The sequence below is a fragment of the Ammodytes marinus genome (assembly GCF_949987685.1).
Source record: "Ammodytes marinus genome assembly, chromosome: 12".
NCBI classification, from domain to species: domain Eukaryota; kingdom Metazoa; phylum Chordata; class Actinopteri; order Uranoscopiformes; family Ammodytidae; genus Ammodytes; species Ammodytes marinus.
Window position 1 is genome coordinate 24,926,000 of NC_137216.1, and position 286,032 is coordinate 25,212,031.

Here is a 286,032-nt window from a genome sequence, read left to right on the forward strand (position 1 = left end):
AACTAGCAACGCAACTCATATAAGCAAAAGGCATGTTCAAGGCGCGAGAAAGTCAAAGTATGTCCCAATTGCATGCCTACTGCATTCAAATTACATACTATTTATGGTCAGCTGTAGTATAGTAAAAAATAAATTGTATGCGATTTGGAACGTGGGGTCAGTGTAGTCCACATTTATCCCTGGAGTCACCTGAAAAAAATCACTCATTCATGACACATTGCATATTCACCTGAAACAGATAAAAACACTTTATTTCACTGATTATTCATAGGGACTGAAAGGGAGAAGGGCATATTGTGATTTTAACCCTCCTGTCTGCATGTTTCAGTCACCATCAACCATCGTTGCTTGAACATTCTGCTGCAGGCACCACGTTAAAAGAGAGAATACTGGACTGTACACACAGGGGGTGGGGAGGGAGAGGGGGGGCAATAAAAACTGCCACAGCCAGTCCGGCAATACTGCAAGGCCACCATGGGCTAGACTCACACACAACTGAATTGAGTATAAGTCCATGTACAGTTCCAAAGTCAGAACACTTTGCTGACCTCTTTGTTGTATTTTCTGAAAAAAGGAAAACCGTGCAGAAATGTTTTCAGTTTTTTAAATAATTTGAGTCTCTTTTGTTGTCCAATGTCCTTCTGGAAAAAGGTCAAGTTTTTTTTTCTTCTTTTTTTCTTTTGTTCAGAGTTCAGACCAGACGTCTTTTGTTAAAATAAATATCACAGAAGAATAGAATGTCCTGCTGGCAGCGGGTGTGCCAACGTCAGCATCACAGGATAGAGGAGAGAGGGCCATCCATCAACCGACCTCAAACCCCCCCTCCCCCCCACCAACCCAGAAGCCCCCATGTCTGGAGGCAGAGAAAAAAAACAAGGAGCAAGGGCGCACTCTTGTTCAAAACTCAAAAGGTCGTCATCATCTCACACGCAGCCGTGACATCATCCACTCCAGGCCCTGGCACAACCTGCAGGTAAACAAGACGTTGGAAGTGTCAGTGTACAGGAACAGGGATGTGGAAGACAGGGGGAAAGGAAATGCAGAAAGACAGGCATTAAGAGAACATGTATATGTACTGTATTAGAACAAAGTAAAAAGGAACACTTTTAAATACGCTACATAAATGCACATGTGTGATAAGGTGGAGTATGCAATTCTGGAGAATGCTTGTGGTTTAAATAATTGTCAAAATCAGTGAATATCTCTTCATGATCTGTTAGCTGTCCATACGGTGTGCGCACTGAAAAAAGTGTTAATATAAGCCTAGGCTCTGTAAACAGGTATGTTGCTAGCTATGATGGGCCCCCTTTATTTACATACCAGTTTACAGAGCCTGGGCTGTGAATTAACACCGGAGCTTTTCTCAGCATGCACACAGTTCAGACAGGTAGTAGAACAAGAGAAGATATTCACTGATTTTGATCAAATTTGATCATTTTGACAGCAAGGGTTTCCCAGAATCACTGACTCCGTCATTTTTACAGTCTAATATGACGAGTAGTAAATGCAGTGCTCACCCCTCCCCAGTGAGGGCGCAGCAGGCCTGGATGTGCCACTGGTGGTCTTTGACAGAGGTAAGCTGAAGGCTGGTGGAGATTTCGGCCACAGACATGCAACCTTTCACATCCTGCTTGTTGGCAAATATCAACAGCCCCGCCTTTCTTAAATCCTGGAGGGCGGATTAATGAAAATCAAAATAAGCCATGGGTAAAGAAATGTAGACTCTAATAAGAAGACAACACACAGAGTTACAGATGAAAAATCAGTAACTAGTGCCTGAACTAATGTGTTCAATTTAACTTTAATCATAATAAAGACTATATACCTCTTTTGTGAAAGAGTTTTTAAAATGTATTTCATGTTTTTTTTCCTAAACATTAATCTTTGCTAAAAGTGATATAACGATTAGGTTGAGAGTTGAATTTTACTCCCATGTTTGAACACATTAAATCTACTATCAGAAAACATTAGGATCTCATATTATTGTGTAAATAATAGTGTAATGTTTTGTATTGAAAGAGCTGCTAATCATTTTGAGAGTGACAGAAAGTCACATGCATTTTCAAATGTGTCTAAACAACCCAGGTTGTGACTCTAACTTTGCTGCAAATGTGGTTCATATAATGATGTGAAGCATTAAGCATTCTTTGCATCAGCTGTTTTATATCTTTGTTTGTAAGTTTGTTTATTATGCCAAAAACATCCTAAAAGAACTATTCTAATTTTAAACAATACTCACTTCATGTCCTAGCATTCTGTACAGTTCCTCTTTGGTGACAGAGATCCTTTCCCTGTCTGTGCTGTCGACCACCACAATGACAAACTATTTAGGGAAGAAAGAGAAAAATACTGGACAGTTGGCATAGCAATATAATGGTACATTCATTCGTTTTCTGCAGACATTCAAGAGTATTTAGAAAAATTACAAATTAACACTTGTGGGTTTAAAAAATCTCATGCCGATAAATCATCCGACAGTATATATATTTTTAATAAGAACAATCTTGATGTGATCCCTGGGATTTTTTTCTGTTTGTGTGACCAAGATAGATAGATACTAAGAAATGTTCTAGTGAACAAATCTACTTGTGTTCTCTAGTCAGTAGAAACATATGATGGTTATATTCATTTTTTGTACAGTCATTTCTTGTGACTTAAGGGCAAACACATAACCAATATGATATTAATATAATTCATAAAAATATACTCATTATAAATATGACTAAATAATACTGGCTGATATATTGGCATGTCCAATTGATCAATCTATCTCTAGTACTTGCTATCATAGCTCTACCTATTTTAGTTGGATGCCAAAGGAAGCAACACAATTCTTTTTAATTAGCAGTCAGTCAACATAACTTGCTCTTACCTCTGTGTTTGTGTAGTATGTATTCCACGATGACCTAAGGGACTCCTGGCCCCCGATGTCCCACATCAGGAAATGGGTGTTGTTGACCACAATCTCCTCCACGTTGCTCCCAATTGTAGGAGAGGTGTGTACCACCTCATTCATAGAACTATAAACATACAAACATAATTTTATTGATAAGAAAATTGAAAAAATTCAAGCAACATTAACAAAGTGACCTTTTGGATACTTACAACTGGTAAAGAATTGTGGTCTTTCCGGCATTGTCCAGGCCCACAATAATAACTTTGTGTTCTGAAAGACAAAAAAACAGACACTTACAAAGAATTCACAAAGGCAACAGTGACATCAATGTATGGGCCAAGGGCTGGTGACAGACTGATATATGACTTTTATGTAAATGATGCCAACTGTAATCTGTTTATAAGATGTCCTTTCATGTGGAACTGCATTGAGAAATTCAAACAACAGCCCTTTTTGTGTTGAGCATCATTCCCCCAGTAGCTAATTGTGTAGCTTCACGCATCTAGCATAATGTAGACATTGTGGTGCAAAGAACAGTGTACGTTCACAGCTACAGAAGATGAGTTGGTGGGTGGTCTTAAGCAAGCTTGTACAAACAGACTGAATAATATACTTATATGTCTTTATTTAAAAGGTGGAGTCAGCGATTCTGGAGAAAGTTTGTTGGCAAAATAACTTTTTATATCTATATATCAATCTCCTCACACCAACCATCCAATACGGGCAAAAACTTAATAACATAATTGGTTTCGGAAATGTTTTTACATTACATTAAGAACTAAAAAAATCCGAACGTTATTGGCAGTTATTATGTCATCGACCACGACTAGTATTATAACATCATTGGCTGATACAAGCCCTATAGTAAGTATAAAGACAGGATAAAGGTCAAAAGCGCGAGGGATCAACGTTTCTTTCCGAACATACATAACTTAATGTTGTGCATTGTGTTCCCATCCTGTGACAACACATAGGACACATGAGGAACACAGACTGGGTTGTTTTTAGCTCTGGTCAAATGGATAATCAAGAGAAACTAGAGCATGACGGAGATCAAGCCCACATCCTATCTACACTTCTCTTTTTCAATACATGTTTTTTAAAGTATGGCTTATCAGATTTACCTTCGGTTTTACGGAAAAGCCGTGCATCACAAAAAAACACATAAAAGGGCATGCACACTAGGAATGCATTAGGTCTCCTGCTGATAATAACTGCCTTGCAGCCCTAAAATTTACTTCTGAATTAGCTTTTAAGTATCAAAACGCTACTTTATACAGTCTGTATAGTTGTTATTTTGAAGAGTAGATGTGTAAAATGATTTCAAAATTTCAAATGTCTGGCAAAATCTAACTTTCCAAACCGTTTTTTTCTTTTTTTGCCAAAATATTTAACTTATAATTAAAGGATTGTAAGTCTGCCTTTCAAAAATGTGGCCTAACTACAACTGCTTTTGTTAACTTTCTCATTCAGCAACATAAAAGGCCCAAAGTGTGTTCACAAGTCTGGTACATAACGTCATTGGCCGCGTTTCCCAGAATCCCAAAGAGCCTCTTTGGGCAGAGTTCTTCTTTGGAGCGCACTTAAGAACGCTGTGAAAGAAGAATGCGTTTCCCAGATTCCTTCTTAGCGAAAGTAGTACTTTCACTAAGATGGAACTGTACGACGGAGCTGACCCACTCTTTCAACCTTCTTAGCGACCAAATCGTCAGTGATCATGCCGCGTAGGGAAATTTATTTCCTCCACTTTTCGAAATAATAAAACAATGCTCAATGCGGACCTGGCGCAATAAACATAAACTAATAGAGAATTTTTTTTTTAATGAATTACAGGTTTACGTTTTCCACACACAAGAGTTTATAGTACTACACATAAAAAAACATCAACAACCCTGTGGCATTTCACAGATATCAAGGAAACAGATTGAATTGAATTCAGCTGAACCTCATTGAGAGCGGATCCACCTGCTACTCTATATAAAGGCGTTGCCAAAGTCCGCGCGTGTGAGAAACCATGGCTGCAATACAGCAAATTCTCGCTGCCAACCAGCCGCGTCGCCGTGCGCGAAGCCAGACGGTTTACATTAACGCCTACGTGCGTCAGAACTTCTCCCCACTGGACATGCTGTCAGACCAGGCCGTCCAGGCAAAGTACCGGCTGCCCCGTGCGGAGATCCAACGACTAATAACTCTGGTGTCTCCACACATCCAGAGAGCAACCCGCTGCAATTTTGCCCTCAGCCCGGAGGTGCAGCTCCTGGCTGCTCTGCGTTTTTACGCAGTGGGGAGCTTCCTGGAGGTGGTGGGGGACGGCACCGGCCTCAGCAAGGCATCGGTGTCACGGAGTGTGGCAGCTGTGACACCAATTCTCCTGCGCCATGCCCGGACCCATATCAAGATGGCCACCACACGGGACGAGGTCCGCATGGTCCACCAAGGGTTCCACGCAGTGGCTGGGATCCCCCGGGTGATCGGTCTGGTAGATGGCACCCTTATTCCAATCCACAATCCCTCCCTGGTGGATCCGTGCTGGATTGGTCGCAAGCACTACGCGGCCATAAACACGCAGGTGGTGGTGGATCACAATGGCCTCATCACTGACATCGTCGCCAGGTGGCCAGGCAGCACTCACGACAGTTTCATGTGGGCCAACTCAGCTGTGGGGCAGAAGGCTGGCAGAGGAGTGTTTGGCCGGGGCATCATCCTAGGGGACAGTGGCTACCCTCTCCGGAGTTACCTCGTCACGCCGGTAACCAACCCAGCAACACCACAGGAGGAGAGATTCAATGAGGCCCACACAAGCACCAGGACGAAGATCGAACGGGTGTTTGGCATTTGGAAGTCCCGCTTCAGGTGCATTCATCGTTCGTCGGGGGGGCTGCGCTTGTCACCAATCAAGTGTTGCCAAGTGATTGTTGTCACCGCCATGCTGCACAACATTGCAGTGCGCGTTGGCGCAGATGAGCCGCCTCCTGTTGAAGAGCAACATTCAGAGGACGAAGCCCCGAACCCCGCCCCCCGCAATGTGCGAGCAGTACTGCATCAGGCCGGAGCCCAGACCAGACAGGAACTTATCCACCTCTTCTGAGGTCCAACAACCCCAGCCCCTACCCCTTCACCACAAGTCGCCAAGCACTGATCACTAATAAACCCACAACCATAAACCCACAACCATAAACCCACAACCATAAACCCACAACCATAAACCCACAACCACTGTCAGGCCTGAAGGCTGAAATAAATAAACAGAACCAGCAGATGTAGGCTACATGTAACGTCCTGCACACTGATTAATTGCTTCAGTGTCCGGGTGCTTTACCTGAAAGTATGGCACTGGATTGTTAAGGAAATATTGTTGCATACAGTATGTGGGAGTATAGTGCCCACATTTCTGAGGTGACCATGTAACAAGTGGGAAATTAGCGCAAAACATGCTGTGCTGAAAGGGCGCACAATACGCACATGTCATGAACCTACGCTTAGATAAATTACAAATTGCCTGGGACTTTTTGTTGCTATTTGACACCCTCATTTCAATGCAAAATGATCCACACAATACATGGTTGAAAAGGAAACCAAAGTAGTTTATTGAAACCATATGATGGGGGGGGGGGGGGCTCCGCGCTGCATTTACTGCTGGGCCTCTGCATCACCTGCAATGAAGGGAGATTGATTAGTGAAATTGAACGGGATACATTGGGTAATGCAGATAAAACATTGAAATACCCATACCTGAATCCTGGGGAAAGATGATTGGCACCGAGATGGAGGGACGGTTGAACTGGGCCTCTGCAAGCGCCAGCTGTCTCCGGTGCAGCTCCAACCTCTCCTGCTTCATCCGGACCACCTCTTCCTGCAGGGCAGTTTGTCTTTGGAGGTGGCCCTCCATCCCCCGCAGCACCTCCAGCTTCTCCCTCTCCAGGCGCACCAGCGTCTCACTGCAGGTGCAGGTTGTTATCGCGGGCCGCCATCGTGAGCCTCCACGCATACGGACACCGGGCCCTGCTGGTTGGCGCGCAGGGACAGGCCATGGTTGTTGGGGGTCGTCCTCTCCTGGTGGCGTGCACGTCCCTGCTCTGCTCCCGGATGGCTCCTCTTCATCCTCACTTAATGAGAGCCCCTCGTCCCCCAGCACATCGATGCCCCCACTAATGCCTTCAGAGGCCGTCTTCCCGATAATTGAGAGGACTTTCTCCTCGTCGGGAGTGAGGGTCGTCCCACCCGGTGCTCCACCACCCGTGCCCATGGCTTCGCTCCTCACCTTGGCACTCTTCCTCTTAGTCTGGCTCTGGAACTCCTGCCACTTCTTTCGGATAGCGCCCCAGTCACGCAGACCACATGGGCTGGAGGGGGACATCTTTTGGGCTATGGCCTTCCAAACATGGTTCTTGACGGTGATATTTTTTTTGCCCTTTGTTCCCCCGAATAAGATATCCTGGTGCTGCCAGACCTCGTCCACCAAGACGCCCATCTCCTCTGCGGTAAACGCCGGTGCCCGCTTGCTTCTTTTGACGCCGGTTCTTTCCATTCTCACATATGTGTGCCTATATCCACGGGGGTATATATGCGCTAATGGGCCTGATTACTACTTGGATACACCTGTTGGCACACACACACACACACACACACTCGCACCCACACAAACGCTACATACTTAAACTAATTGAACCTGTGCGGGGGACCACGGGGCGCTGTGTGTGACTTATGCGCTGATAAAGAGGTGGGTGATCGATTTGCCTGGCATCGATTTATTCAGTTTCAGCACGACCGCGGTGGACAGCTCCCACCAAAGTACTTCTTTCGATGCTTCTTTCGCTTCATCTTACGGCTCTCCAAAGAAGGGACTTAAGAAGCCATCTGGGAAACACCCGTATCTTAACGCTCCTTCTTTGGCGAACCCTTCTTTCTTTGGCGAACCCTTCTTTCGACCCTTCTTTGGCCCCAAAGAACGATCGCATCTGGGAAACGCGGCCATTGTCAAGAGGTAGTTGTCAGCCAACTCATTATGAAGTTACTAGGTTTGAAAGAGGTTTGGTCAAACACACAATGTATAGATGTCACCTTGAATCTTAATGATGAATGGATACTTCCTAACAAATCACAGCACCAGTCTGTTGATTGAGACAGACTGGCTGGTTTGGAGCTTAGCATACCGCTAGTCCGCTACGCCTTTTTCCACTCATATGTGAATATTCAAAAATGCAAGAATGAAGAAATGGACAGCAATTCACTCTGGACGTTAACACATTGAGACATTGAAAATAAATGTAACACAAAATAGATGTGCTGCCTCATAATGTATCTTTATTGGATTGTAAAAGGAAAATGCCAACAAATATATTTTTTAACCATGTAACTGGATCGCTTAATAAATAGCCACACTTCTTATGAATTACAAAGCTCCGGCTCCTTTACTGTGTGGAATACATCATAAAATGCAGTGGGAATTAAATTGTCTGTGAACCTTGACAAATAGTATATTTACTGCTGGGTAAAACTTGATATACAGTACATTTACCGCAAACGGTTACTATCAGCTACAGTAGCTGTTACAAGAAAAACTGAAACCTCACTCAAGCTGAGGAAGTTAAAACAGCTGCAAACAGATTTGCACAAGATCAAAATGTGTGTCTCTTATCTACGCATCTCCACCATGTTGAACTTAAACAAAACAGCTGTGGAGGAGAGGAGCAATGCTATTTCAGCAAAAAAAAATTGGCTCCTGCAATCAGCAAACATAACAGACTGCGTGCATAGCCATAACACACAGCTTGTGTTTGGTGCTTTGAGGTCACAACTCTGCTGTGAGCAACTGGAAGAGGCATAGAGCATGAAGATCTTGTCTAGAATAAAAAGGTCATGCAGGTGCCAGCAGCATTCTAACTGAACCGAACTGTTCTTCAAATGTGGGCGGGCCGCGTCTGCAATGGGTTTCCTCCACACAATCCAAAGAAAGTCTCCAACTAATGACTTATATCAAGATTCTGCCAATGATGTTCTCCACCCAAGTGTTTTGTTTTAGAAATGCCTAAATATACGTATAAATGCCCACTGTTGTGTGTGACCAAGTACAAAACCCAATAAAAGTAAATGTATTATCAAAAATGAAAAACAAAAAACTCAGATATCAAAAACCCGGAAAATCATCACATCCTAAAATGATGATTAACTATCAAAGTTGGTTGACTGTTTCATTGTTTGTCAATCAAGTTGACAAATTGACAAATAGCAAAGTTATTCCAACTATGTATAACAGAAAATACTGTATCGGCACACTCAAGGTTAATGTTATGTTAATTTACTGATAGTGATAGGCAACTGAATTCTTCTTTGTTTTAACTTTATATTTGTTTTCCATATTTTGACAACAATACAGACAGTAATGCAACAATATATCTCTACTTTTATTATTTGAGTTCTAATGTTGAGTGAGCAAACCGCTAAAAACATTTCTGTCTGCTGCATTATACAATTTGGTGTGCAAAAAGAGAAGTTATATTGGACCTAGTTTACAGCGACCCTGTTCACAGTGACAGCGTAGCCCACAGTGTAAATGCCCATGTGATCGACAAAAGTGGGAAGTAAAACTTGTAGTTATGCCAGTTATTTAAGACGCCGTGGCAAGTGTTACCTGCATTCCTGTCACTACACTAGTCAGGTGATGACATAATAGTGATTCACTCTGAAGTCATTCATTGATCCTTATTGGACCGTGCATATCTGCTGATGTGGCTGACTACAGCGTGCTCTCCCTGTGTGTGTAACCATCACTTGTCATAATAAATACCGGTCAACCTGGCTGAACGCTGCCTGGACCATAGGCTATCCACCTAGGTAGTCATGTTATAAAGGGATCCCAACGACCTATATGTTACACTGTTTCAAGAATACTAGATGTGGAGCGACTTGGTTTCAACTCCCTCCCTCCATCCGCTCAAAGCATAAATAATATAACACTGAGTGAATGCAGAAAAACGACACCAGTTAATGGATGAAATAACAACAATAATGTTATATAAACGCGGTCTAAACGCGTTGTAATTGTATACACATTCACAGTTTATGACGTGATAATTTAACAAATTAAACTGTCATGTGTAGAAAGCTGTTACCCAGGCTGCTGTGAACGGAGCAGTCCTGTCTTTCCAAGCGGGCCTTCTATCTCGGACCACCCAGCCCCCTTTAGCTCCCACGCCTTCGACAGTTTCACGGCACCTTTCTTACCTTGGTGATTGAAAAGCCTCCATAGCTTTGTGAATAGTATTCCCATGGCTGTCGGTGAGGTTTCTTCGATGCCAGCTTGTAAGAATCCGCCGTGACTTACTGTAGCTAGCCAGCGTTGATGCTATTCAGCGCTATCAACTTTACCCAGATAGCAAGCTAGCTAACTACACAAACGAAGAGCTGTCAGAGCCTTTACGTAAAAACGCCATACTTGTATGACTTTTTCAAATGTATGTCGCTCCTCTTGAGCAGTAAATTCAAGCCGTGACGGCTAATGTAATACAAAAACCAAAACCAAAACGATAGCCACTGTGGCTAGCTGCTTGGTATCAGCTGGCTGTACGCTGCGCTAGTTAGCTGTCAATCTTGCGCATGCGTATTTGCACTGCCCTGTTGATACCACAATCTATGGTTGATACACATTGAACTCATGGATTGAACAGAATAAAAAGGATACCATTACAGCTAATATAGCCTATTTCTATATTAGAAATAGGCTACATTATTAATTCATCCGTTACCGCAGAAACATAATATAAGATTACGTATGCATATATTATCAACAATATTAGGCTACATTGTATTATTATTATTATTATTATTATTATTATTGTCAAATTGTTATTTCCCATTTTTAAATGTTATAATATTGAACTATTATATTGATAGAGCAGAACTGAGATGATATGTCAATTAACTTAGTAATAATTTTCCAACAGATGTATTTTATTTATTTGCAAATATGTTTGATGATCAATCATTTGTTAAAGCAAAAAATGTCCCAACAATTAAAATATTTATTGAGAAAATGTTATATCATGGTTTTGAGATGCTCATCTTATATTGAAAATAATGAATAATAATTGTATGTTTTTGAACAAATGAACAGAGGCAATGGTACAACAGCATTAGGGCAGTTTATTTCATTACAATTGTAAAATGACACAGTGCACACAAACTTCTAATCAATGCATCATTCTCTCACAGGCAGTATTCAAATTGTTTAAATTGTTGCTCCAGGGTTTTGAAATAACAAGAATAAAAGCTACTGTATATGGCAGATAAGAACAGAAGTCTCCTTGTCCATCTTCCTTTTCCAGAATCACTGAAGCACAATAAGATCTCTGCCATATGAATAAATAAATAAATCTAACTAAATTCAAGAATTTTTCATGAAATATTAGATACAATGATAAGTCTTCAAAAGATTATTATATATATTAATCATGTATTTGCCAGCAGCACACAAGTAAATTTATCAGATTTAAAAAAAATGCAGGGGCCTGCTCTACATTTCCATGAAAGGAAAAGATATTGTGACAAATGCAGGTGCTTTCAGATCATTCACAAGGAGTCTTTAATGAAAATCAAATTGAATCGATTAAAAAGCTATAGTGTATGGGAAAGTGAATCTGTTAAATTGCCAATTGATGAAAATGTTACTTTACTTTTTATGAATAAATCATTTATTTGTATAAATAAAATATTGTAATAATACAATGCGATGTAGGGGGAGTTACCCTTTGTGGACGGTGTAGGCCTATGCAAGGCTTTGAAAGAATAATAAGTGGAATGTGAAACCTTAGCTAAATTAAGGTTTATCTTTCAATTATTTTGACTGTATTTACACATGGAAGCCCTCAATATAAGTCACGCTAAAGTCCAATTCTGTCTATTCCTCACGATGTCCTTCCAAACTCATGAGGGAAAACAACAGTTGATAAATGCATGGCACATGAAAAACATGCTTGCATGACCATTCTAGTAACTCTAGTGTTCCTTTCCTCATATAAATAGTATTTTTTGTAACAACTAAATCATAACAATCCCTTTACAATTTAAAACATAACGCTCGGAATCAGATCCCCCATCAGATGGGTATAATAATAATAACATAAACGCTACATGTGTCAGCACACTCATTCCTGAGGTTTGGAGCTTTGAAATGTACCAGTATATGCATGTTTTTTTTTATATATTTATGTCTTGATATGGTGAATGACAAAACAAAAGGCATTAAGAAAGAAAGTGAAAGAGTGGCCACAGACCAGAGAGCTACTGTATGAACCCTGAAGAGAACACCACAACACCATCCATGTCACTTCAATAAACTGATGTGTAAAAACTCTGGATTCGGGAACAGGCTTTCACAGGATTTAATACACTCACATCGAGGACGGTGGCAAAAAAACATTTGCGGAGCTTTAAAGATGCATTCTACTCTGCTTCTACCAGCTCCTGTATGCAAAAAAAGATTCTGTGCTGATCATCTTGCTGTTTGGCACTGACTTGAGGCAGGTATAGTGACCTGTCCAGTAGTCCTACCTGCATGCTACAGTAACAGCTGAGATGGCTGGGAGGGACTCCAGAAGTGCATATACGTCGCACACTACTACCTAGCTAGTGAACTTCACTCACAAGCCACATCTGGGGCATATTCAGACCAGGTCCAGCTTTGTTTAGCTTTCCCTTTTAAAACAAAACGTATCTGCTCTTGTGCTACAATCGTATCCAGTCACCTTCCCTTGTTCACATCAAAGAAAGAGCAGAGAATCTTAATTTTTTTTGACGTTCAAAATGCCCATTTGGCTGAAAAATGAGATATACTACACATCAATACGAGGTTGTTACAGTCCAAATGAGTGTAGTATTTTCATCACATTACAGCAAAAAGCTTCCTCATCTCTTGTGTCCATGCCGGTTGATTAGAGAAAGACAAGTACACTTTGTTTAGTTTTTTACAGCTCAAAGCCGGTCCCTGGAGTCCTGGCTGTAACCTCCCGGGGATCCTCTGTTACGGTGGGGCTTGTATGAATCCTGGTAGGGGTCCTGGAAGTCCTCCTCCACCAGAGGGGAGTGGTCCCTGCTGTGCTGTGAGCCCGAGGAGAGGCGGTTGTGATTTTTGCGCGCCCGTTCGTTGTGGTAGTTCTCGTCGGCGGGCATCAGGCTGCAACGTTCAACAGGCGAGTGGTCCGTGGTGTGGTTGCTGTTGCGGTTTCTTTGAGCCTGTTTGATAAGAGAGGAAATACTTGTTGTAGTGTTTGGCCTGTTAAACGTTCGACACAACAGCTTAGCAGAATATACACAGTATGACTTTGCATGATTCATGATGTTAGACGTGATACGACATTGGCAAAAGGCTCGTAAAAAGGTTCAGAAATGAGATCTAATATAAAATGTAAACACCTGTTTATAAAAGCATCTCAATTTAATACAATAGTAATAATGTTCTAAGAACTTAAAAGCCTAAATGTTCTTAAATATACGGTATCTGCCACATGTCTTGGGGAAATCTTAATAAAAACTGAAGTTGCTTATTAAGAGGTGGTTATAAAATGCTTTGGTTTCCTCATTGCTGTCAATGAGGAAGCTGAAAACAAAAGCTTGAATTCAGCCAGTTATCCCATGCGTGAAATAACCAGACTTCCGAAGAAACTTCAAAAACAATTTTTTTAATCCACCTTCCCACGGCCAATCTTTAGGCTCAGAAATGAACCAAACACTCACATGCAATGCAAATCGAAATATGCATGAAACTGTAGTTTTGAGCAGAGCAGTATCATAACAAAGAGCAACAACTTACTGGTACTTATTGAGCATTGGAATGAATAGCAGGCAAAAATAATTATAACGCAGGTGTGTTTGGGGATTTTTTTATGGACATTTTGATAGTTTTTGCCCCCAATAACAAACATGGCCAACCATCAATAACCTTTGTAATTGACTGAAGTCAAGAGATTCAATGAACTCTATCAAAAAACGTCAATAAACCATTTCGAGACTGCATGGGTGAGTTTTTGTACTCTGAGTGTAGCAATAATTCATGCAACTCAGCTCTTTAGCTTTGGCTTTAGGGTGTAATGCATTTATTAGGAGCAAAGTATTTAATAATGTATTCGTATTTTTCCCGCTGTGCAGAAGGTGGATAAATCTAAAGATCATTTTAGCGTGACTGATTACAGACAAGCAACATTATTTTAGACTTATATTAATAACCAAATAAAGAGAACAAAAGACAACTTTAAAAAACAAAAACTAAAAGATTCCATGTCCACATTTCACCTGAATGACAGCAGGATAGGGGGAGAGTGCTGTGGAGCCCAGGTTGCGTCCCAGCAGGGGGTTGAGTGGCGTGCTAAGTGAAGTGTGTGTCGCTCGCCAGTACGCCTCCAGGTATTCTGCCAGGTGTTCACAGGCGTCTTCCAGCTGGTTCTCATCCAGGATAATGTCAAACATCTCCTGAGGGGTGGGCGAGAGAGAGAGAAAGAGAGGATTGAAAGAAAGTGACTCAAAGTTGCACCGCCGCTGGTTGTTGTAGATAAACTAAATAACTAGATGTCCCTTGTCAAGATTTTAAAAAGGGTGAAGTTTACTCACAGTAGGACATTGTGCTAGTTTCTCTGCTGCAACCAGCTGCACATTCAAGTGTTTGCTTTGAGATTTTCCTCTTGATTTGATCAGCCTCTGGAGGACCTGTGGGAGCAAGGCACGTAGAAGGAAGAAAGACACAATGAAATGTCGCAAGTTATGGAATATACATGAGTTACACAAGGTTATCTTGGGTTGGAGTTCCACCAGTCATGCCTGACGCAGAAGCATGCATGGGTTTCCTCATATTTAGTCATAATAGTTAGAAATGTCAAAAGCAGGGAATTCCAAATATATTGGTCACCAAGTGAAGCAAGTTATTTTTTTAAACACTTCTAAATTATGTTAATCCTAAAAACAATTCAAGTTGTGCTTTGAGACTACAGTATTCAACGGTTTTTAGGGTTCTAGCGGATGAAAAATAAACAAACAAATGCATATATGTATTCCTTTTTTATTGAATTACTTATTTATTATTACCTTTTTAAATATATTGTTATACTGTATATGTACATCTTTTTCATGAATACTTTTTTGACTAAGGGGGTGAAACAAACCAAAAAAAAGTATTGAGGTAATGCTGATTACAAACAGTATCAATCGTATCAAGTATATTGTTGTCACTTTCTGTACTCAACAGAAAGAAAAAAATGTCAATATCATGATTGTATGCAACACCCTGAAAAGAAAAGAAAGGAATACTTTATACAGTATCCTCCTAGAACGAGGCTGTACATGTTAAATATCAACACAGTTTCATTGGATGGGGATCCGCTATCTAAGCCGTTAATCTTACCTTAGGTGAGGACACTTTAACATGGACGATAATGGGTGCTAATGAGGTCTTGATGAGCTGTGCCGGATGGTTAATTGTGTCTGCATCCAACACCACCAGCTGTAGAGACCTGGCCAGCTCAAAGATCCTCTCTATTTCACTCTGGACCTCGGCTATAAGAAGACAACAACATATAGCGGAAAATCCATAAATAATAGAGAATATACTTTATAAATACAACATATTCACAGACTCAACAAATACAGGACATGCACATCATTGAGTGACAGTTTACCAAGATTGGAGCGTGTGTTGGATCTCTCAATGATGGCCCTCTTACTGGGGTTGTTTAGTACTGACCTCTTGGCCAACGATATGTCTGCCGTTACCCTTGTGATGGATATCCTGGAACAACCAGAAAAAAACAAACATGTTACAGAGAAAAAAAACGAGTTGCAGACAGAAAGGGGGTTTACAGAAAAATCCTGCTTCGCTTTGAATGCTTTTCCAAATTCATGGAATGCCTTGCATGGCAACCTAAAAATGACTATTTTCCCTACTTATGATATATTTTAAACTACGATTTCTGAATTTTACACATTTCAATGTAACTGTTTAGGCTGAAAAATGCTCTTTTAGTATTTTTCGATAATTTAGTCTCTGTGTTATCCCTGTTTATTACATGTTTTTATATTTATTGTGCGTTTCCTCTTGCAAGTCGTCAGTGTCAATGAGGGCAATCTTAATGACTCTCATTAGAGTTAAAAATGAAAGTGAATTGATCGATTGATTTATTGCTCACCTGCCGTCAAACCTGTGCTTCAGGAAGTCAAACAGCGCCTTCTGCATCATGTCTGTCACCTGACAAAACAAGAATATCCGGTCATTAAAACACTTTTAGGCCGAGGCACAAGGAGAGGAACTAACGTGGGCGAAATTTAATCAAGTCATTAAGATCTAAAATGAGAAACGCCACAAAGACCAGTGCACTGGTGATGTATTAGTACAATCACAAAGTGCAGTGTCTAATGTAGCTTTCCCCCCCGATGAATAGGCCTACGTATGACAGTGGGAGGCCATAAATCAAAGCAGAAACTCAAGATATAGTAGTTGTGGAGAAGTAGTAGAGAACGTTTTTCTAAAAGGCAGAAAGTCAACCTATTGGTAAAATACTACTTACATACATACTGAATTATCACTATATAACCATGACACTGCCAAGGTTAGTTATTTATTTTATAGTGCTTCTATAAGCACTATAAAATGGTGCATTTCCAGTGGACACCCATTATAATTAAAAAGGTGAAAGGCCGTTAAGTTTGTCCTTTCTGAGCTACTGTAGAAGCAGGGTGGTGCTTAAAAAAAAATATATATATATAATAATAAATAAATAAAAAGCTCAAAAGATAACAAAAACAACATTGCTTTGCTGATAATACTAATATGTCTACAACTATACTGTAACTGTAGCAGTCTTTGCTCAAGCATGAGTCATCCTTCTCTTGTCTAACCCCTTTATATTGAAGAAAAGCAACTCTGTGCCACTGGCAGAAAGAATAGCGCTGTTAACCTTGTGAGCTTTAATAGTCGTATAGCCTAACTAAATTGCTCTCTGATATTGATTCCTCGGACAGGGACAATAACCCCAAATGGCCTCTGATGTGATCAACAGCTAAAATCTCTTTTTTCTCTTATGGAAACATTAAACACCACCCGTCTTAATCCCGAGCCTCGGCGCTTTGCAGTACATTATCCTCTGTTTCTAATTTCAAGCCATGCCCCACTTTTTTCACACCGATGCAGTTTACCAAGAAGGTTGTTACCACGGCAACACCAGAACGGGCAAAGAAGACTGTGATTCCATGACAACCGACTATAGGGCTCCCACCTCCCACCACACCACCCTCCTTGGCCTCCTTTATTTGCTTGCCCTGTGGTTTCAATGTTAACTGATAAACCATGGAGCAGTCCCAGTGTTAATGTTGTGTCTATAGGAATCTTAACTTTAGATGGAATTAGCCTATAGGCGGAAAACACAAGAACCTATGACATGATGCAACATAATAAACGGTCAGCTTGGCCTGTAATAGTTGAAATTGGATTCGACCTAAAACAGAATTGAATTATGCATTTTGTCAAATGTCTTTTGTTTTCAACATGCCGATAACCTTTGTTTTGACTTTTCTATTTATTAGCTGCCGAATAAATCAAAACGTAACTGACCTATTCTTTCTAAGTTCACTTCTTGGTCTCACACAGTGTTAAAGAAAACTCCTTTATGAAGTGTAGGCCTATGTGATAGTGATCTACCTAAAATAGAAAAGACCCTTGGCTAGGTAATGTTAAAAAATAAGGTGATTTCTGTTGTGTTTGAGGGACAGAGGTTGAGTCAGCGCGCTCCAGGTGCAGCGGTGCGTCCTACCTCGTAACCTTTAAGGGACGGTCCCACCAGCACCACCGGCCTCATGGAGGGAACCACGTCATAGGGAGGAACGTGCTCTGCCTGAAGGGAGGGGGGGCGGGGGGCGGGCACACAGCTAATGTCAGGATCCAATATTACACATGCTCAAGAAGTATTTATTCTAATACAGATTTTTATAAAATGATTGGTGCTTAAGTTATTATTGGTGCTATAGTTTTCCCATAAACAGTCAATTTCATTTGTTGGGAACTAATTTTTTTTTTAGAAAAGTATAACTGACGCAAGAACGACTTATTATTAAAAGGCACACAATAGTGAGTGAATAGCTAGAGGATTCATATATGGATGGACATACTCACCACTTTCTGTTTCTGCTTTCCTGAAAAAGAAAGAAAAAAGATCAGGTGAATAAGTGCATACTTGACTGGGTCTATAAATGGGATAATAACAGACGTTATAAAGCTTAACAAATATCACAGGAGTTTGAAGCAATACTCCCACTATCACACAGACACACAGATACAGAGCAGATACATGGAAAAAAATCATTCCCTCTGTGAATAGACAGTAGAAAGTGTAGAAAGAGGCCGACAGACAGTTGTTTGTGTGTGGGACCAACCTGCAGAGTTGGGGTTCGGCTTGAATGTGCCTGACACCATATCTCCCATACTGGAGGAAGAATTCCCACTGGACTTACTGGTAAAAACGATAACAGTGAATAGAAGGAGGAAAAGTGTTAAATCTAGCATGAAGTTATGAGTAAAACACCAATGACTCCTGGGAAAAATCAAAGACATCAGGCAACAAAATAGCCAGGTCAATATAATAAAAAAATATGGTCAGAGGTTATTATAATTCCATGGATCATAGCATCGTAGCACCTTAAAAAAATAGGATATAATAATCTTGGATTAACCAGCTGTGTCAACTGACTCAACTTCATTGTGCTGAAACTGAATCAATTTGTCATCACTGTGTTATTATTATTATAATAATATTAAGGCCAAGGCTAGAGACAAAAATTATTTTTTTAATAAAAAATTATACAAAATGATGGCACTGACTGCACTTCACTAAACGCCTCGATAGCTGAAACTCATCTCCCCGTTTAATCTGATGGAAAATTCTGTGCTGGCCCTTCTCCAGGCCCACCTCTGAGAGGCTGGACCACACAGCACAGCTTGGCTTTCATCCACCTCCCTATCTACCGGCTCCAAATGCCAGGCTTTACTCATCCTTTCAAGGTGCACTATGCATTTTCAGGGGAGGGGGATTTGCTTACAATTGCAGAGCCTTGCAGTTAGTTGAAAAAAAAAACATGTTTACCCTACATGTAATTTTTAGAATTGAGTATTTCTATCATCAATAATCAAAACTAAATTATTTTGAGGCACCTGGTACCAAACGTCAGACTACAATACTGTAAACAGTGAAACACTAACTTTTCCGGAAGCTTTTTCACTTCAAAAAGTGTCCAAGGGCAATCCAATTTTCTTGTGAGGAAAAGGTTGTTTATTAAGTTGAAAAAATTTGAAGTGGCTCCCCAAACCCCTCTAACTCTCTTTAACCCTTTTGATCCAAGATTCAAGATTTCAGGATTCAAGATTGTTTATGTCATATGTTGTTGGCAATGACATTCTTCAGTCTGTGTGTCTTCTCAACAGGTCCTGATCCAGTCCCACTCACCCGTGGAACCGTCCTCTCTTCTGCTCCTGCTGGAGACGGATGTTTTCCAGTTTCAAGGGGCTCGGGATGAAGCCGATGTCACAGCCTTCCTTCACCAGGCGGCCGATCCACCAGTCATTGTTGTACTTCTGTAGATGGGCAAAAACAGACAGAAAAACCTTACATTACTCTGCGGGATAGACAGTTGTAAATTAAATTGAAAAAAATCTGACAATATTCGTTATAATCTCTGTGTGTATTTGATAACAATAAGATATAACCATTTCCTCAGTATTTTTTGTTGTTGTGGTTGGTTGGTTCTACCCAGTTTGTCTTATTATTAAGTTTGCACAACCAGTGAGTGCACAAACGACATTTCATGAATTCAAAAATTGGCATAGTTACGTGCAGTTAAAATGTACCTCCCATGAAACTTTAAGAATCACAGTTTAACTGTTGATTAAAACTAGAAAAGAAAGCTAGAAATAAAGAACTATGGACAACCAAATGGACCAAACTTAATCCAAGCTTCTATACAGTGCTGTCCCAGGTTTAGCGGATGTTGCCTGATTTGTACCTCTTTGATGTGGAGGAAGTCCTTGGCATCAAAGGAGATGGCGGTGCCGGCCACAGGGACATCCTCATCCAGAGCGCCACAGTAGCTGACATTGGTCCTCACAGCAAAGGCCACCGCTTTAGTCTGGAAGGCAGCAGGGAGAGAAGGAGGTTTTTAATATTTTTGCAGTTTTTAATATAATAACAATCGATAATGTAGTAACTTGCCAATAACTTAATTGGTCAGGTTAAAAAATATATATAAAAATGAATAAATGGAGATGATTATCTAATAACTTATTACATTATGGCCATGTTTAAAGTAATTATAACATTATTGGCTGCTACAAAGAGTCATCACAGTTTTAAGGTGGCAACATTAATATGTAATATAGGGATAGCCACATTTTCTATTACAAAATAAAAATTTTATTGGAGCGCATGTTAACATGCTGCAGAACCCTTTGTATAAATTGAGTGAATGTAACATGAACAGAATCAGCAGTGGACACACAGAGATACATGACAGGGGAGTTCCCTCTCAGCAGAGAGAGTTATTACAGCATCACATGCAGGCAGCCTGCAGTGAGGGGACGGGCAATGATGAGGAGACATAGGTTGCGTTCCGAATCGCATACTCTTTCTTTTTTCTATTCTACATACTACATCCGACGATAAAAATAATCTAGTTAGGATGCAGTAGGCATACTATTGGGACATACTTTTACTCTTTTATTTCATCATAACATTACGCCTTGATCTTGCCTCTTGCTTTTATATCCGTCGCATCCCCGTTTGTTTTCATATAGAGGCTTCGTCGATGTGACGTCACTTCACGTGCGCACTGGATTGTGGGTCAGAATCGCCCAAATAGGATGCAGTTTTCAACACTAACAATCTTGGCCGGAGGAAGTAGGAGGACATCCGGGTACTTCTAACCATCCTAAATCTGGCCACAAGAATCGGGACATCCTAAATCTTTTTTCTACATACTATATAGTAGAAAGTATGCGATTCGGAACGCAACCATTATCATAGACCTCCTGACCACGGTGGCTGTAGGGATCAAACCAACATTAACAGCACTTGGCAGAGAGGTTGCAGGAGGTCTCACTCCAAGAGCAAATAGGCTCCGTAATCTTTCAAGAGGGCTTCTTACTTTATCCAATCTATTTTTAACATTGAGAACAGGGCAGTGTGAAACCCCTTTATCTGAAACAGTGTAAATGTAGCCTAGATTTTGACAAATCGGCAAAACCTTCAGTCAACCAACACTGCGGACCAAAAGTCCAGTGCAGTCAGTGTCCTTTGTTTGTGAGCGGAGATTAAATGTGTTTGATGTGAGATTATACAGTACAAAGTGTCACTGCGTTGTCCCTGTAGATAGTCCCCACAGTGCGTATAGGCTGACCTTTGCCCTCTCGAGCTGCACAGTGGCCTGCTGCTCCCGCTCCTGCCGCCCGCCGCCCTCCTTCTCCTCCTCCAGGGAAACATCCGAGTCGGATGGTCGGCTTGTGTACGAATCAGCTGAGCCCTGGAGCAAAAATAATATTGAAATAGCATGTTAGAAAAAAAGATATAGTATACTATATTTATATGCTATATTTATAGACCAATACTGGTGAAACAACTGCAGGGTGACAACTCCTTCATGTGATAAGAAATTCAATTTGACATCCAAGGCGCAAAAATAATATAATGTATAATTTGATGTGTTCACAAGCAAAATCACATTGAAATGCAAAACAGTGCAAATAGATGCAGGACACAATAGGAGCCTGTTTCTTAAAAAATACACAAAGACTGAGCAAATGAATGGGAGTTTAAGACGTCACAGAAACCCAGGTGTGTGTGTGTGTGTGTGTGTGTGTGTGTGTGTGTGTGTGTGTGTGTGTGTGTGTGTGTGTGTGTGTGTGTGTGTGTGTGTGTGTGTCCATACAAGATCAAAGGCTGACAGATTAAAGATGACGAACCGACTGGGAGAGAAGGTTCAAAAAAAGGTGTGTTTCTATTTTGGGGATACACAATTAGAAACACCAAGGGCGGCCACTACTAAGCTGGTGTGATGTCAACAGGAAACCCTCTCTCATTGGTTTGGTAACCATGGTAGTAAGAGTTGATATCAGTACAAATGACGTATATGAGTACTCCTTTTTGTCTGCAATCTCATAGAAAATCTTTAGTTTTTCTGCACTGACCTATAATGGGCTGAAAATCGACTGCCACTTAAAACAGCTGAGAACTAAGACATGCGTTCTATTCAGACGGGTGACAACTTCAAGGATAAAAATTGACATCAAGTGTCTTTGTGCGGTGTTGACAGCTTGATCTGCGTGACTCCACTGGAGGGATGAACCAACAGATATTTTACCTAATTTGGTCGTATTTAATGATGAAAGTGGAATGCCAGCTGTAGTTCCTGGTTGAGCTTTCCCATGACAAAGGCATCAAGAAAAACTATATAAAAATAACATTCTTTCAACTGATGGTCTTGTTTGCAGTTATTTGTCAGAAATATTTAAAAGTACCTTGTAGCACCTTTAAAATCCAAAAATAGAGTTACTGGTTTATGTCTACTGTATATAGGCTACATGGGACTATTCTTCTGGGACACAGAGGGTGGCTTAACCCCCACACTATAGTCTGCCTCAGGCTAAATATCACTCATATACCATCACAATCAGTGGAGTCATCTCCTTTTTAACTCTCACCGCTAGAACAGATCTCAGTCCAAGGCCAACACACTTAAAATATGTAAAAGGATCTCAGGCTGCTGACCCTTGCACATGCTTTTATATTCTACCATGTGTCTTTTTCCGTACCCTTACATCTGTAGAATGCAATGCAGTGCAGGGTTAATGCATTAGACTGAAGCAAGTTTTATTTCTATATAAAGAAAGCTACCCATATGTGTTAACAAACAGCCATCCTACAATATTGTACCATGATTGTACTAATACATATTGATAGTCAGTGAGGTTTTTGGTCCAAAATTAGGGCTGTCAGATTAACGCGTTAATTTCAATTAATTAATCACAGAAAAATTAACGCAATTAAAAAAGTTAACGCAGATTAATCGCACTTCTATAATGCCCTTTGACCCGGTGGAAAAGTGGTGCGCAGCTCGGTGAGCTGCACCGAGCTGCACCTGTAGCTTGCATACACAGCCCGCACGGGTGAAAGGGAGAAAAGTAAAGAGAGAAGCAGAGGAAAGGGCGGGGCCGAGGGCTCTATGGACAGGATGGGATGCTTTGGGCAAATAAGCATGAAGGTAGGAAGACATATTACTTTATTCTCCGCAGTGTCTGTGCATTATTGATTTAGTGGGTGCAACAATATAGGTTCAAAACAGTATCTCTCAATCTTCCTCCGTGTGTCTCAATTTTGTTTGCTAGCTGTCTCGTCTCCCGCATCAACGGACACCCGCCCCGTGTGTGTGTGTGTGTCTGTATGTGTGTGTGTGTGTGTGTGTGTGTGTGTGTGTGTGTGTGTGTGTGTGTGTGTGTGTGTGTGTGTGTGTCAATATTTTTGCCTATGAGTACGACGATGGTGAATGAATCGGCATAGGCATCTGTGGAAGTGCAGCGCTGTCTGTTGTGGAGACAGAAGTTACAAGAGACGGAGAGCGAGAGAGAGAGAGAGAGAGAAACAAACTGTAGCAGGCTACAGCTGTTTACAAACAGGTATAAAAGTGTCATAAAAGTATGCGATTAATTCAAAATAATTAATCACAGAGCCTATTAATTAGATACATTTTTTTAATCGCTTGACAGCCTATCCAAAATATATCAAAATGTCCTCCTGTCAACAGAGCATGAAGGTGAATGTGTTGGCACAATGTGCTACTGAGCATTTTTTTTTTAAAGATTTTTTTTTTGCCATTTTTTTGCTTTTTATTGATAGTGTAGAGACAGAGTTGAAATGGGGCAGAGAGGGGAGTGACATGCAGAGAACGACTGCGGGCTGGAATCGAACCCGAGTCCGCTGCTGGCCGAGGCCCATGGGGGGGACGCCCTACCAACTGAGCTAAGGGCGCCCCCGGGTAATAGACTTTTACTATAAATCCATCAATCATCAATCAGTCAAAAGATGGCTAAATCTACAACGCATACTTTCACTCTCCACCATTGTCAAACAGCGCTCACGTTTAATGATGCTTGTGTAACCGGGACATCTTGACGACTTCACCTTTGGCTGACCAGTACTGTAGCCGGTTGTGTTCCCATGTGGGAGATCTGGCTTCAGGTCAACTTTTTGGTGCAACCGAACCATGAAACTATGCCTGTGTGTTTTATACAGTGGAGTGTCTGCAGATTGTTTGTGACATTTATTTTTCTTTAAAGCTATAGTGCGTAACTTCTGTCATCCCCTGTGAAAATTATAGCAACACTGTCGCCGCATCTATATGAGGTAAGCCTTCGGTGATTGTGCATGGATTTTATTATTGATGCTGTATGTTCAGGTTTTTCTTAGCAGTAGAATCATCAACTGAAACATTTCTTGGGCGCTTTTGGGAATTTTCTTCTGAGCTTGTTCGACATTGTCATGTGGGGACACCAGTTTGTAAACGCTGGGCTGCCATACTGAGAAATACAGAGAGAGTTTTGTGGAGCTGATGGGCTAAATCAACTTTTTCTCAACTCGTTTGGCGATGGGTCTCACTTTCTAGTCCAATCTACTGTTATTCTGCATCCCATCTTTATGGTGTTATGATGTTAATACAAAAACTGTACTTTACACAGCACCACCACAGCTTAGTATTAACTTTATTAGCACCGGATACCTGGCCCATTGGCAGGAAACAACACATTCAGTTCACAGACTCTCTCGGGTCCAGGTAACAAATTACTACTCATCATTGCTTTTTTAATATTGGTAAAGGCAATGCACTGTGTGTATTTTTGTCGCCTGCAGGCTGCCGTACACAGCCATTTATTCTCCTTGTCAACAGCAATTAAATGAAAGGAAGAACTGAAAGATGAGATTGAATATGGCTGCTGCTACTACAGTTAACACCATTGACATCAACATCCTTTCTCCTTCATTTACCCAACACGGTGTGTGTGACGCCTGTCTACAGTCATTTGTAACTCTGTCTATCTGTCATTTAGACCTTAATGTCTATGTGTGCCTTAAAGGTGCAGTGTGTAATACAGGTGTATTTTTTGGCTGGTGAACAGGCGATTTCTGGCTGACACCCACTGTATATAAAAACTTGTAAAGCTGTTAAGTTGGTCCATTCTGTGCTATTGTAGAAACATGGGGGTGCAACATGCTCCTATGTTCTTAGGTAATAAAAAAGCATTTTTTTCAAACACTAATTAAAATCTACTTATGAATATTATCTTCCATTTCTACCAAGTCTGTTTAGCACAAATGCACATATGTTGTTTACGGTCCACATCCAAGCTATATTTATTGTCTTGAATGAACACTTGCATGCCACAATTGTTTCCCTATGTGTAATGTAACATGCAAAAAAAAACACTATGATATGGAACCATGTTCCCATGATGTAATGCTGCACACAATGTAGTGCAATGGCCATGACAAAGTGCATGCATGAATTCATGCATTTTAATGACTTCTCCACTTTCATGTCATGTAATCAAAGCGGTTCATTCAAACCCCAGCAGACTTCCTGCACTCAGAATTCATCTTCAAAAGACTGAAAACAATTGAGCATATAAATCATAGCACAAGCTTCTGTACCAAAACTAAAGTCACATTTCTTTTTTTGTTTTACCTTAAACTTATGGAACTGTTACATTCAGTAAAAGCATGTGGTGACCTTTTTAATCTTGTTTTTTCTTTTACATTTTGAACTGACACAAGACGTGAATTTTTCCTTATTTAAAACACATTCGTTGTAAAAAGTCAATGTGCAATGTTGTCTCCCAGATCTATTCCATAGTCTATACGTGAACACAATGTACTTTACAAGGATAAAGCTCACGCATCACAACACAATGTCGTGTTAACAGTGGAGCAGGTGATGCTACATTCTCTCTATGCTCCTCCTGAACAGTCCGGTACACTGGATATCATGTTACTGTGTGTCCAGGCAATACAGACCTATCTGTGTAAATACACTGACACTGCTCTCACAGTAATCTAATATTTCAATGCTTTACTGTCAGCATTTATCTCCATAAAGGCTCCGCATGAAGTCAAATTAGTAGGGAACACAACAGCTGACTCCAACGACAGCTTGAATGCATTGTGACAAAACTCTTAGCTAAAAACAGAGTTTATAAGATACGATATAATTCAGCCTAGGGCTAAAATCAAAAAAGGATCAGGGATTTAAACTTTTTGTATAGTACATTTGCATCTACACAACCAAAAGTCAGGATTCTAGTTGGATAATATACTTAATTCAATACAATTTGTAAAAGAGATTACTTTGCATTTGGAATTGATTGAAACTAATTGTTTTACACACACACACACACACACACACACACACACACACACACACACACACACACACACACACACACACACACACACACAGAAGGAAGCAAACAAACAAATAAAGAGACATTCATCTATTAGCCGTTCACAAACCCAAATAAATAAGTCTACTGTATACTGTATATAAATATGAATTGCTAATTTAATCATGAAGACGCTTTGTGCCGTTACACCAGTACAGCACATCACGGCTCTGATCCGGCCAGCTGGTGGAGGTTTGGAGTCCTGCAGACTCAGCCAAATGGGGTGAGAAACTCTGGGCCCCGGCACAATGTTTACCTAACAGATGATGGAACAGTCTGTTTCCCCCGTGGAACAGCCTGCATCCACAGTAGCAACGGATATGCCATGTTAGAAACAGAGCCTCTTTCATTCATCTGAACACTTCATAAGAGCAAGCGAGTGGATCTTTGAATAGCCAATGGAATCTTTGATCACACTGCTCACATGTATTTTAGGAAATGTAAAAAAATAAAAAATAAAATAAAATACATAAAAAAGGATCTTTCATAAGAGAAGAGCGGTGCTGATAGTGTATGGTTAAAAGAATACAGAAAATAATTACATTTTTCTATTTATGTCGTGTTATGCTATTAATCCTCACAAGAACAAAACACACAATCTACACACACTAAGTAGCCTTTGTAGAAACAAGACAAATGATAAATAACTCAAATTTGAGATAAACACAACATAATATAGATTTGAAATGATGTGGAAGCAACTGTAAACGGTCACGGTGAACGTGAAGGTACACAAGCTCATAAACAACACACACACACACACACACACACACACACACACACACACACACACACACACACACACACACACACACACACACACACACACAATGGGGTAAAGCTTGTGGGAGCAGGAAACATGCTTACAAAGGGTTGCTTGACACAAGGACTAAGGCGTGATGTATTGCTTTGAATTCTGCTCTGTTCATCAATTTCTTCTCCTGCGATAGCACTTTTTTATTTTTTTTCTCTTCACAACCATCTCATTCAAATATCAGCCTCTGCCCCTTTCAAAGCGGAACAGATGTTTGACATGGTTGCATTCTCCGTTGCAATAAGCTGTTTACATGCCACAAAGAAAGAGACGGATGTGTGGTCTGCTCTTCATAAAACTCTGTATTATCTAATGACATAGTAAATAGATGTGTCCTCCTGTACGCACGCCGATAGTGAGTCAATCACAAGCCAAACTGATTGCAGTGACTTTATTATATTGGAGTTTTCCTTTTGAACCTTTTCCAACAAATACAGGGACATTAGAGGGGGTGTCAAAATCACTTATTGTCAAAATCAGTGAATACCACCTCACAATCCGCTACCTGTCTGTACTGTGTTTGCACGGAAAGAAAATCCAGTATAAATACACAGCCTACACAGGTGTGTTGCTAGCTAGCTACGGTGGGCCCCCTTTGCTTAACATACCAGTTTACAGAGGCTAGGCCATGTATTAACACAAGATTTTTTTTCAGCTCACACACACTATGGACTGGTAGTAGATGGTAAGAAGATATTCACTGATTTTGACAACAAACGTACCACATAATCGCTGACTCCACCGTTGACTGGTTTGTACCCAAATGGCAGAAGCTAATGTTAAAGGAGTAATTTTTTTTTAAAATCGGGCTGCCCTACATGTTGAAGCATTGTTGAAAGCCTGTCACTTTAGAGAAAAAAATACTGCAATTGCATGATATCAATAATTGAATGAAACTAAATAGCCAAAATGTGCAACAGGGGATTTGTAGTGCAATAAGTCTTCAAGATCAACCTGCTATAGCCTGGATGGAAATGACTAATGCCTTTGTCCAGAGCTTCCAGGCGCCTCTGCTAATGATCCACTGGGAGCCCTGGGACTCTTTCCTTGATACAAATAACTGTTATTTACTGCCTCATTGAAAATGAAATCTATAACGGGAGGACTGGGGAGAAAGGAAAATAAAGGGCCCACTGTAAACTGGCCGCTGTAGAAGAGAAACTGCTTTATGTTACACAAGTACCTCTCTTTTGAAGCTAAAGATACATTCCGACCTCTCACAAGGCAGTTCGGATTTATTTTTGCTTGTCTGTTAGTTAGTTAATGCTACTAATAATTATTTTCATTAGATATATTTCCCATATATTATTTACGCTTCTAAAATATATTTCATTTACAATTATCTCTATGAAACATCTCTAATTTGAGATGCCTGAACCTCCCATGGTTTTTTAATACAGCTTGATACACAACTTTTAACAGTGAATTTAGTCACCCAACTTAGTTTAGCAATAGCACTGACATCAAAAACTACCAAACAGATTGGCCCAAAATTTGGTAAAAAGTTAGAGAGAGTAACAAGACAGAATTCATAGGTTGTTGATGATATCAGCACCACTGTATGGTCATTTATAAAGCACATTGCATTTTTGGCATCAATTCATGAACTATAGGAGCCATCATAGAAGAATACATCACTTAATGTTCTCAGACACAACCAACACCGCTGGCAACCTCCTCCCCTCTGTCTGTCTCCTGCCTCAACGAACACACACACACACACACACACACACACACACACACACACACACACACACACACACACACACACACACACACACACACACACACACACACACACACACACACACACACACACACACACACACACACACACACACACACACACACACACACACGAGTTGTTTGCAAGGTTGTTATCTAGGAGTGTGTCAAGTGGCCAGCCTTGAATCCATCGTGCCACACTCAAGCTTTATCATTGCAGACGCCAAAGCCGGGTCTGTTCTCCCATCTCCATCCATAATCTGTGCCTATCAGACGGCAGATTCAACCACTAAAAGCATTCTCTCTTCATTAGGTCCACCATTACTGTAGCAAGTTTGGATAGTTGCAAACATACCCCGAGGCTCCATTACTGTAACTCAACTGAGCCTAAATAAGTTAAATAAATCATAATTCCCTTACACATAATTTTACCTTCAAAAATGACCGTTTGAATTATGAAGTTTAAGGGCTTTAGATTTAGTTTTTGGAAAGTAGCTCTGCAATGTAAATGATTCAAATGAAAATATTCCAGAATAACATCTATTTTCTTTACTTTGCCTTCACTTCCAGATGAACTGAAATGTGTTTAGTCCATGCGTCTGGAATTCATGTTCTTCTATCTGACAATAATATCATTAAACTAAAAATTGGTCGTAGCCACCAAAGTGAAAATGAGTTAGCTCAAGATATTGGTTGCATTTTGTGGGACAATTGTATATTGAGGTGATTTTGTCTTGACTAACATTTCTAGTGTTTCTAAGTAGAGTATATTATAGCACATTTTCAAGGGGAAAATCAACAGAAAATGAGTCACACACAAGAGAGCCTGCAGGTTGCAACTGCCTGACAAAGTCCCACTTCTGAACAAAATGCAGACACCCAGGGGCTTTAAGACAAGTGCTGATAGCTAATCACAGGGCCAATAAGAGCCACAAAGATGTTCTTTGTAGTGCTGCCAATTCCGCTCCAAACAATCATGTACAGTCACTGCTCCTGGCTGGCACACAGCCTCAGCAAGGAAGTTTGGATTCAATGGAGGCTTTGGAAGTGGAGCAAAGAAGACCCACACACATGCTGTGTCAACAGAAACTTAAAAGGTTGTGTCAGCGATTCTGGAGAACGCTTGTTGTCAAAATCACTTTTTGTTAAAATCAGTGAATATCTCCTCATGATCCGCTACCTGTCCATACAGTGGGTGGACAAAAACACACAAACAATCCAGTGTTAATATACAGCCAAGACTCTGTGTTAATAGGCATGTTGCTATCTACGGTAGGCCCCCTTTGTTTACATGCTAATTTACAGAGCCTAGGCTGTGTATTGACACCAGTTTTATTTCAGCACACACACAGTGCGGACAGGTAGCGGATCGTTTGGAGATATTTGACTGACTTTGACAACAAGGGATTTTGACAACAAGCCTTCTCCAGAATCGCTGACTCCACCTTTAACATGGATCCATATACATTGTGGCTCAATCTGTATTGAGACAGAAGACGAGATAAACCTCTTTATAAAAATGCACGTCAATGATGGCATTAGAAAGAGATAAAAAAAATCTTCAAAACCAATCAAAGATTACCTTTTTTCTAACTTACTAAAGCAGAACCAACTGTACATTCTCTCGGTTACACTGTGGATAGGAGGACAGCATGTGTGAAAAATCCCCCCTCCATCTTTAATCTGCAGCCAGGATGTCAGGTGGAGTTACAGAAAGGTCTTGACAGATTCTGGCTCAGTGGGATTCCCCCCCCCCTCCCCTCCTCTCCCCTCCCCTACGCCCTCCTACAGTTATTGCCTTTGTAAGCATTTTTCTGCTACTCCCGACATATTTTTATCCCATCGGCGCTCACTCTGCCCATCAATAATAATAATAATGTTGGCTCCTTTGTTTCAAAGGCAGCGTACTGTGTTGGTACTGTATATCTGTGTGGATCATTACAACAGATGAGACTGTTTAGTTAATGGTAAAGAGAATTTGACATTTATCTACCATTGCCTTGTGTGAAAGGCGTTGCAGTTGAATCAGTGTGTCTGATACAGATGGCCATAGTGTGTGTGATCAAAATGATCATATAAGCTTTTGGTGTTTTTACAGTAAACCCTGATTATGGAGACGGATATAGACAAGTGAGTGAAAAATACACAAGGAATATACATTTTATAGTATTCTTGCTGGCTATTCATCCATATGAATAGAAAGACAGTCAAGAGATACTGTTGAGCTCTGCAGAGGATCAGTGCAGTCATCTGGCAGGCAGCATGCATCAGTGTGCGAAAAAACTGTACTATTGGTTGATTGAGGATCCCCTAAGACACACACGCTCTCACTCAAATACCGACATACACACACACACACACCCACATATACACACACACACAAACACACCCTTCCCCCAACCCATACTCCTCTATAAACTCCCCCGAGAAAAAGTGCACGCTCTGCCCACTCAAGTCTCAGCGCATTGTGGGTGTACATAAAGGGGTTTCGAAGCATCCACGACTGCTACACACCAAACAGAAAAGCATGGGCGTTTTATGAGTGTGTGACGCCTATCCACTCACCGCCTCCGAGTCTTCAAATCCATGTTGGTACAAGTTATCGTACATGGAGGAGTGAGAATCCAAAAGGCAGATTCCAAAAGCGGCAAATGATCAACCTGTTCCTCTTCTTCTTCCAGGGAGGATGGATGGTGATGAGGAGGAGGAGAGGGGAGTGACTGAGCCCGCCAGCACATTGAAGGTATAGACAACAGAGCAACCCAGATCACACACACACAAGAGCAGTAGATAGATAGAAAGAAAGAAAGAAAGAAGGTAAATGATAAAAAAGGAAAAAAGGTGGAGCCCTGTGTTTTTTTTCTTCCCTGATGCTGAATTGGATATTATTGCTCCGGAGTCGAGCGAGTGTTGGTTCCCATTATAAGGCAGCAGCCTGGCTGTCCCCAGAGGCAGAGCGGACCTGGCATTTCATCTGCCTTCTTCCAAAAGCTCACAATCACACAAGCCAATCCGTTCCTCTCCTGCACTGGCTGATGACAGAGGTGGGGATGCTGCGTGCCTATTGGACGGTTGGCGGCTCCCAGTCAATAATACTCACTAATAAGGAAGAGGCAGAGAGAGAAAGAGGTCTGCAGAACTGGGAGCACTGTTAACCAGCTAACTGTTTGTGTGTTTTGTTGAGCATTGATAAATCAAGATAATACCTAAGCCTAAACAGCAATTTGGAAAGACTTGGTTTAAAATGTACACACACACACACTCCTACGCCCACGCACACGCACACACACACACACACACACACACACACTCCCACGCACACACAAACACACAGACACACACACACACACACACACACACACACACACACACACACACACACACACACACACACACACACACACACACACACACACACACACACACACACACACACACACACACACACACACACACACACACACACACACACACACACACACACACACACACACACACACACACACACACACACACACACACACAAATACAGAATTCAGGAGGCCAAAACATTTTTCAAGCACTGGTCAATTCTGATATTTTTGGCAGTTTTTCTTCCATATGTCTTCTTTCATACTAGTATAAATCATAGGTCCAAAAATATAGATTCAGATGTAAATTTTACTAAACATTTTTGAGTCTGTATATTTCCCCTTCCCCTTTACAACAATCTTTAACGACCATTATCTCAAAATAATTTTTTCTTCAAATCTGAAAATCTCAACTTCTAAAGCACTAACATACATCAATTAAACTTTTAACTAAACTTTCCAAGTTTACACACACACACACACACACACACACACACAAACACACACACACACACACACACACACACACACACACACACACACACACACACACACACACACAATCAAAAGGTGATCTGCTGAGCGATGACCCTTTGAACTGGAGGCAGACCAGGCTGAGGCTGAGCCACACAAGGGTTCTTGTATTTGACAGCTCCCTTGAACGCATTGGGGCCATATAAATCAATCTATAAATGTATTTTTACAAGGAAACTAATCATATGGGAAATCCGTCAAGAAGAGAAATACAGATTAAAGTCTGAGTTTTGAGGAAAGTCCCTGTGGAAAGCATGACCGAATGGCACGCTATCGCTTTTTTATTATCCTAATGGGAAAAATCTATTTTTTATATATATATTTATTTTTTCAATTGTACAAATGCTGTCCAACGAAATGAGCATTACATTTATGTTTATATCCTATTTCTACATTGTATGCAACTCCTGTGTGGGGAATACAGATACAAAAAATACACCCAACAATCAATATGTAATGAAATTAAAAACATTTAACTATCCAATCCAAGTGCAACTGCAAGAGAATATTACTGGATTTCCAGAGTCTCGGCGTCTTCTTTGACAAAGTAGAGCCACAGCGCCCTCTCCTGGCAAACCGTGTCACTGCAGATGCACCTGCTGCTGCTGCTGCAACCAAATGATGCATCAAACCATCTCCATCAAACCTGCCTCTATTTTCTTTTTTTCCTCCTCTTAACAAGCAGCTCTCCAAACACCAGATGGCTCTTTAATCATCCATATTCCAATGAAGGAACAGAGCTAAACGGATTTCCCATAAAGACTGAAAGAGCTGAGTGCTACTTTTTTTAAGCCACTCAAACAATTACCTGTGTGTGGAGCCCTGAGCAGCTCACAGCCCCCTACTGTGGGCTATTCAAGATTAACACTTTAGATCAAGGAGAAGCCTTTAAGAGTGAGTATGGCATCATTGGCCATCATGTTCCACCTTGAGAAAGTGCCACAAAAGGCTGCAGGTATATGAGGTAAGTAACACATAAGGATGGAGTAGAACAATATATGTAAGCTAAGAGGAGGTAGGTTTTAAATGAGTCAATTAAAATCAAAGTTGCTCTAATCATCACAAAGCTATGCTGTTGGAATTCGTTACCAGTACACTATTAGCGTTACTACTGTACACATACGAAGTCGACATACCATCAAACAACCACAATCATTGGGCCGAACTAAAAAAAGAACAAACTGTTCAAGATTTCGTTTGATTTACTGTGTGATGTTGTGTTTATTTTGTGAAGGCGGATATTCAGTGTCCCACTTTATAAAAATGTTTAAGGCTGTTATGTTTGTCCATCCTGTGCTAATGTAGAAACATGGAGGTGTGTAGTCCAGGCTGTGGTGCCATGGAGAGAATTGGGGGGGGCAGTGATAGTGAATACAGCTTAGCAGTATGAAAAACACAAGTGTGTCGTTTTCTCCAGAAGTGCGCAATTCATTAGGTAAATTTGTTAGGGCGTCTCCATGGGTTACACAGGTTTACTCAATAGAGACTGGAAGACTGACGCATGGCAGTGTGAGTTACAAGAGCAGTGACCGTGCTCCGTCAAGTAATTCACAAATGAGAGGCTGCCGAGTTGAGCCATGAGACGAACATAAGAGAGATTAGCAGTCTGAAGATGCTCCCATCGTTATCACTTTGCTACAAGATGGAAAATTAGATTAAAGGAATATCTCCAATGTATTGTGATTCAGAAATTAAATTTAAATTTCGGGGAGAAAGCTTGACATCCCAAAATGAGGGTAAATTAAAGTCTACAGGCCTTACATTCATACTTCGAATTTCAGACGATAGAGAATTAAACTTGGTGACCCAGGGAATGAATCATTTCATTCAGATATTTTTTGAAGCAGGCGGTGACGAGGTCTTTGGTTCACAGCTGCAGTTGTCTGCCACCACTGAGAAGTCATTTTCTGCTCGGCTTCAGCTGAGAAGACCATAAAAACGTTTAACAGCTCCCGCAGAACTCATTACAGTGCAACATTCAATTTGCAATTTGCATAACAAACAAAGATTGTTTCTCACAAGAACATGCTGTGTGTGTGTGTGTGTGTGTGTGTGTATAGGGTATTTTGTTGCTGGATTCATCTGCTACCTTTAGAAACGGCTGTCTCTTTATGTTTTCAAGCCTGCATCAATGACACAACGGATCTCAGTATGTTTTAACAAAAGTGCTGTAGGCCAACACTGCTGGACCTGGGTAACGCATTTCGTTCCATTATGTTTTCAACATGTTTGAATGACAAAGGAATTGAACTGAACTGAACTGAGCTTGCCAACCCTCCGGCCATTTTGGTGTGGACACGGGAAGGTGCATCAGACAACTGTTGTAACTATGTATGTGGAACAGGTTCAATCAGGTGCCCTACCTGGCTGACCTAAATCATATGATGTCTGCTGTAATCAGTGGTGTAAAACTTAAGACCTCTTTTTTGTGAAGGTCTCATCCTTGTCTTGGGAATCAATATTTTTTAACCGGTCTAGTCTCCTTCTCAGACAAACAGGACTTTATATTAAGACTGGTGAAGACCATACAGACATACAGCTCTGGAAAATCAAGATCAGTGTCTCTGCTTTTACTATTTATAGGTACAATGTGTTTGAGTAAAATGAACATTTTGAAAACCTATACCATATACTGTTCTTATCAAACAATAAGTATTTTGAACTAATCAGGGCAGTCCTCTGCCCGAGCGTTCTATAAAAACAATTGGCCATGTCCACACAGTCCTGTCAAAAAGCCTGGACAGTAAAACAGCTGTTATTTTAACTAAGTTTTATGATATTTCTGAACATTTATTTTCAATCGGATTTTTGCAAAAGCTTATTGAGACACAACTTTAATATCGTAGGCATATATATTGATTTTTTACTTTTTTAAACCAGGTTTCTAGAGGCTTTAAAGGCGAGTACTGTATATTAGCTCAAACAAAACAAATAATGAGAAACCAGGGCAAAAGATTCTACTGTGCCACTTCCATGCTGCCACCCTGGATTATTCCAGAGAGCAAACATCTGGCGGGCTGTGGCATCCTCTTAACGCCGAGCTCAGAGGTCGGCCCGGACACACACACACACACACACACACACACACACACACACACACACACACACACACACACACACACACACACACACACACACACACACACACACACACACACACAGAAAGCATCTGTCCACGTGAGCAACGGTGCGCTTATATATGTTCAGAGCGCCATCTGGGAGACTGTGCATTCTACCAGCACCACCTCTCTGTGACAGATCTTTCTGACATGGACATATACCACGCAGTGACTCACGCAGTTCAACCTTACCTCCTAAAAATACATACTGTCCTCTTCATTGGAAATCAACTGAACGTCGGGAACACACGCTGACATTTTTATAACATTGACATGAAACAGTTTTTGTCTTTGAACATTCCTCTCTTTCTTAATACGTTTTCTATTTTTGACTTCCTTGTCCCTTCGATGAACTTATCCCTTTGAAGACATCCCACACTGGCCCAGACACTTGGCCACGCAGCTTATCCTCCCTTAGCCCCAATAACTTAAAGACAATCCACAGGGAATCACCCTTCACAAAATTCCACTAACAGTAAAGCCCAAGAAAAAAAATGTTTTGTATGAAGTGATAGGCTCCCACATGAAGGCACTTCTTTATCTTTCAAATAAATCAACTGTATTATTGGTATATTGCTTTGTATTGTGCTCTTCTCAATGGTTGCGAGCGGATTTGAGTCACAATGTGATGACAGTTGCGTGGTTGTTTGTATTATGTTGCCAGCACAGTCAGTCCTATCTGATCAAACCAAAAACCCACACAGTCTTGGGTTATTGTATGTTAGACTCTTCCATCTTTGATATTTGTTTTGTCTTTCAAATGTAACATTATAAAGAAATACTTGCGCTCTGAAGTTACGTTTTGAGAGGGGGCTTTAACATGACCTTGGAACGCATCACACACATCTCCTTAAATCAATTCTCCATTACAGAAAAAGCTAAATATCAAAGCTATAAGATAAGGATGAAGTATTGAGATCCTATCAAGCAACTCATATTAGGCTATACTTCCTGTAACAGGCTTAAATTTTTTTAAGTGAAGTAGTAAGACGTTGAAAATGAAGACGAAAACATGAGTAAAGCTTACATAACATATATAGATAAATAGATACAATCTCAGTTTCCGTTGAATCCATTTGAGTATATTTTTACTTTGAGGTAAAAATGTCACTTTCTGCTGAATAGGAGGAGGAGCAGTTTCCTGGTAATCAACCTTCTGTGCTTGACCCCTGTTGTTGAGGGGTGGGCTGTTACTATGGATACATAAGTGAATCAAAGCCGCCCCACTGTTTCTCTTCTCACCTGATGGCCATCACAACAGTGATGACACAAACCCCAAGCGGGGGCGTTTCAGAAATCTGTCATGCGGAAGGGATTTCATGGTTACATTTCTCTGTCCTTTTGTCCTACTTAAAGTTGTACTACGTAATTATTTAACAGGAACTTTCAGTCTCTTTTCTGACTGCTCTGCCAATGTTCAATAAGTAGCCGAATAGTAATCAACAGTGAGTTTTTGTTTTTATTTTTATCGCCTATACATTTCCGATCTATAGCGGCATGATTCTGTCATGCACGTAGGGTGCAGACAGAATTAGACTAAAAAAATATGAAGAGAAGAAGTCTTGTCTACTCACAGGCACATTTGAAGTGGAATGGTAATTATGGACAAAAAAACTAGGCTACTTTTTATTATAAATCTGACATTATTATGGCTCATTCTATGGTGTGCGTTAGTAATTAAAATACATGACAAAAAAAGAACTGTAAAGGACTGTTTTATTAATGAGAATCCAACATCATGTGGTGCTATGCTCTGTAGTTGAAACGTCTATACTTAAATGATAAATTCAAACCTCAAGGGCTCACTAAAGAATATATTACACGTACAAACTGACCTACATCTGAGCCCCCGATGACCCGATCATAAATCAAACCTGGCTATAAGTGTTGGCAAGATGCAGTGTGCCTTTTGTTAGCATTTCCATATGAAACAGTCAGCACAGGCCAACACATTATGGAAATCTAAGAGGTCAGGGATAGATACAGGGACAAAGGCAGCGAATGACAAACTAACTCCAATGTTGTTGAATAGCCCGGGCCAGCTCAGTTCCCTTGGTAACTTGTTAGCGCGATAACAGAGTCAAGCATAAGTCCCGGTTGAGTTTTGTGAATTATTTAGAACAAGAAACCAATTTGAATTTGTTTTACATTGACTCACACAAAGGAGGCGACGGCTGCTGAATGGCCCCGGCCTAACTCCGTAGTTATGAATTAAACATGGCTGGTGTTTGACGCGTCATGAGCAGTAGAATAGGCTGAATTCCCAGGCCCATCCAAAACCAGGTCATCGATTCCCTATACAACAGCAGAGGGCAAAAGCTCCTTAACCACAGTTCTACAGTAAACAGGGTCCTAAGGTGGTGAAGACGGCTAAAACTATGCTGCAAGTTATACAAAGGGAAAGATAAATATGAACTAAATACATATTGTAGATCTCCTGACTCTGCCAAAGATCAGCTAGAGTTCCTCAAACTATTTTGTCACCACCAGTGGTCTAAAAAGGTTTGTCCCACAGATGTTTTTTGTATAACTAGTTTTTCAACTTTAAAATAACTCGTTCAGCATAAGGTAGGATGTAACATTTTAAAATAATATGACATTCACAATATGTGTATCGTGATGGATTTTCATTATTGGGATAATGGTGAATATCCACATTCCTCACATGACTGACTTGAAAAAATCTGGCTAGCTCAATAAGATACAGTCTTATATTGATTTTTACTGTTTTTACTGAATTGCCTCAAGGGGGCTCTGCATCTTTCTAGTCAATCCTGAAATCCTCAAGTTGTCGCCATGGCTGAATGTTCGACTTGTCTATTGAATTAGTCAATTTACACGAGGCACACTGAAATCTGTCTTTTATATACAGTATCCCCTCTCGAGTGACCACTTCGGAGGGGGTCAGAGCGCAGGGTCAGCCATAGTACAGCGCCCAAGGAGCAGTTTGGGGTTTACTGTCTTGCTGAAGGACACAATGGTAGAGATGGTGAGCACCGTAGAAGAAACACCAGCGACCACTAGTTTTATAAATAACACTCTTCTGTCCGGAGCCGGGGATCGAACCAGCGACCTCAAGGTTACTGGTCGTTATATGTTCATACGTTCATATGTTTAAAGATGTGATAAATTCCAGGTTTGGTGAAGTGTGCTAAAGTGTCCCTCACCTGTCTGAGGATGAAGCTGGTGGAGGTGGTGCTGCCGTCAGACCTCTTCAGCCGGCTGCGTCTGGAGTAGGTCCCTCTGTTACCCTGGTAACCACAACAAAACACACACACATAAAAACACAGGAACACATCCTTCATTTATTATGAATGTTACAAACTATTGCTGCACCTTTCCTATGTCTGTGTATCCTGTTTTCTTCCTCTCCTCCACACTAACTCAAGGGCACCTTGGTCGACCCCAATTAAGACCAGCAGCATCTCAACCTCTGCAGCTTGACAGGTCTTTGGCTGGTTCCAGCTGCCTCTCTCTGTCCTCAACCCAACTTCTCAACTCAACTTTATTTATAAAGCCCTTTAAAACAACCACAGCTGAAACAAAGTGCTGTACATAATGCAGGCAAAACAATTTAAAAACAAAACAACAATTTAAACAAAACAACAATTTAAACATGATCCTCAACATGATCCTCTGTGATCATGACCTGATTATATGAAGTCGCTCTTTTACTGCTTTATTATGTTGCATGCCACACCAAAATCCATCACATATTATTTATTTTAGTCATTTCGCTTAAGCTATACCACGGATTCATTTTGCGTGACCCACTTTCAGGACAAAGACAATTTGTTTTATTGCCAGAGAAGCCGACAAGGCAACACTTGACCTAAGAGGAGAGAGGGTAGGAGGAGGAGGGAATATGATAAATGACTTCTCAGCATTTTCCTGACACTATGTATGTGCAGCGTCCTGTCCATTGGGACAAGGGGATGCAAAAACAGAATGCTGCTTTCCGAGGGCTCCATTTATCTATCACATTCATGGAAGTATACAGCTTACAATTCTTTTCTTTATCAATTCATCTGCTGATTCTTTTTTCTATAAAAATTGTGTGGAAAAAATGCCCAAGATGACACGCTTCAATCGATGGCTTTTTCCCGAACCAACAGTCCAAAACTCATATTAAGTCCGCAAAACGGTCTCAATTCAAGTTGCACATACACACCTTTTCACAGGGTCGATTTTAATCAGGAAAAGTAAGCAGCATATACTCACATTTGAGAAACAGCACTGTTGCTTAAAACTGTCTAATTAATAACTAATGAAAACATAACTATGTATAAACGCAGTAGACCTAGTTGCCGATAGATTTCCCATCAAACAATTAATTCATTAAATAAACAAAACAAATTGTTTCAGGTCTACAATCGTTACTAATTGATCTGTTCTTTCAATGCTGTTCCTGCGTTCTCTTAGACTTTCTGAACCCTCTAGAGACAATCAGTATGTACAATCTGTCAATTTGTGCAGTATTTGTTATTCAATACACCTTATTATAACATACCTCTACCTGAGAGTGCACTGTATATTTAATGTACAATTGATTTCATTTTGATATATGCATGCAGCCATCCCCGGTCCAATCTTCCTACATTATATCACATTTTCGGATATGCACCACTAATGAAAAATGTATAATACTGATAGCACTATCACTTTACACTTTTCACTTCTGTATATTCAATACACATTACCTTTGAGAGTATGGTCCAAGTCATTCAGTCTCTGCTTTCATGTTTTTATTTTTCTTCCATTGTATTGCATATTAGTTTTTGGTTCTTTGTATTTTTATTTTTTATTTAAATTAACGACCTCCATTGTGTCATGATTTATGACCTCTATCTACTTATCACCTTTTAGGGTTGGGTGCAGAGCTGAAACATATAGTCCATTCATCAATAAGTTGATCACAAGAAAATTAATCCGCAACTACATCTACAATCTAGTAATTATGTCAGCCCCCCCTTTTTTAGCTAAATGTTTATGCCACATATTTGGTAGTTCCAGAATCACACATATAGGTGGATTTTCTGTTTTACCTTTGACAAATCAAACAATAAATAAATAAAACACTTTGATCAAACCAAGCAAGACATTATAAGACGTGACCTTGGTTTTTGAGAAACTGTGACGTGTTTCTCGACATTTCATTGACTCGACACATAAGATTGATTGAGAAAATAATAATTGTCAGATGAATCAATAATGAAAATAATAACCATTAGGTCCAGCCTTATATGATGATATAGTCTGTGAGATTGATGACGTAAACTATAGTTGTAGACAATCAAATATTTGGCCATACAGTTTTAAAAGGCTATTCTCACTTTCATATTTATTGTTACATTGGGCCATTATGGGGAACATTACAAATAATTATACAGGTCATATTTTGAAGATGACATACCTTTTTTTTATTATCTATTAACAGCTTTCACTAGATTTATCCATCGCTGTAAAATGCAAAAGTCTTACAATGGGGATTAGTCTGCAGGCATTTGAGGACACTGACGCAGCAGAAGTACACATTAAAAGCCCTCTTCTGCACCAACTACCCTATGTGTGCAGTGGATTCTGCTACGGTCCACAAAAGTCTATTTCTTCTGTGGAAAAGCGATTTGCTCCATGGATCATGAGTGCGGTCCCATCAGAAAATGCTTAATAATTAAGAACCCAATCTAATTTCTTTTGGAATGAATCAAATTCTCACCATGTGCCTCTGTAATAGATAAATGACACCCCAGGGAGTCATTAGTAACGATGAAAAATGAAGTTTGCAATTAGTTTAGTGTAACCTTTCTGTGGGGATCACAGCGCTCATTGAAATAAGAAACAATTTTCAATGTTGCTGTTATAGCCTATTAGGATTCTCTTAAAACATTATTATCTTTCCTTATCAATACTTTTATATGTATTCATGTATAATATGCACATCTTTAAAATGAGTTGAGTATGTCTGTGGAGAATAGGGCTAATTTAATAAAAATGAAAAAATATATATTGAAAAGAAATTCGATATAGCTCTTATATTATGGATATATTGTTGTCCTCTAACAGGCTTTTTTCTCTCATCAATATGCTCTTATTCATATTAGTTTGGGACACATGTGGATCTTTTCTTATGATCCATTAAAATATAAGAACAGAAGAAAATAAAAATAGCCATTTGCCATTTTCTTCCTACCTGAAACACTGGCTTCTGCAGCCCATCTCCGACCCCGTGTCGGGTGTAGATGTGCCGGGACATCTCGGCAAGTTCGTCGGTCCAGGGCGGAGGCTGCCGCTCCGAGCCGCTCCACTGGAACTGCGTCGGGTCCGCTGGGGGACAGTGGACCGCCGGCTCCAGTTTGGCTTCGGTTCTTATTCTCGTTATACAGGAGAAAAAAATAAAGTAGCTCTACTCTGCTGCAGTAAAGGTTCTGAATGGATGGATGGAGTAGCCCCGTATATCGGTGCGACCACTGATAACTGACCCTCCCCCTTCACTCCCATCACATCATAGGGGGGCTTTAGTGGTGGTGCGTTCGAGGACAACGCAGAAATGTCAGCATTGCAGCAGAGATGGACGTCTAGGGATTTTCATTTCATTCAGGGATTTTATTCTAATAAATAAAATTAAGCTCAAACTTAATGTTATCTTTTTTTTCAATCTAACCCTGCAACATAATATGCATTCTGAAATACAGAGGATCTACATAATGTCTCAAAATAAACATTTCTTGATTGTTCAAGGATAAAATATGGATACAACCAAACATGTAGGCCTGCTTAAAAAACAGATTAAAATCTTCACAAAAGAATGTATTATCTCAAACAACAAATGGATGTAAAAAGAAAACTTCAAAGCATCTTCATAGTTACAGAATAAAATGGGATAAAACCCATCAAAGGTTTTCTGTAAATTTATGCCAATAACTAGATTTTATTTTAGTAAAAGTACTTCCTCACTGGTACAAACAAGTACACTGAAAAGATCAATTAAATGGAACAGGTCTGAAACTAGTTACTTAATGGGCGACATTCTTAGTTATCTATTTATGATTAAAATGATTAAAAGCTTCATATATAAACATTTCCGATCTTGAAAGTTTGTTTCTACGAGCAGCATTTGAAGGCAGCGTTTAGTCTTTAATTGAACCAGCATGACCTGGCATTTGGCTGGAGTTCAGGGAAATTCATTCAATTCATGGAATAAAAAACCACAACACAATAACCCCCATAACAATGAACACCCCCTACACAATCATGTAGACTAGATACAATTTTAAATCTAAAAAAACTAATCCCAAAAACACATATGTAGTGCAGCATAAATAGAAAAAAAAATACTCTAGTACTTTTCCAAAATGTTCCATGATAATGGTGGGTAATTTTACATAATTTCTATGTTAAATAGAAAATATTTTAATATACAGTATATATATAGAATAATGTATTTGATTTATATAGCGCTTTTCAAGGCACTCAAAGCGCTTTACAGGGTTCCAGGTTCCATTAATTCACACAGAGTCATACTGGTGGTGGTAAACTACGATAGTAGCCACAGCTGCCCTGGGGCAGACTGACGGAAGCGTGGCTGCCATTCAGCGCCTACGGCCCCTCCGACCACCACTTCAAACATACAGCAGTCATACACATTCACACCAGGCAAGTTGGGAGAAGTGTCTTGCCCAAGGACACAACAACCATGACACAGGTGGCAGAGCGGGGATCGAACCGCCAACCCTTGGATCATTGGCCAACCCGCTCTACCAACTGAGCCACGGTCGTAATGTGCATTTGTATCCCTGCATAATAAGAATCTATTGATTTAGTGGTGTATTCGATACTTAAACACAAAAGTTTAATCTCAGCAAATGAACTAGGACATTACAAGAGATGATAAAATCTCCTGTCATCTTCACCAGACAAAGAGCGCTATTTTCAGACTATCCCAAATGCACCTCTGTGAAAGCCTCCAGGCCTGTGTGCGTAGACTGTGGTGTCTGGCCTTCAACATATAATGAAAAAGAACAGTTGTGTTTTTTTTTTTACTGTCACCTGAACTTTGCCACCAGAGTATCACTGACATTTAAAGGATAATTTTTCTTTCATGTCTCCCGGGCACAATCACATTATAGGCTCGTTCATCTCATGTATGCTGGTGATGTCTGTAGTTAATAGGAAAAAGGCTTATTAAATAGACTCTTGCTATTTTTATACGTTCCTCCTCCTAACTGTACGAATGTAATTACTTAGTCATCCAAAGGGGAAATATAGAGACCAGCCTCGACACAGGTCAATTTCTTTTTTATTTCAAAAGAAAATTATACGTTTGCTCTGTTACAAAAGCAGTTTTAAAATCCTGGATAAACGGGAACTTCTTCCTGGAATATTTTAAATATACAGAATTATACATAATATCCAAAAGGATTCTGCGACTGAAGTGTTTTGCCAAAAGTTGTGTCCGTGTCTTTCTCAGATTTTTTTTAAATTTTCTAAAGAGAAACAAGGCATCGAGTGGTAAATAAATGTTTACAAAGCTAAGGTGCATTGTCACTGTCACTTGACAAAAGCAGGTATTTTACATCTAATATACAATGCCTTTAATATGAGGCGTGTAAAAGGAAATATAGACAGCTCTGGCTAAAATTACAACTATAGGAGCTGCTGTAGATTCTATGAAAGCTGCTCCCTAATCAACAAAAACCTTCCTAACAATAGGTTTAAATCATGATGTCTCACTTCGTTATCCACATATTACCAGCAACTTAACATCTCCAAACTTCTTAGAAAATGTTGTTCCATTTACATTATGCTGGGAAAATGAATGTAAAAGCAGAAGCAAAAGTTAGAACAATAATTACACATTCTCCAAAGCATGTAAATTACACATGTATAATGTCTCAATATATATATTATAAATCAAACGTACAGGCAATGTCATTGACAATTTTTTTTTAGATTTAAAGTATTGTGCATTTGTATAAAACAAGGACTCCTAACAGGTTCTGCTCAATGGAAGAGATCCCACACATGAAGATGAGAGGCAGGATGTTACTGATGGAATAACCATGAACCAATGCAGCATTGTATCCCATTAATAAATGCACTAAAGAGATCCAAGCATTTCTCACTTCACCCCAAAAATCTGCCCTCAAACGCACACGTATTTTAAGCATACACACATGTATGTTAAAAAACCAACAACAAACAAATATGTTCAGAGACATACACACACACAAAGAACTGTCTATCTTAAATATCTCAAATGCAACGACAGAATGCATTACAAGGCAGTGTGTTCAGGGGGAAAGTAATGTTGGAACCATTTACACCGGTACAGCTGTTAACATACATATCTGAAAGTTGAAAATAGAGTTTGTGTACTTCCAAAAGTTCTGTTCAAAACACAGGTCAGCTACAGCGACGGATGCTGGTAAGGAAAAAAAATAAAATAAAAAAAAATAAAAAATATTTGAGCTCCTGCTTTTTCAAAAATAACTGCACACCGTGTTCTGAAGCGAAGCACCTTACGCACTGCCGCGCCCCACCAACAGCAGTAAGTGCTGGCTCGGCACAAACACACGCTCTCACATGGTTTTCAGAGTGTTGCAATCTGATGAACTCACCTACACCTTAAAAAAACAGGATGCTCATTAAAAATTAAAAAGAGAACGAAAAACACACAACATCCAGGGTCTAGGCCATGTTGCCATTAATGCAGATACATTTGACTTGAGCAGTTTGGAACTTTTCTCACTTTCCTTGTCTAAAGTACCATGTCAGACCGGTGCTTTCAAATGCATTTACATCTGCCAAACAACTATTCCAAAAGTTGTGTTTTCGCCGTCTTTGCTGGATCTATCAGCAGTGTTTTTCAGTCATTCGTCTCACAAGCATCTGGCCAGAACAGAACAACCTCCGCTTTGATCAATAAAGCTGTCTACAGCAGCCGTGCAAAAGGCTTGAGTAAAGGGGCTCATATTTCACTTGCAGAACTGCTATTTCAGTTCATTTTACCCCCGATGTGTAGATGTGAGTAGATTGATCTTGTTTTTAGGCTCTAGGGGCTGCCAAAGCACTTCTATAGCACAACAGTACTATGGCAGGAGGGATCCAGTATATAGACATCGACAAGTTAGTGTGAATAACAGCCTATAACAGAGAGGAAATATAAGCAGTTTTCATATTTATCTACATTAGTGCGGACATGGCTTGACCAAGGACATATTGTGTGATTTCTTTGTCGGGGGTCGATTCAGAAATAATAGATTTTTATTGAACTATGAGTTGTAAAAAAATAAATAAAAAGCCAATTTCTTCAGAATTACGGTAGGCAATGACTGCCCATTACACGGCCCTGTATTGGTGGGCAAACCCAGCACTTCGTCTGTGGTGGTGACCAGTGGCGGTAGTGAAGACAACTGTTCACGTTCACGGTCAGCCCGGAAAAAGAAGTGACGCCATTTTAAGCCTCACATACAGTCGCTGAGGACGTGCACACGGGGGGGAAAGTCCTTACTCAGATGCACAACAGTCCTGCGTTTACATACACACCTCAGTCATTTCGACTTCTGTAAGGTGTTGTCAATTCAGCTTACCAGGCACAACATAAATGGCTAAAGGAATGTTCCCAAAGCAATTCACACACAGACACACATACACAAACAAACAAAGGTAAGCTAAATGAACAGACAGCTAGAAACTGAAATAACTGGAGTGTGTATTGAGCGTAGGTCTGCTGTCAGTCATAATCTTACAACAGCGGCTGCTGATAATATGCGGCCTGTTGATGCTGAGGTGGAGCCTGGTGAGAGGGAGCAGCCATCTGGTAGTTGGCAGGAGGCATGTTGGAGGTGTGATAGGCCGACATGTCCATGCCAGGTTGGGGCTGGTAGGGTGCTCCGGCCGGGTTCATGTACTGAGCGTTCATACCGCCGCTGTGAAGATAAATACAGATGTGACACAGCTGTACATACATCACATATTAAGGTAGAGACAAAACTGTAAAAAATTATAAGTCTCTTTTATGCATGTAGTGTTTGAATTTGAAGTAGTTCCTCTTAAGATCTTGAGTGTAGAAACATATATTTTAGTTCATCGTCCTACAAGAGAAACGTAATTTGGAATCGTTTGTATGTCTGGCAAATATTGTAGCAATTGAGCTGATTTTGACTTTTAACTTTACGGGGGCTCACCTCATGTATTGAGGCTGAGCAGCCTGGTTGTTGGCTGAGACGTTGTGGGGCATGGATTGCAGCGGTCCTGGGGCGTCACTGGGCAGAGTGTAGGGCTGAGCAGGAGCAACCTGAGGCATGGACTGAGGCAGGTAGGGAGCACCGGCTGGGAGGTAGCCCTGAGGAGAAACAGAGGGGGAGGGGAAGGTCAGAGAGCATTAATACAATCACAATGTAACATGTAACAATGATATGAAATGAGTTCACTGTACTATTTCACTTGTCTATTTACCGCTAAATAGTGACTATTCAAACTAATTGTTACTTCAGTTAATTATGACTATGTTGAGCCTTTTATGGGTGGGTAATAAGCTCTAATTGGTTGGGCTACTTTTTGACAGTTCAATCTGTGCTTGTAGTAGCATTTAACTTTTGGACAAAGCCAGACTAGCGTTCTCCCCCTGGTCTTAATAATAAGCTAAGGGTGCTGTTTTATGCTCATTTAGAGTACAGACGTAACAGTGGTATATCTTTATAATAAAAATTACAAACCTAATCAAACAATTCCTAATAAGTAAGGTGTGTTGCTTGCTTTACTTTTTCACACCTTATTCATATCATGAGAAATAGCACCAGAAGCAAAAACATAGAGTAGCTGTTATAGAAGAGTATATGAAATATGAAGATCGGGATCGGATTCTGTCTGATTTCAAGTCCTTATGTTAACAAAATCCTTTTCTCTCGCAGGTGCAACAACCACTTGGTGGAGAGTTTTACGCTGCTCTGCACAAAACAAGATGAAGACACAGCACAACAAATATATAAATAAATGAAGTGAGCCGCAGACTGTCCAGTGAAGTGGAAATCTTTCTAAATCTCAGGGGAGAGACAGTGACATCAATCATTACAGAGAAAACAGCCACTGCTGAGAAAAATCCAGACTGCTTGGGACTCTCCAGGGAGCGAAAAAGAAAAGGGCTGACTCAATGTCAAGCTATATCAGCGACGAGAACAAGAAGCAACTCAAACGAACTGCTCCACTGGCCAAATATAAACACACCGGTTTAAGATGTGAGGAAGAAAATAGGACACTTAAATAGCAAGGTATAACCATGTGACTGCTCTTAAAAATGTTCCTCTTCAAATAGTCCTCTGCTGTCTCGCCACATTAAACACACACACACACACACACACACACACACCTAGAGGTCAATAGAATCAATCCTCCTCTCCCATTGGGTGGGCACATTGGTAGAGTTTGAAAAACACCTTCAAAATCTCCAGCCTTGTGAAGCGTAAATCAACCGCTGACTGAATCCATTTATTAAATTATGCATGACTTCTCGGGTGCTGCTCTTTATTGACTCAGTACGCATCACAAGACAGATGGCTACAGCACACCAACAACAATCTTCCAAGCAAAGAGCGAAACTCATCTCGTATGCCGACCTTAATAACTCACCGTGATGTGTTTAAGTGGTCTGTCATTTAGACTGAAGACGTACTGTATGACTAGCTGCTTATGTGGTTTGGTTAACTTAAAAAAAAAAACATGTTCTTCCCATCCACCGATCACATTACCCATAGAACCAAAATTCAACTGAAGAAGCAAACTCTTAGTAGATCTTAAATGATTCCAACTGAAATACTTGTTTGTTTGTTTTATCTGAAAATGAACACTGTGAAGGCAGTTCTCTTTGTGTGAGGCACACACATTTTCTTTACACTTTGTATTTAAAAAAAAAATATATATATATATATAACACTTAGTATATTTTAGATTTCACTTATATTGTATTATGTGTTTTTTTTTCTGTAATTTTGGTAGAACCTTGCAAAAAAACTTCCTTTGATGTGAATACACTCGTTTCTTATCTTACTAATACACCACCCACTAGAAAACCAGTCTAAAATGTAGGTTTCAATCTGTGTTACTTTGTACTTTGCCTTATTTGATTTGATTGTGTGCCGACTTATTACGATGGTTTAATTGGTTGACTGATTTAGACTTTAGGCTTGTATTGTTAATGTCCCATGATGCAAAGCAACATCTAGAAATGTGTCGACACAAAACACAAGCATACATCCTTGTCAGGGTTTCTTCTTCTGTGGTGCCCCATATGTGCCTGTGTCTCACCTGCATGGCTACAGCGGAGCCCGATGGTGCGTACTGCGTCTGCATCTTGGAGTAAGCCGAGTAGAACGGAGCCTCGTTCATCAGCTTGTTGTAAAGCTCCAGGGCCTCCAGAACTTTCACATTCAACTCTGACAACTCCGAGTGTTTACTGCAACACACACACACACACACACACACACACACACACACACACACACACACACACACACACACACACACACACACACACACACACACACACACACACACACACACACACACACACACACACACACACACACACACACACACACACACACACACACACACACACACACACACACACACACACACAGATTTATTCGACAAGGAAAAAGCATGGCCTTTCAAACATCTTGACAGCCCAATCATAGCTACGTTTACTACAAAACTCATAGTCAATGTTAGACAATCTCAGACACTAGGCTGAATCAGAACAGTACCTGTCAAGCTCCTCCAGCTTCTCATCAATCATGGGGTTCATCTGTTCACACGCACCTGTTCAGATATCAACAGAATCTGAGTTAGACAACAATCACTGTGGCAGCACAGACCGCTTGCATTCGTCACAGACAGAGCGACTTAGATGAACACAGGCATTAAGGTTTATACCCTCCAGCTGGAGCAGTTCTTGGGAGTCTGGGGCCGAATCTGCAGGATCTGCATTCTGAAGCAGCGCCAGTGTTCTGTCCATAGTCGCCTGAAGGAAAGGAGAGAGCATGTTTGGAATGGTATTTTGATCAAGAGGCGAATTGGGTTTGTGAATGTATTTGTGTGTTTGCACTGAGGGAACTCAATGTAATGTTAATACCTCGTCAATGAAGACGGGCTCTGGTTCTATTTTGCTGTCCATGATCGTCTCTTCGGGTGTGGCCGTCTTTTCAACATAAGCCACTGGGGAGGGGAATGTCAAGTTAAATAAGCAGTTTAAATGAAATAGCAGAAGACCATGGGAGGCTGGTGTGTGCTTTCTAAAAAAGGTACAAAACTTGAACAATGATTTTACTTTGTGTTTTAATCAAATAGAAAAACAATAACCTGGCTCTGGGTCAGCATTCAGGTTGGTTGTGACAAAGTTGGAGGGGAACAGCCCCACCCCTCTGTGGTTCTCTCCTTTCCACCAGTTTGGATCGCTAGAAAACAAAATCATGAAAAAGCAATACACATTAATATTAATAGTAGTTATGCTACCTGGGTCGTATGGAGTCTTTTTAGGATTTCAAGTCTTCAGTGTGGTCCATACTTTACTGGGAGAATAGACTTTACCTCACTGTTTAGACTAATATAAATCCACATTATTAAGTTGAGAGGTTTTAAATAAAATTATGTTGATCTTTCAAAGCAAACAGAAGCATTTAATAATTCTTTAATATATCCTATATTAGAATGTCTGAGAGATTATTAGATATATTATTAGGATTTCATATATCTGGGTGAATCTTTGACCCAAGTCAACAAACCATGGGTCCAGCTTAATAAAAAGGTAGGATTTCATGTACGTTGATATGACGCTTGTGTGCATTTCTCCATCTGAAAATATCTCTGCTTTGTTAAAAAAAAAAAAGATTAGGAAAGTCTGCAGCACCATTGGAGGTAACTGATGTGTGAAGAATAAAACAAGGGCTGATTCAAGATTGGACAACTACTTAAGACATTGGGGTGCTCGTGGTGAAGTGGTTAGAGAGTTCCCCAAGGAGAGGCTCAGTCCTCAGAAGCAGCAGACCAGGGGTTTGAATCTGGCTTGTGGTCGTTCTCTGCATGTCATTCCCCTCTATGCCCCAATTCCTCTCTGTCTATCCCAATCCGTCAAATAAAGCAAAAAATGCCCCCCAAAAAAATTCTAAAACATTACCTATCATCCAATACCAGGATAAGTTCTCCAGTTTTGAAGGTCAGCTCATTGTCTTCAGCAGCTTCAAAGTCGTAGAGGGCGCGCACCTTGCGGGCCTCCGTCCCCCCGTTACCGTTGGTGTAGGTCGGGGGGTCGACGGTCACAGTCAGGGGCCGCGTCTCCGCCTGCTGCTTCTGCTCCTGCAGGGACAGCTCGATGGCTGGGAGAGAGGGCAGGGGGGGGGGACAGAAAATTAATTGTGATACACACTGACGGTAATAACAAGCCTTAAATATGCAGTATTGTAGTGGGTGAATGTGTATTTGTAGGAGAAAGTGTTGCTTAAACCAACAAATGAAGTGAACTGATGACGTGTGCTGAATGATGGCGTCTCACTTTACCTTTTGCCAGGTCATCATCCGTTGCTTTGCTCACAGCAGGTGTGCTGACCTTTGTGCTCGACCCCTGTGGCCCATATAGAAAAAATAAGGTCAGAAAATGTGTATGTGAATGTGTGTGTGTGTGTGTGTGTGTGTGTGTGTGCATATAGGAAAGAGTGAGTAGCACAGAAGACTAAAAGTGAAAAAATGATTTGAAGCAACTATCATGCCACCTGCAGTTCATGTGGGGTACTACAGTATGTGTTGGTCAGATGTGGCTCTAGGCTTGTGACAGAAACCATTCACAAAGAAATAACAATGCGGGGTAAAACAGGTCAACTGTGCATTGCTGCTAGCGCTAAACAACAGCTCTTCACACCCACATGTTCACAGTGGGTGTGAACAAATGCTTAATGCTGTAATTTGTGATACAGACAGAATGAGAGAGGCTGCTCCACACTCAGGAGCAGATTAACTGGGCGTACAGTAGTTGCAAGCTGTCATTTACTGACTGTTCTCTCACTTATGGATCGTCCGTTTTTAATTGATTTATTTTATTTTTTATTGCTCATTTGTTTTATTTTGTGTTAGTATTATTAAAACATGTTCCATAAATTGACTGACTGTCCTAAAGTGGTAACATGACACTTTTGACAAGGTTTTAAATGACAAGGTTTTAAATTACCCTTTCCTATTCTTAAGCATGAAGAATACAGTGCAAAAAAAAAGGTAAAAATATCATCAGATAATGCTCAGCATTTTAGTATGAAAACAACATAAAGTCATAAACGCATCCCAAAAGCAAGCAGCTTGTGCCTGACTTTAATAAACATAAATAGCAAGAAAACTAAATGCGATGTGTACCAACAATAGAGGAACACAATGGGCACCGGGGAACTCATTTGGCTTGAGGAAAGAATGCCTGCGTGATGTCTAAGACTGACATTAACACTCAGCTGAAAAGATAAATACAAGGAAGCATCGCCACAGCTTGACTCACACTACCTGCTGCTGTCTGCTCATCAGCTGATAGACAGTAAATGTCATCCCTGCTGCCTTAGGGGCCACCTGCTCTCCACTGAAGAAGGTTTCCCCTAATCCTTCCCCATAACACAATAAACAGCAGCACTACCACCAGACATTTGGAGCACAGCCGTTGGCAACAAGTGAGCAAATTATATCCAGAGATTTCAGATTATTTCTTAAAAAGCCATAAAGATTTTTTTGGAAACAATGTTGTTTTGGACTGGATTAACTGCTACACATGTACCCCAAAAAAGTAAAGACAAGTCTTGGTCGCCGTGTCAACCATGACCCGCTCCGGACATGGACATATTAGGTTTTGGCCAGTGTGGGACGGTGACTACACGACTACCCTGAATGGCTTCCTTGTGGTTTGCACCTTGATCACAAATGCCACACATCCATGATGCACCGCTTTCATTGCTGATTCTTCACACTCCATTGTTCATTGGAGTTAACCCTTGTGTTAATAAATAACTCATTTTAATATAACCTCTGCGTGGACACATGTCAATCTATATGTGTACTGACGATTTTAACAATCTTCTCCACGCATCAGAACCTAGTGCCGCTGTTGTCTAATTAGATAACCACCATTCATTTGTTAGTGATTTGCCTTTTAACAAGTGAACATTTGAACATATAAAAAAATAACAATAATTGTGAAAAATATATAATCAAACTCAGTAGACACAATATGTAACTTATTAATCCTCTTTTCTGACTTAAATACATAGAAGCTCATTCAATAACTAAAGAAATAAAGCCCTTAATAAACAACACACACAAGAAAAGGTCAGCTGCTTTACGACAACAGCTTCAACCCTTGACACATATAAAGCCGTTACATAAGACATCTCCCAGACATCAAACAAATAATGGAAAACTAACTAGAAGGCAGCTCTGTCCACAGAGGTCATAGCGACAATCCTGATATGGGCGACACACACACACACACAGACAGGCAGACAGACACACACACAATTATGTGAAATATGTGGACAGGAAATTCCATTGTAACCACTTGCCATACACACGCAGACAATGTGAACCGTTAACACTGTCAGCACACTGGGCAAAGAGCATCCACATACACACTTATGTTGTTATTATGGTTCCACAGCCTTAAACTGTGATTGGAGGAAGAAACCCAGCATATCAAAGGAGAGTGAAAGAGAAATGTTAACATGCACATCTGTTGAATGAGACCCAGTGTAAGTGAACATTTTCCTTGCCAACAGCCACGTTCCTTTTTGTAAAGTAACAGCTGGCCGGTATCATTGTGAATGTGTCATAAAGATTATGTTTTATTATTTCCAAGAGGAAGTGCACTAAGTAATAACGGCTTACAGTAAATACTAATTTGACTCACCAAATTGGTATAAACTCAGATTGATATAGCGCTTTCCTGAGCACTCAGTCACTATGGCCAATTTAAAAAAAAATTGTATAACTTTATTAAGTCTTGGGGTAAGAAAAGACTAATAACACTTTTGTTTTGTGGATAAGCGCAGGACTATGAAACATGCATTTTTCTTTCTTGCCGAAAATTGAAGTTTCAACTTGTTTGCCCTTTGATTGGTTGAATAATATTTACTGTACAACGTTAAAAATATATGTTATATAACAATGGTAATATCATTGTCTTGTAAGTTGAGTCTGTCTGTTATAAGCTACATGACTGAATGAGGCATTGAACATTAAAGAAAAGTGAAAACAACCCATCGGATACAAAACTGATGAAAGCTAGATGGCTTTTGATTTACACCTTTGCTTTGTAGACATTCTCAAGGTCAGACGTTGACACTGTGTATGATGTCATTGTAAACATACCTGTGTGTGATGTCATTGTAAACATACCTGTGAGGACGCAGAGGGGAAGGTGATGCCCTCTTCCTTCAGAGACTTGATGGTGGCACCGATCAGGCTGAGCTGTGGATCCTTCTGGAAGGTGTCCACCCACTCCACCATCAGAGCCTTCAGCTTCTCACACACCTTCGGGTGGGCCTACAGAGGACATGCACACAAACAGCTTGCGTTTTTATGCCAGAAGAAGACTTCATAACAAGGCTCAAACACATACAAAGTTACGATATGGTTAAAAAAAAAAGAGAAGGAAATAAACAAATAAACAAACTATTTTACATACCCTGCCCAGCACACTCCGGACTTCACTGGCAAACTCCCTAGAGCAGATTTCCAAGTGGAATATTTTGCCGCAGTTGGACACACAAGCACCCAGCAACTGGAAGAGGAGAAACAATTAGAATAAACTTCTGGTGTTATTGCTAAATGGGACAGAGGCATTTTCAATGTATTTTCACCAAGGAAGAGGATTCTTTTCTTCTTCTCTTCAAAGCACTTAATTATTAAAAGGGCATAGAAATAGGGGGCCCGGGTGAAGCTATTGTAGTTATAAATGTTTTTTATGACAAATATCTGAGTGAGTGTGGGGCGCTGAGGTCTATATATAGAGCAGGGCATGTGACAGTACTTGCTCACGATGACTCAGACAGAGAAACAGCTTTTAAATTCCTCATCCGGAGTTAAACCCTGCCAGCATGAAATCTTCCACTTTTCCTGTTTGGCTTTAACAAAGGGAGGATTAGATTCTGTAAAACTCAACCGCAGCTGAATTACACTGGTGAAAAACACTTATTTCTCACGCCTCCATGGGACATTTAGACTCTCCTAACATGTATTCAACTTCTTGAAAATTTGTTTCTGTTGTTTCAAGGAAAATTATGTATAATTTAAATTTTAAATAGTTAGACTGAAAAAAAGTGCAGGGCAACATCATTTGTGAAGACACACATATGAAGAAAAGTGTTTGCCCTGATGGTGACCTTTTGAGGTTTAAGATATCTTGATTGATTCATTTGTAACTTTTGCTTTGTAAAGAAAGTTTTTTTTTGTTATTTCTGAATTATTAATATCAATCTCACAGTCTATAAAGCATATCTAGTCAAGAACTTAAAGATATTTTTTGGGCATTTTTATGCTTTATTGATAGTGCAGAGAGACAGAGGTGAAATGGGGCAGAGAGGGGAGTGACATGCAGAGAACGACCGCGGGTGGGAATCGAACCAGGGTCTGCTGCTGGGCCCGGCCCGGGAGGGGGACGCCTTACCAACTGAGCTAAAGGCGCCCCCCTAGTCAAGAACTTAAAGATATGTATTGCATTTTTTAGGTCCAGGGATTTTAGCTTTCAGATAAAATGTTTTTTTTATCTTGGTTTCTAGTTACTTTTTTTAAACTGGTGGATTTTCATGAATGTGGGAATGTTATTTGTCTTTTTTAATATAAAATTGCCAGATGATATTATGCATAAAAAATGTATGGACTATATTAATGATGATGGCTGTAACCTGGATATAACAATGCTTTACTGTTGGCTGGAGAATAGTAAATGTCATGTGCAGTGGATTACTTGACGAGGTGAAAGCCTATGGTAACACACTCACATTGATGGCCTGCATGGCAACATGAGGCACTTTGTGGTTGACTCTCTTCATAATGGATCTCAGCCCGTCCTTTGGTCTGGAACAGAAGAGAATAGAATACAATTCATTTTAGTACACCGATTATTAAGGAACAACCTCCTTACATCTTCCTGCTCCTGTCCTGCTGATGATGATGTAATGTACTGTAGTTTAAGATTAAATGTCACATACAAACGTACTGTACCTAATTAATAAGCTATTTAAACCATAGTGCTATTTGATTGTTAATGAACTAGTAAAGTTACAGGTTTCAAGCTTACCCATTGGCGGTCATTCCAATCTTATCACAGATGTCCATAATGAGCCCCCAGTCTTCTGTTGTGTTGTTTTCATTGGTAGATTTTTCTGGAAATATGTCAAACAGGGACACAGTCAGTTCATATTATGGTCCAGTGAGAATATATCTTCACTGGCATCACAGCTGTTTGTCTGCAGACATTATGAGTGCATATAGGCTGACATGCCAGTCGCAGTGCAAGCCAGAGTAATAGTCATGAATGGTAAGCGTTAAGCCACTACCTTTTAGAACTGGTTAATGTTGTACCAAAGCTTGTCAATCGTCCATTGAAACAAATCTTGGAAGAGAGAGGCTGATAATAAGGCATATAAAATGATGTCCGTCTGTTTTATTGCGTGAGCTTATGGGTATTGAAAAAAAGATGGTGAGCCACTACAGTGTTGACACATTTTTTGCATGTGATCAGTTTAGTAGATGACACTTTTAGTGTATAGTGTGAGTGCATCCTTAAACAATAGCCACACTCATTACAAAAAGGCATGAGAAAAAAGTTATGCTGCTAAAAAGCACATCTGCTCTGTAGTTTTTAGTCTTGTAATATTGTGTATAAAAGTTTATACTAATAGTGGAGGCTAGATTTTTGTCAGGTGCATCCATTGAGATGAGCAGGAAATCATTCAAATACACATACACTAGTATCATGTAACAGTGGACTATTGTATTGTCGGACAAGAACGTTGGTGTTGCAGGGACAGGTGTTGACATATGAAGTTTGCATGAAATTTTACATAATGGGCAAAATGACTGCCGAACGTTTGACTTCAGCATACTTCCAATAATGTTTACATCCGTTTATATTACATCTTTTCTTGTATTTATATGATGACATCTATATTTAAAACACCTGTTTATAACATTATTTTATATCTGTCCTAGTTACATTTGTTCATATATTTCAATATAGCCTACACTATATTTTGAATAATACATGTTCATACCTCCCCACACCGATCATAATCCTGTACAGTTTTTTTTATTCTGCATTCTATATTATAAATATATAGTCTCTATATTATTAATTATGTTTTTTTAACACATCCGATCATTTTATTCATTGGTTTGTTTAACAGATATTCCTACAGTTGAAAAACTGTTGTTGTTTTTTTCAAGCATTAAAGAGGAAAAAACTCCTGGCGCAGTTTGTTGTAATTCATTTATAAAGGGGTTCAATTAAATCTTTAATTTTTGACGAGGTGTTCATGTTAGAATGCAAATTTAGACATTAAATAATAACAAACTCAGACGATCTTGTGATTGACGTGTATGTGAATCGGACTCAAAGTTAATGGCCTGACAGTTTCTGACCCATAAAATAATTGGAAGTAGTTGACAACCAGTCCGCCACATACTGAGAAAGTCGATGATACTTGTAGATGTCGTTGTCTCCCCCAAAAACTATCCTTTTCTGCAGACAACAACAACGCTACAGCGAAATAAAGAAAACTCATGCTAAGCTAACGTTAGCTTAGCTCTGATACACTTTCAAAAAACACAAAAAAAACAGCACTTCACTTACCGACATCTTGGTCGAATGGATTTTGGGAAAACAAAGGCATGCTAGCGACTCTTAAAAAGGGAGCCTGGCTATTTTAACGATAGAAAAGTATGCGTTTTTGGTCCAGACTAAACCTAAACAAATATCTCTTCCTTGTCCATTAAACCAGTTGCTCTTCCGGAAACTTAGCTGGCTTGAACAATGCCTGGGTAGAATTTCTAAACTGGCAAAGTGTACTGTGTTTGTATTGAAATCATACGTTTGTTGCATTAAATTGTCATTTTTAAATTATTGAAAATACTGCTTCCCTATAAAATTCATTAAAACAAATTAAATACTTGTGATTTGAGTTTAAGAACTCTGTTTCCAATTCAAGAATAATGTGAAACACTGACATCTGGTGGAGAAAAGAGAAACTTCAGCGTGTAAAGACTCGTGTTTTGTGGTTTTGTCCATACTATCTGTGGTTTTGTCCCACCACATAGCATTTGACCATACATTTAAAATGCTGTCTATAAAAAGTGATCATAATTAAAATACATTAGATATACAAATAGATAGATAGATCGACAGACAGACAAGCAGGAATAAGACCTCCTGTATTACACACTGCATCTCATGCTAACCATGACAAAAAGCAACAGATAGAATTATAGGAAATAAATAAAAAACTATTTCTGTACGTCTTACTATAAATATTTTTAATTTCTATACTCATTGTGGGGTTCCATCTGACTGTTATTTATAATGTGTTGCTTTGAATTTGTGGTCACTTGTGACTGGGGAATACTATATTGTTTTCATGTTTTGAAATGTGTAGGTTATATAATTTGATACCTCTAGAAATATGGCATATCAACATGCAGTGTGTACAGTGCAGTGCAGTGCAGTGCATAGCTTCAAACTATTTTCCCACAAGCCCTAGAAAGGTAGGCTACTAATACTATTCTTATTTTCATTTTCATTTATAAATGTGCACAAAGTAAAAAGAAGAACAAAAAACCTTATTCATAAACAGGGCCCCTCATGAAAGGGCCACGAGATCAGATTAAAATGTAGAAGAAGCCACCTTCAGACCCTTTTCATTTCCGTTGTCAGTATTGGGCTCCTGGGGGTCTGTGGAGCCAAGTGGCAGGTGCTTTTTGCTTATAAGAAAGCCCTTGTTTTTTTTCCATGCATGTAGTACTGCAGTCTTGACAATAGGGGGCGCGCTTATCAAAGAGCGTCTCATATAATCCGAGGAGCTAACAAAGATCACAAACTCAACTCAAGATAGTTCATGCATTGTTAGCACTATTCAATCCTTACCTACTTAAATCCTTACGTTAACTAAATTCAACCCAAAACACGACACAAGTAGTTTGAATAAGTATATTGAATAAAAAACTAAGCTGTACATTAAAAGGATGTTGAAACGTCTTTAAGGGGATATTTTACTGAGAGCGTCTGAAAGGCGGAAGTACGGAGGAGTTTACCCTCTCGCTTCAGTGTAACACTTCCTGGTTGTAGCCCCTGTTCGTTTCCTGACTCCAGTGAAGCTGACAGCCAGCCAGCCAGCCAGCACAGCCGTCGTCCAGGACCATAGACCGTCGCGGTGGTTGCAGTCATGTCGGCAGCTGCTCCGGGGACCAGCAAGGCGGGACACATTGATGTGGGCCCGAAGAAGAAGAAGGGACCCGGTGCCCTGGCCACGGCGTACTTGGTCATTTACAACGTTGTTATGACAGCGGGGTATGTGGCGTGTTTCCTCGTGCTAATGCTGCTGTGGTAGAGAGCGTGTGTGTGTGAGTGTGTTTCTGCAGAGCAAGACTGGACTGAATAGGAGCTAGATTTCCCAAACGTAATGTTACAGCGTTATTTTTAGGAATATTAATTTTAAATACATGCAGGAGTTATTCTACGAATTGGCCTAATAGTGGCTGTATTTTGAAATAACTTCAGATTAACAGATTAACGTGAGATGAGCAGCAGACAGCCACCTGGCGCTCTGACTGACTGGACGGGGTCACAAGTCACCACCACCGCGTCCAATACAAAAATATTGAGACAGATGGTGTATTGTCTGCAGACAGCGTTGTTTCCACACCAGAAAATGTGGGGTTTCATCTTGCATTGACGTGTAATCTTTGCAGGGCAACGGCTGAATTTGGGTTGTATTCAATGCATGATAGGAAAAATACAAATGCATGACCTAGAAGTAGCTATAAAGTAATGTGCAGGGCGGAGAAAAATAGCCAGATTAATGTATGTGTGTATATATATATATATATATATATATATATATATATATATATATATATATATATATATATATATATATATACTCAAAACGGTTTACCCATGCATTTATTAAATGAACACTGGATCTTAACAATATACAGAGAGTGTTAGCACCATCAAAAGCTGTCTCCAAAATGTGTGTGATAGATTTTATTGCATTTAGGATGATTTTAGTTGGGTAATGCAAGATTGATTAACCCTAGATGGCCATTTTATAACATCTGAGCCCAGATACTGAGGAATGTTTCTGAGATTTTGGAGTGTTGTTGCACAACTGAATGGTGGGTGTTGTTTGCTCGCTGTTCTAACCAGTTTGGTCACATTGTGTGTATCTCAGTGGTTGACGGGCCATACAGTGCTGGCTTTGTATTGAGCACACACACGTTAGGGTCTCGTACACCCACGTTGTCACTGTTCTAATGCAGAGTCTGCATTCAGATGCTGCTGCAGCAGCTAAGCAGGCGTTTCCAGTTTCTGCTCAACTGGCCCTGAAGTTGAAATTCATCATCACTGATACAGCTGACTGAGATTGGGGCAGAATAGATACAAATCACTTTATTTACTCTGTGAAAACAAAGTCTGAACTGATGCCTGCTCATGTCTCCTCATTAGTAACACATAACCTCTGTGTTTAGGTGGACAAGTTTATTCTAAATGGTGCAATCAATGTAATACATTGCATGCGTCAAAACATTTCATCAGGCAAAAGTTCTCTATTCATACAAAAGACATTCCTGGTTCACACCTTTTGTGTATTTGTCTTCTTTTCTTTTTCTTTTTTTCCCTTTTTACTTTAACTCAAGAATAAAAGAATACTTTCTCCATTATATGACTTAAATCTGATCCGTAGATCCATATTTAGAGACATTATCATCTTGGTCAATAATTGACTAATATTAAGTTGTTAAACTTATATTCCTGCACTTGTGTATCCGTTGGCTGATATGCTAAAATACGTTGCTTTGCAGACAGTACTAATGGCCCCAACACATTTTTTTCAAAAGCTGCCTTTTTATGTATACCTGCCCTTAATTTTTCTTAATGTATTTGTTCGATATTCATTTTATACCATTTAATGTTAAGATTGTACTGTGTTGTCCAGGTGGCTTGTAATCGCTGTTGGTCTGGTCAGAGCTTACCTGGCCAGAGGAAGCTACCATGGGCTGTACTACTCCATCGAGAAGCCCCTCAAGTTCTTTCAGACTGGAGCCATTCTGGAGGTGAGATGAGCTCAAAGGGCTGGGAAATACTGACATTTTATAAATCACAACATGTCGGATTAAACATAATTTTTTGATTATTTCCATCAGTAACACTTCTTCGCATTCATTGATCACCTTTTTATTTAGGTTATTCATTGAATGGTTTTACAGTCCTGTTGATGATCAAAGAGCAGTAAACTGGAGTGAATGATTTATTTTAAACCATTGGCACAGATTTCCAATGGCCTGATATCTGTGCAATGTTTGATATCCGCACGGTGACCCAACATTCCTGGCTAGTCACACTGTGTTAAAGGCACAGAACCGACAATTTGCCTTTGAATTTTATAATGACATTTTGTCAGATTAAAAACTATAGTGGCAGAGAGCAATCGATTGCCCCTATTTTATTATTATTATTATTATTATTATTTATTTTTTCAAACTTAGTTAGGAGAGAATTGCCTCCTTCCCTCACATGTGTATAGAGTGCTTATAAACGCACCTACACGGACACACTTATGTGTAGAGGCTAAACAGCATGAGGTGTTAAGAGTGAGGTTGTCCAGACACACTGTAGCTCACTGATAGGAGACTTAGCTTAATGTCAGTATCTTCCATTCATGAAACAATCTGTGCACACACACACAGACTGAACACTGCCGGCACCATATTACTAAGATGATATTAACTGGGTCAAAATAAACCTAATGATTAACAAGTCAGCTTTTGTGTTATAGAGATGTGCACACGCACTAAAGAAGAATACTTTTCAGTATGCTTTGAGAATTTGAATGTGAAATACTGATAATAATATAAAAAAATGAGTGTTTTAATAGCATGAAATAAATCCAAAAGATTCCAAATTATTTCTGGCAATGTCGTAATCAATACACAGCAAGCTAGTGCAAATGGAAACAGGGTGCATTGCTTCACAAGACTGTGTTGTATGAGTTAATATAAGCTGTGTGGCATATCGAGTCATTTATTTTCTTATCTTTTCCTTTCACAGATAGTGCACTGTGCCGTAGGTGAGTGTCTCTGCAGCCTTCACCCTCACCTCTCCTCCACTGCTCCCTGTCTCTGTTTCGAAGTCAAGCAGAAAACACATATGGCTGACAATTCCTAGCAAACCATTTTTATTTATTTATTTCTGAACTTTTTACTGCTTTGTATCTGAAATTGAAATAATTGACCGCCAGAAGTCCTTTTTAGAGACGCCATGAAAAGACATGTTGAGCTACTCTACCTTCCTTTGTCATTGTTACAAATTGAGATATATATATCTTCATGTATCTTATCCATCCAATTAAAATGCAGCTGTTGATATCAGATGTCAAATGTGTATGTCGGAGTGTGTAAATACAATTAGATCACCAGGGCTGTTGTCTAGTTCCTGAAATGCTATCGGAAACAAGAGTTTAATTTACCACAAATTCCTTTTGATAAAGTTGTTAATCAGTCATTCTTCACAACACATTTGATTATACAGAAGGATAATCATAATTGTATGGATGTATAAAGTGTAGTTATTAGTAATCTCAACAGCAATCATTGACCTCCAGTTATCGTTTGGTTTGTTTGAGGAATTGAATGAGCAGTAATGTTATCGCAATTAGTTATTTCGAATACTCCAAATGTGTTTGCAGATTATCTCAACTCATTGTGACAAAATCAGATCGCAACCTATGTAATTATGACTCGCCACATTGCGTCTGTAGATGTGTCTCAGATGTTAACATGCACAGGCAAACAGACGCTTTTCATATCTGAAGTGTTTGCCAGAGAGAGAGAGACAGAGAGAGAGACAGAGAAAGATAGATGGAGAGAGAGAGTGGCGAAGCAGTTGGCCCCTCACCGTGTTAATGTGTGAGGAGAGGCCGGCTCTCGCTTGGCTGCCTCGCCTTCCGCTCCCTCTCCGTTCCTTTCATTATCTTGATTTAATGAAGGATTATCTGGGCTCCCTGTAGCTGCCCTCCACACACACACACACGCATACATACACACAACATGCGCACACACACACACGCGCACACACATACACATATGCCAGTCAAGGTTCCTCTGCTGGTCATTTGTTGACACTGCATCAATATTCATTTATTTGCCCTTGTGGTGATCTCACAGTCTCTAAACATTTTCCATCAGTACGTCATCCAGTCACAAGTGTTTGTCTGTTTTATGGACAATTTTCATTTTTCAAATTCTTTCCCCAGTCAAGCACTCAATCCACATGACAACCAAGGTTATTATGATCATTTTCCATTTGACGTTAGTAGCTTGGGGTGACGTAACAAGGAACATTTGTTTGCAGAGCTTCAAGAAAAACCACTAAAGCAGCAACCAAAATAGAAAAACTAGATTTGAAAAATAACCCGACTCCTCCTTCAAAGTACATGACCACATTAGCAGTTAGTAGCCTTGAAAGTGTCTGAAAATATACTTAAATATACAGGTCATTGAAAGTTCTTGATTTGATATATTTTGTGTTTTTTTTCTTTGAGAGAAAAAAAGTCGGTCGAGAAAGTACGATGGTCACGTGTGTGAACGAATGACTGAAGTCGGGTGAAATCTTCTCTGAGCTTCTGTAAATCTGACAGCTCTCACTATAAAAATATACCTTGATAACCTTCATCCATCTTAAACTTTGCCCTCATGCATATAAATACACACACACAGTTTATTCCAATACACATAGCCTATGTGTTCAAGATGTGCAAAGACTTGCGCTACAAGTAAGCTACTGAGTTTCTAAGAAAGCGCTACACAAATATATTGTTATAATTATTATTACTCTTGGGGGCGCCCTTAGCTCAGTTGGTAGGGCGTCCCCCCCATGGGCCTTGGCCAGCAGCAGACCGGGTTCGATTCCAGCCCGCGGTCGTTCTCTGCATGTCACTCCCCTCTCTGCCCCATTTCAACTCTGTCTCTACACTATCAATAAAGCATAAAAAAAATGCCAAAAAAAATATCTTTAAAAAAATATATGTTATCACTCTTGCATCCTTATACTGTATATATATAATACAATAATATATATGTATATTTGTGTTTTTTCTCATATCCCAGGAATCGTGCCGTCCTCTGTTGTCCTGACTGGATTCCAGGTCATGTCTCGGGTCTTCCTCACCTGGGCCGTCACACACAGCGTCAGAGAGGTAAGTTAAGGAGCTCAAACGTACACACGTAAATCATTCTTTCATAAAACAGTCTTTTCTTCATATGAAACGACACAGCAATGAAAACGTAAAGATGGATTTGGGTTCCCAAAGTGACCGGCTGATGTACTGTTTGCCCTATTGTTAATAGATCGGAGAGGAGTAAATGTGTAAGTAACGTCAGATGGTCTTGCTGTAGTAGGGGTTGCAGGAATGAATCTGTTGAATGTTAGTGCACCGAATAACGTACATGATGTATGTATTTCATGTTTTAAAAATGCTACGTTTTCTTTGTGTGTCTATTGTGCGATACCGTACCACTGACATTTTTTCTCGAGCTGCTCTCGCTCTGTCCCTTTTCTGTACGTGTATGTAGGAAATGTATTGAGAATGTGAGTGTGTGATGCGATTGAGAAGTGTGCTTTTTCCTGTTAACATAATATTTTGCATCGGTTTTAATCTAATATCTGAACTCTGAGCATCCGAAACAAACAGCATGGTGGACATTAGCCTACATTAGCATGATTCTGCTGGTCCCCGTCCGCTCCTCTGTCCTCCTCCCATAATCCTTTGCGTGCGCTTCCATAGGTACAGAGTGAGGACAGTGTGCTGCTGTTTGTCACAGCCTGGACCATCACAGAGATCATCCGCTACTCGTTCTACACATTCAGTTTGCTCAATCACCTGCCGTACCTCATCAAGTGGGCAAGGTAAGCAAATCAACCCAAGATAGGTGTCAGAGCACAGACATTTGTATCCACATGATGAGAAAAAATGGGTCAACAAATAAGTGTGTAGATTTAAGGTGCTACGAGGAACTTCAAAATAAAAGACCTCATCTTATCCTCAGCAAAGTTGTGTTTCGAAATTTTTCCACAATTTTGTACATGAAATACACCAAAGGATATTCAGATTAAATAATTGATTGGTTTGATTATTAGGATTAATTGAATCAGCTAAACCGTAGTATGTAGTATTGATGCTGAGATTCAAGTGTTTATATAAATAAGTACATTGGTACCAATGATGTAACATGACTATACTTGGCTCTGAATTTCTCCTGAAGCATTGTTCAGACATTACTGTTATTAATGGAAATTCAAGGATTAATATATATAATATTTCTGCCAAAACCAGTGAACAATGTTCTATTTTTAAATAGATAGATATCAGGATCAAAAAGAGGCTTTTGAATGCTTTATTCCTAACACTGACTAGTTAATTCATCGAATCTACAGAAAATCTTGTGCTGATTCGACCATAAACCTCTTTATGTCTCCATCCTCCTCCCTAATGGGATTCATCTGCATCTTCATCCACGGCAACAGTTGTTAAGTGCATCCCTCCCCGCAGCCTCTGTTGCTAGGTAGCAAATGAGGCCATCGTTATAGGTTGGCATTGGACTTTCAGTGTGTGACTTGTACCCTGAGAGGCAGGCAAATTGGCATCTGAAGGGGAAATCCAGTGAGGGATCAGAGAAACCCTTTGCTGGGGTTTGGAGAGCTTGATAAGGAATAGATAAAACGATTAATTTTCTGTCTTTGATGTTAGTTATCTGTGTAGGACAAGGTGTTATATGTATAGCAAGCCTTCTCCTCAAAAGGAAGCACTTTTAACAGATCCAAAATTAAAAAATTTAGAAGCACGAAGAGGCAGTGAAGCAGCTTTATAGCAATTTATAACTTAAGAATTTGGGGTGTAGATCATTTAATACTATGAATGCAGCATTTTACTATTAAGTAGGCCTATCTCTATCAACAGTTGAAATGGTCAGAAATACAGAGTTATTGTGTTTATATTTCCATTTTCTTTAATAGCGATTTATCAGTTTTATGTCATGATTTACTTGAATCATTGTCTACTTGAACTACTTGTGTAAACACTTGAGCACATTCTCAGTCCTTCCTCATACTCCTCCACTTGTTTTCGAAGATATAAGGACTATTTCTGGTATTGGTGATTGATTTTTTTCCCCTCTCTCTTCTATGCCACTTTCATATTTTAAAACCAAGGGCAAGACCCAAGCTATTTCCAAACTATGGCTACAGTTCCTCTTTTAGACCTCTTTCTTTATCGTGGTGGTGTCTCTGTAAGCACTGCATTCTTCAACCCACATTTTTCTTACCAAGAAAATATGTGTCCGAGTGGTAAGAATTAGTGCATGTTCAATGTGTCCAATACACAAGTTAAGTGTCACTGATGGTTTTGATGCAATCAGTAAAAAAAAAAATCCATATCATGCACATATCCCCCAGTGTGTCGCTGTTTATACCTGTTATGTTCCTGAAACCCCTCATGTTGCAAAAACTGAATAATAGAAATGTTTGATGTATAATTTATCGTTTCTTTTTCTCTGCAGGTACACCTTTTTCTTTGCGCTGTATCCCATGGGAGTGACTGGGGAGCTGCTGACTATCTATGCAGCGCTGCCGGTGGTGCAGAAGACAGGCCTGTACTCTGTCACTCTGCCCAACAAGTACAACTTCTCCTTCGACTACCACTCCTTCCTCATCCTCGCCATGATCTCCTACATTCCCCGTAAGTCCACAGCAAGCAGATATATGACCTTTTTCCCTATTTTGTTGTTGTGAAATTATATTAATTATATTATTTATTCATTAATATATAAATGTGCTCCGAGGAACTTTCAGTTTGTGTTAGCTCTTGAACCCCCTTTGAACAAAAGCGGTAGTGTTTTTACAACACCAGCTGTTGTTCCTGGGTGAGCGTACCCATGACACAGGCATAAAGAAAAACTAGATAAAAATGGCATTCTCTGCACTGATGGTCATCAATGATCATCAGAGGAAAAATCTGACTGTTTCAGAAATATTTACAAGTTCCTCTTAGCACCTTTTAATATCAATTATATTGTGTTTCCAGTAAGTATTTGCTTTCAATCATATATTCAGTTTACTGTTTTATTTATTTATTGGTAACACCCTGATCCCCCCCCCTCTCTCTCCCAGTCTTCCCCCAGCTTTACTTCCACATGATCCGACAGAGGAAGAAGGTCCTGGGCCACGTAGAGGACTACAGCAAAGTGGAGTGAGCCCACTGCTGTTCAGACACAGCTGGTGAAGGGAAAGAGAAACCAAAAGATACCAACGAAGAAGAAGAACAAAAATCACGTCCGCTTAAAGAAACAAAAGCCAAACCAGTTTTATAAACTGCCAGCACCGACACTGGCAACAAGATCTAATTATCGAGCAAATTTCATTTTCTCCAGCTTGCTGCTGTCCGGTGGGGCTGCATACTGTAGGTGCTCACACAGCAAAGGAACTGGAGGTAGCTTTGTTGTTGTTGTTTTTATTTATGAAGTTAATATTGTTTAGTCAGAGTTTCGACTTTGATACGGGTGAGCTGCTGTGTGCGAGCGGCAGAACAGGCAAAAGCAGTGATGCACTGATGATAGAATCGATAACCGCCTCTTAAATGTCACTATAGAAAATTCCCAATAGATGTTTTTTTTTTTCACTTTCCAATGGCTCGTCTTTGGGCCTGTTTTAAGAAACAGTGTTTTGCTTTTCTGTGATGTAGAAAGAATAGCAGGAAGACTAGTACAGAGAGTAGGTTGTCTGTAGGTTTTTTGCACCTGCACAGTGTGATGCAAACTGTGGTCCAGATTTAGTCATTTTTGTTTTTTTTGTGTTTGTTTTCTTTCATACATTTTCACTTTAAAGTTTATTTACATTCCTAATTTAGTTCAATAAACCCCTTTTTCATTCTGTGCTTGCATGGTCTTTCTATCTGTGTTAGCTGTGTTTGCTTGGACGTAGGTTTGACGTCTGTCTCAGTTGCATCCCTAGTGGTCTGACATCGTTTATGTTGACTTTTTTTAAATCTTTTAAGTTCCCCACGTTTCCCAGTAGATTGTGAGTTGTGTTTTTTGATTTCCTCCATTGTTTGATGTTTAAATGGTTAATGCATTCATAACCCTAAAGTAGCCAGTATGTTGTTCCATCACACATTAACCCAACTGAGCAAACATTCCCTCTTCTCTTCATGTAAATGCTTTTTTCTAAAGACATTTTAGTGATAAACTTAACTTAACTTTAACTTATTAAGGACATGTATACTTTTATTCTTGCTATAGTAAGCTGTCAGTAGTCGATTTTCACTACAGATTGCACAACACACAGTAGCAACAGTGTTTTATGATGAAAATAAGCTCTAATAATGTAACGCAAACAAAACCGCATTGTAGCCCAAATGTATGTTGGATGTTTAACATAATTTGAAAATATACGGAATGCTGTCACAATACCTAGAAATACATGTTGCTGTTAATGTGGGAGTCAAACTTTAGATCGGAGCAAACAGACTTGGTTCTAAATTCACTTAGTGGGCCTTCTAGTCATGCCTTTTCAATCCGTTGAAATATAATAACACACAGTACAAAGAGAGAACTTAGAATCAGACTAGTTCTTAATGTTCATTTTCGAGGCAAATTCCATGATGTTAGTTTCGGACAATTTTACATCTACTTAATTTTGGAGTTGTTATCCTAAAGGCTTAATAAATTGGTTGGGCTTAGAGTAACCCGGCTGATAAGCATTATTTTACTGACCTCTTTTAGTAAAAAAAAAAAGAAGGAAAAAAAACATGTCAAAATATTTGTAACAGTACAAAACACAACATTCCCTTCACATTCATTAGATTTGGGTTAAGGCAGACATTTCAGAAATAGAAATGGCAAAGCTTTTTTTACGTCTAAATACTGTTCTAGAGGTATAGGCCTATATAAAACTTTTTTTTTGTGTAAATTAGGTGAAGTGACCCTTTAATGTTTCCAAGCCCAGTGGCTACTGCAATGTGTTCCCTTTCAAATGTGCTGCCGAAATATTACCAATACTGATCATCAATCCACCTCCAAAACATATCAAATTATGTCCTGCTTCTTTCATGATCATAAACCTGTCTTAACAAGCCTTTATTCTGTAGCAAAGTGAGCAGCTAGTGGCCCTAAAGACAACGCTTTTCCTCTGTCTCTCTTCTCCGTAAAATGGTTGAGCATGACTTGGAGATACTTGTTGGCAAATGTCTTGCAGAAGTGCAGCTCATTGTAAAACTGCATGAAAGAGGAAAAACCGGGATGCCTGGAATGACGATCAACCTCAAAATTAGGCAAAAAAAAATATATATATACAAAAGTATTGCATATGTTACTCTGGATCTGGTTCTATACTGAATAAAGTTTTGATACAAATGTTTTGCATGGGGCCAGCTGACTTTGTACAGGTATGAATAATGAGTATATATTTACAATAAACCTATAATATGGGATGCATATTCATCAATTTCTATTTCTATCTTCACTGAACAAAATATATAAACGCAACACTTTTGTTTTGCACCAATATTTCATCAGACAAAATTAAAGTTCAAAGGCTTTTTATGTACAAAAAAGGCCTATTTCTCTCCAATTTAGTTCACAGATGTATTTAAAATACGTTGGTGAGCACTTCTTATTTGCAGATATAATCCATCTACCAGACAAGTGTTAAATATCAAGATGCTGATTAGAGCAGCATGCTTATTGCCCAGGTGTGCCTTAAGCTGGTCAAAAATTAAAGGCCACTTTAGAATGTGCAGCAGTTTTATCACACAGACGTTGACATCAGCAAACTGCTTACCACTGCCATCTGCGTGTTACATGAAAAATTGGAGCAAAAACAAAAGCCTTGCATTTACATTTTTGTTAAGTATAAAGACATGACCCGCATGCACTGACACATGTATACAGTCAACGGAAGATGGGTGGTATTCTAGACTTACGCTTGGTTCCAGGTGCCTCGAAATAATTTAATTTTAATGTATGATGATTTACTTTGTCAATACTAAGAATTACATTGCAAATCAAAAATATGTTTTGTAAATAATTGCAGGCTCTGCAAATGTAAAGAAAACCACCCTCCCCTGAAACCGCATAGTGCACCTTTAAACCTGGGTGGTTTCTATGTGTTCATGAAATGTATATACCGTTTATAGTACCTGGGGACTCACTCACTCATGCATCACGTAGGCCGGAACATTTTCTGCTGTTTGACAATTTTGCAGCGCCGGAGGGATTCACCAGCTAAATCTAAAGCCACTCCAAAGCATCTTAAAACACATCAGTCACCATGCTCTGCATCCAGACTAATGGAAATGGATTTGATGCACGTAGCAGCAGGTGCATTTCCTAGAATGGCCCATCGGCCCTATATATGTACCTTTCATCTGTGTGAGATGGTGTATAGGCGTACAGATCAGATCACCGGCTTTTTAATATAAAGCTTTCTATAGGTCTGGATGGCAAACATTTGGCTGACTGTGACAAATCAGTCCCACACACAATACATAACAACCACTTGTTCTGTCATTGGCGGCCTAATGGAATAGTGCAGGTATCACTAGCAATCATATATTAGCCACATATAGTCGCCACACCTTTGTTTCATGCAGGTTTACATTATGTTATAAAATACACATGAATGAACACACTTTGATTCATTCGTACACACCTTAAATCACTGACTTCTTCCAAAGCTCCAGGAACAATCTTACTTGTCTTATTAAATAGATTAATTCTGCTAATCTCTACTATGACATTTTTGTTATAGGCCAACATAATCTTTGGGTTCTTTCTTTTACAGATTGCATTACTTTGTGCAACGGACACATTTCACTCGGTCACAAATGATAACATAAGACAGCTCAATGTCGCTCAATTTAACAACCATCAAAATAGAAATGAACAATATTTTTGTCATATAAGCTATGACGAATTCAATTTGAGCATTGGCTCAAAAAAGCTATTTCAATCAAAATATTTAGGATATGTGGGTGGCTTATGCACTTATTGCATATACACCATCATGCACAATAGCAGATTATAAATGTGACTGTATGTGTGTGTGTGTGTGTGTGTGTGTGTGTGTGTGTGTGTGTGTGTGTGTGTGTGTGTGTGTGCGTGTGTGCGTGTGTGTGCGTGTGTGCGTGTGTGTGTGTGTGTGTGTGTGTAGTTGATTGCACAATCCCCATAGTGACTGTAAAGACTGCTTTCCACCAGGATTAGTCACGACGCTGCTGCACACATGTTCTCCCTTTTTATGAAAGAGAGAATATAAAAAAACGTCACTGATTTGGACCGAATCTTCCTCCATTGTCTCACCGTGTGCGTTTGCAGGCTGCTGTGTCGTGACAGGATTGTATTGCCTTTGTCAGTTCTTGGCCTCATGATAAAGTCTTACAGAGTATTCATCAATTCTCTAATTTAAATCTTCAATGAATTCAGCCACTATAGATTTGCACATGCTATGAATACATCTGGAACGACTGTTGCTATTTGAGACGTCACTATGGCTCATGGTAAACAGTACAATGGATGTGATTTGTCAATGGGCATCAGACAGAACTTGTCCTTGATCGGAGGCTCCAATCAGAGCAACTGACTAAATCTGTGAAGCCTGATAATCAGGCCAAATTGCTATTTATTAATTAAATAACTGTAGATTAGCTGCTGCATACGTCCTGGGTGTAAGCAAAAAAAAAAGGCTTATATCATTTGTGAATTGTCTTCTTTTTTCTTCTTACTGCAGCAGCCCTCTGAATTTATTTTATTTTTATCATCACTTTACACTGTATGGTAAGTATTGATTTGAATGCATTTGGTGTTAAGCTTTTATAGACACTTCCTAGATTTTAAATATAGCCACAGAGCTTATTGGGGCCACCCGTGCAGTTTGTAAAGTAGTACAGTGCAGTGTTGCGGTAGGACTACACACTGTTTGCAGGTGTGTTCGTCTGCCTGAAAGCTTATTGTAAACTTTTCCTAAGTCTGCAGATGTCGGCAGTGTGGGGAGAAAAAAATACAATAGCATCCATGCCCATGTTCTGTTGTCTGAAAAGGACACAGTTGGCTGCAGAAGCCCCCCTCCCCACTCGTGATGACAAGCTGCCATTGAAAGAAGTATACTGTAGCTTTGATTGAGAAACTCAATATCTTGCATTGGCAGAAGTCTGATTGTGCTAAATGGCCATGAGTTACCAGAGGGACGAGGTTGGATGATGCACTGGCCAACCTTGAAGTCAGTGCACTCACATCTTTTTCTTAGAATTTAAAGATCTTTTTATTCCGAGTATAGTTGATATGAAAGACCTGGACAAAGTACAGTGTCTCCCTTGGTTACAACTAGGGTTGCAAAGGGGTGGAAAGTTTCCACGGGAACTTTCGCTCAGGAATTTGGGGAATATTCAAAATTGGAAATTATAGGAATTAACTAAATGGCGGTAATTTAAATGATTTTTTTTTCATAACCAACCATAAATCTAAACATTTAAACACTATGTTTGGTCATAGGCAGACATCCATGCAAACTTATACAATAGAAAAACATTACATTTGAACAGATTTATTTGTAAGAAGAACTTTATCAAGTTTTGATTATTTTATGAACAATCAATAATTTCACTGAACAACAAAAAGAGGAATGTTGAGTAAAATATTACTCATCTGTCTGACCCCACCCATTCAATAAATAAAGTCAAACCACAGCACATAAGCAGTACCAGAGTTAGCTATAAGCTAATTTTAATCTGTAGTTTGCCAAGTGTACTTGCATAACATCTGGTTAAACCTGGTCTAGTAAAAATCAATTTATGATATCAAGTTGGGTATCTCAATAAACTTAAAAAAAAATCTGATTTGAAATTAAATGTTCATAAATATATTAAAACTTAGTTGAAAAAACTGCTTTTTACAGTCTGGAACGTTTGCCTGGACTGAAATAACATAGTTAGGAGAATTTAATGCATTTGGGTTGCTTTAAATTTAGTAAATTCCCGTTTATTCCCGTTAATTCCCCAAATTCCTGTTAATTCCCATAAATTCCCGTTAATTCCCATGGTAAATTTCCAACTTTGAAAATTCCCGGAATTTTGCAACCCTAGTTACAACATAGGCCTATGTAGCCAGCGTATATCAACTTTTATTTTATGAAAACTGTATTGCAGTTATAGTTTACAGGACAATATTCAAAGTGTCCAATATTTCTTCCCTTTCCCTATTTGCCGATTGGTGGAACACTAAGTAGTTTTTAAAAAATGTTTATCTTGTTTGAGCATGTTTAATTTGTGCCCTTTTATGTTACAGTTTCTTTTATAATTGAGGGTCATAATTCAATCATCTTGATGCTAAACAAATCTAGCCACGGGTATCAATAAAGTAACCTTACCTTGGTTTACCTTACCTCCTGTTCTTATTCCTATTCCGTCACTTAATGTTGGTTCTACAGTATGTTGGTTATAGTGTCAAAGGATTTCGCTGAACTCAAGAGACGATTCTGGTTAATAAAAGTTAAAAATAGACATTATACCGAGAATGGCTGCTGTCGTTTTCCTGATATTCAACAGCTGACTGTCCTCAGGCCTGCTGCATCCGTGTCACAAGAAAAAAGGGCATCAACCACTTTTGTGTGTGTGTTAACCCTGGAGAAGGATCTCCGAACATCTTATGCATCATATGTCTGCATTTCCATTGACCCCCAATGACCTTTTTTAAGGGCTGAATGCAATCTCCGTCACTTTTTCCCTGAGCACAAATAACTTCTGATCTTGCAAACAATTATTTCATCAATCAAGACAGGACCTTCACTCTTCAAGTTACTGCGTATATACTGTATGTACGTTGTCTTGTGGAGAATGAAATGGATGGAACATTATGACGTCTCTAGTTGGCCTTCACTATCAGTGTCTAACAGTGCTCACTGCATCACAGATTGAAGTACAGTGCATACTTTACCCAGTGATAAGAACAAGTCTTTTGCAACATGTTCTCTTCTCTTGTTATTCCACAATGTTTTTGGAAAGAAATGTATTTTCAGGAACAGAAAATGTTTGTTTTTTTCAAGTGAACTGAACTGAACGTCTCTTTTTCCTCGAACTGTTCCCCTCCCATGTTCAGTCTTTAGTCTCCTGCTTGGTATGAGTGGACTCCATTGTAGTAAAATATCCTTGAGCATCAAAAGACAAAGTGATATATTTCAAGTGTGCATGTAAGAGAATGAGCATAATGGGAAAAAGCCTTTACTTATTATTTACTTATTTTTTATGCATAATATGTTTAAGTAATCCTGTTAAATAACTTACACAGGCATATTTCACCTTTGAAATTAAGAGGAAATGCAGGTGATGCTGCTGCCAAAAACAAATTCATCCAACACTCAGATGATGGCAGTAGAGTTCTGTGTCAAATCAACAGGGGGTTTTAATCTGTAGCTTCCCAGATTATAGGTGAAAAGCATTTCACTTTGATACAAAGCCACAACACATGTGTGTGTGTGTGTGCCTACTTTGAAACATCAGATGGAAGCAGGAAGCACACACACATTTTCCACATTAGCCTGCAGATGAGGAACTCTAGATGTATTGCGATTTTAGCTCTGTAGGCCCTCAAGATGTTCAAAAAAGTGAATTTGCCTGGACATGGGCAGTTCATCTGGTTTACTGCACAGATTTTAAAGATTTGTATGACGTAACAATTAATGCCAAGCAGCTGTGGAAGATTTCACACTGACTGCTTGATTTAAGGCGCTATGATCCTTTAGTAAAACTTGTGAAGGAGGTTATGTTGAGGTTCAATTACATTTCCCATCTTTTAATTCACTATTTGATTGGATTATAATACGTTTGGTGACTTTTATATAACATGTGTTCCGCATGTCAAGTCTTGTAAAGTAAGTGAACACCGCTCCGGGGCTTGCTGTGTATGGTTTGGGCCTGTCCCCTTTAGTTCCAGTTAAGGTCAATCTTATAAAGCTACGGCATACAAGGGGTATTTTACAGACACTAGTGTTCTTCCACAGTTTGGGGAAAGCCCTTTCCTGTTTCAACATTACAATCCACCATGCGTATGAATGAACCACAAAGATTTTTTTTTCCAGTTTGCTGTTGGAAGAATTTGACTGGCCCGCCCGCGCAGAGCTGCACTGTCAAAATGAAAAAGTAACGAAAAAAATCCCAATTTCAAGGCAACCATCTTCATTAGTTTTTTTTTTCAGTTTGGAGGCCAATTGTAGCTCTGCTTACATGTACTGTTTGGGTGTGCACTTGCATTTGGCGAAGTGTTACTTTTTTTTACAACACATTTAAAAAAAGCTTCCTCTAAGAAGTGGTATACAGGTGAGTTTTGTGTGAGATTGGGTAGATCTCTGTATCCTTGCGTTATTCAACAAGAAAATGTTGATAGTCAAGTGGAGCAGAGCACAAGAGATAGCTCACAAACAAGCAGTTGCACAAATTGATAGAAAAATTACTATCTGGTTTTTATCTCCAAGTACACCTTTTCATTTGGCGAAGACGGCCCTCAATGGGATCTCCTGTTCTCTACCTTAACACAGTTTCACACTTGATGAATTCCGAAAAGGGGCAGAAAGGGAATTCAGCTGGAGGTCTAAGCAAACACACACAAGGCTCCGTGTCACATGCCTTTCAATTTACATTCATTAGCACACAATGTGAACTTACATGACAAAAACGCTCTATTCACCTGAATGTAAATTATGTCCCACTGTCACCAGTGTTCAAGGTGGAAGACGTGAAAAACTGGACAGGGTCAGGAGGTCATGGGCCAGTCCACACACACACACACACACACACACACACACACACACACACACACACACACACACACACACACACACACACACACACACACACACACACACACACACACACACACACACAAGCTTCATCACACATACGAAAGGCTGCAAGAAATCATCATTTTCATTGTTGATTAGTTTTCCCAATTAACCCTTTATTGCAGAGCGTTCTCGTGTAACAATGTATCTCATCTTATCTTATTTTTCTTCTCAAGGGCTGTAATATAGAATCCATGTTTCTCTGTTTAGTTGTGAAAAGGGGGGACTTTTACTATGAAGAACAAATAATTGATTCCATTAGATGACTAGGAAATCTGAGTCATCCTAGTCAGAATATATATCAATTAAACCATGTAGGCCTACTACACATAGTGGGTTATACATTTGATTTCACTATGAGCTGGATTTGTTCAGTCTAAAAAAGATGTTTTTAGAGAAAATTCGAATTTTCATTTTGAAACGTGAGAATAATTTTGTAAAACTGAATTGTTATTTTGCGGAGTCCAGAGGTCCTGGGACCCCAATTTGGAGAATGGGACCCAATCACAGATAGTATTTAGACCCAATAGACACATGTGAGTGTGTGTGGGTGGGTGTGTGTGTGTATGTGTAAGGTCCATCCAGCTGTGCGAACCAGACCCGCCCATTCATCGAAAGCGCTCGGGGGTCGCGATTAGTGAACGTGATTTGGATTGACTGGCTTGTCGTCCAATGACAGCGCGTCAAAGCGTGACTCAACCCCTTTCCTTTTCCAATGGAAGAGCGTGGGAGAGGCGGACCGCAGGAAGCACACTTGGTTGAATGACCACTGAAGCAGCGACCAGCGGTAAATATGTTATTATGATGCCACCACGCTCCAAACATAGGACACCGAACGGATTGACCGAGGCTGCGGGAGCCCGCTTAGACACTTTGGTAGAGATGCTGCCTATGCACGACTGACAATTTTGCTTTACGCTGAGTCTCTTGCTGCGAATCACACCAGCAGTATCTCCCTGTGGGGTTTTGAGCAGTGATGGACAGCTGTTGGACATTGATTCGTTGCAGTGGTTGACGATACACTGACCGTGCGGCAAAACAACGCTACACCATGGACCAAGGGGCTGTTTATTGTGGCTGTCAAAGGACGAGAAGACGGATAATCGGCTGAGTTTTCTCCCCCCGGCCCGATCGGCGCATGTGTGTGCGTAGATCGTGATGATGATGCTTTTTAACCAAACGTGAATCTCTCTTCACCACCACCTCTGCTGCTGCTGCTGTTGCTGTTGTGCGTGCAGGCTGCAATGTTTGGTTAGTACAGGTGCAGCAAGACTTGACTGGACCAGACAAGAGACGCCAACATGGGATTCACCTTTTTATTTACCCAGACATCCTTGTATTCTGTCAACAAACCGTTTACATGCAGTCAAACAGGAAACATGTCAGCTGATATAACGGGTTCATAATTGATGGTGCTGCTATGCTCTCTAGGGGACTATCTGAGTTGTGTAATGGGTTATCTACAGCGCGCGTGCGTGTGTGCAACGTCTCCATGGATGGGAGTTAATTGGGGCCCAATGATGTAGAGACCAAGAAGAAATCCTCCTGGATTGTATGTTCCCTCCTCTAGTGGCCAAAAGTGGCTCCCCTGTGACTTTTGCCCATGTTCAATTGTTTTTTTAATGTAGGCTATTCCCAGGGCTTTCTTACCACTGATGGTTATTGCTTTGAGTGGGTAATGAAAAAGTATTTTTTTAAAGATTTTAGAATGACTTCTTGACTCTAATAGTGGGAGATTAGGTCAGTGACAGCTTGGACTTTTTTTTAACAGCGCTTGTGCTGTTTCAACAGTGATCAACTATGGATAATTCAATTTATGAACGACCCTCAAAGCACCTCATCTTTTGGACTAAATAGGATTTTTCCTTCTCAGTGGAACAACACTTTTTTCCTGTAGGCTAGTGTTTTTTTCTCAATCGTGTTTTTTTCTCAATCGGCACACCATTTCTGTCATTAGCCATCTCCTCCCGTTCTCCTCCAGCACTACCTATCACTATGTCGAGATCAAACAGTGTCAGCCCACCCGGAGTCGGTGGTGCGCCCGGCGGGCTGAGGGGAGGGACCGAGCTCAGATCAGCTTGGGGAGAGTCTGAGTCTGTGGCGAACGGTCTCCCATACGCGGCGAGCAACAGCAAGAAGCTCACGCGCACCAACAGTCGGTGGAGGGAAGACGATGGGGGGCGACCCACTACCACTACAGTCAGCAGGGTCAGCTTCAGGTCCCGGTCCGCTTGGCAGGACCATGGCGAGGAGACAAACAACCGCGCGTCCCTTAAACGCCCCGTCGGAGAGGTAGGACCCAAGTCCGTGGAACTGGGTCTGGACGAGCGCAGCAGACAAGCCAATAATAAGACTACTACGACGAGTAGGACCGACGAGTTGGCGTTGGTGGATGAGGCGGCGGCTGCTGTCATGCCCGAAGTGAACTTTTCCGTAGTGGCGTGCTGCACGGGCGTCATGCACATTTTCAAATCCAAGAAATTCCAGTCGGAGAAGTTGGAGCGGCTCTACCAGCGCTACTTTTTCCGCCTCAACCAGAGTAGCTTGACGATGCTGATGGCGGTGCTGGTGCTGGTCTTCACGGTCATGCTGGGCTTCCACTGCTCGGTCGGCGGGGCACTGAGGCCGAGCGTGACCTATGTGGTGGTGTTTTCCGTGGCCATCTTTCTGACACTCACGCTGATGGTGGTATGCAACAGGAACGGTTTTCACCAGGATCATATGTGGATCGTGTGCTATGTGGTCATACTGGTGGTGCTGGTGATCCAGGTGGTGGGAGTGTTGCTCGTGCAGCCTCGGAGCGCCTCGGAGGGCATCTGGTGGACCGTGTTCTTCATCCATGTCATCTACACGCTGCTGCCCGTCAGGATGCGCGCGGCGGTCATCACTGGAGTTATTCTTTCTGCCATCCACGTGGCCGTGTCTTGGAAGTTAAACGAGATGGACAGCTTTCTGTGGAAACAGGTATGTAGAGACTAAAGTGTTTTGCTGGTAAAGTTTTACGATAATCTGCCAGAGAGTGGGGATTCCACAGTTACACTGTGCGTAATAACGCGCAGGTGAATATGGGCTTTTTTTTAAGTGAGAGCTTTCTCCTGCTGAGCTTGTTTTCTCTTGCTGAACGACACGCAGTCGTGACAGGTGTTTATCAATGAGTAGCCTGTATTATATTAAAGGATTTATTGGTCCGTGCAGTGTAAAAGTTCCTCACAGCACAGGAATGCACAGGGAGAGAAAATGAAAAAGGGGCAAAACTACCTCACGGAGGCTGGTAACGGTTTTGTGGGAAGTAGAAAGTACAAACCCATAAAACCCTAATCTTGATGTTGCCCCAATGGATATTGTTCTAGCCATACAGCATTTTGGGCCAAACAGTGACTTGGTGCACTTCAGCTGATATGAGTAAATGAAAGAGGCAATTGGGCAGAGCATATGGACATTTGAGGGATATTCATTTTCCAAATTTTCCCTCTGTGTATCAATAAATCTTACCTTATGTTATGGCCTAAATGATTCTTAGTAGAGCCCGATCCTGTCTTAGCAACTCCTTAATCATTTTTTTTTAAATAAAAAAGGGCATTAAAGAGCACTTAAGCAAAACAAATAAACACAAAAAAACTTGATACTGGTTTTCTGTCAGTAACTTCTCCTCATTATGTTTGCAGTATGGCTCTTGAATTAACAGCAAATTGAGCTCTTGTAATAAGTTAACAAACACTGCTGTGCAATAGAGCTGCTTTACTGAATCAGCTGGCTTGTTGCATGTCAGGCGTGCAGATCAGTAGAGGTTTAGCACAATTGCACGTATTGTGAAGTTTACTGTATCCAAATCTTTTCCGATAGAGTTGGTTGAAGTTTCCTATTTCCCTTATGTCGTGCCACATCTTAGAGCCATTTGTTAACCACGACCAACAGCTTGTGACTTTACAATAGTGGACCGTCATCAACGTAGAAGCATTTGTTGACTACAAAGTAGAAAAAATAGCGGAATGCTGTCCCAACCAAACAGTGAATATTTTAGTGTATAGCAGGGCCACACATTGTGTGTTCATTAGAGTTGAATAGTAATTGTTATGGTACACAGTGGTTTCCTTTCCGGATGGATTGTGTGACTGTTTACAGTATTCCTGTTACACGTAATGACCTTTTTGAGAACAAATTAGAATGCAGGGGATGTTTATATGACATTTTGGTGTTTCATGTTTTATTTTTGACCATGTTTATTTATAACATCCTTAAGCAATGGTGTAGATACACGGCTAATGTGCTACAACTGCTCAACTTTTGCTCAACCTAAGTTTGGCCTTTTTAAAAGCACTTTTCTTACCATGGATATGTATCCTGTTTAGGACAAATTATTTTATTATGAAGTACAGGTCAAATTGCTGGTAAATACCTTTTTATAACCAAGCAGTATTAAAGAAGAAAACTTGTTTTGCCCTCAGCTTGCAAAGAGTGATTTCAGGTTGTTTATTTACTTCATCTGGACTTTTAACAGGCTTACAGTGTGTAGTTTAAGGGGATACTGTTTTAATGTGCTGTTGAGCCTTCATTTTCCTCCATAAAATCCAAATGCCTCTAGTATTGCTTTTCCGACATCAATATTACTTTCAAAACATTTCTCCAGGGCTAGTGGACTTTATCTGTAATACAGGTGCTTATACAAATGGCTTTCATTTTCCACAATTACTTAAAGGTACACTTAATTGCATCGTCTACAGACAGTTCTACAAATCAGTAGTATTAACCCCAAACTATCCTCTCAGAGAGAACTCTGTAGGTTCTCCTCTCTCCCAGCTCCTTCTTTTGGTTGTTCACTCAATTAACAGTTTTTAACAGGCCTTGTGCTGCTCATAAACATTTTCCCTTACAACGTGGCTCCCCTAGGGTAAGCACTTTAAAGACGTCAGAATGAATATGGGGATAGTCTCCCATTGTTTAGTCTCGGGCACGCCAAGGACCTACCTGAAATGAGATTGTTTAACTCAAAAATGGTTGAATTTTGAACACACTATGTAGCCTACAGCCAAAAGCACGTGGAGAAGCCGTCCATGTAGTTTGTTGTACTCTTGGTCTGGGACTGTTTTTCATGGTTTTGGCTATAGGCGCTTTTTCCAAATAAGGGAAATCTGGAAGCTATACAGTTTAAAATGATACCCGAAGACTTCAAGCTCTGTCCGCAATTTCTCTGGGGACTTCCCTTTCCTGTTTCAACATTGCAATTCCTCTGCACATAACGTGAAGAAATGCTTTTCCAAAGTTAGTAGGGATTCATTCAAATGTAACGCAGGCCTTAACATTCACATCAGTGGTCGACCTCCTTAACCCCTGTACTTTTGTCCTGCTACAGTCACAACTACGGCCCTGTTCTCCCCTCTGAGGTCGCAAAGTTCACTTTTCAGAGGCAAAGTGTCTTCAAACAGTCTTAAGCAGCCACGTTGTTTGTGATCAATGTGGTAACAGGTACTTGGAGGCTGTAGTTTACTAGTTATGACTTTTTTGCCTTTAATTTTTGAAGATAGACCTGTTGCATAAACATAGTGGAGTGAGAAAAGAGCCAGGAGTGAGATGCCGCCTGCCTGGAAAAAAAACTAAATTAAAATCTAAAAATAACATGAAAGTAAAACATGTGTCTAAAAAGATGTGTCTCTTTATATATACGTTTGGCCATATTGTATAAATGAATATATATTAAGTCCTGTTGAGCTACTTAATGCAAGGAATGTGTTGAACGTGCTACAGGATGTAGGATTTTGAGCTTTTTCATCACTTTTGTTTCTTTTGGGAATCTAATGTTTGAGTATACAGTACAAGCGAAAAACCAGTCTGATCTTTGTAAATGGTATATGACCCGACATCTATTTGTATTTTCTGCAACAAAAAAAAAGAAGAAAGCCACATTGTCATTAGATGTGTTGATGTGAGTGTGTGGGAACGAGCTGCTGTATTTGTTGTTCTTTCCTCACCATACTGTTGTTTTTAGAATATCTCTTCTCTCCTGTTTACATAGGACCCGGCTCATCTCAGTGAGACCGCTGTTGTGTATGCGAGATCTCAAGATAATTTCTTATACTGTACGTGTGGGCTCTCAGGAATATGCTGACTTTCCACAAGTCTTTAGAAAGCCTGAACAATTGTACCCCAAAATCACATTGTCACATTGGTAGGTCTAGAATGAGGCCTTTCACTTTCATTTCCAATTTCACCAATCAAACAGGTGTTATTTGGAAAAAAAAGTGTTATCTCCACAGTCTTTTTTACCGAATCTAAAATGTCCAAGTATACGTCATCCCAAGTCACAGTTTTGGTTCCTTTTTTAAACATGGTACGTCATGCCAAGAGTCACTTCAAGGCTGTGTTTACTCAAATATTATTGTGTGGTGATTTATTTGTTGAAAGTGGGGAAAAAAAGCTATTTAAAAACTCTGGTTGCAACAGTTAACAACAATGAGTAGATATACATGTGAGTGGTTGTTAATAGCCATGGTACTTTAAACCAAACTTGGCTTAGTTCATCATAACGGGTGAGACCGAAATCTGAACTGGGATTGACATCGCAGCAGAGCCTGTTTTATGAGGATAGAGAGAGGAAGATGTTGACAGGACATGATGCAAAACAGAACTCCTAATTCTCCTGTGGCACTATTGGACCCAGGAAGCTTTTTGCGTGCTAAGGACAGAATCAAGCTCTCGTAAAAATCATTGTTCCCAGGATACTGCTCTTTTGTGGAAGTAGGAGTTTGATGGGCTGAACTGCTGCCACTTGTGTACAGTAACCAAGCATTGGTTCGTGCTGGTATTAGTCATTTGTATGGGAACTTGTTATAATGTTGTTGACATCTTAAAGGGCACGTGACCGATTTTATTATTTGTCAATCCTTTTAAGATCACAATTGTTGCAGCAGAACCGGAGAGATAGTTCTCACATTCTTATATTCTACGCAATCTTCTCCCTTGTGAAAACCTTGCGGCGACAGGTGGCTTAACCCAAGTTAAGCTGACTTCTTACAAACCCCACATAACCAGTTATACCCCCCCCCCCCGAATATATAAAAAACATTAGCCAAGCAAGAGAAAAAGCACTTGAACAGTTGTGTAATGTTATTTCAATGAAGAAATAGAAAGATGGAAACACTTAAACACTCAATTTAGCCACCCTTGTCTACTTCTATCTCACTTCTGCACATCTCCTTTCCAACTCTGTTTTGTGCAACAATGATCTCCAGTCTGATCTGTTACTGGTTAACCACTCCTAATCTGAACAGTTCTTGAAATAAACAGCTGAAATGCAAAAAAATCCTGAGTTTGTATCCTTGGACAGTTTAGTCGAGAAGCCCATTTTGCTTACATGCTTCTGTGCCCCCTTCGGAATTCAGGAACAGGGTATAGGTAAGCGGACCAGTTGCAGTTGGCAGGATTCCAGAGGTAACCATGATTTTCTACTCATCTAATTAAATTGTCCGTCGCTCTTAATGTGTGAAAAATGGAAACAGATGTCCACATTGTCTGTCTTCTCCCTTTACCTGCCTTCTTAAACCCATCCGCCCCGGTCCTGACCTGCCTCTAGAAGTGCTTTTAATTTCCCTGTGAGACCCCAGCCTGCCCCCCTGAAGACAGACTTTTAACCACTGTCCTCTCTCCCTAGAACGAGCTGTGCCTTTAGTGCAATGAGATAGAAGTGCCCCCTGGGAGAAAAAAAACTGTCTAAATCAGAATCTTAACATTAGATTTCACATCGCTGGCTTCACCGTTTTTAGCCCCATCCCCCCTGCGGCAGCGTGCAAATGTACATATAGCTCCAGCTGCTATTTGCTTTGTCATATTTAGTTTTTTTTTTTTTTACAATGTGAGACACCGGAGGCAAGATATGTGTGTGACAGTCAGAGGATGCTGACGTTTTTGAGATTGTATTTGAACCAAAATGTGGATTCCGGGCATGCCAGTACCTTTTTTAAAAGAAACCACTGCTGATGACGCATTCCCCTGCGAGTACAGAACACTGTACACCTGTAACTTAGCAACTGATTTTTATTTCACACACAAACAACATCCAACTCTAGCCTATTCATTGCTTCCCTGGGAGAAGACGTGTGTGTGTGTGTGTGTTTTTTTATTTATTTTTACCTGCAGCCATGTACTGCCTGCATATTATTTTGTGTACTATCTATGTATACAAATATCTTTTTAGAATGTTTGTATAATTTCCCCTTGGTACTGGATATGTTCAATGTGTATGTTGGGTACTTTATGGCTATATAAAACTGACATACAGCCATTAATACTTGAAAAATGTAGTAGTCTAAAATACTATTTTTTTTTTCTCCAATTGGCCATACCCAGCTAGCATCTCATTATTAGACCGTGCATTGCCCTCCAGTAACAGCCAAATGTGTAATTTAATGTGTATCTGCTACGCAAACTAAAGCTCCCCCCTAGACATCTTCATACTGGATGATGCTAGTTTAATGTTAGCCAGCTGTCGTCCTCAAGTATCTCCCAATGTTTGCTATTTTCTTTCCCTCTACATGCATCATGCAAGGATCATGGGATTACTGATTTCTATTGACTAACTTAATCTGTGCTTTAGTTCAACAGCAGGTCAGGTGAATAAGTGAACATGAACTTGGAACAATCATGGACAAACATTATTAGTGTTTTTTTTTCACATTCAATTCCAAACTATTTTAATATCTAATCTCTATACAGTATATCGGTTGTCTAAAACAAATTGCAGGGTAAAACATTAAAACCTCAAAGACACTCCTTCGATGGAGTCCAATGTTGGAGTTATCATCTTGTCGATAACACACAACATTTTCCTGAAATAGACCAAGCTGTCAGACATTAAATGTCTTATGTTATCCATGTTGATCCAAACACATCCGACCGTATGTCGCCCTCCAGTAACAGTTGAGTGAAATCATTTACAGTACTGTGTGTCTGTAGCACACATGTTCACACTGGATGTTGCAAAGTAGATGTTAGCCAGCTGCCATCTTCAAGCGCTCCTATATTTGTAACATTATGGTTCACTAGCCTAAAAGGACACAACTTGGCCTAAATCCTTCATAGAAACAGACACGAGTTAAAGATAGAAATACTAGCATGCAGACTAAAAAAGTAGGATGGATCATCAAGATCATGTTTATCATTACTATTCTATTCAGGCAGATGTACTCATCAAGCCCATTATAGCCTAGCCTAAGAGCTACGTCAATATTGGATTGATCCAAAGATCACTATTTGAGTTCAATGCCTATGCATGCAGGAAGTAGTATGCCCTTTTTGCAGTAAGACGGATGGTAACAGTTTTCCTCTTAACTTTTACTAAGATTGAGTATCCATATCCTTAACCAGGAATAACGTTCCTTAACTGTTACTTCCTGCCATAACAAGGATCATAGCCTGGTTGGTTAGAGGCAGGTTTGGTAACACAGAAGTGTTCGGGACTTTTGTTGGGGGGGGGGGGGATATTTCTGCTTTAGAGTTAATCCAAGATACAAGCAACTACCAGGTACAGGTAGTTACAGGTACTTGTACACTGTATTTTGGTCTCCCTTTGTTAACTAAGTATGGTAAAAGAAAAAAACTGTCAGCACACTCAGCCTTGTTGAAATTTCCGCGGGTCAGTGTGACACAATCACAGCACGTCTAATCAGAAACATCAAGCCTGAATGATATGAATGGGACGCGTTACAGAGAAAGCTCAGGAACAGCACTAGGGATTTGTATTGGTTGTCTATTACTTCCTTAATTCAGAGGTTTTTGACGTTCATTTAAAGTCTTCTGCTTCAGCTAATCATGAGCTTTTCATTCATTATTTCCCTGTTCTGCATTAGAAATATGTGCAACTTGTTACTGAGATCCCCATATCCTGAGTTTATCTTTCTTCTGCTCCTCATTGATATCTGCATGTTGCTGTAATGAAGATCAAGCATGTTGACGATGCATTTTAAAACTGATGGATACAGTGTAGTTTTCACTTCAGCATTGCTGTGTGTTTTCTCTGTGCTGAGCTGAGCAAATACCTGGGCTGTGTTGGGCTTCATTGCTTCATTCCGCTCATCTGACATTCATTAACTTTAATTAGTAGGTTAGCTGTGGAGGAATCCAGACTCATGGTGATATTATTTAAAGGGAGAATAAAAAATAATTACGAAACACGATCTCTAATATGGAATGATTCCTCCCAGCGATGTAATTCCTCCGAGAGCTTGTATTATAATAATGCAATGCAGTGCTTCTGGCTGACAATTCCTTTTTTTGAGATTAGTTTTGTTGCTGATATGCTTTTTTTTTTATAAAGATATTTTTTTGGGCATTTTCAAGCTTTATTGGATAGTACAGAGTTGAAATGGGGAGACAGAGAGAGAGAGGGGGATGACCTGCAGTAAAGGTCCACGGGTCGGATTTGAACCAAACGTAAGACTAGAATATGCTTGTACACAAAACTGTGGGCCCTGCTGCTGTAAAAGCTAACTTTTCAGGTAACTTTTTTTTAACTTCAAACAGTGCTCAAGGGATCCAATTTTCCTGTGAGGAAAGTTTGTTTATATATGAGAAAATAACTAAGAAAATGCTCAATTCTCTGACACATCTAAAGTTACACAAAGTGCACTTTTAAATGTTTTATTTAGCCTGACATTAAAGAAAAAAAAATGTTTTAGGTAAGGATGTGGGAATCTTATTTTTTGCTCAAGCCAGTAGAATTGTAGTCTTTTTCCATTGAGAGTGACGTGTCTTTAATGAGACCCTGTTTATGTGCGTCATTCACTACATACATTGTATACAAGTACAACCCCTCAACACGTCACATGACCTGAAGGCACTGCAGGGTATTGGGAGGTTTGCCAACAGTCTGCAATCAGTGATGAACCAATTTCGATTAGTAGACGCCACCATTTATTGAAGAGCTAATGTTTCGACCTGCTTGACCTTCTTTAAGAGTGTTTCCACGCTAGTTCAGAAATTAATGGTGATGATGAGCAAGAAAAGAGTGCATGTTATCCTTTTTTCATCTATATGCATTTTTAACTAATCATATGTTAAATAATAAGTGTGTCCTTAAAAGGTGTTATGAGGAACTTTTAAATATTTCTGAAAGTCTTAATTTTTCATAAATTACATGTAACAGCAAACGAGACCATCAGTGCAAAGAATGCTATTTTTTATATCTTTTTTCTTTATGCTTTTGTCAAAGGTACGCTGACCCAGGAACAATAGCTGGCATAATAAAAACACTTCCGATTTTGTCCAAAGGGGGTGCAAGAATAAACCCAAACTGAAAGTTCCTTGTAGCACCTTTTTTAATAACTTTTTTAAATATTTTTGCACTGTTGGGAGAACTGGAAGCCCAATCATTTCATTTCTAGGAATGACTGTTTGCCGGTGCTGTCATTGTGGTGCATTTGAGCAACAAAGATCATGAACTTTTCCAGCCGTGCAACTGTCAATGAGAAGCATGAGTGGAGGTGAACAAAGGGTCTGAAAATGTTCCTGTCATTGTTCAGAACTCAGTCTAGATTTTGACCTTTTCCAAAGACACACCCCTTCAGTTATCAGTTTTAAATATATTTTGATACATTATATTATTTCATGCTTCAGCCTTGTAAAGTTTGTGGTAATTTGCATTGTTAATATTGCTGAATCATGATGCTTAAAATTATGTTGATGTTAAAACACACTTTCCTATTATTTGATTTAAAAACATTTTTTAACACAATTATGTGATATACATGCAGGATTCTTGAAGTTTTTTGGTTTTTCCCACATGGCTAATCCTCTCGTTAAAAAATAGTAATGTAAAAATAAGTAATGTAAAAGTATCTCTATAAATGTCTGGGAACTTTTTGGCCGTTTTCCAACTTTTGAGCCAACTACCTTATGTATGTCATAAGAATCATTGTCTATTGTAATGGCCTTTTTTTTACAATTCTTAGCTGGGTTATTTTTCAACTCAGTAACGGTAGAGAGAGGGGTTGCACTAAGCACATACAGCCCATTATCACGTCCTTGAGTTCTCAGTACAAGCATTTCAAACCTAAAGTGTTTGCTAAATGGTTGTGTGCTTCTGAGCTTTTCTGTTTCATGTGTCTGTACTGTAGCTCATTGTTTAGTTGTATGAGCCTTGTGCAGTCACCACCTTTAAATAGCTTCTCCTCCTCAGCCCGGTCATGCAGTCGACCCTCCAGGACTGGGCTCAGTGACACTGAAGCCGGTCCATTGTGCAATGTTAACAAAGCTCTACCAGTTATTTGATTCTCTCTCTCTCTCTCTCTCTCTCTCTCTCTCTCTCGCTCTCTCTCTCTCTCTGATAGGAAATCCATTATGCTTTATTAAAGGTACCCTGGCAAGACTTTGACCACTAGTAGTGCTACAGAGCAATCTTTCTGTGAGTTGGCCGCTTTGCCTGGTTCTCACATGGCAAATATGTTGTGAGGAATGAAATGCATTCAACACGTTTGTTAGACCACAATGATACAGACAATGCATTTTGGTGAGAAGCAATGACTTAAAACATTTTCTGTACATTTATTTAATAAAAAAATAAAGAAATCGGTCTACTGTAGATATCTGCAGGTGGATAACTCCTGGTCGTAGTTACTTATTATTTATTTCTGATATATTGCTCTTGGTTTAGTGCATTATCTTGCACTTGTATTTCATCACTTCAGCCCCTTATTTTTACAGATATGATAGCATCGGTTAGATTTGAAGTGTGATAATGCCACTCGATATATATATATATATATATATATATATATATATATATATATATATATATATATATTTGCTTATGTTAAAAGACGCCTTTTAAGCTCAGTGTGATAGGGTTTTGCTATAGGGAGCTAATGCTAACCCTGTGTGGCTGCTGTATTGCCTGCTGGTGACAGCTCTTTGATATGAGGAAGACAAGCGGACGTTTTCCCTGCGGATTGTCCCACGATCAAGTCACGGATTTAATGAAAATCTGTAACTCAGCCATTATTACCAAGCACACAGGATACTTTCTTCTTGATGATTTCCTGGGAAGTTGGAAGGTGAAGGTGAATTTGACATGAATGAGACTCTTCTTTCTCACATCTTGTAATGTCGGCCTCAACAGGAGGTCAGGGACTAGTGGTCTGTTCGAGTACAGAGGGGGGATCCCTCGCTGTGGATGGCCTGTGATGGATTTGCAGGTTACTGCGCATGTATGTACGCTTTCTCAGCTCTTTGCACCTCATCTAGTAATCATGACTAGCTATCAATCTTAGCTACTTGTTTGCTGTACAGCTGGGATATTTTGGCAAATGTATTACTTGTGATACCGGTCTATTGGTCTTGTATTGTCCGAGGTGTACGGGTTTTACAGGTACTCTGTTATACAAAAGCTAAAAACTCAGTTAGGAACAGCGCCTCCGTTTATTTCGCTTCGAACAGCCCACCATGTCACCTTGCCCTCTCCTCACACTGCCACCATTAATAACGAACACTGTCAAATCCACCGCCTACAGTCTGAATTAATAACAGTGACTCATCTCTATCAGGCATCAATAATAAAACAAAATCGTTGCCCGATTTAATAACTTATTCACGTGGCTTTAATTAATTTTAAATGTGTTTGTTCACTAACAATGAGTCATAAAGAACAGCTGCATAAGTGTGTGACCATGCATATTGGTGTGATATAGATCAATGCAGTGAATAAATGGTCGAAGAACATTACAATTCTAAAAATCTGAAGACATTGGGGGGTTCATTGTCTTGCCAAGGGGGACATTTTGACTTTTAATATATTCACATAACTTTTCATTGTGCTCGCCAGTTCATTATGTTCTACGTCGTTCTTGCAATTAGGTGGTAAAGTGTCAAAAGAGAGGGAAATAACATCACCACTCGAATGACTTGAAAATGGGCATTCAAACGACCATTACTGTCATTCTCTGATATTAAACGCTCCAGGATGTCCCAAAGCCTCCTTTTGTTTCCTTTGACTAGTTAAAGTGCCTTAGTCATAAGTGCAATTGGTGCCTCTATTTCCTGTGTCGTGCATCTTTAGACACCCAGTTGTAATTTGCTGGCACTGGCAGCGTCGTGTGTTGCTTCTACACAGAGAGAACTTCCCTTATTAGTTCCTGTGTGTTATTGTTCTGCATGGTGATAACTCTGACAAGGCAATAATTCTCTCCCAGTGAGAGAAGGTAAAGAGAAAAACAATAACAGGGTTTGTGTCAACACCGCAGCTGTGATTTCTGCTGTCACAACTATTGCTGCCTGGCCTCAAATGTTCTTTTGCTGCTGTATTTTTTCGTGTTGCTTTTTATTGTTTTGTTGCTGTGCTGTGCAACCAAATGGATAAATATTTCTTTACATCTTTTTCTGAAAAAAATGGTTAACTATCGGATTGTGTCCTTTGCCTTGAAAAGTCATAATGCGTAAGCTGGCACTACTATTACTACAGTGTTTGTACTGCATGTGCGTGGTGGCAGAGAGAGAGAGAGAGATAGTGAGTGAACATGTGAATGTGTATGATTGCTGTATGTTTGAGGTGGTGGCGCTGAATGGCAGCCACGCTTCCGTCAGTCTGCCCCAGGGCAGCTGTGGCTACTATCGTAGTTTACCACCACCGGTATGACTGTGTGTGAACGAATTGAACCTGGAACCCTGTAAAGCTCTTTGAGTCACAGAGAAATAAAGCGCTATATAAATCCAATCAATTATTATTATTATTATTATTATTATTATTATTATTATTATTATTATTATTATTATTATTATTATTATTATTATTATTATTATTATTATTATTATTATTATTATTAATAACAAAACCTGCTTGTTTTGTTAACTACCACTTTTACTTTTTGCCATTTATGTCAACAGCTGGAGTGACCTCATAGACCAAGACTTTAGTCCAGATTGGATTTCTTGACCTGTTGCATTTAGCTGAAGAGAGAACGTCATTCGTTGTAATCACAGAGACAAAAGGGTGATGGTGGTTTAAAAATAGCAACGACTAAGTGTAGTGGTGTTTTTAATGTAACCCAGCTTGAAATGACGACATGCACGGTGTATTGTTTTTTTCTTTTGTGTGTGTGTTGTGTGTATTGTGCCTTTTGCAGACTGCGTAGTAGGGGATGTTTTCCTCTCCCATCCTGCAGGCTTACCTCATAATCAATGAATCAGAAGCTCTCCATGAGCGGAGACAGCAAATCCCTGCGTCGGTCGTAGCAGCAGCTGGAGCAGGAATAAGATCCCAGTTTAAACCTTATGAATATACATGGGGGCAAAACCATGTGTAAAACCATTAGAGCTCATGATATCCAAGGCAACAGTAAGTCCCTGTTTCCGGGCTGGATTAACTGTGTTGTTCACCTTTCCACCTGGCCATATGCTTTCTAATAGAACCTAACAGTGCCTGTGATTTGACCCAGTAGACCCATTTTTTTTTTAATTTGTCCTCTCTGCATTGAGGGTTTGGGAAGTCATTTTTCGTGGCATTACGTGCTCACGTTTGTGGTTAGCTTTGATCTTTTTATGGCGGCAATGTCATAAAGTGCCATTGTAAATAGCATATGGTAAAACTACACCAATGAATGGACAATGTGTGTAATCTTAAACCGTCCATGAACAGGCATGATCCAGATAAGGTTTTTCACGCCTTGATTAGTGGAAGGCTGGATAATTGTGATGCCCTTCATGTAGCAGGTATCAATCAAACTTTCATTTGGCACCATAAACTTGTGCACAAAGCTGCTGCTGCTTCTTTTTTCAAGAACACCTCCATGTCAACAACACATTACCCCCCCATCCTTTACTCTCTCCATTGGCTTCCAGTTCATTTTAGAATTGATGTTAATAGTTTAATGTTTGTTTTTGAGGCAAATCATGGCCTGGCCCCAGTGTATTTAGTGGAGATGTTAACCCTTCAGCACAACAGGTTGTTTTGGCCATCCAAGTAATTTATTCTAGAAGTCCCAAGGTTGAGTTTAGTTACTTAATTAGTCAATGGTTACATTGAAATTCGTCTTTTCGCATATCCCCTCTCAAGCTACCACACTTCAGAGGGGGTCAGAGCGCAGGGTCAGCCGTAGTACAGCGCACCTGCAGCAGTTTTGTCATGTTCAAGGACACAATGATAGAGATGGTGGGCACCGTAGACGTAATCGCAGCCTCTACTAATTTTACAACTAACACCTTCCTGTCCGGTGCAAGGATCGTACCAGCGACCTCATGGTTACCGGTCGGCCACCTTTCCTCTCTAGGCCATCCTACCACCTCTAGGTTCAAGCTATGGGGTGATTGCTTTTATTTTAAGCTCTGTGTTAATGATGATAAAATGAGAGGTTTGTTGTGACAGATTCTTGTAGCATGAATAAATGGAATGACTCAAAAAGTAATTAAAGTATTTTCAAACTTAACCATTTTGCACCAGCAAACACCAGTCGGAGAATAGCGTAGACCCGATTGAACCGTGTATGCATGCAAAAAGTGTGCTTTCATGCACAGCAACATGGTGCGCTTCACAGGCTGCCTTTGTCAAGGTGTCACGAAGAGTCCATTGAGCCCATTATGTGCCATTATGCTAATTGTCATCTGTAAAAAATGCAAATCTATTGTCCTGTCATCAGGTCGCTGATGGAAGGAAGGGGAAAAATATGGTGTTTCTTTCTGTCACCCGTACTAAAGATTCACCCGCACATTAACAGATGACTCACCACTAAAATTATAGCGCAATAAATGCCCTTTGATATTTTAATTTTTTAAATTGTTGCCTATTTAAAGCTGTGGGGTGTTGAATGATTTGTGGGGTGTTGAATAATTGTATTTGTATCCAATTTAAAAGTATGATTTCACCACAAATCCCACTTCAGTTTACTGAACTTTATAGATTTGGTTAACTATCAAACCTTACTCAATATCAAAACACACAGACCCTCTTCATAGTTCTATGGAGGCATCATTGTTTGTGCAAGACATAAAAGCAGCTTGTGCATGACAGAGGCTGGATCCAGATTTGGGGCAGTGTGCCCTTCCATATCCAATTACTCCTGCTGCATGAGAATATGGAGAAGCATTTGGGGCACAGATGTCCACGTATAGACTCATCGCAAACCTTATTGTTTGAGTCATTGATTGCTTGTTTTATAAAATACGAGAAAATAGAAAAATTCTTATCCGCAAAACCCAAATTGACTTACCCAAACAGCTTACAGTGCCTTGCAAAAGTATTCATATCCCTTGATATTTTCGACATTTAGTCACGTTATAACCACACACATACATTTATTTTATTGGGATTTTATGTGTTACACCAACACAAAGTGGCGCATAATTGTGAAGTGGAATGAAAATGAAACATGGTTTTAATTTTTTTTTATAAATAAAAAACTGTGTGGCGTGCAAAAGTATTCAGCCCCCTGAGTCAATACTTTGTAGAACCACCTATCGCTGCAATTACAGCTGCAAATCTATTTGGGTTATGTCTCCACCAGCTTTGCCCATCTACAGACTGACATTTTTGCCCATTCTTCTTTAAAAAATAGCTTGAGCTTCAGATTTAGCATCAGATTGGATGGAGAGCGTCTGTGAACAGCAATTTTCAAGTCTTTCCAGAGATTCTCAATTGTATTGAGGTCTGGACTTTGACTGGACCATTCTAACACATGACTATGCTTTGATTTAAACCATTCCATAGTAGATCTGGCTGTATTTTTAGGCTAGTTGTCCCTCTGGAAGGTGAACCTCCACCCCAGTCTCAAGTCTTTTGTAGACTCTAACAGGTTTTCTGTCCTGTATTTGGCTCCATCCATCTTCCCATCAACTCTAAACAGCTTCCCTGTCCCTGCTGAAGAAAAGCATCCCCATAGCATGTTGCTGCCACCACCATGTTTCACGGTGAGGATGGTGTGTATAGGGTGATGTGCAGTGTTAGTTTTCCACCACACATTGCATTTTGCATTCAGGCCAAAAACTTCAAGTTTGGTCTCATCTGAATATGCTGTGTCCACCGCATGGCTTGTGGCAAGTGTTGGAGGAAGGTGCTCTGGTCAGATGAGACCAAAATTGAAGTTTTTGGCCTTAAAACAAAGTGCAATGTGTGGCAGAAAACTAACACTGCACATCACCCTGAACACACCATCCCCACCGTGAAACATGGTGGTGGCAGCATCATGCTGTTGGGGTCCTGTTCTTCAGCAGGGACAGGGAATCTGGTCAGAGTTGATGGGAAGATAGATGGAGCCAAATACAGGGCAGAAAAACCTGTTAGAGTCTGCAAAAGACTTGATACTAGGGTTCACCTTCCAGAAGGTTAAATACCCTAAACATACAGCCAGATCTACTATGGAATGGTTCAAATCAAAGCATAGTCATGTGTTAGAATGGCCCAGTCAAAGTCCAGACCTCAATACAATTGAGAATATCTGGAAAGACTTGAAAATTGCTGTTGACAGATGCTCTCCATCCAATCTGATGCTGAATCTGAAGCTTGAGCTATTTTGCACAGAAGAATGGGCAAACATATCAGTCTGTAGATGTGCAAAGCTGGCGGAGACATACCCCAATAGACTTGCAGCTGTTATTGCAGCGATAGATGGTTCTACAACGTATTGACTCAGGGGGGCTGAATACTTATGCACGCCACGCTTTTCAGTTTTGTATTTCTAAAAAAAATTTAAAACCATATTTAATTTTCATTCCACTTCACACTGATGCACCACTGGTGTTGGTCTAGCACATGAAATCCCAATAAAATAAATGTACGTGTGTGGTTTTAATGTGACAAAATGTGCAAAATTCCAAGGGGTATGAATACTTTTGCAAGCCACTGTATATTGTCCAACCAACAATCCAAAACCTAAAGAAATTCAATGTTCACTGATAGAAAGCAGCAATGTTTCACAATTCAACATGAGAAGCTTGATCCAGATTATTGTGAACCACTAAAATGATTAATTGATTACTGTTGTAAATAATGGGTTTTAAAACAGGGATTCATTTTTCTAAAAATAGACTGTTTTTGCTTAGACTCGTCAGCTTTTGACGACAGTATTATTCATATGCTAATGGCTTACGTGTGTTATATTCTGCCTGCTGACGTCATACTGTGGAATTGTGTTATTTCTCTGTGACACATTTATATTTATGATGAAACTGCTGCGGCTCAATCCCGTATAGCGTCTTAATGTTCTACAAAGGGAACGGCTTCACTCAGAGAAATACACTTTTGTCTGAGTGTGTTTACACTTACAGGAGGGAGAGAGAGAGAAAAATGTGTCTGAACGTCTGTTTATTCTTTTTATATTTAGAGTGGGCTGGTGAAAGAGATTGAGCTAAAACATGGCTTTGAAAATTTACAGATGGACCATATTGGGGCGAGCAGAGCCATCTTTTGGGCTCTGAGGTTATCATTATTCTGTGGCTGCTTGTCGCCTTACAGTTTCTCAGATATCTGTCCAGCCTAGCTCCCCACAGGCTTTATGACTGAGAGCCGGGGGCAGTTAAAGTAACAAAGGGTGCGATAAGGCGATAGGAGTATATCCCCCTACACCTGGCCTTATATGGAGGGGGTTTTGAACTTGGACTGTTTCGTACACTGAGCAGAATACAACTGCTCACGAGTCGCAGGTCAGGGATCAGTTTGAGCTGTCATTCTCATGGAGCTTCTCTGATCCATGGCTCCTCTGCTTAATCATATTCTGTTATTGTCCAGTGAGTGTAGCCACGGAAACAGAAGTGCAGGCGCTATGTGGATCTCAGGGGATGATGCTACAACTCAGGTTTGAAGTAGAGATTGCATATCTGAGCCCAGTCTTAAGAATGTACAGTACTGAAGTTTCTTCAGTAGTGCTGCAACAAGTGTTTCTTATTGAAGAGGCTACGGGCAGAGTCAGTTTGGTTAGCATGTGCATTATCAGGTCCTGTAGTAAAATTTCAAATCTAACATATTATTCATGAATTCATTACTCAAACTTCATTTTCATCCTAGCAGCTGCATTTTGCAAAGTAACTAGTGACATAAAGTTTACAAACGGATATAATTGAGTGAAAAGCGTCCCTATAGATTCGTCATGAGATTTAGCTATTTATTGCAGTGGGATGGTACTGGCATCAGCTTACTTTTGACGCCAACAACTTCCCAAACTCCACAGTCTTTGGCATTTAATACAGTAGTTTTTTTTATATATACTTGTTTGGGATTGTAAGTGCAGTGATTTAAAATGCAACAATTGAGTGGGAGGTATTTTAACACCAGTGCAAATTCGAGTGACTAATACTTTTACATTAACGATAATTTCCTGTGCCAAATTTCCCCTCTTAAAAACTGCAAACTCTGGGCCAACGATAGCTTGTAAATATGTGCAGGGATGTGAAATTTGAGATAAAAAAAAATAGGTATTACATTGCACAACTGTTTGCACAATATTACAGTTCATGTTAAGCATACATTGACATGCACATTGGTCGCTAATGTAGAATGTTTGCTCTCCACTACAAGGACCAGAGAAAAGTTTCCCATGTATAAACTTCCACTATTGAAGCTGTCTTTTCTGCTTTGAACAATGCAACGTAATGGCCTCGCTGTCATTTACGCTGCAAGGACTCATCCAGTCACCATCAAACAATCAAAATGGATAATGTAAAGGGAAATTATGCAATTACTGCTTCTACAAAAAGCTGACACCTTCCAGTTCTCACCTAATCATCCATTCAGCAGTCTAGTCCTCTAGAGAGCTGCTGAAAACACCAACCTGTGTTTGATACTGTTCTACTTTACTCCCTGGTTTTGTGCTTTTGCCAAATGCATTCTCGGTTGAACCTGTCGACATAGCAGTATAGCTTGTAGGCTGGAAGGGGACTCTCTGGCACCCTTTGTTGTGACAGAAGCATCTTTGTCAGTTTGTTGTTTTGTATGGGAGCATATACATGGTCCTATGTACTTCTACCTTTACATTGACGCATCTGTCATGTTTTAAAATGCCTTCGGGGATTTAGCACTGGAGAGTGTGTGTGTCTTGTTTCTGAATGCTGTACAAAAGAAATGCATCCAAGGTACAAGAGAAGCCTTTGGGGGTGTGAAAGTCCCAGGAAATCAGATGCTTGTAGGACACATAGCTGCTGACCAGAAACAATGGCGTCTTTACATTCAGCCTGAAAATGAAAGCTCAGAGACTCGGTAACATAGAACATATTGAGTTTTCTTTTAAACGAAAGCACTAGATGTTCATACTTTGGTAATGACAGGATTACATGAACATTTTGATCCATAACCAATGACACAAATTACAGTAAATCTTATTAGTTAAGTTACTTTTCATTGCTCAGACCAAGTCCAGTAAACATGCCTTTTAAACCTCTCCAAAGCCCTCCCGCTTCACATATTCTGTTTTTAACATTTGTCCTAATAGAAAATAAGACATGTTTAACATGCAGCCACCATACATTTAAGATGGTGTTACTGACCATAAACACCTGGCTTGTGTGGTTAAACGCAGCATGTAATGATGTATGTAAGACTTTATGTAGTGAAGTTGTTTTGATTGGTTCCTTTTTGCTTAACAGCTTTTCAAATGATGACATAAGAACCCCTTCTATCTTCGAGGCACCCTAAGGTCACTATAAAGCTGCTCTTCTGTACCACAGACACCTCACTGGCAGCCTGCTCTGGAGATATGCGCTTGTAGATATGTAGAGATACAACATGCAGGGAATGTTGACACCAACCAAACAACAGTCTGAAGGGGGGGATTTGGCAAGCTCCACAGTACAGTTGGCATATTTTGGAAGGTGTTATAGTGTAAACTGTCAGTGAACAGGCCAGTTGTAGTAAGTGAGACTGGGTCCAGCCAGCGGCCTCAAAGGGCTTCCAGTATGTTTTGGCTCAGTGATGTGGATATCACAGCGTGGGTGTGTTGGATCACTCAGACATAACTGACGGCTCCCAGACACCCAAACACAACAGATGGACAGACACAGTTAACATCATAACAAGGGCTGTGTGGTGTGGATAATAACACTGTGGAACAAGTGGAAGCAGTGCAGAGGAGCATGGGATATGTAAATAACACACACAAACCTTCCCTGCATTCCAATACCTACCTTCTGCTATAAAGTATTGTAGAAAAAAGATTTTGGATGGCCCAATTCTTTTGTTCAGATTTAGTATGCTTAAAAATACCCGGATGCCTACTACATCCGGCCCGAGAATTTTTGTGTTGAAAACGGCATGCTATTTGGGCTGATTCTGACCCACAACCCAGTTACGTCACATCGTCGGAGCCTCCTAATGAAAACAACCGGGGATGCCACGGATATGAAAGCAAGAGGCAAGATCAAGGCGGAATGTTGTGATGAAAAACATAAGTAAAAGTTTGTCCCAAAATTGTATGCCCTAATTGCATGCTAACTAGATTCTTTTTATGGTCAGATATAGTAGGTATAGAGTAGAAAAAAGAAAGAGTATACAATTTGGGACATAGGGTCTATGTCCCAGAGTTCCGGACACAAATATTAGAGTTGGAATTTGATTAATAAGCACTTTTATGGTCCTTGTTCGCCTCTTGTTGCTCGATTTGTTCTTATTGTCTTATTACCTGTATTTCTTTAAGTTTGATACATTTTTCTTCGTGTGTTCCTCTGCTCTCTGGCTGCTATTTCACAGTTTTGCAAACCTTCTCCTGTTACGCCCCACTTCTGAAGCCAAACATTTTTTTTGAATATGATTGATATGTTTTATAATCAGCTGATTGTCTCAACTAATGTTATGCAATTTTTTTTTTACCATTGCTCCATTCTGGTAATTATTGCAAGAATTAAATCATGATTAATGATGTTAGTTTGTGTGTGTTGAAGCAGTCTAAATATTTGCTTTAAAAATTCATCGTTGATAAATGATACCTCATTGGCTGTCTTCCTAGTTAAATATTAAGCATTGTTCATGAATACGTTGTTTTAAAATGATCTCAAGATTTAGAATTGTTAAGAATCAGTGCTGTGTTTTCCTTTTTAATATTATTTTTTCCATCCTTTCAATGGCCACTTCAGCAATGTTTTTCAAAAGGCTGTCAAGTCAATATACAGAACTGGCTGGAGCTACACATAGTGTATATATTGAGGCTAAGCATTAATATTTATCCCTGGCTCGGGTCAGTGATGGCATGCTTGGTATGTTGGAGGCTTGGTACTTCCTCTCACTAAGCTTTCCCTCTCTCTCAGCCTCCCTAAAAAACACACACACACACACACACACACACACACACACACACACACACACACACACACACACACACACACACACACACACACACACACACACACACACACACACACAGTTTAGTTTCTGTCTGTCTCTCCCACACACTTTTTTCCCTAAACAGGAATTATTCACTCAGCTGCTACTACTCATGAGGCGGCCGTGATCCACTCACATCAAGTCATGCGTTGTTTTGAGTTGCAGTAACCTTAACAGCTCCAACATCCTTTGATCATGTCGGTACTCATTTCTTAGAAAAGATTCTTAAGTGGACATATTTCATTTGTAAAAGCACTCCTGTTGTCTCCCCCTTTTTTAAAAGGTGTCCTGCTAAAAGAGAGCCCTGACATCTGCTGAATCTTTGTGAGTGTTTATGTCTTTTCTTTGAGAAATAGAAGAACTTTTGATCCGTGCTGCGTTGGGGAGTTTGCACTTGGCTCTTTTTTTAGAGAAGATATTGCATGCTGAGATAAGAGACAGCCCACTGGCACACACATACAAATACTGCTTACTCAATGGGAGTACAAAAAGTAGCCATCCAAACTAGATATAAAACTAAGGTCCTCTGTTTGAAGCCAAGCTGTATTCTCACCCGGTTGTAATCATAAAATTCATAGAATCACACGATTGCAGATAATTGAGGCTATGATCCACTGTAACAACTGACCAAGTAAAGCCAATTTTTAATGGTAAAAAAAAATCCATAATAACCTCTGCAATATAATCCACTTTCTCCTCGTCAATCCATGATAGACATATTTAATTTTAAGTCAAAAAGTGCACTGACCAGCTGACTGACACTGCCATTCATAGAGCCATGCTACTGTGGCTACAAAGGGCTAGCTCTATAGGGATAAGGGTTGCTAATTTAGCCTTTGATTTCATACAATGTGGCCACTTACTCACTTGTGGATGCAAAGCAGACACACTCTGTTTGTCACATGCAGAATACAGTTGGTGCCTGTCCAGTCGCCTACTTGCATGGAAATAATTTTTGCTCAGTGATGACTAAATCATGTGCTCCTATGTTAATAGGGTTCAAACACAGTTCAGCCATCCTTTCACTTTTATTATCAGGCTAATTATACACGTGAAATGATACAGATATGGAGAAATACATTTGTAGTGTCGGACCAACATCATGACACCAAATGTTTGAATTTTTACTCCTTTTGGTATTTACAAAGATGTATTAATAATTTTGCCTGATACTTGCCCCTCCGATACTGACAGCATTATAGCTTCGTATTCCCACTCAGAAACTATTGTATGAACAAATGCCATTAGTCCAATGATAATTGTAGTACGTTTTTTAATTTTTTTTTATTATTATTCTGACAATTTTGCCCTTGAAATGATGATGCCACCTAAAAGACAGCTGTATCTGTTTGAACACAATTCAGGTGTCTGGCCATAGAATACATGATGAGCATCATCACTGCAAGACAAGTCGTCTCAGAAGACACATTAGTGTTTTATCATCGTGTTTCATCATTCTCAGACACAGGGACGCCTCCGCACTCCACCTTTATTCTCTCTCTATAAAGCTCGGGGGCTTCTCCAGTAACACGGTCAGTGTGTTAGGGGATATTTGTAGCATTGTCTTAGACCATTTCATAAGGCGGCGTCGGTGTGCTGAGGCCGTAAGCAAGCAGAATACTTTGACCTCCAGGCACCCGAATACATCTGTGTAAGTTAAGCATATAATTTTCCTTTTGTCAAGGTGGATAGCGATACACTGGGTCCACACACAGACCTACCTGCTGTTAAAACATGGATTGGTTTCCCTCTCAAAGCACCGGTGGAAAATAGATTTGAGTGCTTTGGATTTGACATCAAAGACTGCAGCAAAGCCGTTTTTTTTCTTCCTGTGTTGAAATACACGGCCTATATTTGGAAGAATCTCTCCAGTTAGTTACTGTCCCCTCTCCCTGTCTATCCTCTTTTGAAGCATGCGATGAAAAATTAAACATTCTTTTTTTTTTGTAGCTGTTTGTCAGTGGGCTCCATGGTCTTTCTTCTTCAAAGGCGTGACTCATACAAATGACCTTTTAAGTTCCTGTGAGTTCAGCGTCTGCCCTGTGGGGTACTGGAGCTGCCTGAAAGCATTCGCTGCCCCTTTGGTGAAGTATAGGACTCCACACGCTTCCGGTCAAAGCATAATGCTGTTAAATTGCTGCTGCTTCTATCTGAACATTTTCATTTTGTGACAATGTATTTTGTTTGGTGCCTTTAAGCTGTGACATTGGAAGTCAGAGGACATGCAGAGAGAGATATTACTTTTTTCTTTATTAGTACATTTACAAGTTACCACACTTCAGAGGGGGTCAGAATCATACTTGAGTCTTTAACAAGCTGTTTTTTCCTAGTGGTTTGGTAAAGGGTCCGGATACAAAAAGCATCCTTAAATTAGGACTCACCAGACAAGTGTTTTGTTCTGTGCCTGTGTCTGTGTAAACATTGCTTTCAGCTGATTCTGTTAAAGCTGCTCTGTCAATATTATTACATTAAGGATGGATTAAATGACTGTAATGTGACTCTGTAGTCTCCCTCCGCTCCGCCTGATGCTTTAGTGTCGTTCAGTTCAACCAAGCTGGTGGTACAGTTGCAACATTTTCATCAAATTCATTTCCAGCAGCTGCATTAAACTAAAAAGGTCTGATAAATACAAAGTTTACTAATGTAAAATGGAGGACTATTTCTCTCAGTAATTGGTGGAGATCAAAACAAAGTTAAAAGGAGGATCAATATTGGCTTTGTTTTCATAATATGGCCAGAAATATGAATCCTAAAGGAGGCGCTGTGGTGGCCTGGCTGTTTGGTTAGCAGACTGTGGTGGGTCAGTCGGGTTCGTGACCTGTGTTTGTTATTGTCCCACATCTCTCTTGCCCACCGCCTTTTTTTTTACTCTAAGAATAAATTACGAAAAAATAATTCAGAAAAGTGACACCTATTGTTTGATAATGTTGCTCCTGTGAGTAGACCTTTTTTTAACAGCTTGTCAACAAGATGATAGTATGTCGTTGTTATGTTTACACCTTTTTAATTGGTTGATGCTGCTCCAAAAATAATTGCATTGTCATAAATAAAATAAAAAAAAATATATATAGGGGAGAACGGGGGAATCTGAGGCATCGGGTAATGTGAGCCACCCCCTGTATCTAGGCAACGGAAAACATTTGTGGTCATGTGAGATATATGTTTTCAAGCCCCTCTCATTTCCCCATGGCCCTGAAAGAGAGGACCTCATGGTGCTGTGGTAAGCATGTTTTTTTCACCAAAATAGGTATTTTGCATGTAAAAGTAAATTTTCTTGCTGTCAACTTAATCAACTGTTATGCCAAAGCAAATGTATTCACGTAGAAAAACTTCTATCATACGTGTTGATGAACTACCAACATATGAAACCATGTGATGCTGATAACTGAAAATAAGCCTGAAATGCTAAGAGAGGTAGTTTTTTCTCAAATTGTGGTGGTGGGGGAAAGTGAGCCAAATGCTGTGGGGGAAAGTGAGCCACTGTCTCACTTTCCCCCACAATGAGGCACAAGTTAAGTTTAGTCTTAAACATATTTTAATGTAATACTACATAACATATGTTTTATTTTAATGTCATACACATTGTAGAAAAGCCATCATGCCAAGGAAATACACCAGGAAGACGACCTGGGGCAACCACACAGAAAGAGCACCTTCTCATATTTCCCTGTAACCTTCAGGGCTGGAATGTAGAGTAGGCCTAGTTGTAGAGTATGACAGGCTGATGTTATAATCCAGTTGGGTCTTCTCCTGTGTTCTGAGTCCCAGGCTGTTCTCGCTGGTTCTGATTTGCCTATGCTTTGACCCCCAGACACTAGCTGGCTCTAAGGGTCCTGTGTTCTGACTTCTGACCCCCAGACTGTGTTCTAATCTAACTGGTTCTATCTTTCATTTGAATCTTATTAAAACCTTTTGAATTATAATATGTTGTAGGGGAGAGTGGCTTAAGTTGTGCAATTTTTCACTCAAAGTGACTTTAAAGTAAGGCCTTGACAGTAACGTCTCCAACTCAAATATGTACATATATTTCAGGGTGTTGTGCATCCCTGGCAATAAAAACTTTGGATCTGGAATAAACTGTTGAAGAAATATAGCTTTCGGAAAAAAAGTTGTCTTGATGCACAACTTGCCCCCGGTGTGGTGTAAGTTGTGCGGTTGGAGAGAATACCATGGGGTGAATTGTGCCATTGATATATATCTCATAAACTGTAATGCAAGACAAATCCATTAGACAATCACTTATTTAAGGTTTATTTAAAGTAAATAGTTGACAAAGATTGAAGGACAATTTTCTTAAACAAGGCCTAGCAGATCTAATGGTTTTACCTGCAAAGCTCACAATGACAAAGTCACCATCATCATCTTTCTGGCCATCTGAACTGTCATCAGTGGTGTCGTTAAGTGGAATTGAGATGTCACTCTCTTCTGAGCTACTGTAGACAATCACTTTCTTTTGGTGACCAGTGTATACAGCCATGCCACTGGCACAACTCTCAGAAATGTACTTTGCACTAGTTGCTCCGTACTTGTGGAACCAACTGCCACCTGACAAATGTGATTCCCCTACATTTCTGCCTTTAAATCATGGCTCAAAACCCATATGTACACCCTGGTGTTTCCTCCCCATTAACTATCTTACCTCTGCACTACTATATGTGTTTATGTGGATGTATGGGCTTTACATCTTTTATTTTGGTTATTGTTATTTTACCTTCATTGTTTACCTACTGAATGCACTATGTACAGCACTTTGGACAGTGCAAACTGTCATAAATGTGCTTTTATAAATACATTTTACTTACTTACTTACTTATAACTCACCCAGGCCCTTTGGCACAAATCACCCCAATCCCAGAAATTTGGATAATAGGCATGATGCAGCAGTTTAGGGCTGACATTGTGCTAACTGTATAGACTCGAAATGTAGCATACCAAAGCACTAAAACATGTGTCAAATGTTTTCAAACTTGTCTATAATTGTTCAGACACAATAATCAAAAAACCTTGATCATGGAAATTTTACTTTGAAAGGCAAAACACAGTTTTTTGAGCTTAAATGTGCTTATATCTTATTCCTTGTGTCTCCCTTATTTACAGGATGAGTCAAATGGATGGCTCTTCTTAAATATGTGGTCACATTTCCAATTTCTTCCACGGTTTTCTAGAAACAAGGGGTGGCACAACTTCCAAAATGCACAACTTAGGCCACTCTCCCCTATTTGATTTTGTTCAGAGTTACTTTCAAGTGTTAAGAAAATTTGCTTTGCTTAATTGACCAAACCCCATCATTATTTTACTAGTCCGACATTAGTTCTGGAATGTGTGGCTAGCTTTCAGGATTCTTACTGTTACAATATGTGTTATGGTAGTTTCAGAGTGGAAAAAGTAAGTGGATCAGTTTACCCTGCAGCTGGGGTAAAGTTAGCCACATGACATCTTTTTTCATATTTTCACTGCCCTTTGTCTTAAAAAAATTCTGCTAATGCCCATTTCTAGGAAACATCCTGAATTAATGGGAAATGTGTAAATTTGAGTGATAAATCATTTTAGCTCCCTTAGAGGGGAGCAAATGTAAAAAGTGGCTCAGATTACCCCGTTCTCCCCTATATATATATATTTACTTAAAAGTTTAAGCATTTTTTAAATGTTTTCATCTGCAGAACATGGTTTCTCATTTTCTGGGCCCAGTATCCGTTCCATAATAATAATAAAAAAGTTTGATTTAACAATGTAGATACAGGATCTTGTCCAAACCAACATACAAACATTAGGAGAAAACAAGTCTGAGATAATGGCAAAAATAAACACTATTTTTTTCCTGTATTTGGGAGGGCTAAGGTTCATTGCTACTTCTGGATGGCTAATGGGTGAATGAATGAGTCCAGATATCATAGGAAAATGTTCCTATTCTCCTGTTAAAGTAGAATAATGCATGATCTGTAGGTATAGTTGTAAGTATTCAACAACAAACACATTCCCAACGAAAACTAAAAGCTTTTTTGTTGTTTCATTCAATGTAGAGTACCCAGAGTGCACCTTGCCTCCACAAAGCAGACACACAGTAATGCAGGAGAGTTTTATAAAAGTATCAGAGGATTGTCAAAATATATTCCAAACACAGAACTGGTGCAACATAACCCTGTGTTGTTTGGTCCATGCGATCTCATCGTCAGGTTTATTCTTGGTTACAAAGGCATTATTTAGCAGCTAGGTAAAATCCGGAAAACAAATAACTGCCGGCGGCCCCCTCACGTGAGACACTTTCACCCTCTTGTACATTGCCCTGCAGAAGGAGGAGGCCTGGCGGTGGGCTGCTCACAGCAATCACCATCAAGCGCATGACCTGCATTTATCCTGAGAGCACACAATGTGCCTCTGTGTGCTAACCGAGGGGGCGTACACTTCTAATCAATTTCATAATCTAATCAAAAGTTTTTAAAAAATGAGGCAGACACAGTGTTGCAGTACCAAGGGGCAGAACAGATGACTTTTTTTTTTGTCACTGACCTTTGCCTAAAATATAGCTAATGGTTTTCCTCTGGGAACTTGTGATCGCAGTAATTTTTTAAATTTTAGAATTCCACCATCTGGTGATATTTGAAAGATCTTGTCATTTGGCCCAATAGATAGTAGTAGAAGATTCATTGCACTTATTGAAATATCAAGTCATCAATAGCATTGTAATGTTCCTAAAACTTAAAGTTCCTGCACTTGAGCAGTTCTCTGTCTTGGAGTAAATTATGTCATGATAAGTGGATATGTTAACAATACAAATGATCCAGATTCAGTCACTTTTGGCCACTGCAGTAATCACAAAAACACAGCAATATATAGGGGCTTTTACTTGAAGCTATACTACATAGAATTTCTAGAAACTTAGGGCCAAACAACTTGCATGTATTAATGCATTTGTAAAGCTGTATTAAAAGGTTGTTGTTCTACTGTATGTGTTTTTAACATTTTACAGGGTGCAGGCTAACATAGTGTTACATTTCCTCCTTTTGATGAGCTTTCTGAAATGTTGCTTATATTAACCTATGGGAGTAAATATGTTTTAGTCCTGATTTGTTACGCTCTTTGACAGAAAAAAATAATGTTATGTGTTTTAACAGGAAGTATAGCAACTGAATGTGTTGCTCTTGCGCTTGTTATGCTTTGTACTGTGGTAAGGGCCTCGTTCAAAGTCACCTCGGCAGCAGCAGTAAAGAGGCAGCAGGTGTACTGTACGTGAATAACGTTCTCAACCCAGATTTTTCCAGCTGGTAATGGAGATTTCAACCGGGGTACTTTCAGGTCACAAACCTGCTTGTCTAATCTTTAGGCCACCGTGCATTATTTCAACCAACGGTGACACATTTGCAATTTGTATTCCTTCACACCTGTACTGTGGTCCTCGCAAGCCAGCATGTATAGCAAATGATAGACACGTTACATGCTCTCCAAAACAGTGATCTATTCATCAGAAGAAGCCAAGAAGGTATAAAAATGGATAACTTTTCATGTGTGGGCCAACCAATGTTTATAAAAAATTTCAAAATCAGAAAATCCAAAACCTTGCCTTATACCACAGTGCAGGCCAGTGTGGTTTGGGTTTTTGGTTTTGCTATCATCACTTGTGTGTGGGCTGGATATCGGCCGCCAGTCTTCCACATACATCATGTTGGGCATCTCTTGAAAGATGCACGAGTGAAAGTGAGAAGTGTGTTGAAAGCGTGGCGTAAGTTCAGGAGTACAGAGAGGAGACTGGACGCCTTAGGGTGGCTGTAAGACACACGGAGAAAAGGAAAGGTGTGGGAGAAATGTAGGCGAGTAATAAGACTCAGACTGCTGGGTAAATATTGATGGATAAGATGCCTTGCTCTAATGTTTTTGTGGCCTCTGCTGGCAGTTATTATTTACCTCAGTTAAATAATGCTACGCACGCCTGCACGCACGCATACACACACACTTGGCTAGGCCTTCATCATAATTGCATTTAGAAATTTCTTAAAGATTCTTTCAAACTGAATAATATTTAAATGATATATGATTTAATTCAATGCTTATTATGCATTGAATTTGATCAAACTGAATAAGTGGTTGTGTTACTGAGAAATGTCACAACTATAATCTGTGGTCTGTCTAACGTCAGAGGACAGGACGACTTCTTCTTAAGCAGCTGCTGCTTTTGGGCAATTTCCATGAATCTCTATCTTGTTCCATGAATTGTTGTTGTGGTCATGTGCTGAACAGCGCGCCTTATTAACGAGACCACAGGCCTGCACTGTGCTCTACAGAGACGCATAATGTGACATGTGTTTGTGCTGTTCAGTGCTGTCCTCGTGCAATGATTGTTTGCCAGCGCTGTTCGCCACAGCAGTGGCCTCTATTAATCGGATGATAAGATAAACAAGAATATACAGGAGAGTAAAATACCTGTGGGAATACCATTAGACAAAAACATTGAAATTCGTTTTTCGCATATCCCATGTGAACCACAATACGGAGGGGGTCAGAGCGCAGGGTCAGCCATAGTATAGCGCCCTCCTGGAGCAGTTTGGGGTTAAGTGCCTTACTCAAGGACACAATGGAGATGGTGGGCTCCGTCCTTCTAATGCTACCCACCACTGGTTTTACAAATAACACCCTCCTGTTTGGTGCCGGGGATCGAACCAGCGACCTCATGGTTACTGGTCAACCCCTTTCCTCTAGGCCATTCCGTCTCAGGTAGCCTACTATAGGTCATATGGGGACATTGAGCTGAATTTAAGGTGGCTGTGTTGTTAGTATTTTCTATTACAATGACTTGCCTAAGTGCTCCTGACCGTCTTTGGTTGAGCAGGTTTTTGAATGGTATTTGTGAAAATGAGTCAGCCTTCGTGAGGTGCTGGGTAGAACAATCTGTATGAATCACATTGGGATATGTTAAAAAATGATCTTTCCCTGGATATGTGTGTGTGTGTGTGTGTGTGTGTGTGTGTGTGTGTGTGTGTGTGTGTGTGTGTGTGTGTGTGTGTGTGTGTGTGTGTGTGTGTGTGTGTGTGTGTGTGTGTGTGTGTGTGTGTGTGTGTGTGTGTGTGTGTGTGTGTGTGTGTGTGTGTGTGTGTGTGTGTGTGTGTGTGTGTGTGTGTGTGTGTGTGTGTGTGTTACACTGGAAAAGACAATGATTTATTTACATCTGTGAACGCACTACTACGCAGTCAGCGGATAAACCCCGCAGAGACCTCATCAGCCCTCCTCTGCAGTTATTTGATAATAGATTATTTTTTTTGTGTTCTTACCCTGGGGATGATCTCTGTATTAAACATGGGAGCCATGTTTTTTTGTTTTTGTTTTTTGCTCTCTTTCCCTCTATGGTGAGGATTAAGCCCATAGGTTTCCAAATAAGGCCTTGGTGAGTACCGGCAGTATTAATAGAATAAGGGCCGCTGCTGCTGGGGAATATTTGTATTGACCTGTTGAAAGACTTTATCTGATGCATGCCGTTTCCATGGCAGTGTGGGGGCGGGATGCTACGAGACTGCGGCTCAGCCCCCATTTGTAACTGGGTGGCTTAGCTTACTCCACTGTAGGAAGCAGGAAACACAACCTTCTGAATTTCAAATTTGGACACTAGTTTCAAGCTCAGCACGGGTCTGTGTTTTTCCAACGTTGATTTTCAAGGTCTCAACGGAAGCACACAGACCTTTGCACTATAGCAGTCAGGCGCCTGCTCCCCTCTGGGGATTTGTACCAGGCAACACATCTCCCCGAAGCAAAATAGTACATCCTTCTCCGCTATCTTTGTCCCTTCAAGCATGTTTGTTATGCTAACAGGCCCCTCGTGGACAGGAAAACATAATGATTCCACTGTAGCACTTTTAGTCCAGTTTCAGCTTTCAAGAGGCATTCCACCCGAAATACAATATTGTTCAATGAATGCCACAGAAATGGGACTGTTTATGACTCAAAAATCCTAATGAACACGATTCAAAATGTGTGCAGTAATGTAAGGATAGTAAAAGATTAAGATTTTCTAACAGTGTTGCGTCTTAAACGATGACAATTCGTCGACTGCCAAGTACGAAGACAAATCCTTTTGTGTCTCTGATGCTTATTTGACATCGCTGTGGATGGATTAGCTCTTACCTCTCTCTATTTTAATCTATGTTGAATGTGACCACCAATCTGAATGTGACAAATCTCTTTTTGAGCTGCTTAACGTGATAAGCGAGCTGCATGGTCGAGTTAGTTAACTTTTAAAGTTGACTGAATTTTGTTTAGCGGGGAAGTTGTAAGTCTTTTTGATCGTGGAACATTGCCCCAGTTCTTGCAGAGCAGCGCATCAGCTGATTGGCCGTCAGCATTTCATTCATGCTTTAGCATCAGTGGCTCATTGATACTCACATGAATCGGTGGACAGCTGACTTGTAACATCACTGCATTTTCTTAGAGATGTAGGGGTGTTATAACCTCCACCTTCTCACTGTCCATTAGAATGTCAAGGTAACCCTACCACTAGCTCCGACACAAATAGACCCTCCTTTGTAAAGTGCTGGTGTTACATTGTAGCCTGGCTCCGCCCGCCTACCTATTTCCGCTCAATTTTCATTTCACTTCAGTTGTCAGTCTGGGTGTGCGCCTGTATTCATGGGTTCTTGCTCAGACAGATTTCTGCCGGTCCAATCAGCGAACAGAGCGAGTGGCTGAGAACGATGACGTTGAAGTCGCGCTCCAGTTTCAGTTAAATGCTGCGTTCCTTTATACTCGGAAATCGGAAATTTCCGACTTGGTAGTTCCGACCTGTCTGTGTTCCAGTGCATCTGCTCGGGAAAGTATGGACGCCTACAACCTTTCTCATCCAAATAACTTAACGTTTGGCTCTAGCAAGTTACCGTTGCCAGGTACCGGTAGATCCATAGACTACAATATGTAGTGAAGTCGGAAATTTACGAGTTCCCTGTATAACTGAAACGCACCGCCAGAAGCCGGCTCATAACATACGTCTGACCAAACGTGATGCGATTGGTTGGCTAATCCAGAGTGGCACTGGGCAGATCCAATAGTTTTAAACTTCAACAGACACCCGCCTCCAAGTGAGTGAATGTTTGCCAATTACAGCACTTCCAGACCTTCTGTACAAATGAAATGAAGTACGATGGTCTGGTAGCACCAGGCTAGTTACATTGTGTTGTATTGTGGTAAATTGCCAGGATGAATGTTCAAAGTGTGCTGACAGATGTTACTGAATCATGGATAACATTCTGTGTGTGTTTATGCACCGCAGAGGCAGAGGCAGTATCAGCATATTTTTGGCTTGGAGCGCTCTCTATGAGAAAAGCCTTTTATAGGACACCATTTGCGAAAAAATGGTCTGTTTCCTTTCAAAAGTTTATCTGACTGAAATGCTAATGAGTAATGGTATAGCAATGTTATCTTAATTATTCAAGCACTCTAAATAAAGAATATCGTGGGAAATAAACCTTATTGTTGTACAATTGCCATGGCATTTATCTAAAAAGTCATTTGTCTTCTGTGGGTCAGCCCAGTTCATTTAGCTAAAAAAATAAACCGGTACCTGTCCTTACTGAAAAATAAATCAAGTACGTAGCCTAGGCTCTGTAAGCTGGTATGTAAAGAAAGGGTATGTAAACAAAAGGGCCCACCGTAGCTAGCAACATGCCCGTTTACAGAGCCTAGACTGTGTATTCTGTGTATACACTGGTTTAATTTTTCAGCATGCACACAGCATGGACAGAAAGCGGATCTTGAGGAGATATTCACAGATTTTTCTGGGGCATTTTTCATGCTTAATTGACAGTTCGGAGAGACAGAGTTCAGAGTTGAAATGGCTAGAGAGGGTGAATGACATGCAGAGAACTACCCGGGCCGGATTCAAACCCGCGTCTGCTGTAACGAGGACTGTGCCTTATGGGACGCTCTAACCACTACACCACGAGCATCCCCCTCATTCACTGATTTTGTTTGATTTTGACAGCAAGCGTTCCCTTGAATGAATCGCTGACTCCATTTTGAAACAGTGTTTCAGTTAGATAAGCAAAAGGCAACCTTTTTAAAATGCACCACCTCTTCTCTCTGTCCGACACCTCATTTCTTTATTTGCCTTGGTCGTGCTTCACTTCCAGGCTTGTCTTCCGCCAGTCACTCCCCTCTTTCTGAGAAAACTTGGGTGTTTGCATGGAGACCTGCTGAGGGGGTTTTGACTTGATAAAGACACGCTGTGTTTGTTCAGTTTGTTCCGGCAACAGAGAGGCCCGTGGTGTGAATGTGATTCAGCTGGCTTATTCAGCCCATTAAATAACTATATGAAAAGAATGGGCTGTTGGCAGTGTATGCTACTGGCTGCCAGTCCCAGGACCCACTGTATTCCTGGCGCTCAGTGGAAACAATGCCTTTTAGCACGGGCTAGTTGGAAACATGACATGTTGCAAGCTGTTTGATAGGTGGAAACCTGGACTGAATTTGCTGCAAATAAAACTTTTAGTGGGGCACACACATCCAACTGTCCACCAACCAACAAAAGGGTTTCCCACAGATATTCAACACCCTCAGTGTGTTGACATTCAAACAAGAAATGAGGTTACTCGAGAGCAGGCTGGATGGATACTCTGAACCAAATTGGACAGTTCTGACGATCCGACTGGATATTTTGATATAATATCCTGCTTCCAGATTTCTTTGATAAATGCTCTGATGTTTTAATTTGAAGTGGACTTATTGAGGTTTCTAGAGGTCTGGTGTGAGATTATGCTGAAGATGAATTTTGGGTGGATTTCTTTAAAGGGCATGCTTTGCTATGTGTAATCTTTCCTTTCATCTCAAAGCTGTGGTTTCAAAGCCAAACTTTTAATGTGGGAGCAGTTTGTATCATGCATGATCAGAAATCCGGTTAAGGGTTAACATGGTCAAGAGTAGACATAAGGCTCTTTTTCAAGATCGGGAAATCAGGGTTTTCTCTATTGCCTGCATGGCCTGATCACAGAAACTAAATATCTCCTTTTCATATTGCTCAAGAAATGGGGATACTGCAGACAGTAAATCTGTCTCCTAAGTGCTTGTAAATAAAGTATTTACATGCATGTTACTGAGGATCTGCTGATGGATACATTACAGTTTCGCACATTTGCGGTCAGTTTCAGTAGTATTTTCAGTAGCCAGGCCATGAAGCGCTTAAATGTTATGTTAAGGTTCCTCAAGGCTCAGTCCTCGTCCCCAATTTGACTCAGTTTAAACTTTTCATGTCAACCCAGTAGGCTTTACTGTATAATCTTGACATCCTGCACTAAATACTGATAAAACTGTGGGCCTGGGGCTTATTGGCACTGAGCAGATATAGTACAATCGGTAACTTCACGTTTGGCAGCTGTGACAGCAAGCAACAGAATCCTCAGTTTACAACAGCTGGTTCAAAAGCAAAATTCATATTTTTCCTTTTTATTTAATTTTTTTTATTAAGTTGCTTTGAAAAGTGCATAAATACACATAGGCCTATAACAACATGATGAAAGAGAATATAAAGCTTCCAGCATTGCCAGGATTCACTGAATAGTAACTTTATTGCTGTTTGAGTCTGTCAATTGTAACATAATATTAGCAAGTATTATGTCTATTTAAAAAATATATATATATCCGAGATCTCTGACAATCTCTGGGATTTACTCTCCCTCTGAGGGAAAAAAGCTGCAGGCCTGGAAAAATCATACATCAAACACTTTATTTCTGTCTCACTTCATTTGTCAAACAGCTCACATCTTCACGTCTGCTGATTTAACGTTCAAACAGACGGTGCTTTCCTTCTAAGGTTCATTCAAACTCTATTGAAGAAAAACTTCCCATAATAGTCCTGTAATGGGAGTGTCCTAGATTAAATCCTTAACATTTCTAGCCATGGTGAATTTCCCTTTGGTATAGCTAATCATACTCGTACTGTCTATAGAGCCGGTTGTTTTCTCAAATAATCGATTAATAATCTCCGTTCTGTTAAAATGTTGACGTCTTCACATATCTCCTGTTTGGTTATTTTTTCTGTTATGTAGATAAGAAATGACTCTCTCAAAAACTCAATATCTAAAATTAGTTCAGGATCCATTTTTTCAATAACAAGGTGTCTATTTCAATATGCTCACTACTATTATCTTTCTGCTCTGCACTTTCCGCTTGATATCACTTGGATTACTAAAGTTGTCAGGTGTAGATTCGAAACTTAAATCTATGTTTAAAGTCTTGCACCAGACTTCCTAAACACCTGCATACGCATTGTTCTGTGTTCAAAAATAAAAAGAAAAGAAAAAAATCTTCCTCGTAATCAGTTGTGCACCTGTTTGGAGAAGAACCAGACTTGTTCTCTGCTAGATCATCATGCACCAGTGACAGCAAAGCAGACTTTACTCTGAGTGCTCTAAGTTGCAAATCATGTACAGGTTGCCAACTGATGACACTTAAGTTTGAATTTATGATGCTTTTACCATGCGTTGTATTCTCACATTCCGTTCACTCAAGAAAAAACATGACAAGCACACAGATTTACTCTGTACACGCTGACACCCTTAAGACATATGACACCGTAACACTCTTAAAACGTTGCCCAGAAACCTTTAAATGGCCGGCTGTGGCGGAGCCGGTAGGGCGGCAGTCCACTGGGTTGCAGGGTCGGTGGTTCGATCCCCTGTCTCCCCGCCACATGTCGAAGTGTCCCTGTGCAAGACACTGAACACTGAATTGCTACTGATAGTTAGCTGCACCCTGCGTGGTAGCTGCTGCTTTCGGTGTGTTTGTGTGTGAATGGGTGAATGTGTACAAAACAATGTAAAGCGCTTTGGGTCTGTGAAAAACCAGGTAAAAGCATTATAGAAGTGGAGTCCATTTACCATTTCAAGTGAGTTGTGTGACACAAAAATGTGATGGAGATAAGGACAAACTGGAAAGATCATGTGAAGCTACAGCTAAAAAGTGGTATACTCATTCTATTGTATAGTATGCAACACACCTGGCACCAGATGTTAAGACATGTACAATATGCTTATGGTCTAAAGAACTGAGTAAAGTCCCTATTGAGTGTCTTGCAGTATTAGAGGATGTTAAATTAAGATTTCTTTACATTTACCCAATTTTTTTCATACCGACAGCGGTACTGAAGTAGTACATTTACTCAACTGCACAAGGAAGGTTAATGGCCAACAAGATCGTTCAGCTGGATGTGTGCTAGTTAAAATGCATTGATTGTTCGAGAAAAGATAAAAACTGTTGTAGTTAATGTTGCTAGAAAGCAACAGGACAGAGAGAGAAGGGTAAACGACAAGGTACAAATGTACCCGGATTTGAACTTGGTTGAAAAAAAATAGTATTTGACCTGCGGCTTAAACCTCTGGATGTCTTTGTGCTCTAATTCTTGCCCCTTGGCTGTCTGGGAAAAGATACAGAACCATCGAATATCAGACTAAGAGACTGAGCTGCACTGTCCATGCACTCACACACCTGCAAATACATCCTCTAGCTAGCTGCTAAAAGAATACCCTCATAAACTTTAAGCACTATTACACTTTGAATCCTCCCTAACGGTCCATATGGACAGTTTGGACACTGTGCGATGCCTTTTTTTTATTAATCATTTTGTATCCTAATTTTATCCTCCTTTTTTTTTTAGCCTTTTAAAAATTGTATCTATTGCTGCTGCACTGATTAATTCATTGTATGCAAACAAATGATAAAGTATATTGAATCTAGTTTCTCTGTGATCGTCTCTAACAGATTGTGTCCAACGTGCTGATCTTTTCCTGTACCAACATCGTGGGCGTGTGCACCCATTACCCCGCCGAGGGCTCCCAGAGACAAGCCTTCCAGGAGACCAGGGAATGCATCCAGGCTCGCCTCCACTCCCAGAGGGAAAACCAGCAGCAGGTGAGAGCCAACACACATCTATGGAGGAGAGGCAGGGTCTAAAAAAAGCAACATTAGTGATTCAATTAGATTAACTCGTCCTCGAAAGGGATATGCCACTGAATAACATACGTTTCTATTGTAAGCATATTGCCTTTGAGAAGTGTGTACAGTCTCTTATGTTTTCTGGGTTTTATCGTAGAGTTATAAAAAGTGTGTGACACATTTCAATTGCTAATTTTTTTAAATGTCTATTATTCACATAAATGTTCTTTATTTTATAAACACCCGTCATTTCAGATTATTAAATGTTTTATTCTTTTATTTTTTTCTACAACATACTCAGCCAACAGTATCCACCGGGACACTACTGAGTCATGTTGGTTGTTATTTTCTACTTATAACGTCCAAAATTGGCCCAAAAAACACTGTAGCTAATCATTTGTGGCTGGTCAGTTCAGAGTGCACTCTGTGTTGTAAGGGATGGATATGTAGCTGGGAAACAGAACGTTTTTCATCATCATCATTTCTGGGATCCGGTATTTTAAAACACATATTCCGCTAAGTGGGAGAAGCTTCGGATTTCTGATAGTGTTGTCCTTTCAGTAAATACAATAGCTGTACATTTTGAAATTCTCCTCAGTATTCTAATGGAACCTCAAACTTACCTTTAATCATTTAAAAGTACTTTTTATATTAATATTTATATCTGTAAAGCCAATCTGTGGTGACTTTGTGACAGAGGTAGATTTTTTTTTTGATGATTCAAGACTCAAGGCGTGTAATTTATTCGTCTGTACCTCTTTAAATAATTTTCCTTTTTATATTGATTTACTTTTTTTTGTAAATATTTTTTGATAGCAAAGGACTCAAACAAACAAACCATGTTCACACATTTGTTTGTGTCTGTTTGTTTCCTGGATTTATTTGAGGTACTAGTTGAAAATAATTATTTTTGTGTTGTGCCTTGTTTATGATTATATTGTCCTGTACTGTTGCCCCTGGACGGATGAGAAATGAAAAACCAATAGAAACTTGGTCACGATTATTCTTTTTTTAATAAAAGAGATACAACATCATGTACAGTGGAGGAAATAAGTATTTGATCCCTCACTGATTTTGTAAGTTTGCCCACTTACAAAGAAATGAGTGGTCTATAACTTTAATGGTAGGTTTATTTTAACAGTGATAGACAGAATATCAAAAAGAAAATCCAGAAAATCACATAAAAAAAAAGATATAGATTATTTTGCATTTCATTGAGTGAAATACGTATTTGATCCCCTACCAACAATAAAGGATGCTGGCTCCCACAGAACAGTCCTTTCACTTTAAGAAAGTTCTCCTGATCTCAACTTGTTACCTGTATAAAAGACACCTGTCGTTAACTCAGACTACAACCTCTCAATCATGGGTAAGACCAAAGAGCTCTCTAAGGACATTAGGGACAAGATTATAGACCTGCACAAGGCCGGAATGGGCTACAAGAACATTGCCAAGAAGCTGGATGAGAAGGTGACAACTATAGGTGCCATTATTAGAAAATGGAAGAAGCACAAAATGACCATCAATCTCCCTCGGTCTGGGGCTCCATGCAATGTCTCACCTCGTGGGGTCTCAATGATAATGAGAATGGTGAGGGATCAGGCCAGAACTACAAGGCAGGAGCTTGTTAATGATCTCAAGGCAGCTGGGACCACAGTCACCAAGAAAACAATAGGTAACACACTGCGCCGTGATGGATTAAGATCCTGCAGCGCCTGTAAGGTCCCCCTGCTCAAAAAGGCACATGTCCAGGCCTGTCAGAAGTTTGCCAATGAACACCTGGATGATTCAGAGAATGCTTGGCAAAAGGTGATGTGGTCAGATGAAACCAAGATTGAGCTATTTGGTGTTTGGAAGAAGAGGAATGCTGAATATAACCCCAAGAACACCATCCCCACCGTCAAGCATGGAGGAGGAACCATTATGCTTTGGGGGTGTTTCTGTGTTAAGGGGACAGGTCGACTTCACCGCATCGCGGGAAAGATGGATGGGGCCATGTACCGTGACAAACTCCTTCCCTCAGCCAGGTCACTAAAAATGTGTCGTGGATGGGTCTTCCAGCATGACAATGACCCAAAACATACAGCAAATGTAACAAAGGAGTGGCTCAAGAAGAAGCACATTAAGGTCATGGAGTGGCCTAGCCAGTCTCCAGACCTAAATCCCATCGAAAATCTGTGGAGGGAACTGAAGCTTTGAGTTGCCAAGCGACAGCCTCAACACCTCAAAGATTTGGCGAGGATCTGCAAAGAGGAGTGGTCCAAAATTCCTCCTGAGATGTGTGCAAACCTGGTCATCAACTACAAGAAACGTCTGACCTCTGTACTTGCCAACAAGGGTTTCTCCACCAAATACTAAGCAATGTTTTGATAGGGGATCAAATACTTATTTTACTCAATGAAATGAAAAAAAAATTATATATTTTATTTAGCGTCCGTGATTTTCTGGATTTTCTTTTTGATATCCTGTCTTGCACTGTTAAAAGGATGGACCGCTCATTTCATTGTAAGTGGGCAAACTTACAAAATCAGTGAGGGATCAAATACTTATTTCCTACACTGTAGGCCATCAGTTTGAATTAGTTTGGCATGGCTATGAAATACTACAACACCCATGATGCTCAGCTGTCAGAAGGGTAATTTAAAGCTCTATCTATATTCAGAATGCTTTTTCTTTTGCGAATGCGACCAATGGCAGATTTGTCTGCTTTTCTGTCACCTTTTAAAATTACAAAATGTTTTTATGTACAAAAAAATAATCCTTAGCTTCAGCTCACCACTAAGCAGCACATGTGACAGCACTTAAAGCTTTGGTTATTGGATTTGGATCATTTATGTGGTGTAAACAGGTTTGTAAAAAAAAAATATATACTTTTTTCATCTGTTGTCGTACACCATGCTTTTCTGCAGGAACGCCTCCTGCTCTCAGTGCTTCCCCGCCATGTTGCCATGGAGATGAAAGCTGACATTAATGCCAAGCAGGAGGACATGATGTTTCACAAGATCTACATCCAGAAGCACGACAACGTCAGGTAACACTATAGGCCGCCCCCTATTCAGCACCTACACCAGAACGCTGCTATAAATAACCCATTATTATAGCTACATCTCCACAAAGTCATTTCATGCTCTGTGTTTCGCACACACATAAGAAATATTTCATTTTAAATTTTACACATTCAAGGACTTATTTAAAGTGTGCCGCACATCCAGGATCAGAATAAGAATATGAATACTGTATTTTTATAGCACCTCTCAAACAAATCAGATGTAACTCTAAGTGCTTCACATTGATTACGACGAATCAAGAAAGCAAAATTTATTGCAGACACAAATGCAGGAATAAGCGTGCATAAAATAAACAAAGAAATTATAAACAAGTACTGCAAAGAGTCAATAATATAAATAAATAGAAAATAGAAAACATTTATAAAAATATATAATATGTGCTAATATTTGTCAAATAAAATAATCTATGTGCAGTTTATACAGAAGTGCGATGAAACAGTATGCAGAGCATGTTCAGAGCACAGACATAATATTCTTAGATAAGCCTGAAACTGTAATGCATTAAGTCAGGTGCAGAATCTGTACGTTAATGTGTAGGTGGGGATATGAGTCAGTTGTCAGTGGGGGTCCAGGGCCTTTTTTAATGAGGCTTTGCTGCTGATGGCAAGACACTGCTCTTATGGCCGTGACGTTTGGCATCAAAGAGTTTGTGACTGAGGTTAAAGGGTTCAGCTGCAATCTGTACTGCAGGGTTCAGGCACACACACACACACATACATACAGGTCCCTGGTTATATACTGTAGGCCCCAACAGTGGTGGTTTGTAAGACTGAACATATGACTTGAGTACTGTAACAGCAGGAACATTATGTAGACCAGTTAAGGTCCTTTTTAGATAACTTACTGACGATGACAGGAGGGTTTGTGTCTATTAAAGGGCAAACACTGCCTTAAGAAGTGGGATGTCCTAGCCTTTGGTTTGATCTATTTTATTATTAATTGGTCGTACTTTGAACATAATGTATCATCTTGCTCATAATTTTTAATTTTTTTTACAATGTTCCATTCTTTAACCCCAGTATTAGGATGTATCCAAATCGTAAATCATTTGAATGGCTCCTTCGTGATGTTAAATTTTGGCATCACTGTTTCCCATTTTTCCCCCCAAAATTATACATTGTCCAGTTTAATTTTTTTTTTTTTTTTAATAGAAACAAAGTGTTTTCGAATGTTGGTATGGATGTTTTTGTTTTAAGGGAGGCGGTTCACACGTCATTGCTGAAAAGTGTTAATCCTTTACACATCACTTCTGTGTGTCTGCCTTTTAAAGCTATCGAGCCATCAGCTGGTCAATATGATCTGTTTCCACTTCACACACAGTTTGTACTAAACTTGTGATAGTCACCCAGAGATCGAAGTCAGTAAGGATTGAACAAATGGTAATTTCAATAGTGTTATGTGCCACTGATGTGTTTCCATGGTGTGATACCAGGCTTGTAAATGAAGAGGATATTGACCCCTCATTAATGAACTCTACTCTACCTAGTCGATGCCTTGGCCGGGTTTAGCGGGATGTTCCCAAGCAGCCATTGTTCATTTACTCTCATTGTTCATTCAGATTGTTGTCTTTTTGGTAATTGGCACGCAGGACAAATGTGCAACTGTGGTTCGGTTTGGCACCACCATGTGGAGTAATAAAACCCAGCATCTAATCAAGGATTGTGTGTGTGTGTGTGTGTGTGTGTGTGTGTGTGTGTGTGTGTGTGTGTGTGTGTGTGTGTGTGTGTGTGTGTGTGTGTGTGTGTGTGTGTGTGTGTGTGTGTGTGTGTGTGTGTGTGTGTGTGTGTGTGTGTGTGTGTGTGTGTGTGTGTGTGTGTGTGTGTGTGTGTGTGTGTGTGTGTGTGTGTGTGTGTGTCTGTGTCGGTGTGCATGTGTCGGTGTGCATGTGTCTGTGCGTGCCGCATACTAGCTGCTATTGAAGCTTATCTCTTTGATCATGACCTTTTGAATCCTTAATGGTCAGAGCATAAGGTCACTGAATTGGACAATATGTACGCAATGGTCTAGTTACTTTTTTACATAAAGGTACTCTACATCATTGTAAATGAGAGCCTCCTCTCAATGATCTATCGAAATTAAATGAAGCTTGAATGAATGAATGAATAATTAAAATACACACACTGACATAAATCTATAGGCCTATATTCAAAAGAAAAGAAGGTGAGGTGTTGGTTTTGTGCTGTCGAGGGTCCGACTGTATATTCATTGTGGGAGTAAGGTGGCACATTAGTAGCATCCACGTAGCCTGGCTGAACTCTGTCCTGTGGTCATGGGGTGTGTGGCTAACGGGCAGCTAACCAGGTGTGACTGCAGACTGTAGGGGAGCGGGGCTGTGGCTTTTGGTAATTGGGGCTCCGCTGAGAGGCCGAGTAACAACAGGAAGAGAAGTGACAGCTCCCACTGCTAGAACTAAAGAGTAGGAGGGCAGGCAGAGGGGAGGAGGAGAAGGGGTCTGAAGCTCCTTGCTGCCGTGGTTACGCATTAGAGAGTGTGTGTGTGTGTGTGTGTGTGTGTGTGTGTGTGTGTGTGCGCGCGCGCGTGCGTGTGTGTGTGTGTGTGCTATTCAGGAGCCCTGAGCAATCAAATGTACAGTACATCATTTTTCACAAATGAACCATAAAAGGGGCATAAGTATACCCTTGAGTGCCAGTACTTTTTCTGTTAGTTTAGGGGATAGATTTGTACCTTTTTCAGCCTGCACTTCAGTTACAGTTTGCAGGGGACAAAGCATGTCTACTACTACGACTGTCGAGCCCCAGGTTCAGTTGTGTTCAAGCAACAGTGCGTACAGTCAAGACAATTAGCAGAGGAAAGTCTGCAAGAAATGGGGTCCAATATTCATTTTTGTAATACTTTGGTTTATGACCGAAATGTCTGCAAAACTAATCACATTGTCACAAGCTTTGACTGTTCTATATGTTAATTGCTTACACAGGTTAACTTGCTTAGCTAACATGCAAGATGAACATTACTTAACATCAGCACGTTACTGTGTCCATGCTAGCATGTTAGCAGCATGCTGACGGTTAGGGTTTAATTGAAATGTTTCTGCTTTTTAGTCTTTGGTCAAGTTTGAAGTAAGTTGATTCTCTGAACATATTCCCACAGCTTTGCAACACTGTCTCCGTCTGCCTCTATTTATTTGTTGATGTTATTGTATTAAAGGTAAATCATTTTCATTCGGGGTTTCATCATTTTAGTTTTGAAGGTAGGGCTGGTACCCTGGAGATGCTGTTGAATTTCAACAGATGAATGCATGATGTGTTGATCCTTGTACGTGACCCAGCAAACAAAGATTTAATTTGAATTATAATGTTGGAACCTAAAGGTACAACAGTTCTGCTTCACCTTTCCCTGAGAGCGTGGCATCCCGCTTGTGTGTGTGTCCTCTGGAGTAAAACAATGTCCCGTGGTTTCAGTAATGAGGCCAGTGTGTGTGTGTGTGTGTGTGTGTGTGTGTGTGTGTGTGTGTGTGTGTGTGTGTGTGTGTGTGTGTGTGTGTGTGCGCTGACTAAGGTATTATGCAAGAGAGGGCTTTGGGGCGGATGTTTTGATGCTGCGGGTCGCCCTGTAAGTGCTTGGAAACCATTCAAAAAACACTGTGACTCTAGCTGCTGCCGTTGCTGCTGCTATGTAGGCCAGCCGGCACCCTGAAGAAAAAGACATGCAAAGAACATTGCATAAATCAAGAGCAACTGACCTCGCCTGTGTTCTCTGTGTTTCTAATTGAAGTAGGAACCAGACTTGACACTGCACAGCTAACACACGTGGTGCTTAAGTGTGCATGATGCAGTTACTGTTTGTGTGTTTGTGTGTGTGTGTGTGTGTGTGTGTGTGTGTGTGTGTGTGTGTGTGTGTGTGTGTGTGTGTGTGTGTGTGTGTGTGTGTGTGTATGTGTGTGTGTTACATAAGGCCGTTCTGGCGGTGCTGTTGGAGCCAGGCCCGAAACTGAGAATCTGTCCTGGCTTGCTGAGCAGACAGCAACACGAGTAACAGCAAACATACACAGAATCCAAAATAAATAATGTTCACTGGGCTTTATACACAAGTAAAGATGGGAATAGCAAACTATTTGGCCCATTAATTGTCACACTCTCTTGCTGGACTAGATCAAACACAGCTTGGAAGGATTTGTATATCCATCTACCCTAACAGCTGTCCAAATGCAGGATGTATTCCAAGATTTAGCAGATGAGAGGGAGGGACGCATAAATACACACTGTTTTTCAATGAGGAGAGAACCAGTTTATTCAGTCTTCAAGGTCATCCATGAATCTGAAAGAGAGACAGAGGGATAGAGAGAAAGAAAAGAGCTGTAAAAATACAGACTGTCATGGATATAGGTTCATTTTTATAGGCTACCGTGATAAGTTAATCGAATGTTCTTCTGATGAAGACTGCAGGAAGTTTTTATGAAAATGTGAAAATTATTCAAGGTACTAAAAGTTAACACTAGCCTGTAAACAAGGACATTCGAGTTAATTTGTCATGGATATTATGAGAAACGGATTAATGGAATGATGCAGACAAAGAGAGAAAAAAAGTACAATACTATATAAGCATGCCTTTATGGGATGCTTCACATTGTACCTTTATATACTGTAAAACCAATGCCTTAAAGAAGGCTGTAATAATGTATAGGGCGACCTAAAATTGGAACATACTTTCACTACATTTAACACAGATTACAAGTGAGATCAGTTTTAGAAGGAAACTAAAAACATCAATTACATCATCTCAATGATGATAGCGTGTTTATGTGAAGCTTGACTCAATTTGTGTTGTTTAGGGACATAATGTACACTGCTGCAACGCATCCATTGTTCACTTGTTTCAAACGTTTGAAAGCAGTAGTAAAATATATATCTTATCATATTTCATTGTTTCATTGACAATGTGGATGTATTAATGTAATGTTCAATGTCTTTTTTTTCCTTTTCTGTGGACCCCAGGACGAATAGTTATTACTATGGTGATGATAACTAAGGACTGAATGGGTCTGTGTAAAATTTGGTTATTGGCCTGGGTAAACAGCCAGGAGGGGGGGGCTGATAAAAAGCAGCCGTCTGGTTGGCAGCGCTGGTACCAACACGAAAGGGGGGAGATCGCAGGGTCGGGTAATGCCAGCTTTTGCTCAGCTGAGATTTGAATCAGAACAGATTTCTCCTGGGCCTAAGGCTCTGTTACCATGCAGGCGAAGAGGAGGCCTTAATTACTTCCTATTTGTCTTTTTGAGTATCATTTGTTTTTCAGTTTGTCAGTCTGTTGTCTATGGTGGCCCTGAAGGTCAATACACATTTCCAAAAAAACACAACACTATTTCACTAAACACTTAAACATTACAGAAAACAAAAATGTCCTTGGTTCTGTCCAAACACAAATAAGATTTTTTTATCCCTAACCTTTTTCTGAATCTGTTTTGTGAAATGTCGTGTTTTCAGGGACTTCCCATTCCTATTCTTGATATTGCACGGATGTTGTTGTATCCGTGCAGGATATCATTGCATTACCGTTTATCTAGTTGGGTGCTGCAGACAACGCAGCCTTTATTTCTGACGTTAAAGTGATATACACATTTACACATTTTATGTAAACTGTATTATGATACTGCTATCCCGATAATGGCTTCATAAATAGCACAATGCCAATGCAGCAGCTTGTATGAGGTCAAGAAGATAAACTCTTGCATATAGAGTAAAGTGCTGTTATGACGAGGGGGATTTTTATTGACAGACCTCAAAATCTAGCACTGTGCTATCTGTGTGCAGCCAATTTCTTGTAATATTTTGGAATCTAGCTAACGCATGAGCAAGGCTGCTATTTGAACCACACTTTTGAAAAAATGATTAGTTTCAGGTTTCTGTGCATTCAGCTTTCCTCCTCAAAGTGACTGCCTCTCTTGTCCTCAGTTGAACTTCAATTGATGACTGAAAGCCCTGTTTATCCCCAGCCCTAATCATAGACTTATCCGCGAGGCAATTCCTATTTTCACAGAGCTTAACTGCGCGTGGTTGTCATTTCAAAGTCTTTTCATGCCTTTGTGTTGTTATCAACGTAGAATAATTGCCTCATATCCGCTTGGGTTTGAGGACACAACATAAAAAAAAAAGCCAAATTAACTTGAAGTGCCGCTATTTTTAATCTAATTGGTGGCAACGAAACAAAAAAGTCAAACATCAATCTCTTGTCTGTGAGCCTTCTAACGTCAGCTCAGGATTTCCTCTGCCGTCACTCTCACTTACGAAGGCAAAAAAATCCCCAGGATTTAATGTTGAGTGCTAACGAGTGACTCATCGCCAAGGTAACGATTTAAATGGGACTTAAGTACCCAAGGTCTCTTTCTCATACCCTCACCACCCACTGTCGCCTCTGATGTTGCATCAGGCTGTGGGAAGAGGAGAGTGTGGGGGGAAGGGCATGACAATCACCCAGACAATCTCTACATATACCGTCTGTACTGCCTATGAATAGCCTAAGAGAGGACATAGCTTTCATTCACACTGCAGTTATATACTGTACATTCTAAATAGTATAATCTGTTATTGGATCCCAGAATTCCTTATATATTGTAACCCCGAAAATGAATGAAAAAATGTAAAACTTTGTCACCAAAAAATTGTTATAAGAGAACTTAACATAACTGTAAAAGTACAATATCTACCTTGCAAGAAAAACTTCAATTTATAAGTCATAAAAAAAGTGTTCAGCATGTCGGCATCGGAGACAAACATTTCCATTAACACACACAGTACCTCATTGGAAGACATGTTAAAAAAAAAAAAAAAAAAAAAAAAAGTACTTTATATGAGACAGCTATTCCGCTTGTTGCACTACAATTTGTTTAACTTTTAATTGGGATGCAGACAGCTTTTGCAGACAAATGAATTCAAAGCGAAAGGTAATTAAAGCACTGATTAGTGCATTAATGATTCCATTTAGGCTTTCTAGGGCATGCCATCCTTTTCCTCTCTAACACCCAGCGAGACGGACCTGTCTGTGAGCTCAGACACATTGGTCAGGTGTCTGCTTTCACTCGACCTCCCATGCAACAGTTCACAGAACGCAATCAATTATTCTCAGAAATGTGTACCACAGAGCGGGGACTCTTAATCCTTTTCAGCCTGGCAACCAAATTGAGGAAATTTAAGCATCTTGAAAACAAGTTTCATTAGAACACGTTGCCAAGTCGAGAAAGAGACTGCAAACCCTGAAAAAAAACATATACCCAGAATACAAACTCACACTTTTTTAACGCGCATATTTTGAGATTCATGTGAGCTTGTTCAGTCTGACACCTTTGTTTATTTTTACTTTGAGAGCCACTTCTATACAACCTTATAACTGTTGTGATATCTGGTTTCACAAACTGAAACGATGACAATGCCAAACTGGCAAAGTGTTGTTTTTTATTATGTAACTGGATATGGACTTTGGGATTTTAGAATCCAGCTGTTCACATCAAATAGGATGAGGCTTGTAACATACAGTACATGGTTCAAAGATATTAATCACTCCCAGTATTGTGCATGTTATCATCCAAGCCCAGTTTTCCTATTATATTACATCATAGGGAAAGAATAGGGAAATGGTAATGAAGCCACTTCAGTGTTTGTACAAAGAAGGTAAAAAAAAATTCAATAAAGAATGATACAAAGCCATTTTAGGATAATCGTGCTGGGGAACACTTAGTCTTTTAAAGGTTATACATACAGTATGTTATACGTTAAAGGACTAGGCAGCTTGTGTAAGGGCAGCAGTGGTGTGTATGAATGAGTAGAGTGAATGCGTAGTGTCAGATTATGATAACTGCTCTTCTAACCGCAAATGTAATTGAAGGAGTCAGTTGACAAAGATCAGCTGATGGCCTGTTAACACAGGGCTCCATTCAGATAATATGAGCTACTTGCTTCTATTGCCATGCGATCTGCAACCACAGTAAATAAGTATTAAAAAAATAAATCTGGTATATAATATGATTATAATAGCTATGAAATTACTGAGAAAAGCATTTCAGCTGGTCTCTGGACATCATTTTGGCCCATGGAAAGTATGCGTTAAATCAATAGTATTCACCAGTTGTTCTTGTTTAATGTTTGATTTATATGAATAAACAGTTTTCCCCCTAACTGTTGGACACAAAGTTGGAAGCACCCTATTTTAAAAAAAATTGGGAACACTGCGTCTTGTCCAAACCCATACAGGATTTATGTTAAAGGTCTGTTATGCACAGAGGGAGGTGGATCTTTCTTTCTTTTAACTACGTTTGATCCTTTGGGCACCTAGTTAAGTTCAAGTATACATCTTGTAAAGCTCAGGTAAGCCATTGTCAAAGTTGCTGCGAGGAAGACAGTGTTGTGAAGCAGAAGTAGCAAAAAGACACGAGGCATGGACTGTCTTGCTTTGTGAGTTTGACTTATAATCACATGTTTCACCCCAGGAGGAAATCAGTGACCAAAGTATAAATACGCTCATTGAGGAGAGAAATATCAAGCGTGAGGTGTGACCGTGTGTGGTTGAAGAAGGGTAATGATGCTTCGCAGAACAACGTTAGCCATTCAGGCTCCAGCGTGTGTTTTTTTGTTATCAGTGATTGTACATGCGGCCGACCACTGTCCCCCTCAGCCACTGAGTCAATCACTGTCTCTACCTGATCCCTTTGTCCGTTTGTCTTCCGGATAAAAGGAAAAGATTCAGCTTTGCCAGATCATCTGTGTTGTGCTGGTTTGGGTTGGAAAGGTTAGTGAAAATGCCTGGGTCAAAAAAAGGCATTTGCTGTATCAGTTTACCTTGTTCTAAGGGAAGGGGAGCTAGCTTTTGAGTAACATTGATTTGTTGTGATAAGTTGACAACATACAACAAGTGTAACATTACTTGCTAATGTATTAGGGTTCAGTCTCTCTTTCTCTCTCTCTCTCTCTCTCTCTCTCTCTACATTGTTTAAACATGATGTGTTTGTATTTCGTAGACCTTTTTCTTTTCCTTGTGGCGATACGCTCTTGTACACAAAGGCCGTGTCAAGTAGCCAACGGATTATTGGCATTGTATAACATACAGACATAACTGTACAAAGCCACTTCAACCACTAGCTCACACACCTTTCCCCTCCGTTAATGGCCTCCGTGCAACATCTTGACATGGAGTCATTTAATCACACTCCTCCTCCCTCTCTCAAATCCTTCCTAACAATTTCCTGTATATCTCCTCTTGTCTGCTGTATTAAGCCCAAAGGTCAGAGTGGTTCCTTTTTGCTAATGTCAAGAGTTTTGACATGAAGGCTTTTACGAGCAGGAACACCGAAGGTTTATCTCATGTAGACTGAAGTTACGCACTACAGCTCTAAGTAAATCGCTAAATCATAAAGCATTGAAATGATTAACTATGGCTATATAAGGGTAGCACATCCATGGCAACGGCTATGCTTTTAAACCAAAATGATGAATCCTGTATGTCTTTTCATTGTTTTTTTTTTGCAGCATCTTATTCGCCGACATCGAGGGTTTCACCAGTCTGGCGTCGCAGTGCACGGCGCAGGAGCTGGTGATGACTCTTAATGAACTCTTCGCCCGCTTTGACAAGCTGGCTGCGGTAAGAATGCAATCATTCATCATGTACACAAAGGCCACACATTGAAATTTTCGTCACATTTTTTGTGTTTTTTATTCCATGACACTTTAACTTTGTTTAGTAGAGAAAGTATGCTTTGATGTTTGAAGACACATCAGTCTAATCATATTTCTAAGAAGTTCCTAAGAACATTTCCCCGGCCCTTCTGGTGTTTGTAAGAACAGTAACTCAGTTATTGAGTACAATTGAGTTAGTCACCTAAATAGGCTCACTGATCATATTTGTTTGTGGCTTTTTATGGGAATGTGGATTTTGCTGATGAATTTGCAGCTATTGGTTTGCAGTGTGGTTGCAGTGGTCTGATCTTAACTTCGAGCACAGTTACGTATTTGTCTCTCTCTAAAGCATAAAGGAATACTTCACCCATACGGAAGCGGCATTCTATCATTATAAAATCGCTATTATAATATAATGAATGAGGTTTTTCTTCCCTCAGTCTTTCCTCAGTCTTCCCTTTGCCCAGCTGTCCTGTTAATCCTAACCCTACATTTATACTATTGTGATGTCACACTAGTAAAATATAGGGTTAGACGGTGAGACCATAAAACACTCTATCTGCCTTTCCTCAGGCTAGGATGAACCGATTTCAAAAAAGTTTGAACATTTATTCTACAAAGGATGTCAGAGTTCAATACACCTTCATATTCCCACTGGTGAAGTAGGTCTTTAAGGAGCTGTAGATGGGACATACTCTTTTGAACTTTCTCCACACCAGGAGAACCAGAGAAGAAAAAGCTGTTTTGATTCTCCTTTGTAATGGAGGGTCAGTAGCTGCATGGCAAATAAGAACCTTGAGGAGTGATATCTATACCATCTCCACTGTGTACTTAATATTTGATGTGTTATTGAAACAACGGTGATACCGTGCTAAATGAATCATGACATACTAGTTCTTGTCTAGCAGGAGTGTAAGCAGCTTAATATTTTAGGTACATGTTGAAAGAGGGATGTGCCGAGACACTGATCAGACCAATTATTAAGAACACGTTTCATTAAATAGGAATTGAGATTTCAGAGAAAAGCAAACGACTCGATGTTAGACATAATATCAGAGAGTGATGCATGTTCAACTTAAGTTATACCAGTGTGTGTTGAATCTGAATCTGCTCATTTTTTAATTTGGTGACCCTAATAACTAAAAATAGCTCTAAGCATTTGGGGGCATCTTAAAGGGAACTCCGAGGAACTTCAGTTTGTTTTATCTACTGCACCCCCTTTGGACAAAAGCGGTAGTGTTTTTACTACACCAGCTTTAGGTTCTGGATGGGCATACCCATGACAAAGGCATTAAGAAAAACAAAAAAAACAGCATTCTTTGCACTGATGGTCACGTTTGCTGTTACATGTAATTTATGATCATCAATGGAACAATTTGACTGTTTCAGAAATATTTAAAAGTTCCTTGTAGCACCTTTTAAAGACAGCTAGAAAATAAATATCATCTAATAATGCACACATAAATGTGGACAGCGTTCTAGTGTTATGCGGGAAGCTCCAAAATATCAATTTTTTTATCTGCCATCTCTATCCTGTAGCCAAACATGTATTTTCAGAACATTTCCAATATCTGTAACACTGGTTCATGAGCGGCATTTTCATGAATATTGATTTTTTCCCCCCTGTTGATACTTCCTCTTATCCAGAAGCTTCATTGTTTGTCCAGCTATTGCTCGATGTGTGTCATTTGGTTATGAAAGGTGAAATGATATGCTAATCAATATTTATGAGTGAAACGGGTATAATGGCATTATAAACCAGAAACGTTGCTACTGACACTTTTATATCCATGCCAGATGTACCCTGTATTTTGTCACACGCACACACACACACACACACACACACACACACACACACACACACACACACACACACACACACACACACACACACACATTCCCTGTCTGTGCTGTTTGCACAATGGCTCTTTTTGTATTTTCTCAGAAACATGTGCTATAGAGATACTCAGGTGGCTATCATGAGACACAGTGTTCTCCCAAGCTCTACAGATCCACACACACACACACACACACACACACACACACACACACACACACACACACACATACACACACACGTAGTGCTACACACAAACACACACGTCTCATCTGAGTTTCCACTCATTTCAGTGAACGTTTTGCCTCATTTGCCTCCTTGCCCCTTCTCACATGTTTTGATGGCCCCTCTTAATTGGCGTGTTATTTAAATAAATCAGAGCATGACCTATTTTCTTTCTATTTAAAGTCATCCGAAGAAGGTATTTTTAATCAGAAATACCATAGTTCAAATAAAGGGCGGCTTCTGCACACACACAAACACAAACACACACACACACACACACACACACACACACACACACACACACATACACCATATTATGTTCGCTGCAAGTATGCTGGGATGCTAAAGTATCAGGTACCCTTTAGTAATATCTTATACGTCGTCTCCACCGAGCAGAGCGGGTCGGGTCTTTGCACGCGGGTTGGATTTTTTGGTCCTTAAACTTGCCATTACTGTTTTTTTTCTTTTTTGGGACACTTGGGGGCAGCGGAAACAAGTTGTTAACATACATTTGAAATTAGCATCACATTATAAAGTTTGACATATCAGTACATGTGATTGAGTACACACAATCAATCACATTGTAAATGTTTTTCCTTTCCCTGACAGGAGAACCACTGTCTGCGGATCAAGATCCTGGGAGACTGCTACTACTGTGTGTCCGGGCTGCCGGAGGCCAGGGCCGACCATGCACACTGCTGCGTGGAGATGGGAGTGGACATGATAGAGGCCATCTCGTAAGTTGCACCGGATGCTGACGTGTGACTGCATTCAATGTCACTGTATTTGTTTAGGGTTGGAGGTTAAAGTTCAAAGCTTGAGGGCTGACATGGTGGTGCTGAAGGTTGTATAATGTCCTTTACTCGCTCCCCAAATAGTCTGCCTGCTCCTCAATGCTTTTGATTTTTTTTCCAACAGTGCCCCAAGTTTCTAAGCCCTCTCAACTGATCTGTCTGTTAGTGTACTGTTGTCCCATCTAATAATTCATCCATCTGTCCATTTTCTGTAACAGCTTTTGTTGTCCAGCATGCACTGGGCTAATGCATCAAGGAAGTTTTGGACATTTTGTTTTGGACACAGACCACATACAAGGGGAAAAGCCATACTGGCTGTGTCAAAAATGTTTCCAAAGAATGGGGATTTTTTTTTATAAGATAACTGATTAAAAGAGTAATTACCAAAGTAATCAATCAAGCTAAAATGTCCAATATTTGTAGGTTCCAGCTTGTCAGTTGAAATGTCCTTGAAATTTTGGACTTAAGATGGGATCTGAATGTACTATTCCCCCTTTCTAGTGGTATAACTGTAACATTTTGAATAAGCAGCACATCACTGAGCTTATTCTAGTCGCAGTAATCAGCATATTTTCTGTTATCTAAACATAACAACTGCATGGTTAAAGCCATTGGTAATGCATTCTTTCCCTATCTTTGACAACCAAGGTCATTCATCTGATTATTAAAGGCTGCTGTCAGTCTACAGTCTGTGGCGAGTAGTAGAAGTAATGATTTACCTTTAATCAGAAGTTGTTTATGCAGGATGCATCTTCATTGTTGTCCAACTATTACAGACAGAAGCATTAAAGTAGGAAATTCAACTAACAGCCGTTCCTATGTTTTCAACCTTTCTTAATGTGCTGTTTAAGTGTTAAGAGCAATATCGTCAGAAACATACTGAACAAAAATTATGTTGGAAAAATTCAAAACAATCATTTTGTTGATTAATGTTTGCAAATGTTTTTTTGAGTTTTTTTTTTTACTTTAAGGATCAATTACCATAATTGACTATGATGTTTTGTTTTGTTCTGCAGGCTGGTACGGGAGGTGACTGGCGTGAACGTGAACATGCGCGTGGGCATCCACAGCGGCAGGGTGCACTGCGGGGTGCTGGGACTCAGGAAGTGGCAGTTTGACGTCTGGTCCAATGACGTCACACTGGCCAATCAGATGGAGGCTGGGGGCCAGGCTGGGTATGTCTCTCTCCAGTTACAGTCAACTTCAAACTAACCAACTACACACTCATCTGTTTCACTGAAACGGTATGAACTGCCTGTTTCCTTGTATAGTTGAATATACGGTATTTAATATTTGTGTGTTTTTTTTCCAGACGTATCCACATCACCAAAGCCACACTGAATTATCTGAACGGGGACTATGATGTGGAACCAGGATCAGGGGGAGATAGAAATGTTTACCTGAAGAAGAACAACATAGAAACCTACCTCATTTTGGGCTGCAGTCAGAAAAGGGTGCGGGCATTAACATTGTACATAAGGCCAGATTCAAAATAAGAAGATTCAAGACTATATTTAGGGCTTATTTTTTTTCATTCTTTTTCAACCATTAGGGGGCAGAAAAACTCCACAAAAAGCAGACAGAGCCCTGACCCATGAGCACCTTTAAAAGTTGTCATGGTTACTTTGTCAGCAAACATTATACTTTAATCAAATAAAGACAAATGTTTTTATCCAACTCAAGTCGTGTTTCTATACACTTGATTGATCTAATTCCAACATTCTCAATCCTTTTAGATCTTTTCTGGTCTCCATAGACTCCTGAGAAATATATCTGACTCTTGGGTAATCTAATTGGATAAGAGCAAACTCCAACAGAAACAAACAGTACTTTAGTGCTGTAAAAGCAGAACAAAATAGTCGCTGCGCTAGGTTGTTGCCAAACTAAACAGAGATTTTTTTTTTGTCTGTATATGAAGTTTATCTTTTGCTTTCTTTATCCAGACTCCTTCAAAACACAATTATTATATTCTAATATCCATTTCTGTGTCTTTTATTTCATACAGAAAGAGGAAAAGGCCCTGATAGCCAAAATGAACCGACAGAGGACCAACTCAGTCACCCACAACAGCGGCCACTGGACCGACCGTCCGTTCTACAACCACCTGGGCGGCAACCAGGTCTCCAAGGAGATGAAGAGGATGGTGAGGAAAATTTAAATGTAATGGTGTCATGACCATCTGCTGTGTAGGCCTGTCTGTGTTAGTGAATCCTTTGCCAATATCTCATCACAGTTCTCATTGGTTGACGAGGCAGACACATTGTCAACCCATAATCCTTTGAGCTGCTGTGCTGATAAGCAGCAGCAATGGCTCTTCATGGAAAAAAATTATCCCACGTTTTCTCAACACCAAACCTCTGTATAAACATTTAAAGTTGTATTTTTTATTTGCTGACTGTATTACACCACTTTTTCTTTTTGTTTATTCTAATATCGCCAGTGATATCTCCCTCCATCTTGCCTATGACTCTCTCCCTCTCTATCTCTGCTCATGAATCATGCTGCAAAGCTCATGGGACATCATTTTTTTTAAATATTTTTATGGGAGGGAGGGATGTTATGGACAGATATTCTCCCTTGTTGTGTCTATCCTCCAAACACATATGGAGCTGGTCAGTGGAGTGTGAAGGACTTACTGTAGGAATTCTCACTTTCCTTTGCTTCTGTTTATTCCACTACTCTCATGTGCTAAAAAAACAAGACAAAAGAGTGGAACAAGCAGGAACTCCAGTATTTGAGGTTTCACACTTGAAATATTTTAATATTTTTAATTTTTTTAATTATTTAGAGATGTCACATTTGGACGCTAATTTATTAAGTTAATGAACATAATTGTTACTTGCAGCACAAGTTTCATTCTTTGCATAAAGTCAGCTGCAGCATTGATATTCATGTGTGTATCCAGAAGAGGGAGCTAGAGAGATGCATTAACTAACTTCATTGTAACACAGTTAGATGTTGACATTGATATATTCCTTAACGGTCTACTGGGCACAGTCCCAAGCTACAGTAGCATGTTATTATAATCCTTATATTATACAAGTTTCTCCAATTTAAGATATTCTCCACAACAGTCTTAAACCATGAAATGCTAAATTTCTTCTGTCCATTATTCATTTATTATCTGGAAAATGAGCACCAAAAGTTTCTGAAGCCCAGTTTCAGTAGAAGTTACCATTCCTTGCTAATGTCTTTTTCCCTCTTCTCTGTCTTGCAGGGCTTTGAAGACCCCAAAGACAAGTGAGTAGTGACATGATCTCAACCATATTGTGCTCCCCTTCACCCTGCTCTTCCCAGTATGTTTCTGTCTGTTTGCCACGGATATATCGACCTTGCTCTTACATTAGGCATTGGACATCCTGGGGGAATAAAACAAGAATCAATGAACCACTTTGAAGTCAATAACAATGAGCCCTGAAAGGAAATGCACTTGGCGCTTGTTAATGACCGGTGGAAGGTCACAATTAATTACTTTTTAAGTCACGCTTCGAGCCACAGTAAGCTGCTTTGAATTGGTATGAGTCATATGACAGTGACCAAATGAGGTCCCATGTTAAGAGATCAATTTAAAGGGACAGTTCAGTATTTTTTAAGTGGGGTTGTATGAGGTACTTATGCATAGTCTGTTGCCTTATGGAGATGGCGATCACTAAAATAAGGAGTTTGCAGACTTTGCTGTAGCTGATGTCAGCCTTTTACTTTTGCAGAGGGGGCCAGCTGAAAAAAAAGGTTCCGCCAAGTGTATACAGTAAAAATGCTTACCTAAAAAAAGTTTGGCCATGTATTACTAAGCAAACTTGCGCCGGTGCAGTATAGAGTATCAGTCTGCAAATAAGCAGTGAAAAAAACCTATATATATATATATTTTTTTTTTAAAGTAAGCATTTATATATTTTGTGAAAAAGCATTTTTCTGCTGGCCCCTTCTGCAACGATACATGGCTGACTTCTGCTACAGCGACATCTCCCGAAACTCCTTATAGTGACTGCGCTGACAGCCATCTCCATAAGGTAACAGACTGAATATGCCCATACAGTACCCCATACAACCCCACTTCAAAAATACTGGACTATCCCTTTAAGGTTTGTGTACACTGAACATTTTAACTGTGTGAATAAGCTTGAAAGATCTTGGAGCTACACTTTAATACCAAAAATAAAACAATAACTTTCTTTCCTGATAAAAGTGTCGAGGAGACAGTGAAGCTTATTGAGGGCGTAGGGTTGTATCCTGATATAGCAGATAAGATTTGCAATTATTGACGGTGTTTTTTAGTTTTCAATCATCCTGAGATTTAAATGTCACATGGATTTCGTGTTCTGTTATTCAGGCATTTCAATTTCAGAAACCAGCAAGAGAACATGAACCCAGAGGATGAGGTGGATGAGTTCCTGGGCCGGGCCATCGACGCACGCAGCATCGACCGCCTGCGCTCCGAACACGTCAAGAAGTTCCTGCTCACCTTCAGAGAACCTGACCTGGAGAAAAAGGTTTGGAAGTACACAAACAGACTCATACACACACACACACACACACACACACACACACACACACACACACACACACACATGTTTGCATGGCCATAATTGTGAGGACACTCATTAACATAATGCATTCCCTAGCCCCTTACCCTAACCCAAACCATTAAAAATGAAATGCCTAATCCCAAACTTTACACTAACCCTAACCTAAACCAGATTCAAAATCCCTTCAAATGTCTGTCCTGAAGTGAGAACCGACCAAAGTATCCTCACTATCAAACACTCTTTAAGGTCTAAAACTCAAATTGGTTCTCACAGAAATAGTTGCACACGCGCACACACACACACACACACACACACACACACACACACATTGACACGCACACATTGACATGCACCGCCAATATAGCAGCAAATAATTGGCCGTGACAAGAAATCTTCCCTGTGGAAAAAGCTCTCTCCTGCTAGCTCTTTTCTATCCCTTGAGGAAGGCAGTCAAAGCAAACTATGACAGAGAGAGGGAGGAAAGAGGCTGTTAGAGCCTGAGTTGTTTCTAAAGAGTTTTGGAAAAAAGGGGAAAAAAAGTTGATTTAACTTTTGATATTTCTTCCCACATGGAAATTAAAGAGTGAAACAGATCTTTTTATTTTTTTTGTGAGCCTCTAGTTTTTTTTGATCAGTTCATCTCTATCTCTGCAGCCTGCAGTTATCTCGACTCATATACAGCATCATTATACTATGGTTTTTGATCCCAGACAAGGCAACAGCACCAGTACATAGCTCACAGCCACTGTCTGAGCTCTCTGCACAGCTGTTTTTAAGACACATGGGCCATTTTGGTTCTCTGATGATGTTAAAAAAATAAAATTGATCATTGATGTTTTTTTTTTTTTTTTTTTTTACACTTTGGAGATTTATCTCTTTCAACTGACAAGCTTTTAATTTATTACCAAACAGTGTAGATAGGTGGTCTTTACTCGACAGCAACACCATAGTAAATCAGTGTCTGCAGCCAGTTAGTAATACGAAATGACAGTATACATAAATGCATAAAAAAACTGATAATTTAGCTCAGTTTTACATCATTCGTCCTTCACAGACCAAAGTCAAGTTTTTATTTTTCGGACACCGCTGGAAAAAAATAAATGTGTCCCTTCGCTGAAGTAATGATTCAGATTTTACATTTGACATTTTTGCATATTTTTCCAGCTTATCTTTTGAGTTTGTTTTCAGAAAGACAGAAAGGGACCGACGTGTGTGGACAGACGTTAACATGCTGCTTGTGTCTCCTCTTGCAGTACTCCAAACAGGTGGACTCCAGGTTCGGGGCTTATGTGGCCTGCGCCTCCCTCGTCTTTCTCTTCATCTGCTTCATCCAGATCGTCATTGTGCCACCGTGAGTTCAACACTTTGAAAAACACTCTCTCTCTCTCTCTCTCCTGTACTCAGACTATTGTCCCTCGCCCATGTCTCAGTATTGATCTCCTGTATCCCGTCTCTTTATTAACCTTTCTCCTCGGTCCACATCACACGCCTCCTGTCGTCTTTTATTCTTGCCGTTACCGCCCAGTCCCTCCCTCCCCTGTCTCCACGGCAACTCATCTGTCATTGTTTTATCCGTTTCCCTTAATCATTTTTCACTGTTCACACTTTCTCTCCTCCGTATTCTGTGGTCTTTTCCTGCTATTATCATTAATAATAAAGGCATTAAGAAAAACTATATCAATATCATTCTTTGCACTGATGGTCTCGTTTGCTGTTACATGTCCTTCATGATCATCAGAGGAAAATTAGACAGTTTTAGAAATATTTAAAAGTTCCTTGTAGCACCTTCTAATCATTGAAAGCCTTTGTGTGTTGATAAAGTTGCCTAAATAGGAACACGCGTTGTAAATTAGCTGTAAACTCTCCACAGCACATCAATTGCATTCTTTGCATTGGAACTATGTAAAACGTCATCGTCCCTATTACTAAAAAATCTAATTAATCTATTTTAAAAAAGCAATCAAAATAAGTACATATTCCTGCTATCTTTATTACCTCTGACACAGACGCAGTCAGTGGAATCACAAAAACAAACAGTCCAGCTTAAATTACAGTTATAGGAATACACATCATCTGTATACAATGACACCCTGAATGTCTCCCCATGCAGCTCCAGTTTGATGATCAGCTTCTTCGTCACGGGTCTCGTTATCCTGACGGCCGTCATGTTCGTCTCCACTGTGTACTGCTGTTTCGGGGTGAGTAGCCTGGTGATGTGCCTGTGTTGTTATAAAATGAAATTGCCAAATACACTTGAACCCCTTCTGCAGATCTAAATTTATTAGTCTCTTCTTGAGTGATGACCAATCAATTTTTTTTTAATATATATATATTTTTTGCCTCTTTTGATACATTTTTGTGGAATATTTATCTCAGATGTCATCAAGAACAGATAGGGTCGGTGTCTGGTTCTTGTTTCTTTTGGTTTTAACTATTGCTGTCACCGAAGCCTTAGAGTATTTGTCCTGTGTCCCACTCACTTCAATAGAAGATGGTATGACTCACAAATTTAAGAATGGGTTTCCTATTTTTGGTGGGGACCACTTTGTCCGATCCAGAAGGCCAGAGTGTATCTTTTGCTCAACTTTGCCTCACTCTTATAAGAGTCACTTTGCTAAATATATATTTATGACGTACATCAGTATCACGGCATCACAGGCTTTTTTTGGGCCAATGTATGGCGGTAAACATTGAAGGGCTTTTATATTTTTGTTGTATGTGTTTGTTGTGTGTGTGTAAATAGATACAGAGCACACACAACAGGAAGATAGCACAGGGCTCTTGTTCCATCCATTTCTCTCTCTTAGCGCCTGCTGACGAGTCATGAGGGACATTAGTTATATTCCAAAGAAGAAAGCAGAGCTGCTGTTGATGGTTTTCACCGATGAGTCATGGTTCTGTTTTGAGAAAAAGAGAGAAAAAAGGATGTCTCGTTGTACATCCTTTGAACTCACAGAGGGGATTCATTCATGTGTGTTGTCTGATAAAAAAAAAATAGCAAAAGTAGACTAAGATTGTCTGAAAATAGACACATTTACACTGTAAAAAAAATAGGACATTTTACTTTATATTCTGTAAAAAGGGACACAATCCTCTTTGCAGATATATACCATAAAAATGTTGAATAAAAATACTTTGTAATAAATGTGGAGAATTTTAACCTTGGACTATCAACAACACTACTAAATTACCATATAAATTGTAAGCTGAAAAAGTGATTATGGGGTTTAGTAACACTTTAACAGTCAAATAAATAAAATGAATTAGAATATTATTTGACTTAATTCTATTATTTTTGTACCTTTTTACCCATCCTTCCTGCCAGCTGTTCCCAGTGCCTCTGCAGAATCTCTCTAAGAAGATAGTCCAGTCCAGACTCAACAGCACCCTGGTGGGCGTCTTCACCATCATCATCGTCTTTCTCTCGGCTTTCATCAATATTGTAAGTGTTATCTTCACAGAATTCCCAAAAGAGCAATATTTTTCTACCCATAGGACAATTTTCTGATGATTAATTTGTAATCTTGTTAAAAAAACTCACATATTCACTCAAATCACTGAACTCATAGCATTGTAACTATATTCCAAACTATATTCTATAATTAATCGGACTTATGAAACTTTTTTGATCGATTTTGTTTTGTTTTGTAAAATCAGGTTTTGCAACTGTTTTTGTTTTGATATTTAAATAAAATTTTAAAAGGGCAGGCATGATAAACCTCGGCTTCAGCCTACACCTTTTCAGCCAATGATGTATGTACTCTGCTTTGCTATTATACATAAATGACCTACTGTGTTTCATAAATTATTATTATTATAGTGTTATTCTGAATCTCCTCTTACCTCTTGCAGTTCACGTGCAGTAGTGAGGACCTGCAGAGCTGCATGAGGGCGGAGCTTAACCTCAGTCTGAACAGTGTGAACGCCTGCCACGCCCACATCTTCAGCCTGGACACACCAAGCAGCCCGTGTGTGGACAACGCTCTCATCTGCAGCTTTCCTGAGGTACAGGTTTGCCTTTTTTGATGTGTGTGTGTGTGTGTGTGTGTGTGTGTGTGTGTGTGTGTGTGTGTGTGTGTGTGTGTGTGTGTGTGTGTGTGTGTGTGTGTGTGTGTGTGTGTGTGTGTGTGTGTGTGTGTGTGTGTGTGTGTGTGTGTGTGTGTGTGTGTGTGTGACTGTGAGCGTTTTCTTTTGGACTATGGTATTTCTGGTTAAGAATATCTTCTAAGGATTGCATGGTTTATTCTATGATTGATTTCAACAAGCAAGTTTAGAGTGGCCATGAAAGAAATGTAAGTAAGGCAAATGAGGCAGAACGTTTACTGCAATTAGTGGAAAACTCAGAGGAGGAATAAATTTGTCTGAATCGGTGAAGCCAATTCATTGAAGGCATTTCTGCAGGAAAGAAATGACCATCGTACATTGGTGACTAATCATGTTGATACTTAGATATGTCTGTTACAAACGTTTAGGCAGCTTCGTTCACCAAGTAGACCTTAGTGCTGCTGCGATTCTAGCGCAGAAGCTTAAAAATGCCATCATTAAAGACCAAGACATTACATCATATATAGTAGTGCACCTTTAACTTAGCCAAACAAATGTCTCTCTCTCTCTCTCTCTCTCTCTCTCTCTCCCCCTCCCTCAGTACTTCTCCTGCTGTGTGCTCCTGAGTCTCCTGGCCAGCTCAGTCTTCCTGCAGGTTAGCAGCATCGGTAAACTCTTCCTCATGCTCTTCATCGAGCGCTGCTCTACCTGCTCATCATGGAGGTTCCCAAAGTCTCTCTGTTCGACAACCAGGACCTACTGGTGCTGGCCATCAACATTGCGTGAGTCACTTCATCCCCCTCCAATTGTGTTTGTGTGTGTGTGTGTTTGTACTTGTGCAGGCATCTTTGTGGGGACCAGTTTTATCTTCTAACCATCAGAGTGAGGAATTTTTTTTAAAGTGAGGACATTTAGCCTGGTCCTCACTTATATAAAGGCATTGTGGAGGGGTAAAGACTTGGTTTTAAGGTTCAGGTTAGAATTCGGATTATATTACGGTTAGTGTGAGGGTTGGGGTTATGCATTTAGTTGTGATGGTTAGGGTTGACGCATTCCCTAGGCCCTTACAGCTAGGGAATGTGTCATGTCAATGACTGGCCGCAGAAAGATAGAAGTACAAGGGTGTGTGTGTGTGTGTGTGTGTGTGTGTGTACCTTTGACCGTGTGCATACGTTCTGATTGCTGATTGTCTCTTCTCTGCTCTCTCCCCCTCACAGTGAGCACATGAATGGAACAAGGTGAGACTGAACTTCTATTCCCACTAAGACCCAAAGCATCACCTCCGTTATCTGAATAAACTAATTGCGTCATTATCACTGTGCTGGCACCAATGTAACCTTAATGAACTGTGCTAACACTAATGTGCCAGGGTTTAGAGGGCAGCTTGTTGTCCTGTAACAGTGTCCCTACATGGTGTATAACTTTATGAAACACCCACATCTTTTATGAGTTGGTAGTTAATGGAATAGAACTTCTGAAAACCTGTGTGTGTGTGTGTGTTCTGACCTCCAGCTGTGTGGTGGACACCAAGGTTCCGCTGAAGATCATGACACCGGTGGTCATCACTGTCTTCGTTCTAGCCCTCTACCTTCACGCCCAGCAGGTGGAGTCCACAGCCAGGCTTGACTTTCTCTGGAAGCTGCAGGTTAGTGTGTGTGTGTGTGTGTGTGTGTGTGTGTGTGTGTGTGTGTGTGTGTGTGTGTGTGTGTGTGTGTGTGTGTGTGTGTGTGTGTGTGTGTGTGTGTGTGTGTGTGTGTGTGTGTGTGTGTGTGTGTGTGTGTGTGTGTGTGTGTGTGTGTGTGTGTGTGTGTGTGTGTGTCTGTGTGTGTGTGTGTCTGTGTGTGTGTGTGTGTGTGTCTGTGTCTGGAAGTGTATTCATCGATTTTCTCAACAGAAAACAGGCCAATAAAATGTAATTGTGGATGAATGTAATTTAATGCAATATCCTCCTAAGAGATTGCTAAAAGTTTGTGAATGGTTTTGGTTCAAAGATGCAAGACATCTCTAGGGAGCACTACAATATGTTGCCATCAAGAAAGACAATGTTTTCCCACTCCCCTTGGCCAGTTTGTGCACAATGTGTTCAATGTGTCTGTCCTTCTGAAAAAGCTCAAACATGGAAGGCGCAAAATTGTTTTGTCAGTGTAATACTGGTTTAAAAAATGCAGACAGTCAATCAACAAGAAAGGGATACAGGTGAAGAACCCTGGGGGAGCTCCACTCCTCCACTTCTGCGGTCTGCCCACTTTACAGTCGGGTTCAGTTCATTAAGGTTAACAAATGGATGCTGACAGAGGCTAAGAAAAAAACATCAGGATATGAGGGTTATCACTCAGTGTCCATTACAGTCTCAAGGAAAATATGCACTATTGCATGCATTTGCAGTGCATCACTATTCCACTCACACACTTGCTTTTTTTCCCTTCTCTGGCATCTGCCCATCCGGATCATATTACATAATACCAGCCTTATCAAAACAGACAAATACCAGCCGGCTGTGACTGAGAAAATATTTATTTAAAGGACTAATCTAACAAAAAAAAAAGCGATCTTTTGAATATTACATAGCTTCAAAAGTGACTCTGAAAAAGGACTGCAGCCGAAAAGATGAGCTGCTAAAAAGCCTTACGTAGCGTGTCTGGCTTTGTTGTGAAGAAAGTGTGAGTGAGTATGGATTGGAGGTAGAGAAGTGGATCATGCTGAAGGAGTGGTGTGGGGAGCTCCTGTGTGTGTGGACAGTTTGACACATTTATTTGTTGTGAGTGACTCTGGTTCTTAAATGGATTCCATTGTCACTCTCATGAATACAAACGGGCTACTGTTGTTCTGCTCGGACAAGGAACAACAGGCTAAAGAAACTTTTTGAAGCCGTCTTTCACGTCTCCGGGTTGTTGGAAAGTCAAATGATTTAAAGTAAGGTCGGCCTATTCATTTTATGATAAATGCCTTTTGCTGGCTGTGGTTGGGGAAGCCAGTCAATGGGATAAACAAGTTTTTAGTTTACAAAAACCTCTAAGCTGAGAGAGGGGGCCTTTATTTTCTAGCTCACTGCTGTCGCTCATGGTTTGTAGTCTTATCCTCAGAGTGTACGGTTGCACTATGTGAGGCTGTAATGCTCATTGTGAAGAATAACTAGTTTGTAAGGAGGATACAAGTTTAAGACTTAAGTCGTTTTTCTTATCTTACTGTAATTGTGCCAGCATTTTGACGTTACACTTTATCATCATATCGACTGGGAACCTTAAAGGAATAGTTCAACATTTTATCTATTGTTTTTGTTGCTGTCGGCGAAGGCAGTGTAATGCTTCCTATTGACTACCAGTATTTAGAGATGAGCGACCTTTGCCCATTTCTTCTTCAAAATTGCACACACGGGTAAAGCAATGGTTTCTGTTGCCTTGTCTTGAACCTGAGAGTGAGGCAACAAGTCCAAAAAAATGTTTTTTTAAATGTTGAGCTATTCCTTTAAACGCAGAGACTATTTCCAATCGATCTAGAATATATTGACCTACTGCTTGGGTGGGGCTATACATGAAAAGTCACCTAAGTCATTATGATTTCATGACAAATTTCATAATATATTTTTTTCCCGCTTAATTCCTGTATTGAACCGCCCCCTTTTTTTTTGCGTAGGCCACCGAGGAGAAAGAGGAGATGGAGGAGCTGCAGGCCTACAACCGGCGTCTGCTCCACAACATCCTGCCCAAAGACGTGGCGGCTCACTTCCTGCAGCGCGAGCGGCGCAACGACGAGCTGTACTACCAGTCCTGTGAGTGCGTGGCCGTCATGTTCGCCTCCATCAGCAACTTCTCCGAGTTCTACGTGGAGCTGGAGGCCAACAACGAGGGAGTGGAGTGTCTGCGGCTGCTCAACGAGATCATCGCAGACTTTGACGAGGTGAGGGGGTGGCCTGGGAACGGAGCTGGCTGGAGGTTGGGTGACTATGTGTGTGTGTGACTGAGGATGGAGGTCTGTGGCTGTCACGGTGGTATCCAATGACGTCAGTGTTTGAATGAAACAATCAACAGCTAACACTATTCTTATCCAAATGTGTTACATACTGTAATGTGCACTATGTAACTTTGGGTGCGTCAGAGAAGTGAACACAAACCCTTTTGAATGATATAAACTCTCTACATATTAAACCCTCCACTCTCTTTCTCTCTCTCTCTCTCTCCTGCCACCACCACCACCATCAGATCATCAGTGAGGACCAGTTCCGTCAGCTGGAGAAGATCAAGACCATCGGCTCCACCTACATGGCTGCGTCGGGCCTGAACGAGACCACGTACGACAAGGTGGGCCGCACGCACATCCGCGCCCTGGCCGACTACGCCATGAGGATGATGGACCAGATGAAATACATCAACGAACACTCCTTTAACAACTTCAAGATGAAAATAGGTGAGCTGCAGAATAATGAGATGGGGGTTGCTACGGTTGCTCGGGTGGATTTGATGCAATCTAACAGGGGAATCAGATTGAGAGTGAGATTGAGTGGTACGCCAATAAGGGCAACTGTTAAACTTCAGAAGAGAAAGTCTGACATTAAGTTGCCAAGTTGGAACGGAGGAGTCTTTTTCTAAACGGATTCACAGCACGGTAGGAAATTATTTTTTTTTTACCAGGGGCTTTTTTTTTTGTCTCTGTGAAATATGTATCAGGGGCATTTTTGGTCATTTCCAGGGCAAATGTATCAAATGTTTGGAAATATTGTGTTTTCTATATCAGGTATTATTGTAAAAAAAATAAAAAATAAAATGGATAAATAAAAAACTGAATACATTGTATACATTCTGTTATTCCAGTATATTTGTAAGAAACAAGTGTCAAATTTTCATTTGTCCAGAAGGCTTGGTGGTAGAAATTCAGTGCCTTTGTTTTTTTTTAAATATGTCTGTCTCCTTTCCTTAGGTCTTAACATTGGCCCGGTGGTCTCCGGGGTGATCGGGGCCCGGAAGCCTCAGTACGACATCTGGGGGAACACAGTGAACGTGGCCAGTCGAATGGACAGCACGGGAGTACCGGAGAAGATACAGGTAAAGTGAACTGACAAAATATTGGATCTCATAAGAAAAGTATCATTCCACCTAGTCAAGAGATATCAACTTAAATAAGAGATATTTAGATATTTTATATTTAGATGCTAGTCCGAGAATGTTACTTTACTTTTGAAAATCCAGATAACACAGCAAAATTATAAATAATGTCCAATCCATCAGATAAACACACATTATTTTTTTAATTTCTTTACATCCTATCTCTTACATTCATACGTGTTTTGAACAGTTATCTCAGAGACACATCAGCTTGGTGACAAACGCAAAACAACAACCTCTGAAAATCAACCTTTATTATAAGTACATAATGAAAAAAACCAGTGGAACCGTTTCAGTCCAACTGTTAGCATATTCACTTACTTTAAAATGAATCATTCAAACAGCATTAGAAGTTTTGTTATGCTCCGCTGTAATTTGGGTCAACGTCTGCCTCACATGGCTGGTGGCTGCATTTAGAAAAATTCGATTCGAGTTATGAAAAATTGTTAATTAAAAATCTTGATATTGCTTTGGCTCTATCAGATGTGAAATCATTAAAGCTCAATAACTCCTAACTACTTAGGACACAGATGAAATCCTCTCATTTTATTCATTTCCGTCTCATCTGCACCTTCAGAAAAACCATTTAAGCAAGAGCAAATATGAACCACTGCCTCCTAATGAACATTGAAAGGGACAAAGTGACAGCAAGACTGCGCCATTGATATGAGGATGTTGTAGCCCACGAGATTTCATCTATTTGTGGGCGATAATAATATTCAGTATCGAAATACAGACAAGCTGAGAGAAGAGACGAAAAGGCCTTTTAAACAGTATCTACATTCATTTGTCTGTAAATGTAAACTATGCAGAATGATAGATTAAGCATTCATCATTATTTCTAATTTGCTAATCACACATGAATGCTGACTGGGAGTCGAAGATAAAGTACAAAAAAATACATAGAAAAGTAGTTAACTTGAAAATGGAACCAAAAATGGAACCTGCCCCACTCACTGCTGCCTCCTCCCTCCCTCTGTCCATCAGGTGACCGCAGACCTTCACCAGGTGTTGAGCTCGTATAACTACACACTGGAGTACAGAGGCTTGGTCACAGTCAAGGGCAAAGGAGAGATGATGACCTACTTCCTCACTGGTGGACCACCCAGCAGTTAACCCCCAAACTATGGACAAACCAATGGACAAACTGGGGTATAGGCGTCTTTAACTACCGCCTCTGACACAACAAGACAAGCAGGCACATGGACCTCTGATAGCTTACGGTGGACTGGGAACAACCCTCTTCTCAAATCTTCTGAGGCCGTAAGGATGAGAGAATGCATCCTTAAGAGCTCAGCCTACGGAGTACACTACGAGTTGGGAGAGGCCGTAGCTTTGCCTGGTGTGCCATTGAGACCAAAGATCTCCAATCAGTGCGTAAAGGAAAGTAAAAGATGGATTTTGCCTGCTGTGGAAGTTCTAGGTCAGAAAAAAAGGACTAAAATGTTCTTGATGACATTTTGTATTTGTTTTTCTGAGGTTTTCAGACAAAACCTGCTTGAGGACATGAGCTACTATGTCACTTCCTGTCTTTTTTCTGCCTTTCTCCTGCTGTAGTGTATATGTACATGTAAAACACAAGACGGTTTTATGTGTGCGTATATGATTTCATGTACTGTAAGGCCTACGTCATACACTTTATGTCCAATGTTGTCAACTTGATAAAGGAACAAATCTCGAAAAGTGTGGACACTCACGGTCAGAAAGGCAGCACTATCCGTATCCACTATCTGGCATCTGGTATCAACGTCTGATCATGTTGGTGATTATAACAAATTGATGGAGGCAGTAGACAGTTGAGGAGGTTATATGGGCTACTGTATGTATACACAGAGAGGAAAAACACTTATGCAGTGTTTACAGAAATCTCTGCAAACAAAACTCAGTCACACGGGTGAAATCAAAAGAAGTCGCGCTACGGTATCAACAGCATATATACACACACACCACGAAAAACACAATGAGGATGTCAATGAAGAGGCTTTTTTTTCTAATCTTCGACATTTTTGTATTTTGACTTCGCAAAAAAAAACACCAAAACCCTATCAGATATTTTCAGATTCTATATTTTGTACATTAATATATTAGAGCTATCTATAATAAAAACAAACACCAATGTGTATTCAAGATGTACATACTGTATCGCTCACATGTCGGGATTGTCGGAAGAGTCCTCACCTTGCCTGGTCTTAGCGTATAGCGCTGCAGCTGAAGCACCGTTTAACTTAAGCCCTTTTTTTTTTCTTTTTAGCTTTCGTCATCGAATTGAGATTTTTCTTTCCCGATTTGCAGGAATTCAAGCGTTCAGTTGATTTTAGATGGCGTTTTTGGATTATTTCCTTCTGCTTGGGTGAAACTCTGGGTGAGAAATAGTGTTGTAATGACTAGAAGATGGGAAAATGCATCAGTCTTTTTGCACTCTCAGCAGTCCACCACTTCCTCCATCGCGCCACAAACCCCCCCTCTCTCACTCTTGCTCGCTCAATCAGATGGTACGACCCAATGAATGTCCAATGATCTCCGATGAGGCCTTTTAAATATGAACTCTATATACTGACGACTATGATGACGCTCATCCTGTGGACAGGTACAGACAAAGCCCATGTGGAAATGTGCCCTTTTTATCTGCTGTTTTTCTGTTCTGTTTTTGGTTTGTTTTTCGTATCAGAGGAGTTTTTTGTCTTCAGTATTACATCATTACTCAGCATGTCATCACATACACACACACTGTCGTTAACCTGGCGGGTTTTCATTGATTAGAGTGATTATTTTTTTCTATTGTGATGTTGTTACCAAACATTACAGCTGGTTCTGTTTGTCTTGGCTGAGTCACAGAGTAAGGTAAACAGTAAATGTCAGTTTTTGTTGATAAATCCTATGAAAAGACCAAAAATCAAACGATTTAACATTAAACCATATGTATTATAAAAGATAATTCAAACATGTCAGTGCAGCTGCTTAGCTCTGGTTGGCTTACACACTCTATGGGTTTGACTTCATTTATTTTTGTTAAACTGCTAGCCGTCAAAGGAAATTGTACTATACTGTTTGTTAGGCAGAAACATAAGTTAACAGGTTTAAAAAATAAAATAAAAGTTTATGATCATTTGAAAAATAATCATGCAGTTCCATTTGAAAAATTATCTGATTTATTGATCATTCAAAGTCAGAAGTAGGGAATAGATTAATGAACTAACCTTAAACTTATTTTTAAGTTTTATTATTAAGGAAGTTATAATAGCTTTATTTATTTTAATTTCACAGTGTAAACGTTAATGATGGCAGCTCCATTACAGTGTCCATGTTTATGTTAATGGTGCAACTTGTCACCCAGTGGCTCATTAAGCTCTGACAAATCAGACACATAAGGAGTACGATATATCAGGGTCTTGCTCCAAAGGTTATACAGTCCTTGTTTGTATAATCAATTCATTCATGATTCTGGTCTTTTCATAAGATATATAAGACATATTAGCACCAGCATATTATTAAATGTTGTTGGCTTTGCTTTAAAGGTGCAGTCAGGAATTCTAGAAAATGCTTGTCAGAAAACAAATCCAGTGTTACACAGCCTAGTTACGGGAATGTTGCTAGCTATGGTGGCCCCCTTTGTTAACCCATTTACAGAGCCTAGGCTGTGTATTAACACCAGATTTATTTTCAGCACTCACACTGTATGGACAGGTAGCGGATTGTGAGGAGATATTCACTGATTTTGACAAAAAGTGATTTTGACAATAAGCCTTCTCCAGAATCGCTGACTCCACCTTTAAGTTTCGCGTATAAAATGGTAGAGAGAAACTTGACACTTGGTCCAAATGTTTTGCATTGAGCCTGTGGAATGAAAATAAGCTTGCACTTGTTTAATGCACTGTACTGCTGCAACCACCACCACTAAACATCTGACTCATTGAATGCAGTGCCATCCTACGCCCACGATTGCCCCATTTTCTACTGCTAATTGCACAGGAATGTGCCATTTGAAAACACCAAGGGGGGCTACAGCTGAGAATCCTTGGGGATGACTCTGGTAAGGTGACAGTGAGGGAGCCAGCATTTGTGACAAAAACAGCTTCTAAGACAAAACCGTGGGTTGTTTTTGTTGTCATGCCAAACACTATGCTCTTTTTTTTTGTTACTGTCAAATAAACTCCTGATATGTAATTACATGACTTCCGCTGAATTCTTTTTCAGTCTTATTATCAGCATGTGTCTTCAACTCTCCAATGGATTTATATTTATGCCTACAGGCTGTCATTTTAGGATATTAATATTGTACCAAAAACACTGCATAGATAGAAGCTCATCTTTTATCCATTACTAGACTTCAGAAGTATGTGGACACTGTGTAGTCTTGGCAAGGCCCCTTACAGTTCCAGTTCAGAATATCTTTATGCTGAAGTATACACTGATGTTTTGGACATTAGAAAGGATGTTGTGCTCTTTTGTTTTAATATGACAGTGCCACCATGCACAAAGCAAGCTCCACATATGCTCAACAATTGCATTCCTTCGGCATGAGCTGGTGTGCGTGAATTTTGGATGTTCATGCATCTCACCAACAGATGGCAGCAGCACCACATCACTTGGTTTATACATGGGGACACTTTTCTTTTCATCATTACAGTTTGTATATGATTGAAGAGATGGAAGCAAAATGCTAATCTGCTGATTAGCACCACCACGAGTGTGACTTTGTCTATTACACAGCTTTAATATCTATATTTATACTGAAGTCAAATCACTGGCAATTACTCGGAATAAGACTAAATTAGGGTTTTGGTTGATAGCTAATTCAATAGCTCGTGATGTGCATTTAAGTAGCAGTGCTCGACTAATTTAAGTGGAATCTCTCAATTTAAATGAAGCATCTTAAGACTTTAGAATTTTAATGATGCGAGGAGCGGTCAGTAATGGAAATAAAAGCCACTGTACTGAAGGCACTATAGGCAGGATGAAAAACTTGGCTAAGAAAAAATGCATTTACATGTTTCACTTTTCTGTAGCACCTTGTAGCTTGTCTTATTTGACGCATGATTCCTGCTGTTCTGGGTTTGTACCCTCATGGTTGAATGCCCGTATTGGAAGTCTCTTTGGATAAAAGTGTCAGCTAAATTAAACTTAATTTAATGATAACAGCGTTTATTGGCTTTTCTCAGGGGGGAACCACACCTTTAAACAAAACCTTCAGAAACTAAAACTTAATGATTTTGACCCTTTTTGAACAGCCAACCTGTGAGCCCCAGACTGTGTGAGCTTTGCCACCTGAGAATTATTAGCACTGAAATACACTCGAAATTGTGATGAGTTCAAATTGTGCTTGAGGTAATCTGCAATTTGCATCTGCAACATCCACTTTGCCATAACAATCCACTTCCTGCTCAGGCAAAAAAATATCCCTTCTCCATTAATCTACATCTGGAGGAAATTGCAGTTCCTTATAATGAGGCAGCCACAAATAACATCAATTATAATAATCATATTCATAATACCTCTTGAGCCATTACACTTGTATAAGAAAAACATGGTGCCTGAAAAGTCTTTCAGCTGCTTCAGAATCATGAGGAAATATTCGCTTGTTGCTCCAAAAAGAAAAAAATTGTTTTAGGGGGAAACTCAGCACCAGGGCTCATTCACTGTATGCTGGAGGCGCCAGTCTCCAAGGTTACATAAATAATTAACTTTGAATTATGAAGGAATTGGATCTGATATCATACTTATCACAGGATATTTTGAATCTTAAAATCTTTCTCATCATATGCCTCATTAATCCCCCAGCAGTGTTATGATAAAAAAAAAGACCACATTCAAGTTTTTATAGAAGAATGGATATCATTGTAATGGTAAAGTCTCAAGATGTGTTTAATATTCACTGTTCCATATCTGCTGCTGTGAAGAAACAATGAGTTGTAATACAAGAGCAGATATGTTTCAACTGGACTGAAGAGGACAAGATCAAATTATGATGAATCAATGCGTCTTCGCAACAGAAAATGGACAAAATTCAAACACTTCCCTTTTCAAATATGCTTTAAATCCAGTGTTCCAACTTCCAAAACATTTTTAATTTCATTTCCCAGGTCTTTATTTTTTCATAATATGTATGTCTTCTTATCATTACTGGTAACTGTAAAAAGTTTGATATTACACACTAGTAGTGTGTGAAATACAACAATTTTAAATGTAAAAAAACAAAACATTAAATAAGCTTTCAGCAGTTCATCCCCAAGATAATTTTTTTTTCAAATGTGAATAAATCAGTATACAAAAGCCTGCATTTCACACATTTACTGTAACCATGGTGGAAGAGGACTAATATGTGAACACAAACTGTATGAGTCAGTGAAGCCCTATACTGGAAACCAATCAAGTCTGAGACATTTTAATGAAGAGAGCGATTAGGTCATGTAGGTGTGGTGCCGCTGTGTTGGAAAGCAGAGAACATTCAGAGAGCAACAACCATGAATCATTTCAGGCTGAAAAGTTGCAGCGGTCCCACGACAGAGCTGGAGTGCAGATGCCAGATGGACACGGAGTGGAGCTGTGTGGCTATAATACTGCTCTTGACTTTTAACTTATTTAAGTGTGTGTGTGCCTGTGTGTGTGTGTGTGAGAGAGAGACTGAGACAGAGAGAATATATAGAAAAAAAACATCATGACACAATGGCAGAAATGTTGCGCATCACATGGAAAATAAACAATGAAGACATGACTCATTTTCTACCATATTTGTTTTTTTTCTATTATTTGTTGTGAAAGATGCAGGAAGCCAGAAAATCTTCCTATAAAAAAGCTCATACAACTTATAATGAAGGATGTTTTTTTCTCTCCGGGCCATCATTATGTTACTTGTGAACAAGGGTTCCCACAAAAATGTTCAAACTTTTCCAAGACATTTTACCCTACTTCCGTAATCTTATTTAAAAAGGTGCACCTGTTTGGGAATCATATGACTCAATAATGCTGTGTTTTCTCTTGAGAAATGGCTTATATTTGTCGTTCCAAACACGGTCACTTCCCAGGCATTCTTGTAAATAAGCAAGCAGGCGCAATTTTTAAGCAATAGTAAATCAAGGAACTATTTTGCATAATGTTAGACGTGTTTTGGAATTTGTATGAACATGCTTTAAAACACCAGCGTAACATTTGTGTAAATTCAAAAATATTCCGAAACCTGAAATTAATTCCAAACAATCTCCAGGCCTAAAAAAAATTGTAATGACCATTGGAACCATGTACACTGCTAGCATCCATTACAAAGGCGGTGGATGAGAGAATGAGATTTTCTCTTTATAAGTCTCTTTATCATCCAATGATTGTTTTGTTGTAATTGGTGTGTACAGGCCCCCTTCAGCAGTAAATAGCTCCTTGAGTGAGCTAGCACATTTAATCTCTCCATATGTAAATAGAGAGGTCATTATGATGGGTGATTTTAACATTGACTGGCTTTCTGGTGCCTCTGAACCTTTTAAAGAAATATGTAGCAACCTAAATCTTACACAAATAATAACTGAGCCCACAAGACCAAATCTAAAAAACCCAGCAAAATCAACTTTGATCGATTTAATATTATCAAATCAAAGCAATAAAATAGTTTCTGCTGGTGTCTTTGAGCTTGGAATCAGTGATCACTGCCCGGTGGCCTGTATCAGAAGTATTCATCTTAAAAAATCTCAACCCAAAATCATCATTAAGCGTAATTTTAAAGGTTTTAACGAGCAAGCATTTTTAAATGAACTCTATCAAAGTGACATTCATCTCACAAGTGAAATATCTGATGTGGAATTGGCCTTAGAATTTTTCACCAATACTTTCTCCTCCATTTTGAACAAGCATGCACCCCTTAAAAAGCACAGAGTAAAAAATAGATCAAACCCCTGGTTCACAAATGAATTGTCCGATATATTTGCAGAGAGAAATAAAGCATGGTCCCTAGCTAGACGCTCTGGTGAAAACTCCAAGTGGACTGCTTTCAGACAAATCAGAAATAGGTGCATATCCATGGTTAGGAAAGCTAAATCAGACTACTACCTCGAACTAATTTCAAACTGCTACTCCAACCCTGCACTATTTTGGAAGGCTGTGAATTATAACAAAAACAATTCTAGCACTGTTCCCAGTCAGTTAAAAATAAATGATCATATTTTAAATGATCAGAAAGAAATTGGTTTAGCTTTCAATAAACACTTTATAGCTGCTGGTAAACTCTTTCACAATGGAGTATCCACGCCTTCTACGCCTACCACCACGAGAAATAAAAATAGCATACCACCTGTCTCTAAAACTCCTCTTTTCAGCCTTGTTCAAGTCCCAACAAGTATTGTTGTAGATGCGCTTCTTGCCATCAACCCCAGGAAGTACATGGGAGAGGACAATTTGGACCCATTTTCAATAAATCTCTCTGCACTTATCATATCAAAACAAATAACCCATATTTTTAATCTTTCCATCTCTTCTGGTATTGTTCCTAAAGTCTGGAAAAAAGCTCACGTCATTCCATTACATAAAGGGGGTGACAAAAGTGATCTTAACAATTACAGGCCAATTTCCAAACTCCCATGCCTGGCAAAAATTCTAGAATCAGTCATTAATACTCAGTTGAAATCCTTTTTATCCAGTGCTTCCATTTTGAGTCCATTTCAATCTGGTTTTAGGGCAGGCCACAGTACTATATCTGCTGTCACTTTGGTCTTAGACAACATTGTTACAGCTATCGATAAAAAAATGCACTGTGCAGCACTTTTTGTTGATCTGTCAAAAGCTTTTGATACTTTAGATCACCATTTGCTTTTAGAGAGGCTGCATGAAATTGGTTTTGATTATTCTACATGTAGCTGGTTTAGGGACTATCTCTCTGATAGACAGCAGTCAGTTAAGCTGGGAAGCTACCAAACTGAGTTTTTAACAGTTACAAATGGTGTTCCGCAGGGCTCAATTTTAGGTCCAGTCCTATTCACAATTTATATCAATAACATTGTTTCATCACTACAAAACTGCCATGCCCATTTGTATGCTGACGACACTGTACTGTATTGCATTTCTGATTCAGTGCAACAATCTGTTCAGAACCTACAGAGCTCTTTTAACACCCTGCAGAACTGTCTAGTGGATCTCAGGCTTGTCCTTAATATAGAAAAAACAAAATATATGTGCTTTTCCAGAGCAAGAATTACACATTTTAATGATCTTATTATTCACACAAATAATGGATCTCATATTGAAAGAGTCACTGAATATAAATATCTTGGCATCTGGATAGATGAAAAACTCTCTTTTACATTTCACATAAAAAATCTTGTCTGTCGTCTCCGACAAAAGATTGGCTATTTTTATAGGAATAAAGCCACCTTCCCGTTGTTCAGTAGGAAAAGGATTATTGAGGCAGTTTTTATGTCTGTCCTTGATTACGGTGATGTGGTTTATCGGCATGCATCTCGTTCATGCCTTAAACTCCTAGACTCTGTATTTCACTCTGCTTTGAGATTCATTACAGGAGATGCTTATGATACACATCATTGTGTTTTATATGAAAAGGTTGGGTGGTCCTCCCTTAAGGAGAGACGTGATGCACATTGGCATATTTTTATATATAAAGCTCTGACTGGAAAGCTACCACTATATTTGACAGAAATGCTGCTTATTTCAGATGGGCTTTATCAAACCCGCTCAACTGACATGCTCATGTTATATGTCCCCTATGCCCGGTCTGAGCTTGGTAAATCCGCTTTTAGCCATAGTGCCCCTGACTCCTGGAACAGCCTACAACATACAATTAAAATAAATACACTCATAACTGTTAACCAATTTAAAATTATTATTTTGAATCAGCCCCTCTACACTTGTAACTGTTTTAATTAGGCTATTATGTCTCTCATTCAATTGATCTGAATGTTTTAAATTGTTGTTGTCTGTGTGTGTGTGTGTGTGTGTGTGTAAACTTGTTATGTATTCTCATTGTATATTGTGTATATGTACAAACTCGACGTCATTGTAAAAGAGGGTCACCCCTCAATTGATCTTTCGAGGTTAAATAAAGGAAAAATGAAAAAATGAAAAAGTGGAAATTCATGATGATACGGACTGCCTCTGGCAAAAAAACACAGCAACGCCTCTTTACTGCTGCCAACACAGACCTGTTCACTTACACAGTCACTTGACACTGGCTTTATGCTCGAGGCTGTGTGGGCGACAAGGTTGGATATTAATGCTAACAGGCTGTTAGGTGTCTACTGTAGCAGCAGGAGTTACTTTGTGAACACTAGAGGTCATGCAGTCTAGTGTATAAATAGAACAATTTAAAAATGAAACTTATTCAAATCTGTATAAATTTTCATTGAACACATGTCATTGAACAATCAGTCATTGCATCAATATTAAAATGAATTCAACAAAATGAACTCTCCCAAGATCTGCAAAATAAGTTATGATCGTTGGCTCCTGAATAGAGAATACATCAAGAACTGATATGAGGGCCACACACACACACACACACACAAACAAACACACACACACACAAAAGGCAGCGTTGCATAGTTTAAAAATAAGATCTAAACCAGAGTCCTGCATCAGGTTAGGTACATGCAGATACACAAGCAAAATGTTCACGTAAGAGGCAACATGCAAACTTAACTGGATGTGTGAGTAACACATTACAAATAAATAAAAATTCAATAAAACATTGAAATCAATGGCAAGTCTTTCATTCTTATGTTCATCTTTACTTGAGTTATTTTGTCAGTTCTGACAGTTTACAATTATGTTGAACATGATTTTTAAATGACTGATTACTATGTGTATTATCAGTTGCATGCTGTTTCACATCAGTTTAACCTTGCTGATATATGTAATCATTCTAAATTGTAATAATCATTATTATTTTATAATAATATAATGTATTAAAAAAATTATCGGAATGTATCGGATTTGTATGTGTTATTGTTAAAAACAACTACACCACTTTAAAAATAAGTGTATGAATTTGGTTTTAAGTGGGGTTGCATGTTTAACATAACTAAGCTTTGTGTGAAAGGGAAAAATATGGGTTAACAAAACCGGACATATGCAGGACTCTGACCTAAACTCTGGCTGCACTGAAAAGAAGCAATAGTTAATATCTTCATCAGACAATGGCAGGGAGTTAGACAGACAACTCCCAAAATCAATCCTACAAGTTCCATTAATGATCTGGGGCTGCGGCAGAGTTTCCACACTGAGATCTGTCACTGCCCACTGATGCTGAGATCAACTTTGTCAACTGAATGGCCAGTGCCACAGCTGCAATTCCAGGGCCAGTGTGTGTGTGTGTGTGTGTGTGTGTGTGTGTGTGTGTGTGTGTGTGTGTGTGCTTGCGTGTGTGTGTGTGTGTGTGTGCACTAAGGTCCGTTTGTCCTTTGCGTATAAAGTTTTGTCACACATTGTAGTCCGGTGCTTTCCCCTGCGGTTGTCTCAGTCTGATCTGTAGAGTCATGAAGGCTGCCACCGCCACATGGAAGAGGATCTGCCACATGTTCCTCAGTTCATACAGATACATGTTGGACAGACAGATGAGGGCAAACGCCAGGAAGGACTTAATGTCTCTCCACACAGAGAAGTAGGCAAACAGGTAGCACTGGAAGGAGAAGGAGAAATACTTCAGTATGTTACATTTGCTCTAATTTACAATTCAAACCTATGTAGAATAGAAATAAGTGAAAAGAGTTTGCGCTTAAAAAGGTGGAGAGAGCCAATCTGGAGAATGCTTGTCGTCAACATTGCTTTTGGTCAAAATCAGTGAATTTCTCCTCATGATCCGCTACCTGTTCCAACTGTATGTGAGCTGGAGAAAAAAATCCAGTCCAAAAATTAACACCAGATTTTTTTTCAGCGCTTTTGAAACAAAGTGATTTTGAAAAAAAAGCGTGTTCCAGAATCGCTGACCGTAAAAGCCACAAGGTCAAGCCTATCAATACAAATCTAACACTAGTAATATAAGAATATTAGGTAAATAAGTAGGAACATTATACTACAATATGTACACAATGTAAGTAACGTTTATGAGATATGTAAAATGTATATATACTGACATCATAAAGGTCTTATAAGTATACATATAGCATCAGATTGGCAGAGGAGAATTTGAATGCCCGGAAACTCTGTGTGACTGACATTGACCGGAGACATATTTCATCATTAATGTCCTTCATTGGGACAATAAATGTGCTCAGTCAGTAAGAAAATCCTGTCCTGATAACTTTGCTCTGTGGTCAATGTCCCAGTATGTGGCGCTCCATTTTGTATCAGCAGCTACACAGAGGAGCTGATGAAAATGTTTGAGAGAAGCTAGTGGGCTGAAAGGCATTGAGCTTATTCTAATATTAGTCTAGCTGACAAGCTGCTGAGCTGTAAAGTGCAGGGGGCTGTTAGTCAGCCATTGACGGGGGCCGCTTTCAACAATCACTTACCTGATACAGACAGGCTGCCGTGCCCAGGAAGAAGGCAATCACATAATTAAAGTCTTCATCGTCATTCTGCAGACAGGGTAAACACGGTTTACTTTTAGCGCTAATTATTTCCCGGCTAGACAAAGCATCAAGAAACGAAAATATGACAAGACAATAATGAGATTTAATTTCTTTTTTCAGTTAGCGTCATGTAGATTGATGGAATAAATCATACATTTTCAAGGAGCAGAAAGAACGAAATATGGCTAATTCGACAAATGTCTAAATGAAAATTGTTTTGCTAGTTTTGGTCATTAGTTTTAACAGTCATTATGACAAGTACTTTGTATTTTTTTGTATTTAAAGTTGGACAGGGCAGGAAACACAAGAACAATTGGTCAGCTTATCTCAACTGCTTTGTTTGGAGGGTAAACAGAAACTAAGTTCAATCATTTTAACAGTATTAATCCCTCATTGCATAAGAAAACAAGAGCACATATGACTACAGTGATACAGGATGTCAAAGTTGAGCAACTATGTCGGTCTGTAAACCTTGATGAATATGTTCAACTGAAAGTTTGCGTAATAATTGTACAGTTTGCCTTCGTTATCTCTTCCCAATACGTTTGACTACGCTGACAGGTTGTTTTAAAACCTGTCCAATCATTTATCTGACTGCTTGTGTTTCTTGCCCCCATGTGACTATTTTTGGCAATGTCACCACGACCCCATATCTCTGGCAGGAACAGCCAAAACTCTGTAAATATAAGACCAAAGGATGTACAAAGCCAAGATTTCCCCTTTAAAAGGAATAGTTAAAAAAAAATGTAAAGCTAGGCTAGGAAGGGATGGTTTCTGTTGCCTTTTCTTAAGCCAGAGATGAGGCAAAAAATGTTGAACTGTTCCTTTAAGAGCAATTGAAGTGTTTTGTCATCTGACCTGTAGAATGCTCTCTATAGCGTGGACTCCTCTCAGCAGGTTCAGGCCTCCACAGAGAACGCTGAGCACGCAGGACACGATGCCAGGCAGAGTCACTGGCTCCAGCATCTGTGTGGGAGCTGCAACACAGAGAAGGACAGTATGGTGTCACTGACTCAGCACAATCCGCTTAAACAAATCAACTACAAAAGCATAAGGAAATATAAATGATTGATGCGATCTACACCATTTCTGACTGCTTTTTCGCTCCTGTAACATTTTGTACTCACTGTGGAATTTTTTATTTTCTTAACTCTATCTGCAAGTCTTACATCTCCTAAGTAAAAGTCACAAGCATGGCTACAAGCAGCAGGAATAGCTCAATCAAACTAGTTATATTTAAGGTAAAGGATTGGATGAATTTTTGCCACATGGCAATAGGTCACAGCACAAACAAACATGGCTGCCCAGTGTGGCTTCCCATAATGATTTTTTTTTTTTTTTTTTTACAGCATATTGATCATGCAATTGGTGGATTATTGGCAAATATATTAGTACTTTTTTTCTTAACTTTGGAGATGTATTAGTTAATGAAAAGCTTTCAAGGGGCATCAATGGATGAGAAAAATTTGAGAAATGCAACATATATTTGTGTTTTCAGCTTTCTCAAACGCTCTCTTTCTCAAAGGTTTGCTAGTTTTGGTGCTTAAAAGGGTTAAAAAATATAATAATAATATACATTAATTATTGATAAGAAACTATTATATGCGGGATAGAAAGGATGGACCTTAAATAGTAAAGATAAGCCAAGCATACCCGTTTTTTCTTTCTTTCTATCTGTCCTCCAAAACATTCTGGCATAGTAAAAGGAGTGATACGTCACTGTTATCAGATTAGCATACTTCAACCCCCAGAGCAAAATGATTTATGTTGTCGGAAAACAGTGAGCGGCAAGGGCAACCGACAGAGAGTGAACACAGTGTGGAGAGCCGCCCTACAGCTTTAAGTGACCCGGGTTGGCATCGCTTGGTGGTGCATAGTACCACAGGGTTTGTTTTCTGGAGCAAATAAGGGGAAAGGGGTTTGTGTCAGGTCAACCGTTTGACTGAGCAAAGGGATATCCGACCACAAGACGTACAGTTTCCGCCTCAGTATTTAACTGATATTGATTAGTTTTTGTTTTTTTTGCTGTGTTTCTAAATCTTTCATGCAGGAAGATCACACTGTTCACTGCAGTTTAAAAGGAATCAATGCCCTTTCACAGTGGAGATAGTTCAGAGGACAGTAGTTTATGTACTTGGAAGAGAAGGAAAAATAGGATTTAGAAAACTAAGACACAATTAGCTATATATTAGAAATGAATGAATACAACTGAATACTATATAAATATTTTGTATATGTTTTGTTTTGTATGTTAGTTTGAAGTGAAAGTAATTACCCTTAGTATCTTTACGCAAGTCTATAGAAAGATAAACATCACTTATGTAATAATAAAAGTGATCTATAAATACATTTCAATGCACAAAATGGTAATACATGTTGGTACTTTACTGCACCTTATGCAGTCTGTTCAAAACTCAATAACTCAAAAAGTGACAAATGGAATGATGCATCCAGTACTGCTTCTTTACTGGTGTAGTAAAAGATACGGTATGACCTTTTTTATGTCATTGTGTTAGAACGACCAATGGTCCATAATTAATTAAGTAAGATACAATGAGATATTATTTTATTGATCCGCAGAAGGGAAATTAAGTAGGTGGTCAAACCGTTGTTATACTCCAAGGAGGTGTGTATAGGGCGTGTTTATGTGTGCGTGTGCATGTGTGTGTGTGTGTGTGTGTGTGTGTGTGTGTGTGTGTGTGTGTGTGTGTGTGTGTGTGTGTGTGTGTGTGGTGTGTGTGTGTGTGTGTCAGCAACTGAGCCCTACCTATGCCCTTGTATTTAGAGGAGGTTTGCGCTGAGAATCCATTGATAGCCCTCAGGTCCTCAGGGGAGAGCTGGTAGGGCGGTCGCAGCTTGATCTCTGTCTGCATGTCTGACAGGTTGATCTTGGTGGACAGCGAGCGCGGGCTGTTGTAGCGCTGTTTGGTCTTCTGGATGAAGGTGTCTGAATGATGGGTGACACACAATACAACAACACGGTGGTTAATAACACAGGCAGAACCACTTTAAAAAAGGCACACTATGCAACATTTTAATGAAAAAAATGAATTATAGTCACAGTGTGTTTATCTGCACACCCCCCCCCCCCCTCTCCCATCTGGCTGTTTTTTACATAGTAGCATTTGTTGGTTTTGTTTTGTAAATAGACTTAGCTCCACCCCAGCTCCTCCCATCAACTTCACGGCCCTTAATAAATACTGGGATTACATAAGCAATAGTACAACTAATGACAATAATTGGGAAATAAGCTAAACCAATATGTTCAAGCCTATACGACCAACTGTGGCTACACATCTAATTAAACATGCTTCAACGTGCGGCTTATTTTGTATGAGAAACTGGTTAGTAACTTATTACCCAACAATAGATAGCTCCTCTTTATACGGATTGCCCTTTGACTCTGAGTGACTAACACCATAAGGTTCATTAGTAAGTGTTAGTAAGCTGAAACATGCTGTAAATATTCCATGGTGCTCACCAAATTCAATGAGTGAGTACGGCCGCACGGCGCTGCTGATCCGTTTGGGTTCATACGTAACGATGAACTCCTTCTGTAGCTCGTCCAGGAAGCAGAAGGCCAGCACGTTGGGGTAGTTCGCTGTGCACACCATCAGGTACCCAACACCCAGTGCACTCGTGAAACTAAAAACACACACACACACACACACGCACACAAACATTATAGCTTTTCACACACCATTCTTTTCTCTTCACAGAAACCCTGGGACATTGTACTAACTAAACCAGGCTAATATCAGTGCAGACTCTGGAGAATGCTTGTTGATCGTGAGGAGATATTTACTGACATTTTTATTTATTTTTTGACAACAAGCGTTCTGCTGAATTGCTGACTCCACCTTAAAAAGGTAACAATAACCAATGATTAATTTCATTCAGAATTATACAGAAATATAACAGGCAAAACCGCAGCCAATAAAGATCACAGAATATAAAACTAAAGAGATGTAATACTGTCGGCCTCCCTCTGACCTTCACGGTCTTCTGACCTTCTCTTCTCCAGCTGCTTCAGGCTCCCGTTGATTAGGGAGACTCTTATCAGAACAGACTGTGTGTTGAAGGATAGAGCTGACTCATTCATTCATGATTCTAAAAGTCAATTGAGCTCTCGTTCTCTTAATAAGAACTAATTAGCTATTAACAAACAGCGCTTGAGAGACTTTCAAAGCATTTCCCCTGAGCACCGGCGGGGCTTTTAGAAACAGTTTGACACAGATGAAGGCCGAGCTGTCCAAACACTTCAATTAAAAAAAGCATTTTTTCCAACAAAGTTGTGTTTGAAGGGTAAGGAAGAGAGCAGCAAAATTGTCATAATTTGACTGTATAATAACCCATGGGTGTCAATGAAACAGGGTATCATGACTGGGCATACTTCATGATTATTATGGCTGTTTTAAGGTGGAATCAGCGATTCTGGAGAACGCTTGTTGTCAAAATCACTTTTTGTAAAATCAGTGAATACCTCTTCACAATCCGCTGGCTGTACGAACATGGTGTTAACACACAGCCTACGCTCTGTAAACTGGTACCGTATGTAAACAAAGGGTATGTACACAAAGGGGTCCACCGTAGATAAGCAAGATGACCTTTTACAGAGACTAGGCTGTGTATAAACAATGTTTTTTTATCCCAGTCCATACACAATACCTACCGGTAGCGGATCGTGAAGAGATATTAACTGATTTTGACAACAAACATTCTCCAGAATCGCTCACTCTACCTTTGATTAATGAGCGGTTTTGAAGTAAAAGGTTCCCTTTAAAATGACATTTTTCGTCCCAGGAGGTCGAAATCCCAATATGACCTACTTGACATTATACGGGCCAGTCTTTAGTGTGCAGCGATCGGGGAACTGGCCCAGTTTCTTGGAGAGACCCTTGAGGTGCTTCTTGGTTTCCTGGAGCTCCTTGTCCGGCTCATAGTCAGTGGAGGCAGAGAGAGGAAGGCCGTCCCCAACCCGAACCACAGAGGCAAACACCACCATCGACATCTTACAGCTCTGCCAATCTAACTGAAGCCCTGTGCACATGGATGGAAAGACCAGAGGGAAACTTGTTGAGAGAAATTCTATATCTATTGTTGGCTCTTAATCCAGTCCACAATATCAAACAATTAACAATACATTATGTTCAAATGCATATGCAAAAAAAAAAGATTGGTTCAATTTAAGCGAAATTGGTCATGGTGTTGGATCTTAAATACTTGATCAGAGCAGAGCTGAAACAATAAACAAAATGTATAAAAAAAAGGGGGAAAAAAAGATTATAGTCACAAAATTATTGATAAAATCCTTCTCCCCATTATATTTGAGAGTTTTTAAAACATTTGATGGACATTTTAATACATAATCATTCCTTTTTTCTAAATGAATGAATCCAATGCATTCTTAGACTTTTTTAGGATCTATGGGACAGCAGGAACCATGGACAGCTCCAGAGACTGAAGGGGCGTAGAGAGGAAGAAGCTTGGGTCAACCGTGTCGTGTTGTCACCAGAAACACATTTCACAGCTTCAACGAAAACTTTCACGTTTCCTACTCGGTTGAAGTCAATGAAATTCGGTAAGACATAACGGTTTGACAGAGGGAATACGTGTATGCTAGATAGCTTTAGCAGTGGGTGAGTAGCTGAGGAATAGGCAGTAGCTTTGACACAATTTCCACCTGTTAACATACAACTCAGTCCCTACACGCATTAGCTTCAAGTTGAATACATTAGTGCATGTTGTTAAAATACAAGCAGCCAATTTAAATCATGGTAAAACGGGCCAAGAGGCCACATCAGCCCAGGTGAGTCAGCTAGCCACAGTTAGCAGCTAAGAAAATAATTAGCTAGTTCCCCAGCTATTTCCTGCTGGCTAACGTTAGCATGCTACCCCTTAGCACAGCTAACTCGCTACTTTGCATTACCAACAACTCAGGCCAAAGCTGAACAAATACACACACACATTTGGAAAACAAGATCCAGTAAGTTTGGGTAATTTCATACCTGATAAATGGGTATAGCATCATCTGGACCTCTGTGATATGCAGAGGCAGCTAGCGAGTCACACACACAAACACAGAAACAGTGGGTGATGCGTTACGTTTACGTGGCTGTTTTTGCTGAGCATTGTGGGTAATGAAAAGCTCTCATCAGCATCACTCAGACAAAAAAAAGTTAGCCCTGTGTTGTTAATCTTGCCCCTGTAAAGCACTTTGAGTGGCCTTGTGTTTGAATTGTGCTATATAAATAAACTTGCCTTGCCTTATCTTTTACAATTGGTCCATGGTTGTTATAAATAGTTTACTTTAAATAATTGTGTCCCTAGTAGGGACACAACACATTCATGAGCTCATTTCTTCTGTGATACATACTGTATGTTATGTTTCATAATTTTTATTTTCACAATTCAATTATTTTACATCATTTTATTCTGATCTCTTCTTGTTCCACTTCCTATTTTGCCTCTGAAAGTCAACTGCAAATTAGCCTTACGTCTAAGCATGAGATGATGCTGAGATTCTTTTAGAATTCATAAATAAAAACATGAAAAATGGATCATGCTTACCCAGAGTTTGCCATGCACTCACAATTAAGAATAGGCGGCCCACATTTCCATACATTTCCAGATACAATATGAGACAAAAACACAACTGTGGCCAGCGAAAAATAAAACGACAATCCAGAAACGGTTAGTGGCCAGCATGCAATCTCCACAGAATCCAGGCAATGTGTCAGCCTCAAGGGACATCCTCTCTGCCATCATGGTGTGTGTGTGTGTGTAGGTGTGTGTGTGTGTGCGTGCATGCGTGCGTGTGCGCGCGTGCGTACGTGCGTGCGTGTGTGTGTGTGTGTGTGTGTGTGTGTGTGTGTGTGTGTGTGTGTGTGTGTGTGATGTGTGTTTGTGTGAGAGAGAGAGAGAGGGGCAGACACACACAGTCAAAGTGGATGATGGATGTCTGCTGCTGCAGGCAACTTGATGAATAGCCACAGGTCTTGGGCGAACGTTTAGTGCAGAGAATGTCAGGTTTTGGGAAGGCGATGTCGTCATTGCCAGTGACACAGACTAAACAGAGGTGAAAATACATTAGCATCCAAATGCATCAGCGCCAAATTCTATCTTTCCCGGGATGTCATCATTATTCATTTCGACTTTTGAGCTCAGGAATTCTTGAGAACCATATGGCATGTGTCAAAATATACCCCCCAAAAAATCTTGGGCTTCAATCACAGGAGTTTGACATTTTCTAAACAGTAAATGTATGAAATGTGATTTTGAATCTGTCTTGGGGTATGACTATGAATATAGCAAAACTTAAAGTCTAAAAGTTTGGTAAGTAGTCGTTGGAGACTGCAATGTTCAATACACTTACCAATAAAAACTCACTGTTGGACAGACCAAGCAACCTTCAGACAATTACTGTTTGCTTTCAGGCTGATGCTATAAAAAGGGCCGTTTAGATTCTGTTTTTTATTTCACGATCATGATCACTAGGAAAAATCCTCCAGGCAACGGGAACATCCCAAATCCAATTTCATGCCAATGTGTATTGTCTATATACTAGCAGCTGACACATCTTCATATCTTCATCCAAGATTCAGAACATTCCAATAGAAAACTGACAGACGTTGCTATTCAATGCACATTAATCCGATACATTTGGTTTGTTTAGAGTAAATCTGTTTAATAATCCCAAGCGCCACCAAAGATAATTATAGTATTCAAAAGGAATGTCACAAAACAGTATTATATACAGTATATCCTCCATGGCTCTGAAGGGGGGACATGCACACCCGACACCCCTGCCTTTATACAGTACTTTGGGTTATTTTGGTGGTGTGTTGTCTTTCAGGGTTTGGGCCTATAGGTGAAAATATTTAGACCGTAGTGTGCTTCCAATGTCAGGACCTTGTCCACATATGAACTTCATTTTTTGGAGGTCTTTGAATAAAATGCTTTTTATCAGCTCCTAGTTTGGGCTGTTTTGGCTAGACGGTGTGAATTCCATACATGTGATGCTTCTTTTGAACGAAAAAAACAGGGGAAAGCGTCAATAGGAAGTCATAGTCCACCTCTGATGAATTATGTTTCCAACCTGTACAGTTTGCAGAAGACCTTTTCCCTGTTTCAACATGGCATTGCTCCTATATATGCACAAAGCCAGATTCTCCATTGGAAAATGGTTTCCACTGTTTGGTGTGGAGGAACCAGACCTTTGGGATGATCTTCTGATACCCTGAATGTGAAGCCAGGCTTATCGCTTAGCTTAGTTGGACCGCACTAACACTCTTACCACTGAATAGGAGTAAGAGCAGCAAAGATGTAAGAGCAGCAAATGAATGTCCTTGGTTTTGAAAGCATATATTTAGCAGGGCCTTATGCTGAGTACAAATAAATTTGCCTCTGTCTTTTTGAAAGACTGCATTTAACAGAGAGCCTGCATTATGAGATTGGGGCTTGGAGTTAGAATGACTTGGGTATTGGCAGGATTGGTCTTGCTCTAACAAAATGCATTATGGGAAGTACATCTCAGCCTCTTCTGCGTGCGTTAGATTGAATGATTCCTTTCTAATTAGTGTCTTGCAAATTTGATAAAATGACTGTAACATTGGAGTGGAGAGCTTTCAAATATTGAGTTTTTGTCTGGTGTTGGAGAATAAAAGAAAAATATATGTAATTTATCTATTGCAGTATTTCAGTACGAGATAAAATAATGTTGCCTTTAGAGAAGCCCACATTCCTGTATATATTACAATTAGTACAACTTACGGTGTATTTGATGGTGGTTACAAGTTACAACAATGTGATAATCATATTGACAATAATGGTTTATCAGCTATTAGTCAAATGTGGTCTAATCTAAGCAGCTGCAAGATTTAAGGTAGTTCATATACATTTAAATTATACAGCCTCCTGGGTACAACTTTCTGCTGCAAAATAATTCAATAACTAGGTTGTTGGACCTTTGCCTTAAAGGTTGTTAACAGCAGAAACACTCACACAAATCAAACAGTGGTCAGGTATTTAACATGACACGTGCATTTCCATTCATCCATATGCATTTATTAGCAGAAACAACATTTGTTGTTGTTTGTTAAACATGGAAGGTATTAATTAAAAAGCCTGTTCACTTTCCCTTGATGGTGTATGGTTATTCTGTAGGACAGCCAATCTGATCCACCGGGAAATGTCTCCACAACCATGGGATCAATCCCCAGGTAATTTATAGGTTTACACATTCATGTTCCCATGGGGTTGAACTGAAATAACTTTGGTGATCCTCTTGCTTGTCATCTGGTGCCACAACCAGTCAAACTTTAAGTTGGTATATCACTTTGAACTGAAACATAATCTATTTATCAACAATAAAAAGTGTGGATGCCCTTCAAAGTGTTGGCTGTCAGCATCACTGAAAAGCCCAAGGAGTAAGCATATGGATCTTTCTCAGAAAAGGATGCAAATCACCTTGATTACTGCATCAGGGGAAACAGGCTAAAGGAAATCTTTATCGCTTTGCAAGCAGATACTCGGATGTCTATTTATTGCATTGAATGTTGGTTGTTTAAACCAATTTGAAAATGAAATTTTTTTTTACAGAAAGGTAAATGGTAAGGTAAATGGTATATTGCACTTTCATTCAATGCCTCAGACACAATCACACACACACTCCCACACACTTTGAACCACAGCCACCACAAACAAGTGTACAAACTGAAAATATTATCAACAGGAAGCCGCTTTTTCATGATGAATCTGAAAAAAGGTGTTCATTTGTAGACTTTTAGATAAAAGGAAAACAAATATATCAGAGGTGAGGCAGAGGACACACAGGTGGATATAGAAAGAGTGTAGATTGAAGTCAGAAAGATCAAACCCTGAACAACCCAAAACACAATTAGCCATAAAATGGAAAGTAGCTTCTGTTAAGGGCACTTGAATTCGAGCAGACCTTGATTTTGTATAAACCACCCCCTGCCCTCCATTTCTTAGACTCACTTTGCACAGGTTAAAATGATTGTACCTCTCAGTCCTCCAAGAAAACCCACAAAGAAAGCAATGAAGCAACGCTCCCAGGCATGGAAAAGTGCTCCACCTCCTTTGGAAATCAGCTAGAGTGAAATTGGGATTGAGAGGGTATTTCTTTGCTTGTGCTAGCCGTCCATGGTGCTAGCAGGCATTAATCAGCTTGCTCTGTGGCCACACACTGTATGCATTCCAACAACAGCACTTTACCTGAGCTGACCTGTGGACTGCAAACAATGAACACAAGAAACTTTAAGTCTAAAAGTCGTTCTTAGTCACGCTGGGCGAGACCCGAGGTGGGAACTACAGGGTTCCAGCTTCCCACACTTGTTTACCAATACATTTCCAAAACTTTTCCATGACATTTTACCCAACCTAGTATATTAGCTCGAACCTATTTCGCAATGATATGGCTGAATAATGCTGCGGTTCTTGAGAAATCTCTAATATTTCTCGTCCAAAATGATAAAACATATAGGCCTAAGCATTGTGGATGAGCAAGAAATCGAGATTTTAAGCAATAATAAATCAAGAAATTATTTCACATAATTTAAGACATTATACAGTATAAGTTATGGGGATATGTATGAACATTTTGTAGACACTAGCAAAAATTAGCATAAATTCAAAACGTTTCAAAAATATTTAATTAATTCAAAAATATGAAAAAAAAAAGTTTTTTCGAATATCATAACTTGTCCAGGAATTTTATCACCGTGGGAAAACCCTGGAAGCATTGAGGAAAGCTTGTCATCTTGGCCTGGCAGAAGTTCAGCCAGTGGAGGGTTACTTTTAGGCAAGTGCCACTTTCAAGCCATTTCTCCTAATAATACCATCAGTGTCATATCTGCTGAGGGCTGCTTGTGGTCCATTTGTTATTCTTCTGACCTGGGGCCTGTTGCATAAAACTAAGATAAGGGATTAACCTAGGATATTTTGGTTATCCTGACTTGCATTAGCCATGATCCGGTTGCATAAAAGCGGAGGGACATAAGTTACCATCATGGAGATTTATCTTTTACGTTTAGCCTAGTCGGGACCAGGCTAAACATAAAGGATAAACTTATTATGTTGCCTGATTGGCTCAGTCAGCTGTCACTCCGATCTGAAATCAAGGTGTTTAACAGTTATTCCATGATCTTCTGTGTACTGCTTTATTTTCATTAGCCTGTTTTAAAGTACCACATAAAAGACTGCATTGTCATTTTGTTAAATAGTTATTTTTTATTTATTTAACCTGAATCATGTATAATTAACTTAATTATAATTAGACTAAAATGAAATGATATAAATTATAATAATTTATGTGATAGTCTGTTCATATTGCAGGCTATATTTATACAATTGATTATCGATGGCAGATGACGTTGCAAATGTGGGTCAAATAAATTCACTGTGTACTTATAACTATATCGAGGTTTATCTAAAACAAAATTCAAATATCAATGAAAATTTCCTTTTTTCTGTAATTTAATTCAAAAATGTAAACTTAAATATATCCTAGATTCATTACACATGAAGTGAAATTAATCTAGAATAAACATACTTTTCAGAAGGTCAACATTTCTGTATTCCTTTTTCTGATTGGTTGTATGTACTATTCAAATATTTTGAGATACTGGATTTTTTATGCATGATCAATCAATCATCCAAAAAAAGGCCTGACATATTTCACTTTGTGTAATGAATCTATGAAAGTTTCACTTTTTGAATGGACTTTCCATGATATTCTATTTTTTAGATGCAACTTCAGACTGCTCACTGTCAACAATTTTATCATGAAACAATGCAGGGACATCAAGATCAGTTGGCAGAGAATACATCTGCTGTATGAAATTAACTGCCCCCTCACTTAAAGTTTAAACTAGCAAGGCATTGTGGGAAAATGGGCCGTCTTTCCCATTTTTACATCAGTAAATCTGTGTTCGATCTCTGGGTCTACTTCTGAAAGCTGTGGGCTGGCACATAACAGAATTTCTTACGCCTGGCTTGACAAAGCGGCCCCTTTTCATCCTGGATTGGCGTTTATGCAACTGACTAATCCAAAGTGCCCAGGCTAGACTTTGTCAAGGCTGGCTTTATCAATCATCCTGGATATCTTAATTCCACTTTTATGCAATAGGCCCCAGGGCACAACCAGTGAAAAATGGCAAAATAAACAAGAACAAAAAAAACTGCTTTCACCAGGGCCGTCCATCAGCCCAGTGACCCGACGAGGTCAACCTCTATTTATATCAATGTGCCAGGAGCAGTGTAGCCCGGAGGTGTTTTTGGATTTTAAAATAACTTTAAATATGTTTTCAGCGCTGGGTCGTTGAACAAATGATCACATATCTGTCTACAGTGTCTATTTTAGCCCTAGTCTACTTGGAGTTTTAACAGTGTTTTCTAACTTTCAACACAGGAAAAGTCTCATTATTCATAATAGCCTAAAGATGGAGGTGGATATGGATTAGAAAGGCAGTAAATGCTGGCCGTTAAATTAATAACGGAGGTGATGACGGCACAGAGTAATGGTTGGTGACACTGATGGCGATAACAATTAATCTACTCGATGTCAACATCGAGTAGATTAATTGGTTGACAAATTAACCAACATTGCCGTCCCAAAACTGCACCCCTAACATGTCTCAGAAATTAATAGAATTAAATAATTGTTAAAAAAAAAAAAAAAAAAAAAGAAGTGAAACAGGTTTTTGGAAATGTTTGACTTTATTTTATTTTGCAAGGTCCTTACTGCAAGGGGCAAACCTTTACGTGTAACTGGGCACAGAAAAACTCAACAAAGGCAACAATGACTTCTTGGCATAAGTGTGACACATTCCCATACAACATGGATACCTTTGGGATAAGACAGAGGCGCTCTCTTTATTATTCAACTAACGTGTGATGTCACTGCAGAGGCTCCTGAACAAAAAACTAATGGACACAGTAAACAAAGGGAATTGTATTTTATCCCCTCAAGAGGAGGACGAACAGCAAATCACAGCGATATGTCAACACCTAACAAATGCTCATGCATACCATGAAATGTTGATAGTCACATTGCGAACACAACACAAAAAAAAGTGTTGTGGTGCCAGCCAGAACCTTTGAGACAGTTTCACTTGGAATGCTTCCATTAAGAATCACAATGAAATGTTTTTTTTGACGAGAAATGGTTCAGTAACATCCACTAACATACTACTTTTAGTACTTGACGTACTTTCTCAGTACATGTAGACATCATACAGCACAGGAAAAAAGGACAATTGAATTGCTTTTTCTTTTTGTTCTTGGGATACAAATGTAAACAATATTCAATTTGGTGACCTAAGGGCTCAAAATTATTTCAGCTGGAATGCAAAAATTACAAACAAACTAGTTCCCTTTAATTGTGTTTCGCTATCCCTGAGAACCTTATTCATAATGAAACAAAAGTCTTGAATAATAAAACACAAGTTCAGCTACAGAAGCCTTTAAATATTGATGTAGAGTGAGAGTTGAAAACACACACCATTCGTAAAAGAGGGAAAAAAAACCCGCCAAAAAGTAATGATGATGGCCCCCGAATGGATGGTGTTCACTGTTAGGGGTGGGAGGGGGTCGGTAGATTTCACTTAATTAATACTCGATAGCTCCTTGGATGCATTATGAAGATTGGATTTTGATGGAAAGTATAAGAGCAGTGTCCAAACCAACCATTGTATAGTTGTATAGTTCAGCAGGGAATTTGGGAGACACACCGGGCATAAAACAGACTTGGTACCGTTAAAAGGAAAACCCTGAATGCCCAAAGTGAAAGCCAGAGGTCTGAATTATTCCAGCATTGCCCTGAACAATGTGTGAAAGCAGTAGGGGATTGTGGGATATTGGGTGGAATCCATGATTATCTTCAGTGGATGGAGGGGAAATTCATGTTTTCATGATTCATTTTTATGATCAAAATGCAATATTTAGCCACTATACTCAAGCAACTCCCATGCTTGTAAATGTAAATGAGCCCTAACCTTTTCAAAACATTGATGAAAATGCATTTTGAATGACCAACAGAGGAGGTACAAGAGGCAAAACGACATTATAACCTGAAAGTAGGAAATGTACAAAGCATGGAAATATTGGAAATTTGGCATTTTAATATTCTTGTTCGTCTTCGTCTTGCTCTGGTCCAAGACTTGAGGGAACTGCAAGGGCACCAGGCCTCCGATTAGTTTCCACTTATTTAATATTTATTCAACTCCAGCATCTTTTTATCTTTATATATTTAAGGCCACAGTTTTAAGCAAACACATTTTCTTAAGTCCTTTCTAAAAAAAATAAAAATCAAAACTATCCATGAGAGCCCGGAACCATACATAACATCCACCCTTTGGTCATGATTTCACATACTTCACATTTTGCTGTACAAGCTATGGGCTTTTTATTTCTTCGATTTTCAAACTGATCTGTGAGGATTTAAAAAAAAAAGCAATATTCTGGATGGCTATGAGACATGAAAATTCTGTACAAAAATATTGGAACCAACAGAGAGGGGTTGATGGATTAGGACTCCTGTGTGGAGTGATTGACAGTGCAGCCTCCACCTTTAACTAATAATGCCAACCACCACCCACCACCACTATGGGCGTCAATCAGTCACACAGACAACCCCCAGTGTTGGGTCAGTATTGCATAGATACAGTATACGGTGAAGCTTTCCACATATGCAGTCACAGTGTTGGGGGGGAAAAAAAGAAAAGAAAAAAGAGAGAAAGAAATCTCACTTTTTTTGTCCGTGTGTTTTCTGCCCATCAGAATATCCATGGAGAAGAAGAAGTGGGCACCGATTGGTCGCCCTGACTTGTAGGTACTCTGTTGGTGTTACTATACACGTGATCACGATTGTATTACAAAAAAAAAAAAAAAAGAATCTTTCTCTGAGGTCATCAAGTGTCCCACATCATCAGTGCTGTACGGGCCCTTTGCCAGGGTCAAGGGTCACAGTGCAATGACAAACTGTGCAGTGCAACACCCTCCCCCCTCCCCCCTCCCCTCCCCTCCTCTCCTCTCCCTGCACGCTGCCCTCAGAGCTCCTCCTTCCTCTTGCCAACCTTCTCCTGGTCACGTCCTCTCAGGTTGCGCATAAAACCTATGAAGCCCGCCTCCTGTGGACAGAGGCACAGGGAGAGAGGCAGTGAACATCAAGTTTGAGTGATTATTTAACAACTTTTAACTTTTTTTTTTGTTGCAAGTCATCATGTAGAGGTATGTAGAACCACTTACCCCACGATCTCCGTTGTATTTTTCCACAAACTTGCCGTAGTTGTAGTGAACAAACGTCGGGTAGCCCTCCACCCCTTCCTGCTTACAAAGTTCGTGGTTCTGCCCTCTTGTACAATCCACAGCAGCGTACACGATCTAAGGGACAGAGAGCAATCACATTAAGTGGGATGTGATACCATGTATAATAAAACATTAATGATTTAACTTGTATAGGCGTTGAAAGTTGTCTCTCAGATCAGTGGGAGATACCTTAAGAAAGTGATATTGTAATTGTAAAAAAGCCAAGTGGAATTCTGAAAAATCAATTATTATTACAGTAGGTTTATGTAAAATAAGTTAAATATCTGAGTTTCAAGGAATCAAATCCCAAACTCATTACAACTTACTAAAGAAAACATTTTTATATTAGCATATTAGAATACTTTAGAGCATGTACACTTTTATTTTGGTTAAAACTACCAAGAAAAGGTTCTTAGACAATGGAGACTATAATGTCATATGTTAAGAACTGTTGGGGTCATTTGTTTTGATAATAAAAACAATGTTAACAGTGATGCAGTTTACTGAAGGAACTTATTTGCTGTGTCTGTAGATGTTCAAAATGAATTCTCAAATCCTATTCTATCCTTATGCTTCCCACTTATTTTTCAATACAATGATTTTAATTCATACTTAGCATTTTATTGTTCGTGTTCAACTAGTTGTTGTTTCAGTCTCTCTTAAGCCCTCTGTATATTTTCAGAGCTAATAGACTTTAATATAATTATAGATCAATATTACAAAAATGTAAACACAGGATATTACAAGGGAATTGAATAGAGAACTCAATATCTATCAACTGTAAAATGGCCATTTAAGACGAGTGCTAACATTTATACAGCCGCTCTGGAAATAAGCAGCGGGCTCAAAGCATTCCCCTTATGGAAATGGAGACCGCCGGTTCCTCCTTTCAGGTTACAGAGAAAATGACTGATGCGATATTCAGATATACTAACCCATCTGGAGTGGATAGTGTGGGGGATCAAAATCCCACAACAATCACTCCTACATAAAAACAACAAGAGAGATTTATGTTGCAAGGCTGTTGCATCGATTAGTGACAAAGTGCCCTCAATGAGGCGTAAATGCCGCCGCACTGATACACAGCTCACTCAGAGTGTCTCAGAGTGTCCCTTTTGGACGGCCGAAATGTCACCCTCTCTCAGGGTGCCGAGTGCTGCATTGAACTTGTCACTATTTAATAAATCGCTCTCCATCCAGCCGTCTGCTCGAGCAGAGAGTGGCAATAACACATCTGTTGCTGAGAGAAAATACATATAAGTAAAAATACTTCATCATATCTAAGAGTGAAGCGACACTCAAAACTTCTTGTCCTAATTACAGGGAACAAGCGCCTCTTGTTTTGTTTTGTCATGCAAATGCAAACACTCAAATGCTGAAATTGTGCTGAGGCACAGACATATTGGTGTTGAGTGGCGGCTTTATATGCATCAGCAGAGGAGATCTAAAAAGTTGCCAGCACATCAGTGATGAAAACAGGCTCTATAAAGGGATATTCTTCTTTTATGGTCCGTTAATCAAGTGTGTTATACTAGACTATACAATGTATTGCTAGAAGCGGTGTTACTTTTCAGCAGGTATAAGGTGTTTCACCTTTGCAAAAAGAAAAAACTAAATAGTCAACAGAAATTTAGCTGACAACACTGCGTAAAATCATCCAATTCATCGTGCACCGTAGGAGTTTTATTTTCTTGAATACTTGACCAGATCTGAGCTTAAGTTTGAGATAGGCAGAGAGCACTTGAACAGTAGCTGCAAGAAGGGATACAGCGGTACTGTAATGTGGCTAGCCACTGCTCACCCCTGTGTGTAATCAATCAGAGTTGTGGTAAATTGACAGGAGAAAATGAAGCCGTAGTGTCGTTGTTTTTCAAAGATCCAATTCCGTTATTGATCCAAAGGCCAATTTCGTTATTGATCCGTTCCCGAGTGACAGAGGACCCGACATCATGTCATTGATTCCATTGCAAAACTTCTGAGGAGCAGCAGCATATTAACAATGGGCTTGGTCTCAATCCACCACTGTCACACTAAAGAGCAGAGCAGTTAGTAAGTTCCTATGCCTATAGCACTGACTATTGACGTACCTGAGTTGGTCTACACCAGTGGTTCTCAATTATTTTCTGTCATGCCCCCCCTAGGGGACATAATTTTTTTCGCCCCCCTCCCCCCTAAATTGAAATACTATTGAGAACCTGCTAATATTTATTTATTTATCTGTACAAAACCACTGTATGAGTTTCTGGCACGAGCATTCTGCATACAATCACCTTATTATCAAATCAGATAACACAAATTACCTGAGATAACTTCTGCAGCAAAACAATTCAAAGTGCAGTTTATTAGCTCAATTTGTAACATTTAAACAAGACTGCTCAGTCTGTGTGAATCTCAGGACAGAGAAACAAGAGCAAATGATTAACTGAGGTTTGCATTTCATTCAAAACATTTTTAAACTGTAAACATAGTTAAGGTGGTGTGTTTATTATTATTACAGGCCAATAGGCCTTCTGTGATGCGATAACCTATAATTCATTAATGTTATTATTAGTCTACTTGCTTGATTTCTTTTTAGATAGCCTACAGAGACACTTGGAGACACATGTGGACATTTATTTACTGCAAATCGCGGCCTTTCGCGTGGATATGACCATACACAAGCACACATCGCGCTTGCTAGCACTGCCTTGATTTCAGTTGGAAATCAAGGCAGCCCGCGCCCCACCATTTGAGAAGCACTGGTCTACACATCTGTTACTACAGTAAACCAATTAATATTTAAAGCAAAGTGTACACATAAAGTGCAAGCTGAATTCACAATAATTACTGAAGTTGTTTTCGAGGATGTTAAACACTATTTGATGGAGTGTTTAAGTGTGCACCACTTATAAGTGTGCACCACTTATTGCATTGTGTACAGAATGAAATAAATAACAGGCAGAAACCTCTTATCGTTATATTGGGCTAATCCTTCAACAAAGAAAAAAATGCAATAAATAAATAAGTTGAAATTTTTTTTGCCAGTATTTTGAAACATTGTTCTTGTTACGATAGTTGCTTTTGAAAAACAAGCAGTTCTAGACAGTGTTATAAGACTTTGGGGGAAAAGAGAAAACCATTGAGAAAAAAGCCCTGCACAGAGCTCCCCGCTGTCATGCAGCACAGAAAGTGGAGTTTTAATTGTTTGCATCTTCAAAGCTGCAGCTAAGCTTTTTGTTTGTCTTTGGCAAGGGCAGCTAATAGACTGTGATCAACGCCGGCCCAGTGCAATACACCAGGGCTCGGCTTTATAAATAGAGAGGATTGCCAAGTAAACACACAAGCCCAGTTCTCAGATTTACTCTTGTTCAAATACAACATCACACCTCTGCTGGCCACAGGAGGGACACACAGCGAGAGAACTGAAAAGCTCTGCATTTATATAACCTTCACAGATACGAGGGTCCCCTGGTTTAGAAGCTTGTGGGGGTTTCATCAGAAGGATACTGATCCAAACATCACAACTCAGTAGTGAAGGTAAGGCCAATGTGCCTTGAGCCTTTGTGGCCGCTACATACTTGATCTAAAACAACAAAAAATTCTGTCTGTTCTGAAAGTTTAGAGTTTTCTCTCAAAATACAATATTTTTTTTCCCATTAGGTGGTAACATTCAATAGTTTAGTTTGCATTTCATGGTGGCCATTTTGAAAAGCCTTGCTCCATTAAAGATAAATCATATCTTTATATATTTTTGAACTGACAAGTGTCTCCAACTGTGAATAAAGTATGACTCGTTCGAAGTTTGTTTGCAAAGACAACATAGATAGTGGAGGACATGCTGTTATTTTATTGCTTATGATATATGTATTTCAGTGTTTACTCAAAGAGTGAAGAAATCAGAAAAGGCATGTACACATTCCTGAAGTTACTGCTTAAGGGGCAATGCTCAGAGCCTTGAAAAAAAAACATTTTCAGCTCACATGTGGACGTTTAAAGTTGTCAAGGAACATTAGAAAAATGAATGACTCAGTTATTGAGGACACGTCACTGCTTCAAACCATCTGACAATGATTTTCGAAAAATTCCAAACAAATGAGAGTATCATTGCCTGAGCACTTTTGGAACAATATGAGGTTAAGCATCTTGATGACAATATGATCTATTTTTCTTTTTTCAGGCAAGTGTTACATGATAAATGGAAGCTAAGAGTTATTGCCAGGCACGCGCAAACATTCTTTCTGTGTGTGTGTGTGTGTGTTGATGAGAAAATGAGTCACACAATTAAGGAGGTTTTGGAAATGCTGAGCCCTGCAGTCAGAGGGTATTAAAGGAGTGGGAGTATGTCGGGACACGGGTCCAGAGTAGAGATGATGGAGGGTGAGTGTGTGAACCTCCAGTAACCTCACAAGATCTGATGAGACAGTGTGTGTGTGGGGCTTTTCGCTAAGTGGACACATTCTTAACCGACACGTGAAGACAAATATTAGAAAAACGAGGTGGACGTTTTCCAAATACCACTGCTTAGCGGTCTTATCAGACGTTATGAGAATGCAATAGGCGGCTGCAATCACTCTCTATGCTAATTCAAGAATAGCCGCTTATTTTATGAAACCCTGACAGGAAAGTAAGAAATAGTGTCATAATAAAGAAAGAGTAAATTTTTTTTTTTAAAGTAAGAAAATGCATGTGTGCTGTTGAGAACTATAGATAAAATAATTCATTATAAAGTGTCTTTATGAAACGTTTGACCATTTGAACCCAATTCACATTTGACAAAAACAAAATGGAAAAGTGTGTGGTCCATATTGGAGCTAATGAATATGCAATACCATTGAGCTCTCACCTATTATTGTTATTGCACTTCACTTGTTTACTTTCTAACTAGAGTGACGTGAGAAGATTCATATCAATGTCCCAACTGTTAGTCCAGACCAGATTTATGTCTAGGGTGTGTTTAGCTCTCCCTCACTGTAACAAGGGCTAAACTGGCTGGCTTCATTTTGAGAAGAAAAACCTCCAGAGCTGCACACTGCATCATGTTATCTCAATATATACAGAAAAGGCCAAAATGACATTTTGAGAAACAGTTACCCATACGATTGGGGATATTTCATCATCACTAGCAATTAATGGTAAGATTGACAGCACACAGCGTCTCAAGAGTTTTCAAGGTTGTTATTGAATATGATGTGAAGGTGGGACATCTCCGCAGCAAAATCCTATTTAGACACACCTTTAAAAAAAATATTGCACCTTCCTGTGATTTGAAATAGCAGTAGATCATATTGCGATTTTGATTAAGTTTTGATTAAATGTTGAGCCCTAGCGGTTATCATGATTTGGAGCGGACCATTATGAATATAAGTTATATTAAAGTTTTGTGTATCTATCCTGTGCCATGCTTAACTTGATGCATTGGTATATGCTTCTCTAATTTTTTATCTTTGCGTTGTGTGGGTTGAAAATGACAGTGTATTACCAAACTATATTGTAGACCTGCAAGCTGAAATGACAACATCTGAGTTGGTTGGGATTGTTAAACAAAGTGTGTTTCAGTTTTTCCCTCGTTCCAACATTTCACTGCACACCAAGATGAAATCAATACTGATCCTCTCTTCTGCTCTAACTGTGGGTCATGACAGAAAACAATTGTTACTGTAAGAATCTGCTTGAGCTGGAGGGAAACTTTCTGCACCACTGCTACTCGGTGTAAGTGTGTGCACATCGTTAAATGTGTGAACAAGCAACACTAACCTTGCGGTCCTCTTTGAAGAGCTCGGCTGCTGTAGTGAAGTGGGGAACAGCGTTTTTACAGTGCGGACACCCTGGAGGAGGAGAGAAAAACACAGATGGGACATTTACAGCTCAGAATAACTATTGGACACCGCAACATCTAGCTTCATGTCCTAAACAGCACTTTGCAAGGGTATTCATTTCACATAAACACAATGCTACTAACATTCACATAATCACAGATACAAACACATTTCTGTGTGTTCATAAAGCATGTGGCCCCCTTCACAACCCTGCAGTCATATACAGAGGTTTATGCCGCATTAGCGCTGGTTCACTTGTGTGTTATGAGAGCCTGTAAATCTCTTTATTGCTGCCATAAACACAACCTCCCTGGCTCTCTCTCCTCCAGCAGCCATCAATATACAGTTGGTCAATACCTACACAAATAAACCACTAGGTACTAGAATCACATTTACCGACAGCATGTTCACTTTTAGTAGGTGGAGGCAATATGACATGAGAGCTGGCACGACTGTTTGATGGCTATATATCTGTGAAGGAAGAAGATGGTCTGATTCTAGCTACGTCTTGCAAACAAGGGGCGGATGTGTTCTTGCACGGCACTTGCAATCAAATGGGAGTAATTACTGCATTGAAGGCTTGTTCCTTTGAATATCTGTTGCTGCTCTTTTTATTTTGTTGTTGTAGATAATGTCAAGTGCCCTGTTATTGTGCTCATTAAAAGCAAACTGCCACTGGGATTGGGAAACGGATAAAAAAAGGCCAAAAACACCATTTGTGGGGACAAATACATTCTACCGAGAAGAAATTAAGCAGCCAGGATTTGGGAGCCTGGGTTGGGGTCACATACAGATTTCGGGTTGAATCAATAGTCAATAGGCCCAGGACAAGGAGTCACAAAGGACGAATATCATAAAGAGAGTATATGGATTTTTCTTTTTCTTATCATCAGAGCTATACTCCATAGTATACAGTTAAGTAGCAACTAAATGTACAACATTTTAATATATTCAGTTCTTCATTGTTGACACTTGCCATGTTATAACCAGGACCAGAACCAGGATGTGTTTTAGCGAGTCATTAAAATAATTAGCACAATGATCCCAACTGGAAATGGATTCCAAAGGGCTACATATGCACTGGCTGATGGTGGCCACAGTTTGAATCAGTGAGTTCTACTGTTTCCTGCAGCATTCACATACAATAATGCTACAACTTCAACTCCATTATACACTGGCTCAGAAACCATACATTCGCTTTCCCTTTTCAGAATTTTCCTCTGTGAACCAGCATTCAGCACAGCTCAATAATCCATTTCCCGCTGGAGTACCCTTTTTATCTGCAACATTAAATGGCCCCTTAAGCCTTCAAAAGGTTCTGTCGCAAACACTGAAACTGTTATATCATAAAAAAACACATAAAACGCCTTATTTGCCCTCACCAGAGGAGAAGAGAGCGACCGGGGCAGGTCACTGGGACTCTGCTTTAGAGTTTGCCTAAGAGTGGATTAAGAGCTGTTCAATGAACACAGGGCAGGTGGTGTCACACAGCTACATAAGTACACGGATATTTCACTTTTCACATCTCACATACCCTCTGTGACCCATGGAGATTAAAAGCAGCTGAAGGCTAAAGGTCTGCTGTTGCTCATATGACCTGCTGCCACTATCATTTCTCTACTGCGGAAAAACATTTTCACTCATCTCTTCTCATAATTACTGACAGTGACAGATAGTGAGAAAAAACCTAACAAAAGAGACTTCAAGGTAGATGTACCTATGTAACAGCCTTGATTTTTCTGTATTTCCAACAGCATTCATTGATTCAAATGTGCAGACTATGAACGTAAGCAAAGCAATCATAGATATAGCTTAACAATACATGCACCGAGCTGTTTTGTTTGGAGCTAAGCATCACTTAAACACTATTTATCCAGAGGGCTCCAGATGGGTATTTAGTGAATTCGATAACATTAGCTTTTATTTAACACGGCATGTATACAAAGGGACTATCAACTTAGCATTGCCTGAGGTGAGGAAAGAGCTGGCGAGAGAGAGAAGATTTGAAAAGCATTAGGGTTTTAGTTGACGTTTAATTGAGGCTTGAAAAGGTAACAACCCAAACATTTGTTTAAGCGATGTTCACTTTGAAATCGTCTCCAACCTGCAATGTTTGAGCAAGCAGCTGGATGTCAACAAATGCTGATAAGGTAGGATAAGATAAGATAAGATACAAAAATAGAAGTCTGACTGCCGTTATTCAGATGTGCCCACTCAGAGAACACATTGATGCAATTTTCAGAGACACAGTGCACCAAGTGTCTAAATTCTGTTTTTTTTGCGATTACCTATGAAGCAGCTTTAACTGATTTTCTTTTGGACAAGAACAAGAAAAACAAACACATGTGACATATTACCATATGTCTGTTACATACAACTGAGTCTGCTACACACAGCGCATTCATTTGGAGAGTCATCTTGGTGAATACAAGTCTATTTAGCTCTGGGGCGCCCTTAGCTCAGTTGGTAGGGCGTCCCCCCCCCCCCCCCCCCCGGGCCGGGCCCAGCAGCAGACCCGGGTTCGATTCCCGCCCGCGGTCGTTCTCTGCATGTCACTCCCCTCTCTGCCCCATTTCATCTCTGTCTCTCTGCACTATCAATAAAGCATAAAAATGCCCAAAAAATATCTTAAAAAAATAAAAAAAATAAGTCTATTTAGCTCTGCTTTGATCTTAAATAGCTCTGAGAATAAGTTCCCTGTTGTTGCTAGATTTTCCTTTCTACTGCTCGGTGCTGATCAAACCACACACAACTTACATTCATCAGTTCATAACGAATATATTTTTTTTAGTCATTGGATAATTGGTGCTGTTTAAATGATCAGTTAAATGTTGAGATGCTGATCACACCATTTTAACTTTACCATTTCCCTGAGCCAGGTTTTTAATTTAAACTGCCAGCTGTTGCAATGACATTGGCCGGAGATTCCATTTTGACAGGTCAAACTATGATAGTTTTAAAACATTTAAAAGGACAGATTGTTTTTATCAGACATTTTAGTGGCCAATTTTCCTATTTCTAAGGACCTACCTATAAAAAAGAAAAAAAACAGTACTTATGTTGTCTAGAACCCTGGAATATGGACAGGGAACAGTGATTTATTCCCTCTTTTTAAAATAGTTTTACTATTCACAGTCAAGTGATTCATTCCTCAGTGTCCCCATGGTTTAGGTGGGGTTTATATACCTTGCCGTGACAAGCTTGACAGACAGCTCAGACTTACGTATGTGCATTGATTTAAACCCAGGATATGATCGCACCAAGTCCAATGACTGCAACGACGTCACACAAACCTTATAATATTAACAGCCAAGCATATGGTATGGAAGCCAACAGCTTGTGTGAAGTGTCGAGTGCAGATTACACAATATCCTTTTTAGGAATAATTCCAGAGCTTTTGGGGGAGAGGTTACATCCAAAACTAATTTGTTAGCAGCAGGTGTTAAGGAGAGTTGATTCAAATTACTGTGAGCTCTTACAGGGAGCGTAGAACATGACCAGAGCATGCTTCTTCTTCTTTAGTGCCTCTCGAAAGTCCTCCAATCCAAGATGGCTGACGCTGGAAGGCTTGTCCTCCCAGGACTGCTCCGGTGGAGGAGGTGCCTGGGGGCTGCACACATAAAAAGAGAGCAATGCGGTATTTATTATGAATACGGTACGGAGCGGAGAACGCTGCTTTACATTTATTGTTAAGGAGGTAACAGAAGTGTAAATGGAGACAGAGTACGCATATGTAGTATCGACCTAACAGTTCTGAAACAATGGAAATGTGGATTCTAGTGTTAAAATACAACACTGAGTGGGTCAGACTGAATGTCAGCCTTACATGATGTTATGTCTGTTGTGTTTGCAGAATTTGCCTTCATGGCCCCTGTAATCGCCACAGCTGGAATGATGTCATTGAAGGTCCAAAGTGAACCTTTTCCAAATATTGATCTATTACACTAGGGGGATGTTTTGAAAAAGATTGTTTGCAGCTAATCAATGCTAATCGTGTTAACTTTTGCACCGGCAGCGTTTGTTGGACAGAAGTGAAGTGAAGTGATTGAGCTGCTGCTGGTTAAGCCGGTGGTGACTCACTTGTGCAGGAACTCGATGATCTTGTCTTTGTTTCGTAGATGCGGCAGCGTGTACTTCTCCTCGCCCTTCTCAAAATACTTGACGGTCGGGAAGCCGGAGATCTTGAAGCGATCCCCCACGGCCTTGTGCACCGTGGTGTCCACCGCTGCCAACACACCCGGACTCTGTGGAGAAGAAATAACAAACGGCAAAACTTTACCAGGTCATTTTATACTTTAGAAAATAATCAAAGTTTTGACCTTTGCAAAGGAGCACAGACAAGACTGTGTATGTTAAACTAAGTGGTGTATTAGTAACTCAAGCAGAGAAGAGGGGGAAAAGCAGTAGAAAAATAAATGATATTCTGGGTCTTAAAAGGGCTCAGGGTGAGAGAGGCTCCAGTACATCTATATTAGATAATGGCTAGGCTTTTCCCATTGACCTCCAGAGCCGGGCAAGGAGCCACGTAAGGAGAAGGTCCAAGTGTTGGACCGGTGGGAGCCCTCGCTGGATGAGATAATTGCTACAGTCACCAGGCTTAAATTTTATAGGCTCTGCCCCTGAGCTGGGGAGTGTTAGATTACAGCTGAGGACAGAATGGCGGACAGAGAGAGTCAAGAGGAACACACCCAAACTAATCAGAAACACATCGAGAGGCCAGACAAATCGTCCATAAAAAACCTTAAGGGCCAAGAGAAGGGATTATTATGATCTGTTAATGAGGTGTGTGTGTGTGTGTGTGTGTTTTTAGTAGTCAACACACGGGCCTGTAGAGATGAATGCTGCTGTGCACACGTAAACACAAGCAAAGCGGTCAGGAACTTACCCCTGAACCCTTGTTGAGTATTTCGGCAGCTTCATCGTACTCTGGCTTCATCTTCTTACAGTGTCCACACCCTGAGAAGGATTCAAAACACACATTAGAGCCTGACTGTTTATTTGACAGCTAATATCTCACAGGCATGTATTTTAATTTTCAAAACTCAAAACTGAACAATGTTGGGACAAGTTTTTCTTCACGCCATTGTCATGGGTACACTCACCCAGGAACAACAGCTGGTGTCTTAAAAACACTTTTGTCCAAAGGGGGTGCAAGAATGAAAACAAACTGAAAGTTCCACTGAGCACCTTTAAGTCACTATACATAGGACAACCTCAGACATACTTGAATATACATGCTCAAAAACATTCATGTACCAATTATTCTGTGGAAATCACATATTAGCCGGCTATCCAAAACGATCACTATCAGTGATAGTAAATAAGTCAAAGAGGATGCGGGAGTCACCTCCCACTCTTGAAGACCATATAAACAAGAACTAGCTTTTTATTGCCGAAGAAATTACTTCCATAAAACCAATGGCGAGAGCTTTAATGGTGCAATCTTTACACAACATTATGCCCTCCGAGCTTGTCTTATCCAATCAGTGTCTCCGGCTGTAGGTCCCTGGTGTCTCGCTGCTTCACCCTTGTTTGTCAGTGGGTTTTACCACGCTCACGCTGAGGGTGAAACTGTTTACCAGGAGAATTAAGTCATGTCTGATTACTCGCTACACTGTTTCACTCACAGGCATGGCACTGCGTGTGCGTGAGTGTGTGTGTGCATGCGTGTGTGTGAGAGAGTGTGAGTGGGCATGCTGGAGACAAACTGACTGAGACTAAAAGCTGGGTGTGAGTGAGTGATGAGTGCAATAGTGAAAGAAAGAGAGCAAGAGGAGGAGAGGGGAGTGACAGAGGGTAAACAAACTAGTGATGGTGTGGGTAGAGCTCGGCGATGTGGCAAACTATGTTAGCACAAACTAGCACAAGCTAAATGTTTTTTTTTTTTCAACGATGGTAACGGATATGATGGAAAGTGAAAAAAACTTGGGCCATAAATATAACATCCCTTAAGAACATGCTTTTCAAACTCATCACTCCCAGACAATATGGCTCTGCGATTTGGGAAAAATAATAATACGGCAATATTTTTTAAACTATATCCTGATAAATGATATACAGCGGGTGAAATAAGTATTGAACACGTCACCATTTTCCTCAGTACATATATTTCCAAAGGGGCTATTCAATTGAAATGTTCACCAGGTGTTGGTAACAAGTAAAATGGTAAAATGATAAATGGACTTGACTTATATAGCGCTTTCTAGCCGATTTTCTCAGCCCCAAAGCGCTTTACATATCTTACCACATTCACCCATTCATACACACACTCATACACCGATGGCAGATGGCAACAAGTAATCCATACATACAAAGAAACCAAAACAAATACGTTCAGAAATTAAGTTATATGTAATAATGTGAAATGACACAGGGAAAAAGTATTAAACACATTAAGAAAGGGAGGTGCAAAAAGGCATGGAAAGCCAAGACAACAATTGAAGTCTATCAGTAATTCAAAAGCAATCTAGCCCCTTTTCAGTGTAAATAATATCAGCTGGTTCAGTCCCAACTGATGGCCTACAAAAAGGTATCATTTCCAAGGTGTCACACAAGACACATCTCATGATGGGTAAAAGCAAAGAGCTGGCTCAAGACCTTTGCAACCTGATTGTTGCAATACATAAAGATGGCATTGGTTACAGGCTTGTACTGAGGAAAATGGTGACGTGTTCAATATTAATTTCACCCGCTGTATATCTTGATATATTTTAAATCTCCTTTTGAGCACATACACAATGCTGAATTTCACCATTTGTTACATGACATCACACCAGTAACATGAGTCTAGTAGCCTCTGCGACACATGTCTGAATGATTATAACATTTCATGAAACATCTTGTTTATTAAACTCAGTGCATTTTTTAAAAAAATATACAACTTGCACGTGGCAATGGTTATGCAGCATACTTGCATGAACTTTTCTTTCTTAAAGTCACCATCTAAATCCAGTGAGAGTTGCTTCATGATCATTTAAATTATCTCCCAGTGCAGATAAGGCTTTCAAAGAGAATAAATTCCATTACATAACCAAAACTTCACCATCAGCCAAAAGCTGCCCCTTTTTCAGCCGTTTAATTAAGAAGCAGGACTGCATTAGGGGGCATTATTGCCCTGTATAACTCTACTGTCTCAAGGCAGTTGCTGTCTGTATGCGTGAGTGTGTATGTGTTTGCAACTGTTCTTTCCAAAAATATTCAGTTCGCCCGCTGAGCATCATGAATAAAGCCCCATGTTTGGTGTGGAGGTGTCTTTAATAATGCATGAGCCGCGAGGAAATTGGCACTTTATTTTTGGATCCTAAACGACTTTCAAATACGTAACACAATTATTTGTCTCGCACAATGTACAAGATGTTTTGTCTTAAGACATAATGAATATGCTGTTTGATCAGGGATGAGCAGTGCGTGCAGACACTCGCGGCGCTGCTGTGCACAGAGGCATGAAACAAACTTGGTACATTTCCAAAGCTGGTAAATTGCCCTTGTCGAAACAGTTCAGGAATTCTTTTCTTCAATATACAATGCGGTACTGGCGCAGGCTATAAATCAAAGTGCGATATGCCTTGTGGAAAATAAAGCTGCTCCTCTTTCAACTGAGTCACTGTGGTGTGTGATCATCAGATTGTGTTGAGGCTTAGCAGGGAGAACACAGCGAGAGGGAGGACTTTGTCTGACCCTTCAAACTGATGAGTAAGAGACAAAAAGCAAATGTTCGTCCTGTGCTACGCATCGGCCCTGCTCCGCATTCAGGACAAGTGGTGCGTGAGGGGCATGGTCAGAATGTGTGTGTGTGTTTACTTGTACAGGGTGGATTTACAGATACACAGTGAAATATTGCTGATTCAGGGTGTGTGTGTGTGTGTGTGTGTGTGTGTGTGTGTGGGGAGGGGTAGGGGGAGGGGTGGAGAGGAGAGAATAGAGCGAAGGTTTTCAAGAGAACTAACAAACTGGCCACACATCACTGTAGCTGTAATAAAAACTGATGCATGTTAAAAAGCAGTGATCTATCTGTTTTACAGTGAATTTTGTTAGGGCGTGTAGCAGCCAATAACGAAATAATTTTTTGTTGTTTAATGTAATAAAATTAGAAACAGAATGATTACGTTATCAGCGTTTATTACATGATAAGCTACTACAGGGTGTTGTAAGGTCATTTTCTTTGAGTCCACTGCAAGACAAAACTAAGCCTGTGGGCTACTTGCTAAGCGGCCAGTCCCACAGAGATGTTAAAATGAAAACAACTTGCCTGATGCGGCCCACACAACACAATCATTTATGGATCCAACACTGTCATTAAACTGCAAAGCCGTTCTGTATTCAATATCGTGTGTGCTCTCTTCCAACAACATTGGCAGAGGAGGGAACTTTTGGTTTTGGCCTGGGACATAATCACTCTGGGAAACAGTGAGCAGCTTCCCATTGGAGCGTTTTTTTTTTTGCCGCCGTCAGGAGCTGCTGCACGCACACACACACAACCCCTGCTGAGTGCCGCTCACAGGACGGTGAGAACGGCTGCGTTGATATGTGGACAGAGAAGCAAGCCGATGATGGTGGTTGGGAGACTATTAATCTCACTCTGACAGCAGGGCCATTAAGAAACTGCATCCAAGCAGCAAGACTGGGCATCAGTGTTTATGTGTGTGTGTGTGTGTGTGTGTGTGTGTGTGTGTGTGTGTGTGTGTGTGTGTGTGTGTGTGATTGTGTTTGTGTGTGAGAGAGAGAGAGTGTGTGTGTGTGTGTGTGTGTGTGTGTGTGTGTGTGTGTGTGTGTGTGTGTGTGAGAGAGAGAGATGCATGAGGTGTAATTGTGTGCGATAAATGTATGTGTCATCATGGTGTGGAATGTGTCACAGTGTATTTCTGTTTGTGTGTGTGTCCCCGAGCAGATCAAATGTGATGCATCTTCTTTTTTTCAGCTGAATGCCCTTGGTTTTGTGTGTGTGTGTGTGCCTTCCGTCCGCAGGGTGAGTCAAGTGCAGGATAACATAGGGACACAAGCAGGATTAGTCAGCGTCCACATAGGCGTCAGCTCAGCCTTTTTGCTGTACATTCATTCAGGAAAGGATGACGAGACAACTTATTATGTCATGTGTTCTGCCCTAAATAACTACAGAAACTAATGACACTGACATGATCTCTGTACGTGTTTCAAAGATTCCATGTCTATAAATATTCTGCGGTGGAATTTTCCTCCTTTAGGCTAAAAAGTTAAAGTGTCAATGAGATATAGTTCAGCTGTGTGTCTCCAAGGGAAGAATGGTCAGGTCAGTTGTCCTGATAAGACCTTCTTTTTGCTCCAGACTCCACACTGCTATCAATACGATCTCCACCTCACATGTGACTTTCAACGTGATTTAGGTAATATTAATCATATAACTTATATAGGATTCAATACCCAATAGAATCCTTAAACCTACTTCGGTGGATGCTGAATAACCTTATTTGGACATGCTGTAATTCTGCCTCGCAAGGGGCTTAAAGACTCATCACAGGCACATTGGATGGCACCACATTGTGTTTTCTGTTGGGTTCTCCTCGGCTGATCCTTGTTAATTGCCTGAGTAAGACATCCTGGTCTCCTGAAACTTCTTCCATCTCGAGTAAAGAGCACTAAAGAATTCCATCACAGCTGCTAATGCTAAAGTAAATGTTAATATAGGAGTTCAAATATGATAACTAATAATATTATACTTTATATGAACCCAAAGCTTTACAAAGCCCCCTGTGTGGATATTAATACTTTATGTCCTTTTGATAATGGTCAATTCTCTCCTCTGAATTCTTTTTTTGTTAACTTCACATCCATAGTAAGTTAGTTTTATTTATTTTTAGGACTTAAATAATGTCAAAAAAAAAAAACGCTTTTGTTTTTAAACTAGTTTGGTCACTCTTCTAAGAGAAAAAGTTGCTGAAGAAAGGAGTCTCCTAAAGTATCCAAAACTAGTGTGTTCTTGACTCGATTAAACCCAGAATTGTATCTACTCTAATAATTAAGATTGTGGATTATTGTAATTACGTTAACTTCATGCATTACATGTACTTTCCAAACAAGTCTCAATATCAGTTTCATGTCTGTTGTGTGTTAAGTCTAGCTTAGCACGGAAAACTGGAAAGCAGGGGAATCGGCATTCGCTGCATCAAAAGGTAAATTCCAACAACTCCATCCAAGCCCGGGCGTCTTGCCTAATGTTCGTCTATACATTCCAAACACACTGATGAGATAAATGTAAAGGCTGTCCCTTAGCTTTCTCTATGTGGTGCATCATACTTATAGAAATTGTTGTTTTCTTGCCAACTGGTAAGAAGTTAATTTAAATATTATCCCAAAATAGTATTTCTCCGAGCTTGCAGGCAGTGAATAATGAGATAGTGGATGATAGTGGATGGTAGCAGGTCCCACACTGCAGTGTTTAAGTGCCAAGGATGTCTTTTAATCACTTCAACAGCTGGAGAGAGAGAGTGCTGTTTGCCCTCTGGGTGGAGCGCAGTGCTGCCGGCAACCTGGAGGTCTGAAAGCTCTGCAGCACACAGTACGAGACCAAAGTTTTGAAAACAATGAATCATGGTAGTGGTGAAAGCTATAGGGGAAAGGAAACTATTTTTAGTTACTCATTTATTTCTACAGTGTGGAAACTGAGATGAGTGGCGAGAGGAGGGAGGGAGGGAGGGAGGGAGGGAGGGAGCAGTTTGACAGGAAGACAGAAGAAAGAATGAAGAGGTGAATAATCAGAGATGTAGTCTACACAATTATATCATAAATTGTGATCTTGATTCATATAGCAATGCGATCTCATTTCTAAATGATGATGATTCTCTCACTCATATTCACCTCGACAATTTCCAAAAATGACAATCAGCTACACCATGTAAAACAGAACAAGATATTAATGTATCAGTCACGCAAGCAACTCAATAGATTTCTTAACTTGCCAGTGTTCCTCCTTGAAGCCCCAACATGTTGATACTGTGCAGACTTTTGTTTTCAACCAAGAAGCTTTAAAATACAGTGGTTGGATGTCCAAACACACTGGCTGCTGGGTTTGATTTATTTATAGGAGAAAAATCGAAATTCGCATTTGAGCGAGAATTGTCCAGCCCTACAGAGAGAGTGATGAATCGAAAAAGCAAAGAGGTCCAAAAATTGGTTGAAGCACGATACAGATTGGGTCTTGTTGTAAGCCGTTGCACTCAGAATGTGTTTGTAAATTGGGTGAATGTATTTGCATGATTTTACAGCTATGGGTGGCATTCATAAACATGCTACAGCTTTCTCACACGCAGGGGAGGCTTGGACCAAAGCAAAGCAATCTGGAACATAGGGGGGGGGGAGGGGGGATAGATCCTAACCGCTGACAAGATCTGGCATGTTTACAAAGGTCTGCGTTACAGTATGCGCCAGTGTGGTGCCTTGAATAAAAATGACAGGCGGGCTTATGTGAACCATATGGCCACGATGACTGGATTGTGTTGGGATGATGATCTTATATGTGATACAAAAGCTGAACTTAATGCAGCCCATGTCGTTGGGTTTGTTTTTGAACTTTTAGTTATTGTCTCCAGCTGAGCGTTAATACTGAGCGTGACAGTGAAACAGTGATGATGATATTTGTGGGACTACAACACTATTCTAGCCGAGAGATTCTGCTAGAGAACGTTCAAACAGCATGGAAGGAATTTGAAGCTACTCGGCACAAGCTGCTGCACATGTTTTATGTTTCATGAAACTTCTTTTTTGGAGCTGTTCAATAACAAAGCTGGTATTTTTACAGTAAACCAAAAAGGAAAAGACGAGAACTCAGCTTTTTTTTATGTGTGCAAAGCCTGATGTCTTAATTGTTCGTGTCATGAAGCACCATCATTGTCAGAAAAAAATTAAAAACACATTGACGACGAGCCACACTGTGTAACACTGGTTGACATGTTTCTTTGTTATAATGAAAATAGGCACTGTAGTCTATTTTGATGCAAACTCCACATACACTGTGTATTGTCACTGTATATATATGTTCTTAATCTGAAACTACATTCAGGATAGGGAAGTTGAAATGTTGATATGGACTAATAATTTCTGAGATTTTTATGGGATTATCTATGACTGTAGGAAAAGTATCAACTACCAAAGCTTTACTCTTTGGAGGACACAGGACTTTCACTTCTCTTAATTGGTGGGAAAACAATTAGTTGAATAATGTAGTAGTTGATCATCAACAATTAAATCAGCAATTTTAATAAGCAAGACATTGTTCATCAAAAGCCCCAAAAATAGCTAAAATGTGAGAATTTGTCTTTATTAGTCTGTATATTAGTAAATTATTTAGTAAATCAGCTATTTGAAGACATCATTGTTGATGTTCTTGTTCACTATTTTATGACATTGTTTAGCTCAAATAATTGATTGATTATGAAAATAGTATATTTTTTTCACAGCGTGCTTTCTTTACTCACATGGGGCGTAGAACATGATCAGTGCGGCGGGATGCTCCTCCAGGAAGCCGTCAAAGGAGTCATCGGTCAGGTGGAAGACTGGCGAGTCTGACTCCGCCCACACCACCTCGGGGGTCTTTGGCTGGGGGGGCTGAGGGCTGGAAACAGGAAGGAAGGGGAGACAGACAGCAAGGGACAACAGAGGTGAGGGACAATTTTTTTTTAAAAGTAAGAAAACGACCAGCTGGCGTGTAATCTGTATGGAGCAAAAATCAAATGCAGCTGTAGTAGACCACACTCCACCCAATATGTCACTCACACTATATACATCTGGACTGAAAGCAGTCCCCGCCTTAATGACGGAGCACAGGCGATACAATGGCAAATATGAGTGGACACAGATATAAACAAGTGCACGTTCCTTCACACGGGAGCACACACACACACACACACACACACACACACACACACACACACACACACACACACACACACACACACACACACACACACACACACACACACACACACACACACACACACACACACACACACACACACACACACACACACACACACACACACACACTTTAAAAACGACACACACTCATTCCCTTTACGTAATGTATTTTTCATTATCACACTGTCTGGCATGAGCTAACGTGCTAAGGCCACATGAAACTAAATAGCTTTAAAAAAAAAGAAAACGCTAGCATTGTGCAATTGGGGTGCTGAGAAAGTCTGCATCTCCTCAGGAATATAATCTTTTATCCATAATGTCATCTGATACATAAAACAGCTAAGGATCAAGGTTTATCAGGCGCTGAAGGTACACTTGGGCCTTATCAGATGACATGTATGAATGCTCTTCTTTATACAACCGTACAGATCGTGCTCTAGACGATTATGGGTGAAACACTGCTGCAGAGGTCAGATATGATGATCAAGCATACCCAGTATTGCCTTTACTTCTGTGTCCACTTTGAAACACCATACAACACAGTATTAAAGTAGACAGCAAGAGAGGGCAATTCAGAAAATGATGGGGGATGGAATCTCTACAATTTATCTGGGCAATATCACAGCCAACTTTTTGGTGATGACACATATTTATTGAAGATTTTACTAGCAGCCAGCCGGCAAAGAAAACTGTAACACGAAAATGATTGCAGGCCGACCCTCCAACAGAGACTGAGTGGAGAGACTTTGTTACTTATCTTCAAAGTACGGAGAGAATTACTTTCTCATGTATTTCCAGCAGTGAAACTTTTGTGTGAATGAATAGATGACCAACTATTTCTTCCATTATATTTTATTGTATGTCTTTGTTTTTTTTTAGTAAAAATAGAGTATATAAAACAGTAGATATCCAGAGATGTTTTTGATGTGTAATTAACAAAAGATGAGGACAAGACTGACTATCAGATTACGATGTCTATTGCTCCTGTTGGCAAAAGAACACAAAAACAGCTGCATTCTTTGCCATCGGTGTAGTATTACCCTATCAGAAATGGCAAAGGGCAATGAATAAGCCTGATGAGTGGGGAATTATGGGTATGGAGAGGGGGCTGAGGCAGCTGCATCTGAAAATAATAATAAGACATTTCATCAAATCTTGATGGGGATAAATGAGAGAGAAGAGATAAAACATGTGAGGCAGAGCGTGCTACAAAAAAACACAATGGACACAACGTTGCAAAACATGAAGCTCAGCAAATGAGACTATTCAGGCAAAAAAAATTGCAAAAACATGTTTCAGCTTTTCCCGACTGCAGCGTCTCCACATGAAAAAAAGCCTCCGACATGACAAACAGGAGGCCAGTCTTCCACCTTTCTCACATATGGAACATATTTATATACAAAAGAGATCTAAATGTAGTGGTCGAAGGCCAGTTTATTGTCTATTCACTGTAACATGTGCTTTTGTTTTGTTGTGCCAGAGGGAGAGGGAGAAGCAGACAAAATAAAAAAAGAAATGTCTGCATGTAAGTCTGCTCTGTTTAAAGCGAGAGACACAGCAGGCTAAAACATTTTTTTTTTTCAAGAATTTGTGCAAGTTGAGATTTTGGGTATTTGCTTCCGTAACATGATTTCTTTCATACTCATGTTAAAAAATCCAAAATGTACATTTAGGTGATTATATTACTACTAGTATTATATACTGCTTGTGTCTTTATATTTCTTGATCTAGATTTTTTCTCGAGTTATTCATAATTAGATAGATACTACCAAATTTTTATATTTATTCCAACAATTCTAAAAAAAAGCCCATGACACGTTATCAACTTACAAAGTTGCATGATGATATCTATGAGTAAAAAATGTTACCCTATTCACCATACTCTTCTGCGTCAAACTAAATTCTTCACTGCTGAGAAAGCTGTGATGCCTCTGGACTAGAGAGAGTGTAACTAACTAGAAAACATCCTCTGCTTGTTTCTCTCCATTTCCTGTGCTAGCTGTAAAAGGGCTGCGCTCAGTGCACCGTGCCCGCTGGCTGCAGACAGTAGACACTCATGGCTCTCCAGACAGACCCTCCACATGAGTGGTAATTGATGTAAAAAGTGTCTGCCGAGGTGGGGAAGAAAAATGAGATTTGGGGAGAGAGCAGGTGTAGATTGAAGAGTGTGAGTTTGAGTGTGTGTGTGTGTGTGTGTGTGTGTGTGTGTGTGTGTGTGTGTGTGTGTGTGTGTGTGTGTGTGTGTGTGTCACACTGTGGCAAGGTGAGTCAGAGTGAAGGGAGGAAGGAAAGGTGTGATGAAGACCAGTGTAGAATGAAAAGGTGATGTCAGAAGTTGGAGGTGAGGGGTGGAGGCAGTTTCCTTATTGTAGGAGACAAAAGGCAGAACATAGATTTGAAACTCCATTCTGTCTTTTTATTGGCTGGAATAGCTTTGCCAACAAACATCTGGAAGTCTGCACTTTAACAAGTGAAGTGAAATGGGACCATACTCACTTCTTCATCCAGTCAGCGATATCCTTGGCTGTGGCTCCGTAGTTTTCATAGTGGTGGAGGAACTTCCCCTTCCTAAACGACAACAGAGAACAAGAATAAGATCAATCTAAAACATCTGTGAGCAATTGTCCTGGTGAAAAAAAAAACACTGACAATATGATATCTGTCAATTGATTTAAAAAAAAAAAAAACAGCCTTTTACTTACTTACTGGTTATGTTTAGTTTTTAAATTAAGAATATCTCACCAGCATTGTATAGAGATCGCCTGTAGTATTATTAATCTGTGACTACTTTTAGTGCTTTGGTACTTAGGTCGTACTGAAGAAACCGAGCTATTCACGTCATAATGTATGTGACAGGCGAAAAGACGGGATCCTTTACCCAATCATAGCAAACATAAAGTCACACAGTTTCAAGACTGGGGGTAGGCTGCTGGAAACTTTGAAAAACACATCTGCTTTAAACCAAAAGGAAATGTTATATAGGACCTGAGAAAATTCTAAGGAAAAGTTCAACAATGACTCATACTCTTTAGTGTCTTGTATATTTGGTATTTTAGCTTCAAAGTGAATGTAATGAAATGCCAGTGACCCATCGTCATGCATTTGAAACGAGCTTGGAGCAGCTCCGCAGTCTGAAAAGATTTAAAAAAGGTAAGCAGATTTGCTTCATAGGAGTGAGTTTATCTGCTCTGCTATTCGCTGTGACTAAATGAAGGCGGATGTGGCGTCTCATCATATAGTTCTGAGGGATCAGCACCAATAATAATAACTGGCCTTGGGCAGCGCGATTCTGCAAACACAGGGAGGTGGTGACGACCGCAGTTACGGCTCCCCAGATACGGAGCAGACACCATTACAGGTTGACACACGATTACACACGCCTGGATTTTGAAGCTTAAAAAAACTTGCATTTTAAGTGAAAGCGACGACAGTGGAGGAGAGTGTCTGCTTTGAATTCAATCAGCGAGATTGATGACTAACCTTAAATGCGCTTGCTTTATCTGAGCTCCTGTATAATACACCGAAACCTTCTAAAAAATAAAGTTGAGGAAATGTGAAGTAAATATAATTTGGCACTTGACACTAGACATTGGTTTATTTTTCTTGGTCAAAGGACACGGCAAGGACAAAGAGGCTGGCATAGGTTTTTTAAATAATTAGTAGTCCTTTTATAGTTTGTTTAATTGATAGAAAGTCGAGCTGTGCTGATGGATAGTAAGCTCTCTTAATCAAAGGGACTGAAAAGGTGGAAGACCTTGAACGCTCTGGCCCTTTCAGCGGGTGCAACAGCGAGATAACTCCAGCGGTGTTGATGCCGATTTACCCTGCAGTGATTAGCTGCTGTTTATCAGTGAGGGGCTCATTACTGAAGCCAATGGGCTTGGATGGTCGTTAGCTTGCACCCTGCGCCACTGACACTAATGTACTCGCAGCTAACAGACTGGTTCTGCCTCAGCTTCACAGGAGGGCATGGTCATGCCACTATATAACACACACACACACACACACACACACACACACACACACACACACACACACACTTACAGGAAGAGGGCAAGCACACACACGCAAACACACACACAAAATAACCACAGAGGCACTTAATCAGTCCCAGTCTAATTAAAAGGCCAGACTGGAATGAGAGTGTGTTTAATGTGGAAATGGGAATGATAAAGCTGGTGCAGGAGGAATAGGCAGCAGAGAACAAAGCAGGATCTACAGAGCTCCAGAAGACAGTTAACAACACTGTAACTATGAGGACGGTGCAGGGATGCTCTGGCTGGGGGGTCTGCATTAACACACACACTATCAGTCACACTAGCAGACCCTACTGTGTATGTGGCTTCAAGCTTAAGTGTATGTCTGTAGGCATTGTTAAGACATTAGGGCTGTACAGATAACTGAAATGATCAAGTTAACCAATACAACGGCATCAATTTCTTCAAAACACAAGAAGGAAACGCAGTGGCCTAGCGCTATATCAATGTCACAGGTGGCCTTAAGGTGTTCTTGAAGATGATGGTACAGCATATTAAAAGCCATAACTTAGTCTGGCATATTAATAATTAAAAACACTGGCTCCCTTTTGAGTCTTCAGGCAGACAACAGCACTGTGTTATAAAATACGCAGACCACCCAACTCTTATCAATAGGGCCTTCGCATTGGGACAGTGTAGTTCCTGAAACAGAGTGGTGTGGCAAAAATGTGTACCGGTACATTTGCTCAACTTTTGGCAAAGCGCATTGTCATATGGCAAGTGGCTGCCTTGGCTACGGTGGTGTACTATTCACATTTAAACCGATACTGTTGCCAGTACCCAAAGGTATCATTTGTAAAAGGTACTCTCTCTCTCTCTCTTATAACAACCAATGTCATTTTGAAAGAAAAGTGTAACCTCACCGCCGCTTTCATCTCGCCATTGACAAAATAAATGCCTTTTGAAGTAAACTGATAATGAAAATGAACTTTTTTTAATTAGCCTGTTTGTCTTTACCTTCAGATAGATAACATTGTACCACGGTGGAACAGCCCATAGAAATAAATGTGTTAACCAATTGATTAAACGACTAATTATTACAGCTCTACTTCCTAGCCATCCATGCAGCCCCACCAGTGTGTCCTGCTTGCTCCCTGATAGTGGCACTGACTCCGCGGCTGCACCCAACATCCTTGCCTCGCTCCTGTGAGTTTACTTTGTTCAAAGAGAATACCTAATGAACCCAAAGCTTGCCAAAAACCTTTCCCTTTTGAAGCTTGAGCAAACCTGTATGTCTGCCACCGGCATGTCAGTTGGTTGTATAAGAGGTCTAGGACTGCTCTCTGTGTTTGAAGTGGCCCTGCTGTGATGTCGGGAGCCTTGGAAGTGAGGGGACAGGGCCTAAATTTAGACGGATGATAGGACTCCACTCACTCATAGTAGCAGAAAGTCGGGTAGCCCTTGACGTCGTACTCTTGCTTGAGACCGTCAAACTCAGATGGGTGCACGTTCATCCCCGCCAGTACCTTAAAAAAAAAAACATCAATAAAAAAGGGGACAATTAGGCGTGTGTTGTCATGGAGATGAAGAGAAAGTGAAGGCACAGAGAGAAAGGACATGACACATCTAAAATGGTTAGTAATTATCAAAGGGTTCTAAAACACAAAGATGGATTATCCAAAGTATGAGCAGAGACTGCACTGTAAAAAGACCCAAGTTTAATGAATGTAGATGGGCGGGCTGTAGTCAAATTCACCTTGACAGAACATGGGAACTTTACTTTAGCCATATACTGAAATGTGTATAGTTTGCTAATGTTCAGTATGTAATGTTGAGGATATTAGATTGTTACTTTAAGCTTGTTTGGTGTCAGGCATGGGATTTAAGTATTAAAGTTGCACTGTGTAACTTTGGGTGTGTCAGAGAAGTGAGAGTCTTCTACGGAATATTCTCATGACTGAATAAACAAACATTTCACACAGGAAAATTGGATCAATGGAACACTGTCTGAAGTTAGAAAAGATACCTTAAAAGTTACTGTTTCACTGTTGTTGTTTACAGCAGCAGGACCCATAGTTTTCTTTACAAACATATTTGACTCTTACATTTGATTCCAGTTGCCACAAAATAATATAGTTTTTATGATAAGAGAAAATAAACTAACTGCAGGATCTGTGAATGTAAACAAATCCCCCTCCTCTGAAACTGCATAGTGCACCATTAGGTTAAAGTAGAGTTTAGCATGACAAATAATCCAGCCCATAGTTTTGGAGGTTATCGCGTCATGTACTTAGCTTTAAACCTCTCAGTCGTTTATTTTTATTTCACATTTACTTCAACAGGCAAGCCATTAAGAAAAAGCTTTTATTCATAATGGCTGCCGCCTGGTGCTACATAAAAGAGTCAGGAAATCCCCAAGGTCATCTAACTAAATAGTTGAAATATTTCACTCTGGACCAAAATGTTGGGACTATAAAAGTAGAAGGATATAAAAGTTAAATTATTCAGTCTATCACATGTTGAAAAGTGATTTTTTTGCAAAGGGAGGAAACACCTCTGCATGAGACATGTATTCTTTGGTATACTGTGTTTTTCAACGGGGAGGTGGTCTCCCAGTCCTAAAATCACACCAAGCCACTTTGACACAGTTAAAAACCAAATGCCCAACCACCAATGATTGTAGGAAAGTAAATCATCAATGTGTGAATACTCCCAGGTTCCCTCTGGGGATGGATTTGTACACTGTTACACAATACATCATAAAGAATGTTCATGCCTAATGGGAAGCTCTCATTGCCTTCTCCGCCTGTTTAATTAAAAGCTGCCAGTGATCCTAAATAACATGTTCTGCGTATCATATTTAGTACTGAGAGATAACAATCAGTGAATAAATCTTAAAATACAGGATGAATTTCAAAACAACTTCCCACTTTTAATTTTTTCAGTTCCTTCAGGCCTTCCGGTGTGCATGACACAGAGGCCAAAAATGTGTTGTACAACTTGGCCGGGCACCAATTCACTATTCAAACCTTTCACTTCTCAGAAGCGCCCATTAGTCTCTAACGACCACAGGCATATTCTCCGGCCTCACACGAACCCCTCTATGTTTTCTAACAGGGGAGCTTGTATGCACACACTGGTCATTTCCAGTTGAGCGATTCAAATACTCACGACTCGACAGTCACACAGACATTCAGATAATTGTCCGTTCATTTCATTCATCTCCTGCTTTGCGTGAGGCTAACATGACATGCTACTGTACTTTGCTAGCTGGGTTGCCATCTAAATGTGGAGCAGATATTTTGAAGCTTGGCAAACAAAAAACAAAAAAAAAACAGAATGAAGAAAGGGAAATGTGAATTAGGTGCGTTTCCATCAAGTTGTTGGGGCGGATAAACTCCACTAGTTTGGTCTGAAGATGGCGCTATAGGCAATGTAGCGTTAGACGGCTGTAATAAAAGGATAAGTAAGTAAATGTTACCAAGCGGAAACTAAACAAACATGGTGAGAGTTCTGCAGGAATTGGTTTCAATTGGTTTCCATTCAAGTTGTCCTTTCAGTGAAGTATTGTCCATGTTTACTGCTATCTGGAGACCAAGACATTATGCAAAATATTATGACGCACGCAGCAGCAGCAAGGGCAAAATGATGACTAAACAGCTGATCAGTCACGCGGGTTCAGTCTTTACTAAGTCTGAACTTATTATATTTGCCAATTAGAGGATTTCTAATTATATTCCTATTCTATTTTCTACTTTTTTTTTTAATCATGCCTTTTTCATTATAGTTTTCTAATGCGATACTCCGAAATGTGATTAAAAGCAGGGTGAATGGAAACCCAGCTACTGTCTTGCTCAGGCAGCAGCATTTCTCTACTACTGTACAGCACGTTTCTCCCTCAGATTTGTCTTCTCGGAGGCGCTTGTGGAGAAGCATTTAGGACCACAAAGCATTTGTTTCCCTAGCTGATCACACAGGCCTCTGGTTGCTTTTGTGCTTGTAACTCTCCAGTGCGGTTTAGAAAACATTTGAACAGCTGGGAACAGAGCACTCTTCTCCCCCACGAGTGATCCATTGTAATACTGGCTGCCTGCAAACTCACTGACAAGACTTTTAAGGATCTTTAGCGGACCCGCGAGACCAGGGAGGAGACAAAAACAGGATGAAAACAATACGCAGAGGAAAAGTTAGGACGTAAACAAGGAGACTGGGCAGCAGAAACTGACATTTAAGCTATACGGAGGTTGTAAACTTCAGCTGGAAGGACATTAGGGTCTTAATTGTGGCCGCAGGTGCTGGCCAAAAACCAAGAGAGAAAGACATTTAATACGGCCACTGATTACATACCAATAATTTAAAGAACTGAAATAATGAAAAACAGATTGCCAGGCAAGATTGCTTAGCTTTTGAATGGACAACTGCAATTGCTAATGGTTGGCTTGTGAAAACGAAAACACAAATAAAGCATAAATCAGGTCCGGGAGAGAAGTGATCAGGGGCTTTCTAAATTACCTTTAAAAGGCCATCTGGGTTATATATCCTGCAGGAATCAAAACCTGTGGTGTAAAAAGTTGCTGAGGTATTGTACTTGTGAAGAGATTTGCAGGAAATACAAGCGAGGAGAGCTTTAATTCAGCTTTTACAGACTGACAGACTGGACTTTTTGCAAATTGCCCAAGCTAACCGTCCAGACATTTCACTGTTGTTGTGCTGACACATCTCATCCAATCAGCAAAACATCAAGAGGAGGAGCGGCCGCAGCTCAGAGGGCCGTTGAGGCAATAAAACAGTGGCATGAGTGTGTGAAGGGGGGGGGGGGAGATTTAGCAGACTTACATATTTCCCCTTGGTCTCGGTGGCCGCTTGCTGATAGATAGGCTGCATTCTCTTGCAAACGCCGCACCCTGCAAACAAAATATGAAGCGTACAAGTTATTATAGAGGACTCAATGGGAACCATCTCTCCCGACAGCGTCAATACAACTGTCAAAAGATTTACCATCATCTGCCAGGGGAATTTTTTTATCTATTTTTATCAATAGGAGCTTGCAGTGTGCTTATTTGCAGTGAAAGATATGATGGACTGAAAAACAACCGACTATAATAAGTGAGCACAACACAATGGAAAGTCTTAAGTAAAGTATTATCTATTGTAGGAAACAATAGGAGACAACACAATGAACTCCTCAAGGGCTAAGCACCATTTTTGCTTTTAAATTGATGGGGAAGTGACCAGTAGGTTAATCATTTGGCAGACCAAAATTAGAAAAATAACAGGATTTAATTGTCATACATTTTTTTGCTTATGGGTTAATTGTTTAGGATGATTTATCGAGGAAAGATGAAAGACTCAAAAGTTCCAGTTCTACTTTATGAGGGTTTGATGCTCTTTTCAGTATTATGTTATTGCAAATTAGTATATATCTGTGTTTGAGCTATCCAAAAAAAGCAATATCAAAATGTTACCTTGAGCTGAGGTAACAGGGGATTTGCAATAAAATACTTATTTTTTTATATTTACAGACTAATCGATGAATAAAAAAATTGAATGCCTAGTAAAAAATACTTATTTGTTTCGGACCCATTCTTCTTGTAAAGTATATTTAAATTTGATAAAGTGTCTCCTGTTTTCCAGGTATGATAAATGTCGAATGCGCATCGCAGTATCGATCGAGGACAGTGTATTAAAGCCCCGGTGTATTGATTGTGTAGTGCACGTAATGAATGCTCTCTCTTCAAACTAGGCATATTATATGGGTACGTTTTTTCATATTTTTCTGGACACTAACAGCTGCTGTCGGCTTCTCCTGGCTGGCACACAGCGTTTGCGATCACAATATGTTCGAGCAGGCTAGCGAGGAGAGAGCCACTTGTCCCAGTTATTTTGAGCTAGTGATAACAGCGATATTGACAAAAAGACTCACAGGGAGCGTAGAACATCATGAGGATGGGCCTCTCCTCTTTCTTCAGCAACTTTCTGAATTCCTTCAAAAAGGGTGAGAGAAAAAGAGCAAGAAAAATATTAAATAGGCTGGTCATTTTTCGTCAACAAACGATACATACAATGGTGTCATGTGTAAATGCGAAAATGGTCCACAGAAATACAAACACTAATGTTGATTGTAAATGTAGATCGGTTCAAATGACGACACACAGCAGCATGTTCAAGGGTAGGTTTGCCAAAGTATCCCTCAGTTTAGCACATATAGCTTGAAAATAAAACAAGCACGCCATCATATTTTCTTTTTTAAGCAATTTATCAGACTGTATATACTATTTACATCACGTCAACAAAGACAGATTAAAAAAAGGACTTTCTTCTTTGGACAGCGGGTAGATAAAAGCCCACATACTGTACCATCACCATAGTTATTAGCTCACCTACTTAGAACATACATATTCAGCACAATGTTTTGTTGACGCCTTTGACAAGCCTCCAGGCATCATGGAGTGGACAAGAAGATGAAAACTGACAGCACTGCTCTTCATTAAATCAAAGGGATTTCAAAATGCTCTATACCTTATGTCTTAAATAGTGAGTTTGTGTGTGAAAGTTCTCGGGTTTTCTGAGGGCAATCTGACCTGACTCGAAAACAGTCCATTTCTTTAGGCTGTTGTAGTAAACACAAGTTTGTTGGTAGACTTCATGAACTAAGACGTGCAGCTCTTTGATGATAAAGCCCCTATATGTTGCTTTTATGTGTGGGGGATTTATGTGTGTTGCTGAGGTGGACATGCTGCTTTGGCAACTTCAAAGGTTGATCAAACTCTCAAGTTTGATCAGAGAGGAGAAGTGGACCTCGTGTCCCTTTACCTGCTTCCATATATAGTAGGGTTGGGTGTTTAAATGGTAATTCTGCTGTGTAATATAAATATGTTTCTAAAAAAGAATGCCTTAAGAGTTTGTGCATGTCTCCAACAGCAGCACCAATGCCTGTGTTTGTGTTTAAAGGCCTACTTCACCGGTTTGAATATGAAGGTGTATTGAATTCTGAGATCCTATGTAGTATAAATGTGCAAAAAAAAATGAAATTGGTTCATCCTAGCCTGAGAAAAGGCAGAAAGAGTGTTTTTTTTAACCCTATATTAATCTTACTGTGACATCACAGTAAGATAAATATAGGGTTAAAAAAAAAACCTTACTTTGTAAATATTACTGTGATTTCTCCTACTGTGACATCACAGTAATATTTACAAAGTAATTTTTTTTTTAACCCTATATTTATCTTACTGTGATGTCACAGTAAGATTAATATAGGGTTAAAAAAAAAACTCTTTCTGCCTTTTCTCAGGCTAGGATGAACCAATTTAAAAAAAATTTGCACATTTATACTACATAGGATCTCAGAATTCAATACACCTTCATATTCAAACCGGTGAAGTAGGCCTTTAAGGGAAAAAAATAGTATTTGACTTCATCATGATAAATCCAATGTAATCTTGTAAAATGAAGTGTAAGGCGAGAAACTAAAACAAATAGGCTGCAGTTCAAGTAGGAAAAAGGGATTACCCAGTAATACCATGTATCCAGGGAGAATTTGGGAAAGGTTTTAAGGCATTGGAAATAGGCTACTGTCCAACCCTAATGTAGAGCAATTGTACGTCAACAACATAAATAAACTGGATGTCTTAAATTAACAGCTGAGAAAGCTTCTTTAGAATGTACCTAAAACATAAAAAAAATCTATTAGGTCACTACTACTTACTTTTTCTGTCTCTATGTGGACGACATCTTTTGCCTCAGAGTTCTCCTCCCACAGTGGAGGTCCAGATGGGTCTTTCAGGAAAGCTACCATGGACTGAATGGACGAGAAAGAGAAACATAGACAGTATTATGAATCACTGACAGTCTGAGACAGAGGAAGCACTTCAATCAGGTAACAACTTCGTCGCTGGCACAAAATTGTCCCGTAAACCACTCAGCAGTGACTGTTGATGATTTACTTGAGCGTTGTGGAAGTCAAGTCTTAAAATTTAGTACAGGCGACGCTGTAGGCTGTGCCAGGTGGGAGCTCATATAGAGCGACATGTTAGTGCATCCAGGAGGTGTCAGAGCTATTTCCAAAGTGTCTTCTAATGAGCTTGGTAACGCTCCTTGTAAATATAATGAAGCATATGTCTGCTGAGGCGACAGCAGGAAATATTTTATTCAGCAGTGCCATAACAATGACAGTGTGGACACGCGCGGAATATTTAATGATCATGGGATTACTTGGTAGTTGTTTAAACGGAAACTTTTGGTGCTTTCATAGTTTCTGAGGCATTTCCATCTGTCGGGATATGAAATATGGACAAAATAATAGCAAGCCGCATAATAAAATCACGACAGTCGAAAACAAAACGAGCAATAGTTCCCAGATTCCAGTATTATGTGTTTATCATAAATGCAGATTAAACTTGTAAATGTTTTGGAGAATCACTGAAGATTTTTTCATGAATTTCAAATTGCAAGATCTCAGATGGTTAATGTGTGTCATGCAGTGGAAGAGGGGACAGTTTGAGATTATGGATTTATTCGGCTTCAAAAACAACTGTGATCAGCATATTAAGTAAACTGTAGCTTATTCGAGTTCGAAAAATTCTGTTGACTGACCAAACTTTATAAAGTATGGAAACAACAATTGTCCTTTCGTTGTTCATCCACACTCTTAATACAACAGTGAGTGAAGTTGCTTGTATCTAAATTATTAAATGGAATGTAAACAGACACACTATACGTTTATTGACTGGCAAAAGATAATTCATATTATGTATGTGAGCCATTAGTGAAAAATACTTGACAGGGTTTAAATAGAACAAGCGTGTTTCACTGGATGTGTAAAGAATACAGAATGCAGGCTAACTGTGCTCTCACCTTTGAAGTAGCAGGCCTGTTGTACTCTGTGTGGAACGTCCCATCTCTGCAAGACACAAACACACGCAGCGTTCAACACAACAGGAGCAAATGGTGAACAACTGAACAACATGCATCTTAAAGCGCTGAACGCAGTATCATTTTCCAGAAAGCACCGAGGCCAGGAAAAATGTCAATAATTGGGTTTTTTTGTTACTCACTTGTAATGTAAGAGCTCTGCCCCATCACGTTTAGAGCTCGGATCCACCTTGACTTTCTTACAGAGTTTCCGGCCCTCTGAATCCCTGAGGGAGAGATACAAGCACACACATGCAAGACAGGTTAAAGTTTTTCAATAATCTGAAACCAACCAATAACATATTCTTTTGTATTAATACTCATTCTGTTCAGGAACTTCTTGTTATATTCCTTGTGCTGCTACCATAATTCATATATTCACTGTTTGTATTAATGTACTTGATTCTGTTAAAAAAAGCCTTGACAATATATTTCAAATGACATTTCACTGATTGAAGCACTATCAATGACAGGAGAGAAGATGCTGCAAGAACTCATAACTATTTAAAAATGTCATCACATCATTTAAAATCACATATATAGTGTTGTATAAAAAAGGCTCCCTGCTCCATTTATTAGTTGCTCCAGTATGCATACACAAACATACATCTGCAATGGGACTGCAATGCTGATTGTAACCCATACTGTTCAGCTCCAGTCTCTGTTGTATATACTTATTTCTGTAATTGAAAGAAGGCCACAGTTTGAAAGGAAATAAATATGCATCTAGCCACCTACGCATACTTCACACTTGCTACAGAGAGGCAGTCTCATGGAAAGCACTCTTCCTCTGCTGTAATAAAGAGCAAGGGAAATATGCATTTATTTAGGGAGAGAGAGAGATGGAGAGAGTTCTTTGCTGGAGAGAAGGCAAACCAATTCAAGGTTGGAATTTAATTATGGCTCCAAGACCCAAAGCGAAGCCAAATATATGTTCACTTTAGTTCTGCATTATACAAGGAATAGTAAATGTGTGTGTGCATGTGTTGACAGACAGTATTTCAGGTAATGACTGTTTGCTTAATGCCATGTTTTGCTGACTCAGGAAGGCAGATGGCACCAGTCGGGGCACACCATGGAGCAGGTGTGACCTCGACATGTACTTATAGATGACGTCCAATCATCCCATTCAAAACCGGCCTGCTGATTCTAACTCCTTCAAACAACGGCGCTAATGACAAAGGCAGACAAGGAAAGTCCAAACTGTTATTCCAGTAGAAGTTAATAAATATGTATTACGAAATGTAATAACTGTGTTTAGTAATTTTTTATTTTTTAATAACGTTAAGAGATTCAATGTTTTATCAATTATCAACTGACTGACTGTACTTTTGTATGCATCTACTCATAGACTGCATCCCACCTGCCTACTACTTACCACTAGAACAATGGAAATGGAGTTTCAGCCTCTTACTCATCTGGCCATACATACAAAGTGAAACTGAGTCAGAGAAAAATGAGCAGCAAGCCATTATGTGTCTCAACTTCAGTTTCTGTGAATCAACCAATGAAATACTGCTGTGGCCCAGAAAAATGACTCACTAGCAAATGTTCAGCACAGAAAGAACAAAGGCCAGGAACTGCATTTCCTCAGAGACCCGTCCATCTCTGGGGTAGCTAGCGTCAGTGGATGCGTCAGCGCCAAATGTCTCAAACGCTGCAGTGAGCACGAGGTATATGGAGGTGATGTGAAGTTTAAAAAAAAAAGGTGCTGACTAACAGATGTGGTGAAAACATAAACTGTAAGGCTACAGTAAATGCCAAGAATAACTATCGTCCAATCATGTATCATTAGAATTAAGATATTCAGAGAAGACAAAGGTCTGCACTCACTTAATTGGTCCATAATAACTATGTTTGTCTCAATTAAAATGCCTTGGGTTTAAACATCTACAAATGATTTTCAGCAATCAAGTCCCTATTATGCTTGGTTCACTGAATGAACAGGCCAATTGTCTTGTGGGCCATTGTTTGAACAAGTAATGACAATGCTGTGCTTAACCTGGTCACTTGCATTGAAACAACAAGAAACACAAGTCGTCCAATAATCAGAAAGGTTTCAAACAACTCCCCCACGTTATCCAAACTTATTTTGGAAAGTAGTAAGAAAACCCAAACAGTAAAATGATATCCCAAACAGTCTGTTGTAAACATCCATCACAGTTTACAGAACCCACTCACTTTTGGTTTGACCTCCAAAACAAAGTGGTAGATAAGATGGCTGAATTATGTCTAAGCAAATCAGTTTGTTGTAGCCGTGGTTTCAAATTCCTTGCGTTTCCAGATATCAGCAATGACTTGCTTATCATGACTTATATAAAAGGTCAGCATACTTTTGTATTAAATCAGAATTACAGCTCACTGAAGACTGTTTTAAACATTAATGCTCACCATGTGGCTCCTTGAACAATAAAAATGACAAATGCTATTGAGGATTTAAGTCAGTGAGTGTATACATTTTCTTCTACTATTATCACATGTTAAGTTAGACGTACCCAACTAAAATACTTGACACAATGAGGTGGTTGAGCAAGAAGGGCTGTGCTAAGTAATAGATGCGGTAATATATCGCAAAATGTATTTTCCTGATATGTGTAGCGTTTTCCAGTTCCAAAACATAAATATTTTGACATAAATAACGAATAAATTGTGTTTAAAACGTGTTGTGAACTACAACCACCACTCCTGTAGATGTCGCAATTGATATGCATATATATGCATTATGCATCGTATTGCAATGTATCGTGATGCAGATCGTATCGTCAAGTCCTAAGCCAATACCCAGCCCTATAGGAGCAAGGTGCACCTTTAGTACTAAAGACTCTTCAAGATAAAATAATAGTCAAAACTTTGCATCAGGCCAAAGTCACCAGAGTCCGTTTTGTAAAGGATTAATAATGGATTAATCATGCAAAGAGGATGAAGCGCTGCATGCCATTTAATTATTACTCTTCCAAAACACAAATCCTAATCCTAATCCAATCTCCATTGATCCGGACAAGACCACGTCTGTTACCGTGTTCTATATATCAGTGAAAACTTTTCAGTAGAATGGGAGCAGGGCAACAAGGTCCCAGTACACTCTTCCTGTATGAGATCATCGGTCCCTCTGGTGGATCCCAGTTGGCCAACACTCCGGTCCCTGTCATCTGTTCAAAGTGTGTCTGTTCTGGCCTTTGGTGGCCCTCTTCCCTTTGGCACGGCTGAGTGTTCTCACGCTGCGATATGCGCTCAACTCTCCCTCTCCCTACCATGAGCTCGCAGCTGGAGCTTCGATTTGGAACCCGCCCATTTGAGATGGTGGAGAAATAATGCCAAATAGCACAATGCTTTCGCTACAGAGCCTGGCACTCTATCTGTGTGTCCTGCCGTGATGAACTCGGCTAGCTCTAGCTCCCCTGGCAAGAATCTGGCCTAGTATATAAATCTCTGCTTAGCGTGAGTACACTGTGTAGCATGCGGGAGCTGTTGGAGAGGGAAGATGATACCATGCTGCCTCAGGAAGAAAAAAAACAAGAAAGGACAGGTAACCGAGAAAAGTAGACAGTAAAAATGGCCATTTTTTATATGGACTTCAAACGATTTGTGAATCTTGTTTGTGAATCTGTGTCTCTCAGGAATAATGTAAAAGTAACACCTAACATGTAATTTTGCTGTCGATGTTGAGCTGTGTTTGGTTGACCTGACCGTTCCGTTAATAATTAAAGCGGTTAAAAATTTATTTGGTTTACCCTAATGCCTCAAAATAAAGTAAAAAAAATGAAATAAAATAAAATAAATGGCCATGCATCACAGTGTGTCTTAAAAGAGAAAAGTTGACAACATAATTTCTGACTTTTCCTTGTTATGAGTCTAGCTTCACTTCCTCCCAGCCGTCTGGTCCCGCATCCCAGATAAGCTTTAGAGAGAGAGTGTGAATGCAGCAAAGAGCACCAGGTGTCAAAGGGGAGTTGTACTGCCTTCCTACACTGTTTCCTGTTTAATGATACATTATTTCCTCTCTGGTGAGAAAAAGACTGTTCAAGCTGTTGATGGGCTGACACTGACATTGACAGGTATGAAAAATGAAATCTGAAAATCTCAACAGCAGGAAGGCCAGAAAGAACAACAAGCCAGAGTCAGACCACTGGGGAGCAGAGCAAGCTGTGCTTATGGAAAAGCAATACTCGCCAGTGGCCCAGAGAGAACGGAGCATTAGCTTTATGTAAACACTTCAACAGTGTGGGATGGAGATTAATGTTATCCAGAAAGACAGATGACAGATTTATTTTCCCGCCTTTTGAAGGGGAAATAGTGTGTTGCGTATGAAAAATAACATATTATATAATAATTAAGTAATAAGTAAAGTATTTTTAATATGAATCAAGATGGCTGCGGATTATTTTGAAATGTTATTGAAAATCAGTTGTGTTTTCCAATTAACAGATTAATCTGGGAACATTTAAAGGGAAAGATAGATACCTAATACATTATGTCCGAGAGCTGAATGGGAAATTTTAAAATGGCTTTTTTTCCCCTGTACTGGCAACATTACAACCCCCCCCACCCCAAAAAATTACATTTACAAGTTAACAATGGAGTTAGACATCTGTGTGTTTTTCTGTATGTCCTTTGAGTTTCTTTCAAATAGCTTTTTTTTTGCAAATGCAACCATACAAACCCCTCAAAATATTCAATTTACAATCGAACAATGGAGCTGAAGGCCTCTGTGTGTTTGTCTGTGTGTCCTTCTGTCTTTTGAGTTTTCTCTCCAGCCATTCATCTCATCCACTTCACAATATGCGAGTGCATTGCTCAGGACCCACTGGAGTGCAGGGCCGATAGCATTGTTGTTTTTTGGATCAGCTTTTTGTAGAAAATTGCGAAAACCAGATCAAGCGAGCCAGACTTTGGTGCCTGACTGCACTGCGACTGTAACCGCACGAATAGACGTGGATCAAAACCGGCACGCTCCCAACGGGCACACATCCTACGCAGGGGCATAGCACTAGTTATATTGAACAAACAAACAAACACACACAAAAGTTAGATGTTCCAAAATATAAGAAAAGTTGGATGTTTGAACTTAAGTTATTGGTTATTATTATTTTCCAGTGTCAACTGACTAGGGCCAGGTTGTGTTGAGCCACAATATGGTTTTGGTACAGCCAAAATGGTGTATTTAGTAAAGAATGACTGATGGATTGATTGACTTATCATTTTAGCACACTATTCATGACTGATGCCATAATCACTAGTAATTAGCCATAACACATAAAGCACTCTTGATAGAAGGCATACAACCTATAGCTGCATTCTGAGAGGGCAGAGAAAGACTACAAGGCTCCCTGCATTCAGCAAGTGCTTTCATTATCATTCATTTATCATTTTACTATAAAACGTAATGAAAACTTAATGGCATAAAGTTATGTAACGCGTTAGACCCAAAGCTTCGGTTGCTCCAATAAGTCACTGGCCTCCTGTCAAATTGCGCCGGCACAATGGAACCAGTTGAACAAGGCTGTTTAACACCCCGCTGGAAAAAAAGACATAAATTGTGCAGATGGACGGCAGCAGAGATATTCTTGGAGGAGTAAATTGCTCTGCCTTTAAAAACTGCTGTCAGAAAATTAATTGGCCAAAAGAGGCGGTAATGTCGAAAGAGACAGGGAGTCAATGGTGGTGTGATGGAGGCAGGAGTCCTGCTGCAGTGTGTGTGTGTGTGTGTGTGTGTGTGTGTGTGTGTGTGTGTGTGTGTGAGTGTGCGTGCGTGCGTGTGTGTTTTTATAAGAAAACATCTCATTACTTACCCACAGTTGACCCACGCAATAGTCCCTTGGCCCTTTACCGTCTGGGCTACATCGGATAGCAGTTTGAGTTGGGGGTCCCCTGATGTAGCTGCACAGACACAGAGAATAAACCATGGTCAGCCTTGTTACCAACAATCCTTCAATAGCTCAGGACAAGCCCGGAGCCTGGAGACAGAGGACACACTGTCATGACAAATACAGCGAAGGGGAATTGAGTTACAGTGGAGCTCAGTATCTTGCTAAAAGAATCTAGAGCCCAAAGAAAGAGATCACTGAGTTTTGGGATGGAGGGGAGATGGGAGAAGGTTTTTTTTCTTCTAATACCTTTCACTGGATGGATACATGCAGAGGGGTTTAAGTTACATCAGCTTTCAACATCTTACAATAGCGTGACTAAGCAGCAGGGGATGGGGGGATTATACGGGGACACACAGACTCTGCCGAACACAGCAGGCAAAGTTTTGTCGAACTATAGTCTGTACCTGCTGCATACTTACTTACTATAACTACTTTTTTCTTTCGAACCCGGGCTAGTGCAACAAGGGCTATGTTCCAATACCCATCATACTACTCCCCTGCTATTTAGTATAGTAGAAAGAAGATGTAGGATGCCCCAATACATGTGGTCAAATTCAGCATACTGAAAAAAGTACCCGGATGCCTACTACATTCGGTCGTGACATTTATGTTGATTCTGACCCAAGAATGAGCCTCAAAGTGAAAAGAACCAGGAATGCTACAGATACACAAGCAAGTGGCAATTTCAAGGCTTAGAGACTTAATGGGACGCACTCTACCTGGTCAGCTACCCGGGTGACCCCTTACTAACATATCCTGAGCCACAATGAATATTGAGTGTGCGCTCATTCAAGGTAGACATGCAGAGTACATGACCGCTGGATAATAATTGCACAATCTACCATTTCAAAGAAGAAATGTGGCTGAGTTATGCAGTTTGTTTTCTGTGTAAGGAAAGAGGAGATACTAGAGTGTAATAAGTTGTACCTGCCACAACAACACACAGTAATATTACTGATTTCTATCAGATCTGGCAAGCAAAGTTGATTCAAGCAAACCAAGTGTAATATAGCAAACCTTGTGCAACACAATACATCATTTTTTATACTCCCTCACGAAACCAAATGTGTTTTATTCCTTTCATAAGGAGAACAATTCCTGAAAACGCTCCAGGTCTAGGCTATATTTAGATTGTTATTTAGACCTGGCTGTCAGGGGCACAGCCATGACTCCCGAGGGTCCCACCTTGCACTGGGTTCATAAAAAAAACCATCTGGCAGTGTCAGCTTATTTATGGACCATGAGGCGAGCAGATCCTGCTAGGTAGATTTTGCAATAAGCACACTGTAAAAAGGTGGAGTCAGTGACTCTGGAGAGTACTTGTTGTCAAAATTAGATTGTCATAATCAGTGAATATTTCCTCACAATCCACTACCTGTATGTACTGTGTGTGCGCTGAAAATTTTTTTTTGTGTGTAAATACACAGCCAGGCCCTTTAAACTACCACAGAGCCTACAGAACCTGGGCTGTGTTAACATTGTATTTTTTTTTCAACACAAACACAGTACGGACAGGTAGCGGAACTTGAGGAGATATTCACTTTTTTTGAAGTAATATTGACAGCAAGCGTTCTCCAGAATTGCTGACTCCACCTTTAATGCACTTGTTAAAGTAAACCAGAGGAAATCTCTTCATGCCGAGGGTCAGAGGCAGGTGCTGAGTAACAGACTTAACTTTACTCAGGAGAAGGAATGGATGTGTGATAGAAGCCGCCACCTAATTGGTTGGTGAAGAGGACGTTAAACCAATGTGGCAGAAATCTCGATGGGAACCTTTGATTGTCTCTGAAGAAGGAATGCCTGAGTGACACTGCAGCCAGAGATCAATCAGAGCAACCGCTTGACACGTACCAAGCCATATCAAACTACGAAGGCTGATACGAGCCATGCATGATCAACTAATAAAGCTATAGCTGTGGGGCTCTGGGAGTCCTCTGCTGCTTTTTGAGGGTAAGGAGGGTTCTTTTTTGAATGGAAAACGTATTTATATCAAGCAGCTTCTTATGGCAGCATGCAGAGCGCCTTCCTCCCAGAAATATGCAAATTGGAATGGAGAATTAACATCTACTGGGATGAATTAGGTGTTCCCATAACGGTTGGATGAAAACGCTGCTTTGATCATTTAGTTTGACTGTCTTTTTAACATTTGCTCTCTAATTCTGGGAGATAAGACTTTTCAAGTTCATTATTAAGATAGACCACCAATTTAAACATGTTATCTTAAATCTGCCAAACTCTACATTAATTAGGCTATATTGTACTTTCGCCCATTTCATTTTAATTGCAGCCATTCTACATCAGTTGTTGTGTATTTGATGTATTTGCATTGTATATTGTGTATGTATTGTTTTTGCTTTGCATTGGTTTGACTCATCAATTGATCTCTGGAGTATAAATAAAGGTTAAAATGAAATAAAACCGAGTAGATTGTGTTAAAGCTGCACAAAAGAACAATATATCTTTAGATCCGGTGGTAAAACATTATAATCAATCATATCAGAATTATTGTTCAGAGAATGACACAATTTGAAATATCACTTAATTGAATGTTTGAATTCATATCATTTTCCATTACTGAAGCAAAACTTTTGAAAAAACAAACAATACGTCTGAACCTTGATAAACTTTCAATTTAGGAATTTGAATTAACACATAATGTGGGAGAGACCGTCAAAAATGATACATTCTTAAACAACCTCGGCTCAAACCTCTTTCAAACTAACTATAAAGGCCTAAGTACATAATTATATGACTATAATTGTCAGTAATGTTGCACTTGTTCATAATGATGCCGGCACTAAAAGCAATACTTGTTCTTCGTGAAATAAGCATGACAATTGAGATCTAAGTCTAAAGGAGGTTCTGTTCTAGTTGTTTGACACACTACGGGTTGACATATTGCATGTCTATGAAAAATCTGTAGTTAGATAGATGGTATTACATCAAAAGTCATTTGGTTTTCCAGCGCTCTACAACAACCTCTACACAGTGACAAGCTGTTCAGGAGTCATTGAGATAATAGTAGCATTATCAGTGGGCCATTACTGTGATTGTCTGGCTCGACGGCTGTCCTCTGCCTCGGGCCATTTACAAAAACAATTGACATTTATGCTGTTACATATAAGAGACAATAAAACAGTATATTTCCGAGAGCAAATTCAAGCCCCAGACTAGAGAAACGTTATTTTCTTAATATCAGCTTAATATCCGTTCAAATGTGCACCCTACTGTAAAAACCTGTAGCCATTGTGAGTGGATGCGAGTGTCTTGTAGGTCACCTGTCTTGGTGTAGAGCACCAGGACGTTGGTTCTCGTCCTGAGCAGCTTCTTGAAGTCTTTGTGGTCCGAGACCTTCTCTATGAGAGGAGACACCTTCACTGCCTCCAGCACCGGCAGCAGCCACACCTGGGAAGACACACACACAAAACAAAAACACACACAACTGTTAGCAAAAACCTTGAGGATATCAACACAAAGCAACAGGACTGTTTATTAAGAATAGATAAGGTTTTAAGTTACCAAGCAAAATGTGTATGTTGCTCTGAGCAAAAATATCAGGAACTTGCATCCATATTCATATACTGTAGTAGGTCAAATATTTTACCAACATATACTTAAATCACATATAGTTCCAAAAAAAGACAAATACATCTGCCAATTTTCAATCTGCCAAGAGTCTATTATTCAGGCATTTTTACCAAAGCAAATATTATTTCTAATGTAAATTACAATGAAATTTACAAACCACATTCATGCTCTGTAGACTTTAACCTGTTTCTGCACACACTATGAACTTTTACTCTTGACCCACTTTACATTTTTAGCTGCACTTGTAGTAAAGCTCAAATACAGTCAAAATGATCAGTATGCAGTTTATAGTGCCCGACAAATTCATACTATTGGTTGTAATAAACCTTTAGGTGCCACTGAAAGGGTTTGAACTTTAAGACTTGTTTGAGAATTCACGTGGCAAGCAATGTGGCACATATTATTACCAGTTTGATATTTAAATGAGTTTCAGTCCATATGCGCTCTGAATCATAATGTCAATGTGGAAATAAGGACAGAGTAAGGGCTCAGGGCTCCGTCTCATATCTTTGCAGTGACTCATAATTGCCATAAACAAAATCAACGTTTTTTTAACTCTGTATTTCTTCTGAAGTGGAATGCTTTATGAAATCTTCAACACCCATTTATGTTATTACTGATTTATTTTCAACACTGACAAAGAAAAGGATGTTGATTTCATTATATCAACTTACACTAAAGGTGACTTCAAAAGTAAGCAACAGGTGTGCATCATTCTACTTCTTCTACTTTACAAATACCGGTAGTCAAGCTAATGCTGCGAAACACCCACTAATGAAAAACAAAGCCCATATTGAAAAGGCTTGCACTCTAATCAAAGCTGACTAAGAAAAAAACAAGAAAACCCCCAAAACAAGACTGATTACACTCTAGCCATATGGAGGCAATCCCCTGCATTCTAATGGTTTCTGTGCCATCACCATTCATTAAACAGCTCTTCCTTCCTGCCTATGGAGAACTAAATTAGACACCAAACATTGTCTGCACGCTCAGCAGATCCTGCCAGATGAGTGATGTCACCCAGAATGAAAAGAAGCACCTGTCGGGCTCATTTCCTTAGTTTAATTCCCAACTGGATTCTCTGAGTATGATGGGAATCTTAAGTCACCGCACTTCACACAAACCGGTACATTTCGAATTTAAAACAAATGGATGGACAACTTAAAGCTTAGTGCGTAACTTTTTCATATGAATGAATGTCAGTTATATTCATTGCCAAATGAGTTGACACAAAGTTGATTAAGCATATCAGCTCCACAAAACTCTCTGAATGTGTCAGTATGGCAGTTACAAACTGGTGTTGCCCCCTGACAGGAGCTCAGAAAAATGTCCAAGAACTTAGCGCCCAAGAAATGTTTCAGTTGTTGATTCTACTAATAAGAAAAAAAACTTGGACGTACAGAAGAACATATTAAATCCATGTGCAGCCCCCAGAGGCTTACCTCAGGTAGACCTGCGGACAGTGTTGTTGTCATTACTCATAATTCCTCATAGGTATGCACTATAGCTTTAAGTGCCTTACATCAGTTATATAATTTATGTCGAGCAGTTTTTATTTTTTTCACTCGATAAGTCTGACTGGGCGAATGTGTCAGTTTTGCGACTGGTACCCATGAGAACCACATTGTGAAGGTTGAGCTAATTAAGAGGCTAGCTAGGTGACACGTCTGTGCTAAGGTGCCTGTGGGCATTCAGTGGTTATGAGAGCGAAGAGCTGCGGGTAAGATTTAAAAAAGAGATGAGACTGGATGGCAGGCTGTCTTACTCATCCAAGTGAGATAGGAAATGTGAAGGATCAAAATGATGCAAATTGAATAAAATTCTCATAAAAATCGCTCACTCTCTCTCCCTAAATATTAGCATATTTACTGAAATTGAAATTGTCATGTGGAAATATAATGTTGTATTGTTCACTAAAGAAGAATTATAATTACTCAGTGATGCTTTTTCTGTGTCAAGGAAGTCAATAACTTGTAAGAAAGACGACGATTACATATTGTCAATGTGACTTCATTCTGGGCTATACGGTTTCTTTGAGGGCGTTTCAAGGAATACTCCACTAAAGAAGGTTCTCAGTATCACTCCCCCTGTGCAGGCTTGAAAAGGCTCTGCTAATTTATAGATGTTACAAAGGAACCCAATCGGGAACCATGTTCACAGAAAATCCTGTCAAAATACAAAACGGAGCATCTCAATCCACTCTGGTAGTAAATCTCCTTGTCTACTTCTGATCCGTCCATGTTCAGTATGTTCCAAAGATTCCTTATTTCTCCATTAAATCAATAAATACAGAATTCCTTAAGAGATTTTCGGACCATTGCGGAGTGGTAAGGATGTTTCGACACATTTTTGGTTTTAAGCCATTCTAGCTCGCCTTCGGAATGCATTATAACCATAGTACAATTTATATAGATTGATTTTCAGCAAAAAAAGATACTAATCAAGCTTTCATGCAGTACACAGATTTCAGAGTTTCCCTAAATGGAGAATTTCAGTCCAAGCAAATTCAGAATCGTAATCGTATCTTCACCGAGGGACTTAGTTTGACATGGATAAAGATCTGATTGCATGAAGGGCGGATATCCTTCTTTAAATTCAGTTGTTGTTTGGCACAAATCATGCCCACAGTGTTAGAAGCTGAATACTGGTCATGCGTGTATCCCAAAACAACCACAGGTATATTAATGATTCATAATGCAACCAGACAGGTTTCCTAATGACTTCCTGTAGCTTTGAATGTACCGTCTGATACCTACACCTACGCTCTAGGCAGCTGTGAATGACACTGATGCTGTCCTCAAGCCAACACTGCCCATCGATGGGATTTTTCCAGCAACAGAGGTGCGAATCATCCTTCAGTGACATACAATAATAACTAGGTAGACTAGACTGTGGTGCTGACAGTTTCTTCACATGGTATTATAAAGTGACTGCGGACGATTTAAGCTTTTCTTCTAATACAACGTCAGTTTATCGCAATGAAACACGAGAAGAGGCGGCAAAAAGAGAAATCATAAATGCAGCAGAGCAGGGTTATGTAGAGTGCATTCAAATGACATGTAGAGTGGAAGTAACACAAATGTGATCACAATAAATTATTTGGAATTCAATTTATTTTCATGTAGAAGTGTTGTGTGTTGGTGCTCCCGTCTGCCCTTTTTAGAGCACAATTCATAACTTTGAGGCCAGGTTATTAATGTGTATTATACTCAAGGGCGTAGGAACCGGGGGGGACGGGGGGGACGTGTCCCCTCCAATATTGGAGACAGGCGCATTTGTCCCCCCCAAAAATGATACCGCGAGGAGAAAAATATTTGATTTTGAAAATGCTTTTATTTTGAAAGCGCAACACAGCTTCTTGTCACCGGCCTCCTAAATGTGTTTGTTTTGCCCCGAACCGAGCCTTTAAGGTAGCGCGCAGGGTTGGGAGTTTAGGCATTCAGGCGGGAGTGCCCATTTCAGCGCTGCGTTGAGGGCACACAACACCATCGAGCCACCGGCTCTGAGGCTCAGACTGTTCGGGAAGTCTTTCCTTTGCAAAGGCAGTTAGAACGCTACTCGGTGACTTTTTTCACACGTTTACCTGTTCTTTCTGTTATGCTCTGCGCAAAAGCTCATTCACGACTACTTCATCCAAACCGACTTAAACAGCTCTCTGTGTATCGTATCGCTAATTTAAGCCTGTAAACAAACCTAGTGCTGAGTCCGCCTCTCTCATGCTGCTGCTGCTGGCACATCAGAGGTTCACTGCTTCTGAACGTTACCCAGCATGCGCTCTCTAATGGGCTCGGGCTGCCTACTGTAAATATGGGTTTTCAGGTCGATGCAAGGTGCGATTTTTAAAAAAAGAAAAGAAAAAAGGGTGACGTTTTTATTCACGAAACATTTGGAAACTAAACTTGCAAGAATTAAATCTCCCACACAGTATAACATTCAAAGTATGATTCAGTGTTTCCCCCACGTTCTCCGCCGCTGCCATTAAAATCCTCCTCCTCATTATTCTACTTTTTTTCTTTCTTTTTTTTCTTGGTACGTAGCTCATTTTAGAACCGGGGCAATGCCTAACATAAACGCTGTCTATGCGTCGGAGGTGAATGTAACTTAAGGCCAGGACACACCAGCCCGATAATCGCCGTCGTCAAAAAAAATGGAGTCGGCCGTTTCAGGAAGCTCCAGCTTCCCGTCGCTGCTAAAGAACACACCGAGACGACTGTTTATTTTCCGTACGCTCGCGGGACGTAATGTCTCCACAACAGCAGGCGGCGCTAATCTGTATTGTGGCCCGAAAAAATACGAAAGCCGGAAATGATTGGACATCTCTCTAGAGCATAAACATAGATAGAAATACGTATTTATATTTATGGACCATAAGAGCACAATTTTTAGCAGAGAGTGTCGAGCATGGTGTCGAGCAGTCAACAAGGGTTGATGCATGTGAGTACTCTCAAAACGAAACGAACAAACACATTAAAACGATGGCTAGCTGTTGTTAGCTGTTTGTGCTACCCGCCTCACTTCCGGGCTTCACTGATTCGCTAGCCCTCCACCAATCAAATTGCTCCAAATGAAAGACGGTCGGCCGCCGATTGAACATGTTCAATCGGCGGCCGACAGGCTCAAAACAAGCCCGACGACCTCTACGTCGGCCGACGTCACGGCACACACCAAACAGATTCGTCTTTTTTTTTGACGACGGCGATTATCGGGCTGGTGTGTCCTGGCCTTTACTCGGCGGAAAACAGAAACTAAAGGAGGGGAGCGGCTCACTGTAGAGTCCCTTTAGTCAGTTTTCCGTCAGGGCTCTGTGTATCCGGGCTCGAGACATACAAACAGATCGCGGAACATTCACTAACGAAACAGTTAGTGGCTGAGCGAAGAATGTGGACTACTGTAGGCTACTGGTGCAAATTCCACAACTCATTACTTGTTACAGTTTAGTAGGCTACAATATGTAGGCCTATTCATTTATATTTGGCTGCTCCACCAGTCCAGGCAGGACAGGATAGTTAAGTTTCAGTTTCGTTTTTCATCTCCGTGTCGGACAGCTGTTCGCTCAGCTGATGGGCTCGAGCCTCACGGAGCAGACAGCGGGAGTCAGTCTAAAGTCAGTGATGATCACTCTCACAAATCAAAAAGCTAAATTATAAAATAAAGCTATCTCTTCTTCCCTCTATCTGTCTGTATAGGGCCTATATTTCTCTCTCCACTGCACACTTAGTCACTACCACTAGTTTTAAGGAAGCAGAAGGAGGATTATACCCTCATTTTGCACTTTATTATTTTTAAATATTAGAAGATTGCAGGCAAGTAAAATACCACCAGCCACTACATTCTCAATGATAGAGACGAATAATTACCTTTTTTTCTTACAGTTTAAATCAAATATTTGAACAATACAGGAGAATAAATATTTGAAAGCAATACAGAATGCATGATATTACTGCATTGTATTGTATTCTATTTTTGTCACCAGGAACCTAAATGTTGTCAATTAGCCTACTTTACATATATTTGTTGCATACAAATTCACCAGAATGCAGGAAATTAAGTGTTGAATGCTCAAAAATGTATGGGGGGACACCCCCAGACCCCCACATTAAAATGTGTCCCAAACCACAAATCACAACCTACACCCTTGAAATTCATGAATAGTTTTGTTTTATTTGTATCTATAGGCCTTTGTATATTTTTATCACATTATTTTAAATTAAAGTCTTAGGTCCTGCTTATCAATTGCTCATAATAACCAGTAGGCCTACTTCTGTGTTGGACATTACTGAACCTCTTCCCATTCATAGCGCCCAATGTCCCTGTCTAGTTCCATGTCCCCAAAAAATCAAATAAAGGAACCCCCCCCCCCCCCTGATTTACCGAGTCGTCTCTAGAGGGGTCGGGTGTTTGTCACCTTTTTCACCTCTTATGAGTTTGCAGGTCTGGTTTAAGCATTAAGCAAGAACTGTAAATACATTGTGCAAATCATTTTCTGCGTTGTGGCATTTTGTGTAATATTCATTTCTATACAAAAATGTCAAAATCTGTAAGTAAAGACAAAAAAAGGCAAAGTTGCAACACCAATAATCCCATCTATCTGAATAGTAATTAGTGCATATTCTCCTCTCAAAGTGCACTAGATCAATGCATTCAAATGTAAAGGGACCCCCCTAGGACGTTCAGGGACCACGCCACCGCTGCTGAAAAAAATCCTGCGGGGAAACACTGTTGCATATCATATATACTGATTGTTGTTTGTTTTTTTACATTGGATTTTTTTCTTGTTATTTTACTACTTTTGTCTGGAAAATTCCTTAATATCAGTGTTTCTGCATAAGTGGATTTTCAATTCATAGATATGGTGATATTTCATCAAGTTCTGAGGTGTCTTTATGAAGGGATTCAACAGGTGTTATGCAAATTATTCTGTATATTTGATCTATTTATTATTTTCAAAGCAAATTTGAAAATGTCATATTTTTGCTTTCCATGGAAGGTGGCAGATGGTTGTCATACTGATGTGGAAAGCTTCTGGAAGTACTATTAACTAACCCCCCCCCCCCTAGCTGTGCCAAAAAGCAGGCGCAGAGATCTTGCAAGGGCAAAAAAATTCTGCTCGCGCGCTCAGCGCGCGCTCGCTTCTGTCCCCCCCAATGTTAAACTCGTTCCTACGCCCCTGATTATACTATATTGAAAATGTACTTTGTTGGATTATTTGTCCCAAGCTTAAGAAGTGTAAAAGTTATATTTCCATAAATGAAAGGAAATGTGAAAGACCCGTTCGTTTTAAGAGCTTTTCTGTCACTGATGAAAATGGGTTTCAAAACTATAACTCAATCCTATTTATAGGTTGCAGCTAGTGCCTTCTCATTGTATTTTGTGTTCCACTGGAAGCTCTCGTAATGCATGAAACCGGCACAATGGATCAGAATGGAGTGGAGGGCCGCATGGTGGATAAAGAATTATATAAAATATGAGCGTAATCCTGGATTCAGCCGTTCACTTAGCGATGGTAATGAAGGCCTTTTTCTGTGGATTCAAGGGACAAGTTAATTGTACCCTCTCTTAGATGATAAAACCAAATAAATGGGGCAGACTTATTTCAGTTCACCACATTCAAATACACCCCCACCGCTACCCACACTGAGAATCCGGCATGATATGCATATATGCAGCTTAATGTGTATAACAATGAGGGCATGATGAACTATTTTTCCTTGGAATTTCTAATAAGTGACCCTCATTACCATTCCTAAGTGGGAAGAAGCCAGAGCCATGAATATGTGCAAGATACGAATGGAACTGCTGGTAGGGTACTAAGGATTTCACATTTCATAGATGTATATTTTTTTAAAGATAATGCTACATAATTTAATTAATATAATTATTTTTTTATATGAAAAAGATCCCATAAAAGACTACAACCAGACTTACATTAGGAATATATGGCAGAGGTATAATTTCATTTTCTGTTACTTGCTCAATTAATTTGCTAACTGTATGGTTTACTTTAATATTGTAACACACAACCAAAGTTAACACTAAACACTGCCTCAGTCTTGGGTAATAATTCTACAAATTATTTAACTGTCAGGGAAAATTCAATTCAACAGGTCTCCACTTTATAAAATAGCTCCTGAATATTGTTCAGCTACATGATCATGCTAAAGACGCAGAGTTTTACCATTGTCAAAGACTTGTTTACACTTGAGGGAAACATCTTGGCTTCAGTGACCTTTGTCCCCTGTCTCAGCTGGCCCATATCTATGACTTTAGTACCAATCCCCTCTCCCTCTGCTGTGAGTGTGCACCGTAACAGTTGTGACAGGCATTATAACAGGGCTGCGTTCAGAGCTTTCAGACACTGTTATCCCCCATTTTAACTACCGGTACCTCCTCTCCTCTACACACACACACACACTAGGCAATTATTGGTACAAAGCAGATCAATGGAGATGAGACAAGAGGAGAGTAGAACAATATGGAGTAATACACACATTCACTAAGTTGTCACAGGTATCAGGTTAATTACCTGTAGTTACCTATACTATTACCTCAGTGGTGAATGACTATTCTATCTTCAATCTGGTTATCAGTTTTAAAAAAGAAGGACAAAAAGTTGTTTCCTTTATCCCCAAATACGACTTTGATACCCAGCCACTGAACACACCACAACACAACAGCTATTAAATGAGCATGTTTGAATCAACCTCTCGCAGACATTTATTGCACGGTTATAGTAATAGACTTTGCATTTCGTTTTAGCCATGTGTGTACATTCTAAACTGGGTGTATACAGCGATCCTGCTTAATCTGTGATAAGTCATATCTCGGCCTGCCAGTAAAACTGTTCATGCTCACAACGATAACAGGTAAAAGGTAAATTAAAACGCCACTATCAAATCCACGGTGTTGCAAAGCTGCCAGCTCCTCCCTGATGGTGGGAACAATAGGACAGCAGCTTAAATGTCAACTGGCACGACTTTAACACAAGTGTGATTTCTTTAAAAAAATAAAACATAATCTCATAATTGTAATATACCTGAAATGATTTCCTCATTGCACCTTCCTCTCGTGTTAGGGTCGCCACCGACCCGTTTTGAATTTCAAATGCATAAAAGAACCACTTACATTTTGTTTATTGCATTAAGATTTCTTGACTTTGTCAGGAAGCTCTATTTCAACAAAAACATTTTTTTTTAAATGTTTCACTTAATTATAAAATGCTCTGGTGGAAATTATAACACTGATGGTGTTAGGGTCGTTTTCGACCCGGTTATAGAATTAGATGTAAAAAACAATAACTAGAGCCAAAACTGAAATCATAAGTGCACTGTCAGCCAACACAATGACAGTCAGCTCCTCTCCCAATCATGTGAGCTCTGGGAGGGTTCTCATTTTGACTTTTTTTGCCCTTATACCTGCATAAAGGCGAAACAAACAGATGGGCATATCCAGACATGTGAGGTCAATTCAGTATAGAGTTGGTGACTTGCAGAGTGCACATCTCCTATTTGCAGTATTCAAAAATGAGGAGATATACAGTGAGCCAAGTTCTGGATCATGTTTTTGGTGAAAATGGCCACCTGATTCTGAAAATAAGAGGTGTCAGGTCTGCCGAAGCACTAAGGACATAAAGATAAAAGTATTGAGCTTTATCTGCAAGAAATATTTCTGCAAAGAACACTAAAAGTGTTGCTTTTTGTCACACATCTGAACACACAACCATACATATGCACACAGAGACTTTTACTCTGTTTTCTTTTACTAGTTTTGGAACTAGTAATTGATTTCGATTGGTTTGATTTGTTGATTGGTTGTTGTTTATTTGACCTTATACATCTATATTTTGTGTTGTGACTTGTTCTGATTTTCATTGTGTGTTTGTATAATGCTGAAATAAAAGTTTTTTTGCTGTTTTCTGAAATAAATATATATGGGTCGTAATTGACTAGTAACACCATAGATGTTAAAAAGGTCAAAAATATTAATATGAAAAAATAAATAAAACAAATTTAGTTAAGAAATGTGTTCTCATACCCCTCAGTAATAATCAGGTAACACAACAACCAACTATTTATTTATATGATTCTCTTGAGGTTCATTTTACCATTTTTTTTAATTGAAATTGTGGCGCATACTGACAAAAAAAAGGCCCAGCCGCCTACACCAAAAATATTAAAAACAATATTTTCATGGATAAGGAAGCCTAACAAGGTAACCAAGAGATGAGAAACAAACTGGATGATAGATAATTGTTTTTAGTGTTTTTTACAGCTGATTTCAGACACGGGTCGAATCCGACCCGCTAACACCATGGATGGTAGCAGAAAGTTAACACAGGAGGAAGGTTAAAACTTGAATGGCATTCATTGACTGAATGATTCAGAACAAACTCATATTCAGTACTCTGAGGATATCCATTTAATGCTTTATACATCAACAACCTTATTGTCCTGCCCTAAAGGTATGTCCCGTGGCCACGTTGCTTATTTAGCAGCAGGTGTGTTGCAGCCCCCATCCTGTGAGCCCACACCCTCCCATCTGCTGTGACATAACCTGCTTAATAAATAGCATCCACCAGTTCTAGTAAGGGCAGCCGTACTGTATCAGCACAAACCACACCAGTGTTTGTCAAGCACTTGAGTTTGGTCTCTGACTAATGAGCCAGTCAGGTGTGTATTGGTGTGTGCTGATGTGTGTGGGTGGAATGGCTGATTGTAGAGGAAGCCACGTAGCATTCAATAACACACGCTGAGAGCTGATTTAGAGGCTTCTTAGCTCCCAAATGAGCAGAGGAGCAATCAATTAGCAGCTTTTAGTACCTCTCACGTTACAGGTATCAGTGGAGAGGCTCTGCACATTAACATGCTACCAGGCAGGCCACTGTTGCAGGATATTGAACCGGGATTTTTTATTTGTTGTACAGACCAAAATGTGTCTACAGGAATGGAGTATATTATTTAAAAAGGTCAAGTACACAAAGATGGCATTGATTATCTAGTCAGGTTCATTACTTGATTTAGAGGTATCATATCCTTATTATGACTTTAAAGCTGGAAGCCCTGAAATGAGGTTGCTTTGGTGTTACTACTGTTAATACATTTGTTGTCGAATGTAAGCAATGCTAAATTAAAACCTGCTGCGAGCCAGCACTATAACCTTAACATTTCATTCCAGCTCCACCCTTGTTTGCAAAGGCTGTTATACACCAGGAAGCGGAGCAGGAAAGGGTAGTAAAGGTAGTCATCACAGTTGTCTAAGGCTAGTGTAACGGCTAGCTCTCCAATGGAGCTCAAACAATTAATCAATGTTTTTTCTTAAAAGACCCCAAATCAGTGAGTTTTGGGGCTCATTATAGCTCATTTTTAAACTGTTCAGGTAACCATTTCCTTTCTTTCTTACAGATACAAATCAACTTGACCATGAAGCCCGTAATCATTTTTGCTAATGTTACATTATCTTTTTGTGTTATCTTTGGACAAAAATGTGCCTGCCTGCTCACTGTGACAGGTTATATTTCCAGACAAGAGGGTTGTTTCTGTTATTTAGCCTCTCACTCAGAATGTCTCCTGTATGAAACTGGAATCTACAAATAGACTGGGCATGAACCTTGAAATACTTTCCCTGGATGAAGCTTTCCAGGAATTTAGATCTTGTGTTTGGAAATGTTAATTGTATAGTGATTTATCAAGCAAAGAGAGAACTGTGCTGACATGTTCACTCATGTGGAACATTTTTACAGAATAAACAATAGATCAAAGGCCTATTAATAGATTCAAAATATATAATATGCTCCCAAACCAGTTTATGCAAGAGATATTCATTTCAATTTCAAGATCATGCTGATCAACCAGTTCAGCTCTGACTGTCACATGACGTGGAAGGATACTGCACTTCTTCCAAAGGGCGCTTCCGTTGCGCACGCGCGCACACACACACACACACACACACACACACACACACACACACACACACACACACACACACACACACACACACACACACACACACACACACACACACACACACACACACACACACACACACACACACACACACACACACACACACACACACACACACACACACACACACACACACACACACACACACACACACACACACACACACACACACACACACACACACCAGCTCGAGCTCACACCCACCCACCTGTGTGTGTGTGGCCCCAAACTTGTTCAAGTCACACAGTTTGGAAACTTTCAATTCCCTTTCCGTAAATCAGATGACTGTATAGCCAACGGATGAGCTTCTGTCACTCTGGGTCACTGTGTTATAATAACAACAACACACTTACCTATCGCGTGAATTACACACATTGAAATCACAGCAGAACCAAGTTGCAGCTATACGTGAAAGTGCACGCGCGCAAGAGAGAAGGGTAAGTTAGCTCAAGGGTTACGGTTCCCCCCCTTTTCACTGGACGTTAGTTATGGCTCAGACACAGGGGAGGGACCCCGTCTCTCCGTGTACACAGGACGCCGCTGGCTACAACCCCGCTCTCTGGAGGCAGTTAAATCTATGAATACAGTGATTTGTCCTACGCCACACAAACCGCAGCCCGCCCGCATTATCACTGGCTGGTTTAAATGTTGGCAAGTTCAGTCAAGGGCTGTCAACTTCACCTCCTGCACGCGCAGGCTATGAGACGAGACAGAGACGCGGTGGAGGAGAGCTACATTTGATATATATTTCCTCTTCAATTCCCATACGCACGCAAACACCCCGCAAACATGTCACAGAAGGTTACAGCGGTCCAAATACCAAACACGCTAGAGAAAAAAAGCTCGTTTCACTCACCAGTAGCGCCAAAGAGAACATTTTCGCCTCTCTCATCCCACTCCCGTAGCGGTTCCGAGAGGCCATGATGCCGTTGCCACGTCTGGATACGCAGGCGCAGTCGCGTTTTCCAAGGCTCCTTCGGCACGGCGCAAAGCTCCCTGGGAAATTGAGTCTTCCGGAATACCCCGGCGGGAGTTGTCGCACCTGCCGCCTCCGAGCAGCAAGACGCCGCTATTTAGGCAGGAACGAATACATGTAAGTAGGCCTACTGTAGTCCTCATAGGCGTACATGGTTTTGTTTTGCATGCATAATCTGTAGGCTATTTTGGGCCATATTGCAAGATTAATTAGCCTATGCGAGGGGGTAATTAACAAATGGGCTTGTGATTAAGGCTCTTAATTAGCTCTTTATCAATTCACTTCCTTTGGAGAATTTGGTGTGATTATAACTATGAGACGTCACGTGCTCCACAGCATCTGAGGCATGCAGTGTTTTGGCTTAGGCCTTTAGCTTATGCCTTTACAGAGTAGGCTAACGGACTACACAATAAAAGTTAAAACAAATGGTTTTATATTTTAACATGAAGCCTACAAATCAACTGTTGACATACTTTTTGGGAAGAATACAATAGAAGAAGTAGGCTATGTATTCAATGTAACCCCTTTTCAATGCTAAATAAGGAATAATCATGACTTCCATTTTTATTCAATTTCATAATGTAGTCTATTGTTGAGTCACCTATTGCATTTGATGTAGGCTATATTCATGACAATGTCTCACTATCAGGTGCATAAATTATTATTATTTTATTTTCTATATTTTCTTTAAATGTGTAGTTTAGTTTATGCGTAGGCCTATTGCGTTTCTTATTGTGATGCTGAAAACTCTTACATTACCATTTTGAAGTTGAAACGTATCAGGTGTTATTGCTCAATGTGAGATATGATGGGAAAACCCTGCAATGATTAGTTTTCTGAATGGAGTTTGGCTGGCATACTATTTTCCTTAGCCTGCACCTGGCTGATATAATGACTATAAGCCAGGGTATAACCACCACTTCTTTTGTATTTGTTTTCTGTTTGCTTTTTACTGTCTTCTTTTGACAAAACAGCAAAGCAACAAATTAAAAACTCAGATTCCCAGTGGAATTATATTGCTAAGTTACCACTTGCACGCAGTATACACATCCTGTCCCAGACAACAACATGCAAGTAAAAACCTTTCCCTGAAGTCCCCCCTCCCCCTGTCTCCCTCAGGTTCACCGTGCACGCTCTGAATCATTCTCAAAAACTCTCTCCTTCTGCTTATAGACGTACGTGCTGTTAGACAGAGGGGTGTCCAATCCATGCGCGTTTCCTTCCATACTGCGCTTGCAAATTGGTCCCATCTTTTGCTGACTACCCCTCCTACCCCCCCTCCGGTCTCTCCCCAACCCGGTGGTATCGTCCGCCGACGTTCAAGGGGAGAGAGAGAGAGAGAGAGAGAGAGAGAGAGAGAGAGAGAGAGAGAGAGAGAGAGAGAGAGAGAGAGAGAGAGAGAGAGAGAGAGAGAGAGAGAGAGAGAGAGAGAGAGAGAGAGAGAGCAGTTGCTGGCTGCAGGTCGCTTGGAGAGGGACGCACACAGCGACTGTAGAGGCACAAGAGTATAGAGCCCGTCTGTATTCTGTCTCTAGTGCTTAGAGCGCGAGTCTGATTGTCTCTTCGTATCTACCTGGCTTTGTCATCAACTTGGGGAATACAAACATCTTCAAAGGTAAAAGGAAAAACCACTTTTTTCTTTCTTTTCTTTCCTGATACAAAGGCACTTATTTATTTTATTACGGTGCGTTGTGCATCGCGTTCCAGCTTTTGATGTGTGGTTACAGGCGAAATGGTTGTTGCTCGACTTTGATTAAGGTGCTTGTTGTTTTAGTTTTTTACTGGAGAGACTAAATCAACTCAATAGCCTGCCTTTGCTTCAGTAAAATGCTTAAATACATTAAAAAACATTCTGCATCATCACAATTGAATTGGCTATACTCACAAGCTTTATTCAGCCATGCTGTGGAGTCGTTTTGTTTTCTCTGGACCATTTTTTTTCTGTCAGAGCAAGCTGGTTTGAGCAATGTTGCGTTTTTATTCGAAATGGTCAACACTTTCCTACGCTTTTGCCCACTTTGACTGTTAAATAGGGGATGTGTCCGTTGATAACATGTGTTATTCAGAGCGGTTAGCAGTTCCTTTATGCCACCCCAGTTTGACTTTCCACTCACGTTTCATCCCAGGATCAGAGGAGCGTTTGTGGGCTGCAGGAGCTGCCTGTGTCTGCCACATTAGCGCTGTCTCAAACTTACTTTGTGCTCGACCCTGCGCCCTTTTAGTGGCGATCCAGTGGAGATGTGAACTTTAAAAACTAACCCCACGGGGAATTTCACTGATATGGAGGTGGATTGATTAGGCGTTGTGATTCTCAATAACATTTATATCTATTGTCTTGATTGTCTATATTCAAACGTGGCAAATTCATTTTTGAGCCATTTGTCTTTTTTCATACTTTGTTGGTGTGTGTTGTCGCACGAGTCAGACTCAGAACTGCCGATAAGAATGACTCATCCCCGTTAAATTCCAATTAACAAAAGGTTTTTACGCACGGAATTTGCAGCCATTACGCACACTGAGAAGTTGGTGTTTCACGTTCTTGTATTGTTTTCCTAATTCCGGCACGCTTTTGTGGGACTACTTTTACATGAAAACGTGTGAAAAATCAGCTCAGAAAGTCCTTATAAGAGCATGTGTCACTTGATTTGCTTCTCCATTTTTACTCGATACAGACATTCTAGATCTGTTTCATTTTACATTCAAAATTATATGTGTCCTGCAGAAAGCTTCCCAGAGTGGGGATATCGAACTCAAATATTAAGTAGGCCTATTATTAAATAGGACATTTCCTTTATTGCAGTTATTTAGGTTTTAATTATTGTGAAATGCATTGTTGGAGCCGGAGACAGGCTGTGTTGTTTCAGAGCAATAGAGGGCAGTGTTGAGCAGCACTGTATAGCACTGTACAGCTGCGATAACACCTTGCCAGGTGAAGTTTGCTGCTATCTGCTGTGCTCTCCACAAGTGGAAACAAAGGCAGTTATGTTCAGATGGGGCTCGTCTGTCGTCTCTTAAAGGTGCAGTGCTCATTTAAGCTTGGATAAAATGGACAAACATAGGGATAATTTATTACAAGATTGTTGCTTGTGTGTTTTGCATTCTTTTTGTTTTATTTTATTTATTTATTTGCTTCTGGTGGTTGAATGTCAAGCACTTTTGAACACGCTTTTATGATATCTGCAGGGTGTTCAGCAGGAAACGGCTTTCAGATACATTTAGTCTATAGCCAAAAATCCAATGGCTTAAAATATCACATTCACTCAACTAAATGAATCAAACAACTTTTTCACTTGGAACCATTTCCCCAGCACTACCATTTTTTTTATAGAGCTGCACTCTTCTCATCTGTATAATTTCATTGAGCTTCAGTGATTCTGTGTCTTCAAAAGCATCAATGAAAGCCACTGTATAATTCATAAACACCCTCACATGCAACTATGAGCATGGCATGCTTTGAGCTCTAGGAAACCTGTCAGATGACATATAGCTTCTTTTTTGTTGCAGATATTGTTTTTTTTTAGATCACTTTTCTTCTCGACAAAATATGCAATGAACAGAAATTCCAATCCAATAGATCAAATATTAATATTACTGGTTTGCCACTGTATTATCCCTCTAATTACCTTTCTAAATAGACTGATGATTGCACACAACCAAAGCACAGAATGTTTTATTCAATCCTCTTTCACGTCTAGTTCATTCATCCACACCACACGTGTGAGAATCCCATATCCCCCACCCATCATCTTTTGATTGATATTCATATATTCTTACAGGTTCCGTCAGGCCCACATGCTTGTCTTATGGATGATTAACGCTTTTCTCACGTGAAGAGCTGCTTCTAGTATCCTGGGTCAGTCCTTTTCAAATGCAAAAACCGCTTTTCATCTTTTGATGAATTTATGAGGGCTCTTGACAGGTCCAGCAGAGCGAAATAGATCGGAAACAAAACACACTACTGGATGGACGTCCCCATCCCCTCCAAAACTCCTCTCGCACCACTTCTATGTTCTTCTTTACTTTCTCTTTCTCCCTCTCTCTCCTCCCCTCTCTCTCTCCTTTCTCTCTCTCCTTGATGTCCTTTTAGTGCCAGTGTGCAAGTGTGTGAAAGTGTTTTGTTCTTGATTAAATGTAGAGGTCTGTATCTTTGTGGCATCTGATGTCGACATCAATAATTCATTTTCATTAACAGATATGGTAGGTGCTGAGTAGATGAGCAGCCCCTTCATCAACATTTTAATGACGCACGTTTAAACTGTATATGTGCCATGTGGATTATTCTCCTGTTGTTGGTGGGGATCGTTTGACATGGGGACAAACGGATATGAAAGTTTAATGTTTGGGAGAACTTGATCTGTCCTCTCCTCCATCCGATATAAGCTCTTTTCAAGGTAAAAGTATCAGTATGGTCTGCCTGACCACCTGTGTGTGTGTGTGTGTGTGTGTGTGTGTGTGTGTGTGTGTGTGTGTGTGTGTGTGTGTGTGTGTGTGTGTGTGTGTGTGTGTGTGTGTGTGTGTGTGTGTGTGTGTGTGTGTGTGTGTAAAGAGATAACAGATGAAAGCAGATAACAAATGCGATTCGTACCACTCCTCATACAGTCAGGCACCCTTTATATTCCTTCAGGTGTATACAACTAGAAAATACATTTTAAGGTAGAACAACTCCAATTCTGTTTTTCTCATTTCAAATAGGCAGCTTTACACTGACCAAACCCATGGCAAGTGACAACATCTGTTGGATATTGTGATATGTGTCTTATCACTGTTTGGCTTTGTCACGCACGTCAAACACAAGCTCTCCAGGACATCTTTCACCGCTCATATGAACCAAATCTCAGTTTAGTAATGCACCGTAACCCCTCCCAGTCCATTTTTCTTTTACTATCCTAGTTTGAGAGCAGCCACCACAAAGATACCTTTTCACGCTGGAAGCCCCGAGGAGGATGCTCTGAGACCTGCTGCGAGGCAGTGAGTGGCCAGCGGAGACGGGCTCTGCCGACCGTTGATCTTGATTTTGCTCTCCTTTTTTTTCCACCCTCCCTGGGCCTGGCATGTGAGAGCAGAGGGGAGAGAGATTGTAGACTTTTAAAGTGGCCTTCTTGAGGCAGGATTCACATGGTAATGAGGTCAGGGCACACACTGAAGCAAAAACAAAGCTGTCCGCATGCAGAGAGAGCCGAAAACATACCACCTGTTTTTTTTTTCGGGTTGAGATGTTTCAAGGAGAGTGAAGAGACTAACAGAGAGATGCTTCCCTCGAAGTGGCTGTATAAATGTTGAACAGTGCTGGAGTGTGTGCGGCTCTGTGTTATGTAAATATGATGCCAGGTTTGAAATCACAGCTTCTGGGCGCCTGTGCCTCGTGGCGGCAGCCCTGCATGGCCTCAATCTTCACTGGGGTCTTTTTATACCCAGAATGCAAAGCTCTGCTGCTGCCTTGTCACCTGTGTGTGTGATTATGCTGTTCCACACAGTGCTGCTGACACAAATGTTGCCATTTTACATTTGCGCACTCTCGCAGGTCCCATGCTACTATGGTACCTCCTCATATAATTCTAAATGAAATAACTCAGAACAGAAACTTTGTAGTAGCTTGACAGTAGAATGTTTACCTTGGACAATTTTACTGTCAGCAGCAAACAACTGTAGCTTCACAAGACGCACTTTGCTTCACCTCAACGGCGCCCTGATGTGAATCCTGCGACTTCAGCTCAGTCTTTTGTTCACGACTGTAGCGTGTTTGAGGGAGGATGTACTGTTCATGTGATAACCAGACAGTTTGAGTCGTCAGCCTGGCGGGTTGAAATAAATAAATAATTCCACAACGTCTGTCTGGGTCCCACTTCTCAGTCTCCCGTGGATCACATTGTTCCACACTGCAGAATGATATTGGCGTGGCCTTGGCTAGAGGTGTCTGTGTGTGTGTGTGTGCGCGCGTCTGTGTGTGTAACCTGGTCTCTCTCTCTCTCTCTCTCTTGCCTCAGCACACACAACCTCACCGTCTGTGAAATCAGACACGGCCGCAGCGTCTCTGCACTCTGTCTGCAACCCTGCTAATGAATGCTCGATGCGACCCAACAGTCTCAATTTGTCTCTGCTGGAACGTTGTCGTCTTGGCCGTAATGCTCCAATAAACTGCATGTAAAAGAGGAAGGAGAAAGGGAAGAAGAACGGCATCATCATTGTTTGCCATTCCTTTCCCCTGGGTTGTTTGTACTGCACATGTATAGGTGAATGGAGAGGAAAAGGGCAAACGGTCTGTCAAGCTGAGAAATACGCTGGAGGGAAACATTTTCTGCCATAAAACATTCATTTAGTATTGTGTAAAATGATTGTTTAGGTTAATCAGTTGACTAGCTTGTCATTTTGGGCATTAACCATTCAGCAATGTCAAAAATGTGTTGTGTACAGATTCGGTTTTGGACTGTCAGAGAGAACAAGCAGTTTGAAATTGTGAATCTTGGAAAATGGTCCCCTTTTTTACACAAAGAGAGAGACTACACAAAGAAAAATAAAATAATGACTTGTTGCAGCCCTGGTTTTGCGGTGTAGTGAAATTTCATGAGAATATACATCTACCATGCCTTTCTACTGGCATGGATCATTCCAAGGCCAGTTTGTGAAACTGAAGGTATACTTACTTTCCTTTACAGCATCGAAACTATTCAGTGTGTTCCTTCTTTTCACACGTTCTCATTGTCGACCCCCCCTTGGTTGTAAGATGAGGTGTGCGCGAGTCTGGGGTTGTGTTTAGTAAGCAAGTAAGTATGCGCTCATACGTCTTGTGTGCGCATGCGTGCATGTCTGAGCAATTTGATTTTTTTTCTCTTTGTGATGTGTTGCGAAGCGGACGTGAAGGCATGTGCCTTTTCTCTCTCTCCCCCGGTCCCTCCTCTGTTCAGCCCCGGTAAAGGTCTGAGCTAGGGCAAGAATAAAAGGGGCGCGGGAGGAGGAGAAAGTGCTCCCACAGTTGATTTGGCCATTGTGGTGGGGGGGGGGGGGAAGACACACACTATTCCCATTGATGCTGTGGACGCATGCATGGCTGAAACCCCCAGAAGCTTTAGGAAGGGAAGCTTATTCAAGGCTTGATGTGACCCGTAGGACTGGGGTTTTGGTAGATGGGTGTTGTTGAAAACCTTTTGTGAGGACGGTGGGAACATTGTACTCCGCTCTACTGCCTTTAATACCACTATACGCTGAACCACTGGGCCTGTCAACCTGGATGGGCTCTGAGGTTCACTGTTTCTTTTTTTTGCTTTACAAGGCTGTGAGTGGAGAGGTCTCTTATGTTAGAGGTCTCAGGAATTATCCACGTTCTTTTCAAAAGCATTGTGTTTGGTGTGTCTACCTAAAGTTTTATTAGCATTAGTTTGTTTCGGTAGCAGACCTTGATGAACTGCCTCTGATAGGTCAATAACTGGATCATCAGAGAGTAAGTTAAGTTTCTTTACTTGTGTGTACACAACAAGGTACATCGAAATTCGTTCTTCGCATTTCACCATGTGCATCTCTTAGGGTCAGCAGTCTGGTGTTTGTGTGAATGGGCCTGTTTGTTTGCAGGTCCATGTTGTGTGTTTGCATGTGTTCATATGTGCGTCTGCTTTGCGTTCTTTCTGTACAGTAATGGAAAGGAAATCAGCAGTTATCTATAGGCAGCTGGTCTCCACTTTCACCATTACCTAACCCTAAATCCCCCGAGCACATGTAATTGGACAACCACATGGCAGGCTGTTATTTTCAGACAGGGCCCTAATGATTTTTCAGCACTAAATATGTTGAGCGCAGTTGTCTGTAAATTGCTTAATTCACTGGAGAGCAAAGGGGTCACTGAGGAAGAGATAACTCTCTCCGGCTCATTCGGACTAATGTTTTGTACATATTTTCCTACGCTCCTGATAGGATCTGCCTAGTCTATACTCTTTTGCCCTGTCAATGATCCTTGCCTGATTCACATGCATTTCCTCCAAACCCTGTCATAACTGAAACTACTGGTCTGCCTTTCTCAAATTAATCATATTATATTCTAACAATCTATCTCTTCGAATAATAGGATCAGTACAGGATTCTGTGACAGTAATTGAATTGAGTTTGTTGTCCAGGATTAATCTGTAGTCATCCATTGTAACAAAAAGTTTTTGGTTAATTTGTACAAACAAACTATTGATTGAGAAATTTCACCGCAAATTTCTAAGCAAAATAATAATTTATCATCTCCCTTATCTTCCTCCTGACAGAAGAGTCTGTCTATTCTTTGACATGTTAATCCTCCCCTGTTCAAAACCATGGACTGTATTTCAAAAGCAGAGCCTTTTCTAAATGTTTTATGATGCATGTATTATCACTGGCCCTGACCCAAAGACAAATCCTAAGAGTTATCCAACATGCAGGCCTTGATGGACAATAAAATATCTCTACAGTTACCACGCTGAAATCTGAAAAACCTTACCTTTTCATAATCGCTTCTTTTCAATTTATTCTATACCCTCACAGCGGAACAAGCCATCATGCTCACTTGAAAATACCACCTACGTGTCTTTCATACTATATTCTTCCTTCTTCTCAAAGGAAAATAATCACCAGTGAAGATTTCTCCCACAATGTTCATTCAATGTTAAGAATGTGTAAGGCAGCGCACACAGAGCTGAATTGAGGAATGACTGACAAAGGGAAGCAATAACACAGGCCGCATACTCTTTTGTGCGGCAGCTATATACGGTACGTAGGCCTATTTCACATCCCAGACTCCAAAACATCTCAACATTCCCACAGAAGCAGACCAATGCTATTATTCAGTGTCTGCAGTTGAGGGCTTTTTCTTTCTATTGGACCTGGGTAGCAACGAGCAGAGCACCTTGAGCTAATCCAGCTTAACCTGCCAGACGTTGGGGAGGAATGATTGTGCTCCGTCTCCGTCTTTTGACCTTTTAGTTTGACGCTTGCCAGAAATCCCTTGGTCTTAAGCCAACACACAGACACGCTGGAGTATTTTTTCTCAAAAGTCACTGTTTTGTGATTAGTGTTATGCGTGTGAGCTGGAGACTCATTTTTTTGGAGCTGAAGCTTGCAGGTGAATGGTGCCACCAGAATATCTTATATCAAAAACTCGTTAGTTAAAGGTGGAGTCATCGATTCTGGAAAATGCTTGTTGTCGAAATCACTTTTTGTCAAATGAAGTGAATATCTCCTCACAATTCGCCACCTACCTGTATGTACTGAGTTTGTGCTGAAAAAAATCAAGTGTTAACACCATAGATAGTATAATAAACACACAGCCCAGGCTCTGTAAACAGGCATGTTGCTAGCTACGTTGGGCCCCTTTTGTTTACATACCCTTTGTGTACATACCCGTTTACAAGGCCTAGTATTTACACCAGATATCGTTTTCAGTGGCCACACAGTACGGACAGGGAGCGGATCATGAGGTGATATTCACTGATTTTGACTGCTGCTGAATGCAGGGAACCTACGACCACATGTCTATGAAATTAACATGTCTAGAGTAGACCCTTCAGAATACAACCCTAGTCCTCATGTGATGTTTGACACGAGATCAGCTGCAGTTCAACAATAAGATGCCGCTCTGCCTGTCACCACCAGTGACACTTTTGACAAACGGGGGGGGGGGGGGGGGGTGAGACAAATGCTTGAGTGACAAAGAATGATAGCATATATTCTGTCCACCCCGTCCCACTTCAAATGTTCAATCGTAAAAAAATATTTGTGCCCTCCCCCCCCCGCTACATCTACATCACCGCTGAGTTTGGTTTGGCGGTTGGCTTTGGTTACTATGACGATTAGAAGTGGCTCTGGGCTGGGGGCAGGAGGGTCCGTTTCAGACGCAGGCAGACAGAGACAGAGCGCAGTGTGACAGTGATTAATGTCCTGGCAGAAACAGAGACGGTGGACTCTCGGGGCCCCCGTCGTCACCGTCAAGAGTTTTGAGGCCCCCTCTCCGGCCTATGACAACGTATCACAAGCACGAGAGCGAAATGGGAAGTTTAATCACAATCATCTGAATTATTTATTATACAAAAATCTATTACTTCTCCCACTCGGCGGCCGACAGACGGGAGTAAATTGAAATGTTGGATTAAGCCGAGGAGGAAATTAGATTCACCTGTGTGTATGTTTGTGTGTGTGTGCGTGTGTGTCTGTGTGTGTGTTTCCCAAAATCAATCCTCGCTATCCGGCTGATTAATGGAAAAACATTTGTCTCAGCAATTCCCCCCCGTCTTAACGCTTGCGTCCTATTCCTGGAACATCAAAGAAGCGGAGGTGGCCTTTCCCAGGTGGCGTGGTGCGAGAGAGAGGGGCTAGTAGCAGTACACTGTGGAGAATCATGTTGCCGGGGCCGGTTACCATGCAGCCTGTTAACAAGGAAGTAAAGTGATGGAAGACCCCAGGCCAAACGTCTGTCGTATGGAGATAAGCAAACCATTTTAGCCATTTACATTTTTTTAATAATATTTACGGCTGAAATGGGCCAAGATAGTGACGTTGACACGTTTAAAAAAAAAAAAAAAAAGGTTAATTAGACCAGGTGTGCGAGCACCTAGACGGCACCATGAAATAGGTTTTCAACCAAGCACCATCTTTATTTTGCCCATTTGGTTCATCATTTCCAGTTCGTACTTTGATAGTTTGAACAGAGTTATTTTCATCAATCCACGTTAAACCAAATTTTTGGATGAGAAGAAATGTGCATTTTGAAAAATGAAGATTGAAAGCCAGCAACAAAAAAAAGAAACACTGCGTCTGAATCTTTGTTCAGCAGAGATGATGGAAATCTCTCAGCATTTGCCTTATAAACATCACCCATTGAATGAATTTACTTCTCTGCTGCAACCACAACATCAACAGGTGTGCACAGCTGGTTCTCCGTTCCCATTGGATACACTCAAAAGAGATGAGACCACCTCAGAACACCGCTGCGTCGCCCCGCTCCTCTTTCATGTCCCCCACCTGGATTTCAAGCTCCATTAGAGCTTCTTTTGAGGATCTTGATCTGAGCCAGGGTTTTTTTTCTCACCTCACCGCACTTTTCCTCCCCTGCCCCTTTTCCTCGACTGCTCTACCATAACGCTATGCCTGAAAGGAGGCCTCTGTTAAGCCGCTATAGTGTGCATGGGAGCGACTTGTACTGCGGTAAAAACCTGTCCTAATAGGAAGGAAGAAAGCCTTTTTTTTTCTTCAGCTGAAATGACCTATACACCTGCAGCCCCGCCCACTACTTTCAAACACATTTTTACTCTCTGCGATTTGACCCCTCTGCCCCTCTCATCTTCTGTCGATGGCAGCATGAAGGAGCTCCAAAAACGCAAAAATATGCGATGCCTGTGTTAAGTCTATACGCAAAGACATGATGGATGAGCCCCAGACATACACACATTCCTTTGTGTATTCATTCAACCACAGGAGGTAACATTAGCTTGTCATTTCTTCCCCTCCCTCCCTCACCTGTCTGGCTTTTTTTTTTCATCTGACCTCAGTGGAATAAATTCGTGGGACTGTTGTCAGGTAGAATGACCGCAGGTATTTTCAACATGACGGAAGCAAAGCACTTTCTAGCTGATGTGTAAATCTTGCTGCTGGATGTTTGATGGCAGACTAAAGGCCTTCCCGCCCGTTCACAGCACATTGCTTTTGCTTGCCCTGGCCAGCAGCTCCATTCATCAAGCCACCGTGAAAAGCAGCTTTGGTCCAGTCATTTCTTCCAAACCAAGACTTAGGTCCCTATATTTTATAACTGTACAGTGTTAAAAGAGAAGTACATAATTGTTTGAAAAAAAAGAAGAAAACAACTGGACACAGATTTGGTCAGGAACACCTTACTCATTTGTGAACTAGCCACACTGCATTGTCCCTGTCTAATGGAGCAAAATAATATAAGCTCAAAGGTCCAAATTAAGTGTTGTCATCCGAATTTCTTCACTTACTGAAAGAGAGAAAGGCTCCGGTCATCAGGTGTGGAGCTTCGGTCAGCAACATTAATTTCTGTTCAACTGATGAATTTCTGTCGCCAATTTAAAAAAATCTGTCTCGTTAGCTGTTAATGTTCCACTTTGTTTACCAACTTCATCTTTCTGTTATTGATCAAAACAATGAGCTTAAAGAGGCTAATACGCTAAATAAAGCTAAGGAGCTCATAATGATTCTCTATGTGCTGTCACTAAATATTGTATACTACATATATAGGTCAATATAGGCCTTTTTAATTAGATTTGGGATTAATTAAACATTCAACTATACACTGAGGGACACTTTCTACTGTAGCAATGCGTGGGCGGTCTGCCCTATCATTCTGAGGTGTCCTTGCAGTCTTTGACTCTGCAACTGATTCAGTTTGCAGTGATCTGCCCTTGATTCTTTGCCGCGTCTTTTCACTAAATACAATTTACATCCATCTCATGGGACTTTATTTGCCTCGTTTGCCAACAGTGGTTTTACCTGGCTGAACCGATTGGGTTATGATCAAGGTAGATAAGCGAAACACTTACCTCACTGCTGCTACCACACTGGCAATTACCACAGGTCAGACAGGCAGACACGTGTATGTTATTTAAAACACATGCTGGTCTCTCATTTTCGTCAGAATTCTTAAGTTTCACTTCTCATTTCTGCTCCAGTGAATTATGATGTCCTCTGGGACTTAGGGAGAAGACAACGGGAGATAAATACTCTTCACAAAGCCTTTCTCTCAAACACTGTATTTTTTAAAGCCACGTTCAGGTTGCAGACACGGTGGTTATACTGAAGGGTTTGGATGCTGCTGGAGATTTTGACTGGAGGTCAGGGGCTCAGACAGCAGGCTGGCACAACTCAAATGCTGTTATTACATGCAGATGTCTCAGTTTATGAGTGAAAAGCCCTTGGCTGCCCTGTGCCGTATATAAATCAGGAAGTAGCAAAGCTGCACTTGAGTAGCATACAAAGTGTGAAAAATGTTTGGTTGACTTTTTTTGCATTTTTTTTCTTCATTTATTGTTGCCATTATTTTTGTTAAGGGTTTGACTTTTATAATAATTATTATATACTTAATAAAAATGTAAATCTAACTGTAACAGTGCACAGTATGTGGCCAAATGTGGATACTCAATCAAAGTATTTTATTTGAATATTACACCCATATGTTGATCATCTAATTCTGAACACGTTGCATTTATGTTCTGCTTTTACAAGCTCCAACATTACGTTTTTTTTGTAGCCTGGCTGAAGGGGATTTGCTCTTATAGAGGCATACGAGAATTAGGACCAACACAGATGCTATACGTACATGATGCAACAAGGGCATGCGAATTACAGGTGTTGGATTGGGGTCAGGTCAGGGCTCTTTGTAGGCCAGTCATGTTTCTACTCACCAAACAGGGATAATGAGTATAGACCTAGCTTTGTGCAAGGGAGCATTGTTATGTTGAAACAGGGAAGGGGGTTGCACAAACATTTGCCGCGCATTTGGATGTATAGCACTGTATAAAATATAATTGTATTCAGAGTCACAAGTGTTTCCCTTATTTGGGACTTAGGGACATATAGTTAAGTTAGTATAGTTATAAAGAATACGAACATTTTGTAAATGAAGTGAACAGAGGTGAGTAATTGCTGGAATTTCTAGCAAACTAGGGACTTGCTTTTCTTATAGCCAACTATGTTAGCATTAATTACTTGTAGCTGCTCTGTGCTCACACACACACAACCTTCTGAACTGCCCCTGTATCTTCCACACACTAGCCTGCCCCTAGTCACCCTGCATGCCCCTTGCTGCTTGGACAGTGTGCCCCTGCTGGCATGATGCCCAGTCTCCCGTGGTGATGAACAAACCTGCAGTGATGGTCGCCCTGTCCACGCGTCTTTGACCTTGCTGAGGCTGTGCTCCTATTCATTAAGGCGGCATCAATGACAGGGGTGGGGGGGGGGGGGGAGGGGGCACTTGTGTTCTGCGCAGAGAGGAGTAAACAAGGCATAAAACACAGGGGCTTTTGGTCGCGGACAGCCAATTCGCAGCGGTTAGTTTTTGTTTAACGTCAGGTGTCCTCTCTAAATCCCACTCGTTTTTTCACTCTGTCTGTGTGATTGTCTTTTTCTCCTGTGTTTTTTTGAACCTGCAGGCTATTGGTAAATGAGTGTTTTCTGCATATTTCTATGAGAGATTTATGTAAGCAAGGAGATCCCGGTGGTGTGTGTGTGTGTGTGTGTGTGTGTGTGTGTGTGTGTGTGTGTGTGTGTGTGTATGTGTATGTTTGTGTGTGTTGAAAATGTATTTTTTATTTCATGAGTTCCGTGCCTCGGATTAGTCACATCAAACACTGGAGATGATTTTCATGTTTGTTTAAACAGCAGCTTGACTGTTCTATAAACTTATGGAGACAGTGCTTTTATGAGACTGTCAGTGAATGTACCATTGTAACAATCCAGCTGTTGTCAAAATAAAGCACTTCAAAAATAGTCCAGTTTAGGAGCATACTATATTTTTTTTCATTTGTAGAGTTGTTTGATGATAGGCTCTGATGATGATGGGGAACAGTGACTTTGTATTTCCTTAGCCATATTTTGGTGTATGTTTGCAAACTTCTTTATTTCTGTGTGCTTGACATATTTATCACTTTTATAGTTGGAATTCAGGCCTAACTGCTTCACATTTGGTCTCCAAGCTTGTTTACGGAAGAAAATATTTGACGACATACCGGAGGTCCATTATTGCAGAGGAACTCCATATTATGCCATGTTATAATTTAGTTTGTTTGTGGTCACTTAAGCTTACTGCGGGTTTCATCTAGGAGGTAACTTTAAGCGTATAGCATTACAGTAATCGCTATGGCTACTGACTTAGTGGTTGAAATCGTTGTACAGAATGCTGAAGTCTGCCTCTATTTTCAAGTGTGTGTGTGTGTCTAAGAGGGTGTCTTTCATCGATTATACTTAAGTGCTGGAACATGATCCTAAGGTTGGTCCATATTCATACAAAGGAATGGCTTAAGTAGGAATCAAGCTTTATATTGACACAGTTAAAATGACAATAATTGTATTAGTTCTCAACAGCTGTCTGTCAAACCTTGTGAGATCTTGAATGCTAACAAAAATAATCAATCTTTAACTTTGATGCGATGAAAGTGTTCAAATTTTACTGTCCACTTTGGTAGTAGATACCCATTCACCTAGGAATGTGGACAGTAGACCACAGTGTCACGTTTCAACTTTCTCGGAATGACTGGGAGAAAGAAGCCCACTGTTAGAGATTAGATATCATAAAAGCTGGCCGTATCCAGAAGCTATGACTTGAAATTCCTGTTCCACATGATGTATCAACAAGTAGCTCAGTGAGCAGATACGGCTCTATAATTTATAAGCACTGTCATCTTTCATTAGTATGAAAAACCGTAATGGTGACTTTGTGATGACGGAGGCCGCTAAGCTCTTTGATGCGGCAGAATGACCTCGCTCGCTGCTATATGAAATATTCTGAAATGAAATGACCTGGCGCCGCTCCAGCGCATAGCCGCCCCGCTTCTGCTGACAACAGCCATTTGATACTGAGGACAGAGGACACGGCCAGTCCTCTGTCTGTGCTATACTGTATACACGCCTGACACTCTCTGTGATCTAGTGTGGTGGCTGCGGCCTCCGGGGACACCCCCAGACAGCTGCCTGGCACGGGAATGTGACGGAGACTAAAAGACTCAAGCCACCTTTAGCCATCCTCTTCTTCCTCCGATGCCACTTCTCTGTTTTGTCTCCCCTAGCTTTTCGTGCCAGGAGTCATATGCTCCACAGGTGGACAATTTCAAAGCCTCCTGCAAACCCAAGGCTATAAGGGGGGAAACAAATCAAAGATGTGCAAAACTGACAAGAGCGTAAAGGGAATGTGGGGCGCCCTTAGCTCAGTTGGTAGGGCGTAGGGCGTAGGTATGTTTTTGGCTGGCGATAAAAGCATTATACTTTCCACCCCAATCAGACGTATCTGTAAGCACTGCTGAGTGGATTGATGCAAAATATGCACAGTGGAGCTCATCTTTGGTGATGGATGCCATGGCCGGGGAAGCTTTAGTGTGCCTTGTTTGAGCTTTTTATGTTTAAACAACCACATTCTCAGTAAATTGCTGCTTTTTTATGGGCTCTCTTGCTGACTGAGTCAAAGCCATTTCAGGCTTACTGTTTTTCCTATAAATGATTCACTAAAGTGCATTAATTGTGGTGCAGAGCACATCATTCTGCCTCCACACTTGTTTGTGGCTTAGTTACTTACCGGAATGGCTTTTAATTCAATGCGGCTTCTCTCTAATGTCTTTATCTAAAGGCCCTGAAAATGTATTTTCTATGTCAACTTCTTGTTAAGGAGTACATTTACAGTGAAGGCGAGACACTGCCGGCAAAAACATAATTTTTTTAACAAGCACTGGTCAGTTAGTTTTAAGATTTATGGCTATTTTGCTTCCATAACGTGTCTTATTTCATGCTACGGTCCTTAATGTACATTCAGGTGTTGTTTTACTAAACCTTGTCTGTTTGCATCTGTATATTTCTCCTATACAACCTTCTTTAACGGACATTATCTATATTATCACAATTTTTTCAATACTCAATAATCAGTGGTTTAAATCCCAATAGAGTCTGTTGACAGTTGTCTGCTCAAACTAACAATGTAAATTACTAGATCTTGTTATTTTATGCGTTAAGTAGCTGAGTTTATTCATAATGTCCTCAAGAACCCAGGATTGTTTTTTTTTAGTCGATTCCTTGAAGCTGTGGAGTGAAGTGAAGCAGAAATCGAACAAAGGTGTTGCGTAGGCTCAATGCAGCATTGGAGGCGTATCATTCATGCTAGATTGAATCCTTGAAAGCTTTGATCTGCTGCTTTAAAAGGCTGAAAGAATGGGGAAGCTTGAATCACAACTTTGATTGGTTGGTAGAGACGCTGAATTAGTTATGTATCACTTGCAATTAGCCTTGTGTTGATTGGCCAAGGATCGGCAGAGGGCACCTTTGGAGTTTGTCTTAAGTAAGCTAATTATCTTGTGCCGGCGTGGACATTTCTTCAGGGCGAGTTGGTTGCAGACTCGGAAAATTTGAGAATTTGCACGGATACCTGAGCACATACACATTCAGACAGCCTTACACTATTTGGTGCTTCCTTTTAATCTCCCCCCCTCTCCCCCTGCAGGCAATGCTCTCTTTGAACCTAGATTAATAGCCTCCTTTACTGCGTCACGTATAATTTGAACCCGTCTCTCCGTTCCGCAATTCAATCTTAATTGCTAAGTACTTCTATTTCCAGGAGTTGTTAAGCAAAACGGCGATGTATGACGGATTGAGTCCGGGGCCTTAATCAGACGCCCCTCTACGTCCTTTCAGAGAAGTCAGGAACTGTTTGCATGTCATCCCCGGGCAAAAGGACTTTCGATAAAAGACAGGTGCATTGTAAAAGCTGTCACTTTTCTTTTTCTTTAGTCATGTCCTTAACATCACATTGATGAATGGGAGTTTCAATCCTGCACTTTAAAAGATGGATAGGGAGCTTGATTCGCAGCCCCCTTTCTGTATTATGGTAAATGATCTAATTCTTGACGTCTCCTGCTCTTCTTCTCGTCACACTCTCAACATTCATCTCTGTCTTTTTAGTTCCATCCTATTTGCTGTGTATAATCCTCCCTATCATCAGAAAGTGCTTCTTTAAAAAAAAAATTACTGACACTTCTCATTTCGCGGATTCTCTCATGTGACACTCCGTTCATTCCTTGCTTGATGTCTCTCTCTTACAATAAAATGTTCATCTCTTCACTTAAGCCTCCCTCTCAATGTTGGCTCTTTCTGCCTCCCCTCCAGGTGGAATTTAACAGGGATTAAAACCAGACCTGACCTGTACTTCTGTGTGCAGTGCACCTGACCGAGCTCAGAAAGATGAATTACCTGCAGCAGCCCTTTCAAATCAGTCCACTGTCTTCTCACACCCATCTCATGATCCCTCTAAAATGAAATGAGCCCCCCCAGACGGATTGTGTGTCAGTTTAGGAGTCAATAAGGTGTTGAGACCTACTATCTATGGTTGAGACTAGATTTTATTTTCTTCAGGTTCATGTATCCAGGTTGATATTGAAGTAACCATTGGTGTGTTAGGTTCTCTCAGTTTTGGGTCAGTGTTTCTCCCTGCTTTGGTAAAGGAATACCAACAAAAATCTATATTTTTGAGTATTAACTATTCAAGGCTTGAAAGGGAGATGTTTTGAATATTTTTTATTTATTTATGTAGCTTGGTTGTTTGCAGAGCGCGGCAGCTGCAGATTCAATGGATTCCAATGGAGACCCAAGGTCAAGGTCAAAACATCCACAGCAACGTCTCAAACCATTCCTTTAGCATTGTTAACCTCTCTACCATTGCAATCCATATGATGAGTATGTTACAGGACAATAAATAACTAATACACTCACAATATTCTACTTCAAATGGGATTTTCAACAACAACAGTGTGAGCTGGAGTGGTTTGAGCAATTCCTATGGACACTTTGATATATATTTGACAATGTTTCGATGTGACTCTTGGTCATCCGGACTCTGAGCCGCCGTTATTTTAACTGCTGCTGTGAATTGACAGTTGCTATCCTCCACAAGGGAGCGAGCTACAAATATGTCAGAGACACCGTTCAAGCCCATAGGATATAAATATTTTATGTTGAAAAGATAAAATAGACAGTACAAACGTGTGCTATTGGTCTGGGCCTGTGTGTTATTTTTTTATGGTTTGGCCCAAGCCCCTTCATTCCAATAAAATGGACATATAAAAAGCGACATCATACAGTGATTATTATTATAGGCAATGGTGTGCTTCCAATGATGTGGCAGCAGTTTGGGTAGGTTCCTTTGTATTGTTTCAGAGTTTCAGACCCCCAAAACACACATTCGGGCCTGTGCTCTGACCCCAGAACCATGTAGCACCTTTGGGATCAACTGGGACACTGACTGAGAGCCAAGTCTTATCTCCTAACATCAGTGTTGGTTCCAAAATGGTGTAGAAAAGATGAAATCAAAGGCATGGTAATGGGTTTGTAATTAAATGTTCATCTATCCCATATTGATGTACATTTTGCTTGGGCACATTCTGGGGATTTTTACAAACCCAATACATCAATAGTTAAAAAGTCAGACCACTCCATGTTTGGTTTGTGCCAGGCATGGTTCATTTCTCATTCTCCCTACGTGTCTATATGCCTACGAGTGTTTCTGTCTCAAATTAAAGCAGGGGGCCGTGTTTATATGCACTGCAGGCTGAAAGCTCTGTTAGCGTAATGCACATTATACATTAGGCTGATGGAAACATTTCACTCAATGTTCTGCTTGTGATTTACATAGTGGATGGTATAAAAGCATATGAGGTGCCCATGCAGCTACAGCAGCTGAAAAGGCTACTGATTGCCAGAACACAGATGATTTCCTCTCCGAGGAAACATAATTTACCCTGTGTTCCAAATTATACTTTCTCTGTCTGCATACTACAACTGATCATTAAAGGATGTTGTTTGCATGCAGTAGGCATACAGTTGGTATATACGGTTACTTATATATTTCATCATAACATCGCACCTTGAACTTACATCTTGTTTATACATCCTTGATCCTTCACATCCCTGGTTGTTTTCACTCAGAGGCTCCGTCCATGTGTCATAACTTCCACAGTGCACAGTGGCTTGTGGGTCAGAATCGCCAAAGAGGATATTTTTTTTTTTATGATTTTCACACTAAAACTTACAACTGGATGTAGTAGGGAATCTGGGTATTTTTAAACATGCAGCATCTAACCAGATGGGACACCCTGAATCCCTTTTTTCTACCATACTAAATAGCAGGCAAGTGTGGGTATTGGAACGGAGCCTTTGTTTTAGTGTTTTGTAAGACTTCCCCAGGCAAGCTCTCCCCGAAGATACGTTATTTCTCTGGCTTTGCGTGGTGCTGCAGTGCGGCCTTCCCCTCTCGTCCCTTTTGTTTCCTCCTCCTCATCGCCCACTCTTTCTTTCTCTCTCTCTCTCTCTCTCTGTCTCTCTTTCTTTTCTTTCGTTCCTCAGTCGGGGAGATACTTAATGCTGTTTCGCTCGGCTCAGCTCACTGCTTCCCTTGATGGCGTCTGACCAACAGTGGGAAAAATATGGCGAGTTATCCTTTTCTCTTCCTCCCCTCTGGAAGCCTGTGTCCCGAGGCTTAATACATAATTCCCTCGCCCCAGTCCCTTCCCCGTTCCTTATCCTCAAGGCCTCACGCCTCAGAGCCCATAGCCCCGTTAGGAGTAAATATGCATGTGAACGGCAGGTGCAAAATGCTTTTTCGTCTCCTTTTGATGCCACACACGGCTTGTCCTCCTAAGAGAAGCAACTATACTTCAGAACTGGCATGAAAGAAAGTAGTTCTGTATTTCAGTTTTTTTTTTAGTGCAGTTGCTCTCCATGCACAAAGTCAGGGGGATTTAGCCAGATCGTATCGCTGTGCGTGTTTTTAATGATGCCGCTACTGTCAGAGTTTTTTTTTTTTTTACTCTGTTGAGATGTGAAGTAAGAAGAAAAGCGAAAGGCAAACGGAGATCAAGTATTTGGGATAATGAGGGCGCGCGCTGTTAGGGATATTCTCACAACGCTTTGGTAGGAAGATTCAAGTTTCAGGATTAGAGACGGGCGGAACACATGCTGTACACTGTGGAGCAGCCAACTCCGACTGTTGGACCAATAATGTGCATCTATGTGTACTGACTGACTTGGTTAAGGAATATGAGGGTACTTACTGAAACTGTATTCAGGATCGACTTTATCCAATTTCTTACATTTAACTTAGATTAGCTGGCTGGTGGTCAAATTTTTTCTTTGAATTTGAAACCAGTATTGAGATTAAATCAGGTTTTTGCTTTGAACATTTGCCAGTAACTAACTAAATTAAATTAATATTGGATCTAGATAGATAGATAGTCAGATATCTAGATGGATGGATGGATGGATACTTTATGGTAATTGCTCTGATTTGCTACAATGAAAACTTAGCTCTGCATTATTCCGTATAGTAGTTTCCTAATAAACCAAAGTACTGTTTTGTCAGATGGATATATTAGCTGTGGTGTTATTCCCTTCATATGTTATACCTTGCAATGTGCTTTTTGAAAAAATAAAGAGAAAAAGATTGGATTGATGGTTGGAAATTGGGATATTTTATCTCCAAAATGGAGCTGTCTGTCAGAACCCGCCCCTTGTGATCCTGTGTGCCTGTTGTGGCGACTGCGTTGTTTGTGTTTAATCAAGAAATGAAATACAAAGGAAGGATTAATTTTCCTCCAGCACTTGTGAGGATTAGCCTCCTGTTTCACTGATGTTCAGTCCTAGTTTGTTTTTCATTTTTCTCCGGCCCGTAACCAGGCCTGACTGTAGCATTATGCAAATGTGTTCTAAAGAATACGCTGTTTGAATGTAAAGCAGAGTGTGGGCACAAACACAGTCACTCATTCAAACCACACATTTACAGTGTCACATCATGTTTTCTTTTCTTGAGTTAATTTAGGTTTGAGCACACATAGGCATTATATAAGCTCCAGCAATAATTGGGAAACATTGAAAAAGGACCTCATCAATTTACTGTTTGATCCAAATGTGCTAAATCTAGTGCAGCACACTTCAGCAACCTCACAATAGTATCCATCTCCTTAAAGGTGCACTATGTAACTTTGGGCTTGTCAGAGAAGTGACCATTTCTAAGGTAAATTCTCAAACTGTATAGTGTACCTTTAAGCACGACAGTCCTTTGTCTTTGTGTCAAGTGCTGTAAAATGGATCCAGGTTCTCATTCTGCCAGCTTGGCACGTCCAGGCGAGGGCCATTTGGCTGCTGCACAGTTTAGGGCGGTCTGGATCAATATTCAGCATGATAAGTATAATGTTGGTCCAAGGCTGAGGTCGCTGCAGACAATTCAATCCCCCCCCCCCTCCACACTGTGCACTTCACTCTGCACCAACAAAACAAACACAGTATACCTGGAACGACCCAGTTCATTTACAGACACATGGATGGGATGGGAGAAGCATCATTTCACACAAACAAGCACTCAGACACCCAAGAGACAGACAAATGAGAAGAAGTGCACACCTAACACATTCATAGACATAGTTAGTGTAAGATGTTCCATCTCTCTCTCTCTCACACACACACACACGCACGCACGCACGCACGCACGCACGCACGCACGCACGCACGCACGCACGCACGCACGCACACACACACACACACACACGCACGCACACACACACACACACACACAACCTGTTGTGAAAGCAGTTGTTGTGTTTTTCCTCCAGTAGCAAACAAATCAACAGCCCTGCAGACCAGACATGACTCTGTTGGAAAGACTTTATGCAACTGCAAACACCTGGTCCAGGGGAGTAAAATGAACTCACACAAGGCACATACAAGTGAACACAAAGCTGGTTTTCTACCGCTAAGGGAGACCGCTTTAAAAGAAATGTGCAACATGCTGAAGGTCTTTTTTTTATCTCCTTTCTTTGATGTCTGTCTTGCAATTTTTATGCCCAATCCTCCTCTTTTATTCCAGTCCTTTGTTGCATTGTTTGCTCGAAAGGAATTCTACCTGAATCGCAGACACATTTCATGGCGACTGTTCAAATTCAATATTATAGGATTTCATAACATCAAGTAAATAATTTATATCCTGCTACGCTTCAGTAGGCTTTGTGATAAACTGCTGCTAGAGAATCAAAGCCAGGACAATATAGGGGAAAAATGACTTTTTGGTGATATATTATATATAGTCATAATATTTGTGTATAGCTTATATGCAGTATTGTGTGAACTCAAATGAAGGTAATAAGTAATACAAGTTTTAAAATAGCCTCCTGTCAAAAACCTTTTTTTTTTGGATATAACACCCGCTATTGTGGATATTGTACATCATTAACATTCAGTTTTTCCACCCAGCATTAGGGTGTATAGTATAGTCTGTGTGAAGCTGGGTCCCATTTCTAAAGGATTGTGGCATTTAATAGCACAGTTGGCCCTCAATCATTTCTCTAAGCCAGTTGGTCATCCATGCAGTTTGTAGCTAATGCTGATGCATTAGGAGCCCCGGGCTTTTCAAATGGACGTGCCACTTAATTACTTAGAGACCCACTTCGGCTTAGTGAGCAATCAGATAGAAACACACAAACGTGAGCCAAGGTCTGAAATTGCTTTTCATGAAGATGGAAGAAGAGGAACACACACACACACACACACACACACACACACACACACACACATATTTATATAACACTTACAGTGTAGGCTCTGCATGGAGGTGTGGATATGTGGGCGCATAGACATAGGCAGCCCACGTTTACATTGGTAATGCTATTAGTCCCTCTATGGTATTTAAGCCCAGTCCTTGTTTGCATCTTAGCCATAACCCTTTTAGCTATTTGTCACCACTCTTGCAATAACACCGTTGACCTCTCCACCAACTTTGAGAGGTTGACTCTGAGAAACAGGGGAGTGTGGGGTCGGAGGTCGTGCTGCATATAAACAGGTGTCAAGTGCTATGATGGAAAGCCCAAGGACATATGAAACTGGGTCTGGAAACCCGGCCTGCAAGGCAGCGTCCGCCTCTGCACAGACGTAGGAGGACGGGGCCGAATAACAATGGTAATGGATGACTTTGCCTGTCACCGTGATGCCATGGTTTCAGGTTGTGCAAGTGAAACCGCCCTGCGTCTGCGAGACTCAACCTTTTGAGACGCGGCATGTACTGTGTGTGTGTGTGTGTGTGTGTGTGTGCGCGCGTGCGAGTGGATGTATGTGCTCTTGTCTGAGCTCCTATGCGACTACGGCAGCTTGTCTGTCGTCACCAGCCACCCGCCTCTTGAATTGTGTTACATTATTGAACCAGAGTTATTGCTCTTGCCAAACTCCCTTTTCCTATGTCTTTTAAGTCTGACGAAATTGATTTATTGTGTTTTATTAGCAAAGTAATTTTCACACGGTTCTACATTTTTCTTTTCTGTGTGTGTGTGTGTGTGTGTGTGTGTGTGTGTGTTTTTTACTCGTTTGAATTGAGGATCTGATGGTAGAGGTTGCTTTCCAGATTCTGAAGCCCTGTCAGACAAACCAGTGATTTTGTGGCTGTGCTATATTAAATACATATAAAACAGGTATACAATCGACGTGGCTTGACCTGACATATTTGATTTGGATGTTAACAATGTAAAGTGTCTATGAAAGTTCCATTCATTTTATGTACTGTATAGTCAAGGTGACTCATATAGTTGGAGCACTTAAGGCTTGGATGGGGTATGGAATGGATTGAATCATCATGAGCACACAAGACTATTGAACTGCGTTACAAAATATCTGGTACTTGTTAAGAGAAAAGTCAATGTTGCAAGCTTGTAGACAAAGGGAAGTACATTGGTAAATAGCAAAGTATTATGAATGTTTCTGCTGTTCTGATTGGTGCTTTTGACCGTCTCCTCGTTAATAGCAACATAAGCCGTGTCTGATAGGTATTGTAGCAGTATGCAAACCATTCATGATATCCAACTGATAACATTGTTCTGGCAAGTGATTGGTTGAACAATTTGGGAAAAGTTGACTTGCATTCATATGGAGCTTCAGCCGTCTGAGTTAAGGCCAGGACACACCAGCCCGATAATCGCCGTCGTCAAAAAAAAAGACGAATCTGTTTGGTGTGTGCCGTGACGTCGGCCGACGTAGAGGTCGTCGGGCTTGTTTTGAGCCTGTCGGCCGCCGATTGAACATGTTCAATCGGCGGCCGACCGTCTTTCATTTGGAGCAATTTGATTGGTGGAGGGCTAGCGAATCAGTGAAGCCCGGAAGTGAGGCGGGTAGCACAAACAGCTAACAACAGCTAGCCATCGTTTTAATGTGTTTGTTCGTTTCGTTTTGAGAGTACTCACATGCATCAACCCTTGTTGACTGCTCGACACCATGCTCGACACTCTCTGCTAAAAATTGTGCTCTTATGGTCCATAAATATAAATACGTATTTCTATCTATGTTTATGCTCTAGAGAGATGTCCAATCATTTCCGGCTTTCGTATTTTTTCGGGCCACAATACAGATTAGCGCCGCCTGCTGTTGTGGAGACATTACGTCCCGCGAGCGTACGGAAAATAAACAGTCGTCTCGGTGTGTTCTTTAGCAGCGACGGGAAGCTGGAGCTTCCTAAAACGGCCGACTCCATTTTTTTTGACGACGGCGATTATCGGGCTGGTGTGTCCTGGCCTTTAGTCGATTCGAGTGGGAATCTTTTTCTTCCTTTTTGTAGAGAACTTTTTTGTGTCAGTGTGGCCTTGTTGAACTGTCGTGGAAGGATATTATAATACGTACAAAAACAAAGAGAGAATTTCATATTGAAAAGGCATTAACCTTGGGAGATATCCTCTGGATTTATGTTAACTCAGTTTTGCCTCGGATAAACTTCAAAATCCATTTGTTCAGTGAAATTGTGCTTTCTCCCAAACAACTTAGACAGGGAGGTGTTAATGGCTAGCATGAACAGGTGGAATGATAACAGCAATTAAGCACCCAGTGTTTCAGTGTTCATATGGGCATTGATTTAAGACACACACACAATTGGGAACCTGTCCTATAAAACGGATGGTTATAGTGTCATAAAATACTACTACATGCAAAATGATTTATAACATTAAGCTATATGGAGAATGTCTGCCTCTTGCCGATATTTAACATATTGCAATTTCTTTCAATATTAACACCAGCATATATGTGTTCCGAAACAACATAGTGATTTAATTCAGCTTCTATCTCAAAAAACAAGTAAAAGGGTTCAGTTACACTTTAAGCCAGGGGTGGCCAACCAGTCAGAGACAAAGAGCCACATTTTTTACTGTGTTACTGCAAAGAGCCACATCGTACACAGGGGTACACACAGTGGCGATTCCAGGAAATTTTGACTGGGGGTGGCCAAGGTGGGCCACAGAGTTAGAGTGGGGTGGCCATCGCACCCCTAAATGAATAGCATGTGATATGCTGTACAACCAATTCAAAGATGATTTATAATCCCAAATGCCCAAATCATGTTAGTATCCATTGTAATGTTTGTCAGAAAACTAAACCCCTGAAGGGGGGTCTGGGGGCATCCCCCCCAGAAGATTTTTTTGTGTTTTTAACATGTAATCTAAGCATTCTGGTGCATTCTGGCGAAGATAATAAAGGAAAAAGTCAATATTTATTTCAGCTCAGATGAAAAGTAAAATTAGCAAGACAACATAACTTGCTAGCAGCCAGATGCCTAACAACTGCACAGAGGGACGGATGACCACTAGCTTTTGACCAAATATCTTGCTAAAAAAATAAACCTTTATTTATGAAAGTCTGCCCTTGCCAAGAACATGTTACACTCGCTAACTACAAACTTTAATTTTTTTATTCAGATTTCAAAAATCTGCTGGGACACGTGCCTATACACATGCATGGGTGGCACGCATGTCACAAGCACACTTATGCTGTTTTCAAGACCTTTGCTGACCAGAGACCAGTTCTAGTGGCCACAGTCCTACCATTAATTTAGTAATTGAAAATTGCAAACTGATCTCATATCAGTGGATTGGAGTGTTTGTGTGATGAACTTGGCAACTACCTATCAAAAAAAGTTAAGAAAGAAAAAAAAATACATACCATCTTTGAACTAGGATACATATCAGGAAAGAAATGTAATTAAAAAAATAAAATGAAAATAAAAAATAACATTTGAACTGGGGGGGGGGGGGCACTGGGGTGGCCAGTAAGATTTCAGGGCGGGGGGGCGTTTTTATTTTCGCGGGGAGCTTGTACATGCATGCACAAGCATTATTTATTAAAAAAAAAAAAAAAAAAAAAAAAAACAGGGGGCCCCACACTAGGACTTGAAACGGGCCCCCAGATCGTTAAGGCCGCCCCTGTGATAATGACAGGACTGGACTCCTACAGTACTAAAGACGACAGGGCAGTCATTTTCATATATGAACATTGTGTGCACTGCCTCACACACAAACTCTCAGTTCAACCAAGTCCACAAACAAAAATATAACAATTTAAAATAGCGTTTTTCTCTTACTATGCATGTTGCTTTGTGGGACTTACTTTTAGCATGGAGAGAGCTGAAGTGGCGCCGAAGATTTGAAGCCTTGAAATGCGCAAATGACACCTGGCATATAAGGCAGAATGGCTTGGTATAACGTTCGACAAAAAATATGAACTCTCCCACTCTGTTTCGGAGCGAACTTGACACAAATTGTTTACTCACGGAAAACCTCCCTCCAAGCTGAGCGGGCAGTTTTATGTTGCGTCCGCACCAAACGTTTGCGAACGTTATGTTGCGTCCTCAATTAAACATTTGCGAACAGGCATACACATAGGGCCTACACATTAATAAATTAAAAAATTAAATAATAGACAACATGTAAAACGAACGTAAGAGCCGCATGACACGTTTGCGAACATGCACACACATAGGCCCACACAAAAAAAAAAGTATATAAAAAAAAAAAAAAAAAAAAAATTATAATCACATAATTTGATATGAACTGAAGAGCCGCACGAAGCTGGGCAAAGAGCCGCATGCGGCTCGCGAGCCGCGGGTTGGCCACCCCTGCTTTAAGCTATATGGAGAATGTCTGCCTCTTTCCACAAAATATGTCAGAAAAGCATTATACTTGGCTTGGGTGAATTGGTGTCAATGTCTTATTTTGTAATAACAATTATTTATGGGGTAGATATTAGTCTTTGCTGGTCTGATATTGCAATGTAAATACAGCCTTAATGTAGCCTCACCTCTTTGAATAGCTGGATTTCTTTAAGCCCTTTTTCTAAAATCTCTCCTCACTGACATTGCCCTTGTTTGGTTTAGTCTGGGTTTGTCCTTAGGCTTTGAATTGTAAAGATTCACTTTTAAGTGTTAGAGAGGAGTTATGTGTCTCTCTCCCATGCTTGGGCTTTTAATAGTGTTAGTGGAGGTCACTGTTTTTTTTCTGATGCGTTAACAGAATGTGGATGCCCTTGTCTGTATTCTGATCAGCAGAGAATTACGGCCCTGTGTCTAGCTCTGCATCCACTGTTTGTTAGGTCTTTCTGAACAGTTTGTTTTACAGAAAACTCCAGACAGGCGTTTATAGTGGTTGATGTCTCCTTTGCAAAATTCTTAATCTTGATAATTGGACCGTGAGAATTTACTGATTTTAAAAGTGTTCCGTCACATTCTGATTGAAATGTCTACAGAGGGTTCAACTTTACCTAACACGGAAAGTTCAGCAGGACCCATCTGTTGGAAGGTCAATGTTATCAGCCATGTACGAGGCTTTGCCAAATTGTTAGTGTTTGCGCCGGTCAGTATGCAAATAACTGACAACATGTAATGCATAAATAATGCTTGAATTAGTTGAGAAACAGTGTTATAACATGGTTGATCTGGCAGACTCATTGTTTAACTAGAAAGACGGACAGCACAGCTGAACAAAGAGAAGCCCCTGTGTGCTTTTCCTCTCTGTAACTCTTTGCATAGCGGAATTTTGCTGCGTTGCAAAATTCTAGACGGTGACATTTCTATCCTATCTGTAATTTGTTGTTGACCTTAAATATAAGTCATTTACGTACAAAACTCATATGAAATAAACAGTACATTTTGTTGAGGTTATATAGACACTAGAGCGAGTGCAGCTAAGGGAGCCCTCTGTTTGTTATCTCCTCTCTCCTCATTGTGGTTGTCAAAAACTTCCCGTGTAGGAAGCAACAATGAAATTCCATAATGTATGAGAGATACTGGGGAGCTAAATAAATTGAAAATGTAATCTTGACACATCTTGAGCATATTTGTACAGCGGAAGTTGATGGAGATGTGCAATGGTTTACTTTTTGAATCGGCAAACTTTTCAAATAGTTTCTCGTATATGGAAAGAGAACTAATAAGCCCGCAACACAGCTAAGCCAAATATTGTCTTTGATTAGGAAGACGGTGACAATCACCTTTGGTGGTGGCAACATCAGAAACTAACTACATTGACAAATATTGAAAGAGAAAAGTGTATTTAGCAACAGCCCTCGGCCATAATCTGCTGTAACTGGAAAGCTGTAGGCAGTAATTTGCTCCTAATTATACCTATTTCCTTTACTGACCTGAATGAGGCTTTTGTGTGTGTGTGTGTGTGTGTGTGTGTATGTGTGTGTGTATGTGTGTGTCTGACCGTGCCTCTGTGCCTGTGAGAAATAAACTCCAGCAATTGTTGAGTTGAGAACTCCTGCGGTGTCACAAGTTGCTTCCTCACCTACGTCCTGCTTGGCCTTCGTTAAACTGTCTGATCCACTTACCGCTAACTGGCGCTTCATTAGGAGAATTCAATTTTTCACTGCTGGATACAGGGCGTCCGTCGATAACCACTTCTTTTATGGAAATAAAATGAGGGGAGATGCACTTTAGCAAGCTGTGAAGGTTTAGACATGTTTAGACAGATCAAAAAGAAAAGTTACAGATTGGAACACACCGGTGTGTGATCTTAGCCTCCCTCATACTGTGATCAGATCATCAGAGGGGCCGCTTTATAGAGCATCTCAAGCTCACCACCCAACAACAATACACACACAAACAAGCAGCTAAGTGCCTTTCAAGGACTAATTCAACATTAGGAAAGTTTTGAGACAGAAAGTAGCTAATCTATTTACTGCAATATCTGTTTACTGTGTGTGTTTTTTTTGTGTGTGTGTGTGTGTGTGTGTTTATTTGCGAATTCACTCTACTGTTATGATAAATATGCGTAATATGGTGTGTCTGGGAATGTCTCTTGTGTTTCGATATCTAGAACCAGACCAAATAACCTCAGGGAGATTGAGATTGAGTTTGTTTTTATAGATCCCTTTTTTTCATGGCAGACATTTAGACTGGGAAAAGCCTTGGTGGTGAAAACACATTTCTTTATCAACGGCTCAGTTCTCAGTAAGCCATGGCAGTGAGCCAGCTGCATGTCCAATACTAAGACCTTAGAACTATAGCTTACAGAAATGTGATCATGCAGTTATTATTAATGTCATCAATTACACCTGTGCTATTCCTGCTATTACAAGTCCAGCTTTCTGTTTTTGAAAAAGGGTCTATGACACGGCTCTTGTGATGGCAAAGGCACACTGTATATCTCAACAACTATTGGTGAACTTTGACAAAGTGGTTCTAATAAAAATGCATCCAAATGCTTTTGGTATGTTGTTTGTTCTTAAATATTTATGACCAAATCAGGTTCCACCCAATGGAATGCATGAGGACCTTTTAAGCGTTAACTTTATAAGCAATTTTCAGTAATGTATGCAGTAAATCATGACAAATTCCCATTTTAAAAGTCACAATTTAATTCAACATATACTGGCATGCTTTAGCAGTCAACATCTTTAGTTAAGTATTATACATTTTTTGGTTAGCTTTGGTACTTTTTTAAAATTGTGGGTAGACTTTTCTTTTTTCGTTTTCTTTTTATCCCAGAACTCGACAAACCTGTGTCCAAAAACAACAACTACAACAAAGAACAATGAAACAGACTCTTCAAAGTCAAATCATTAACTTTGTAATCTGGATAACTTGGTTATCAAGAAAGGGGGCCCAGTCAACTGATGCTATCTGTTGTTTACAACCTGCAATCTGTGTTTTAAGTTTCTCAAAGCACATCCCTGCAGTCTTGATTTGCATCACGCAGAAGGTCACATGCCATCAATCATCTGGTCATTAAAGTTTTACTGAATTTGAGTAAGGTTGAGTAGTCTCAGACTTTGTTTGTCTGACTGTCTGGTTTAAAGGCGATGTGTGTGTGTGTGTGTCTGTTTGTCTGTGTGTGTGTGTGTGTGTCTGTGTGTGTCTGTTTGTCTGTGTGTGTGTGTGTGTGTGTGTGTGTGTGTGTGTGTGTGTGTGTGTGTGTGTGTGTGTGTGTGTGTGTGTGTGTGTGTGTGTGTGTGTGTGTGTGTGTGTGTGTGTCGGAAAGAGACTTTAGGTCACAGACTAAGCAGTTTATGAGAATTCTTCCTCCTCACTTGTTGCAGTGAATAAAGCCTGATCCCACACTGACATTGGAGATTATGGGGCTGTTTTTTTTTTTATTTGTGCGGACACTTCCCGCTGCTCAGCCCTAAATTCCCAGCTTAGCTCCATAGCAAATCCCTTTTACTGCATTTGTCTACCTGTCTTTTTGGGGCTCTTCATAGTTTTTATTAATTTTTTTTTCTGAACTATAATGACAAGTATTTTCTGTATTTACGATTCAACTGCTTGTGTATGTTTTAAAATCATTGTTGATTGATTTGGATAATTTTTTAGTTTTTAGTTAAAAAAAACAAGAAATACAGTTTAGGTCCCCCTTGAAATCAGGACACTTCTGAAGTAGTAATTAACACTGCAATGAAATTAAATGTATAGCATGGAATTTGTAAATTGTTGACAAGTAGCAGCTTTCTGTATGAGCGCCCAAATCATTCAAATATCAAAGCAGAAGTGAGATGCCTTGCTGGAACAATGATATGACATAATCAATAACTCTGTGCGGAGGTGAAGGAAACAGGCGCCATATCACAGCTATGTTGACGCGGCGAGAGGGATGGCAAGCCTGAGCTGCTCTTACAGGTTGCCGTAGAAACCAAGCAGGGCGATTTGTTCTAATTTGCACTGTAGCGTTGAGATCAAAAAGCTCGGAGCCCGAAAGTGCTCTCTGCATATTAGCGTCTGATTCAACACAATTAGGGAAGCGGTGCACCTCATTTACATCTGTATCGTTAATGTACAGTTTTCCCATTAATTAAATTCATAGCATTAGGCTGTGTGTTTTTCTATGCAAGGCAGGGCTTCTTATTTTTCAACAAGATTTTCGGGGTTTTAATGTATTTGAACTGAATTGAACTGTGTGGTTTGTTATCGTGTGCTCAGGCCTTCATTTCTTGGTGTGAAGGCATCTCGCAGGTCCCTATTTTCATTCAGCATCCCCCCACCCCAACGCAGACCCACGGAGCCTAAGTTTAAATGCCATTCCAACTCCGCCTTCTCCGCTCCATTGAGAAGTTGGCGGTTTGTTTACGAGAGCGCTAGCACTTCTTTGTGGCTCTGCACCCTTGCTTATTGAAGAAGTTGGTCAAGCAACTATAGTGAAAGACTCACCCCTCCCCCTCTCTCTCTCTCTCTCTCTCTCCCTCCTTCCAGAATCAGTTTGAAAAGGATAGACGGCCCTCTCAAGCCCCCTCCCCACATCCCAGTGATGCTTAGCTGGTGAGTACACTTTTCATGTCTTTTTTTTCTTGTTTGGATTTCAAACTTTTCATGTGCCACTTCCATTGCATTTCGTCAACGACTTTCTGCATCGTTTACTTGAATTTCTGCTTTGCAATTTGTCCCACAACTGAGTTTGTTTTTCTTGTTTCGAACACACCAAACATCTCATTTGGTTTGGTGGATATTTGAACGATGAGGGATTGCTATTCTTCTTCTTCTTGTCCCTCCTCATTCTCACTTTCTCAGAATGTCTTTCTTATACCTTCCCCCCCTCAGAAATCTCCATGGCCTCTGTCGTAAAGATAAGGCCCGGCTTTTTTTTTTTTGGGTGAAAGCCCTTTATTCTGACTGAGTGAAGTGATTTGAAAAGCATCGGAGAGAGAGTATGGCAGTGGAGGCGGAAAAGAGGAGGATAAGCAGGAGAGCTGGGGGGACGGGTGAAGGGTCTTTGTGCAGGGCTGCAAATGGACAAGCTCTCTCTCTCTCTCTGTATCTCTCCCTCTCTCTCTGTCTCTCTCTCTCTCTGTATCTCTCTCTCTCTCTCTCTCTCTCTCTCTCTCTCTCTGTATCTCTCCCTTTCTCTCTGTCTCTCGCCCTCTCCTCCACTTGTTGTTGAGATGGGATGTGACACGATTACACAATCACCTGTGACATCACCTCCACCAGAACAGACAGGAGCCACTGGCAGCACATTAACATGCCTGCTATTCATTTGATTACAACAGTAAACAACTCATTAGTACACACACCTGAACAGCAGAGGCTCATTATTTTTTCTTAGTATTTTTCCAGTATTATATTCTGCACCTTAGCTTCTAATGGATGGTGCACAGGAAACATGTTAGATGGTGAGGGTGTGTGGGTGGGTGGTTGGGGTAACAACTCCCTAACCATGACCCAAACAAAGCTTGCCATTTCCTATCTGATAGTTTGGTTTTAGTTTTTCAACAGGTCTGGTTCTCTTTCACACCTATCGTTTCGTCTGGTCTGAATCAGTTAATGAGTTGTTGAAGTGAACCAAGATTTAGCGACATAAGCCATGTGAGAACTTTTCTTTTTAATCATTTGTCAGACTTGTCTGGGTCTGGGGCAGGAGCAATAACGTAGTTCCTGACCTGCTCTGCTCTACAATTGGTCAGAATTTCCCATGGGGGGAAAACTACAGAAAGGAATGAGAGATCATCAGATGGAAATGAACCAGATTTCGATTCCATCAAAGCAAACGAGGCCCGTTCACCAGAAAACCCCATCATTGTACTTGGCTGAGTAATCATTTCACCGAAACATGTTAATGCTGTGAATTTCATCAATCTGTGTATTCACAGTAATCAGTCCCTGCTTTGTTTGCATTGAAGAGACATGATTAAGACTTTATGTTGATGAATAGATCACACATGTTCTGTCTTCCTCCTTCAGGCATGATTACAGATTATGTGAATGAACATGAATATGAGAGATATTGAGCAACCATATCGCCGGAAGCTCGTTGTTATCTTTTGTTCAAAACATTTTTATTTATTTTTTATTTTTTTATTGTCTGCCCTGGGGTGATCAGATGAAAAATAGAGACCGTATTGTTTGGATTTGAAAACATACACGATAATGAAATGTTATGATCCGTTTAATAACCTTTTTGATTTGTCTTGCTGCAGAGCGTCATTTGCTATTGATTAGTAGATTTATGGCCAACAAGATGAGAACCGACTTTATCAGAAATCTCTTAAGGCTTTATCACTTGATCGTAAAATAAGACCCACAATGATAACAAAAGTAATAAAACCCCGATAATAAAAACCCTGATCTTGTCTTTTATGGGATGACAAATACTGAAGTTCTGATTGAATGTTTAACTTGCATTTGGCTCCTGCACTGGCATTTGCTTCTTGCATTCCTCGTGTTTAGCACTCGCCACCTTCTCAGCTTCTCTGCTCGACTGAATTTGTGGCCTAAATGTCTTACCCGTAATGTGTGTCATTGGAGCAGTGCAGCTTTGCTCCCTCTCTGGACGCTTTAAGGGAGCTCTCAGTGTTTGTCTTGGTTCTCTGGAGAGGATCAGATGGGCTCCAGTCGTGGTTGGCATGTTGTCTCCTCCATCCCCGCTGTTGTTTGCTGATATTTAGTTCAAGATGACAATAAGCCGGAAGAAAACACACTCCATTCAGGCCAATGAGAGAGAGCGAGAAAGGGTGGACTGAGAGTAAGAGAGAACCCTAGAATACAGAACTGGTTTGGGGTGGGTGGTGGGGACTGAGGACTCATCCCTGGATAGAGATTCTCTTTAAAGCGTTCTGTTTGTGGCCCCTAGGGCCGAATTAAAGGGAGCGTCATTATCCCTGGCAAATTACCACGCTGCCTTTGTGGTCCAGCCATGGTACATTAGGGCGCCTTAAAACGTGGCAGAGCCGTGCCCATTCAGCTCACAAAGAGAGGGGGACCGCTGGCAGATCTTTGGCCTTGTTCACAGAAGAGGCATTCACACCACATCGGGGGGATGGTGACGGTGGTGACGGTGATGGAGAGGGTCTCCCGCGATGAGTAAAAAATCGCACGGGCCAAGACCGTTGTGTAGTCTTCACCACATGCCAGTGGATGATGTCATACACTGGCTTCATCTTCTAGAGTTTGATCAGCCATGGAAATCCTGGATCTGATAAGGAGATCCAGGAACGTGGTTTCCATGCCAATTCTGTCAGCTATGCATATATTTACCTATTAACCATAGCAGGATTTGGATTCAGTCTCTTCAATGGACTAATTGCTAATTAGCCATGTAGCAACAAATCATGGGCTACAAATTAGGACATTTCTTCTTCAACTTTAAACATTTCAGTTGTCCCCTTGATTAAGTTACAGCTGCCGTCAGTAATGATTCTCATATTTCAAAGTGAACAGTGTCTCCTGAATATCATGCACAGTTTACCTAATATTCATTCATGATATTCATTTACTTAAATATATTTTGGGGAAATGTTTGCCCTTTGATGCTGGAGAGGCAATTCATTCAGCATTTGAATATTTCTGCTTTAACCTTTATTTATACTCGTCTTTTCAAAAGTAAGCTTGATAAATGTTGGTTAAATTTATGACAAACCAAGCCAAAACATTTTTTATTGCTTCAGATGATCCCAATTATTTATCTCTCTCTGATTTTGTGCTGAAACAATTAGGCAAGGAATCCTTTAGAGACTAAACAGTGAATAGACTAAAAAGCAAAAATGCCACATTATTGTCTCGTTGAACCTTCTTCTTGCTTTTATCAATTTAAAATACTTAGGTTCAGAATGTAACTACAGGCTCAAGATTTTTACTTTTGTAAGAAATGGCCTGAAATTTATTTAAAAGCTAAATGAGTCACGCATTTATTTTGTGTATTTGAACTGAAGGCTGTGCACACAAAGTGTTGGTCAATGGTGTGTTGGAATTAATGAGCAGAATCGTAAATCGCTTTGGATAATGCTCTTCATAAACAATCTTTTTCAGCAGAACAAACACCAATATTTTCCTTATAAGCGCTTAAACGTTTTAATGCACGGCAGAACCTTCCACTCTGTGCAATGCAATGGGCCTTGCAATTTGACTTCACAGGCTGTAGGCAACAAAACAAGTGTGTTAGAAAGCACTAATGGATGGTCGCATCAGAAAATGCCCTTTGAGGCCCCTGGATCACCCTTGCTGACAAATTGTCTCAATTATCTGGCTGAAAATATATTGTGAACATTGGTCTTTGCTCTTGCTGGTCTTGCTAGATGTAGGGTAATGCATAATGTAATAAAGCACAGTCCAGCAAAGGGGAAATAACTGGGGATGCATTCATTGTGTGACCTGGTCAGTGCCCTAATGTTTTGGGGGTCTTTTTTAGATAATTGGATGAAGGCTGGTGTCTTTTTAATCCCATCACTACAGAGCGGAGAAATTCTCACAAGTTGTAGGGGCTGATCTGAGACGGAAAAGGCCTGATCCTGTCTGAGTCTATGTGAGCCATTTCAGTGGTGTTGCAACAGTGCAAGAGTGTTTGCAACCCTATAAATGTCTGTCAGTTATGGATGGTGTCCGCTGCAAGCTTTGCAGGAAGTTTAGCCTTTTGTTCCAAACGTCAGTGGGTTAGCTCCGAGTCGATATAGAGCGATCACAGTTGATCCTTCGGGCTTGAAATGGTTGAATCGAGTTTCCACCAAACGCCCATAAATTTCGTGTGCGCGCCACGAGCTATAATGTCAAAACTCTTCAAAGCAAACTAAATAACAGGCAGGAGCTGCTGCATGGCTGAAGGCACCGTGAAAACTCCTGGTGTGTGAAATGTGTGTCCCTGGCACCCTCGCCTTTTTATTTATCATCTAATCAACTGGAAGCTTTACCTTGGCGATATATGTCTCCTTCATTTTGTTTTTCTTAGGCGCGATAGGTGGGTGAAGTTTCATTACTTTCCAACATTGTTTCCCGAGTTTTATGAACTCAATTCCTCTCCCACTGCAGACGTAGGGAAGGGAGGAGGCTTTTGTCCAGGGGCCGCGTTGGAAACCCCTGAGCTTGTAAATCCTGCGCCGATCTTTGGGATCATTAAACCGCAAGTTCCTTTGGTTCTTTATCACAAGGGTCTGGATCCCGGGACATAATGGAGGCTAACTGGCTAATGATTAGCTGTCTTTCTGCAGCTTCTCCACAGCTAGTTGCATTTTACAGTTTTCTGTCTGAAAGGGTTGGTGGCTATGAAAACATATAAATCTGGACTTGGAATGCTTTCTCCATGTATTTGTCTGACCTGCCGTCCTTATGTCGGAATCTATTCAGAGTTTTCAACCAAGCTTTGTGTGGACTGTACTTGGTTTATGATTGTGTGAAGCGATGTGGACATAAACTGAAGTTGATTTGTATTTTTCAAGCCACTCTTGGCCTTGACACGTTGTAGAGCTATTCATGTAACTACAGACCACAATCGAATGGGATGTGGTGTTGTGTGTACATGTGTTTGTGAATCTGACAAACAGCATTTACCTTCTCTTAGCGCTGCTTTTACAACCGATTGCCTTGCCTCTTAGCTATCTGTAGGTCGATGGAGCTGAGAGCAAGATGAGTGGCTGTGAGAGGCAGTTCTTAGGATAATGATCGCCTTCCTTTTCATCCTTCTATCAGACATCTTTGATTACCTTAGGTTATTTGGAACCATGTAGGCACGTGAATGTGAAAAATATTGGGCTTTGAAGCAAAGATAGAAAATAGTAATGATCATAGTCTTTCCAATTTGAGTTAGCCACTTTTGAAGAGAGAGCGTGCAAGGCGTGTTTTGGGATGACACAAATATCAAGCTGGGCTGGAATCATACTTCTGTGTCCAACCAACTGATAGAGCAGGATTCTAAACGTTGAACATAGTGTAACAGTCGGTTTTATAACTGTGGCGCCACTAGCACAACCAAATCACTTGGTGGAAAGGTCTATTGTGTAGCTATTAAAAAGAAAATTGTGTTGTGCAATCATTAACAACCAAATCTTTCAACGCGAGAGAGAGAGTTTGTTGAAAAGAGACACACATTTGATATTGGAGAACATCTCAAAAGAAATCCTCCAAACCAATGTTTGAACCTTTAGTACCAGCATTCTTTGGATTATTCATTTCAACTGAATGGGTTAAGCACATTTTTTGAAACACCCAGTTGAGTTTCGGGAAGAATTGCTGTGGTTAAAAAAAAAAGAAGCCTCCTGCATGTTAACGGACAATTATTCATCCTGCAAGGTCGAAACGCTACACAATTTGTGAAGCTTCCTGACATTTTTTGAATTTCAACTTGACTTGACATGATTCTCATTCTGACATGCAACATGCCCATCATCCACCATTCTGACCTCAACACCCTTATCTCTGCTGCTTCATAACGTACAGTACACGGAACAGGGGAAACAGAATAGCTAGGGATACTGTAAAAAAGTGTCTAGTGTTACTAATAAGAACTCAGCCTGTCATAAACTGCATTTTAGATACTTGCTTCAGAAAAATCTTCCAGAAAACTCAAGCTGTTCAAGCCGGTTATTCACAGTTCTCTTGGTCTTACCGTGATTTTCCTGTAGCTGTTGTAGCTTGTAACTTGTCGTTAGATATATAGCTTCTAGCCTCCCTAACGCGTAGGTGTAAATCTGGCTTTAATGTGTTAAACATCTCGTAAATCCTATTAGAAACCCTAGATTTATTTTGGGCTAAAAAAAACACCCTCACCTTCTGAATCTGTCCACGAAGCAGAACTTAACTATCTGCTCTATTGAGATTTTTCAACTCGGTGAGGAAAAGCACTTTGAGCCTCCACAGCCCGTCAGGTCCTGGCTGTAAACTTGCTGTTTTGCTGCTTAATCATTCAGCAAAGGATTAGTGGCACTGTGTGTTTTCTAATTATAGACCTGGGACCGTGCACTCTCCTCCTCGGTGGGGTCAAATCTAGCCCACCAGGCCCTCAGCCAGCAGACTTACTCACTAGCTAGCTATACGCTAACAACTGCTACTTTCAAACGTTTATTTCCATGTCATTAACTTGGCATCTTTTTATTCATTTAGTCGTCCTTAATTTTTTTTTGCCTTTTTATCATCACTCGACGCGCTCTCCATTGTCTCTGCCTGTTTTTATTTTTCTCCCCCTCTCTCTTGTTGAGCTCACACACACTAAATACTTTTCATTTGGGTAAAATAAAACTCAATGAGGTAGCTGTCAAAATAAATCACATCTTCTATCAAGGAGGAAACACGGAATTGCCCGGAAGAAAAGGACACTGTTTCTTTTTTTCTCTCTCTCCACACAATCAATCAGCTTTTCCTTTCACATCTTTTTTTCATTCTGGGAGAACAATAGGTTTGATTAACCCCTCTGGGAAAGATCATTAACCATTTCCATCACAAAGGTGTTTGGAAGACACTTGGATTTGAAACGCCAGAGGAAAAAAAAAAAACATGGATCAAAAGAATATATTGATGCCAGTGAGCTTTGAAAGATAATAATGTAGAGATGATGATTGCTGCCAGTCTCATGTCTTAACAACAGACCTGCAGATGTGCGTCCTGCATTGTTGATGTCAGTGATATTGTTTTGATCATAAGTAGAAAATACAGTTGATAAGTTTGACAGATGCAGAAGTTGTTTGCTGTTTTCTCCTCTGTTGCCCACATTGAAATGTTTTTATTCTGCCTTCCTTCACTACATAGATGAAGTGAGCGGCAACAGTAGGGCTTCAATTATTTAATATTATTTTAATAATTTTCAGCCCTCGTTCGGGCCTTCTGCGAATTCAACTATTAAGACGAATCAATTTCACTTCTTCAAGGGACACCTAGGAAATGGTTCAATCCATTTCAAATCAAAGCACCTTATTAAGCAGGAGTCAAGATCAGATTAGTGTGTCTGCGTTTCCCATTAGTCATTTGATGAACCTGTGATGCGGAACCGAGAAAATTACTGTTTGTTCTCTGAAATACCTCCAAAATAATCAAATGGGATATTGTGGTTCAAGTTCAAATTAACAATCCGACCTTGTGGGAAATACACTGGTTAATGGCCTCATGGATGTGTACCCAGACGGCGAATGTCCACATGGTTGTGCTACATTGGTTTTGTGCAAACATGGGCATGTAAGAGCTACATGTTATTTTTGGTGCGGAGAGACCCTTGTGGACATGGGCAGATGACTACATTTACATTACATCATCCCTTGTGGCAACACAGACACAGCATGATTTAAGCTTTACCCAGAGACAGAGAAGACATGTATCAGCTATAGAGGTTTGGGTTGCCTTTAGCTTAGTTTAGATTAGCTTCAAGATAGGCACCCACATTACAAATGGCATTATAGGTGTGTGTGTAGCATTTCTTTAGAATGAACAGACTTGGTAGAAATGTAATTTAATATTCATAAGTATGTTTTATTAGTGTATAACTGTTTGAAAATACCACCATGTTTCTATAGTAGCACAGAACGGACACATATAACAAGCTGCTTTACGCGTTTCTACACTATAGTGGTTGTCCCCAGGGAATGCACCTGTTGGAAGGCAAAAATAAGTACTATATAATAAATAACTTAATATATCTCCACCTCATCATTTGATAGTGTGGCCAGAGTTGATCAATGGTGGATGATGCCATCTTTGGAAGCCACCTTAGCTCCTGTAAATAAACCCCTTAGGGAGTGATTAGAACTTAGGAGCACAACAAAGGATCCCACTAAGACACAGCATCAGCATGTATGTCTTGTAGTGTTATTTCATAAATAAATAAAATGCTGTACATACTTTAACCCTAAAGCCAGCATGGCCTATCCTCCAATTTTTTGACTTTTATTCTAGTGAAGTACAATTTTCAACTGCATGGAGACACTTTCACCTCCCCACACAGCATGTAAAGCAAATAGGCTTATTTCTCTACCAAACTTGTCTTTGAGTTGACTTTGTATGCGCTCTCGTACAAACCTTTAGGGCATCTGGATTTTATTTCAGCTTATCGCCTATTATTCCATGTTTTAAAGGCTCCATTCACTTCCACGTATAAAACGGGGATTACTGTATGTTATCATTGTTCCTGTACAGAATTACTTCCTCTTTTGGCAATACAATTGGATTTCTTTACAGAATGAATGAGGTTTGGGGGCTGAGGAGATTCCTTTGTATTTTCAATATCTGGGTTCTTTTGTTTTCCCCCTGTACACCAACATGAGGGAGCTGTATTTACAGTTGGGCTTGATCAAACTGCTCATGTAGCTACAGAACTAATGAGAAAATTAACATGAATTAAAGCCACTACGAATAACATGGCACGTTGGCGTCCCCTTTGGACAAAAGCGGTAGTATGTTTACGACGCCCGCTGTCGCAAAGCGCGTGCCAGGCGCGTGAGTGTGAACTGAGAAGGGAGCAATATAGTGCATGTCTGTGTGTTGAAAGTGTGAGGACTCTTTTCGGCTCCGTGAGAGTGGTTTTGACACTGCATCAACTAATGCCAGTCACTGCCACACACACCTGATTGCAATGAGTTGAGCAGTGTCACCTAACTACTCTCTCTCACGGAGCTGAAAGATTACGTGTCCGACCGTGTCCGACTCCTCACAGAAAGCGAATGAACGATAGACGGCAGTTAGTATGGATCACGATGAGGTAATGTGTTTATGTTGTTGTAAATAATGACTATTTCAGATAATGGTTATCTGATGATGGTGAAGCAAAGCAAACTTTGTGTTAGTACCAACCGCTCATTCATTTAGGAGTAAACACTGCAGTCTAGTTTCGCTCTCGTGAAATTGTATACACGTTGCTTGGCAACGCCCTCGTCCCCCGTAGCCTATATCACTCTCCCTTTTAGCTTTTCTTCATTGCATTCTCTTTTTTTTCTTTGATGGTTCAGCCCCGTTATCAGTCATTATGACGACAAATAACTGTATCAAACAAGGCTCCCGCTCCCCTTCCCTCACCTGGAGGGATAGGCTTCTCAATTCACGTTGCAGCGCCACAATGAAATCTGCGACCAATACGGATATGTGACCATAGAGCTTGCACGAGCGAACCGAAAATCGGACTGGGTGTGCGACCAGACCAAAAGGTGTAATAAAAACGTCTTTCTTTGCACTGATGGTCTCGTTTGCTGTTAAAGGTAATTTATGATTATCAGAGGAAACATGAGGCTGTTTAAAAGATATTTAAATGGTACTCGTAGTCGCTTTAAGGAATACTTTTGTGTTCGTATATCATCACGAACAAGCGTTACGTTTCTTTTTGCTGCCGCCGCAAGTGATTATTTATTATCACCATTACAACACAACAAGGCCCCTTCAGATGCTCGGCTGGGTGACAGCAGCTCCCTTTTTGAAATTAACAAACATGGCGTCGGGAGGCGTGTTGTTGTGTATCCGGGCGGTAAACAATGCCACCAGTGATCAGACTTGTTTTCATTTTTTTCCATCAAACAAATTTCCTGGCATAATGCCCGGGTCACGCATCAGGTAGACCGTAACCAGAAATTGTGTTGTGAGACCACAAAGCAATTAAAACAGGATACAAGATGTTTTTTTTTTTCTTTTCTTTTTTAATTACATCACAATGGATTTAATCATAGCCGTGTGTTTTTTTTTTTCGTAAAAAGCAACACAGTGTTGCAAACAGCGTCAGGCTTGATCGTCTGTCTTTTGTTTGTGACAGGATGTTCCCTGGCTTTCTGGACCGTAATCAGTGTTGAGAAAAGACACTTTGATATGGAAACCAAACGCTGGCAAAATTTGGGAGATAGATAGAGGAGAGTGGAATGGAACAAGTAATCCTCTGAGTTCAGTTATCTTTATTAGTCAATTTACACAAGGCACATTCGTCTTTTCGCATATCCCCTCTCAAGATACCACAATGTGGAGGGGGTCAGAGTGCAGGGTCAGCCATAGGACAGCGCCCCTGGAGCAGTTTTGGGGTTAAATGATTTGCTCAAGGACACAATGGTAGAGATGTTGGGCATTGTAGATGTAATACCAGCCAACATCTTCCAATTCAATTTGGTTTACTAGATTTTCGCTGGATGCTGACTGCATCCACAAGTTGTATTTTTAGCTGTTTCTCGCTTGATCACATGCGATGAATTTTCATGCCATGTGGACAGGAACAAGATGTGTGTCTGTGTTACATGGCCTTGTCAAATAAAGTGGGGAGTGCCAAACTGACAGGCGCGCAAGATCCAGAGTGATATAGATAACGCTATAAATATATCCCTCTTCAGCGAAAAGTCAGAGACTTGTTATACTATGTCTAGCACATCATACATCAGTGGTCATGTTTTTTTAAACCAATGCCTATATTCATCTCATAGCTGTTTATCCTCTCTTGAGATGAAACTGTTCACAGCATACAGTATACGCTCTTCTTTCGGTGTGAAAGTAAATGAGCTGCTGATAATGCAACACAACCTCTCGATAAAAGTGAGGGAAAAAAAGAAGGAAAAAAAGAGTTTAAATTCATTGTTTTTGCTATTAATTGTATTTTAAGAATCTATTTGGCTATTTGTTTTAGCTTTATGTCATTTTCAACAGCTCCATAAGTCACCAGTAACTACCCTTTTTGGAAGAGTAACTACTCTTTTTAAAACAGTAACTACTCTTTTTTGGAAGAGTAACTACTCTTTTTTGTGTACCTTATTGTAAAGTGTTACCTACCCAGTTGATATGAGTAGGGTGGTCGGCTTGATTTCCAGTTGAGGAGAATCAACCGTCTAGCCCAGGGGTGTCCAAACTACGGCCCGCGGGCCAACTGCGGCCCGCGGCCCGCTTTTTATTGGCCCGCGGCCGATTTTAAAAATATAATGCAATATGGCCCTTTAAAAAAAAAAAAAAAAAAAAAAAAAAAAAACTTTTTTTTTTTTTTTTTGCATTTCTTAGTTAACCCACTAGTGCAGGGGTGTCAAAACTGATTGATTGGCCCTTGGCACATTTTAAAAATATAATGTAATATGGCCCTTTTCATTTTTAAATAATCTAAATGCACTCATTATATTGCAGAGAAATATGTCCCATAAAAGAAAAAGAGCATCAAGGCCATCCCAGAGGACCCTGCATAATATTCAAATTTAAATTAATATTATTATGGAAAATCTATGTGTCCTTCTCCAATAGCTTCTAAATCATCTGACACAGTGTTTACATTTTTTTTCATACAAAATTCTTCAGCTTTAGCCTCTTAATTTCCCTCTCAAAGTGCACCAGATTCATGCATTTCACTTTAAAAACTTAAAAAAATCTCCCGGGGGGGCATACCCCCGGACCCCCCTTGGAGGGGCGGGATCTCAGCTGGCTACTATTTTCACCAAGCTGGACATTAGACGTAAAAGCAGAAAACACTGGGTGTATCAATGGCATTTAACAAGAGGGGGATGTATATTTTTAATGTGCAAGTAAAGTGTTGCCGTGAAGAAGGATTACAATTTACGAAGACACTATGAAACTAAACATCAGAGCAGCTACATGTCCTGATTATTTTTGCAAAGTGGCCCGGCCCTTCGTAGATTTTTCTGTATGTGGCCCTCAGTGAAAAAAGTTTGGACACCCCTGGTCTAGCCATTAGAGTGTACAGAAGGCCAGCGCATCATTATGAAGAATTTAATGGCTATTTTTAACCTGAAAATAAGCAGTGTCTGGAGGTCAGAATCTTGGTCAAGCTGTTGGAGAAAGTGACTTGCTGAAAGTGTGAAGACGGAAGCTATAATTATATCTCAGATCGGACCAATTATCGCAATGGTGGCAGACTGGCGGTGGTTGGATGTTCCCCCTATGGCTTGTTGCTGCCGACTCCACTGACCTGTTGCATGTGTTTTGACGGCAGAGCAGAAAGCACCGAGAGTCTGAGGAGACTTGTTAAGAAGCCGAGAAATGCTTCATGCACTCAGGCTGCTGCATCATCTGTGATTGATTTTTTACCACAGACAGCGCACAGGGATCAGAACACATACACACACACACACACACACACACACACACACACACACACACACACACACACACACACACACACACACACACACACACACATACTCTCTGTACTGTACTTCCTGACAGACATCTACACACTCCACAGCCTACTCAATTTCACATGACGTCTCTTCTTCTTTTGTCTTAGTGCAATGTATTTGTAATTGGACGTTTTTGCACGCAATTTGTTTCCCAGATTTTTTTTAGAACCGTCAATAACACAATGAGAGCTTCTACTAAAAAGATCCTCATTTTTGTGTGTGTGTGTGTGCGCGTGTGCGTGTGCGTGTGCTTGTGTAGATGGCAGGTAAGCTTTTATTAAAGTTTTGCAGTCCAATCCCCAAGTAACACAATGGTAGAGAGAGTGATGGATGCCCGCAGCTAAAATCCAATAAGATGGATTTGGTGACAACAGAAGCTCTCGCCCCCTCCCTCTCTCACTCGACTGTACGTTTAAACATGTTGCGTATTGTGTTTAAAGTTTAGCCGGAAGAGTTATGGAAGATATAAATGAATGAAAACCTCTGATCCCCTTAATGGAATTTGACTTGCACAACTGGTCTTTACAAGATGAAAATAAAAAAGTCACATACTTTACAACAGCGATCCGTCTACATAGAGAACAAAACATCGTACAATGCACAATAAAAATCTCACTGACTACACCGTGATATAAAGAAAGATTTAGTGCTTAGTTAGGGGGTTTGTTGAACAGGACCAAGTGGATGCTGCAGGTGACACAGTGTGTGATACCTATATGTTTTCACCCTGGAAATGTATGTCCACCTTTTCCATATAATGTGAGACTGATTGCAGCTTGTTAAATTTTTAATAATCGATATTATCACCAGCAAAGGTCTCATCTCTTAAAACTGGCATTTATATTGTATATTCTTAAAGTTTGATGCCACATAAGCAGCACAATTAACATGGAAAAACACTTCCAAAAAAAGGACAAGAAACCAGCAAATCAACATGTCTTTCAGCCACACAGTGACTATGATGAGAAAATCTCCACCGGCGTTCTAAAATGTTATTTTGAATGATTACTGCCTTGGATTCCCCCAGTGTCTGCTGTGTTGTTCTTCTGTTGTCTGTGGCTGTTATTTTCATTAAGCGCTGCTTCCTGAGATGTGATCACGTACAATATCCAATCTAGGTGCACAATGGCCATATAAATTGCTTCATTTCACTTAAAAAAGAGAAAAATACATATTCCTAAATGACATTTTATCCTTCAATTGTTTTCCATTGTGCACAGTCTATCGCAATAGTCTCTGTCAGGAAAACAGCTCGCATAGAAGCGGCTTGTGAAAGAGCTAGACAAGTATAGGTCTGTGTCTGGCTGACCCACCCAGGGCCCTGAGCTCAGCAGCGCCGGACCCAGCCGTGTCACTCACAACATAGACACAGCACAGACACAAAGAGCTCTTTAAGCGCCAAGCCACAAGCTTGTCATCTGGGCTGCACCGCCTTTGATTGATCACTTTGACACAGTGCAGTGGTTGTGTCATTATTGCAAGAGGGCCTTGAAGATTTGACTCTTTTTAAAATGAGCTGTCATGCCTAGTCAAATATTATCGCTGACTATACTGTAGATCAGCCGAAGCTCGAGACTGATGCTTAGAAAAGGAAGAAGTCACAGAATCGGTTGTTGGTTTGTGGTGTTTAAAGGTGCACTATGTAACTTTGGGTGTGTCGGAGAGATGAAACATTTCCAGGGTATATTTTCATAACTAAATCAACTAAATTGGATCCCTGGAACACTGTTTGAAGTTAGAAAGCTAAATGAAATACTATTCAATACTAAGAATTACATATCCAGTAAATACCTTTTGTAAACATGACTACAAGCTCTGCAGATGTAAACAAATCCCCCTCCCCTGACACTGTATAGTACAACTTTTAAAGCTGCTATATGGTTTTATGCATTCCCACCTTCAATTCTCTCTCCTTCCTGTTGGAATACTAATTCAAACATTTGCTTCATTCTTCCGTGAAATTCCGAGTGAGTCCTGCGAGAGAAGGGCTGGCATTTGCGTTGATCAGTCATGCACTCAGATCATGCCTTCTTCCCCGTTCCCGTGTGTGCCATGGTGTCAATTAAACATGAGGTCTGCTGTGCTCTAGCGGCCTGACTCTTGTCTAATGGGGATCCACGCGAAGAGACCATCCATAATAGAATTAATAATGAGATACTCTTGTGAAAAGGGACCTCAGTTATCATCACCATCTCATCCGCGGTGAATTCATACGTCTCGGAAATAAATCATTATTGGAATATCTATCTATCTATCTATCTATCTATCTATCTATCTATCTATCTATCTATCTATCTATCTATCTATCTATCTATCTATCTATCTATCTATCTATCTATCTATCTATCTATCTATCTATCTATCTATCTATCTATCTATCTATCTATCTATCTATCTATCTATCTATCTATCTATCTATCTATCTATCTATCTATCTATCTATCTATCTATCTATCTATCTATCTATCTATCTATCTATCTATCTATCTATCTATCTTTTGCAGCAGAAATATCTCTACCCTCTCAGCTACCTGTGAAAAGATGCAAAAAAAAAGTAAACATTTTCATTCAATTACATTTGAACTCATAATAGATGAAAGGCTTAAGCTGTTGTAAAGACACGCTGTCAGGTAGGAGTTTACCACGTGACGTTTTTTATTAAATTTTTCCTTTAGCAGCGGCAATGTTTGGAATAAATTGAGCCATTGACATGAACAGGGATTGTCGCCATGGCTGAATGCTCGAAGAAAAGAGTGTCACCCATAGAAACACAGGAAAAACAGAGGACAAAACATAGTCACAGCATGTCAATGAAGATACCTCAGGAAGCCATGTCAAACCAAAGCCATTTTTATTTGGTCTTAAAACCTTAAATCCACTGTTGTGTGGATGAGAACCTGTTGTGTCATTTTGTTAAATCTCTATTAAAGCCACTGTTTGATTGGCTTATCTCTAAGAAATGCAGCATAATAACACAACAACGTGGTAGCTGAACACCAAATAGCTCAAACATTACCTCTATAACAGCAACATTTTCATTCATAGCCTTTAGTGTTTATCCAACAGATACACTGGGGAAAAGTGAGGCCACTTTCAGGCCTACAGTTAGCCCTGCATGAACAAATGGTACAGCCGACAACATTTTATAGTGTTGTAAAGTGCTGCTTGGGAGTAATACAAACTGCTTTGCTGGTTTGTTTCACCGCGGGGCCGATGTCGGTCTGAATCTAGGAAACAGAATAGGTCTTGCAATACTGTAACTCTAAAGGTGCTACACAATATATCCGAGTGCCACCTTGGTTTGAGTTACGACTGTGTGCAGCGCAGGTCCCTTCAAGAAATAGCTCATACAGTTTTATGTAGTATCAGTGGTTTCAGGGCCTATCTATCCTGCATTACCACTTCAGTTTTTTTGCCTTACACAGGATTTTCTTTTCCTTTCGTGTGCACAAAAATAAACAGATTTTTTATTTTTTTTTAATCTGGGATGTTGACTTGTCGTCCAAGTCGCATAATTTCTATGTCGCATCCATCTGGATCTTGAAAGCTGTGGGTTTCAATGCATTATTTTGATTATGTAAAGTTTCTGCACTTAAAGGTGTCCTTCAGAGATGAAATTGATATCAATTGTTTCATATGTGGTGGTAAGACAGCAAGCCTAGTTCTCAAACCCTCCTAGTATTTCTTAATTTAGTTGGTACAAAACTGTTCAAATATACTGTGATGTTTTCACAGCTCAGATGATGTTTAGAGGTTCTTATTGACGCTATAAATGTGCTGAGCAGTGGGCAAGCTGTGAATAAAGTTGTTGAGGTTCCTCAAGGGGACTAGTAGAACGATTATTAGACCGTGTGTGTGTGTGTGTGTGTGTGTGTGCGTGTGCGTGTGCGTGTGCATGTGTAACTGTGGGTGATTGTGATGGGTGTCCCTCCCCAGCGTCCAGGGTGAGTGATCAGGGCAGTGTGTGTGGGATTGAATCTTGCCAGGTCTGGGTCCTCTGCTACTGGCTGAGGCCTCTGTTCATTGGCCCCCTGTCTGTCTGTCTGTCTGTCTGTCCGCAAGCATGGCAGCTGCTGCTGATGGGATCATGGCTGTGGATCACTACTGTTAATAACACACTCCACACACCCCTCCTCTCTCTAATTGGCAATGGGTATCGCTAGCTTCAATCTCACAAACACAGGAATGAATTGCCATGTCAGCACAGCATTGGCGGATAACAATCCCTTGTGATAATGTAGCAGGAAAGTTTTGCATCTTGGTTCTGCTTTATTGTAGTGCTGAAACAATGAGTTATGTAATCAATCCAATAACTCATAATAGCAAAAATAACAAACATTCTTTAATGTATTCATATCCAATGTGATCATTTGCTGCTCTGGTTAATTTTTCTATCAGGAGTATTCGCACATGCAGCAAACTTGTATGCAGGCGCGTTGGACAAAAATTCACTTTGATGAAAAAAGGAAAGGCTGCTGTGGTTAATAAAATTACAAATGACTTACATTATACTGTTGGTCTAAGAAAGCTTCCAATATATCAATCTTTATGCAGGCATGTACTGAATGTGATCCCCACATATAAGGCTTATAATGACAAGCTCAAGCTCGCTTTTGAAATGATGAAACAAAGAAGCTACATCAAAGGAAAGTGAGTCAGTGTTGTCGCAAAATCAGAGAGAATTTATAGCGCCTCTGCAGCTCCACAGAGCTTTGTAGCCTTTTTAAGTGCATATCTGTGATTGCTTGGCACTTAGTGTTCTCATCGGCCTCGTTTCCGACATTTGTTTTCAGACGATAGCCAGGCTCTGATTTACTAACTACACTGGCACCAAATGGCACACAAAGTTAGAGACTAGCTGGCAAAGAGAAAATGATAAACAAGTAGAATTGAAATGAAACCTGTTAAAGGCAGTAGTGGAGCATGCAAGAATAATACATAACACCATATAAACATGTATTACACAGCGCTGATAAAAGCTTTGTTCTGATTGGTCAATCAAGGCATTCAGTATTTCTCGATAATGCCCGCTGTTAAGGATAATTCACCGTTGCTGTGGACCTACATGGCGTGCGCTTGAGCTCCTGTTCACCTTGTCTGTCTTTATTTCTCGAGAGCGACCGGTTCGCTGTACATTATCCCTGACTTATATAACCATGTACTGTCAATAAAATTGATTATTATTTCAGCTTTTCAGCAAATCCCTGAGTAAATATCACACACAGAGTACGGATATCAAGATACGGCTGTGTAATTATTGCGAGCAATTTTAATATGAACATAAAACAACATGAGCAGGTGCACTGTGATAATGACCTACAGTGTGGTTTGTGTGGTTCAGTATTGTGTTTGTGTTTGTGTGGCATATTGTGTACGCGCTGCAGCCACATGCCATGTCCCTCTCTTGCTTTGCTCATCTGATAGCTCTGTTCTGATCCGGGCTTTCTCTTTGAAGTCGGATGTAATAAATTTGCTCTCCAATTACACTGTCTGCCTCGGCCTTATGTGCGTGTTTTGTTTGGTGTCCGCTCCAGTTAATTGCAACAGAGAAGTGATGTGTCGTCCTTGAGGTAAAAGCTAATAAGGGTGAGCTGTCTGAATCACTGTCTTCTTCTGCTCTCCCTGGCAGAAAGGTAACAGCATGCAAAATAGAAGGATAATCCAGTTGTTTGTTGCACATAATAACCAGGCACTGATTCTCACCTCTGTATGGACAGCATGCCAGCCTCACTGACAGATCCTAGCTGCTACAAACAAAATAGTTTTTTTTTGCAAGGATTTCTTAGACGTCACATTAACACATTCTTGCGTTGATGTGTGAGCTGGTTCTGGATTCCTCTGATGGTTAGTGTCTTGATGTTTTGAAGTGCAGAGATAGTCCTGTTCCACTATCTTCATGCTATCAGCTGGTATCAGCCCTGACGCCCCCCCCCCCCCCCCCCGTCCCCCGGGGCCCTGCTGTGTCTGTAACCCATCACAGAATGTAAACACAAGGTTGAAAGCGTTCAGCAGACCCCCGCAACACACACACACACACACACACACACACACACACACACACACACACACCCACACCACCCACACAAGGTTCTAAAAGGACCCAGAGACCACCAGCGTCCTTTCCAGAATGTCCATGCTTGGCAAAAATTGTCTATGTACTGAATTGGAGTCTCTTGGGCCAATAACAATAACTGAGAATTGTCCGTTTTTTGTGACACATACCCATACGAGAACAGATAACATTAAACATGCCAAAGATGTGAATACAAATACTAAAACACAATACATTTCTTTTCTCGTTCATTATTTTCTCTTTAAAAGTTCCAACTGTCAGCGATGCAATTAATTAGACCAATTTATCTGCCAGCGACATGATTATACGTCTCAGCGTAACTGCACTCTGAAGCTATATTTACATCCAGTAATTACATCATTATATTCTCGGACATAATTATATTGGCAACAGATATGAAATGGATCCCTATTAATTTCCCTGAGTCTCTCTAATATACAATATTGTAAACATGTAGTCGTAGACTAACTACAGTTTGTCTTTGACGCATTAATTTTATCATTAACATTGGAGCCAAAGTCAAAACAACAACAATCTGAATTTATTGTACAGCAATTAATCTCTGTGGTCTATATTATCTTCTATTGCATTAAATTATTTACGCTATAAAATGCAAAAAAAATCTGTTCAAAGAATGCTATTTTTATATCGATTTTCTTAAAGTGGACCTATTATACTTTTCGACTTTTATGACCTATAAACGTTGTTATAATGATTTATAGTCATGTTTAACCATACTAGCGTATCAAATAATCACGTACATGCATTTAGACGTATTCCCTGCTGACCGTCTGGGGTGGCTGTGCAGAGCACTAAACACTAGGGCAGCCGGTCGAGAAATCACGTGACAAATCGGTTCAGAATTTCCTGATAATTTTGTCGTCACGAAAAGCGGATGTTTCCATGTATGGTAATGCTGCTCAGGCAAGCTCCGGCCATGCCCCCACCTTCCTGCTCTGAAATCTCTCCGCGCGCTGTTGAAAATGTTTCGGAAGGAAGGTAACCAATCACAACGGAGTGGGGTTTGCAGGAGGGGGGGGGGGGGGGGGAAGGGGAGGGAGGCGGAGAAGCACAAAGCTGAGTGTAGAGAGAGACTGCTGTGCTCGCTAGGGTGAGAGGAAGAGTGTCCCGAAAATCTTCATGTTTTTTTGTGATGTGATTTGTGTTAGGTTGGTCTATAGCAGTTTTTAACAAGAAATTAAGACCAGAAAAGTAGTATAATAGGAGATCTTTAATGCATTTGTCATGGGTATACGTTCACCCAGGAACTTCAGCTGGCGTAGTAAAAAACACTACCGCTTTTGTCCAAAGGGGGTGCAAGAATGAACACACACTGAAAGTACCTCGGAGCACCTTTAAAATGCAGATAAAAAAAACTTAAAATCTTCAACATTGAGGAGGCAGGAACATGTGACAGAAAGTGTGACATTTAATAGTGCTCACCTTTGCGGTCTCCCCCCTCTCTACCCATCTATCTAATCACTTCTTATTTGAGCCAAGAACATAAGAAGCAGGAGCTGGGGATAAAAGCTCAAATTGCCGCTGACGCCCTCCAGAAAACCTTTCTTTTCTCTGTGACCTTTGGCTCTCCAATTAACAGCATCCACTCAGTGCACTGGCCGGCCTCTCCTTTGTGGCCGTGTCACGCCAGCAGTGTGTTGGAAAGAACCTTTTGTTTGAGTGGTTACTCATGTCTTTGGCTTTTTTGTTCTCCCAATAGCCCATCATCTGGACACTGTCCTCCTGACCTAACGCCTGTGTGACACATTGCTCTGCTAAACGACAAGGAAAAGGCCACAGCTCAGAGGGGGCTTTACGTTTTATCAGTATGTTCTGCACTGAATGCCTTAAAGGTGCACTGCGTAACTTTGGGTGTGTCAGAGAAAGTGAACCTGGAACACTCTTTGAAGTTAGAAAAGCTTCCTGACACAATTAAGATGTTTGTCAGATTTCACTTTTTGTATGGAGCTGGGGAGAAATATTCATCAAAAAATATTAATTGGGGTATTATTTAATATGACTGTATTCTATATAGCTGGGACATTGAGTATGTTGCAACTAGAGAACAGAGCAGACTAAATGTCTTGAATAAGTATCATCATCAATGAAGTCCTCATTGATCTTCATCATTGGCATTTACATGGTGTTTTGGAACTAGTGTGGGACTTTGGTTTGCCTGTGAGGTTTGCTGTAACTCATTCTTTATATTGTGTCTGAGCTCAGAATGTATAGTAACTATCTTATGTGGTGGCCAGAATTGAACAGTCTCTTACTCTTACCCGAGTTCTCTGAACTAGTTGTGAGTTCAAATCGATACGGGACTGGAGGCTCCCAGTCCCCCACAATGAAACAGTATCAGGTAGACATGAAGAAGAAATGCAGTCGATAATATCACATTATGGTTTGTGTGTGTGTGTGTGTGAATCAAGGTGTGAGACTGAGGTTGACAGTGCCAAGTGAAATCATAATAGAGTTTGTGAGGGCTAGACAGAGTGTGTTATTACTGACTGGGGAGGTGGAGAGGTATAAAATGGCCTGCTGGTATTGGTATTGGTGTGTGTGTGTGTGTGTGTGTGTGTGTGTGTGTGTGTGTGTGTGTGTGTGTGTGTGTGTGTGTGTGTGTGTGTGTGTGTGTGTGTGTGTGTGTGTGTGTGTGTGTGTGTGTGTGTGTGTGTGTGTGTGTGTGTGTGTGTGTGTGTGTGTACGTGTGTTGTTGAGGATTTCCCAGTGTTTCTCATAGATCACACATGTAATTGTACACATGTGACAGCATAGGCGATTGTGTGTGTTTATGTGTAGATAGAAAGTCAAGCATCAAACCCAGTAATACATACTACAGACATATTTGACACACTACACTGACCAGATTAACAGCCTTCTCTTTTGCCAAAGCCCATAATCCTGCCTTCAAAGTCTTCTTCAAACATTCACATTTTCCCCCGATTGTTACTGTGACTACAATTTTCAGATCCGTCTTAACAAGTGGAACACATTTGTTTGGTCATCTTTTCAGTACTGTTCAGCTATACTCCAAAAAATTCGGCATATTATAAAATGAGTGAAAAACTGGATAGAGACAAAATCTAAGAGATTGTAGTTTTTGTTGGGAGATAAACAGTAGTCAATGTGAGCTGGAGGTGCTCGGTGTACTTGAATTGTGGTTGAATAGAAGAGTGACTTTGTATGCAATCGGTTTCAACCACTCACAGTCTTTAATATAACTACCGTACATGCTGTTTTGATTGGCAAATTTTACCCATATAAAGATGATGAAAATTAAATTTGTATTTTGTAGTGTGTGTGTGTGTGTGTGTGTGTGTGTGTGTGTGTGTGTGTGTAGATTTTGTAGCATCTCATGCCTGAATTCAAAATCACATCCATTGCTTATGCAGAACAACAGAAAAGCCAAGCAGATAGTGAAATATCACTTACATGTTATTACCAGCCAAATGAATGAGTTTTCTTGTCACTAGTAATATATCAAACATTTTATTTTTGACGATTTGTTTGACTTATGATTCCTTTTAGGGAAAGATTTCAGTAGTTTGGTGACACCTCTGTGCTGCTGGCACTGGCTGCTCCTGCTAACTGTTCAACCACACAAAACATGTGACTTCAGTAACATCTGCTAGAGCACAGCAACTTAATTACTATAACAACTTAATTAACTTAATTCAATTAGCCCAATTCGAGTGCAATAGTTTTTAATTTCCATGAACAAATGGCTGATTAGTACAGCCATGGATGATTCATTTCAGGATACAAATCTGTGTGAACAAATGATGGAATAAAAATTCTCCGCCTGACTTTGTAGAAGCAAAACAATTGTTGTCCAAACAATCTCAATTTAAAATCTGCTTACTCACTTGTTCTGAACAATTCAACTTCATCTCCAAGTCTTTGTGAGTCTTTGTTGGATTTTTCTTAATTTGTCATAGATCTCATTTGCTTCTCACCATGGAGAGAGTCGTACATTATACGTGAACATTACAGACACAGCGGAAAACATCAGAGTTCGAAAGCAAAAGGGAGCCAGGTGTAAGTGGAGTTTGATTGGAGAATTGTTTGATCGGCTGCTGTTTGCAATGTCAAGAATGAACCATTCAAGGCAAGCTCAAGTCTGTGTGTTGTTTTTGAAATGAAAGACAATAGCAGTTGACATGATGACCTCTATAACGTATATCACCTGAAAATATATGGAACATAATGTTTTGAGGAAAAAACAAAAAAAGAGAAAGAATTTCACCAGAAAGAAAGAAAGAAAGAAAGAAAGAAGATGTTGGGCATACTTATACTGAGCCTGTTTATCCCGTCCATAAAGCCGCAGATTGCACACATACATAGATACACACAGTATACACACATACTCAGGGAGCAGAGTCAACAACAATGTGCACACACACATCTAGCGTCTTTTTCTCTCCGTCCCTTTGTATATATATGTCTCCTCTCCTCTCACATTACATCTCGCTGGTTGACAGTCCCACGGCTATATGAGTGTATCAGATGCCACCTTCCCTACGGCCTTGATACCAGCACTGCCTCTGATTCCATATCGGACATAATCCAGACACTGGCTGCCAACCTCATCACCTCATCAGCACTGTCACTCACAGTGTTGTCCCCAAGCACAGACACTCACTCACACTCACACATACCGCACACTCAAGCTCACACATACATACGCTCATACACACGCATGAGCACACACAGACTGATACACACACACACACGCACGCACACACACACACACGCACACACACACACAGACAGAGCAATAAATACTGACATACACACAAGCACACACACACACACACGCACGCACGCACGCACGCACGCACACACACACACACACACACTGTTTCCTCCACTCTGAGGTCAAAATCCTCCCTCCTAACCCATAGAAAAAGCCTTTCTGCGGGATCTGCCTTCTCAAGCATGAGTGAAGCGACTTAATAACAAGAGATGCTTGGCGTGACCCCTCTGTCACCCTTCTAAAGAAGAGAGAGAAAGAAAGATCTTCTATCTAAGTCTGTAACCTTCTATATCACACATTCCTGCATCCTTCCCCCAAGTGTGTTGTCTACATGCTTGGCCCCTTTTCCCTTGGGACCCTTATAAGGTCCCCCCCCCCCCCATCGTAGTTCAGGCATTAAAGAGATTGGTGGGGTCGTGCTATTGTGTCGAATTAGACACGGTCAATGTATCCATGGCCCGTACCAAACCCCCTGAGGGCAAGAGTGGGAGAGGTTGAATAGGATGGGAATATGGTGGCAATATGCATCCGTGGTGCGGTTGTCAACGTTTATCGCCATGTTCTAAAGTCTGCTTTGATTTGTTAGTTTCATTAAACGGGGACGCATGTAAACACACATGGTGTGGTGCATGTGTACTTGTTGGAAAGTTAAAGTGGCTACGAGGAACTTTCAGTTTGTGTTCATTCTAAAGGGCCCCTATGGGCAAAAGCGATAGTGTTTTTTAGGACATAAGCTGTTGTTCCTGGGTGAGCTTACCCATGACAAAGGCATTGAGAAAAACTATATAAAAACAGCGTTCTTTGCACTGCTGGTCTCGTTTACTGTGACATGTCATTTATGATCATCAGAGGAAATATAAGACTGTTTCAGAAGATATCAAAAAGTTCCTTGTAGCTACTTTAACATGGAACTTGGTCTTCGACTGAGCAGAAATAACAGTGAGATAACGTGACAAGTGTGAAATGAGCTCTGCTGCATTTTGTTCTGTTCTAAAAAACCCTGCTTGATTCACACTCAGAGTCTGAGGCATCGATCTCGTGCTGAGGGGAAACAGGTGTTATTTCTCCCCTCTGTTGTAATTCATTTTTCGAGCACGCCAGAGAATTCCCCGTGAGCTTTTTTAGATGAGGAGGAGGTATTGGCGTTCCTGTGTGTGCCCGCCGTACATGCTAATGATGAGCGACCACAGCATTGCTCTGTGGAGGCACAACACATTTCTCATGCAGTTAAAGCTCTGGAGGGGGCTTAACTTGAAGAAATCCTGCTTAAAAAAGATGGTTTACAATGATGTCTAATCACTTCTAATGAATCATAGAAATACAATGGGACAAGAAGTCTCCTGTGGGGGCTTTGCTGCACAAATCACCAGTTTAGTTTTTTAACTGCTTTCCGTGATGACAGATTTCGCTTTTGTCTTTTTTTAGCTTCTTCTTCTTCTTCTTCCCCCAATGGTCCCACACACTTCCTTGTTTTGTTCTGTTCCAAAATGGCATCAAATAGGCACTTTTCTTTTCTCACAGGCGGGCCCGCTGCTCGCTTTCCCGACGGGGCCAGGTGCAATCCAATCAGTGTCGTAACAGATCCTGATCGGATTGAGGCTTAGGGAGTTTAAGCTTTGAGTTATAATTAAAGATGGACCTCTTGCAGGATATAGGATATAGGTTGAAATGCTGAAGCAAAAGTGCAGTAGACTCTTTGAAACTACGTGGCCCATATGAGAGGAGGAAGAAGAGAAGGGGGTTATAAAAAATGAGATCGGGGGAAGGCTCTGCTGCCCCGACGAGTGAGATGTGCTCTGAATATGGCCACGGATGCATTTTTGAAAATCAAGTAATTATGGCCTCCTGACAGGCCCTCTGTTAGCCGCTTTAGCTCAGGGCGAACGGTAACATTTGGAGCTGACGAGGCTGTCAGGCGCAGATTCAGCAAAGTGGACGAGAGAAGTGGGAGAAAGATTTTTTTTTTCTGGAATTACTATTTTTAAATCTTCTCTCCTTTGTCTTCTTAGAAATGAGAGTTGAGTTGTGTACATAGTCATATGCAGCACATTCATACAGTATTTTCACTAAACTTAAACATCTACAGTATATTGCTCACATTGGCCCTAATTCAAGCATCTCATTATCCTAAGCACTTCACTTCCTCGCACCGTGTTGCATCAGCGGGCAGCCTGCCATCCAACTAGCCCCCCCCCACCCCCCCACCCCTCCGGGAGACTGTCGAGGTCTGCGCCGAAACACACTCAACCTGGTTCCTGCAAGTTGCCGCTCTGTTGCCATAGATACACGTTGGCATTGGCAGGGACTTATAAGAGCGCTTAGGAAAGGTTGAGATGTGCCGGATGCAATCTAGGTAAAAAGAGAAGAAAATATTCTTTAAAAAAGGAGAGATTACCTTGTTTATCTAGGGTGAGCCCTCTGAAATGATCTTTAGCACCAAGACACTTCAGTCATTTTTTCTTTTTTTTTAGTTGTACATGCTTTGGGTTGTTTACAACAAGCTGTACCGGTGAGATATTAGTAATGCAAGAAACACCTTAACAGCGAAACACACTGCCTCTAGCTTTTAAACATTTAGGTCACACGGTGTGTTTACTGTAATTGGCAGAGTACACAGCCAGAGGTGAGAAGGTATACATGAACTCAATTATGGCACTTCATTACAGTTGTTTAAGGTTGTGGTTATTCATAGAATTGCATTTACATTTTGACTTGATTTCCAGACTTTTTAGTGACAGAGGACTGCATTTGTAATACAACAGTGACAGTATCTAAACTTAGTTACCGGTTGCAGATTTTCATTGTAGTATATTTAGTTTTTACAAAAGCTGGTAAATATAAAGCCTTGTTTTAGCTGAATTACCTATTATCTTTTATAGGTTGCATACATTTTTTAGAAGCATGTTATTGTCAGTGAACTTGACTGAGAAACATGTTTTTCACTAAACAACCTTGTATCAAACAAAAAACATTTGCTACTACTGTGATAAAATAACTTGAATAGAAAGCAGTTCACCCTTCCCTGGTGAATGGTTGTTCAATGTTTGTTTATCAAGCGAAAGGTGCAGGACAAAGCATACAGTATTTTCACACCTTTAAGTTTGAAGCAGGACAAGCTATAGTGTGGGTTGTTGTTCAAAGTGGCTCTTGTGTTGTGTATAGTACGCTGCTAGAAATATAAAATCCACCTTTTTGATTTCAGATTTTTTTCCTCAAAGGAGAGCACAGGGCATGGGGTCTACAGAGCTGCCGTGTTTGCTGTAGGAATTTGATTTCAGTTGGACTTCTCCTGTGTAAAAGACCAAAAAAATCCAATATTTAAGGTTTTTTGAAAATGCATTGCCTTTTATGTCAGCTCTCTGAAAAGATCAGGAAGAATCTAAAAACCTTGAAAAATACATGCATTCCGCTTCTTTACATATGATGGAGAGGACGTCCAGCAACAGGTGGTAACACACACTGAGGCAGGCAATAACGCACAGCCCCTCACCCCACACTCTCTGTGCATGTATATGAGCCACTAGTACAGAAACTTTTCAAAAGGACCCAAAAAAGTCATCATCCTTTGTAAGCACCACTTTCACATAAGGCAGTAATTCTTACTGCTTCCTGATCACAACAATATTGACAAAGAGTGGAGCCTGGACATCTGTTAGTCCAACCCATACAAGTATACGCTGTGAGTCCTCGGCACATAGTGCACCTTTAATCACATCCGGGAAGATGTCTGAATGACTGACTGGTGGACAAACAGTGGCACAGTGAGTCTTTTTAAAAGCATCTACTGTGTGTGTGTGTGTGTGTGTTTATGGAGACAGCTCATCAAGTCGTATGGATCGACCTTGTTCCTTGCTGACGAACTGTTGTTGCTATTCCAGAACACAACAAGGAAATTGAATGGACTCAGGTCTCTTTCGAGTGGCTTTTAAAAAGCACACATACACACACACACACACACACACACACACACACACACACACGCGCGCGCGCACACACACAGGAGTGGATGTGTGGCACACAGCATGAATCCGTTCTGCCCACTCTCTGTTACCCAAGACTGAGTGTGACCAGCTTCCCAAGGCTGGATTTTGACAGTTTTCGGAAATTCGACTGTTTATGTGTGTGTGTGTGTGTGTGTGTGTGTGTGTGTGTGTGTGTGTGTGTGTGTGTGTGCGTTTGTGTGTGCGTCTGTGTGTGTGTGTGCGTCTGTGTTTGCCCAGCTGTGTGACATGACTTTTTACCGAAATTTTTTGACATCACCGCACTAACCTCATCCTGCTGCTGACAGTATGGTTCCCTTTGTGTGTGTCCGTAACAAGATAACTCGTCCACCAAACGTCTGAACTCACAGCGGACTCGCGGTCATCCGTCATGATCCCCTGTCCTGTCTGCTCTCAGTCCGGCTTTTAGACTAATGAGAGGATTTGTGGAGTCAGCCTTTGACTTTCAGGACTCCGGGATTTAATGTGAATTAAGCACCTGCCAACTCCACTCCAGCGCATGATCGAAACAAAGAAATGCGGGCTGTTCTATTGGACAAAACTGATATATATGTCATCTTGGTTCTTTCCCCATGTTTCACCTCTACTGTCAGCTATCTTCATAAAAGTCAAAAGTGTCAGGACAATACAAAATGAATGTAGAGACCAC

At 40.3% G+C, this 286,032-nt stretch overlaps 7 protein-coding genes across 11 annotated transcripts; 2 read left to right on the forward strand and 5 right to left on the reverse strand.

The window, feature by feature from the left end:
* Nucleotides 1-224: 224 nt before the first annotated feature.
* Nucleotides 225-10,459, reverse strand: arl5a (ADP-ribosylation factor-like 5A). The gene is made up of 6 exons (XM_080038574.1): nt 10,121-10,459; nt 3,106-3,166; nt 2,873-3,020; nt 2,240-2,323; nt 1,518-1,669; nt 225-967 (listed from the first exon to the last, which is right to left on the reverse strand). Exons 1-6 carry the CDS (start codon nt 10,164-10,166, stop codon nt 919-921), a joined length of 540 nt encoding a protein of 179 aa, XP_079894700.1. The 5' UTR covers nt 10,167-10,459; the 3' UTR covers nt 225-918.
* A 2,406-nt stretch (nt 10,460-12,865) lies between these two features.
* Nucleotides 12,866-42,200, reverse strand: cacnb4a (calcium channel, voltage-dependent, beta 4a subunit; the record flags this gene model as incomplete). Of its 5 annotated transcripts, none has more annotated exons than XM_080038627.1 (14): nt 12,866-13,126; nt 14,183-14,359; nt 14,498-14,593; nt 15,285-15,436; nt 15,559-15,668; nt 16,066-16,124; nt 17,686-17,766; nt 18,045-18,064; nt 18,305-18,381; nt 19,372-19,499; nt 19,928-20,050; nt 21,317-21,439; nt 39,115-39,195; nt 42,147-42,200. In XM_080038627.1, the coding sequence occupies 14 exons, from the start codon at nt 42,198-42,200 to the stop codon at nt 12,866-12,868; spliced, it is 1,542 nt and encodes a 513-aa protein (XP_079894753.1). The 5 variants fall into 5 exon arrangements, with proteins under 5 accessions (XP_079894753.1, XP_079894754.1, XP_079894752.1 ...); XM_080038628.1 differs by having other exon boundaries at nt 18,335-18,381; nt 39,115-39,198; nt 42,138-42,200; XM_080038626.1 differs by having other exon boundaries at nt 39,115-39,198; nt 42,138-42,200.
* Nucleotides 42,201-44,236: 2,036 nt separating this feature from the next.
* stam2 (signal transducing adaptor molecule (SH3 domain and ITAM motif) 2) lies at nt 44,237-57,957 on the reverse strand. The gene is made up of 14 exons (XM_080037630.1): nt 57,819-57,957; nt 56,265-56,349; nt 55,966-56,041; nt 54,651-54,746; nt 54,362-54,508; nt 51,500-51,563; nt 51,120-51,318; nt 50,306-50,400; nt 50,079-50,161; nt 49,880-49,967; nt 49,711-49,765; nt 49,250-49,397; nt 47,134-47,291; nt 44,237-46,875 (listed from the first exon to the last, which is right to left on the reverse strand). Exons 1-14 carry the CDS (start codon nt 57,856-57,858, stop codon nt 46,692-46,694), a joined length of 1,518 nt encoding a protein of 505 aa, XP_079893756.1. The 5' UTR covers nt 57,859-57,957; the 3' UTR covers nt 44,237-46,691.
* Nucleotides 57,958-59,332: 1,375 nt separating this feature from the next.
* hacd2 (3-hydroxyacyl-CoA dehydratase 2) lies at nt 59,333-69,681 on the forward strand. Its single transcript, XM_080037672.1, has 7 exons — nt 59,333-59,528; nt 61,180-61,297; nt 62,292-62,310; nt 64,349-64,437; nt 65,026-65,147; nt 66,797-66,975; nt 67,407-69,681. The coding sequence occupies exons 1-7, from the start codon at nt 59,404-59,406 to the stop codon at nt 67,487-67,489; spliced, it is 735 nt and encodes a 244-aa protein (XP_079893798.1). The 5' UTR covers nt 59,333-59,403; the 3' UTR covers nt 67,490-69,681.
* An 8,435-nt stretch (nt 69,682-78,116) lies between these two features.
* Nucleotides 78,117-148,667, forward strand: adcy5 (adenylate cyclase 5; the record flags this gene model as incomplete). The annotated part of the gene is given in 22 exon segments (XM_080038201.1): nt 78,117-79,085; nt 115,123-115,272; nt 118,206-118,327; nt 127,838-127,949; nt 130,656-130,783; nt 131,857-132,015; nt 132,153-132,294; nt 132,846-132,983; nt 134,058-134,080; nt 135,171-135,330; nt 136,620-136,717; nt 137,477-137,564; nt 138,692-138,808; nt 139,219-139,371; nt 140,012-140,107; nt 140,110-140,192; nt 140,628-140,648; nt 140,923-141,055; nt 143,044-143,307; nt 143,610-143,814; nt 144,325-144,449; nt 145,497-148,667. Coding segments are annotated over 22 exon segments (3,615 nt in total). The 3' UTR covers nt 145,626-148,667.
* A 5,924-nt stretch (nt 148,668-154,591) lies between these two features.
* sec22a (SEC22 homolog A, vesicle trafficking protein) lies at nt 154,592-163,093 on the reverse strand. The gene is made up of 7 exons (XM_080037481.1): nt 163,018-163,093; nt 161,839-162,049; nt 160,491-160,654; nt 159,777-159,956; nt 157,868-157,986; nt 156,950-157,015; nt 154,592-156,117 (listed from the first exon to the last, which is right to left on the reverse strand). Exons 2-7 carry the CDS (start codon nt 162,018-162,020, stop codon nt 155,917-155,919), a joined length of 912 nt encoding a protein of 303 aa, XP_079893607.1. The 5' UTR covers nt 162,021-162,049; nt 163,018-163,093; the 3' UTR covers nt 154,592-155,916.
* An 8,957-nt stretch (nt 163,094-172,050) lies between these two features.
* pdia5 (protein disulfide isomerase family A, member 5) lies at nt 172,051-225,744 on the reverse strand. Its single transcript, XM_080038648.1, has 17 exons — nt 225,674-225,744; nt 213,049-213,175; nt 209,693-209,780; nt 204,047-204,130; nt 203,847-203,892; nt 202,699-202,791; nt 200,917-200,977; nt 199,830-199,897; nt 196,428-196,519; nt 193,513-193,584; nt 190,578-190,714; nt 183,017-183,087; nt 182,212-182,375; nt 181,611-181,741; nt 178,070-178,140; nt 172,277-172,411; nt 172,051-172,158 (listed from the first exon to the last, which is right to left on the reverse strand). Exons 1-17 carry the CDS (start codon nt 225,737-225,739, stop codon nt 172,078-172,080), a joined length of 1,587 nt encoding a protein of 528 aa, XP_079894774.1. The 5' UTR covers nt 225,740-225,744; the 3' UTR covers nt 172,051-172,077.
* Nucleotides 225,745-286,032: the final 60,288 nt, after the last annotated feature.

Coding starts and splice junctions, on each gene's coding strand:
- pdia5 (XM_080038648.1), bottom strand. CDS start 225,739: ATGGCCTCTCGGAACCGCTACGGGAGTGGGATGAGAGAGGCGAAAATG. Junction 200,978..202,698: donor TCCACATAGAGACAGAAAAA/GTAAGTAGTAGT, acceptor CCCTTTTTGAAG/GAATTCAGAAAGTTGCTGAA. Junction 196,520..199,829: donor CCGAGACCAAGGGGAAATAT/GTAAGTCTGCTA, acceptor TTTTTTTTTAAG/GTACTGGCGGGGATGAACGT.
- hacd2 (XM_080037672.1), top strand. CDS start 59,404: ATGTCGGCAGCTGCTCCGGGGACCAGCAAGGCGGGACACATTGATGTG. Junction 65,148..66,796: donor TACCTCATCAAGTGGGCAAG/GTAAGCAAATCA, acceptor TTTTCTCTGCAG/GTACACCTTTTTCTTTGCGC. Junction 66,976..67,406: donor CATGATCTCCTACATTCCCC/GTAAGTCCACAG, acceptor TCTCTCTCCCAG/TCTTCCCCCAGCTTTACTTC.
- sec22a (XM_080037481.1), bottom strand. CDS start 162,020: ATGTCGATGGTGGTGTTTGCCTCTGTGGTTCGGGTTGGGGACGGCCTT. Junction 157,016..157,867: donor CTATAGAGAGCATTCTACAG/GTCAGATGACAA, acceptor CCCTGTCTGCAG/AATGACGATGAAGACTTTAA. Junction 156,118..156,949: donor CGGCAGCCTGTCTGTATCAG/GTAAGTGATTGT, acceptor TTCTCCTTCCAG/TGCTACCTGTTTGCCTACTT.
- stam2 (XM_080037630.1), bottom strand. CDS start 57,858: ATGCCTTTGTTTTCCCAAAATCCATTCGACCAAGATGTCG. Junction 56,350..57,818: donor TCCATTCGACCAAGATGTCG/GTAAGTGAAGTG, acceptor ACATATTTCCAG/AAAAATCTACCAATGAAAAC. Junction 49,968..50,078: donor AGCCCGTCTTCATTGACGAG/GTATTAACATTA, acceptor CCTTTCCTTCAG/GCGACTATGGACAGAACACT.
- arl5a (XM_080038574.1), bottom strand. CDS start 10,166: ATGGGAATACTATTCACAAAGCTATGGAGGCTTTTCAATCACCAAG. Junction 1,670..2,239: donor ACAGAATGCTAGGACATGAA/GTGAGTATTGTT, acceptor TCCGCCCTCCAG/GATTTAAGAAAGGCGGGGCT. Junction 968..1,517: donor TGCGCCCTCACTGGGGAGGG/GTGAGCACTGCA, acceptor GTTTACCTGCAG/GTTGTGCCAGGGCCTGGAGT.